At 38.4% G+C, this 288358-nt stretch overlaps 3 protein-coding genes across 5 annotated transcripts in view; 1 reads left to right on the top strand and 2 right to left on the bottom strand.

Moving 5' to 3' along the window:
- The first annotated feature begins 20063 nt into the window (after positions 1 to 20063).
- On the top strand, positions 20064 to 50539 carry SYK (spleen associated tyrosine kinase). Its single transcript, XM_058823839.1, has 13 exons — positions 20064 to 20477; positions 21916 to 22076; positions 31054 to 31192; positions 32623 to 32704; positions 33780 to 33826; positions 38178 to 38246; positions 42215 to 42305; positions 42970 to 43147; positions 44317 to 44526; positions 44970 to 45159; positions 46460 to 46600; positions 46806 to 46918; positions 48449 to 50539. Exons 1-13 carry the CDS (start codon positions 20064 to 20066, stop codon positions 48519 to 48521), a joined length of 1908 nt encoding a protein of 635 aa, XP_058679822.1. The 3' UTR covers positions 48522 to 50539.
- Positions 50540 to 144874: 94335 nt separating this feature from the next.
- AUH (AU RNA binding methylglutaconyl-CoA hydratase) lies at positions 144875 to 256549 on the bottom strand. Its single transcript, XM_058823373.1, has 10 exons — positions 256318 to 256549; positions 247263 to 247330; positions 247078 to 247165; positions 213815 to 213901; positions 198403 to 198495; positions 197401 to 197457; positions 150057 to 150244; positions 148739 to 148789; positions 146923 to 146970; positions 144875 to 146066 (listed from the first exon to the last, which is right to left on the bottom strand). The coding sequence occupies exons 1-10, from the start codon at positions 256547 to 256549 to the stop codon at positions 145989 to 145991; spliced, it is 990 nt and encodes a 329-aa protein (XP_058679356.1). The 3' UTR covers positions 144875 to 145988.
- Positions 256550 to 287663: 31114 nt separating this feature from the next.
- Positions 287664 to 288358, bottom strand: part of NFIL3 (nuclear factor, interleukin 3 regulated) — a 12415-nt gene continuing 11720 nt past the window's right edge. For all 3 annotated transcript variants that reach the window (XM_058823335.1, XM_058823336.1, XM_058823337.1), the window contains one exon: positions 287664 to 288358. This exon is cut by the window's right edge and continues 1177 nt beyond it. In XM_058823335.1, coding sequence (XP_058679318.1) covers positions 287971 to 288358 — 388 coding nt within the window. In that variant the 3' untranslated portion in view covers positions 287664 to 287970.

Below are 288358 nucleotides of genomic sequence, written 5' to 3'. Positions count from 1 at the left end.
TCTCTCAGAAACTCCTAAAAATACAGAGTATTACAAAGTTAAATGTTGCAGTTATTATACTGCACAACTATTTGGGGACCATGTAAAAATTATTAATTTCTACTGTATATATTCATGTTGGGTAGGAAAATCCACACATTTACTGAATCCTTCCAGAAAATCCAGATTTACATTATTAAATATTTCCAGAAAAAAAGGATAAAATATTTTACTTTATTGGTTGCTGGCCTTAAATAGAGCGGGCCACACATCACAGGAAAGCTTCAGAATGATAATATGGATATGCTAATATACAACATTACATGTAACACATGAAACAAGACACCACACTGTTGTGAGCACCTTACCAAAAATCAGTATTGCAGAACTCAGCTATTTGTAAAATAGCTTGTAGGAAATGAAAGAAAAAGTAAACTGTGGACAGCCTAAAAACTCTTTGCTTCACTTACTGGGTCTCCCCTCCACTGGTGCCATAAGCTGACCTGGGCCAGCGGCCAAGCACCCACACAGCCAAATGCTCAGCTCCCCCTGCCCAGGGATTGACAGCAGAGAAGGGAGATCAAAAAAAGCCATGTGTCAACATAAACATAATTTAGTAGGTGGAGGGGAAAGCAGCAAGATCACAACCACACCAAATGATGCAGAGCTGGTCACCCACTGCCGCCCACAAGCACAGTGACAAGCAGCAAATATCACATTACTGGCTGCCTTGGAAGAAGCCCACATCCTTCCACCCTCCTTCATCTATACCCAGTTTTGAGTGCTAATCATGATAAGAGCTATCCCTTTGTTCACTTGCAGGCAACTGTCCCAGCTCTGTCCCGTCCCAACTTCTTGTGCACCTCCGGCTTACACGCTGGGGACAGGGGCAAAGTGAAAAGTGGAGAAAGCCTTGACATTGAGCAACTAATGTACAGGAACAGACAAATTATTAGTGTGGTATCAACACTCTTTTAGCCAGAATCAAAGATTGGCTGCTGTAATGAAAGCTATGCCTTCCCAGCAAGGGAAGGAATAGCTTATTCAGTAGTGTGATTCAGTAGTGTGAATATTGCTTATTCAGTAGTGGTGATTTTTTTCACCAATTTTAGGTTAGACTTCCCCTTAAAAGACAGGTCATAGTCCAATAATGACTTTCCAAAAGTTTTTCCTGCAGATCTGCTCACACTTGGATGTTGACAGGAAAAGAACAATACCACAAAAACAGGTCTAAGAATTAGGTTTTCTAAGTTATTCTCGTTTTTCTAACATGCAGACAGTGCCAATAATAAATGCACTGCCATTACAGCAATTGCCAAAATTCTCACTGAAACAAATCAAGAGCAGAGACCTTTTTAAATGGCATGAAATATGCGAGATTTGTACTTTGGCAGCTCTACTATCAGGTGTAAAGTCCATTTTGCAATAAGGAAAGGGAGACAGTGTTTTGACTGAAAATAATGCCTGTATCCCTCAACAGTGCAAACACCAATTTATTATGGGGAAGAAGGAAGCGGATTTTTCCTGTTGCAAGGACTGCCCATCACGGGACACCGCACTGTGTCATGCAGCACAGTCACCGCTGAGGGAGACCTGCCCACTCCGGCCTCACCCAAGGCCCCTCATGCCACCCAGTCCTGTATGACCGGCATTAGAAGTGGTTTGTGCTAGGGCAGTCACGATTTTGGCTGTGTGGTCTCAGCTGCCACAGGAATTAACTCCGTCACACAGGGTGCTAAGGACGCCTTGGGACTTTCCTTCCATCCAAGTGCCTGGGACACTAGAGTCTCCTTCACACCTGGAGTTGATACAAATGTTTGATCAAAATATGGGAGAAATTTTTGTGTGACATACAGCAGGAAGGGTAATACTGTGCTGTGGCAGGCCCCTTTGCTGCTCCAAAAGGAAACCCTCTGGGAGTCCTTTTCTCGGCGAAGCACACACAAAGCACCAAAGAACTTAAGTATTCCAGAATTTACCAATCCACAGTTGGCATGTGCACCAATATGCACACACTCGTTGTTTCCCTTTCCAGAAGCCGCAACTGGCACACTCCGATCCTCTGCCTCCAGCGTGGTGCTGAGCGACGACACGTCCATCTTCCAAAGGCAGATGGCCGTGAGGCGACACCGGCGCTACAAGAAGCCGGGGCGGGGGTGCCAAGGCGACCCGGCACGGCGGGGTCCCGGGGACAGCCCCGTCAGGCGGCACCAAGGGACGCACGTCACGGGTCCCGGGCAGCCCGTGCCGCGGGGTCCGCAGGAGACAGACGCTCCCTGCCCCGCGGGAGAAACGACTAGCAACAAGCGACGCCGGCGCCGCCGAGGGCTGCAGCGGTGCCCGGCCCTCCCTCCGGGGCCGCCGCCCGAAAGAGGGGTCCGGGGGCACGGCGGCCGCGCCCGCTGGAGAGGAGGGAGCGCTCGCCCACACCGCGCTGAGGAAGTGGCCGCGGCTGCGAGCGAAAACGAGGAAGCGGCGGATCCGGCGGCGCTAGGAGAGGGTCCGGCCCCGGTCCGGCCGCAGCCCGGCACGGTTCGGCCCGCCAGAGCCGGCCGCCCGAGGGCTGCCTGCCGGAAAGAGGCGGCGGCGCGGAGCTGAGGGACCCCGAGGCAGCGGTGAGCAGCGGCCCCGGCCTCCAGCACGGGGAGCCGTAGGACGACCGCCCCGGCGCCACCGCCCCTTCCCCGCCGGGGCTGCGGCCGGGAATGGGAACGGGGCTGGGGCCGGGGCCGGGGCCGGGGCTGGGGCTGGGGACGCGGCCGAAGCCACAGGAGCGGGCGGCACTGCCGCTCCCGGTGCGGGGTTGCGGTGTCGCGGACACCGGCGGAAAGGAGAGCCGGAGCCCTTAGCAGCGGGTGGGAGGGAGGCTGGAGCACCTGGGACACAGGAGAGTCCTAAGGAGCGGCGGCGGAGAGGAGCACTCGTGTCCGGGTGGGAGCGGGCGGCTGGAAAGGCGCCGCCAGCCTGAAACCTTGTTGTATTGCGGTGCTTCGAAAAATAAATACCACTAGCCCTGCGTCTCAGGAATTTAAATGTAAAGCTTAGGTGCAAAAGAAAATTGATTTTGCTTTGCTACGAGACGTTACTGTGGTGGCAGGTTCTAAACAGCCAAGTGTGCACAAAAGTAGGGCTACTGTTTGAATGGTGCATAGCCTGTGAAAGATTTATGACTGAAAAAAAAAAAAATCTTTCAAAAAGGGGTTGTCTTACCAAACTTCCCTGTTTTGATTCCAAGAAAACAACTGTGGTTATTTTATCGGTTGTAGTCGATTCTACAAGCCTGGTGCCAGAGAAATTTCTCTTAGTTTTGTGTTCTGCCAGTATTATTCAGTTAACTTTGTTAGCACTTTATTTGCATGCACTTTATGTTGCAGCTGTCTAGATTAGTTTGAAGTGATGTGATGTTTTCTTGGACAAAGTAAAACAAGACTTTTGTTAAATGAAACAGTGTTTAGAAGAGTGGCAAGTAGAGTCCTAGTCTGACCAAGTTGCATGATACAATGTAGAACAATTATTTCAGGTAAATTTAAAACGAAATTATTCTTCTTTAGGGCATTAACAGTTAATAGGATTTTTAAGTGTTCTTTTCCATTAGGTTTCTTTCTTGCTCTTTTTATCCACAGAAGCATAGATCTCCTGAGTCCTTGGGTTGAATCCATGGAGTAATCCATGGACACATCCATGGAGTACAGATGTGTGTAGATTCAGCGTGCAAAGCTCTATATTTTTACGGGCTTGGAGGCCATACAGTGTAGCAGCGTAGATTGAGGCAGTCCCGTTAGAGGAACTGTGACTTCTTTTTTTTTTATTTTATTTTATCCCTCTGTTGAGCATTAAGAGATAAATAAGGAAGTTTGAATGTTCTTTATATTGTGACAGTTATCTTGTGAGGGAGAAAGATTATAGTTATAGATATGTATATTTAAAGAGTTTGAAATCAGATGTAATTCTTTTAAAAATGGCTGAAATAGATTAAAGTATATAATTCTTTTGGTTTTCACAATCACTTAAAATCACTACAAAATACCATGATACCACATACTGTTGACATGTTCAGTGTTTTTTTCAGTTAAAAAATATTAGCACTCTGTCAAAGTAAGGGTGAACCATGCAGCTTTCCCTTTTGCACATTGTTGCAATTTGACAGAAGAGCAGAATTAGATCCAAAACCACAGGAAGACAAAAAACCTCCTTATTTTTAGAATTAGCTAGTGGTTTATCTTGAGAACAAAATAACAGTTTAGAAGACTGATGGTGAAATTATAAGCTTGTCTTAAGCGCCTTTGAAGAAACCAATGACCAAAAAAAAAAATCTACAGTAATTTCCTTAGTCTCCCATCTTTTCTTCTGGATGGGAGTCTCCCATCTTCTCCTGTTAGGACTGAAGTATTGGAAGTGTGAAAAATCACTTGTGAAATATATGTTAAGTTCAGAAGTCATGATCTCTCAATGATAATTTCTGCAAATTTCTGCAAAATCTCCTTTTCTGCAAATTACACTTCTTTTTTTTCTTCCTAGTCCTTTTTCAAGATGCAATATTTAGCAGAAAACAATGAGTCCAATGTCATTGCTGATTTGAATCCTGTAAGTGTAAGAAATCTGTATCTACTGATCATCTGAATCTACTGAAAATTCTAGGTAGTTATTCTTTTTCCAGCTTTATAGACTTTTGGGTCAGTTCCCCAAGATCAGTTGTGTACACATTACACAGGCTGTGCCAGAATCTGCCTTCAGTGACATGTTTTTAGCTCCAGAATAGCACAGCTGAAAAGGGGAACTTGTCAGGGTTTATATGATAATTACAAGGAATACAAGAGTTATCTATGAATGTGAGTAATAGTCACAGAAAAATCATTCTAAATGAGTATTTTCTATTATGCTGTGCTCGAAATAAACCTGTAGCTGCTTCTAAAAACTACGTCTTTTTTGCTTGAATGTAAACATGTGCTTTGGTAAGTTGCTCCACTGTGGCAAGAGTGCTTGTACCATTCAAGGTATCTGTTACGAAGCTGAAGATGGACTTTGTAGGTGTTTCTGGGTTTCAGTAATGTGGTTCAGTCATAAGAATGAAAACTTCTCATCTTGCAAGGATTTACAGTGTCATCTTCTTAATTTCTAATTTAAGAAAAAGTAAAATACCAACTCATTGTAGGGAATCAATTTTGTAGTTCAGTTTGACAGAAGTTTTCCTTGCATTTGACAAAAGAAAAGAATCTTGGTGGAGGAAGAGAGGGCAGCTCACTAGATGTCTCAGCTGGCATTTCTAGAAATGCTTTTACAAAAAGGGGTTTTTAATATCTGTACTACTTTTACAGAAAAACATTAATTTCTGCTGTTGGATTTAAGCCTTTCAACCACTCTCATAAGAAAAAGAAACCTTGGGCTTTACAGTATCCTTCTCTAATCTTTTGTATGGTGTAGGATAGTACAATACACACTTACTAATATTTATTTGAGGCACAGTAAAATCATTTGATCACAAAGCTTTTGCTTAGTATTTGCATTGTATTTTAAGGTTCCAGCAGCAAGGGTACATAGCTGACACTGTTTACCTTTTAATTTCATGACATAGGGCAATGTGAAGGCATACAGTTAAGCAGAAGTTAAGTGGAAGAAAACATTTCCTACTGACTTCTTCATTGCATGTTGGGGTGATTGGAAAACATCAGCATTGCAAATGTGAGAAGTGTGAAGGAGAACCAAAAGAAAAAATGCCAGGATTTGCTGTAGCAGATGATAATTAATAAATAAATATGGTGTTTGACAGAGAAATATTGCCTGCCTCAAAGAAATGAAATACAATTTTGTAGTTTGTGTATGCATTCCAAATTTGAAATTAGGTATAGCTTCCTGAGCCTTTGCATACAATGATTAATGATACTTCTTAGGAGTGGCTTTTCTAAAAATGAAAGAAAAGGTAAAAATGCTTTGGAGACTCACAGGGATCCTAATGTTATAAAGTGACTTCAGAATATCTATATTGGGACCAGTGTTATTTATTATCTTCATTAATGACAGACAAAGGGATCAAGTGCATGCTCAATAAATTTTTAGATAACACCAAGCTGAGAGGTGCAGTTGACACACCTGAAAGATGGGATACTATTCAGAGGGACCTGGATAAGCTCAACAAATGAGGCCATGGGAACCTGAGAAGATTTAACAAGACCAGGTTCAGGGTGCTGCACCTGGGTTGAGGCAGTTCCCAGTACCAGCACAGGCTGGGGATGCGCAGATGCAGAGCAGCCCTGGGGAGGAGGACTTGGGGGTGCTGGTGGGTGAGAGGCTGGACATGACCCAGCCATGGGCACTCCCAGCCCAGAGAGCCAAACGTGTCCTGGGCTGCATCCAGAGCAGCGTGGGCAGCAGGGGAGGGAGGGGATTCTGCCCCTCTGCTCTGCTCTGGGGAGAGCCCACCTGGAACCTGCATCCAGCTCTGGGCTCCCAGCACAGGGAGGACATGGAGCTGTTAGAGTTGGTCCAGAGGAGGCCACCAAGGTGACTGGAGGGATGGAGCACCTTTCCTGTCAGGAAAGGCTGAGAGAGTTGGGATTGTTCAGCCTGGAAAAGAGAAACGTTCCAGATTTCCTAATTGCAGCCTTGCAGTACCTGAAGGAAACCAACAAGATAGACATAAGAGAATGTAGTGACAGGACGAGGTAGAATGGCTTAAAACTGAGTTGGTTTACATATTAGTGGATGGATTATTACATGGATTACATATTAGGAAGAAATACTTTACTGTGAGGGTGATGAGGCACTGGAACAGTTAGTCTGGGAAGTTGTGGGTGTACCATCCCTGTAAGTGTTCAAGAGCAGGCTGGGGCTGGCCCCTCAGGATGGGGCTCTGAGAAAGCCTGGTCCAGTGAGAGGTGTTTCTGCCTATGACAGGGGGCTTGAATCTAGATGATCTTTAAGGTCCCTCCAATCCAAGCTACCCTGTGATTGTATGATATGCAAAATGCTGCAAGCCTTCCCTTTGTACCAGGTACCAGAGCAAATAATTTAAACTTTGCATGTATTAGAACGTAAATAACCAGCATACAGAGTATGATTACAGCTAGTTTGTCCAGTTTCACTATCACTCAGTGTGTAGTAAACAGATGTTAGAGTATGTTGGTTGACCAGCTAGGACTACTCAGTCATTTCTCCAGTTTTGCCCTTACTTGCTTTGAGATAGCATTCCTCCAAACAGATAATGGATTTCCAGGTGCTTGAGTAGAAAAAATGTCCAGTAAAAATTCCAACTTTGCCTTTTTAAAAATGAAAAGAGGCAGCAGAAGGAGTTTTTCAGCACTGACACTGAGCAGAAGTAAGATATGAGGTACTAAAAGCTTTGATAAAGAAGCAGGACTTCTGGCATGGTAGTGTGTAAGTCCAGCCGTGTAAATCCCTGAGACAGTATCTAGGCTAGGGGTGGAATTGAAATTGACAGGAAACACAATTGTGATAGGAGGCAACTATAGAAAATACATTCAAGAAGTTAGAGTAGGATATGTACCAAGGAACTGGGCACAAGTTCAAATATTTTAATGTCATAAATCCTTATCTTAAACAACAGATTTACTAAAATGAGTAAGGTATCACCATTTCATGCATCAGCCACAGCCCATCCCTACCCTCTTGGAGACATTCTCTTATTTCCCCCCACCCTGTTTGTATAAAACGGCAAAGTAAATGAGTGGGGGGAAAAAAGAGGAAGAAACCATAAAACTTCTAAGACCAAAGAAGAAATAAAATCCAGAACATATAAAGACAGTATGTGTCTTAGCTAAAGCCCATGTGACTGAAAACGTGTGGTGTGCTAGATCTGAATGCTAAAATGTATGTTGCTGATGACCACTGAGTGTGTAGTTCTGCTTTTAAAAGTTCTAGTATCAATTTCAAAATTGGCTCAGTTTAAAACAATGTCTAAATGTGTCTTACAAAGCTGATTTCTTGATTTTTGATAGGGTTACGAGAAAAGTTGATTTTTTAAATCTAGATTCAAAATCTGAGGTTAGAAATTTGCTATAAAAACAGTCCTTCCATCTCTAAAATTCTTGTAAAGTGCATGAAAGAAAAGCTTCAACTGGAAAAAAAATAGTTATTTTGTTTGTTGAGAACATTGAAAAGGAAGTGGTATGTGTGTAAAAAGCAGTTGCTTATGGGGTTCCTACTGTGTAAAAAGCAGTTCCTACTGTGGGAAAGAGACCAAATTTGATAACTTGAATCAAGTAGATCAATCTGTGCAAAAAACCACAAACCTAAAATTTTGTCAAGGTGGTAATCTTTGATGTCATAGAATCACAGAAAGGTTTGGATTTGAAGGGACCTTAAAGATCATTTATCTCCAACTGTACTACCATGGGCAGGGACACTTCTTGTTAAACACAATTGCTCAATATCTGAAATATGTGGAATATTGAGCGAAGGAAGCAGCACTAGTATTGTCAATTTAGGCATAAAGTTTTAAATGTCACTGCTGCATTTCATAGAATTCATGTGAATTCCACAGTGTTTTGCTCAAGAGTTGGTAAAGCAAGCAGGATGTTTAACTAAAGATTATTTTTACAAGTTGGATAACTGGATTAGCTATCTTTTGGATCAGTGAGCATCTTGGTGCTGTGAAGTGAAAATGATCACTTCCTTAAAATAAGTATCAAGTTGGAGAGCACTGCTCTGAACAGTTCTGATGCCCCAGAATTGAGGTGGTCGTTAAGGGAGGCTTTGAGTAACTTTTCCATCCTCAGTTATCAGGTGCAGTTGGCAAGAAATCTCCTGCTGCCTCAAGTGCAGGGAATAACTGTGTGACAGTCATGATCCAATAAATGCTTCAAAGATCTGTTCTAGGTACTTCTGTGCACAAAAGTGCAGGGGCAGCCCCCCAGTACGGGATGAGTAAACTCAAACCCACTGGAACATGCTTTCTGAAAAAGATGCAGAGCTGTGTTCACTTGGAAGCAGTGGTGTGTTGAGGCCATGATGTTGCAAGTGTGAAATCCAGTTGCCTCCAACTCTGAAGAGACAAGTTTCATCAAATGGAGGTGGCTTTTTGTTATCCTGACATAGCAACTATCGACAGCGACAATTACCAGTGGACCATTTAGAGAGGTAGCTGTTGATGCTGTGTGGAGGACGGCACACCATGAAAAAAGAGGCCTGACTACACAGCCTGGCAGTTTGTCCTGCAAGAGATAGGGAAATATTGCCTATTGGCCCAGAACACGCTGAGGCCAGGTGCATCCTCTTTCTGCCCAGAGTGATAAATTGGCCCTGTCAAGAGTATTTAGTTGGTCCAGGGGTTGCTAATGGGCTTACTTTGCAGGATGGGAAGAGAGGGCTTATATCTCTCCCTGTGTAGTGTTTCTGGAATGCTGTATGTTTTTATGTGAGAGAAGAGGTTAGGTTTCAGTTTGTTTGCTGGCTAAAATAAGTTCCTGCCTGTCAAGAGACTGTTCTGTCTTTAGACCAATGAGAAGTAAGTTTTATCTGTGCTGCTTGTTCTGATGATAAAGGTTGGTATGGGGAGAGATACAGACTTAATCTTTTCAGGATGGCTGATGCAGTAATTGTTATGAAGAGCCTCTTTTGCGAAGCAGTCTGCCTGTTATGCAGTCTGTGTTCTCCTCATAAAACATAGTCAGGAGGAGTTGGCACAATTGTTGGATGATAGTATTTTTTAAGAGAAGCTTTCATATCCTAACAAAAATGCTGTTAAAAAAGCCTTTACTGGGCGAATGTTGAGGCACTTGAACTGGTTGCCAAGAGAACTTGTAAATGCCCCATCCCTGTCAGTGTTCAAGGCCGTATTGGATGGGGTTCTGAGCAACTTGGTCTGGTGAAAGGTGTTTCTGCCCATAACAGGGGGTTTGGAAGTAAGTGACCTTTAAGGTGCCTTCTAACCTGAACAATGCTGTGTGTCTATATTTCTAATTATAGATAGATTTTAGGAAAGATATCCTTAATGCTGTCAACCTGGTTGTGTGAGCTAGTGTCACATCTTCCTTTTAAAAAACAGAAATGCTTGGCCTTTTTTTCCATACTTCTGTGGCTGTCAATTCTTCGTGAGTGTAATTTCTGCTAAGAGACAGTGCTTACAGTGTGTCTATAGCAGAACGTTTACCTGGTCCTAGCAGAAGGTTTTCAAAAAATAAGGTAACATGGAATGGTTTTTATAGACTCCAGTGGCAGTGAGAAGACTTGGCCAGTTTTATAGAAGCTTGCCTATTCTGGGAGTATGAAAGGCAGGTTGTTTTTGTTCCTGCAATAATTTCTGTGCTTTATATATAAAGCAGGATACTGTAGACTGTTTCAGATGACAAAATAACCTTGGTCTGAAAGAGGAAGCTGTCTAATTTTGCCTCTCTGACTCATGGGGCCAGTCCATTGAGGCGTCTGCTCATCAAAGGTTTTAGCAATTCTATAGATAGACCAATACATTTCAGATAAGGAATGAAGTGTAATGGGGTCCAAGTGTTCTTGCTTAACAGTAAGTGAAGGCTAATATTCCTGGTTGAGAAACTGAGATAATTTATATATCTGTAGCCTCTAGACTTGGAAATAAGTAGAGACAGACCTGCGGAAAGAAGGAGAGTTCATACCTGCATAGAAGCTTTGGAAATGCCAGCCTGCAACAATTACTGATTTTAAAAAAGTTAAATATAGACACTTACTGGAATGTAAAATAAACGTGTCTTGTGGGTCTGCCGACTAGTAAGACCTCAGTGGTCTTCATCTGAAACTTTGATGAAAGAAATTCATTCAAATTTCATTTGAATGAAGTGTGGCATTTTGTCTTAGTCCTGTAAAGCTACAAAACTTTGAGACTGCCGTAATAATGTTGAATTTCTCATGGGTTGTTTATTTTAATGGATGAAGCTTTTCATTCGCCTTCTGTTTGATTGTAGTAACTTCCTTCTAGAATTCATGATTCTTTAGTTCTGACATGTCTTGCTTTCTAGAAAATTTGCTACAAATATCACAAGGAAGAAAAAACAAAGTTATGGCTTGTGGATCCATCCACACTTGGACCCTGATCTTTCTGGATGACTCCAGCCTTTCTCTGAAAATTTAAAGTATCGTCAACTCTCTGCCCAAGGCACTTTTTGTGTGTGTTTGGAAATTGGACAGATATTCCAGGTTTTGACCTCCTGGAAAAAGAGGAATGCTTTGAATCAATGTTTTTGGTCTAACACTCTGGTAGATCTTTGTCTGGCAGCTTCTTTCTGGGTTGTGACAAACAATAGACTGCAGTCAACCTTGAAAGAAGATTTTGGAGTAATTTGGGGCTGGGGGGAAATTTAGTGATAGTTAGAGGTGTCTTTGTTTTACTTTGGTGTAAAAGAGGTGTTTTTTTTTTACTTTGTTTACTTTGCAATCACTATCTTGTCCATAACAGTTTTGTTATTGCTATCTCTGTAAAAACTCTTCTCTAAAAATGAAAATATATTCCACTTGGCAACTGCTATACTGTCATATTTAATGTCACTGTAACTTTGAACCTGAAAACATGCGGGCTGTTGGCTAAGCAGTTCAATCTCTTTTTAGTGATTTCTTGCAAGAAAGGTGATAATTTTTTTTGTTTTGCTCTTCACATATTTTCACTGGCTCTGTAAGTTCACTTTACAGCCCCTTCTGTGCAGTCATAGTGGGATCTATGGTATGCACAGGAGTTTTATTTTTTACTGTAGTTCTGGGAAGTAAATACCTGTTTGGAACAAAATCATAAAGGGACAATACGTATACATGTATCCACATACATACATACATGCATACATATATGTGTGTGTGTACATGCATATACATTTATGTATGTGTCAGTAGTTCCTGGAGGGAGGTAGTGGGGGCTCCCTGAGTAAGGCTTTTGTAACTGCACCCCAACACAGGATTTTTTTTTCTTTTTTACCCCCCCAGCATTTGGAAGATGCAGCTATACCTGTACTATTCTGCAGTCGCTACAGAGGCACAGCTGATCTTAGTGAAGACCCTCTGTGCCCAGAGAAGTTTGTGCACATCTTGTCACAGCAGGAAAACAGGAGATTAGACGTGTCTGCCCACAGTATCTGAAATGCTTGCTTGCAGCTGTTCCTAATCCCAGTGGTTCTGTTACTTGTAGGGTAGTTTAATCACAGTCGAGTACTTTGTCCAGAAGGGAGCAGGTTTCCCCATACAAATGGTGCCACCCATTTTAAGTCTTGAAATTCTTGATTTGACAAGAGACGAGTTTAGTGAGAGGCAGTGTTTGCATTTGTGACAGTGTAAGAGTCGAAAAGAAGGTAAGGGAATGACTGATAGAGCATGGTTAAAATGTAGAAGAAAATGTTCACATTTCTGTGAAAGTGATCTTGTTTTTTCTTTTTCTAAAAGGAGAAAAAATTATTTTGGTTTTGGGTTTTTTGGTTGTTTGTTTCTATTTTTAATATGTGTGAAAATCATAGGATTTTTTATTTCCAGGGAAAGAATTATTGTAATCCATAATAATCCATAAACGCCTGGTCTTTTTTTTTTCTTTTTCTTTCACAGTAGCATTCTGACATCTTAAGAGATCAAAGCATAAAAACCTTATTAGAGTAAAATTATGGCATGTGAAAAGAATACCAAATACATGAGAATCCCAAAAGAAAGATGTTGTATAATAGAGAAATAGATTCCTAGCATCAGTGAAGAACACTTTTTTAGTGATGCATGCTCCTCCATGAGCTGAGTACAGAAGATTTTATAGAAAAGCCCTGAATAGAACATGAATGCTGTGGTACTTTTTCTGAGCATCTGTTTGCCTTGTAATAGGGCAGTAATTGTGTTGACAGGTCAAGTAGTTTTTCCTCAGGAAATACTTCAATAGCTAGAGTGCCCTGAATAGTCTGATGATATTGGAATGTCAGATGCAATTTAGAGTAAATGAGGGCATTTCTGGCATGTTTCAATGGAGAAAAAAACATCTATCTGTCCTCAGTATTAAGATGACTCCAGAAAGTAAATCTGTATGAAAATATTTTTGAAGCTAATAAGGATTTTAGGTGCATTTTTGACATTCCTTTTTAGTTCATTTTATGAATGACTCCTTGATACAGGAGGGGAGATAAATGGAGTTCACCCTAAACCTAGTAGATGCAGTACCAGTGCCACCTGTTTAGTAGGCAATTATTTGTTCGTATGTGGCCAAAATGCTGAGGATGTACATGAATGAGGGAAAAAGCTGTTTCTTCTTAAGCTCAGAAAGAGGCTAGCTAGGCCACTAATTTTCATAATAACGATGAAAGAAATGAACCTGTTGCAGATTGGACAATCCCAAAGCTCACTGATCATATTGTAAGATTCAGGTTTTGAATTCCCCATCAGAAAAGTTTTCTGGGCCAAAGCTACCATATTCCCTACTTTTCCCAGACAGATTTTAATTAAGCTATGTTTCTGGTGAAGAATACATCTCAATGTTTAAAAACCTTAGCAGAAACACCATTGTCACCCTGAAGGCATCACAATAAAGCAAAAATATCTGAAAGAAAGAAAATGCTTCTGAAGCTGAACTGTTAAATTAAAATTTGGAACCTGAGACAAGTATTTTTACTAAATAGAAGTTCTAGGGAAAGAGCCCAGTGTTGAAGAAATAATAAAAAATTAACAATATGAGCTTCCTTGCATATTGTCAATATGAATTGACAATATGAAGGTATAACAATATGAAACTTGCTAAAAACTAATGCTTCATGTATCTGTCAGCACTGGCTAGGATACACACTGGCATGTGTGGAATAAAAAGAAAGTCCTTGCAAATGAAGGCATTTTTAAAGTCTGAAGAATAAGGCAAAAAACAGAGCAGCATAGCCTAGATTGTCAGTAAAAGGTTACAGAATTCAGAGAGGAGTGTTTGATTGTGTGAAGAAATTTTTCTTGGAGAAGCCGGGGAAAATACATGGAGAAGGAGGCTCAGGCATGAGTGGTGGGAATGTTGCTGTCAGCTGTAAGCTGAGTAGAGACACAGTAGGTGCAGACACAGTGCCCTGAGCATTGGTACTAGGCAAGGGCACTTCCCTGAGGAAGGTCAGCAACTCAAAGATATGTAAGTGTCACTTTTACCTCTTAGGCAGTACTACAGTACATCCCCTTCAGTGTGATGAGTGGAACATGGTCTGAAGATGTCCACAAAAGTTGCAAAATCTCCAGTATTACCAGTTGAATTACTCAGGATTTCAAATGTTTCCCAGTAGGTCAGTAAGTTCACTCTAGTGTCCTGAGAAAACTCTAGTTTGTTTGAATTACTTGATAAAATTATATTCTGCTGCATTTCCTGCCCTAATGACTTCCTTTAAGGCACTTGCTGTGTTCTTCCTTTGCTTCTGCATAATTTGCCCATAAAAACTTTTCTCCAAAGGTGTGGATAGAAATTAAATCTTCATGTTTATACGAAAAGCTAAAGGAGGAATTTAGAGGTAATCTGATGATCAAATTAAAACCACTGTTCAGCTGCCTACACACACTGGAAGATGATTTTAAAGGTGCAAGAATGAGAAATCCATTTTCTTTGTTAAACTTCTTTAAATTTAGTTTGCTTAAAAGTGAGGTAGTGGCAATGAATTTGTAATACCTCAGTGCTAATTATTTCCAAGTGTACATCAATTCAGAATATACCTTTAAGGTTCTCCTTAAACCCTGAAACTACCAAAATATTTAATATAGTATATCAAGTCACCATCAAAAATGTATTTATAATTCTATGCATACTGAATTTCTTTCAGCTTTCAGGTGTTAAATAAGTTGAAAATGTGGAGAAGAATCTTAAAAATACTTATACTGCTTTTCTCAGAGGCACACATCTTGATTCCAAGAATCCTAATTAAATAAGAGCTTCAAAAAAATACACATTCATGTTATTCTGTTATTATTACTGTTTTCCTGTGTATAATTAGAGAACTGTTGAAGTTCTGTGGGTGCTTGAAATATCTCCCTGTTCTAGAACAAACTGTTTCAGTAAGCATATTTTCATCATTCAGCACTGGTGTGCCTTGTAGGTATGTGTGCATGTGAGACATTTGCTTTAAACCTTACTTCTTTATTTTCATGCCCTGATCACAGAATACTACCTTGAAAAACAAGAAAATATGAAAAAATAACTGCTCAAATAAGGAACATTTTTTTGTAACACTTATTTCACTGCTCCATGGCTTTTGGTCTTCTGTCACATTTTACTCATCTTACCTATGAAGGACTAAACTTATAAATCAGAAATCCCTAATTCTCCCACCACACTACTGTTCGGTCTTTTTAGAAAGATTCATATTCCTATTTGTATTTTTTTTTTTAATGTTAGAATGGATATCAGTACCTTGGCAATATTATACTCTTTGCTAGGCAAACTTTTCAATATAGCAATTATTCTCTTTGTATCCTTGTATAAATATGAGATCAAATAAAATTTAGCTAATGTACCAGTATGGTTAGCACAGATTTTTTCTAACACCTTCCAGGTGAGTTTTCCTTAGTTTTGCTCATCTGTTTTGAGAGAATGTTTTGCTTCCTAGTATGCATAAAATGTGTGAGGTACTAAACTCTTGTGCTATGTCAGGAGTACCCTGCAGAGTTGATGAGGAAGCTGCCTGAGGGGAAGTGGGTACCTAATTTTCCTATGTGTTTGTGCAATATTTTTTCTTTCACATAGGATAAGCCTGATATTTGCATGCATTTGTAGCTTCCTTAAAAGTCACATTTAACAACTAAGGGGAGAGTTGCACTTAGGGCCCTCTGTGGCTGTTATGCTCAAGCTTCTCTCTTGGACAACCAGCCACACTTCCTTCAGCACTTGTAAGGGTAAAGCCTGACAGTCAGCTGTAGGGGGGGCCTGATCTCCATTTTACAGCTTCACGTTTGCAACCACACTGGCTCGAAAAACACTGCACTGTTTGTGCACCTGGAAAAACTTACCAGAGGAGGAAACTCTGAATTCAAGCATTTTCTTCTATTCCATTACTGATCCTGGAAGGGTATTACACTTCCCAAAAGGAAGACAAGATTTTGAAATTCCAAACAAAGAGAACAGCCATCCCAAATTCAGACATTCTTCGAAAATTTTAAAGTAGTTTTTAATCATTATCTAGAGGGGGTTTTTGTGATTATTTGCCTCTGTGCAAGCCCAGGAGGTACTGCATCAGTCCAAACATTTCCTACCATTGCTAAACATTAAATATTCTTCACATATTAGAAAGTGGGTTAGAGAAACCTGGCCTGAAATCTACCAACAGTAACCTATTTTGTGAAAGTAAATCAGGCCATTGTTTTCTGAAACAGATATAGATAAATAATTTGTTAAATATTAGAGATCATAAGAATCCTGCTGCTGTTCTTTTTATAACTGAGGAATATTCTTCATATTTTAGAAACTTGTTATATAGCAGGCCTTCTCATTCTGAAGATTTAAGAGACAGTGCCATCCCTCACCAGTGCCATCGCTGACATTTCATCTAAATTACAAGCAATGGATTTCCCCCCAGGCTCCCTCCGCCTTTTAAGAACTTTTTTTCTGGGCAAATCATCCTGAAGATTGTGTAGAAAATACTGAGATTAATATGAGACAAAACAATACTCTGGAGAGTAGCCTGATCTGAAACATATCCTAGTCAAAGTGAATTTAAATTTCAGCAGCCATAAAGGTTTTTGTAGTCAGGGGTGATGCGTTTACCCCCTCTAACCCTGTCTCCCACCTTACTTTTGTCTTATTAGCTGTTATTTTCATTCTAAAGTTCTTTATCTTTTTTAAGTCTGAAAGTAGAAGTATGGCAACTTTAATGAAATACATTCATTAAAATAAATTTCTACAGATGAAGAGTATGGTGATATTTTTCTGCTTGATATTTGTTCAGTATGTATTACTGAGGTGTTTTGAGCAGGCACTGCAGTGCAGTACCATTCTTGGCATGAGACACATTATGGGATTATTTCTTCCTTTTCTCCAAGTTGTACATTGCTGATGAAGAGCCAGTGTCAATCAGTCATCCGTCCAAATTCTTTCCTTACTAAAAACCTAGTAGTAAATCTGTTTTCTTCCATCTTTCCTGAAACCCTTCCTTGGAATCTGCCTTCCAGGACCATTTTGCTAGAAGTTGGATGATGTATATTTCTCTCCTAACCACCAGTATGTGTGGTGGATAGTGGAGTAAAAACAAATTACGTGGGGTGTGTGAAAAAAGAAAGTAAGCACGAGTGAAGGAAACAGGAACTAGAACATTCAAAATATCCTTATTTGTAATGACTTTCAGAATAATTGAATCAAAGAGTCATAGGAATATTTAGGTTGGAAAAGGTCTTTAAGATTATCAAATCCAACTGTAAACCTATCACTACTTAATCCACTAGTACAAAATCATGTCCCTAACCACCATTCTGTAGGTTTTTAAATCCCTTCAGGGATGGTGATTTAAACACTTCCCTGGGTACCTGTTCCAATGCTCGTTAACTTCCTCAGTGAAGAAATATTTGTTGGTATTCAATTTGGGCCTCCTCAGTACTACAGGAGGCCTTTTCCTCTCATCATCTCAGGTGTAGGAAGAGATTGACTCCAGCCCTGCCTGGGATGTCTGCCCCATGCCACTGTCCCTTGCAGCAGAGTTGTTCTCCCCTGTGCCTTCCTAGGTGCCTGATGCCATGTCCTGCCAAGACAGACATACAAAGTGATGGGACTTGTTTTTTGCTAGAAGTAGAAAAGTCAGGGAGGCATCAGAAGGCTGTGGGAGAGGGGAGATGGTGAAAGAGCCTCCTGCTGGCTCTCCTTGAAGGCTTAAAAGCAGCACCCGAGCCCTGGGACAGGGCAGTAAGATGTGGGACTCGGCTGGCCTGTGCCCCTATCTCTGCACCCTGCTGGAGGGCAGGGAGAGATGGCAGAGATGGAGAATAGGAGGAAAGCCCAGGTCTCCTCCACATCTCCCAAGTGCTCCGGCTGAGATGTATGTTGCAAGTGACAGGCTCTGGCAAGATGTCAGGAAGGCTTGGGAGAGGAACTTGTATATTTACAACCCTAGGCCCCCATACCCTTCCCCAGTCACCGCCAGCTTAGTACAGTGTACTTGGGGGACGTGCTTAGGGAAGACAGGAATTTTCTGAGAGTGTTCCCTTCTATCAATGCACTGTCCCAGGACAGGCTCCTGTGAAACCCGCAAGACTGTGCAGCTGGGGAGAGGAAGGGAAGCACAGGCAGGGGCTGTGCTTGTGCAGTGCCCAGGTCTGCTGCTGTCCCCTATGCCAAAGCTGGCAGAGCAAGCCAGGAGTTCTGATGGAGCCTGAATGCCTTGTGTGTGCACCTGCAGGGGCCCTGGACAAACTGTGGATAGACAGACCCTGCTGGAAAACATCCTGGTCACAGACTTTCCTTCCATGGTGACATCACAAGGGTGTGAGACACCACATAGCCAGGAAGGCAGATACTTCGAAAGGGGCAAAGTCTGCTCCACCGGATGTTCCCCTTTGTTGAGCTTCATTAAATTACTTTAATTTGAATTCCTTAGCCTTTCAGGTCCCTTTAAATTGTATCACACCCCTGTGATGTTTAGCCACTGTGCCATTTTGTATCATTTGTGAATTTGCTGGAGCTGCGCTTTCCGCTGTCCACCACCTCAATGAAATAACATTGACCCCAGTCCTGACCCTGGGTTACAATACTATTAACTGGCCTCCAGATGGGCATTGTGTTATTGACTGCAGTCCTCTGGCCCTGCATTACATTACTGAATGAATCTATTCCATTTGAAGAAAGCTTTGTATGGTACAGTCAGAATGGTCATTTTGCATACACAATAAATGTTTGATGGTGAATGACTAAGGACTGCCTTCTGTGTCTTCCATTATAACTTTTCTTTGTTGCAATTAGCGAGCGAAAGTTATGCTACTAGATTGGTATGGGAACTTACACCAGTAACTTTGGTTGCAGATCACAAGAGTTATAAATAATATGTTGCCTAAAGCTCTGTTTTATAGGTGCAATATCTGTGCCACTTTGAGATCTCCCTTATTTGGGATGGTGGGAGAAGACCGGAAGATCTGCACAGCATGTGGTTTGACATGACTGTGCCCTGTCTAGTTTTCTACACTGTGTGAGCCTTGTTGTTTTGACTTTGTGTTTCTCTACCTCTTTCCTTTCCCACATCAACCCTTTACGTATTCACAGCATAACACAGGTATTTCTCTACTGTTTTTTGATATGAGAACAAGGGACAGCAAGTCAGCACTGATGGATCAAATATGAATTAAGCAGTAGGCACAAACAGCTCCTGCCTGCTTCAGGACTGGCAGGGAAGGTGTCAGTCTGAAGTGCTGTGTGCTAAAATGCCCTGCATTAAGACTCCCATTCCTCAGTTACACCTTTGCATTATGGACCCTCCCTTTTTACATACTTATCCATAAAGTCTTCTGCACTTTTCTTCATGTAACTCAGTTGCACACTGTTCCCTACAGCCTGAACTGTTTTATGCTGATTCCACAGATTGCTGCATGACTTCCCTGAAATGATGCTTCATTTTATTGTGAAGGGCTCATATTTTAACTCCTATGTGCTTCACAACTATAGAAGGAGAAACCGAACTTCTGATCACTTTGTCCACTTCTAGCCAAGGTGCTGGGAAACAGAAAAAGAGAGCTGATGGGATTTAGACAAACAACTTCTAACAAGATAAAAAAAATGAGATCTTCACTTTAAAATATATTTTTAATTGTCAACATATGTATCACCAATAATTGTTTTACTAAAATTACCTCAAGCTATGCCCCCTGGACATTTTCAGGTAGGACATTGGGTGAATTTTTTTTCACAGAAGGTGTTATTAAACAGCGGAATCCTGTGCTGAGAGAGGTGATGGAGTCACTGTCCCTGGAGGTGTTCAAAAAACAAGTGGACAGAGCACTCAGTGCCATGGTCTTGCTGACAAGGTGGTGATTGTTTCAAGTTTGGACTCAATGATTTTAGAGGTCTATGCCAGCTTAAATCATTCTGTGATTCTGCAAACATACTACAGGTGAACTGCCATCTTATTGGTTTATCCTGTTTTTCCTACTGACATTCATATCTCTGTCTTTGTATTTTCAGATACAATATTCTAGGTTTGTTACTTGGAAAAGAAAAAACCATGGCTTCCAACCCATCAAACCCTGCTAACCATTTGCCATACTTCTTTGGTAATATCACACGTGAAGAAGCCGAGGAGTATCTGATGCAGGGAGGAGCAAATGATGGACTATACTTGCTCCGCCAAAGCCGGAATTACCTGGGGGGCTTTGCCCTATCCTTGGCCCATGGAAGGAAGGTTCACCACTATACAATTGAGAGGGAGCTGAGTGGCTCCTATGCTATTGCAGGAGGCAAGTCTCATGCCAGTCCTGCTGAACTCATTAACTATCACTCAGGGGAAGCAGATGGCCTTGTCTGTCTACTGAGAAAACCTTTCAACCGGCCTCCAGGCGTTGAACCCAAAACAGGACCCTTTGAAGATTTGAAAGAGAACCTCATCAGAGAGTATGTCAAGCAGACTTGGAATTTGCAGGTAAAACCAGACTGATCTTGCCCTAAAATAATCTTTGAGCTAGGAGAAAAGAGATTGCAGTGTTTGTTTCCAGCTGTTGCTGCTGCTAGGTAGTATTTTTCACAATGAAATCACAGCTGTTTGAGATTTAACAGTGAGGGGTTTTTCTCCACAGTCCGTGCAGTAACTTGGTGATAAGTCTAGTTTTCCTGAAATTTAAGCCCTTAGAATTTCTACGATGTCCTGGTCTAGCATAATCTTATCTACGTCTGCACTAATATATGCCATCAGATTTGGACCAAAAATTAGGACCTGTAATAAACAATATACAGAAATGGTTTGTCTCGTTGCTTTTAAATCTGATTTGTTATGGATTGATATGCAGGCAGGCACGGTGACATGATGACTTGTTTTACATCTTACTCTCTTAGTTGGCCTTGTTTCTATGATGCTAATTTATGTCCAAACCAGAAATTATTCCTGAAAGAGAGCAGTTTCTACACTCCAGAGCACTGCATCTTCAGTGCTGCAGGGGTCAAGCAGGAATTTTCCATGTGGAGGACAGATGTTGGATTTTTTCCTGGGAATGACTATAAAGAAGCCATTCTTAACATGGAAACACTAGTGTAGGAGGCTGCAAAGAGAGTATTATTTCACCTTGCGATGTCATGAGTTACCTTTATGAACTCATGAAGATACTCAAGGTTCTTAATCTCTTTTGCTGCTAGCAGGTAACCCTATGAATTCTGCTCTGTAAAATATATGGAGCAACCCCCAACTGGGAAAACCTAAAACTTGTGCAACATTTTCTATAACTGCTGAGGTTCACAGTGTCTTTTCTGATGAGTCTGAGCTCAATCTAGAGGGAAGTTGATTAGCTCTGGTTAAACGCTGGTGAAACTAGTGGAGGTTGCCCTCAGATTCTGAGCCCAATTTAGAAGTGGTAGGTTGTAGACAAGGTTAAAAATGTCTAAGTTGATATTACTCTGAATAATTCATTTTAAAATGGGGACTGTTCTGTCTGGGAAAATTTGCATTGATGTCTTTGACATAGACATGCTGCAACAGTGAAAAGCACATTTGGTTTATTTTAGTACACTGCCATAGGATATGTAATTTGGAGGTATGTTTGAAAGCTCAGACTGACACAAACTTCATTTAGCCATGTCTCATTACCATAACAATATGACTTTGTTTTAAGCTTAAATACTAATATATCAGTGATTTTATTTACTGGTTAATTTTTCTTCTTTTTCTCAGAGGTAGAGGGAGAACCCTAGTTTTGTGATATGTTAGTTTCTGTTTTAAAATCTTTATAGCAACCAGGCCTTCACACACAACAAATATGTGCAGATTTTGGATGTCCCAAAAGCAGTCCCAAAAGACTGAGAGTCTACCTGTCATCTTTTTATTGCAGAAGATAGTTTGACTGTTTCACTGTGTTTTTACTGTTCTCTAGGGGCAGGCTCTTGAACAAGCTATCATTAGTCAGAAGCCTCAGCTGGAGAAGCTGATTGCCACTACAGCCCATGAGAAGATGCCATGGTTCCATGGGAGGATCTCTCGGGAGGAGTCAGAACACCGTATCCTCATCGGGTCGAGAAACAATGGAAAATTTCTGTGAGTTTCTTTTTCTGTGGTATTGCTGTTTGCCTCCAGTGTTACTGTACAGCTCTTTTGAATAAATCTCAAATGAGACTGTGCCCTAAAGCATGGTTCATCCACAGTGAGGGCACCCAGTTCAGCGTCATTTACATTACATGATGCTTCCTGCCCTCAAGTCCCTCACTTAACTAAAGATGGAAAACTATAACAAAAGCCTGGAACATCTGCAGGGGTGTCCACTAGGACCTGCTGGCACCTGTTGTGACCAGCCCAGGGCAACCCCTGGCCTTTGCAGCCCCACTGTCAAAGCCTGACCACCTGCAACCAATACACAGGATTGTTGAACTGATACAATTAGAGACAAACTCCCTGTGTTAGCAGCTGTTGGGATCTGTATCTGTCATGTCTCCAAGGGACAGTGGTAGTGCTGTGTTTTGTAGTTAAGCAATAAAATGACCACTTCTACCTTGACACCACTATTTTGTGTCTGGTGTTTACCCTCTGCATTTACCGAGCCTGATGATCTTTTGTTTTCTGAGCACAAATGTGGCATTAGGATAGTGACTGACAGCCATCAGGGACTAGAGCCAGGGGTTTGTTTGGAGAATCCTCATTTGAAAAATACCAGTGTTTTAACAGAGCTGTCTTTTGTCACTCCCACCCCCACCCAGAAAGTATTTATATAATGATAAAAAATTTAAAAAATTTGACTTAAAAGTCGAGGCCATGTAAGGATCACTTGGAACTGTATAATTTTTGAGGGAAATTTTATCACCTACCTGTGTAGTTTTCTTTAGCGCTCAGCCTTTGGCTTTTTTTAGAGGTAGTCCAAAATGAAACCCCACAACTGATTGCAAGAAGGATATGGTTCTTCTGTACCAATTCTTTCACTTTACTGTTTTTCTGTTATTGTGCCATACTAATTGTTAATGTGGGTGCAACCCTTGCATATTTCCGTGTTTCAGTCTCAGTAGACAGGAACCAGTAACTTCTTTAAATCCAATTCCCAGTAGAGTGAATTCCTATGAGGTCTTAACCACAAATGCTTTGACTGTAGTGACATCTCATTTCTTGAACTCTCTTTTCTTTCCTCAGTACTTGAGTTTTTTGTGTTTCATAGCCAGTCTCACCCAAGTAGCCATGCATGCCTGTTTTCAGCCTCATATTCCCTATTGGTGCAGACCACATCCAGAGGGGTGTTATCCAGTTGCTTCGGCTGCCATGTGTAACAAAACATTGTAATGAGCTTGTCACAGATTTTGTCATACTTGTAGTAAAAAAAAAACTGTTGAAAAGTTACAAAAATTTGTGGAGCCAGATGTATATCTTTCTGCTGCATAGGAGTTCAGAGGATTTGATGAACAGAGCTGCTGTTACCAATTACCAGCCCAACATCACCACACAACCTCTCCTTTTTCTTGCCCTGTGATTTTGTTAGTTTCTTCTCCTACTTTTTAGACAGAAGGTCCAGTAATTGAAAGAAAAAGCAATCCTTTCTTTTAATGACAATTTTATATCTAAAAATATATTGCTTTTTTGCTTTCCATTTTAACACCTTACCAAACCAACTTTGTATCAGCTGAGTCATGATGTTGATCGTGTATTAAAACTGGCAGCTTTTCCAGTTTGCCTCAGGCACACATTGGTTCCTTTGTGGCCAAAGTACTTCTTTTTGGGGAAGGGGCGGGGGGGGCGCACAGGGGAAAGAAGCTAGTTTTTCTTCAGAGAAAAGAATCCACTAGCTAGCATTTATTAACAACAGGGATAGGTTTTGGAGTAAGGGAGTGAAATTTTCCAGTAGACTTGACATTTTCAGTCTCTATTATAAACACTAGTCTCTTTTTAATCTTCTATGAGCAGTCCTACTGCTTTGACTGGAAATATTTTCCCAGCATTTTCCTATGTTCCTTAAAGATGGCCAATGAGGCATTTCTGATACTCTTTGCAGTGACATGTGCAATCAGTTGTGGGGGAGCATTCAGACCTTCTCCCATGGGACTGGATATTTCAATGGATCCATATTTATATAGTTTTGATGGAACTTGGGTGGCCACTTTCACACTGGGAGGAGAAGCCCATAGAGGAGAAAATGCTAATTTTAAGGCTCTGCTTAAACCATGACAACTGCCATTGGAGCTTAAATAATATGAATTGCTAGTGTGTTGATCTTGGATATCTGTTATTAAGGACAAGACTGTTTACTTTTGCATCTGTAGGATGCTCTCTGATGTATTAACTGTTCTTGCACAGACTTCCTATCTGGCCATTTTAGAATGCAGTAGCCACTCAGCTGCCATTTACTCCTATGGTCTCAGGGAAGACACAGGTAGAGAACTTAACCTATCCCATAGTTCAGTAGCCAGTGCAGCAAGAGAAATAAGGTGTTGTTCATTTGTCTTGAAATCAGTTATTCTACATTGCTGAGCCATTCTAGCTCTCAGACCCACACACTTAGAGGCTCATCACAAATAAAAGAACTGTCTTATTTAGAGAGGTTTATTGCTTTCAGCAGTGGGTTGCCTAACATGGGCTTGCTCAGCAGGTATTGAGAAATAAACCACTCATTTCTGGCTAACTGAAGCAGAAGCAGCAAAACTGTTGAGTGTGAGTGTGGTGCATTGTTTTATATTTCAGGCACAGACATCACAGTTTTACTTACCCAGCAGCAGTGCTTGCCAGAATATTCTGTACATCTGTGGATTGAAGGCTTTGAAGTTGTGACTGTGAGTTAGTGTTTTTCTAACACTGGTCAAGATAATTAAGCCCAGTAGCTGACTGAAAAGTAAAACTTTCAGACATGTAAGTCTAAGAGATCTTTGCTTGTTGAAGTAGGAATTGGAACATGGGAACAAAGAGAGGAGCTAAATTATTGAAGAGATTAGGTAAACTGAGGTTATTTAACAAGTCCACGAGTGAATACTTGTATGTGACAAAAATCAAATTGTTTATTATGGAGAAAATAATAAATCTTAGAAGGATATAATATTTTTATATTATATAAAAATAAATATTTTTAACAAGGCTCTCCAAAACTTCATTACACCAGAAATTTGCTATCCATCTGACATACCTATCTTAAAGCAAAATCCAATACAGCAGTCTGTGTAATGATACAACTAACATGTAGATTTCCTTAGCATTGCTAAGATTAGCAATGCTAAAGAAATACAAGATTATCAAATCTATAATTATTTTTAATGGTTTAAATATGTAAATAGTAGAAAAAATTCCTGATTGCAGTTCAAAATATCAGGAGTAGCACCATAAAAAAGCACTACAATGCATCCAAGGAAAAATTCTGAGCTAAATGTGGATGTTTTACCAGGAAGTTTTCAAAGATCTATTAAAAGTTTTTTTCATGGCTTAAAAGTCAATAAAGTTTGTATGTGGATGCTAGTTTGTTTTCAGAACCAAACACAGAAACCATGACATGAAATGGGAAGTATTTTCTACCTCTTCTGTGAAGAATGTTTATGTAAGATTGCCACTCTAGGCACAAACTTTGGGGGGAAAAAAATAGCAGTGGAACCGAAGTAAAATATTTCTAAAATTATCTGAAAAGAAACTGAAAATAGAGAACTTTATGTCTGAAGCCCCACTTTACACTAACACTTTTACATTCTATATTGGGTGAACATTCTTGACCAAACTTCCAGGGTTTATTACATTTTGTCTGGTAGGGAACTTTGATAATAGATTAAACTGTTAATATTGGTAATACTTTTATTAATATTGCAAGATTATTTTATTAATAATGCATCATTAAATATTTATAATATTGTTGATATCTATCTGAGTTCATGCATGTGTATGTGGAAGAGTTGAAAAATAAATTATAACTTCACTGAAAGCAAACAGCAGAAGAGTTAGTTTCCTCTAGTTTCACATAAGAAACGCCTCTGGTGTGTGGCAAGGGTTGGCATATCTTGCCATCAGTGTTGACCACTTGAGTTATACAAGCATGTGATCTTGCATATGCATTCAAAACCAGGAGTTACGGAGTTGGAGGAGAATAAAGAATATTCAGAAATACTGGTAAACTTAAAAATTCAGTATTAGGGAAATTGTGAGTGAAGGCATTGCAAATTAGCAGTTAAGTCTATATAAACTTTTTACATGTGTACATGTGTTCATGGCTGTATGCAGTTCACATAAAATATGAACAGTTGTGTAAAAGGAAAGTAGAAAACTATTTTGGTGTCATATGAGTATCTTCAGGAAGTAATGAGAATATTAAAGAGGACAAATCTGGTTTAGACTATTATAATGAGCCACAGTAATATGCCACATCATGGCATTCCATGACAACTAGAAACTAAACTGTCTCTTACATGTCACAATACTTAGTACTAGTAACAACATTTCAAAATAATAAGCTTTGAAGTGCAGTTGTCTGTAAGAGTTTTATTGTCTTTTGTCTGACCAAAGATTTGTGTTTCTGGGATATGTAGCAGTATATATTTACACTAATATTGCTGCCTTCTTCTAGGAGTTTGCTGCTACCAAACTGCATACTGAGCTAGGTCATTTTTTGACCATATAGAGCATTCTTAAGATAATTCTATTAGTGTTAACTTTCTATCCATAAAAGGGTCTGGACATTGTTGACATCATAGAAGATGAAAACAATCCTATTAAATGTAACCCTCATTCAGGGATATTAATTAATGATGAAATTCCTCTTGAAAGTGCCAAGGAGTTGCTAGGCTTAGACAAGCTATGAAAGACTGTAAAAGCTTTTCAAGATAAATGATAATACACAGACATTGAACTGTGTTTCTGGAGGTGCTGTCTTCCTCTCCACAGCAGCCTGGATGATGCCCATGACTCTTTGGGAGAGCTCTTTACTGATCTTCAGTTAGGTACATGTTGGGTGCCACTTGCAGACCACTATGGCAGAGCTGTGGCCTCTCAAGACAGGTTCTGCACTGGGTGCTTCAGCCGCAGAGTGGGTCTGAGGTGTGAAGAAAAGCTGTGACCTAACTGAAACAGCTCTACCAAGATCTCCTATTTCAGATGTAGTTTTACTGCAGAGCTGTTTGTTAGGGGTTTTGTGAAGCATGGTGTATTTTCATGCCATGGTGAAGTCGACTAAATTGACTAATTTGATGCAATCCTTCTCACAAAATTATTTTATAACTGTGCAGCAGACTCACCAGGAAATGAATTTTTAGGATCTATTGTAGATAGCAATAGTGTGAAGCTGAGATATCTCCTAAACTCTGTAGTGTTCTGACATTTCTGAAACAGCTTTGAATGTGTTAGCGAACAGGGGAGAAGAAGTGATGCAAATGAAGACAGCAGTTAATCCACTTTGCCCTTTATATAATTCTTTTACAGATGGTGCCAAGTTCATTACTTATTACTCGCAAACTTGGAACATATGCAATGTGCAGCAGATCTTTGAAGTGATAATGAGTAGCCATGTTGTTAATAGCATTGCCAGAGAGATGGCCATGGAGAGAGAGGGCAAGACAAACAGGGAATGGCTGGAGCTCCATCAGCAGTGGGGAATGTCAATGTCTCTGGCATCAACAAAGCTGTAATTGCTGAGAAGGCAAAGCAATGCCAAGAATAAAATTTAGTATGCCTTTGGATCCAGGAGCAAGAATAATTTCACACCATTCCTAAAGCAAGCATTTTGCTTGTTTATTTTCTTCATAATTCTCCACTGCAGAATGCTGTGAATTCTGTTTTTTCTACACAGTCAATGAGGCATATTGTGATAGCAATTTATTTCTTTGACCCTCAGGGATATTTTTCTTTAGAAAGAAGGGGATCATTTGGGCTTTCAGATGGAAACAGAAAAAATTGGGACATTGTTCTTTTTGCTTCCAAATGAAAATACCAAAGGAAGGAATGAATAGCTATTTACACTGAATGTAATAACACTCCAGATTGTAATTGGTTGCTGTCTAGGTTACACTCCCAAAATCACAAAAAATACTCAAACACACATTGCATGAAATATAAAATCAATACCTAAATATTCTCTGCATTGCATCAGGTAACAATTTTAATTTCTACATTCCTTATTCTGCTGTTTTAAAAATGTATGTCACAAAAAAATCTAGATACCTTGGGCACTTCTCTAATATACCTATGTAGCTATGTACTCAAATCTGTTCTCAGTGAAGTTGTTCATAGTTCTGATGAATTCAGTGAATGAAACAACAGTGTTGTTTGCTTTCAGGTGTTTATTATCTTTATGTTTTTCTTCTGGACATTTGCAATTCTCTGCAATAGCATGTAATGGAAGACGAGGTGATACCTGACTGTTGGCTTCCTTCCTTGCCAAAATTTTTCAATGAAGGCCTTTTTATTTAGCAGTTTCTGTTGAAGAACAGTTAATATTGTGTTTCATTTCATAGCCCTTTAAAGCAGAGAGTGCATTTGGAATTTTGATTTTTTTTTCTTAACATTCCAGAATTTGTTACTTTCCATACAAGGAAAGTTCCATATGTGAGGAGAGCTCCCAGATCTGATGTGAAGGCCCTGGGTAATGCAGGCAGTACCATCAAGATGTGAAACTTTTCTGTCCGTTCAAAGAGGTTTCAGGTTACAACCTTTAAGTTTGAATAGCATTTGCCTTTTATTCTACTTTTTACAGCAGCTGTTGACATAGAAAGGAATACTGTTACCCAGCTGCAGTTCTGGAGGCTTAGCCTAACCTAGACAGCTATTATCACAGTCTGCAAAACCAAAGTGAAATTGTGAAACGTGGCTTGGGGCAATCCATGCCACACAGTAAGGGTTCAGTTTGCCAAAACTGAGACTTGAGCTGTCAATTCAATGCACTTGATACTTCTGCCTTTCAGACATATTTAGAAAAAGGGTAGTATCTTCTGGTTTTGTGTTTTGTGGGGATCCAGGTTGTGTACCTCCTGATTTTATCTTTTGTAGGGATCTAGGTTGTGCTGGAGTTGACTGACTGCAGTTTAAAGCCCACCTGCTCCATAACCCTTAGAGAGAAAGGGTCCCATGGACCCTGACTGATCATGTGTTAGAATGGAGGTTTTTCAGGATGTGCAGTGATAGAGCTGTCTGACAGAAGTTGTCATGGCTATAAGCTGCAGATGGCTCCAGAGTTGTGTAGCTGTTTGGTTAGGGGAAGGAAAACCTCTGAAATGCAATTACAGCCCTATAAACCTGAACTCCACCTAAATCCTACACTGAAGAGGGATAGAGCTTTTTGGGTCTGTGCCATAGTCTTCAGAAATCAGGGCTCTCCCCTCCCGTTGGTGCCTGTGCTCTCAAGAAATGTTTGCAGTGCCTCTCCTGAGAGTAACAAGTCTTGGAAATGAGGACCAGTTTCAGTAGAACTGAATTGTATTGGAGCCTCCATTCCTTCCTGTGAAACATGAAGGATATTTGTTACTGAGAAACAATCCATTGCATTTTTATAATCTTATTTGTGCTGTTCTCAACAGAAGCCTGATTACAATGAAATGCCGTTTGTTTGTGTTTTAGAAACAATGCCCTCTATTCTGAAGATATTTTTCTCAGCTTTATTTGCTTTGAGCAGGTCAGAGGAAGAATAATTAAAAGCCACTCTTCATTGTAGCAGAGCCTGTTGCTCTTCACTGGTCAGTCAGCACAGGAAATCAGCATGCTGAGAAAACACCTATATGCCATGAAGAAACCACAATGTGTTTCAATTTGCTTTAGAGACTTACACAACCTACTTTGGTGTCAGGAAAAAAAACCTGACCCTACTTCCCTTTTCTTTTAGCCAGTGTCCTGTTCACATCTTAGGCAACAAGAATCATTTTATTTGAAGGAAAAAGGTACACAAGTAATTCAGGCAAAATACACTCTTACTTCAACCTTGAGAGAGTCAGCTGACAAGAATACTTTAATACTTGACTCTGCAATCTCCTGAGATATAACAGCAAATACCAGTGTTGCACCAGCAAAGGTTCTTAAAACCTTAGTGAGAATTTACTGCTATAATTCTTTTCAAGGCTGCTCAAAAATTCAAGTGAGAGAAAGTAGATTTCTGTGCACACCAGAACAAGAAATGTTGTAGTGCTCCAGAATCTAAGCTTTTCATTTAAAAAAGAAAAAATCCAGTCAATTTTATTCTAACTCTATTGCTGTCACACTGTCAGCTGTCAGTCAGCATGGGAGCCTGACTGAAAGAAGAAGCCTGCTTTCCAAACTCAGAAATGTTGCACCAACTATATTGGAGGTAGTAACAAACTCCCATCTATTCTGCATCCAGTAGTCAGAATATACTGGTCTCAGTGTCAGCTAGCCCTGAGTACACATATAACAACTCTGTCATGCTTTATAGGCATCTCGGAGGGCACTCATAGGTCTCCTGGAAGGAGGAGATCATCCTACCTTTGAATTTTAGACAAAGTTTTTATATTACATTTAGCAGTCTCTCCGTGGTGAAGTTTAGATGAGATATGTACACTTCAATACGATGTTAAGTTTCATAGGAATTTTATGTAAAATCTGCAACAAAACATTAATGTCTTTCCTGAAATTATAAGAATTAATGATTACAGAAATACATTATTTTCTTTAAATTCCCAGCCACACAGCAAGCTATTTCAAACACAAAAAATTTGCCATTTCACATTATGTTCTTTTAATATTTTATCTTCTGTTCTTACTGTCATCTCTTTATTTCAAAATAAAAGATAAAAGAGAGGCAAGCCAGTACTGCAGAACCTTTAAAATGCATATTTGCCCCAAGAGTGCTTTATGCAGTGTACAGTGTTCTGTAGCTGCCCTAAAGTGCCTTACATAATTGATTTTTTGTTTTCATCTGTTGCCTTTTTGGAAGAAAAAAAAGAGAAACTTTAGTCAATTAATCTGAAAGTTAATTACACTAAGAAATAAATGAAAGGCTTAACAAAATGTTTTCAGAAGTTGCAGTGCTGATTTTGTTTTGGTTTTAATTCAAAATCTTTAAGGAAAGGGTAAATAAAAAAGAATGTTCATTCCTGGTAAATCCTGAAAGTCTTTCTTATTTCTACAGTATCCGAGAAAGGGATAGCAATGGTTCCTATGCCCTGTGCCTACTGAATGATGGAAAAGTACTGCACTATCGTATTGACAGAGATAAGACAGGAAAACTCTCCATACCAGATGGAAAAAGATTTGACACCTTGTGGCAGGTCTGTTAAATTTATGTCACGTGGATATCTGTCATCACATTTCTATACAACTGACCAACTGACCAACGTTGTTTTAATTTGCCCTGTGACAATAGTCTTTGGCTAAAACCAACACATTTTGGCAGGTTATTTGTGATATGTTTCCAACATTGTGCGGTTTCTGTATATGAAGAAAATATATGTTGATGTAGAAAGCTATGTGAGCGTAGAGAGTTCAATAATTTTTAAATATGATGTTGCAGCCTGGCTGAGTTGAAAACTGTGATTTTTATTAGTTATTATATTATTAGCTGAACATTCTCTAGAATTAAAATCTGTTCACATTTGCAAGTAACCATTTTCAATAATGGATATGCTTGGTTTAGTCTTTTGCTAATGTAATTTATGACAGCAGCAACAGAATTCTAGCAAGCAAAAAGAGGATGGTTTAAGGTGTTGCCACATAATGCAGTCTTTAGCTTTGAAATTCTCTACCTTCAAGTCTACTAAAGCGTGGCTTGCTGAGGCTTACCACCCAAATATGTCTGGATCTTGGTAAAGAATAAGCAATGAAGACAGCCACAGCTGACTATGCCATAGTTGATACTAAAACTGAATACTGGTGAAATTACTGTGTAAATTGAAAACGCTAAGGGAATTGAAATCCCTGCAGAAATCTCTTATGTCCTCCTGCTTAAAAATCTATTAAAATGAGTTAAGTGAGTCACAGATCTAAAATATGAGTCTTTGCTTGCATATATTAATTCTTAGGGGTTTTGCATTTCTTTCCTGATCTTACTAGAAATTTAAAAGCAGCTCTGCTATCTTACAGTTTTTGTGAACTGCGAACATGCCTGCAACTATTACACTCACAGACCTTCTCCTTTATACCCAAATGGAAAATATCAGTAACAAACCTGTAAAACATGATGTGGGGAGGACAATACAGGAGCACAAATGGTCACAACTACTGGTGCTACATTTATTAACTGCGCACATCCCATTGTAATTCTGAGGTCCAGAGAAAGCATTGCATATTAGGGCAATTCTCGCACTGTAATCATCCCCAAAAATTAAAAAGAAAAAAAAAAAAGAAAAAAGAAGAGGAGAGTGGGAACTCAGAGACATAAAAATAAGTTATTTACTCAGAGTTACAAAGCTGTTTGATAGCAGAACTGGGGGGAAGTACTGACCCATCACAGTGTACATTTATTCACAAGGTTCCTTCAGAAACATGCACCCCTGCTAGATAGAAATAAAGCAAATAACATGTGCAGTAAAGAATTGTGGTATTCCAAGGTCATTTATTGTAATATAGATCAGCTATTGTACATATGCACACATTTCTAAAGAGACAGTATATTTAATTAATATATTTAATACCACCCTCATAGTTTCTTAACTTTTTCTCTCATTATTTCTTTTTTTTCCCTCCCCTCTCATTCTGCTAGTTAGTTGAGCATTACTCATACAAACCAGATGGATTATTAAGGGTTCTTACCATTCCTTGTCCACAACATGGGTCCGAAAATGGTGAGTTATTCCTGTTATTTTTATATGTGTTAAAAGACATAATTATGATAAATGTGTGTGAATTTTTTCCACTTCCCATATAGGTGGGTGCAGATTTTCCACGTTTTCGAATGAGGTAATATCTGCCAGACTGTGCATGATGGAGGTGGTATCCTGTAGCTTAGGGCTACCGAGTGAAATTACTGCTGGGTCTAAATTATTGTTAGATCAGAAATGTGCTTTGCTGCTCAAAGTGGTAGTGTGTGTTACTTGGACCACAAACATGAACAAAGTGCTCTTCCCAGCACTGCTCCAGTGGTCCTTACTTCGAGCTGAAGCAGTCACAGCAGCAGTGCTGCTGCAGGAATTCATCATGGGTGTAATGAGTCATGTGCCCAGCAGGTGAGTTCCTGTGTTGGGGGGAGCAGGGCAGAGCGAGGCACTGGCTGCACCCAACACTGAAAGTGGGGTCAGAGAGCCATTCCTTGATAACTTGTGGGAAAGAAGGAGAAGAGGTGTCGGAAAGTGTCAGTGTTGGGTGATAGTGTTGGTTTTTATCCTGTTTCTTCATTAATGTCATATCACACTGAAGAGATGTCCTCCCTCTTTCCCTGACTGAAAGGGGAAAAAAGATGGATCTGACTGATCTGTGTCCAGCTTGTGCTCTTCCAGAACTGGTATTCTCTCTGTAAGGTCACCTTCTGTCATTCTAACTGGATGCCAGTGCCATGGTGAGAGGATATAGAATAATAAAATATAATCATAGAACCATTTAGGTTAGAAAAGACACTAAGATCATCAAGTCCAACCCTGAAGTTTTTACATTTTCCATTCATTTGAATGACTACATGCTTTTTTTCCACCATTATTTTCATTCTCCTTTGAATAATTTAGGCTCTCCACTTACTTCTGTCTCTGTGGCCAAAAGTAGCAGAGTCTGCTGCATATAAGAGACAAAAGCAAAAAGAAGATGGTCCAAGAGAAACACTGTAATGGGATCTAAAAACTTCACAGTTGGTCCCCTCTGTAAAATTCTGTGTTCTTACACAAATTTTTCACCTTGTTCAGTATCATTTTACATTTGATTCTTTTGCAGATAATCTTGGTTTTAATACTCATCCTTCTTCTGGAACACTTCCTAAGGTAAATGAACATGGTAGTATAGCAATAGCATTAATTTGAGGAGGATTACTGTCTCATACTGTTCTGGGAATCCTAATTCTTGGGTATTATTTCATCTGTGAGTTTATTTTTTGGGTTATAAACAGTGATTTGAAAAGAAACTTAACATTCTACCATGGTATTGCTTTCATCAGTGTTTTGAATGCACTAATCATAATTTAATTTTGTGAACCTCTTTTACACATATCATGTATGTGATAAAACAGTATTTTACATAGTCAAGGTACCTCATTGATAGTCATATTCTATAATGTTGTATCAGCAACACCAGGAGGAGAGATACAACATTGCTTATACTGTTCACTTTGAGAATCTGCTGACTGAAGCAGAAATGGAAGTTCAATTTATTTTCATATTTGGTCTGTGCAGTTAACATCAGACTTTGCACAAGGGTTTCGTTTCTTATGTACTGCTTTAGGGGTGATTCTTTCATCCACTCCATGAAGAGTGAGCAAGTCCCCCTGTTACTATAATTACCTGAATTCTCAAAGTCCATTGAATACAGAAGCCATCTGAGGTGTGATACATCCACAGAATCACGTAATACTGTCTTGTTCAAGGTAGTTGATTTCATCTGAAATAGGAGTGAATTTTAGTCATTTCCCTGCATAACTTAATCATTTAGATCATTATCTTGATGCAGTCCCATATTACAGAAAATAAATTTATTCAAATAAGCGATTACTTCCATTTCAATACAATTGACTCCTAGCAGGCCTGTGAACTACCACTCTCATACCTTCACTTCTGAACATCAGGTACCTTTATAAAGAATTTGAAATTAAGCAACCAAAATCAGTCCCTTTTTAATTAGAAATATTTTAAAATTTATTACTTCTTTATTCTTAATAATATTTTTAATTAGAAAAAGTAAATATAAAAATACTGCCTTGAGGTTTGTATCTGTGCCATTTACAAGGATGTCCATGAAGTTTAAGCCCACAAGACCCACATGTGTATCATCTGGTATACATGCAGTTGTAGAGATAGGGCAAGCATATGTAGTGTGGTAATACTGTGTTATGTTTCATAATATACACAGAAAAATTCACAATATAAGTGTAAATGTAACTGCTACTGCTTAAGCCTTGTCATGATAGCTAAAAAGAAAATCACCAAAGCTAAGTGAAAGTGCCTATTTTGCAAAGAGTGTACTAAAATATTGTTTTAATTCTCAATATATTTGATATTTTGAATTTCTTAAAATTGAAATCTGTGTTTTGTGTTTTCTTTGGGACTTTTTAAAAATGAGCCTGCTAAATTACTTGCTTGTACTATAAACATAGAAAATGGAAAATTTTAAATAACTAATACTGCTTATGGAGCTCAAAAATTTCACTTAAAATTTCCAGGTTCTCACACATTAATACTTGTGTGTAAAAGCAGTGACTCATGAAGACTTTTAATATGCCTGAAATACAATTATTCAGATTACACAAAACCAAAAATTACGCCAGCTTGAAGAGAAGGTATACAGTCACCAACATGCAAACAGAATCTTATATGAAAGATGTGCAATCTATCTTCATATTATTTACACCATGATAATTACCATTTAGGAGTTTCTGACAATTTTAGTATACTGCATTGGGATTTTTATCTATGAAAATCATTGCCAAAATATGTAAATTGGAATAGTGAATTTTTGAATTGGGTATCAAAATAATTGTGATGAATTAGGGAAATGTCCTGTAAAAAATAAAAAGGGTGAGGCTCAGAAGAAAGTAGTACAAGATACTGCACTTTTAATAGTCAGATATAAATCACAGAAGAGCGGGCAGACACAGCTTTTCAGAGGATCCTATGCCTGTGATGAATCAGGATGGGAACAAGAATGAGCAGCCACCATGCTGGTAGAGGAAGGGGAAACATCAATGTGTTTCCAGCTTGTTCGACTCTGGCAAGGTCTCAGCTGAGAGACTTTCACCTGCTTTTGGCACTGCATGGAAGAATGTTTTCCAGGAGGAGATAATCCAGAGCAAGACAACAGGGATGATCATGACTTGTGAGAAAGGATTGATTATAATAAAGAAGTAAAGGAGAGAAAGTAGAGGAACAAATCATAATGGCCATTTATAAGCAACAGTCTAATACTGGTGCTCCCAGGATGCAGACCAATTTTTCAATATCTTTTTCATTTATATATAAATATTTTCATAGATATATATTTATATTTATATTTATATTTATATTTATATTTATATTTATATTTATATTTATATTTATATTTATATTTATATTTATATTTATATTTATATTTATATTTATATTTATTGCAGCCTAAAATAAGTGATGCTATTCCAAAGTCTTAGTGGAATAGAATGCCCAAATGTGAAGTTGAATTTAAGAAGCTGCATGAAATGTAGAAACAACTGCTGGATGATATGCAAATTGTCCAATTATTATCTGTATACTGTTGGTTATAAGAGCTTGGAGTAAAATTTGCACCAGGGACATGAATCTGCATCAGATTTGTCTAATATTTGCTATTGTTCTGTGGGCAAGTTTGGAGTAACAAAATGCTTAAATTTAATGTAACATGGACATCTCCTTCTTAGTCATACTAACATGCTTCCTGTGCAAAAGAAAGGACTTTATGCTAAATTTCTGTATTGAAGGTAATTTTCCATGCAGAATATGGGGAGTTGCTTGTTCTTGCTTCTCCCAGAACATGCATGGACTGAGATGTTTCTTGCCTTTCAAATGAGGCTCCATGGCTAGATTTAAGGTGATTTTGGCCCTTTACATTTTGTAAATTACTTTTTTCTCCTTGCAATCAATTTCATCTCAATATATATTTAAACCAGCAGAAGAGCTTTTGAGATTAGTCTTTACTTTAGTTCTCGAGCTGATGACATTATAATGAAACTGCCAAATTCTGGCCATTTCCCAAATTCTCTTCTTAACCTTTCTCAGAATTTTGTTTAGTCATAGTCTTTTAGGTGGTAATAATAGACCTAAACTTTATGAGTAGAGCCTAATTAACTAGTTGCTGTGCTTGATGAGGTACTCATCTCGACATACATTTGTAGGTCTAATACAAATATCTGAGTTAAGCAGTATTATCCTAACTACAGGTGATTGCTTTCCCAAGTGCTAGGAGATACTCTCGTTGAAAAAGTATAATGAGAACCATGCTCAGCTTGTGCAACAGAGCTCTTGACCTCTTAGAGAATTTATCTGCTTTCAAACTGCAACTAAGTAGTACTTCAGGTTTCATTTATTCCCAATATGGAAAGAAAATTTCATGAAGTAAAAGAAAATAGCTGACTCAGTAACCTTTTTCAATATGCAGTATACTGAATTTTTATGTATCACAGCTATGAAGAATGTCTAGCATCAAAAAGGTTTCTGTTCTTCCAGTAGCATCTCAGGGACTACGTGGCTGTCCTTGGTGTCTTGAAACAAAAGACACCTTTCTAATGTGAAATCAGAAATTTTATTTTATAAGAAAACTAGGGAATATACCAACCCTAGCAATTGAAAAAGTTACCTTTTCAGAAAATAAGTCCAGACGGGCTATTAAAAAGTTCTGAATATCTAAGTTCAAAGGCTGTTTAAAGTGATTGAGAATGTGGCTCAGATTGTTGTTTTAGCTTCAGCATCAGACTAAATGTTTGAACAGTATGTGCGCCATCTCAGTTTTTAATAGTCATGTATGATCTTTTAGTGACCCATAAAAATGCTAATTTGTCACATTTAATTAATTTAATGTGTTTTTGTAAAACATATTTGCATATCTTTTAAAGGTATCTTTACACAGAACATAAGTATGTGTCTACAATGTAAAGCCTGTTCCTTTTTGTTTGAAATTAATATTACCTACCATGCTTTCTGCTTCAATAACCACAGTGTTTGTTGTTTGACCAAGATGTGTTTCAAATTTTTCTTGATACATTAGGTACATTACAATTAGGAAGTATTTCCAGACAGGAAAGTTGTCAACTCGTCTCTAAATATGTTCGGGGGCTGGGGAAGGGGGACTAAAGTTCAGTGATAGAGGCAGGAGAGACATACAGTGTACTCTGTAAATAAAGTACTGGACAAAGGGCAGTGCATTTGAATTTAAAAACTGCCTTAAGGTATGTCCACAGGTTCAGGATGGTTTGACGGTAATATAGAGGAAATAAAATTTAATACTAAGATTTCCTGTACTGCATTTTTCTGATGCATCATATGTGTGTACTTGAAGGCAGAAGCAACAGAAAGTTTGGGAGTGTTTTGTTCTTTTAGAGTGTTTTTTGTTTTGTGAAATATCTTTAGCTATTTTCATGACACATTTACTGTTCCTCTTTGACATTGTGGTTTCTAGAGTTGGGCAGGAGGTGGAATTATCTCAAGACTCAAATCGTACACCTTCCCAAAGGCTGGCAGCAAAAAGGTGCCTCATATACTTTTTTTAGGTTTTTGACTGCGTTAAAAATACTTAAATTACTAATTTCACTCTCTTCTCCCCCTCTTTTTGCTTGCTGTCTTGACTACTAACAATTAGATTGTTAAGATATTGTAAGCTTTCTCTATTTATCCTACTCATGTGCATAATTATGAGCTTGATGTTATAACTGAAGCAATGGGTTTGAAGGGGTTTTAAAAATAGAGGGACTCTTTTTTATTTTTATTTGTGGCATACCAAAATAATGCAGATCTCAATATTTCTGCGAACGAAATGTGATAAAATATTTTTCAAAACCACTCAGTTATAATATAACAAAATTATATTTCTACTTTCCTTTGTAATCAGAAAATTGTCTTGCTTACACAGTTATGCTATTACTGAACACATTTAGTGAACAATAAAAACAACAACATATACATACTTACATAACCTATGTGCACAGAGCTTCTTATGCATTCACTTACATTTAGGCAAACATAAGATGCCACAGGACCAAGCAGAATGGGAAAATTGGCCAGATGCCAGGGAGCCAAGGGGAGCCCTGCCCTGTCCTATGAAAGAAAATGCTTTTGCATGGCCAGAAAATGGTGCTGTCCAGTAATTGATGTAGTTCTGAAGCATGTAGCTGTGAGTTTGTTTGCATGCTGAGAATAATATGTATGCCCCTGTTTGGTCCATGAGTCTGTATGTTTATTGATTTATTTCCACTTGCTCTTCAACAAAAATGAGCAGGCCTGAAAAGCCCTAGAGGTATGCTACTGTTCAGAGTTAAAAGCTATGTTTTATATATACTATATTTGATAATCCTGATAAATAACAAATATTGTTTTCTTACAGCTTCAGTTCACTTTTATGCTGAAGTGCCAACAGCTGTTGTCAGCTATGTATCCCTACAGGACCCAAATCTCTTTTTCAATGTGTGTTTGTTATATGCGAATACAGACACAGTCTTACGATCTGCTCTCAGCCATCTGAAATACAATGCCAAACTGTCACACATTTTGGTTTGATTCAGAAAAATGGGTGTCGGGTCTGAACTCTGTAGACGTATTTTTGGTCACACTGCTGTCTGTTAACCTGGTAAAACCTGTGTCTTGCTCTGGTCACTTTCTGCTGTCAAATACCTATTTCCTGACTTCTGGAAAACATACACAGAGTAGAGACTGAAGCATATTGGCAGAGTAAAACCATTCAGGAAAATAATTTCAGAAACCCGATTTGATTGCCATTTACGTGTACTTTACCTAGAATACTCAGACCCACATCATACTGCCAGATTTTAGACTCTAGACAAAAGTTGTGCTTTGAACTGTTCAAAGATTTTAACTATTCATTAACCCCAATAAGCACAGTTTACTTTAGACCTGGTTAATTACACAATTACTTCTACTATGTCAAAAGCTTTCAGACAGTAAACCAGAAAAAAACATATTTATTTGATTTGTTATGTTATATTTATTCACTTCTGGAAATTTTTTTTCAATTTTACAAATGCACTATTTGTATTACATTTTCAGTTGAAAATTTTTCAGTCTGTTTTACTCGTGTAAAGTCGGCAATTTGGACAATTTAAGTGAAATCCTGCCACCTAGTGGCAACTGAGATGGCGTAGGCAAAACTCCTCTCATGGCTAATGAGATGTTTGTCATGCAGTATTTAGCTATTAGATTTTAATAAAATAAGATTACTTCATGCTTTTTTTCAAATCATAGTTATTACCCTGAAAGAATATTGCACTTGCTGTACAACTTGCCTTCATGAGAATCGTACTATGCTATTTACTGTAAAACTATAATCATCACTGTAAAAGTCAGATTTAGAGTAGTTGGAGCCATTTCATTCATATGTCACATTTTTAAAAGGCTCCTCTAGAGGACTGTTTTCTTGTACTCCTTTTTATTGGTTGAATAAGTCCTTGGTCATCTTGCCCATTCTCCGTTTCTTATAAGAATACAAGAAGTAATCAGTTGTCCTGTACCTTACATGTATTAAGGCAAAGATCCTTATGTCCAAAAAAGATCTGCAGAATTATACTTGCTGTTTTAAAAGGGTAGGGCAGAAAGGACTCTGCATTTAAATGATAGTTAAATAAAAAGGAAAGTAGGAATATTAACGTAAAAGGCATCACTGTTATTTAATCAATCTGCAGCAATTAGAAATTCTATATGCATTAACCAAAATAAGTAATGATAAATAAGAGTCTATGATTCTTCTTAAACATGAGCAGCTCTCTGAGAAAGAAAACCAACTTTGATATATCTGGTGTCACTTTGTGATTTTCAGTTCACAGCTGCAGAGCTTTATTTGCAAGCATGGAAGTGATATACTTGTTTGGTTTTATGCAGAGCAAGAACATTTAATCCTTTTGGATTTTTGTTGTTGTTGTTGTTCTTGAATTGCAAAGAGCAGTCATAACTCATATGTCTAGTTTGAGGACTCAGCTATGTCTTGGCCAGAGCTATGTTTTTATCAGCAGTTCTCCACTGCTGAAAGGATTCTTGAGGTGTGCAAAATTTGGTGTACATTAATTACATTTGGCCAGTTCAAAGTATGCCAGTTGACTTCCAGTCTTAATGGGGGTTTGAGGTTAGGGAATTGCCTGTGTGAAATAGAGTGACACAGGTCTTGTCAGGGTGAATCAGTCTAGAAAAACAAAACTAGAGCTAAGGATCTTGGTTTATACCTTCATTTGCCTTGAGAATGGTAGATCAATCAGTTGTTCCTTGACATATCCCAGAACTGTCTTGGGGTTTTGTGGCTTGTCTTGACAGCAAATGGCCTTTTCACACTGTTCCAAGTCAGAAATACTACCCTTACTGTGCCTGATGTCAATGTGCTCATCCTAGTAGGCCAGAAAACTGGATTCGTACACATGGGTTGCAGTAAAATCTGTGTAGTGAAACCTTTTCTATTTCATCCAGCTGGGCAGATTACTTAATTATGATTTCAACGTCTGTAGTTCCCAGGTCAGGTGTTTTCCCTACTAAATGCTGCTTCCAAATGATAAAACTTCTATTGCATCTAATAGTTCACTATGGGAAACTTCACAGAATCATAGAATGGTTTGTGTTGGAAAGGACCTTAAGGTTATTTTATTACAATCCTTTTGCCATGGTCAGGGACAGCTTCCACTAGAGCTTTGTTTCTCTTTGCTTGAGAAAAAACTAATGTGCAGAAATAGATTCTGTAATTGCATGTTCCCAACAGCTCACAAACAGAAGTGACCAGATAAGTAGAGTTTCTCTCATCTCTACTTTATTGTGCCAGGCAAGGAGCTTCACAATGGGTGAGATGGTTTGTGTACACCATATTATTTCTCTGTCAAGAATAAGGGCAGAGGAATTGTATTTGAACCAGATGCTTAATTAAGTAATCTTGTCCCTCCTCAGAGCAGACAAACAGGCTGTACCCCGAGTATCTGGTCCATGATGTTTGTCCCTGATGTTACACATGCCTATGAAAGTAGTAACTTTTTACTACAGTTGCTTTCACTTCTTTAAAATAGAGCTCCTCTGTAATATCCACAAGAGAAACAGGAAATTGGTTTTTGTTTTCATTTGTGCTAGCAATTTCTCTGTGGCCCAGATAGGGGGAGAGATAACTTGAAGAAGGAGGAAGGACAGATTAAAGAGAAATCCTTCTAACTGCTTGTGTTACATGGCAAATTTGAAAAGAGCATGTAAATTTAATATCTGCAGAATAAGATTTGTGCCTGACCCACTACAGTTAATTCTCTCTTATCTAATGTTCTGAAATATTTGTAATATCTTTCTGTGCTTTTGGCCTGCTCTAATAACCTTCAGAATGAAATAACCGCTTTTGGATCCCTTGCTTTCTGATTCTCACCTATGTGTCTCTTGCAAACATTATACCAAAATTCTTAGGGGGAAAAAAAGGTGCTTTTAACTTACCTATTTATTGTTAAAGAGAAAAACTTTATTTGTGTGCTACAGCTTCAGTCAACTATCAGTCACCCACCAGAAGAAGCACCTTTTAATCCATACGTGCTGCAAAGGAACAGAGGTCCTACAGGAGCAGAAAGAGGTAGGCAGAGTAATATATATCATTAATGCAATTTTCTTCCTTATGGCAGAGCTCTTTCTCAATCCTTATTTATTTTTCCTTGCATCTATTTCACATTCTGTTATGTATTGGTATAACCACTATCATAACTGAAGCCAGGTAGCTGAAGATACCAGCTGTCACGATGTATAAGAAAAATAATTTAGCAGAAGTCCCTTTTTCCATTTTGAAGTGGGGTGTTATTTCCTGGACTCTAAAAACTATATTCTCTCATGTCTCAGAAAGAATTGTGCCCAGTTGCATCCACAGTGCCAACCATAATGCAGTTAAAGTTGGGTGCCTGAGAATGAAGGACATATAAGGCAGCATTCTGAGTGAAGAACTGTGTGAGGTAACTCATGGGAAGTACCATGGAGAAGGGCCAACCTTTAGCCAGCCTTTTATCAAGTAACCTCCTGGTTTCACCCTGCACAGATGTTCAGTAGTTACAGCAGGTCACCAGGGGGACGTCTCTGTCTTTTGGTCTGCTCTAAAATGCATATAGATGGACAGCATATGGTTTCTTTATAATGCCCTTGCAAGTCATACACACTGATGGTCTTGAACGTAGAAAAAATTAATATATTAGCTGTGGCAGCAAAAATGTCTGAAATCCTGTCTAATTTTTTCATTGTTTGATCTGCAGGTGATCAGAGAGAGGCCTTACCCATGGATACTGAGGTCTATGAAAGTCCATATGCTGATCCAGATGAAATTAAACCAAAAAATGTCACTCTCGACAGGAAATTGTTGACTTTAGAGGAAGGTGAACTTGGCTCTGGCAACTTTGGTACTGTAAAGAAAGGGTTCTATAAGATGAAAAAGTAAGTGTTGCCTTCTATTTTCATGGAATCCAATATGTAAAAGTTCTAGCCTTTACTTTTTGGAGTAGCGTGTCATTTGGAGTGACACACTGTAACTAATTTCAATTAATATTCACCAGTTTCTCTCTTTGTATGTACATTTGCGCACTCATTTTTGTCGTACAGTAGGAAAGTACTGTTTATGACTATTGTCTTTCCTGATGGGGATAGTAGAATGGGAATCCCACTGTCTTGCTCCATAGGTTGCAGAAGTACTAATGCTGCACAGTATTTCGCATCTGCACAACATCTCTGTCAGAAAACCGGGAGAGTGCCATGGACAGTTTACCTATAGCAAAGAGAGTTTTGTCTGAAGTGTGATAAATCCCAGTTTCCTGAAGCTGGAATGTTGATTTTCAAGGAGACAGAACATGTAACATTTTCCGTCACATCATGTCAGTAGGAACAGACCCTGTTTGTACTTGACTCTTCATGCATTTTCATAGTAAAATGTTATCAGTATGCTGTTTATGTGCATGGACTGATTATGTACACACTCTCATCTCTTGAAGTTGGAGGCATTTCTTTATACTGAGATTTTCAGAGGCAGAAAGGATTTCTATTTTTCTAATGTTGGATGAAGGAATTTGAAGGGCTCTGATCTCAGCTTGTGTATATTTTAATTGGGTTTCACACAAGCTATGTTGATCTCATCCATCACTCTGTCAGTTTGCTGTATGAATGGAAGATTGCAGAAGTAGGCTTAGATTCTCAGGGTTTCAGAACCCTGCCTTGGCAACTGGCAGTGATGCGTGTTCCAGTCTCCACCCCAAAACGCCCCAGTGCTTAGAAAACTCTTTATAGCTTTTCTTGCCAGAAAAGCTTTATGCCATCTTACCAGAGTGGACAAGAAAAATTTGTCCAGTGTTTATTTTTCAGGCTTCTTTAGGCATTGTTATGACAATCTGTAATTTTCTGAGGTTCTTTTCATTCTCACTCTTTTGCTTAGGTGTCTTCTGAGCATTTGATAGAGAGATGTTCCTGTTATGGCTGGATTTTTCTCCTCTGAGTGTCAATTCTGTCTTTTGTCACAATTTGTACCATGTGAATGGAAATATCTGATGAAGATTGTGTGCATTGGTACACAGATTTTTCAGCAGCTAGTCTCAGAACTGGATTCTCTTTTGCAGGGGTGCCAAGCCTGTCGCTGTAAAAATTCTGAAGAATGAGAGTAATGATCCAGCCATAAAGGATGAGTTACTGAGAGAAGCGAATGTAATGCAGCAACTGGATAACCCATATATTGTCCGAATGATAGGTATATGTGAAGCTGAGGCCTGGATGTTAGTAATGGAAATGGCTGAACTTGGGCCATTGAACAAATTTTTGCAAAAAAATAGGTACGTAAACTTTGATTCCATTCCATAGGCATGGAAAAATTCCTTTCTTTTATTTTTTTCTTAAGGACAATTAAAATTGATATGTTGTTAATGTAATAATTAATGATTGTAGTTATTCTTCACTGGAACATGTCTCCAAACTGTCAAATACTTCTGCCAAAATATAGTATTTTGAATAAATGAAAGACTTTTCATATATCCTTCTTCTCCTTCTCTGTATCTTCTTCATATATCCAACCTGTCCTTTATTAATGTGATCACACGTCATCTTGCTCAGGACAAAAGCTTAGATTACCTTTTCAAATTGAAGCTTAGCTAAATGTCAGTGAATCAGGTTCCCAGTGTAATGTGGACAACTTCAGAGTAAAGATTTGTACCTAAACTCTATGAAAAGCCATGAAAATGAACTACTGACCTCTTTAAAATTCAATTGTGATTTTCAGACATGTCACAGAGAAGAATATAACAGAGCTGGTGCATCAGGTTTCCATGGGGATGAAATACCTGGAGGAGAATAATTTTGTTCATAGGGATCTGGCTGCAAGAAATGTGCTCTTAGTCACCCAACATTATGCCAAAATTAGTGACTTTGGACTTTCTAAAGCTCTTAGTGCTGATGAAAATTATTACAAGGTAAGGTCTGAACACAACATGAAAACTGTGTAGTATCATAGCTTAATAAGGATATTTTCAGTTGAAATGCAGTTGAAAATGAAAAATATTATGTATCACTCATTATTTTAAGACCTAATATTAGATTACGAAATTCAAATTTTGTGATCAACATTAAGACATGTAGAGAAGAAAAAGCTTGTCCTTCCTTTTAGTTGTCTACTTTCATTTCCTTTTGATAAACTTGTCATTAGAAGATTTCAAGTTATTGTGGAAATTAGATACTACCTTATATAAATGGGGGGAAGTGTGTTTGTTGAGAAACAGTTCCCATTATGTCCAAGTAAAATGTATGCTACCACTAATACACTGCCTTATAGAACATAATTAGGGGAGGCTTTTGAAAGAATACCATTGTTAAATAATAAATTAACCTAAGCAAAATTTGTTTATCTTGGTTTTAAATTCTTTGGACCTCAGTACACCTCAAGTGATTAAAATAATTGCAACATTTAATAAGGTAAAAGGTGGGAGACAAAGACTGTTACCATGTGTATATTTGTTTTCCTGATATACACTCTTGCGATTCAAATTACTTCTTCCTTCTGCTTATTCCCTTTTATCAGCTCTTTGAAACTAATAATCCAATCCCTGAAGCACTGCAGAGGAGAAGCAAGCCCATACTCCCTTGTGAAGACCTTCCTGTGTAGGAACAATAGTCACTGGTGGCAGAAAAGGCATCTTAAATCTCTGCCACTAGCCTAGCCTAGCTTCTCAATCCCGGTCTCAGGGCCTCAAGAATTAATATCAAAGTCCATGCAGTAGGGCCCTGTCACTAGACTAGCACTGGGCTGGTATAGCTTGACACTTGGATGTTCATAAAGCAGTATTATGGCATAATTTAGGTAAACTGCAGTTTGCCACAAGTCACTGTGCTTTGAAGTAGAGCAACCTCTTCAACCATCTGGACATGTCTTTTAGCTTTTGTGAGATCCAAATGGAAAAAAATTACTCTAAAGAGCAACTTTAAATTAAATGCCACTAAAAGCATGACTCAAAGTCATTTAGCTACACTTTTTTTTTACCATGGATTTCATTTCAATACATTATTCTGAAAGTGGAAGATTAGAACAATTTTGTAACACTTTCAAAGAAGCTGTTACCCATTTTCTCTAATGCTAACTGCATCAGAAATGTTATGGTACTTAGTACAAATGTGTGTAGATCTAAGTTAATGTTAATTATATGCATTCAGATGTTGTTTACTGCTTATCAGTTAATCTAGTCTGCTTTTTTTCCTTTCTGTTATGACATATTTTAGGCACAAAGTCATGGAAAATGGCCAGTCAAATGGTATGCTCCAGAATGCATGAATTTCTACAAATTTTCTAGCAAAAGTGATGTCTGGAGCTTTGGGGTTTTAATGTGGGAAGCTTTCTCTTATGGACAAAAACCATATAAGGTGAGTGGTTTTATTTGGTCATGTTTTTTCTTTAAAAATTCATAGCAAATTTGAACCAATATTTTTTCCTAACTAAAGGGACTTGCTGCAAGAAGTGAGTCAAAGGATAGCCCAAAATCGGTTCCCGTCCTGTGTTTGATTTATGCTGTCATGTGTGCTGTAATAATTTGCAACTTGGATGACTGTTCTGGTCACCCTGTTCCAGGGAATGAAAGGTGGAGAGGTTGCACAGATGATTGAAAGAGGAGAACGAATGGAACGTCCTGAAGTCTGCCCAACAGAAGTCTATAGTCTAATGAAATTGTGTTGGACATACAAGTGAGTGTGCTGGGATGCTCTTTTGATAAAGCACATTTTAATATACATGATTAATAGCTAGAAAGAGGGTGAGTAGGGGTTACTTCAAAATGCATCTTTTCACAACCATACTCCAAGCTCAGAAGTCAATTGCACTTTCAGGTGAAAATTATCTAAATTACAGAGTGTACTACAAAAAGCCAATTTTGTAGAACAGAGTTTGCCAGAACAGTTACATATAAAATACATGGTATCATAAAAAAAATGACACAAAGATGTCAGTCTAATGCATTTTGAAAAGAATGTTTGAAAGTATGCAAATATTTTTGTTTCATTTTGAATTTGGTTGATTTCATTTTAATTTCCAAGGGTTTAGTTTTACTGAAATTTCAAAGTCATATTGCCAAAATGTTTGTTCTATTTCTCAATATTTAATTTTTTGAGCTATTAACTTTTCTCTAATAATGGAATATATTAAAATTGGATCCCACACTGACTTCTTATCAGTGAGAGGCAAACCATCTTTTCTGATATGTCAGAAACATTTTTTTCTGTTTCATAACAATTTAGAAATTAGAACTATGAAATACAGAAAAAAAAAATAAAGCCTACCTGATTTTTTAAATTAGTATGTTGCAAAAATATAGTAAAACTCTTTCATGATTTATTGTTTTAAACTATTCTGCTGAAGTTACTTTTAACTGTAGAAAGCACCCAAAATTACTCTAATATCACTTCTTCTTCCAGGTCATCATCAGGAGAATAGGTTTGTCCAAAAGTTCTATGTTATGGTGCTGTGGTACTTCATTTTAGGTACCTTGCTTCATGTTAGCTTTATTAAACCTAGTACTCTAAAAAGAACGTGCAGCCAAAAAGTAATTCCTACCTTTTGGTTTGACTCAAGGAATGCTATAGCAGGTCTACAGTGAAAGAGATCAGGTTTTGTTTTTAGTAACAAATGTATCATAAAGCATACTGATTTTGGTTTTGTACTAAAATATCTTTATTATTAGAAAGAAAATAAATTTTAAAAAGAAGGTTCAGGTCAGGCAGAGTAACTATCTCAATATGTAAGGTAAAATTTTAAGGGCTTGTTGTCAGTTTGTGTTCTCCAAATAAAGAAACAATTGCAGATATAAAAGAAAGATGGTACAGTCATATGATGTGTGGATAGGCTCCTCTCAGTGCTTCTAACCACTCTGTGTGATGGTACTACCCATTATAAGGCAAATATTGCACAGCAAATATTCTTTTCTCCAGATAATTACTAAAGTAAATGAAGTAGAAAATTAAATGGAGGTGATTTACCATTTCTTTCTTCTAGTGTCTTCATCAACCACAAACAGGTATGATAGTAAACCCACTGACAGGATGCTCTGTAGTAGTATTTGTCACTTGGTATTAATTTTGAAGTGTCATTTTTGTAGCCTTAATATACTGTGAGCATCTTTAAGTGAGCTGTCACTGAGGTAGAGTCTCGAGGGCTGTAAGGCCCATGAACCTTGACAGCTCTGTCCTTCCTGCGCAGTGACACTTGTCATCTTCCCACAGCGTTGACGACCGACCAGGATTTGTTGCAGTGGAGATGAGGTTACGTAACTACTATTATGACATTTCCCACTAACGGTGTGAAGAGCAGCAGCTTCCTCATCTCCAGCCAGCACCCTCTGAGAAGCAGCACATTTTCCAAAACCAAGCAACCTCGAGTTTTGTACTTCTGTTTTCAACCTGCAAAGCTCAGAGCTGAGCCTTGCATCCGTAAGGTTGCCTTTTCTTACCTTCTGCACGAAATCCAGCCCCAAAAGAGTTTTGGAAGTGTAACAGTCTCAAAGTGCGCAGCAAGGATGTTAGATCTAAGATGCTTCTACTTTTGCTACATTCCATTTCATTTTATTTACAGCTTTATTTGCATTATATTTTGCAGTCTTGTAAAACCTGTTTAATGACTTTGAGCCCTCTTCCTCTCGTATATTGGAATGCAAATTGGAATTTAAATTTTTCTCATCAGCATTATTATCCTTTAAATGTATTTAGTTGTTCCAGCCTTCCCTTTCCTCAAGGAAGAATAGCATAAACATTTCTCAATATGAAGCAATTCGCTATGCAGGTGTGTCAGATGCTTTGACTGACAGTGTGTTTGATTTTATCATCAAGCCCCTTTAAACCAAATCACATTATTCCTAGTAGTAAAGTAAGCAGAGGGGAATTGGGAGTTCTGACTCTCTAACATTGTCACATCCTTTAAATGTGACCATTTTCTTTTGTTCCTCATCTCTTCTTTTGTTCTTCAGCCCAGCTGTTCCTCAGGGAGTTATTTTTTCCTAGTGAAAACTGGGAACTCAGAGGCTTGATCTCATCTTGGAAGAAAACATACCAGCACCTAAGATGATTCTATATTTTAACATAAACTCCAACACTGCATTCCTGAAAATACACCTGTGATGGAGCAGCGCTTACCTTTCTCTGTGCTCTTCCATCCTTCTCCAGAGATGCTTTTTCTATGGACCTATTTGGGTACACCATAGCTCCTTGTGTGGTGCTTTGAATAGCAATCATTTCTATATTTTCTTCAAACCTTTCTTTAGAAAGCATGTGAGAATTTCATGACACTTTACTCCCTCTAAATTTAAATTTCACATCTAGTTGAAATATTTTATAATGGGCACATGGATAACAAGATTACGAGGTCCAAAATCTTAGTATTTGTCCTGTGGGACAAATCTCAGTAAAAGGCATCTCAGGAAAAGGCATTTGTCTTACCAGTCTTCTGTAATGTAGTGTGCATCTCCATTAAATTGGAAGTATAGTAGAGTAATAAATCATGGAATCAATTTCTGATTCTGTTTTTACCCTTATGCTTTGCTTGCTCAACCTCATTTTAAATATTATCAATAGAGACATTTCTATCACTTATTACTTACAAGCAGCTATTTTATTGTCATTTGCATATATCTCAGGAATCTATTTACATTTTGTTTGCTAGATATAGATATTTTAGAAGAATATAAATAATAAGATTTAGAGTTAGATATATTTATTGCATATGCCTGGTTAGTATATATGTGTTTAATTTTTGTGTGAACAGAGTATTCTTAGAGATGCAGTGGTATTTTTTTTTCTCTAGTAATTAAATTGTGTGAGCAATTAAACTGAGAAAGGGTGAAATCATTTTCATAAAAGACGAGACTATAAACAAATATAGAAGCTACTGGTACTTTTTTTTTTTATTTTTACTAAGTTTATGGCCTGTTTGTTAAATAATATCTGGTGCCTTTTAGTACTTTAGTCTTGGCTGTCCAGTGCAAGGCACCGCAAGCTACTGGAAGATACTGAGTGTAATAGACTGTGTTTCAATGTGACCAAATGTGACTTGCCTTGAAGATGATTTAATTTTGTTTTGTTTTTAAGAAACATTTTTCTACAAGACCAGATTCTGTAGAAGTTAGCAATAGTTATACATAGGTGTTTTGTCACTTTAGTTATGTTGCAGAGAATTTGTTATCTCTACATGTGCAATTAGTACAGTTATGGGGATATTAGCTATAAAAAAATTGCACAAATCTCTATGAACCAGCAAGTGACAGTACTCAGTTTTCTAGAATGAGGGATATATTCATCTCTATCTCTCACTCTCTTTAAAAGTGATGTCTGATACAACAAACATGGAGGATTATTTCTTGTCTTCTGAGTGAATGGCAACATCACTTTCTGGAGTTACTTGATTATTTTTAACTTCATTATTACATAATAAAAGTTTACAATGAGAATATAAAGTATTGTGAAATAAATAGATTCAGTTTTAACATTTTAATTAAAGATACTTTATAAAATATGCTGTCTTAACAAGAATCATTTCATTTTGTAAAAAATCGTGATTCTGTGCAGTTTGTATATGTACCGAGTTATCATGATTGTTGTGGAAGACTGAGTTTTACCTGCTGACAGTGAAAGGTGCCCACCAGGACAGATAAGGCCACTGAAGCTTGGGCTGCTTTCAGAGCAATTCAGGAATAGCAGGAAATTCCCAAAATATGCATATTGTTATTGCACCTAAGTATTTTCAAAGTGATTTACAGCAATTCTGTGCTGAATCTGTAAGGTTAGAGAATGCCAGGAGTCAATGCACTGTATCAGCTAGCTAAGAATTTTTGCCTTACAGATGTCAGCTATACAAGATTTAAGTCACATTATATGACATGGGGCCTCCCTCAGATGCAGACTGCTGTTCTAGATATTCTAAAATAATAACAGCAACATCTTAGTGTTCCATTTTGCTTTTTTGCATGCTCAGGTTCTCTGGAAAGCTAAGGCTAGATGAGTGTGAATGTGAATTTGAACAATAACCAAGAAAGGTGGAAAGGTAGGCAATTCTTCAAGCAGCTGTTTGCCTTTGGATAAGTCAGTCAGTGGCTGATTGACTGTTCTTCTGTGGATGTTTTCCTGCATAGCAAATCTGGCCTATTTGCTGCACCTTCCCACTTGTAGGGCTGCACCATCAACTGACATGAAGGGACTTTTTCTCTTTTGGCTGTCTGGATCTGGTTGTCTGTTTTTAGATTGACTTGTCTCAGAAATGCCACTTGGTGGTGTAGGCCTACAGATAATTGTCAGGACAGAGTTAAGGGGTAGAAAACTGCAGCATGCAATTAGGGAGGCTGGTGGAAATAAAGGACTAGGTGATAACATGCTAAGAGGGCTTTTCACTGGAGGAAAACTCTGTATTTACAGATTTAGTTAGGGCTCAGATTTACAAAACCGTGGAGTATGATTTTGAAGTATGGGAAGCATGTGGCTTTTTCCATAAAAACACACCCAAACACCCTAAAAGCCCTGATCTAGCCTGTCCTTGCTTCTAACACTGTGCAAAAAGGGGGCTTTTAATCAGATAGTGAGGAATACCCATAATTTTCACCCCTTAATTGAGCACAGTCAGCCCTGCCAGTTTGCCAAAGAACCCATCTGCAGGCAGCCTGGCCTGCACAGCCAGGTCATGCATCAAGGCAGCAGGGTGTCCTCACTGCAGCCCTGCCAGGAGGTGGCAATGCCTGAACACAATTGCAGTGAAGCACTTGTCTGGCCATTTCTGGCACCCTCTACTCTGCCCTGGCTGCTGTTGTGCCTGCGTGTTACAGAGGACACACTCTCTTTGCTCCTTGCTGTGAAGCAATGCTGCATGTGAGGACGAATCATCATTTATTTATATGGTGAATAGTCAGCTGTGGATGATTAACCAAGACTTCTGAGGCTCAATGTCCCCTTGTCTATTAAATGATCGCAGCAATGAGGGATTGCACGCAGAAAGATAAAGACTACGCCCCACACGTGCCTAGAAGGGAGTGAGGATGACATATGGATTGAATAACATAGGGAAACATTAAGCAAGCAGTTGTAATTACCAGCCCTAAGTATAGTGAGGATGGACTCAAGAAGACTTGAAGACTGCAAGGCATGCAGAAAAAGAGGGAAAAAATAGATTCCTGTTAAAAAAACAGTCAGAGAAATGTTAGGCAAATCCTGAGAACAGTCCTCCAGTCTGAACTCAGAGTTCCCTGAAGCCAAGCTAGCGCTGTGCATCTGTGTCCAAGTAGATAGTTTATTCTTTTCTGTCACGTATGTGATAATTGAGACAAAGACCCACTGGTTTCCTTGGCATATAATTAACCCTGCATGGAGTATAACGACTGCTTCCCTGAGGCAGTGGAGGTGTGCACATTTCTTGATAGCCAGAGAAGAGAGGAAATGAGGCAGCTGGAGAAAGCATTACACTACTGTTCATTAAAATTCATTACTTCAAATGTAAATAGTCCCTGGATGACCAGTCCAGTGTAACTGTGCAGAGATCATTAACTCTCCTTGTCTATCCACTGCTGCAAATGCCTTAAAATGTCACCAAGAAACTGTTAGGTCTGGCTTAACTGTATCAAAGTGCTTGTGGGGGAATGCCACTGCCCTGCACCTGCAGCTACACTGCCCATGCAGCACGCTCCATGTTTCAGAGGTTCAGTCAGCTTAGTGCCAGGCTCCCTGCCAGGCTCTGCCATGTTAGAAATGCAACACATTTCTGCAGTGACGGAAAAAGAGAAAAAATTTTGCAAAGAACCATTCAATGACACTGTACTGTTCCATTGTCACCTGCCAGTGGCTTCATTTACACCAACATCTGTTCTTTCTACCTCCTGCTTTAATAAAGAGAAATTGTGCCAGTTTCAGCAACAACAAGACTATAATTGCATCACTGAGCAGCAGAACATGTAGCAGAGAACTTTAATAGCTGTCTCTTAAACAGCTTGAAGACTTTCCCTTAATAATATTACATACTTGTGCACATATGCAAATATTTCTTGTCATTAGTTTATACTTGAGTTCAATAATGACTTGTTCCTCAGTTGTTACTGAGCAACCGTTGTAGCTGCATCTTCATGTCTTGTTCTAATTTATTTCACCAGTGTTACCACAAGATTTCTGACTGGTGTATCAGGTCCCACCTCCAGTAATCTGGCAAGAATTAATAATGTCGGTTTTCAGTGATAGTTCTAGAAGATAACATGAAAATTTGTTATCCTGTTAGATAACAAGGAGCTGGCTTCAGGGTGCATGAATACATCAAGAAATGCATGAGAGGTACAAGCTCGCTGAGCTTGTCAAAGAGCAGCACTTAGGGGTGTTTTTCCCACTCTACTTTGGAGTATATATAAATTGACTGTTTGGCTAGGTTTGATGTTTCTTTTCCCAAAAGATACGTATTTAGAGTCAATGTTTCCTTAATTTTCCCCAGTAATGACACATCTTTATATCCATAGTTGGGTATAAAAACCTAGATTATCAATATCATCTTGTTTCAGCAAGATTTCCTCTGGTGCCAGTAAATGCCCCAAACTGGGCTGTTTCTATGCATACAGCTACACACCTTGCACTCAGGACCCACCTCATTTTTTGCACACTTCTAATGCACTTGAGCACAAAACCTTATTTTTTTTTCTTTTTCTTCTTTAAATTTGTTGTTCACTCTGTCATGGATACACATATTTTGGGTATTTTAAAATTGTATGTTCACTGGTTTTACTGCTTCCCCAGGGGCATGCAGCATGAGGTATTATTTTTAAACTCCTCAGTCAGCCATGACTTCCTTTTTGTCTGTCCACTCTGTAGGTGCCATAGGGAATGAGCATGGCATTCCTCATCTTTTTGTGGTTTCTACTTATAAGGAATAAGCAGAACAAGTAGTGGTTCTTGTTGGTGCTGGAGTACTACACAAGTCAGATTACAGGAAAAAGCAAAGGCTGAATCATGTCTCAGAAATTCTCCCTCCAGTGTCACATTGTACCCAAGTTAATGCAAACCAGAACTCCTGCTATACAAGCACAAGTACAAAGCTCACAGTTTGTTCCCAAAACTCCCACAGCTTTTTCCACGCCAGCTATATAAAAGAAAAAAACCAAAAACCTAACCAAACACCAAAACCCAACAACATTTAATAATATGACACATTCCTGTGTTTGTTTGCAGAACTGTATGTGAGCAATTTTATGAGTCATTTAATTACAAGGAAGCCAAGGCCTGGACAAAGAAATACACTCAAGGTTTGCTTGGGTTGAGGGCAGTGTCTGTCTTTCCCCCAAAATGAAAAGGTCCCAGTGTGTTTGAAGTACAGCTAGAAGGAATGAAGATATCAGACGCCACACAAAACCTGGACTTTGAGACTGCTGTGCGACTGGTGGTACCTACACCTTTTCTTTGAAAACTGCCTTATTTGGTGGTGGTGCCAGGCCCACAAAGCCAGCATGTCCCATTGCTTGGCCCCCAGGCCTCAGTAGGAACCTGCTGATTACTACACATTAACAAATATTTGTGGAAAAAACACACAAGTACTGCACCCTCTTCACCTAACATAAACATCGTACACTGAAAATGTCATACATACATACATGAGACATGTACTTGAAAGGGAAGGAGCCTTTAAAGGCCTTTAAATTTATTTATCCCAGTAAATGCAGCCAGTCTCTGCTCCTTCTTATCCAGGGAGCTCACCTGCTGCCAGCATGTCCTGGCTAGATGTTATTGCATACCTTTTGGAGGTCACCAGGAAAGCAGTAACTTCAAAAGGAGGGAAGGGAAGGGAAGGGAAGGGAAGGGAAGGGAAGGGAAGGGAAGGGAAGGGAAGGGAAGGGAAGGGAAGGGAAGGGAAGGGAAGGGAAGGGAAGGGAAGGGAAGGGAAGGGAAGGGAAGGGAAGGGAAGGGAAGGGAAGGGAAGGGAAGGGAAGGGAAGGGAAGGGAAGGGAAGGGAAGGGAAGGGAAGGGAAGGGAAGGGAAGGGAAGGGAAGGGAAGGGAAGGGAAGGGAAGGGAAGGGAAGGGAAGGGAAGGGAAGGGAAGGGAAGGGAAGGGAAGGGAAGGGAAGGGAAGGGAAGGGAAGGGAAGGGAAGGGAAGGGAAGGGAAGGGAAGGGAAGGGAAGGGAAGGGAAGGGAAGGGAAGGGAAGGGAAGGGAAGGGAAGGGAAGGGAAGGGAAGGGAAGGGAAGGGGGGACAGACACTATACTCATCTCTTGCAAAAAAAACTATGAAGCACACTTTCACTCATAAGCTAAGAAATTTGAAGTAGTTGGAGTCTGGGTCTGGAACATTCAGGTCACCAATAGGGCTCACCTTTCAGCCTAGCAAGCAGTACCATGTTTGTGGAGGCAATGTGATAGAGCACAATTTTACAAAGGTCTTTCATTTTGTAAAAACAATGCCCGTGTAAGATTAAATTAAATTCTTTGGCTGATTTGTTTATTTTCCTTTAACTGTGCTTAGCAACATGCAATCGTGTATAAATATGCCTTACTTCAGAAATATTTTATTCTCACCACTAATTAGCAGGCAAGTACCTTCCAGTCTTGTTCTTGGTTGCAGGAAGCCCACAGCAGCAGGACAAACTTGGTTCTGACCTACTCATTTCAAGGAAGAAAACTTGCAGATCCTGCTGCATGCTCACTGCTCCCCTGCTTCTACATGGCCATTTGTATTCCCATTGGGCTGACCATAACCATAATTCCCCTGCTGCCCAGAGAAACTGCTTTCACCCAAAAGTAAGTTGCATGAAGGGCACTGCACAGCTGCCAGACGTAAGACACTTCTGTGGGAAAATGCTCCAGACAATGGTGAAATGGCAAAGAACACCTGGTACCACCTTCCGCCGCTGCTGGGGAACAGGATCTGGGATCCTGTTCCACTGAGGTGGCAACAGTCCTGGCACAGCCATGCAGCACCGCTGTTCTCCAGTACCACTTGCTGCTGATGAGCCAGGGGCAGAGTCTGAGGATGCCAATGCAAACCTCAGATGAAGGGCTGGTAGGGGTGCTGTTTCTGTCTTTCAGACGAGTGCTGATCAGCCTAATCAATTGTTTCCTCTTCCCATGTTTCAGACAGGCACTTTTGTGATTCTCCCAGTAGGAATGCCAGTCTACCTGTCTGAATAAAGAAAGCAAGGGGAGAAATAAGGCTCTAGATGTCATCACAGGTATGATTATGTGCAGAGCAAGTTTTCATATTGGTGGGGATCTTTTGTTATATTCTGGAAAGGTGTCTCTTTTCTGTGTTGGAGCATAGGTTTTGAGCTGAGCTTTTCCCCTCTTTTAGTTTAGATTGAAAAACACACACCTAGCTTTAGGTGATGTAGTGAAGCCACAGGACACAGAAAGAAGTCTTGTACAGTGAGTAGCCAAGTGCCCATGCATGTCAAGGTCTATTTTTATTATTATTATTTGACCTGCAGTTCAAAACCATTTCAAATTGGTTCAGTGATGCTTATTTGTTTCTGTTCCTCACGGTCTGCATGTGACAATGAATAAACCAAAAGGTCACTTCCTTTAAAGCTCTCCAGAAAATGCTCTGCAGCCATAAACTCAGCAAGGCCACAGAGAAAACCAGCTCAAACCAATCAAGTTTCCAAAACTGCCAAGATTGAGAAGAGAATGGCCTCAACAGGTGGTCTCATCCAATGTCTCTCTGACCAAAAGGACAAAACTTCCTTCCAGCCAAAGAGCTCTAGGGTGAAATGAGAGTGCAGGAAGCTCACCAGAGGTCACCAAAGTTTAACAAAAAGGGGAACTGTTATTTCTATCTTTGTGCACATACGCACACACGTACACAGAGGCATCACTGGTCAGGGATACTTACCAACCAATATGCCTTATTAATAAAGGGCAAATAGCAAGAACCTGATTCTGAAATTTCCTGCCTTTTCTATATTCATATTTCTCTAGCAAATCTGTTTCTGTTGTCATCTGCAAATTTTATTACAAGCAATTTTTCCTATATTTTCAACTCCATGGTAAAATAATGAAAAGGTACTGAGCCTAGCATGAAATTCATCAGATTCCCCTGACAAAGATGGAAAGAAAAAACATCTCCTGTCATCTGTCACTTTGCAATCAAAAAACTCATTTAACCTAGAGGAAAGGGTTTAAAGACCCTAGAATAATAGCACAGAACTGACAGATCACACAACAAAATTGTTTTAATACATTCCAGATGTATTGCTTCAGTGAATTTAATACAAAGACTAATCTGAATCACTGCTCCTATGGTTGCCACTCTTCAATTCTCTCAGGGCTACATGCCAAATTTTTTCTGCTTTCAACTGCATGGCTTTCAACAGTCAGGCCAAGGGAGTACACAATTTGGTCCCAAGTAACTAGTTAAGTATTTGAAACTGTTTCCAGCCTTTTATGAGCTCAGTTCAAAATGACATTTGGGGAGGCTTGAAGCATCTTAGATAAGAAAGATGCTGAAGAAATAAAGGAGGATGATCAGCAGAGGAAGAAAAAAAAAGGAAAATCACTCCTACAGAAATAATAGAAATTACATAAATAAACCAAGATTTACACATGTTATTCCCCTATTTCCTAACTAAGCGTGCACCATTAACAGAAATTTTCAAATTATGAAAGCATATGCAAAGTTGTTTAAATCCTAAATCTTCAGTTGTAGGGGAGTGATTTATTCTGTATCATTAAAATGTTTAGCTGCAAAACAGAGAACAGAATTGAATGTTCTGTTCAAATACTTACATAAATCCACAGCAAAGCTGAAAGAGAGCTCTGATACCATCTTAATGGAAGCAGTGTTATTTGCTTAAGGAAAAACAGTATTTTGAAAAGACTAAAAAGGACCAAAAACAAAAGAAAATAAAGAGAAGTTTGGGCCATGGTCATGGTGAAGGAATCCAAACAACCTCTGCAAAATTAGCAGAAATTCTGAAGAAAATATTAATGTCAGAAAATCTTTTGTAGGAAAGAATATTAACTTCTGCTGTTATGAATAAATGAATTCTAAATTATTCTTTGTCTGATGGATTTTAAGAAGTATTACCATTATCACATAAACTTCCTTTCTTTCACATAAAGCTATGTATAACATAAGACTTCCCTTTCAGTGCCATGATCAGAGAAACTGAATGAAGACATTAAAGCACTGAGATTCCAATTAGAGTATGAAACATTCTAAATCTGTCAAAATGAGCTGCTTGGATTACTGATGGAAACCCAGAAAACCCCAAATGATGGAAGATAAAGGTGAAGAGAAACTCAAATGTAGTTCTGTACCCATTCCACAAGCCCCTCTCCCCCACCCTTTTGATCCCAGAGCATGTCCTTTTTCAGCCAAATTGTCCTTTTCCTGGTCTACAGGTAGGTGAAGAACAAAGTTTTATTCAAAATGAGAGTCAAGGAGGACATGTTACATAGCACAGGTTTGAAAGGCAGTGACTATCTGTCTTGCTGAACGAGTATAATCTGTCTGATGTAGATGTATGTGGAAAGAAGAGAAAAGAGAGCAACGTTGATGCCTGGGCTTAAAAGAGAAGTTTTACATAATAGCTGAAAGAGCAAGACTCTTGCACTGAAAAATTTGGAGCTTCTTGTCAGAAATTAGCATAAAGCTAAAGAGACCTGAAAAACAGCTGTTTTGTGTAAAAATGTTCTATGGGATTTCTTTTCATTATTTTCAGTTCTTTACTGCATATTTTATGTATGTCGGGCATGTACACACACATGCACAATCAGGAAACCTTTTATGGATATATAGATCAAATTGTTGTTCAAAGGAGTAAATTAAGACAAATTTGCCAAGCCTGCACTGAAGTGATACTCTTCACGCCTCAGTGCATCCCAAGCAAACTCAAGGGTCTTATCCTTTACTTGAAAACAAACATATGGAAAACTATGTTTCTACACTGTCCTGGGGTTTCTGGTGAGCCACAGACCACTCAGTGACCCCATAGAAAAAATGAAGAAATTATCCACTTTTACCCCTATTCTGAACCACTGACCTTAGTAAGAATATCCCTCTAGTAAAAACACATATTTACAAAAAACAGATTCCTTCTCTGTGAAAATCACCTGTGTCTCTTCTCAGAGGCCAAGAACCAACAATGCTGATGATTTCTTGTTTGACTTGTCCAGAAAATATGTGCTGTGGGGGGGCAGACATGAAAATGTCCTTCTCCTGGGAATTTTTCTAGGCTGGGTGAAGTTTTGTGGTGGTTGCAGTGGGAAATGCCTGGTCCTGGCAGAGCAAGGCTCTGTGCTGATGAGGGCAGGAGCCAAGGTGTCCCCAGCAGTGACAGGATGGATGGCAGAGGACAGGCGCCAAAGCCCACAGCACCTGTGCCAGGAACCATGTGGGAAAACTGCCTGTCAGGGCAAGTTGCCCATGTGCTGCTGGAGGCCCTCTTTGCCTTCCTTGGCTGTCCAACAGGTGACACTGCAGCTGCTGCAGCCCCTTCAGCCACAGCAAGGCCAAAAAGGAGGAAGGCCTAGCATGGAGGGAACGTGGTGCTGCCCAAAGCAGTATTAGACTGCATTTCTTTCACACTTCTCATCCAAGTATTATTTCCTTAATAGAAACATGCAATCTACTCTTTATATGTTTAGAAGGGGCTAAAAAAAATGTGAAATAAACAATTTTCACTATCCTCCTTTCAGATTCTGGGTACTTGTATATATTTCATATTTTCTCAATATTGTTGCTAGTCTGCCTAGTAGTCACACTGTGCGCCTGACAGCTCTTGGCAGCAATAAGCAAGATCACAAGATCATAAGCAGTGCTTGGTACAGACAAACAGTAAGCATGACCTGTGTCATCACTATCCTCCAGGGCTTCCTTGTACAGGAAGTATAGTATCCTTATAGTATCCAGATTGTATCCTAGTTTCACTTCAATACACTCCTCAAGCTGTGTGTAAGAGGAAGTGGACTAAAAAAGGGACAAACATAAACATAACCATAAACACAAACATAAACAGAAGAGTAAGCCAGTTGTCTTAGTAAGTTTCAGCCACCACTCTCATGTCTTCTTAGGTACCTTTTGGATCAATGTGTTGATTTAAACAGACCTTAGGTGGATAGAAAAAGAAGATTTGCTCCCCAAGAGCCATTCTTAACATGTTTCCCTCCTTTAGTTTTCTCTGACAGTAATACCAGTGTGAAATCTTCTGATAGATGCACCTCATAATCTTTACCTCTGTGAAGCTGTTTATTGGTTTAGATTGAGTAGTTTAAAACTATTAGTAGTTCTCCACTTTATTTCAGGAGTCACTGTTAAGCCTAGACAATGTATTCTGGTCAGAGCACAAATCGTAGTTTTAGGGACACTACAGCTGTATTTTGAAGCTGTTGTTTGTTATTGGGATTAGCAGAATAATTATCCTCAAATTAATTCAGAACCTACTGAATAGTCAATGGTATTAATTCAAAATGCTGTAGTAATAAGCAGGTATGTCACTTTGCTGTACCTCTCCCAAGACTTTAAAAAAATTCTTAGATAAATGCTTTTACAATGCACTACCTAATTTATTAGGATAATGACATTTAATAATAGCATTATTGGAAGTGATTACTAACATATGGAAAAGGTCTTTTTCATATATATTGAAAAGGTTGCAGTCATATGTAATTTCTATATGATAAGTTGAGTCATATTCATTGCAGGGTAATAGGTATCAATTGCACTGAAGCTACACTAGGATTTAATTTTGCTCATGACGTCTTGTGTTCCTATTCTATATTAGCTACATTATATTATCTCCCTCCACAGGCACAATTGCATGTACGTCAAACTTAGTTTGATGTAATTATCTAGGAATAAATTACCTTGTTTTGGCTTGTTTCAACAACTTGGGCCATTTTCACCCTGTTCCCACAAGATTTTTCTGCCTGCAGAACTCTCTTGGCAGTTCTTCAAGTCTGATCTAAAACTCAGTCTGAAAAGGTACAAAACCTTTGTGTGTACCTACTGTAAAAACACAGTTGTTGCTTTTTTTGCCAACAGCATATCACAGCTTTTGCTGGTGGTTTATGAGAAACATTGACTTAAAGCATTTTTTAGGACTACTACCCTTGCATACGAAAAGCAAGTGTATCAATGACACTTCAGGTTCTTGTAAGAAACACTCCTTTAGATATCCATTGCAGCTTAAGCTTCTATATCACTTCCATCCTTATAGAAAATAATTCATATTTGTAAACTATCATTTGTGTGTGGTTGTTCAGACATATTCTGGTCTATTGACAGGAAAAAAAGGTTAGGTTTCTAGCACTAGTAGGGAAATTGGCAACCTACCTCAAAACACCCTGCAGCTAGCAGAGGAAGAAGCCGTTTTTTTCACTGTCAGGCAATGGTTCAGACTTGAAACATCTCAGAGAAGGAAAAGAACAAAGACAGTGATCTGGGCACCCTCCCCTTTAAACTCCTCCACAGGGAAGCTCTGTGTTGGTTAGCATGCAGATACACACTTCTGTTGCCTTTCTGAGAGCCTATTGCTGGCAAGTAAGGTCTCAGTTTTGACTGAACTAACACCTTATGGGCATATCAGGAGCAGGAATTAATTTGGCAGATACATCAGACAAAGCTCTGTGCTTCGTCCCAGGCCAGAGGTTGCTTCTAAGTGCATCATAAGTTGCTGAGAATGCAACTGGTACTCCTCATTTCTCTGGTTATTGTCTAACAGGTGTTTGTGAAACCTGCATGGTCTAGTACCAAATCAGGCATCCAGCAAATATAGAAAAGGTAAAGAATTGCAGGGGCTATCTACAGCACCCACTGAAATCCTCCTGCTTATTTTCACTAAGTGCTCTGATATCCAGCTCTGGTGAGTTGAGCTGCCTCTTTGCTGCATTTGAACAATGCATGTCAAATCCAAGGCCTTTAGGTACTGCTGAACTAAAACTGATCAATATTACTATCTCCTAGAAGTCAGGAACTCACCTAGGACCAGGTCCTGGTGCCAGCCCTCTGTACCTGGAAGGAAGCTAGAAAGAACATCTATTTAGTAGTAGATGCCCCTGCTCCATGGCACAAGACAATGTGCCTCCACCTCCACTTCATTTTCACATCAGTGCTCGGTTCTGATGTGCAGTGTGGTTCCCTGTGCTCCCTGTGTCTCCATCCTCTTACAGCAGGCTGAGGAATGCTATCCCCTCACTCTGTCCCCATTTTGTGAAATGGAGAAACTCACCACCACAAGATGCTTTGTGTATCAGAATCATAAAATTGCAGGAAGCAATTAGGGAAAGCCAGAGATGGAATGTCCTTAAAAGGTCTACTGAAGAAAGAGAGGCAACAGGTGATGAGACACAGTCAGGATGGACTTAGGAAACACAGGTCCTCATTGACCAACATGACCTCCTTCTGTGACAGGGTGACCTACCTAGTGGATAATGGAAAGGCTGTGCATGTTGTCCACATGGACATTAGCTAAACATTTTACACTATTTCATACCATTTCCCAGATATTATCCTGGAGGAACTGGCTTCCTTTGACTTGGGCAGTTGGTGAGTTAAGAACTGTCTGGATGGCCAGACCCAGAGACTGATGAGTGGAGTTACATCCACCTGATGCATCATCATTAGTGCTGTTCTCCAGGGCTCACAATCCTGAGAGCCAGTCCTGGTCTGGGCGAGGGGATCACCCTTAGTAAGTTTTCAGATGACACAAAGTTGGATGGGAGTGTTGATCTGTTGGAGGCTAGAAAGCATCTGCAAAAGGGTGAGGACAGGCCAGATCAATGGGCCAAGGCCAGTGGTATGAGGTTCAACAAGGCCAAGTGCCAGGTCCCACACACGAGTCACAGCAACCACAGGCAGTGCCACAGACTTCAGGGAGTGTCTGGAAATCTGCCCAGTGGAAAAGGACCTGGGGTGCAGCTAAACAGTGTCTGAACAGGAGCCAGCCATGCCCAGGTGCCCAATAAGGCCAATGGCATCCTGGTCTGTGTCAGCAATAGCGTGGCCAGCAGGACAGGGCAGAGGTTTTTCCCCTGACCCTGGCACCGGTGAGGCTGCAGCTTGAATCCTGTGTTCACTTCTGGGCCTCTCATTAGAAGAAAGACATTGAGAAAGGCAACAGGGCCAGTGAGGGGTCTGGAGAGTAAGTCCTGTGAGGACCAGCTGAGGGAGCTGGGGTTGTTTAGCCTGGAGAAGAGGAGGTTCAGGGCTGACTTTATTGCTCTCTACAACTCCCTGAAAGGAGGATGTGGTGAAGTGCGTGTCAGTCTCTTCTCCCAGGTAATGAGACAGGGCAAGAGGAAATGGCCCCTATTTCCACCAGGGAAAGTTTAGATTGGATATTAGTAACAATGTCTTCAGCAGACAGGATTGCTCCACATGTCAAGCAGTGGAACAGGCTGCTGGGGAAGTGGTTGAGTCACCTTCCCTGGAGATGTTTAGAAGACATAGTGCTTAGAAACATGGTCTAGTGGCGTACTTGGCAATGTTAGGTTAATGGTTTTACTCAATAATCTTAAAGATGGAAAAATCTGCTGTGGTTAAAGATTCTTCTGAAAGAAATAAACAAACAAACAAACCCCTAGCCTCTTGTAGGCTGTGAAGATTATGAAAGCCATGTGCACGTGGCTGCAGCACATTTGAACTTCACAACGGGAAGTTCTCCCTGAAAATCAGGTGACAAAGGTCTTGTCACACGCAGAACAACAAGGGGGCTGTGATGCCATCACTTTGCTGATGAAGGTGCCCAGTTATTGCTTTTCTGGGTGTGGTGCTTGGCCCATTTTCACAGCTCAGTTTGACAGTACACATCCCATAAAGCCAAGAACAACAAAAACACCAGAGCCAGATTTCACTCAGGTCTGAAACTCTCTGAACAAAACATACGGCCTCTTCTGCCTAAGAACATTTTATTTTCAAAAGCAGCATTTTTGCATGATTTCACTGATTTGAATGAAATGGGGACAGTTTGTGGCATGATTTTTATAGTGACATTAGCTGAAAAATATGTGTATATGGTGGTCAGTAGTGGTCACTGTCTTCAAGCTCTGCAAAGCACAGCCATGCCCCTGGCAAAGCCAGGAAAGGCCACAGGTGGGAAACACATCACACCAAAAAGAGAAGAATGACCGACAGCTATCTTGACACTAAACATACCCTTGAGTGTGCAGGCTCCAAATTATCTCATATTCTGCAGTGCAAAGCACTCCTCTTCTGCAGGGCCAGATGCCCAGACAGTGTAAATCATCTTCCCAGTGCTGCCATCATTGATGTCTGCCAGCTGGCATCACCTGTGGGTTTGACTACAGGTCCTTCTTTTCCTGAAGCCAAACAACATCCCTAAAAGTAGTCAGAAGCCTTAAACCTTGCTGTTTTCCTTCTCCTAGCCCTTCTGGCAAACCTACATGTCAGCAGCCTGCTAGGAAAATGCATGCCAGTTTCTAAATGTGCAAGTGCAGAAATGAAGGGAAAACTTCCACATACCTCTTTCCTTTCTCATTCCCACACAGAGGAACCTTGCCAACCCATGGAAGAAGAAGGCTTGCTGGACAGAAGCCCCAGCCCAAGTGGGATATTTCAAGCCACTCAGTGAAGGGGAACAGTCCCATTGCCGCCAGGCCAGAACCAATGCACAAACATTTTACACAACTATTTTTGTGGTGGGATCTAATGGCTTGGTATCTGAGACATCTGCTGAGAATCAAACCCCCCTTGTACACAGCTCAGCCAGCCTCACACTTCTGGTTGCTGAAGCCACAGCTCTGGTCTGCTTCTCAGGTTCTGTTAACAGCAGAACAAAGCAACAAACTAGCTTGCTTTAAACTGGTATCAGTCATGCTTTGTATTACTGTGTCAGGTACACCTTGTGCAAATTCCAAAAACCTGCAACATCCACCACATGTCTCTGTACTTACCCAAATCCTCTTTCTGAGAGAAGAGACAAAATAAGAGCATGGTTATGGCAGGACATCATGACTTGCAGCCTGTATTTGTAAGGGAATCCTGATCTGTGCTAACAGAAAGACACCCTGCTCCCCTGCCCCCCATCCCCTCCTACATGCACACACACATTCACACTCACTTTCTCATATACTGTCATTCAAGTGCCACTTTCAGGTGCTGGTTCTTTCATGGGAACACAACACAAATACATAGCAATATATAAATATATAAAAAATACACTTGAACCATTTCATTATTTTCACAGGTGATTCTTAAGGTCAGTTCTGTGATGTCAAATCCAGTACTTAGGTCCCCTGTCCTAAACCAAGGTACCCATGCTCTTAAATCAGTATCTTTCAGCATCAATGGGTGCTCTGAGCACAAAGTGGGGCAAGGAAGCAGTAGATGGTTTTTCAGATTGCCCACTGTAGTTTTGAAAAAGAAGGAAAATTTCATCACAATCTAATTGCTCCACTTCTTGCAGAAATGGCAGTTGTCACTTGTGCTCACAGTGAGATAAAACACACAGACAATTTGTATTCAGAAGTAATGCTGTTTGAGGCTTTGAGAAGATAGTGTGCAGTCATGATCTGTAAGTCCTCCTGAGGCATTTTGCTTTATCTGTGGCACATATTCTAAATGAAGTCAGGGTATTATCTCTATAAGAGCTGCAGCACCCAGCCTGGCCTATAGGCCTACTTCGCCAAAGACATAGTCCCATATATGTATGTATGTGTGCACTAAAGAGACAATAATATTAAAATTCGGCTTTGGAAATTTTGTAAAATTCCTCAAGAAAGGGCATCCCAATGTGTCGGCAAAATTATATTTTTAGAAAATGTGATTTAGCTTCTCAGCATCACAGGGGAACAGAGTGGTTCCTTTGGCTTCATGACTTAACCACTTGGCTTCAAGTGACATGATTGAAGGGCAGAGTGAAATATGTTGCTCACCTAACATGAAAAGACATAGTCTTCCATTTTTTCACTTGCTCATCTGCTGAGCAAAGATTTGCATAGTCTGTGAATCAGCCAGGCTGAGGCATGAAGACCACCCAGATCACTCCATGGTTAACAGCCTCCCTATGATCCAACCCATATATTTTGTGGCTGAGGAGATGGCTCACTGGCCTCTGAGCAGCTTCTGAGGGCCCTCAGCTCAAATATACCACATCTTTCCTTGACAGGACAAGTGGCATGAGATTGGTTTGTTCTTTGTTGAACTCTGAATCCAAATCCGCATCCTTCATTCCAAACTATGGTTTACTGAAGTGCAGTTTAACAAGGTCATATGCTATTTTGGATATGTAACAACAAAAATGTAGTTGGAAAATCAAAGAAAATTAAAAACAGCTTGTGACACTCAAATATTCAACAATTACATGTGGGTCTTCCATAATACCCAATTTATAAAATAGGAGAGGGTTGGCAGAAACCCCGAAGAAACGTAAATCACAGGGAATATACAGGGACAGATGGCAAGACTCTGGAAGAGATTTCAAGAAGCCATCCACTCTTTTTCTTAAGACAAAAATCACTATCTCTGTCATTGCCTACAAATGCTTTTTCCTATTTTAGATGATATAAGGCAAATATCAAACACCAATAGTGGGGATTCCACAGCCTCTCCAGGCAATCTGTCCCTGCACTTTACTATCTCTGCTTTAATGCCTTGCTTAAGTCTTTCAACCCTTACTTTGATTCTGTTCTTTCATGTCATAACCAAGAGGGACAAGAAAATGAGTAGAAATCAATTTAGAGAAACTGCACTGTGTTTGAATAAGGGACAGCAAATGGTTTTCTTTTACAAGTTCATTGTAAGTAGTTCTGGTTTACAGCTATGGGTTGTTTCTTTTTCTTTTTGGGCCAAATTAATTTCCACATGCTGGCGAAATTATCAGCTTCAGAAAACCCATTAGTAACAGTAAATCCAAATAAAGATGTGAAGATGAGTACTGAAATCTTTCCTGAAGCTATTTAATAGTATTCCTGTTAGAGGTCTGAATCAGTAAGACCTAGAGGCATGCTGGGGTCTTCAGTGGCAACACCTTGAAAGGTGATTTCATATTCTTATCGGTAAGGACATATACTGAAATTTTTAGATACATTCTGGTTTGGCCAGATAGTTCTCAGGCAGTAGGAGTTTTATCACTGATATAATTTGAGAGCTTTTAAGAAGCAACTGGTAAGAAACAGAGTATAAATGCAGGCTGTGGCATCATCGTATTGCACTGCCAAAAAGAAACCAGCTCCTATGCAGCGCACAGTAACTTTGCAAAAGTTATGGTTTTGACAGCGGTGTTCTATTCCCATGGGAGGACATTAGTCACTGTGGATGGGCACATTCAGTTTGTGCCACATTACCCATACAAAGACACATTTGCAGAGGCCAAAAGGCAGACCTGCTGCAGGGAATGAGCTGTCATAGCTTCACCAACTTCCACTGGGCAGCAATGAGTTCCATAAAAAATTGTTCCCAAACATCTGCATACTTGATTTCCTTCTCTGTTTACAGAAATACTCTCCACTAAATATGCAGGCTGGTGTTAGCCCTTTTTGGATCGATTCCTGAGCATTTTATGGCTGTTCAGCTTGGCATGATTATAAACATTTCAGTACTGCTAGTAGGTACAGAACTGCCAGATCTTTAGCAACTGAATTAGAAAAAAAAAAAAACAAAAAAAACCAAAACCAATGCCTTACAGTCATATTAGCTCTGCATTGAAAAGACTATATTTAAAGTGCAATTACTACGGTTTGTATGGGACAGTTATAGCAAGTAAATAGTGTGATGTAAGTTTTGGCATGGGTTTGACAGTTTGAAGTGGGCAGAATATCTTCAGCTTTAATATATACATTACATATCCAATGAAGACTAACAATGCTTATACAAAGACCTCAGATTTGTCTTTTATTGAGAACCTACTTTAAGATTTGAACTATGGCATAAAGGTAAGGCTACAAGATAAGACTGCCAGTCTGTGTGCAAACCTGAACAGTTCAAATTTTGTAGATCAAAAATCTGCCTGTCACAAACACTCAGGTTGATGCTGCAAGGCTCAGAGCAGTTGGAGATTCTGCTTGCCAAAGCTTCCTGACAGAAATAGTCTCACACCACCTAACTCCACCACCTGCATGAAAGTTGGATGGGGCAGGATACAATCTGCTGCCAGTCCCTCATCTATAGAAACATGAAAATACATGTACAACTTTCCACTCATGATCAGATGATGTGCAATGTCAAGTCTGTTCTCTTACACAATCCAACCTGAGTCTGAGTTTTGCAAGAACTGACTTTTCATCATTTGATATTGTAAAGGCAACATATCCATCACCTGTATTGCACAATATTTTCCCTGGACTGATACAAAGAAAACCAGACACTAAACAGGCCATTTTTCAGAAGCCTGTGTGTCTTCCTTTCTCTTCTCCATGACTTAATGCTATTACTTTCCTAAAGTCTAGGGGCACATATCCAAAATCCCACAGCCCTGAGAGACTTTTCTAAGCAAACTGCTCCACTTTATTGTTCTTCAGCATATCGTCTCTGCACAACTGGAGCAGAATGTGGCCTTGAGTCTCTTACCTCCCATTTCTGTGTGTGATTCCTCATCAGTGTTGAAAGGTACTGTCAACGCAGCTTTGATTCCTTTTCATTCACTGCCTGACACATTTAGAATAGCAAAACCTCTAGATGCAAGATCAATTTGGCAAAAAGCCAGTAATTGCCAACACAGACAAAAGAAAATACTTTAGACAAAGAAACCCTTCCCTGTTGTATTAACAGAGGTCCTAGAAGAGGTTTCATTTTTCCTTCATTTCACTAGAGAACCGCTGTTTGACCACTCAAGGCAGCCAGAGTGGTCAGCCTCCCAGTCCCACGGAGAATCCCAGGCCTTGTGCCCATGCCCTGCTGCACGTTGCAGTGCCATGGGACAGCACATGCCCAGGAGACCATGCTCCTAAGGGAAGGAATGCCCCACAAACCTCAGGGGGACTTCTGAACATTGGTGAACCCATGGGAAGCTCTGCCAGCCTCCCAGGCATTTATAGCAACAGGCAAGAGAAAGCCAGATCTAACAGTGTATTTATTACATTAACATGCAAGGTATAGCAAATGTGTTATAAGGAGATGTTGCAAAATAAAAAACACATGTTTAGCTCAGTGGCTCAATAGGGCTTCTCTTTAAATTCAGATGGTAGTTCCCAAGCCAGACTAATCTTTGAGACCATCACAGCTCTGAGCAATATTAAAGATATAGACTTTCTTTATATTGCTCTTTTCTTTGGTAGTTTCACCAAAGTGCCTGTTCACACATCCCTAGAGATTTCCTGTAAGCTCCAGCTCCAACAGCTGATTCATCCAAGGCATCAGTTCGTATCTATCTGCCTAACTAATGACATCCCGTATATCACAGCTCAGATGCTGGTGGAAAAATGGCTTTTGAAACAAATCTTCACAAAGGACAGGTGTGGAAGTATGGCTGAAAGTCATAGAAACTTAGAGCTCATGTAAGTTTATGTGCATAACATCTCTGACAAAATAGTTATTTTGTAGTTATTTATAAACCCACAGACAGAATTAAGAAAGAAGTTTATTAAAAGTGTGTAATAGAACTCAGACATAGGGCAAATAGCTAAGGTTTGATGAATAACATCATTGGAAAGCTGATTTCTAGATAATTTTCATAGCAAAAACAGGGAACAGCCAGTGAGTCTCTTTCCATGGCAGCATTCTCTTTTACTCCCTGAAATCACCAGGACTTCCTCCCAGGAAATCAGAACAGGGCAATTTCTGACCCATGAACATTCTGTGCTGCTCTCTCTGCCCATGTCTTAGTCAATCCTCTTACTCAAAAGGCAGCAAAACATGCAGTTGCCATGTAACCATAAACTTGAGTGGTCTTGTATCAAATTACCCATAATTTGCTTTCAGGCTTTTCCTTTCCAGGTGTAATCAGGACTCTCTTCTAAAGTAATCAAATTAATTAGATTCGCCAATAATGTGAGAAGTTTTCTAATTAGCCTTCTCCACAGCACAAATAAAAACATCTTTCTCGTTCTGTCCCCATAATCCCTGCCCAAGAGGACTTGAGCAGCATCCTGAGCAGGTACACCTGGGGAGAGACATTGAATGCCTTATTATAATTATTATTTTACAACACTTTACCTGGAGATCTCTGACTAATGGCATTAACTGCCATGAGCTGAGTGCTATGGAGAGCTAGAGGAAAGCTACATTTGTCCCAGAGGATATTGTTTATTTCTGCTGAGCAGCAGGGGGTATCCCATGGGAATCCTTGCTTATAAGGTAGAGAAATAAGAAGAGCAGCCACATAATATCTTGTCATTTGTCCATTAACAAATCACACTTGGATGTTGTTCCTTAAGTCAGAAACAAATTACAAATGTGCAAGACAGCTAGTAGTGCCCTAGGGCACCAGTCCATCTCCCCCAGTCTGTCATCCTCTCCCCCAAGTGACGCACCACCCTTTTTTGGTCTCTTCTCTGCTTTGGAAATCCTTGCATCACATCTCTTCAAGAAGGGCCCAGAATGGGAAGGGAAGTACAGGCATATCACTTCTGCTGTGAAGGTGTTCCCAGACATGAAGGAACTGCCAGGCCCTGTCTCTTAGTTTAAGTTTGGGAGAGGTTAAGGGTCTGGCAGACGCCCAGTGTAGCTGGTACACAGTTGCTCCAGGTACTCCACAGCTGCTACCAGCTTTATCCAATCATTGGCACACAGATATATCAATTCCAGTTAACATTTCCACACTTAGCAGTACAGGAATAAAACTATTTTACATCTATGCTCACTGATCTTCACCCTCAGCTGGGTATGTCTATGGGACAGACTCCTTTGTAGTCCATTGTGGAAGACCCTGTCTACATCAGCCCTTCTACAGAAAGCGCTGTAAATCCAGTCAGATCCCAGGCACCAGCTCTCCTTGTGTTGTGCCAGCTTGCATGTAAGCAAAACTGACTTCATCACCATAACCCCACTAGGCTAAATTTGCCCAAGCTTGGAGCATCTCCAATCCCAAAGCAGGGGCAACACCTGGAGCCTTTGATCTAACAGCTGCTGCAGTTCCCACGTTAACATGACAATGAAGGCCAGGGAGTTTTCTCCAACACAGGTATTCTACAGAGGATTTCTATGCAGTGAGTCATCAGCACTGTAAGCTGTAACCATAACTAGGAAATAAACTCATCTATTGAATTATTTCGAGAGCATGCTTCCCCTCTGACACACCTTACCTGTGAGGCCAAAGTAAACTAGCTAGAAATACTGTTAATACTTCACAGTAAAGAGAGGTACAATTTTGCAAGGAAGTAATGGCAGCTTTCCCTGTGGCTGAATGAAAAAATAATGCTACTAGCCTAGGGAACAACCTTGAAAAATCAGTGTCTTACACACAAAGAAGAAAAAATATTGTGTAAAATATTGTGATGCAGCTGTTCATCACAGCCTTGTGAAATTTAATGATGTCGTGTAGAGTGTGGCTGCTAATGTAAACCATAAATAATTCATTGAAAACAATTTATGTGAAGGGACCTTCCAAAAGTCTTGTGTGTTTTTTTCCCCTAGTCAGTGACCGTGACTTAGACCAGAACAGCTGTGCACAGGCTCAGGCTTTACTGAGCTGAGGAATTTAGACCCAGAAAGAAGAACACTGAGCTACTGATTTTCAGGGATTTTAAGGATAGGGCTATTGATGCATCACAATGCCCAACACCTCTTGGCGTCAGTAACTCTATTTGATTTTGGGTTTTTTTCCACTTCTAGCAGGGAGAGAAGTGCCACAAGTCCTGCCAATTGGCCAGCTGCTTCATGCACACACATGCAGCCGTGCCATCTCCTATTCATGCACCCGTTTGCCACGGCAGACAAAGCCAAACCCTGGCCATGCTGGCAGTCCTGATAGCCCCAGGGCTGCACTGTGGTCACCACAGAGCAGCTTCAATTCAGAGTTCCTCCTTGCTGTTGATTACAAATAACTCTTTCTCTCACAAACCCACCACGTGTGGCTATGCTTGCCCTCCATCACCAAGGAAAGAAGCTGCATCCTGGTTTTGGTTCTCCTTCCTGCTGCCATGCTCATAACTGATGGCAATTAACGCCCCTCTGGAGCACGCTTTGTTTGTATTTCTGTAGCTGTAAATACCCAGCATGCAGGCAGGGCAGCTCTCACCTCATCATTGCCTACAAACCTCTCAGGGTTTGCATTTTGTGGTCAGAGGAGAAGCAGAAAATGGGATTAGCTGTCTGTGCAACCATGGTTAGCCTAAACCTTCCTTGTGGTGACCATTAAAGCTTTGTTCCTAAAACGGGAGGTTTTAAAAGGAAATAGAGGCATATTCCAAACAGAGGTGGATATTTTAACTTCCTCTCTTCTCCAGAGAAATATGGCCTTAAGATATACCTTCCCCCCTCCCCAGCTTTTTAACCAACAGAACGAGTACAGAAGTCAGCATTATTTATCTCAGAGACCGTGCTTGGTTTGTGCTTGCAGACACCTCATTTTTCCTCTGTGCCTCAGCCTCCCCATAATGGCTGTTCAGGTTTCTCAAAGGCTTTCCTGGGAAAGCACTCTTTGTGTGTTAAATATTATGGTAAAGGCTCTCACATTCACTGGAGAGCAGTGCCTTGACCTTGGTCACCCTCCTTTAGCTTAAGTCCTAGGCCAGAGTCCTTTTATTTCCCCAGGAGGCCCCATTTCATATGCAGTCTTTTTCTTCACCACCAAAGACTCAAGTATACCGAGGTTAAAAAGGACATTTTGAAAGCAAAAATAATGATTTTTTTCCTGGCCATGACTTAGCCCCAGTAGGCAACTAAGTACCACACGGCCACTCACTGCACCCTAAACACCAGTGGGGGAATGGAGGTGGGCTTACATAAAAACACTTTAATAATTGAAATAACACAAACATAACACTAACTGTACTTAAAAGGGAGCCGACAGAAACAGAAAGAGAAATAAAACCCAAGAAATACAAGTGATATGCAACTCAGTTGCTCACCACCTGCTGACTGACACCCAGGCCATCTCCCAGAGGAGATCAGCAGCTCCCAGACAACTGCCCCAGTTTACACTGGGCATGCCATTCTATCAGTTCAGGCCAGCTGTCCTTGACTTAGGGTTAGCACTACCTAGCAACAACCAAACATAGGTACCTTAGCAACATTGGTATCGTAATGAATTCAAACCACAGCTAGTAAGAAGAAAATTAACTGTATCCCAGGTGATACCAAAACATTCACTCATCATTTGAAGCCTCCTGCCTGTGAATAATGCATAGATTTTTATTTCTTCCTTTCCAAAGAATAGCAAATGGATATTTCATCCATTTTCAACCTGGTGAAACTTAATCATGAACACCTTAAAAGCCTCCTTATACCCCAATCTAAGGCTCATCACTCAGACCTATTCTCAGACCATTCGGCAGGTCTGTCCCAGATGCTCTCGAAAGGATGAACTGCACATCCCACTTGCCTACATCCTACTCCTTCTCTGATGTTCTTCTGTGCCTCAGTGTGGAAAGTGGCTGCTCAGATCCCCTGGGCTGTGGCCTCATCCAGGATCCCCACCTGCCCAGGCTGTGCCAGCACCTCTGTAGTAAGAGTGAGGGAGGCAGCTGTGGGGAAACCTCATTTAGTTGACATCCTGGATCATTCAGGAACTGAGGAGAATTTTTAAAATTATATTTATGTATATTTATATCTACTGAAAGCAACATAAGAAGGATTCTGGCTGGAGGATTAGGTATGTAGAAGTAGGTTGAGAGCCAGCAGGAAGAAATAGAAGGAACCTATGGAGAGGCAGGAGAGTAAAGACTTTGCTATTCACTGTAATGAGCATCCTCAATGCTTTTCTGTCTTAATTTTTGTGTATGTCTTAATTTCTAAAGCTAGAATTTTGGAAGGAACAGTAATAAACACTGTTAATGTTGGTGTACATTTAAATTTTTAAATTTAATATATGCAAGAGATATGTAAAAACAAGGTGGAAGCATATAAATGTAATCTCATTTGATAAGACTCAAATCATCAGATCATCCTCAAAATTTAAGTATTTTCACTTTATCAACACTGCTGAGCTATGTCACAGACTGAACATTTTCACCAGCAGAAAATGTAATACTTTTCATTTGTTAGGAAGCGTATCAAGAGAGCTTCAACTACAAATTCCTGGCATCTAAGGAAATATTCCCAAGTGTGCCCAGAAAAAAACAGTAATAATTTCTATTGATATTACACAACTCTATTATAACACTTGAACCTACTGCATGTGGTACCGACATTACCAGCAGAAAATAACTCATTCTAGCCCAGATATTGCACTCCTTACCAGGCACCCTTTCTTTGCTTTTCAGTAGTTTTAAAGGCCATAACTCAGGTTACACGAAGTGCTAATGAAGCTCAGTACAACAAACCAGATCACATTTTGCATAAAATGAAGTACTGAACCCAATGGTGACAGAGGAAGAAAAGAAAGAGCAGGAGAAGGAGGGACACTCACAGCCTTCAGACAATGAGTTTGCAAGGAGAAACAAATGCTCTCCATATGCCTGTTCAGAAAGCTGCCAGACTACCTGCAACATGGGATTGATGTGAGGATGGCAAGAAACAGCCAAATACCAAGAAGGGGTCTAGAACAGGGAGTCTGTCCTGCTGTATGGCTCATTAACCACCAGATACATCAGCTATACTGGGGTTAGACAACATGTGGGAGAAGCAGTGCCCAGCACTGCCCTTATTCTGTTCCCTTCACAGACCTGATACTCCTTGCACTAGCACAAGGTTATTTCTTTGCCAGCATGGCTATGTCCTGAAATGCTGGTGCTCACCAGGGCAGGATAGTGTGCAGGATAGTGGTGCAGAATAGCAAAACTATCCTGGGAGGCAGGGGAAGCAGCAGAAATCAGAGCACCAGCTGACGGGTACAGCACCTATGAAGAAAAAAGTCTATTACAAGTATAGGCAAGGGAATAATTACAAAAGCAAAACAATTTAACATGTATGACTTAACACTTAATTCATAGCATGAATGACAATGTTTAGAAATGCCAGCAAGAACTAAGTGTTTAGAAATAGGCTTGTAGTCACATTAAAAAAAAAATCTCTTTCTCCATGAGCAGCTCAATTAATTATTAACAGTGGAATAGGGTCAGTAGTTTTGATTTTATTCCAATGTTTAGTGACTGACATCCATTGCTGTCTAGCCTGAATCTCAGTTGCAGATAGCCATGCACCAAACTTATAAAAAGCTGAAAGACTAGCAGACCCAGGAATGCAGGGAAAAGAGGACATGCTTCTCACATAAATGCAGGGATCTCGTTTCCACTCTCTTTTCAGAAGGTCACCCTGTGTGGCTCTGGAACGAAGGCCTGCAGGGCTCCCTTTCCAGGAGGCCGTGCAGTGGAGAAGGAGAGGGATGTGAGGCCCGGGTCCCTTGGCCATTCGCTGAACCCTTGCTGTCCCTGGCCAGACAGCTCCTGCAGAGCCTGAGCGGGGCCCAGGGCTGCCTCCAGCCACAGCCCTTCCCTTGCACTGCCAGGAGCAAGATCAGCAGCACGGGCAGCTTCCATGGGCAAAATGAGCAACTCCTCAGAGCACTGCAGACAGACCTGTCTACAGCTCATGTGGAGACATTCACGCTCCCTGGGTTGATTATCTATGCTGTTTAAAAAACACACACACATATTCACAAAATCCTTGTTTTTCCCAAGTACTGTATTCAAATTAAATATTCATCTCCCTTAAAAACCAATTAAATTTTACTCTCTAGCAATTTGCAAACCTAAACAGCAAATGCAGAAAAATAATTAGCATAGTAAGAAATAAGTTATTTCTCTGATAAGCTCATAAACCCTTTTAATTAAAGTAGCAATATTTTTAATTGCCAAAGGGAATATTTTGTTCATCATAGCAAACATTTCTAAGTTTTAATTTAAGTTCCAATCTAATATTTTGATAACCGAGAAATGGCCTCCAGGGGGCAACAGTATCCACCAAACAAAATAACAAAGTGCATTTCAACTTTATCAAAGGATTTCCATGCATCTATCTTCTTGGGATACAGGAAAGTTAAGTTAGCTTATGCAAACTCAGAGTAGCCTCCTGTGGAGGAGGCTAAAGGAAACAATTGCCATTCGTTCAAAACTCCACTTATTAAAAAAAGATATTATTAATCAAACTACAAGAGCATGCTTCCAGTAACTTTATGCATGCAACCTGAAATTCCTAATAAATGTAGAAACGGGCATTATTTGGTTTTTAAGCTTTTAGACAGGCTATTTTGAAGACATCTGAAATATCTTGGAATTGCTGCATTGCATCGCTTTCCCTGTGGACAGCAACCCATTGAGATGCAAAGGATTTATGAAACTCTGGTGCTGACAGAGCTGGTGGCCTGACAGTGGTCAGGGTGACACTGCCCCAGCAGAGCCAGTGCAAGGGCAGGGCCAGGCACACTCACAGGCACACTCAGCCTCTGTTGATAGCTTGCTGTATTTCATATTTCTAGAGTCCCATACTGTTGTTATTATATTCTTAAAGTCCATACCTTCTAGCTAGTTTTCTACATGCAGTTCTTCTCTGCAGCACAGTCCCTCATGGCTTCCACAGGGGCTCCTCCTGGGCTCTCGGCCCACCCCTTTTACCCCAGTTGCCTTCACAAGCTACAACTGCTGCCCTACTAAGGTCACAGCTGTGGCTCATTTGGAGTAACTAGGACCCACTTATCCAATATATAGATCGTACTCTGTGGAGAGGGACTCTCTCTACAGGCCTCAACAAACACACGTGCTGCAGGGGACCCTGTGTTGTTCCCTCGGGGCCAGCTGGGATCACCATCCCTCCGTGAGAGACAGATGCTGCACACACAGCATGGATCCCTCCATCAGCCGTGGGGATGTGGAGCAGGGCATGGATCCCTCCAGTGGGGACACGGAGCAGGGCATGGATCCCTCCAGCAGCCGTGGGGACGTGGAGCAGGGCATGGATCCCTCCAGTGGGGACACGGAGCAGGGCATGGATCCCTCCAGCAGCCGTGGGGATGTGGTTCAGGCTCTCTCACACCGTCCTTGGGGCTCTCCAGCACTCCAGTAGCACACGGGCCTGCCCAGTCAGGCTGAGGAGTCACACACAAGCACATAATTAACCACACCATCTAACAAGGAGCACATCCAAGTAGTACCTGTTGGATGGCAAGAGGCATGCGCTAGGCCACCAACATTCATCAACCAGAAGATGGACTCTAAAAAACGAAAAATGTTATTGAGATTCTGCCAGGGGTACCTTGGAAACTGCCACCCCTGGGGAATTGATCACAAGGTGTTGCTATCAGGCCACTACTTACTGGCAGCTTCCTGACAGCAACTTTGTAAAATGTTGTCATCCTTATTTCAAGCAACAGTCACATCAAAACCCAACTTTTCTATTACAGATGAAAAAGAAGTTGTTCATTATTCATTATTTACGGTGCTGTAATGTTTAAGCACCTAGTTAAGATCATGCTGCCCAGCTTTTTGGGAAAGGAATTATCCCAGAAAGCCTGTAGTCTAAAACAGCAAGAACACACTGAAGGTAAACGCAGGTGTCACCTTGTGAAGCAGTATGAGACATAAGGTTAGTAGCTGGGAAAAGAAGAAATGCAAGTAAAGAAGACGAATATTGTGATATCTCCAGGTGCCATTTCGTAAAAAAAAAAAAAAAAAATATAATTAAACCAGAAGACTGACTATACAAGGAAGTCACAGTAATCAAAACCTCACATTTAGGGAGGGAGAACTCCCATCTTCCTTCTGGACACTATCCAGAGAGATCTGGACTAGAGCTACATGATAGGAGGAGAAACAGGAGACTCACTTTAGTCCAGGAATGTGGTAAAATACTGTCACTTCTCTTTTGACTTTTCAAGATGCTTGTGCAATGATGAGAGCCAAAGGTAACATTGCTTAGTCTACTTGTTGATCTGTCTTGTTCTGTTTGATTTTTCTCTTCAAGGTCTACATGGCAGAATACAATCTTAAAATAACTTTTTCATGTTTAACTTGGCAGGTTTTTTTTTGTGATCTGAAGTGCTCATGGACTATTTTCTCTCATTTTGATCAGAAAGAAGGAACTCTATTTTGAAACACATTTTAAATTCCATTCATCATGTTGCTTTTGTAGTTTACCATGTCCAGGCTTGACAAAGTGTTGATCAATCACCCATTCAGAACATGACTCAGATAGGAGAAAGCACAATGAAAGCTGCGTTTCTCTGACTGCAGTTTTAATAAAAGGAAACTGCTCTTTGAAGGAAGCCAACTTTTTTCACCCTATAGCCAAAGGGATTTCCAATAAACCTTAGGAAGAAAAGTCAGAATAACTATCTTCCTCCATGTGAACCAGTATTTCAGAGTCCATTCCAGATGCCTTTAGCAGAAATAATTCAAATTAAGTTGGATTAAGCATCAATTAGCATGGTGTTAGTAAAGCATCCTCAACAAAATAAACAGGGTTTTATTGTTGCCATTAACTAGAAATGGAAGTATTTTCATTGTTAAAGGAGAGAAATCCTTTGTTATGTAATTATTTAAAATATTTTTTGCTTTTTAACATAATTCTGTGTAATAAAATATATACACTATTTGTCTTGGGAAAAAAAATATTCTACAAGGACATATAAAGCTATAATTTCATTAAGAGAAACTTTTGAGAATAGAGTCACAAAATCAATATATTCCTATGTTATTTAATCAAATAAAACCTAAGGTAACCATAGTTTTTTTCAAGACCAAAAACATACTGGCCATTTCATTTTGGGAGGTATTCCATAGATTTTTGCTCTTGGTAATTACCAAGAGCAAAATTTTTGCTCTTGGTAAATTGTACCAAGTAATCTGTATTTCGGCCATTCACTTGTTCACAGGAAACATTTCTTGTAGCAAGTTTTCATGGATACAAGATTTCACATTAAAAAAATATGACTTCTTTGGTCATCAGCTATTCATGAACTGTTTTGTATAACTTCTGACCTTATGTAGCCAGATATTAAGATACGTTAACATAGTCCTTAATGCATGCAATGAGAAAACCCACACTGTTGGAAGACTAAGAATCAAAGGGAAAGTGAGCCTGGTCAACCAGCTAAGCTCAGCAGGAACAGCAAGAAGTGCTGATAGGTAGCACAGAAAACCAAACACCTGGAGCTGTGTGTGTTAAGGAGGAACTTATCTGGGAACAGCTACAACTGTGAGGTCATTCTCTTAAAACAGTGTAAAAGCTGGAAAGTGGAAGCTGAGAACATGTTTTGCTGGGGTGAGTGGCTGGGAGTGTGGGACTGCCTTGCAGGGCATGTCTGCACACACCACACATTAGTTGTCACGACAACACGGACCTTCCTTGCACCTAAGCACACCATTGCTGTGGGTTCTCCACCTGATCCTCGCCAACTCAGCATGTCCAATCCACTGTGCAGCTTGTTTAAGTGATTTTCCATGGACGCTATTAAAGTAGAATGTTTATCACAAATTCCGGTTCTGTGCAAATCTTTTCCTCTGGAGAACCTCCTCATTCATGTTTATTAATTCTACTGGTTCTCAAAGCTCCTATTTTCTTACTATTTCCCTATTTAGTAAACTAGCACTGTTGGATAATAGAATATCTCTCTGATAATTTCCTTTTGGAAATCATTAGTCCAATTTAGTGGGTGTGTCCTTGTGCCTTTTTTTTTTTTTTTTTTTTTTTGTAAGTTCTGGAAGCATCTGGATTTGTTCCTAAGCAACACTTTTTAGTTTGCCATTTGCTTTTATTCAGCTCCCCAAAGAGTGCTTTTAAAGTTGTAGTAAGGTTGGCCATTTCAGAGAAGAAGCTTTTATTTTTCCTCTTGAATGAATGATGAGATCATGCCCAGATATCACAGGCTGACAGGAACATTCCCGAGTATATTAAAAACTGTCCATGAAACAATGAAATTCTTTTAAACTGAGATAATAGGTGAGTTACCGGCAAGAATACTGATAACTTTGTCTATTGCGCTTGGGAAGGGCACAAGAGGAAAAGGACAACTAATTACTTAATATTCTGTGTAGAAAGTTAATTTTGACTAAACAAAAGCTTAGACATTTATCTGAGCCTCCAAAGGCTCAACTCCTCACCGTGTTGGTACACATCTAGCACCTAGCTTTGCCTACCAGCACGCAGAGGGCAGCCTAGTTACCCACACACCACACAGGGGTGCTTAGATATCCCTGCATGCTGGAAAACACCAAATCAACAGCACGAATTTTACATGTAGCGAGAGCAAATCCCCTGAGAGTTGCCCCCTTTGGACACAATAGGTCCACATATACATCACCCATACAAATAGTGGAAGTCCTTCCAAATAATTCAAGGTCAATATGTTGATGGCTGTCTCTGTACACTGCAGTTCCACCCTTCATCACACAAAGAAGAGTTATACACTGTTTCAAAGGTGAGTTTTTTCACAGCATGCTCAGACAATGGTAAACCTGACTCTTTTAAGTTAATTTATAGTGAAATAATAAAACAGAACAGAACAAAGAGTGCTACATTGGAAATACTGCACCAGCAGAAGACTGTTCACCCATTAACTCCTGTGGAAAGGCCTTGAGACATAAAATGGGCTGCTGATTAAACAGAGACTCTGTGCTGCTCACTGCCCAGAGTCCCCAAAATATATGGCGCTCTCTTTACTCCCTGGCACCCCTCCAAGTTTAATAGGTGCCATGTACTACAGACTGATCAGTTTATCTATAAATAAATATATTCCAGGAAAAAAAAAGTTCAATTTCTGCAGGCTTCAGCACATTTTGTGACCTAAACTATTTCTGTCCAAATAAGTACATTACCAAAACCCTGCAATAAACAGTCTGTTTGGCTAGACCCTTGTCCTAGTCCACTCCCCCTCTGCTGTTTAACCAGAACAAAGGCACTTCACATTTCTGAGGAGAGATACTAGGTTTGCTGCCCACCACAACTATTGTGTAGCTGCTTTGGACATGGTTTCTGGCTGCAGCGTGGAAATTCAGGCAATGAACTCCAGCATGACAAGGAGCAGCTATTCTTGTGTGCAATGTAAAATGGCTTTTTGGCATCAATCTTTACCTCAACATACAGCATAGAAAAATGCAACTGGAGTTTCAGCACACAAGGGTATCTATTTCTTGAATCAAACCAAAATTCAGAAAGTTGTAAGGCTGATACAAATCTTCCTCCTTTGGATCCACTCTTGTGTATTAACAGCATATCTAAAGATCCTTCAGGAACTTTTAATCTGCAGGGAATTCAGGATTAAACCGCCTTGGAGGGCATTTGACAACAGCTAGCTTGTTTCTTCCATTGAATCTCTGATGTTCTTACACACAAGTCTCAGTCTCGCCCCCATGTCAGCTATTAATATGGTCAGCATTGTGATCAATAGTAGCAGAACAAAGGCCAAAATTGAATTGCTAACAGCCAGATCTGTAACACCTTTTACCTGTTAGGGGGTCCTGTGGCACGCACCAGCCCTGCTACAGATAAGGTGTATCAGGTCATCACCTGACACAGCACAGACACAGACAGTCCAGCGTCAACGCTGAGCACTCACTCAGAAGATAAGGAAAATGGAACAGAGACACAGACAGGATGGATACACAGCATTATCTGTTTTTCTGCCCCTATCACAGATATTCACCTTCATCAGCTTTCCAGAGCTTGCTCTTGCACTTCAGTGAAATAATAATTGCAACTACTCTCGCTCTAACAGAATTCACTGCCTCTGAGATGTCTCGCTCAAAATTACAGAACTTAATGGTACAGTCTGGCTTTTGCTCCCACTAAAGGCTTGGGCTTTCATATTCTTCAGGAAGACACTTGGTGGCACTCATTCAACATCATTTTTACTTCCTATACCACAGATTCTCTGGGTTAACCTAAAAACATGGAAAAAATTCCCCTTTGTAAGTGTCTCCTATGAACTCTGGAACTACGACCAACTTTTGCAGTCATTACTTACTTTTCAACTTAATCATTAATAATGTAAAGAAATAGTTCATTTTTTGTTAAAAAAAACCCTAAAGATCACTTTGTGATAGTAACTGATCACTAAATTTGAGCTGAGATGTTTTTGCCTACCAATTACTTTGCAGAATCTTCATGTTTATACTTTCATGGGTACTTAAAATTTACTCCCTGTGTAAAGTGCAAATTCCTTGTCCCTTAACTGTTCACTGCAACTTGCATACAGCTCTTTGAAAAGAAACAAGAGAAACAAGGCATGACTGAACTATCTGATAACCAGGATAGTTGCTCAAAGACAACTGCAAAGGAGGTAGGGAGTTTCACTGGCAGTACCCTGTAGTCCTTCTAATTTATACTTCTGAGTGACAGCCATTTGCAAACGGATATTCATACTGTGTTTTGAGAAAGACATAGCAGAACCAGCAGCACTCTTCATTTAGACTAATAAATACCAGTAATCCCTCTATAAAATCCAGCTTTTCCAGTTCCTCATGAACAGTACCCTAAAATGCTGCCAAGGACCACAGCCTTATCACAGACACCTGGCAGTTATTCTTATCAAGGCTGCTGAAAGATCTGACAGTAGGGGGGGATTTATTTATTTATTACCCTTAAGAGCGAGACAGTATGACATTAGCTAACGATAATCCAATACCGTTAGATAGCCCAAAGATTGATTCAAGGTGCCTCCTTTGTGGGAGGGGGAAGATCGTGCCCAGATGTCCCTGCAACTCTCCACTTACCACACTCAAAATAAAACTTCTGCGAAACAGATTACAAATAGGTCAGTGGCCACTCAGTGGAAATGTGTCAAAGCGATGGAGCACAGCTCTAAGCACGTTCTCAAAACACAGATAATGCTCTCACCCACAGAGTAAGTGGCCTTCCTCTAGAACAGAAACAAGGTTCACTGCCCATCCCCGCCATCCTTCAACAACAGCCAGAAGAGTGACCCACAGCTGTTACTCCACGGTCACAGTGACCACAGAGCTCGATTACTCCATGGACGCCCATTGGTCCTGAACCTTTGAAATACATGCTGCTAGGAAACTCCTTTCCCAGCAGTTTTACTTTTGTTCCAAGTTTCACCAGCTGCACCAGGGAAACCTCAGCTTTCTCGGACAAAGTGACCATGCTGTTATCTTCATGTACTTGAATGCAATTTGTTTGTATACTCAGTGGAGTTTACATACTTGAGGAAACACTTTGCTGACAAGTTCCAGTGTTGTCTAATAATCTTTACTAAAGCCCAGGAGATACTTTTCAATGCACATGAAAATTTTTGCATGTTAAAAGGTGTGCACGCAATACAATTTTTTTTTTCCCAGAATATTTTACTTCTGGCCTTTCTAGAAAGAGTATCATATTTAAAAATGTGAAAGTATTATCTTCTCCCTTTCCAGACTTCTGTGCAGCTAAAGGGCTTTTCCTCTAATATTCTTCTAAAAAGCACAAAAGACAACCCACTGTTTTAACAAAAACACAGGGAGGCAAAGCACAATCCAAAAGTGAGTTACAATTAATCAGCTGAATATCATACTGAGCACTATTTGACCACATTAAGCACATCAAATACAAAGCACCTACAACGTGCTCTTCACACCAAGCCAGTATTCAGCGTATGCTGTGTCAGACGTGTTTTGTCACCACAATCATACAGCTTTTCCCACACCAGGTGCCAGAGCATGAGCCACAAAGGGCAGAGCCTCTCCAAAACGCTTTGATGTCCTGTCCCTTGCAGGAAGGCGGGGCTGCATTGCACAGAAATGAAAAACAGCGCCATTTCTGTGAATTCTAGGTACTTCGTATTTCATTGCAGTTATTATTTGTTTTGTTAAAGGTTCGTTAACGGGAGAAACAGTGGGAACCACGGGCAGCCGAGCGCACACCAGCGCCCGGGAAGCTCAGGGCAGAGGCGAGCGGGCCGAAGCGGCGGCGCAGCGCGGTCCGGTCCGCACGGCGCCCGGTGGGTGGTGCTGCGGGCCAGGGCCGCTCGGGAGCCCGGCCCGGGGAGCCGAGCGCCGCCGCACCCCGCGGGCCCGCTCCCGGCTGCAGGCCCGGCGGCACCGGGACCGCGCCCGCTGCGCTCCGCGGGCTAAACGCGTGGGAGCGCTCGGGGCAGTGCGGGGAGAGACGCAGGGAAAGTAGGTCAGCAGCGCCCAGCGGCAGAGCGGAACGGCACGGCACGGCACGGGGCAGGGGGGCAGGACGGGCAGCAGGGGCAGGGGGCTCTCCCTAGCCGGGGTCTGCCGGCGCTCCAGCCCTGACTCCAGGCGCCTGCAGCTCGCTGCCGGCCATTGGCAGGTACTCATAGTATTTACAGCACGATGGCTCTGCCGCTCGGCACACACGTTTGTATTTTGGTAAATACACAGACACATTCAGGAATTTCGGAGGGGGAGGGGGAAAAGAGGGGGAGGGGGGGGATAGGACGGCAGGGGAAGGGCGCTAGAAATTAAAAGTGAAGCACAATTTGAAACTCTGCCTACACCACAGCTTTTATAATCAGCTTGTGACATGCTTGGCACTGAACACTGTTTATGTCCGCAATTAATGCAGTTAATGCTAGGTTAGTAACTGTGGCAGGCAGCCACGTGCATCGCCTGGCACATGGGTGCCTGCTCCCAGCCCAGCAGGCAGGCTCTGCTCCTGGGAGCGCACAGCCAGGCCAGTGCAAGCACATCTGGAGCCAGTTTAACCGGGGCCTCTCTCCAAAGCAGTACTCAGCATTGCCAGTGTATTCTTTCACACAAAATGCTGTAAAAGGAATTAGGACAAAAATGTGAGTGAGAGAAGATTAAAAAATGGGAGCGCAGGGCTCTTTCCAGTGGAAGCCACCCAGGCACCGGGCTTCATAGCCTGCCTGAGCAAGACCCAGCATCACGGAGCCCCTATGAGGGCCTCCAGAACCAGTCTGACCAGTTTCTGTTTCTCCTGTCTCTCCATGCAGTTGGACATCTCAGCGAGCAGTACAGACCTGTAGCTGCTGCTGGGCATCTGTTGTCTCCACCTGATGAGGGGCAGTGGCAAGGCTGTTCTCGATAAAAGGTGGTTTGCATAAGGACTGTACACCTATCAGCCATAAGCATGCAATCCCAAAGTAAAGTTTTCCAAAAATGCCTTTCTCAAGACAGAGTCACCATGTTGCAATGGGAAGATTTTATGAGCTGGTCGCAAAAACCCATTTGTACTTTTTGGGTGGGAGGTGAATTTTGAAACTGAATTTTTACAAAACTCAAAAGCTCTAGCAAGATTTCTGCATCATGTTCAGGGCTTCCTTGGGAAATCCAGTATCTTCAAACACTGCCTCTATGTCAAGGCATACGCCTGCGGACCTGCTCACTAATACAGCAGGCACACCAGTAGCATGACTTGCTTTTCTTTTGTGGCCACTTACAGCTCCAGTGAGAGCGGAATATACGTGCAAGTCAGTCACACATTAAGTAAGTCACTATCATCTGTCACGTGTTTGTTCACTTATCTGCTTCCCAAGGAGAGGAGTGTTTGTTTTGAGGTTTTACATGCCTCTAAACATTTATTCCAGTAATGTCAAGGTCAAAGAAAGGTGTTCTTCACTTGCAGTAGGAGCTGGTGTAATCTGAGATAAGGTCCCAGGGGAAAGGAAGCATACTTCACAGTCATGGCTTGGCCATCGAAAACACGTGCATCCTGCACAGACACACATCAGCCTCCATCTGGAGGGCTACCTCATGTTAGAAGAACATCCCTGTCAACCCTCATGCTGTAACCTAATTCTTCATATAGTCTGAAATGGTCTGTCATATCAATTTCCTCTTTCCTTGGCATGGTAGCATTAGAAGCAAACTCTGTTCTGTTCTAAACAAGGCCACAAGTACTCGAGTCATAGCTTCTTCAGTAATATTTTAATCAAAATTATTAGTATTCTCGTACTTTTTGCTGAGCAAAGGGGAAAATTCAGCTTGTTTTTTGTTTTGATTTTGTTTGGGTTTTTTAAAATTAAGCTACAAATTCACTAAAGGAAATTAATGCTTCACAGGATACAAAAGAATACAAAAGAATACCACATGTGTTTGCTGTTACTGTTCTCTAGACTTCTTTATTGCATTCTTAGTCACTGCTTTTTCACCTGCTGCAAGCTATAAGCAAGAGGGTAGCAAATACATGGCAACACATGCTTTAAAGTGTGCTATTCTTTCCTGTTTCAAGGTTTTAGAAGTAATTTTAATGCACACGCCTCCAAAATGCAGCAAGAAAACCAAAATAACTGTCTTCTTAGCAGAAAAAAAAACCCACTAAAAATGATCTTCAGCTGAGACGTTTTTCATTTAGCCATGCTTAAATATCACAGAATTAATGCTGCATATAGACAGCAAAAGGGTCATACACTCATCAGGAATTAAAAAATTAACACCTAGCAATGCAAAAATGCAAGTGTTTGAAAAAAGATTGTGTCCAAACAATGCAAGGATTATGAGGAAAGAAACTTCTATGCCCATTGAAGGGAAATGGCGTCCTATGCAGTGTGAAATCATTTGGTATATACTAGAGAGGTATCTACTAAATAATGAAGAAGGGGGGATTAGTTGGAGTCCCTGTTCATTGCTGAGTAAAACTTTCCACTATTTTTTCATCAATGTAAACTTGTGTTTAGGTAGACAGGGTAGTGTATAACAAATATTCCCTCTCCCACTGTACCAATTCAGGTGGGGAGACTTCCCCTGTTTAAAATGTCTTTTCTATCCATTTGCCTGCTGAGGATAATCAGAATGTTTAAGCATGGTGCATAGTCCCCACTCCTGGGGATGGGGAGGAGCTGACAAAAGCTAACATTATTTAGTGGATTTATAAGTAGCATTCCTTGGATTCGCTGCTATTCATTATATATTTAAAACTTCAAAGCTGGAAATGTACGAAGCTGAGAATGGACATGGAGCACGCCTAGTCTTATGGCTGAAATAATTGTGTGTCAGTTATCATGTCCATACTAATGAAGTTAGCCAGGCAGCTCTTCTACCTGCAGCTGGAGGGCACAGATTGCTGGTGTAGCTCTCTTGGATAACTCCTAGTGGGAAGAAATGTGTGGGAAGCCCTGGTTTCAGTACAGTAGTGAAGACTATGGAAGTCATTACAATCAACTGGCAGAGAGGTCATTTTAATTTACAGTGAAATCTAAGAGGAAGTGTGATGCATTTCTGTACTCACTGGGAGCCTTTTTCTCTGCCCAGGTGGCTGCAGCATGCTTTGTTTCTTAGCAGCTTGTTCAGGTAGAATCAATGGAAGAATCAGTGGGAGAGTGAGCTGGAGAACACCTAGGCAATGGTTGGTGGAATTGGAATGTAAATATGGAAGGCAAACAATGCCACCCCTCACAGCCTGATATCAGACCCGTGAGCAGCCATCAGCCCTCAGAATGAGCACTGCTTGAGGTGGTTGGTGCACGGACAAAACACGTTTTACCAGCTGAAAGAGGAAGAAAGGAGAATTTTACTCACTTTCTACTTCTTCATCCTGTTTCCTCAGATATGCAGGAGTTACGAGAGAAAGGGATCATTACCAGATAGTCTTTGACCCACAATATAGAATAATTGCCCTGTTAGTTACAGTTGCAGCTGGATTCTGCTGTACACTGTGTGGGGTAGAGATGATTAAAATGTGTGCCTTCAGTGATTTGTTGACTAACCCAGTCTTTGTGGCCAACTCATGCACGTTCCACTGCAAATGCTTTTGATAATGCTGCTATAAAGGCTTGTGAATGTCAGTGTAGGAGGGCAAAATATTTTGAGCTGCTCAGCTTCACTTTATAAATATTTTTGGAAGCCACCAGTGTGAAATGTTCCATTCACATTCAGCACTGAAAAAAATAATGGCTTCTTCTAAAACAAAGACACATCTGTCAGTGCAGTAGAGTATATGAATTTACATAATCTGCAGCACAGAAAAAGTACTTTCTCAAACAAATTAAGTCAAAGCAGGCAGAGAAAGAACAGCATGAAGCTCTCTATGCAATGTCAACAATAATTAACAGAGTACTTTATAGTCTGCCAGTGCTTCCCGTGAATAAGGTACTCTCAGGCATTTGGTATGAACAGACTGCCCTCCTGTTTCTCTGCTGCAGTCCAAAGCTGCAAGTCTTCACTTTTACTGGCCAGCCTATCATTAACTTTTAAATGTTGTATGCCACCCAACATTTCCCCTTAGAAGGACAAAGGACAGAGGGCATGAAGTTTCTGTTGCAACTGCTGCAGGGATTTATGGGGTTTGCTTTGCCGTGTCATACTGGGAAATTCGGGGAATTTACTGCTTTCTCAGATGCATCAAAAGAAAATTAAAAAGAAAAAAAAACAAAAAATAAACAAACAAACCCAAACATGTTACCATGCACAGAACTTGTTAATCCCTTTATTCCTCAGTTTCCCTGTTGATACCTTGGGAGAAGGCAGTTTTCTTGTTTCCCTCACATACACATAAAACATTTGGAAGCTTTCTTTAACTCCTGCTGATTCTCCAGGGACGCAGAGTGAAGACATTTTGAATCATGGACCCTCTTCTCTTAGGCTGCCCGTGCACAAAATGCAGAACTGATGTGAGGCTGCTTTTGTGCACAGAATAGTATTGTATTGCTGCTGTATCTCTGATTAAATCACACTGCCTTTGCATGTACTTACAGATTAGATTTCCAGTATTGCCACAGAGTGGGACACTCCTGACATCTTTCTCTTTTTGCAAATGGTAAAACTGCAGCCTTGCCTAAAGCAGAGGAATTTCCACAAGTCTTTTTTCCTTATAGACTAATTTTGACTGATTTCTTCCACGTGTAAGAGTGCTCAGAAGGTTGTCAGGGAGACAACTGTTGACACAGCTTTACCCTGGTATTTGAAGGGCTTGGGCAGTTGAGTGCTTTTCAGCAGATTGTGCATTCGTGCAGATGCAAGCGCACTGGCAGACTGCAGACCTGACTTATTATTTGCTGGTCTGAGCTCACCAGCAAGCACTACCTCCAAACTACAGCTGTAAGAGGAGGTCAGCATACCTCAGCTAGTGTTATTTGAACTGGGTTGAGCAACAGAAAAAACCTGGTGACCAAAAGTCAAGTACAGTCAGTGTGAGACACAGGACTTATTTGGAAGGTTGGTCGGCACTGTGTACATTGCTGCTAGTAGCTCAGCTGGTTGTTTAAACTCATCCAGACCAATATAAAACACTGTAATAATGCTTCTCTGATGCCAGCATCCTTTGTAAAGTACAGCCCTGAGCCCAGAAATTCCCATCAGCCTGCAGTCTGTGTCATTGCCTCCAGCTCTTCTGTGGATCTCTGTGCTTTCTTCCTTTCCTTCCTGCAAGCTGTGACCAAAATGAAATCAAAACCAGCCATCACGTTCCCAGAATTGGTGTAAAGGTTGAAAACAAGTATAATAAACTTTGCACTGACTGTGGCTAATTAGCACACAGGCAATCATTTATGATTAAGCTATATAAAATGTTTGTTATTAGTGAAAGAGCTGAATGCTTCAGTACACAGCAAAGGTCCAGGGCACAGAGAAGTTAAGTGACTTGCTCAGTTTGATGCAGCAATTCACTGACAGAGGTAGAAATAGGCCACTCAGTTTTCTCTCTCAAAACAGGTCTAATCTCTACATCATACTTTGATCTCCCTTTAGCAGCAGAAAATAAAACCCCTCTGTTCACGGTATAAGTCTTTACAGAAATTACTTTCAAGTTACAGACTCACCATTATCACATTACTGCAAGATCAAACAAAGAGAGGGGCAGTAGGAGAGGAAAAGAAGGGTTACTTTGTGTCATTTACTCCTACAGTCTGCTCAACAAAGCCAAAGAGGAAAAACAATTTTTTTTTTTTTAGACAGATGTCTTTTACAGCACATCAAACACTTCTCATGGGCGTATGTCAGAGACATTTTACTACAAAGGCTTTGTCCTTTGCATTCACAGCAGCCCGGATGTTTATCAGGATTTTCCATTCCCTAAATTCAAGATCACATTGGGATCTGTGTTAAGATGGCAACAGTACATCAACAAAGTACAAAATTCTTAGCAAAAAGAAAGCATTAACATAAATTGTTCCTGTACTAAGACTGTGGTGGGCGAGTTCCTGTCATCTTTAAAGGACTGTCTGGAGCAGGAAACAGCCTATTTTCAATGCACTGGCTTGGAGAAAGTCAGTATGAGGGAATGATTGTCTTTCCTAATGGATTTACAAATAGTAAATGTCTAAGTGCTCCATGCAAAGCATGTGACCATAATATCATGAAGACAACATCCCATTACTTACTGTATAACATCTCATACACATATTGTGCTCTCAGTGTGCCTGCAGCAATCCTCTGATTTGTTTATTCATAAGGGCAGTTTGTAATTCTTGAAGTTATCTAGCACAACAAAGAGCATTACACACAGAGACAAACTAAATTTAATATTGCTACACACTCTTCCTCTCTTAGGCCAGGACTCAACAGCATCTTGCATTTCCTCTCTCCTCACCCCACGCTTATAGTGTGCATAATCTCAGTCCATGGATTGCTACAGGATCCTTCCAAAAACTCTTGTATCCTTCCTTGGTGAGGTGTTCTTTGTTCTAGGAACAAAGCAGGTCACTGAGTGTTGCTCTAAGTCAGTTCTCCCAGCCTCTCTGCCCATAGAACAGCACAGAAGAGGATGGCACATGCTCCGCCAGCAAGCTGATCTGCTCCACTCCCTGGAAATTTCAATCACCGACACACATCAGCAACAGTAGAAGTGCCTATCCCCAAACCCAATACATTTTTCACTTGGGATGACACTTTGCTTCCACAAGACATTCTGTTCCCTGGCACCACCATGGATTGAAATGCTTCACTTGAGAGGAAATTTCATTGTAAACCAGAAGGACAGCATGCTCCAACACTTAGTGCAGAAAAAGAGGATAGGCAGAAATAGCAGAGATGTCTGAGGTCCTGTTTGCTTCTGTTTGGAATATAAACAATCTCACAATTCTTCTCTGTGCCAATTCTCTTGTAGGCTGAAGTAACTCTTTTCCCATTTTAGTAATCCTAGTTTCTCAAGAAGGTAAGACATCAGGTAATCCTATACTTTACTGTCTGCCTACCACCAGTGCTACTGTGTAGTCTCACACAGCATTTGTGCACTGCCCTTGCATTTACCAGCAAGAAATGAACAGATCCATCCATCAGGCTCCAGCAGATGTGTATCTGCAGAGAAGGGAGCTCATGTCTGTTACTGGTAGCAGCAACTCCTTCCCCAGTGAGTCTGAACAGCCTCTCTCTCCAGGTTAAACCAAATGGCTTTGGTTGTCTCTCTCAGACATGTGAGTGAATGGATGTGACGCCCCAAAACTCCCACCTCTCAGATCATATACTACTTATGTGAAAACAGTGGGTAAGCTTCTGGCAGCTCTTCCTCTTTAAAATGGACTGGGGAAAAGCAGCATGTAATTTTCTGGCAGCAACACTGGAACACTAAAAATTATGAGTCCCCACAGCTATTCCCACCTGTTCTTACAGCAATATTATATGGGATATATACCCACCCATGAGTCTATCTGTGATGGTTTTATAGCTCAAACTGTAAAAAAAAAACCCAAAACAACCCAACCCAACCCAGACCCCAGACTTTCCTGCATAGGAAAAAGGATGTAAAACAGCAGTTGGAAATTTCACCTGTTTTCACATCTCACTTAAGTTGTGTCTAAACTTCTTCCATAGAAGGGAATAAAAGCAGGACAGATGTGTATTAACCCAAAGGTGATACTGACCAGAGATACTGTAACACCTGAATATGGAGCAAGATGAGGGTGACTCAGCAGAAGATGTTTGTCTTCTATGCAGAGTCCTAAAATTTGGCTGTCTGTTACAGGAAATTACACTAATACTGAATCACAGTTCTGTATGCATCATCATCATGTACAGATGTTTTCCATGGTGAGGAAGTTGCTGTTAGGTAAGCTTTAAAACTTTATGCAATAATTTTATTTCAAAATGTGTCCTAGAGCATCCAGTTTTTCTTGTGCATGAAAGTATCTGCAGTGTTTATGATTTCTATTCTCTTCAGCAAAAACTCTGACCAAGACACTCCAGGGATAGGTGCAACAACCCTTCCATATTCTACCTGAAAAGACAAATAGTTTGCAACTATTCTCTAACAAAACACACAGAAAAGAAGATGAAAGAACTGAAAAGGATCAGTGGAATGCTCATAAAATGGAGACTTATCTCATGACAAATGAATTAGGGTTGCCTAGGATTTTTCTTAGATATATTTAATTTTTTCCACATGATTTTTTGTTAGTGGATGTATCTTCAGAAGGAATATACTAATTTAAAAATGCTTCCATTGTGATTAGAATAGGCAAGATTTCTGTGCTCCAGAAACTTTTTTAAAAGTCTTGGGAAATAACTTTAAAGTCCCAAGGATTCTAGAGGTTGACAGGGACTTAATTCAACTCATCTGTAGCAAAACATGTTTAAAATTTATTTCTTTTAATAGCTATTATGTTGAGAGTGCAATAAAGAGATATGCTGATAAGAGAAAAATCATCCTTTTTGCTAATAATAACAGTAATGAGGCATTACTGTACAAGGGGAAAAAGAAAAAAAGCATTTTATTCTGGGTACTATTTCCCCTCAGATAATATGGCCTTTGGCAAACTGTGATGCTACAGGTCTTTAAATAGTGAAGTTTTCAAACAAAAGATTGTGTAATAAAGATTTGAAGAAGATGTATTTATAATTAATGATGGAGCTTGGAAGAAGTCCAACAATGAAAGCAATTCTTGTTTTCTAACCTGAAGCACAAGCTTTCTATAAACACACAGAGTGAAAATTACTCCGGTAAAGAAGCAAAGCGATGAAGTAAAACAGGGTACACATACCTGTACACTTTAAAGTGTTTCAGACTTTCAGATATCCTGAACTAAGAGGTAAGCTATCTATCACAGATAGATTTGGGATGTAACATCAATGGAAGTCTGTGGAGACAACCTTGCTACTACATCAATACAGCCCCAAAAGGTCCTGCTTCCTTTCATATTTACTTCTGGGTGGAAACAGTTCTACTATGTTTTCAGTAGCCCATAAGTCCTCATTGCATAGAGTGAAGCAGATGAATTGCAGTTGTTCTTTTAGTGTTTAGTGGTTTGTTCTCCTGGTGTATGCTGTTTTTATACATTCATTGCTAGTTCTCTGATTTAGGCTTTAGCCTAAATATAGGGGGAAAGGGAAGGGGTGGTTTGGTCTTTGCAAAAGCCAAACCAAAGCTGTTTCAGTTCCAGGTCTCATTTTTTCTGAGCCCTGAAAGTTAAAGCCTGGATGGCTTGGGTAAGTGCTTCTAATTCTAGCCTACTCCTATTTAAAACAAGAGGGAGGATGTGTTTTTAAGAAGCTAAAACTAGTATGGCCTGGAATGAAGTCTCTGAAGACATTTAGGGAGGATTCAGATAAACAATTCCATTCCTCTCTCCCCACCCCTTATATCTCTCATTAATTTTTACGCTATCCCTTCTTGCTTCCTATCTTTCAGATATTATTTGCTTCCCCTCAATTTCCAATGGAGCTTGAAATTAAATTTCTTTTGCCACCTTGCTAGTGAACAAAGATCTGAACCGCACATCCTGGTGAAAGTTAACTCCCAGACTGAGTTACTGAGTTATCTTCCACCTCTGTACATGAACTGGCTGAAATCACACAAAAGAAATTACTGTGTAGTTCTGTGTCCAACTCACACCATCGTTACTTCATTGTTGAAAGGATAACTCTGAGTTTAGTTGGACAGAAATAGAACCACCCAATTGTAATGGATTTAGTCTCCATTTATGACAGCAGAAATTGGGCCACACTGTTACTCAAGATAGAAACAGCACTCATTGTCACAATTTATAACTTCATCAGGAGTTAACTTGGGAGCTGCAAGCTGGCAGCAATAATTCATACATTGCTGCAAACTGTATTTTCATAATTTCTGTTGATACTGGCAAAGTACTTGTTTTGGCTTTCTGCATGTTGCAGTCATTAGTATAATATAACATAGCCACTCAGATATATTTAGGGGAAGGTCATTTTTATACAAATTATTATGTACTGGGAAGTTAAATAAACAACCAAGTTAAAGATATCAACAATCCCACTCCTTGGTCCATGCCAAAGTGAATTTTAAACACTAGTTGGTTCAATTGGAGGAAAAGTCATGCAGTGATTATGTCAGTTGGAAGACAGAGGACATTGGACAGAGGACAAAGGACATCTTTTATTTGAGACACCTGGAATGCTACTCCTTTAAAAGGGCTGAATACATCTGTAAAGCTAGAAGTGCTCAAAGACAAGCTAGAACACACTTGGTCACTATAGCATTAGCAAGATTACTCATCCTGTTCATAGTAATGAAAATTCCTATTGAGACTTCAGTGAGCAAAAAGTACAGTATCCTGACTATTTATTAACAGCTCTTTGGAATGTGTTTCTAAGGCACAAAAGGACACTGACCTTGAAAATACTATTTGGGTGGAAGTAAAAGTCCACAGTTTTCATTTTGCAAGTTTGTAACTGTAAAAGTTACAAAACAAGTCACTTTTGAGAAGTACTCATCTTTTACGCTCATTAGATTGCAATCCAGCGATGACTGAACATGATATTTAAACAGTAGTGTTTTTGCCAATGAGTTGCATGATCAACACGAACTGCTAATGTTTTCTATTCTAAACCTTCTCAAAATGTCAAGTGTTCTTGTCAGCTGAGTGGAAGTGGCATAAAAGTAACTTTTGAAGTAGTTGTTGATGAGATACCCTTGGGAAATGCAGTATATGTACTGAAATGATATTCACAATATTCTCCAATCTCCCCTGCTGCAAAAGAATTAGGCTCCAAACTCACATTTCCATTGATGGTAATGTAGCACAGTCTGAGTCTTCCTTCCAAAAAAGACACAGAGCATTCTTAAATAACACAGGTCTTGTGTCCTGAATTTTTTTAAGTGGCAAGAAAATAAATACCTAAATTAAAGAAATTAATTTTGAAAACCTATACCTGATAACTACCTGTTACAGTAATTCCAGCACTGTTAATTTTAGGAGTTTTGTACACAGCATATCACCAGGACAGCAGAAAAATTCTGAGTAGTCTGAGTCACACTGGCTATAGCAGATTCACATATTTCTTCATTCCCAGTTTCTTCTGTGCCTTGGAACATCAGACAAAGGTAAGGAAACTGGTGCATTACCTAAGAAGACCTGGGCTCACTCCCTGTTATCACATGGTAAACCATGTTCACACATGGTTATTATGCAGAACTATTTTGAATAACAAACCGAGGCAGAACTTTGATGTGCCTGTCCACAGGTCTTGCCGCCTCAGTCAGGTGCCTCCAGAGCTCTTTTGGCCCTAGAGGGCACAGTTGCCCCTTCTTGTTTTCACCCCATTGCAGCAGGAAGAAAAACAGGCTTCTAGGTTTTTGGCCCAAAGCAGTGCTGATGATGTTTGTTACACCATTTACAGCAAAAGCCATGAAATTATTTGCTTGTCAAGTTCCAGTTAAGTCAAGATCATCACCAACACTGTATTTCCAGTGCCATGGGTCTCACATGTTGCAGTTCAGGTGTTTCTTGGAGTCCTCTTTTTGACTACCAAACAAAACTTTTTTACTCAATTATTTCCCAAAAGTTTAGTTATACAGGTGGAATTTTATGGACTACTAGCACAGGGACTGCACGCTTGTGATCAGTGCTTGGTACTTTATTCACACATCAGAGAGTCACAGAATGGGTCAGGTCAGAAGGGACCACAGTGCACCTTCCCTGCTCAAGAAGGGCCATCCAGGAACATGTGGCCAGGATTATGTCCAGATAGTTCTTGAATATGCCTTTTCCTCAGAAGGTGCTGAAATGGCCTAAAGTCTCTGTTCACTTCTGGGGAGACATATGGGTATTTTATGCTGCTGCTGTTCCATGCACAAATGTCTGATTGCAATAATAAATAGTATTTTGGACAGGGAAACTCAGTTTTCAGCATACCACAGCAACTACAATGGTACAAAGCACAAGCGTTTATAAAGATGAGCTTTTGTAAATGGCACTTTACAGGTAAAGTGAAAATAAGCATAAAAATCTAAAAGCTGGGTAGAATTTGGTACATATTTTTATTATTTGATTTTATATCTGCATTTTTTCACTTGACCTGTAGCAAGCACTGGTTAGGATATCAGTTCCATTAAATAAACATTTTAGAATTTGAGTGCTTTCAAATTGTTGACTGCTCATTTGTGATCATTTAGTAACACTCAGTGATGATGTCTCTATAACAAGTAATTCATGTCTAAACTGGCTTTCACACTGTTCAAATGTAAAAGTTAGCCTCCTAAGAACATTTTGGGGTCATTTCACACGTTTGATCGCATCTGGTCTTGTAACTATGACACTCATGGATCTAAAAGCCTGTTTTCACCCAGGTAATATAAGTACTGCAGCCTCATTTGCCTTGTATTCACAAACTTAGCAAGTGGGTTGAAAAATGCACAGGGATATTCAGCAGATAGGGTAACCCACATCCAGAGATATCCAAAATGTAGGTTATGTACAGGTAGAAAAGGTGGAAGGGTACAGCTGCCACATCCAGGTCAATGAGATGCATCTGGGTTCTCAGCCCATCCTTGCCTCAGCTGGCTTCCTCTGTAAACCAGGCAACCAGGCCACTTGGAGAGGCTGCTTAGCAGCTCACCCTACAAGGAGGGCACTTTCACTATTAACCCAAACAGTCCTGACAGTTGTAAAGCCCGGCATTTTGCAATATTGACTCACTGCCAAGAAGTATTAAATTAATCTTTAAGAACATGAGGTAGGAACTTTCTTAGTTACTAACAAGGACGACAAACTCCTCAATGAAATACAGGGACATAAATGCAACAAAAAACATCCAGTACAAATTTTTAACCAAAACATCAGAAGCCAGGGGACTGATTTGAAGCAAGAGGCTACTGAATTTTGTATAAAGAAATAATGACTTTAATACTTGTAATTTTCAGGTGATTTATTTAATCTTCACACACATCCACAATGAAGGAAGGCAAAACAATTCTGTCTGTGCTACATGGGGATGACGAGGCAGCAAGAATATAGAATCTGCCCAAGGCCAGCATGAAGAGACTGGAATGCCTGGCTGCCAGCCCCATTCTCAAAATACACAGTTCCTTTCTAGAGACAGCAGCTGTTTGTTCTCTGACACTTATAGAGCATCTAAGATTATTTCCATTGACGTTAATAATCTCTGCAGTGAGAACAAAATTGGGTCATAGGTGTTTAAACTGGCCCAATTTCACTGAAGACTCCTGGTGAACTCATGGTTACACACAACTCTGTAATTATCAGGTTCAGCTTGGGAAGCTGAGTGGCACATGCAGAAGGCTGGGGCAGTAACACAACAGAGTGCATGCAACCCTCAGCTTTGCTCTGCCACAAGCATGGCCAGTCTTTTGGCCAGGACAATTCCTGTAGCCTGAAATGAAGCTGAGGGTTGCATGCATTCTGTGTATCCTCCTATGTCATTGCTAGAGGTGCAAGGAAAATCCAAGCATTTCCTAGCCTGTGGGCAATGCAGGCACCAGAGATGTGAACGCACAATACCTTGGGCAAAAAGGCTTCCTCTAGGATATATGAGTATCCATCTGCCTTTCAGCTAGGTGATGGGCTTGTCCATCCCATGACAAAGGGAGCATTGTGGGGTTCCAGGGAAAGTGGCTAACAAGGGTGTATAGACAGCAGAATTTTCCCTGCAAAGCAGGATCCAGATTTGAAGCCCATCCCCAGCTAGGATGTCCTTGTTATGCTCTGGTATCTTTGTGAGACCTTGGGCAAAGCATAAGCATTTAAACTTTTTTCCACAACAAAGCTGAGGATATTATATTTTTAAAAATGCTATGTTCACCAAAATTTGATCATTTTAACGCAGCAGAATTGCATTGAAGTTGGAGGACAATACCTTGTGACTCAAGAAAGTGCTTCTGACTTCCATCAAGTTTCTGCACAAGCAGGACACAGAAGCCAAGGGGCCATGAGCCACTGACATTTGTATATCAGGAACAGTAGCATTTAAATGAACATGCTAATTTCCACTGAAGAAATTTTTCCTTATTACTTTTTTTTTTTTTAAGCAGCGGTAGGCAGGGTGAAAATGGATGTCAATCTGACTGCTTATTACAAACTTTCTCCTGCTTTTTGTACCAGATTTGGCCCTTACTATATGTCCAGAGGGCATACTGGGACACTATAGGCATTTCACAGGGCAATCCTGAGTTGCTGCATAGCACTCTGGACATCCTTACTGTCACTGAAGAAATGCAGGTACTATGAAATGATAATTAAGCCCACCTAAGAATCCCAAACTGTGTCAAACAGCTAACACTGAGTCTTGTGTAATAACCTACAATTAGCATGTAATACCCAAGGCATTTGCACATTGACAACATGGTTTAATCCAGTAATAAAGTAGGCTAAAATGATTATTTTAGCTAATAGTATTTTTAACAGAAGTGAAAGTACAGAAAAGAAGCTACAGAAATATATTGATTTGAGTTGTGACTCCTTGAGAAGTCTGTATAGATTTTGTTATTTATTGTCCATTTTTTCAAAAAGGACCTAAGGCAAATGTAGAAATCCCTGGTTGTATGAAATGGATGGTTGTGCATCAAAATGAGGGATTTGCATGTTTAACTGCCCATATTTGTATCCTTCTATCCAGTTTGCATATGCAAAGGCAAAGATTGTTATATTTATCAGTGCATAAATGAAAGGAGAAGAGATAAATGACCTGGTTTGCAGAGGTGCTGAGCACATGCAGTTTCCATTTATTTCAACTGGAGTGTGAAAAACAGGCCCTAAGTGACTGGCTCAAGCTCACACAATGCATGATTGTCAGTGCCAGGAAGAAAACCCAGAAATCCTTCCAGTCTAATCCTCCCAGTCTAAATCCTCCCCAGTCTAAACTCTAGACACAGTCTCTCCAAGAAATAAAAGAAAAAAAAAAGAAAAAAAAATCTGTCCAATAGCCTGACCACACTCTTATTTCTATCTTAATTTGCTAAGAGAGTAAAAAAATGGGACATGAAAAACTCCTGCATAATCTTTAATGACTAGCAAATAATGCCAAGTAGGGCAAGTAAATATGTGTGAAGCATTGCTCACACACCCATCAACTTGCATGTGTGTCACAGATGGTTTTAGTGAAGAGCCAAAAAGAGAAGGAGAGAAAGGAAAAGGAAAACAAGTCCAGATAAAGAGTAAGCTAGAAAGAAAGACAAAGATATTCTCTGTTATTAAAAAAAAAAAACCAAAAAAACAGTTAAAAATGCTATAAAAACTAATGATTAAAAAAATCACTATTCCCTTTCCTTGATAACGTGTAGGCTAATCTCTACATAAATAGAAATAACAGCCCTTTGAAATGGCAATGATTTGCTTGGAAAACATTCATTAAAAACGTCCTGCAATTATTGACTCTATCATTATTTCTTGGCAGCAGCTGAGTCTCACTGCATCTTGTGTTGTTTCTCCAATGAAAAGCAGAGCATTGTTTGGGAAAAAAATGACAAAAATGGAAACAAAAAAAAAATCAGACCAAAAAACCCCACAAGGACATTGTGTTTGAAATATGTGCTTGGTGACATGGAGCTGATTGCCCAAAGGAATCAGGATACATATATTTGTATTATTGTACACGTGAGTAGCTTGAATCATGTACTGCTCGCTCTCTTTGTTTGGATTATGCAGCTTGGCTGGGCAGCCATCCAAAAGATTCACATTAAATTCTAGCTATATTCAGCACAAAAGTCATCTAGCATCAGAGGATCAAAGTTACATCAACCAACAAGCACTAAGGAATTGATAAGCCACTAAAATTAGGTCATCTCCTAGCAGCTGCTTTTGATGGATGAAGTAGAATTTAGCCTCAGGTTTTCTATTTAAAGATCTGTTACAGCATCTTTTCCTGCAGCTACAATGAGAACACAACAAAGTATAATGCTTCTGATTAAATGTTTAATCATTCCTCTTTACTCTTCTGATTGTTTCTGCCATGGCACAGATTTACAGCACATACTATTTGCAGCTTTCCTAGCCCTTTTTAAGCTGACATTACAACAGTCAGGATTTTTAATTCCTTAGTTGAAAAACCTAATAAATTATTTTTAAAAAATGTAGATAAAAATCTTTCAAAGCTGTTTACTTGCCACACTTTAGGAGACAGACTGTCATTTACTGGAACTGAAAATGGATATCTAAGAAATTATCCCACCACTGTGCCCTCTGGAAGAATCACCACATCACTAGGAACTGTATGAGTACAAAAATATATATTTGTCCATAAGTACAAGGGAGGGGGTCTAAGGAAATTATTGTATCTTTATGAATTTTATTTGTGGTTACATTTTGGTAAATGATCTCATTAATCTAATTAACACATACTTTTAAAAGTACTAGCTAGTGCACTAAGCTATCTTTGGTCATTAGCGACCGGCATTTTAATTGCTGGAGTACAACATATGCCCTACCAAGACATGCTTGTGGTATCAGGGTAATACAAATAGTGCCATCATTATCATCATTAGCATCAAAACCATGAAACAGTTTTAGAAGAGACTTCAAAAGGAAATAAACAAGAAAAACTGAATTAACTTCAAATGCATAGAACCCGCTCTTGACCTGTTCAGAAGGTCGGCTGGCTGCAGCCTGTGTAAAACATCGTTGTATCATCATTTCACAAATGAAGCTAATGCAGGACTTCATTGTCAGGGACTTCAATATCACATCTCTCATGTCTGTTAAAATCACTAGAATCTTATTTAAATAACCTTGAGAAACAGGAAGGGAAAAGAAACTACCTACATCCATCCAATGTAAAAAATGAAGTAAATAGTCATCTGCCTTTTCAAGTGAAAAAATGATAGAAAGACTGAAAAATATAGTACATGACAATGCCACATAAGACACATAACTTTCTACAAACGACAGACACGTGCATGCTGCTGTAAAGCAGTCATCCTCTGTGTTCCGTTCTGCCAGCCTTGTAAGTGGGCTGTTGCTGGGTAAGAGTCGTAAGAGGTTGAAACATGCTGTCGTTTCCATTCCAAATTTGGTGTGCCTGGTCTTTATTGCTTGCGAAATCAACATTATGCACTGTAATTCAAAGTCTAGATCTAGCTTTTTCCAGCTACATACCTCTTTTTCAACAGAAAGCCTAAACTGGGGCGGTGGGGGAGAAGGGGGGGATGTGTAATAATATGTCTGGAGTAGACAACACATCTGAAACTTTTTCTTTTCAAGAAAGAATCTTTACAGGAAGAATGTAAATGAGTTTAATTTATCAGTTCTGCTTAGTACTCTATTCTGCTTGGATCTCAAGCTAATCAGCTTTGTCTTTCACTTGGGGCCCCAGAGAACAAGCCAGCCAGGGAGCCAGCTTGTAGGTGCCTATCTGGCTCATGGAGTAGGACATCTGGTGAGATGGGGATGCTTTGATGCCATATAAATTTCTGACAACCTCAGCTGAAGGCTGTCTGTCATAACATCTGCTGTCTTACTGCGCTATGACCATGCTATGCATTGAGCATGTCTGATATTACACTATGTAAATCTTGGGATTTCAGTTTTGACTGGCCTAAGTAGAAGCAGGACAAAAATGCCTCTTCTGTGCTCTAGCTGGCTTCCTTGGCATATTTTAGGATTAACATCCTTTCTGTTTATTTGTTTACTAACAGTTACCTCATCACGTCCTAATAACTGTGCTTAAGGCAAAACTGCCCAAAGATGCCAGAAAGCAACAAGACTTTGCTTGCTTTGTGATACTGCATCTCTGCATTGATCTAAAGAAATAAACACAATGTTTTCGATTGTTAACTAAAATACCCAACCCTTTTTGCACTGAATAAAACCACATATTTTCACTAGGTCCACAAAGTTTGTTTAACTGAGAGTAGAAAAGAAGAATAGCATTTTCAGGAGAAACTGTATTATCCTGGTACTTTTTCTGGCAGTGGATCTCATTTAAAGTTAAAACACTTACTGAAAATTTCCTTCTTTCAAATTATTATTATTCTTGACAGTGACAAGCACACATAAACGACAGTGGAAGTTTAGCTTACATAGCATACTGAGTCTGATACTAATCTCAACGCAATGTAACATTACTTAATCCATTATTATATACTAAAACCTGATTGTTCCAAGTGGACCTGAGGCACTTCTGAAAAACCCAATGGGCCAATTTATCATTTAACAGTTTTAAAAATTACTTTTTTTATTGTTGTTTCAAAAAAATCTTTCTTTTGCCTGTTTCTTTTCCTAGGGTCACTTGCTTCAACAAATCATGGGATGATCAGAATTTGGGGATAATCTAGGAAGAAAGAATAGCAGCCCTTTTCTTTTGTTCCATTACCGGCTTTATCCACTGTCAATATCCTTGAAAAGATAAATGGAGATAGAAATAAAACACCAGAAAAAAAAAAAAAGTCAGTACAGTAGTTTCTCATATTTAGGGCATTTGTCTGGTATACTACAATTCCTAGTTTTGATAAAATGCTGTGTTTTTAAATATCAAATGTGTCATTGTGATTGTGAGAAACTGTACTTCATTAAAATAATGTGAAGAACTGAAAATAGATCAAATCACATTATTATGAGCTGTAGTTCTATTCAATAGGTTTGAAAGCTTTAATAGTGGTAGGTCTTCTTGCTTTACCACACATGGTTGCTATGCATTATGTTCCAAAACACAAATGCACAAACCTCCTGGCAAGAGTCAGTAAGAAGAGAAAAATTGTGGTTACACATCTTATTAGATGAAAATACCTGCTTCTTTTAAATCTCTTTGCCTCTGCCCATGTCAGAAGAGTTGTACCATCATATCTGTATCTTCTTGGAAGGGTAATATGTCCTATTTCCACTTAAAGGTTGAGGGTTTGGCAAGGAACGTTCTGATCTTCTAAGAGTGAACAAACATTGTGCAAGATCTCATTACAGAGTTCCCAAGTTACCAGCCTAAAATGCTTTACCAGGCAATCACTATTTCCTGGGTATGCTTATGTACCACAAGGAGCTTGATATTTATGCAGCTTGCAGTATGCTGCGCATATAAAACTCAGCTACGAGAGGGAAAAAGTGTTTATGGAAGAAGAGGTTGGTATACACTGACACATTTTGATGGGTTACTAATATAAACAAGCCAAAGCAAAGATTAAGCTGACAGTATGAGGTTTGGTTTGTGATCATGTGTGCTGAGGAACCAGCTGTGCCAGCTGTCTTTCAGAAGGTGTTCATGTGGTTTTCCATACCCATGAACTGCACTGGAGAAGAAAATGGTGAAAAGAATAATTAGACTCACAAAATCAAGCCCTTGAACCTGTGTAAATTAAGCAACAGGATTAAGGTTTTTCTCTGCCTCCTAATTGAGCCCCCCCACCATGCTCTCCAAGCTTAATTCCTGTGGCCAAGTTCAGTTACACACTTCATAACTATAGACAAGTAAATATAAAACATGGTCATATATTCTGCTGGAACCTTGCCTTTTTTCAGTGAATGGGCAGTTACGCAATATTTATGTTTGTCCTACTCATTCAGCATGAGATCTTAGGTGTCATTTGCTGCATGCTTTTCAAACCCTACAAGCAAAAGAGAATTTTTATTTTTCTCAGGCTTTTTTCTGGCTTCTACATCATAATATGTTCACATTGTTTCCTGTTTTGGTTTTCATTTTCCCTTTAAATAAGCCTGAATACATTTACTAAAAGTGTGGTGTTATTAGTAGCATTTTTAGATGCACAAAAAGATGAGTTTCAGTGAGAAAAAGTTAAATTTGTCTGTACTGTAAGCTAATTTGTGTGGCCAGTGGAGTTGCCAGCTCAAATTCTCAGTACTCAAAAGCACTCTATATTTGCCAAATATGATTCTCACTGCCATCAGTTTCTGCTGTGAGGGTTTCGTATTTCTGCGTATCAGATCAACACTTCTAAACATGGATATTCCTAAATCAAGAACCTACTGTTCTTCCCCAGCCACGTAGGTCCTTCTCTTCACCTGCTACTTCTCACCTTTTCACTGATGCATTGCACCAAAGCTGCCATTTTCCCCTTCTAGCAGGTCAGTAAGATTTGGATTGCAGCAAGAATAGCATCTTTACTCTTGTGCCTAGCATTTAGCTCCAAATAACTGCTGACAGCAGCAGTTTCAAGGGAAATTTGCAATGAAAAGTCTTCTCCCATTTGTGTATGTACATGCATGTGTGTGTAATGAAGGAACTGAAGCAGAAAATTCTAATTTTCCCTTGTCTTTATCTAGCATCTTGTATAAAAGCCTTTGATCACATCTCTTCCCTATCCTGAAGCTTGTTGATGGAGGTGTAGAACCCAGTTTGGGGTGCTCTGCCACTGCTACCACAAAGATTTGGGCTGGGGTTGCTTATCTTGGGCCAAAACCCATAATTGTGAGCGCTTTAAAAGGTATAGTGAGAATAACAAGAAAAAAGAAGAATGTTCGCTAAATAAAAAGGAAAAAAAATTATCACACTTAGGAATTTATTTAAATCCAGACCAGCCTTCTAAGTGCAGTGGTGGAGAGCTGTGAAATCACGTGCATAAAGCCCATTTTATGTGTCTTTGTAGGGGATGATTTGAACACATTGTACCCAACCTTTTCCGGTAAAATTCCTAGAATTAAAGCATATTCTTGTGATGCTGCCAGCAGCCCGTGTAAGTTTTGCTTAGCTGAAGTGGTCAAGAAAGGTGCATTCACAGCTACATCAAGGCCTTTCCAACTTACTTGCAATAGCAGTAATGAGTATACAAAATATTTTACTTCCATTTTCCTTGCAATATATAGCAATTATTCTGTCATTCATCAAATGTACACAAATTTCTTTTCATATGTAAATACACCATTTGCTTCACAGTTCTAGCCAAACAGTTGTGCAGTTCTTTGTTAAGAAGATAATATATTTAATGACAGAGTGCCTTGTTTCCATTGTATGGAACAGGTGTTGTTTAATGGCACAGGCATTGTAACATTATATTCATTTATTAATGTGAGTGTAACGAACACATTGTAGAGACATGAATGTACTGGTCTCATAGTTAGGGTTAGTGGTTTCTTATGATGTGGTAAGTGTAGGATAGTGGCTTAGATTCAGACTGCAGAGAAGCAGGAGTTCATTATAGCAAATCCAAGTGATGTGGCTGGTTTTGGCCCTTGTTCACTTTTGAAAAGCAGAGAATACATGAAAGACTTCATTGAAAATGTGCAAGTTATTCAGTGTGGTTAATTCTACATTGGCTTTGCTCCCACCTTCTTTCAAGACTGTGTATGTGAACATGCTTTCTGAAACAACAAAACCAATCTGCAATGCATTTATGTTGCTTTTGGATACATGCACAATCCCTAGTATCCTATTTCATGAAGTAACCTGTCTTCAAATATGAGGGAAGAAGTCCACTAAAGTCATGAAACAATACTTGCCTGGATAGTGCAGCTACCAGAAATCAGTCCTTTGCTCTGTGTTCACATGTTGCCACATTTTAAGAGTTTCTGCTCTGAGTGTTACTTAGTGAGAATCTCTGCTCAGCCAGTTGGCAAGGTAGCTACAGCTGCACAGGCAAATCAGGTGAATGAGTGAAGTAACTAAAGTATCTTATTTTCTTATTGTGTGAAATTACTCATGTAGTATCAGTCACAGGACCAGAATTGACAAATGCAAGTAAACGCCAGCAGTGTCCATTTGCTTTATGGAACTCAAGTACCTACTTCATTTTGTTTGGAAACATCTTTTTTCTCTAGTGTCTCATGCTAACTTTGATGCCCTATATCACCATTATGCAGTGCATTAGAAGTATCTTTTTTTAACCTAACCTTTTGGAAACATTGCCTCTATAAATCAAGGTATGTAATAAAGTGATTCTGTTAAAGTTAATAAATGTGACTAAATCCTCACCTCTCTGCTCTACCTTATGACATACCTTAGTTTTTGTTTCACCTGGCAATTTAATAATCTTAATCATGTTATTTAGTATTTCATTTCCATCCATAATGCTAACGGGTCCTTTTAGAGCACTTCGTATACATCAGCCACAACCACTTTCCTAGTAAAGCAAATGATAGCAACTCATTAATGATTTTCATTGCTACTTTCTGAACTCCATCAGTTCCCCAAGTTTTACTTCTAGTGAAGGATCAACAAGAGAACAAGGTAGCTATGAAATAAAGTGCAAATGTTGTTCAAATATTTTCTTCACTCTTCTCTTGAATGTTCTTCACATTTTTGAAAGCAACTGAACAAATGACCCCATGAAGTTGCCCAGCTTTTCTTTTTGCTAAAACCGAAAAGCCTTATTTTCTTCTCATTAACACAATTTTTGCAATATTCTATCTCCAGTTGCAGCTGAATTTCTTTACATTTACAACTCAGTAAACAAGAGGAAAAACAGATTCATTGTCTGCTTTCCAGTTTTCTCCCATGAGAAAGGATCAAGGCATGGATTGTTCAATTCCAGCAAGAGAAGAACTCACTTCTTCTGTTCATGGTCAGTCACAAACTGGGGAGAGCGAAAAGTCCCCACACATGATGATCCCTAAGCCCTGGTAGCTCAGCCCAGATAACTGTACTTGAAATTGCCATGGGTATGTAGGACAGGCCAACATTTGGGACCTTTATGTGAGCCACTTCACAGAATTGCTGCTGTATTTTAAATTAGTTGCAAACACTGTGCCTTTGCTCTCAAACCAGGCTCCGCCCCACATCCCACATCTCACCATATTTCATCCTCTTGACTCAGGCAACAGCATCAACCTTCTTGTCCCTTTTATCTCCCTCTCTCTCCTCTGAAGACTCAATTTCTTTTATGAAAACTGGTTTTAATGAGCATACCTACTGCAGGTCACAGAGAGGAGGGGAGTCATCATCCAAGGGCACATTGGTTCATTTTGCACTGTAATAGTGACATATGCTACAGATACCTGTACATAATAGGGGTTCCTGCCTTGGCCATGGCCTATCTGGACATTGTAGAAGCCACCCTGAAACAGAGCCTCTTCTCAAAGCAATTTGTCTGCCTAGCAAGCAGGACTAACAATGAATTTCGTTTGAGTGGAGGCATGGGCAATTCGCTGACTGTTACAAAACATGACAGAAAACTGGGAGCAAATGCATCTTTTGGCTTCCTGACATAATATTGTATCTGACCAGCTATGTCAGGCTGTTCTACTTAAATAGTTTTTAACCGAATTATTACCCAGAATGAATTCTATAACAAGATGGGAAAAATAGCCAGCAGCCAGCTGTGGCAGATCACACAGCCTTCTTGGAAACCTGGCTGCCGCTCATCCCTCTGAGGACACAGACCACAGCACAGGATTGATCACACAGGTTGCATTATCAGCTCTTCTTTTTATTAATACCTCAGTTTTGTTACCTGCCACCAGAGACCTCACGACAGTCTTTTTAAGTATGCCTGTCATGTAAATCAGACTTTAAAAAATCATGCTTTCCAGGGTGAAACTGACAGCACAGGCAGGTTTATCTACCAAATCACTTTGCAACCTGGACTTCAAAAGGAGAGGCAGCAGGGACAGTTAAATCATACATGGCCCTGAGTGGACATTGCTCAGACACCTTTGCTACACAGACTTCAAGGCTACAATAAGACAGCTTTATATCTGAACTGGAACCAGAGTGAGCAAAGTAGTTCTCCTATCTCTCCCATGGTAAAGAGAGGGTAAAGCTTTCAACAGCATCCTCTAAACTAGCTGTCCTGTGACAAACAAACATAACGCCAGTTAGAGACACATGAGGTATCACACTCAATTTTTCACATAGTACGCTTCGCTTCTACCCTCATCAGGAGATCACACTGTTATCTGCAGCAAGCACTTTTCTTAACTGATTGAAAAATAACATGATGTTGGCCAAGAGAAACACTATTTCTCTACACAGGGAAATGAAAAGAATATATTCTTAAATGGACAAAAAGAAATCTCTGATTGATAGAAAAAGGCAAAAAAGTTCTGTTCACAGCTCTGCATCTGTCCGTGATATTGGCCAACCTACCCTGAATTGTCAGCAATGTAGCTAAGAGCAAATTCTGACCAGTACCTATGCTGCATTTCATCTTACTACAAAAAGAATTACTAGCATCAAAGTGATAGCAAATCACAGCAGCATGAAAATAGCAAAGCAGGTAGATAGAGAAGACAGGTGATACAAGGTTTTCCAGAAACAATTGTCCCTGAACAATAGAGGTTCTCTGTCCAAAAGCTTTCTAGTGGGAAGATCAGTATCTTTCAACTATTATTTTGAAAACACTACTCTTCCTTAACAGAAAAAAACCTATTAATATTGTCCTGGAGCACTTAAGGCACAATAAAGGCCTTACAGTATTTTAAGAAGTCTTCTGTCTCCAAATTTGTGTTTTCCACCCTAAAAGGAATAATATTATTAAATATAATCAGTACAGACTGTCTTTTAGGAAACTTCTAATGCTTTTTCTTCAAAGGTATATGAAGACTAAAGAAGGCTCAAGCATCTGTGTGGTGAATCTAGAGCCTATATAGCTGAGGGGGATGCAGTAATCAGTGAAAGTATAATTCCCTCTTTCAACAAATTTGACTCTGCCTGAAGTGATGTGACATATATGGGCACAACGCAGCTGTTGTATGGTTTCAGGCAGAATGCAAGGGAGAGTCAAGTCGTATGGGTGCTAATATGATGTCACTAAACATAGCTGTCATTAAATTATTTTTAAAGTTTTAACACGGAAACATGATACTACTAGCCAACGTTACCGGACAGGCCAGCTGGGGGGATCTACTAGAAGCATAATTCAGGACATAGACATTCAAGACATTGCATACGAATCTTAAAATAAGCAAAAAGCAGGGTAGAATTCCAGAATTATTTTTAAAAACAATTTCATAACAACATTCTTCACCATGCCAGCAACTCAGTGCTTCAGGATACTCCCTGGTAACTGCTGTGGTCTTGCTATCATGATTTCATCTTGAATTGTCATTACATAATGAGCTTAAAAAAAGTATCTTGTTAGTAGTGCAGAAATCCCCTTATATTCTAAACAGAAAATGCACTCATAATTTATAGATATTAGTCACTGTGTTTTCTTCCATCAACTTCCTAAAAATCAACTCGCTATTGACCTCATGTGATTTAAATGCTCTTCTTTGCCTGTTGACAGCTGCTGGGTGGCATAGAGACTAGAATGGGTCAGAATGGAGTAAATGGCAGAGCAAGAATTTCTACAGCAGCACCACACGTGGCATATTTAGCAGGGAAATTCAGAGCAGAGACTGTACTGTGCCAGCATGTAGTATGAGTGTTAGTAGGTGACAGGACTCCAGAGCAGAAGGGTTTCCTTGCAACATCTATCATTACCTGGAGCTACTATGATGTTGTATGGTGAGAACACTACTTAAGAAATACTGCCTTTTTGTTTTTCTTTTTTTAATGATAGTAATCATGTTTACCCACTCTCACACTACAGACTTCTAGTTAATGAGCTAAAATACTCCTCAAGTTATGCAACACTCCCCTAAGATTTTTCAGATTACAAATGGATTTTTTCCTAGGCACTATATTGCCATGTAGCCCCAAATTATCAACTGACCTGCATTAATTCAGAACTTCTGAAAAGTCATTATGCAACATAGCAACAGAGATACAGGAGCAGAGGTTAGTCATTACCGTGCCCCTAATTGAAGTGACAGCACTAAAAGCGCATTAGGGAAGAATTTCAAAAGGCTACACCTACAGTGTCTAAGTAAAGAACCTAAATGAAGTGTTAATTGAAAAGTCAGAGAGGTAGAAAGTTATGAAAATAGGATAGGAAGAGTTACAGAGGAAAGAGAGACTCTCCTGATTGAAGAGAAATGATTTATAAGGCCAGCTGTAATTTTGGATAAAAAAACACTCCAGGAGGGTTATCAAATCAGACAATTTGATATTACCTTATCTATGTTGAATTGACCACCATGAGAGATAATTCCTAAAGATGCTAAATCCATACACTGGGGAACTCATCAGGGAAGGCTGACCATGCCTGACATTTAGGATAAAATGCCATGAGGTTGCACTGTTCTTTTCATTTGCCCTCTGTAGTCCTCCATTACTGCCTGCTGGTGATATGCTCAGAAGGAAACCTGAGCTGCCCTCAATAGTAATGAAGTGCCATTGTGTTTTAACAGCATGCTTAACTTACATGTTTCAGTGTTATTTTTGGCAGCCATATGATAAAACCCAAAAACTCTGTGTGTGTGCGTGTACAAGTACGTTAAATTCAATTCACATGAGCAGCAGGCATAATTCTGTCCCAGAAATGAATGTAGTATCAAGGCTCAGGTTTTCAAAAAGTGTTTTATCTTATCTGATGCTTATTTGGGCAAAGAGAAATCTGCTTGTCCTGCTGGGAGACACAGCAGCAATTTGCAGTAGTACATCTGCCTTCCCTCCCACCCCAGCCTTTAGCATTTTCCCAGTACTGCTGCACTCCCATATACAAATTAACCATAGTAGTGGAAGGAAATCTAGTCTTTGCCTCATGCCTTCTCTACCCCAGGACCCAGAACAGTCTACAATGTATCACTGGGCTTCAGTGATGCAGCAGGACAGAGGCACTCTCTGTAGGTAAAGGTAATGCCATTTCTAATGCAAATATAAGGTGTTTGCAAACCCATCTCTATTAATGCTGAGAAACCCAAGCTGTCGATAAGCTTTCATCCAGACAGGGTGGCATCTGAAGAAAAAACATGGAGTGTCTCCCATGATTACTCCTCCCCATGGTCTCAGAGTGCCCTTCACATGATGGATAGGTCAGGAAAGAAGAGCAGAAAGAAAAAGCATCAACTATCAGCTGCCATATCTAAGGCAGGTAAACAGAGCAGGATACTATGGACAAACCCAAATTACCTTCAAACAAAGCCAACTCAGGTAGCAAGCTGCTTTGGTCCATACCACCTGGACCTCTCTGCAGGCTACTTTGCAATCCTTCAGCAGCATGGCCTCATTTCTGGCAAAACCAAAGCAACTAGTGGCATTTGGAAGATGTTTTCCTTGTCACAGCAATACATACAACAGCCTTTGTGGATGGCAAGAGATTGCTGGGCTTGAACAGGCAAGGCTCTCCTCTTGCAATAGTAACAGATGAAAATTTAAGGGCCCAAAGAGCAACATAAAAAGCTGGAATGGGGAGCAGTGATGAGGTTGAGAGCCTTGAGAAACGAGAATATTTGGCATGACTAGACATATGGTGAGTGAATATTTGTGTAAGCTGCTGGCCACATTGGCCTGGACCAGGGCAGTGATTGTCCTCTTGTACTCAGCACTGATGAGGCCACACCTTGATTCCTGTGTTCAGTTTTGGAACACTTACTACAAGAAGAACATTGAGATGCTGAAGATTGTCCAGAAGGACAACTGAGTTGGTGAAGGGTCTGGAGCACAAGTCCTGTGAGCTGAGAGAGCTCTGTTGTTTAGCCAGGAGAAAAGGAAACTCAAGGGAGACTTTATGCTGTCTAATCTGCCTAAAAGGAGGTGGTGGCAAGGTGGGAGTTGGCCTTTTTTCATAGATTTTAAGTGGCAGGTTGAGAGGAAATAGCTTCAACTTGCACCTCAGTTTGGGGAGGGATTGGATATGGGAAAAAATGTCTACAGCAGAAGGGCTATCAAAGTCGGAGCTGGCTGTCCAGGAAGTGGTTAAATCACCACCATCCCTGCAGGTATTTAAAAGATGTGTAGATGTGGTGCTTAGGGGTACGATCTACTGGTGGGCTTAGCAGTGTTAGGGTTATATGATCTTGATGGGTTATATGGGCTTGATGATCTTAAGGGTGTTTTCCAGCCTAGATGATTAAACAAGTCTAAGCTACCTAAACGTCTGTATGCTGTACCTGGTTGCTGCTGAGTCGTCTGGAGCCTTTGTTCAAGGCTGTGAAGAACGTGTCTCAGATTATTCCCTTTGAAAGCAGCATAATGTTTACTTAGCAAAGTAAACCTCAGAAACACCAAGACTGTCCTGCACTTTGAAGCTCCAGATACCATTCTACAACAGAGTCATTCCCTTTTCTCCAGTTGCTGTTTTCCATATGAAAATGAAATGATTCTACAAACACTGAAATGAAACCTGGTTACTAATGCAGGTCAAACCTTTGTCCTTTCAGATCTCTTTCCCCAATCACCTGTGCCCAAACCTGCCTTATTCAGTCCTCACTGTGTTCCTTTATGCAAATAACTGTGTGTATTGTTCCACGGAGCCCCATGTCGCCTGCTGACAATTTCTTTATCTGCCTTCCCTTCTGCAGAGGTACTGCCTCTCTTCTTCTAGACAGAAAGCAGTTTCCACAAATCTAGTCAAAATATAATTATTGCAAACACTCTTCAAATTCAGCTGAAGGCTGAACAAGCTCAGAAGCTGCTTGCGAGGCCTAATAGCAGACAGACAGACTGATTATAAAGAAAGATTGCAGAAGCATAATTTTCTTATGAAACTAAGCTACGGTAGAATTAGGAGATTCAACATGATGTTCCACAAGGACTGTAATTCATCCACCTTATTCAATTTATTATACACTAACATTTTTCATTTCACAGAGCAACACAAAATATTACAAAGGAAAAAGAAGAGCTGATCCCTCATTATAGTTGTTCTAGGGGTCATGAACCTCATTATGGGTTTTGCAAGCAAATATAAAAAGATAACTCCTGCATTGAAAAATTTCACTTAGAGTTAAAACCTACAGAAAGGTGAATAAACAGAACTGGGATTTGGATTTATCATCAACTCACCATAAGGCTAGGCTACACTATTTTAACTAACTAAAATATCAATGAATCACAGGCACCTACAGGAATACTGGTCACCCTTCTAAATTTCAGTAGATACAGCACAGTCTTCCTCACAGTCTATATAACTAAATACAGTTCCCACAGCTGAGCTCCATTCTGTGGCTGTTTTGCAGTGGCATACGTGCTTTACATTTTAGTATTATGCACACTTCACTCTATAATGTGTGAGCTTTCTGTTTAATTTAAGTTCCTCATTCCATTTGTGGTTGCCATCAAAGTATTTAACCTTGTTTAAAACTCACAGAACTGAAGAGTCACCTCAACAATATTGAAGTCTATGCCTTCCTCATGACCTGCATCCAGCCATTTTAAATCAACAAACAATGTCTTTTCCCTGACCCTTTTGAGCTTTTGTTCAAAAGTTTGAAGGCTGCTTACTGACAAGTGATTTGTTTCCATTAGAACATGCCTCATTCCAGCCATCCGTGACCATTTTGTACTTAGGGCTTTATAACCAGCACGTCTCAACATTCCTAAAATCCCAGAGAGGATCTGAAAATAGAATAAGAAATGAGCATTTAAATTAAAAGCAACAGCACTTGCATGAAGCTGCCAGGTTTTTATGGTAGATAGTGTCTTTTTGCCCACCCCCACTCTTTCTACTCCCCCTTTTTCTCAGGGTTGTAAGCCATATTTTCCATAATATTTTGCAATGCCACCTAGGGTTACATTCACTCTATTTATAGGGGCCTGTTTAAAGTGAAACAGGTGTCAGATTGAATGAGGCTGTTGTCAGCATACAAGTCCTCTTGGGGAGGGGATGGGACATTTACTACTTTCTGTACTTGGGGAATTTACAGTCTGATCACTAATCTCTCTGCAGGGCTCAGTAGGAGGAGGGGGAAAGGCAGAAGAACTGTGGAAGGAAAGGTTAGCTTTCTGCTGGAACTATGCACTGCTGCCTCTCCCCCAGATCCATGCAACCAGATCTTTGCTTTTTTCATGTGCTGAAACTGATCTGAGTGTTTGTAAAAGGGGCCAGACAGACAGCCTGTCCTGGGGAATGAAATCCTTCCAACAGACATGAAACAGACAGAGCTCAGCTGAGAACAGGGCAACTGAAGACCCCTGTCCTACCCACCCTTTTCTGTTGATTACACCAGGCACCAGTTCCAGAGAAAAAAAGATCAGCATAATGCTTCCAAGCCTCTCCATTTCATGCCACCTTTGTCATTATTATTTCCTGAACAGCAATCCATTAACATCACAATCAGGAACGCTGCAAGGACACAAGCTGCAGAATACTGTCAGAATACTGTGCTAATAGAGTGTAGCAGTAAATACCAGCATGAAGAGTCCCTGGGACACTCTGAGCTCAGAGTCAGACTGAGAAGGCAATGAGTATGTGAATACATGAAGGGGGTGGCATGGGAAGATGAGGTAACACTTTAAAAATAGTTTCAAGAAAAGAAGTCACAGCTCATTGCTCACCTTCACTTTGTTTGCAGGATGACCATGCTTATTGCCAAGCTAGTGATTTGTAGGACTTAAATAGAGACCACTAAGACATCTGACACAGACCAGCAGCAGTTCATGAATTGTTGAAACTATTAATCAGTATCTATATCAAAACTAAGACTCCAGAACATGCCAGACATGCTACAGTGGCAAGGAAAAGAGTTGCTACTTATTCATCCAAACTGCAGAAGTCAACTTGACACATAGAGGGAGGGCAAAGGAAATGTGATAAAAGCCAGCTGACATGAGGAAAGAGAATGGAACAAGACAAAGCATGACTGGCTTTTCTTGCTGAGAACATTTAATGCAGCAATGGGTGTCTTTTCAGCACAGTGTAGAAAGCAGGTCTTTAGGAAGTGTAGGAATGAGAATCTCACAAATGGCATCAATGTGTAGGGAGAACCTGACAGATATGCCGTATCAATGCCAGAGGCAAGGTGCGCACCATGAAGACTGGATGCAGAGCTGTGAGGGTGAAGATAGTGTGGAAAGGCAACAACAGAGACTATTTGATAAGCAAGATGACACTGGTGACAATGATTTAGAGGTATCTTGGATTTATCTGGCATCACCAGCATAGCAGTCTGGCCATATGATGTACCTTTTTTTCAAGTATTCACAGGTATTCATCAGTAATTGGAAGCTAAGAGCTTCCATAACACCTGAAACTGAGAGGATCTTTAAATATTCCTCTCTTCAAGATTTTTCTTGAATGTGAGTTAGGCCACCATACTGATTTCCATTGCAAGATTTATGTGACTTGGAAAGATGTAAGTCACATAAAACTGCCATATTTATCCAAGGAACAAGGCGTTAAGGCAAATGGATTTACACGTGCAAAAATCCCAGTTCAGCATGTGTTTGTGGATTTACTGTGATTCATCAGTCATTCATGTTAATTGGCTACACAAATAACAACTTACATTTTAAATTTAGTATTTGTACTTGGAGTTATCACTACTGTATAACTCATCATGGTAATTGTGGTTTCTTTTGTGTACTTCTTTATGAATATGTGGGGTTTAAATATCATGAAAATCACAAAAATATGAACAAGTAATCACAAAAATATGAAAATCCCATTGCACAGAAATGCAATGGGACTCTTGCAGAACTATTTAGTTTTGTTTATTAAGCAAGGGAAAAAACTCTGAAAATAACAAAGAAAAAATATCACATAGCTTCATGGAAAATGGGATTGGGAGAAAACACACAAATAAGTACAAAAGGTTACATTTTCAGAAGAGCTCACCAGCTTCCATTCCTGAAAATGAACACCAGACTCACTGGATGCTGAGTGCTGTCAAAAATCTAACCACTTACTAAAGAGCCTAACTGGGAGCTGAACTGTCTTTGTAATCTGATCCTATTTGGGAGATGTGGCATACCAAATTCTTTGGAAAGAACTAGATCTTATCACTGCCATTCCTGAATTAATAGAATGCAGTTGATAGAGCCCTTTGTGCAATATAAAAAAATTCAGTAACAAATTTGCATACAGCAAAAACAAACAAGCAAAAAAAAATCTCTGAAGAATCGAAATGGTTTTAGCAGGTTGCTCTTACATTTAATAGGCAACTTCAAAAAAGGCAGCTGGATAAATCCCCATGTCTCAGAGACCCTGAACACAACTTCACTGGACTTTGCCCTTCCCTAACCTCCAGGGCCTCTGTTTTTTCTTATGCACAAGAGCAGTGGGATAGTACTGGGGACTATAAAAACTGCCATGGCTCTCTTGCCTGCTGCACTATCTTCCAAAGGATGGTGCAAGCATTTCTTCCATTCCACCATCTCTAAAGCTCTTGTGCCCAACCCGTCCCTCACAGCAGGGTTCAGGTGTGCAGCATGTCCATATGCATACATGTTTACGTATATATACAGATGAAAATACAAAAGTTGAGACTTTGCAGACAGGTTATCCAAAGGGAATTACAAAACCATTGCTTCCACTCCCTGAAAAGTGTTTGGGTCTTGAATTCAGCTACACCAATGGAAATGCTTTCCTGGCAAGGTCTGCTACCAGTCCCCTGCACCCCTCAGCTTTTGTCAGACCTCATACCTCTAAGGAAATGCTTGTATCTTGAGTTACAGGAAACAGAGATGACAATCACTGTAGTCTTTCTTGTCATTCTTAGGTTCTTATCCCTAATATTCTTGGCAACTGATCATTTCAAAATTATCACTATCTTTATCAATCTCAGTAAATCTGCTACCTGCTAGCTATAGTTCTTTGTTTTGCTCGACTCTCTCACAGATTCAGTTTGTTTTGCATTTTTTCTCAGATCACAGTTCTTTCACTTATTTCTGCAAAATATCCTTCCTGTCTACAGCATCACACGATTCTACGTTATATTTTCATTGTGTGACAGGCCTGCATTCTTGAGGGTCACCAAATCTGCATTTGAAAATTCCTTGATGGCTAGAGCAGAAGCTTGTACACCAGTCCTTGTACTGTAAAAGTAACAAAATAATAAAAGCATCACTGTGCAGCAGGAACATCACATTCACCTTTCAAAGGGTTTGCCACGCTTATGGAGTTAATTTACATTAACATAAATATTCCATTAGTAGAAATGTTTATAACATACTTCTCTCTCAAGAGCATTCTGCAACAAGATTCTTCAACCACTTATGTTTAACTAATGTGTATCATATTTGAATAATATAAAAAGACAACTGAGCTAAGTGATTGAATGCCTGGAGAAAACCAATGTTAATTTCCACTAAAAGCAAAGCATATTCCTTCATTTTGCTGCTTAATTACTGCAGCATTTGGCCCACAAATAAAAATAAATTGTTCAAGAACTCTCCAATAATAGCCTGCTGAAGCTTATTTTTGCACTCACACATACCTCTAAAAAGGATTTTCCATATGCATTATTTCAAGCCTATTCCTGTGACCCAGAGCAAGGCTGGTAAGGTTGAATACCTGCTTTCCAATAAGCTGTTGATCTCATCTGATAACCTTGCAGGAGCTTGGCATGGGGTGGCTTCTGCATCCCAGGCTATATTAGTGACAAAAGTCCACCCAAAGAATATGGAAAACAATCCTCTTTTCCTCAATTCTGAGAGGATATTCTTCATGGTTCTCTGGAATTTTTCCACAGAAGCTTTATAAGTAAACTTTAATAATGAACTGATCCCCATGCTATTGTGCTATTGTGACTTGTTAGTAATGTACTTTTAAAAACAGTACCAATAACTTCTCAAGGTAGTTGGTTAAGATGAAGGACACAATGTTTCATATAAATTTCAACTCACTGATATCCAAAATAGATTGGGTTAGTTTTCCAGTCATATAAAAGGCAATATTAAAAAAATTCCATTAAGATGAAGAGAAAGCAAAGGCAAGTCATTAAGTAAAGAATGTATTAAAAAGCTTAACCAGCCTTCTAGCTTATGCAGAGAAAACATATCACTGAACAAAGTTCAGACAAGCTCAGAACAAAATCATGGCCATGAGCAAGATCACTCCTTTGACTTGAGTAGGATGAGGGCAATTTACTTTATCTGGAATAAAGCAGTGTACGGATGGCTTACATCATTGCTCAGTGAAGTTGTAACCCAGATTTCTACTCCAGGCATCTGGAAATTTAATATAAGAGTCACTTAAAGTGTAATTATTGCTACTTTATCATGGTTACAGGAAGTTAACTTGTTTTGTATGAACTTCTGTGAAATTTCTAAAACCCAGTTGCTAAAAATTTAGTTCTAGAGACTGGTTTTCAAGCAGTCAGATGAGCATGCAAGAGAAAAACTGAGAAAGATTAATTTGAGCCTTGTAAAGCTTTAATTCTTTCCTTTAATGCTCTGGCTGTTAATTATTTCTTTCTGTAAGTAATAAAATATTTGATTCTTCACTAAAGTATGCAAAAAAATCTGCAAAATGGTATTAGAAGGAAGCAAATGTTTAATTTCAACTCAAGGTTCAATGACTTTTAAGAAAGAGGATATATTTCCCTGAATAGATCATATGATCTTGTGTGCTCAGCCCACCCCAATTCTTTAGTCTCTTATCTTTGTGTTTAGAGTGCACACAAGTGCACTCTACAAAGAATTTACAGGACCACCCTTTAATGCAAGTGGACATTCACCTTCTGGCAAGACTTTTTAAATTCCTGGTACTGTATGTGGTACATTGAGATGGCTGGCTTAGATTATTAACTTCTGTGGACAATATATCTTGAGAAACAGCTGAATGGCAGTTCTCAGATGGTTGTAGTCACTGTCACAAGGTCTAGCTGAAGGCCTGCCATTAGTGGTGTCCTCCAAGGTTCCATACTGGGCCCAGTATTATTTAGTCATCAATGACTTGGATGAAGGGGCAGATGCCTCCTCAGCAAGTTCCCTGATGTCACTGAGCTGGGAGCAGTGGCTGATAATCCAGAGGGATGTGCAGTCCTTCAGAAGGACCTTGACAGGCTGGAGGGATGGGAGGAGAAGAAATTTCTGAAATTCAACAAAGGTAAATGCAGGGTCCTGCACTGGGGAGGAACAACGCCAGGCACCAGCACAGGCTGGGGGTAACCTGCTGGGAAGCAGCTCTGTGGAGAAGGACCTGGGGGTCCTGGTGGACAACAAGCTGTCCATGAGCCAGCAGTGTGCCCTGGGGGCCAAGAAGGCCAATGGCATCCTGGAGGGCATCAGGATGATCTTTGCCAGCAGGTCAAGAGAGGTGATTCTGGCCCTCTGCTGTGCCCTGGTGAGGCACATCTGGAGTGCTGTGTCCAGTTCTGGGCTCCTCAGTACAAGAGAGACAAGGAGGTCCTGGAGGGGGTTCACTGCAAGGCTAGGAGGATAAATTATTGGACTTGGGAGCATCTCTCTTATGAGGAAAGACTGAGGCAGCTGTTCAGCCTTGAGAAGAGATGACTGAGAGGGGAGCTGATCAGTGTCTGTGAGTATCTGAAAGAAAAGTGTTGGAGGATGGATCCAGGCTCTTCTCAATGGTGCCCAGTAACAGAACAAGGGACAGAAACTGATGCATGGGAAGTTCCACCTGAACTTGGGGAAGAACTTCTTTACTGTGCAGTTGACCAATCACTGGTATAGTTTGCACAGAGAGGGTGTGAAGTCTTCCTTACTGAAGATATTCAAGAACTGCCATGTGCTCTAGGATGGCCCTGCTTGAGCAGGGAGGTTGGACCAGAAGGTTGGAAGGGACCCACTGTGGTCCCTTCCAACCTGACCCATTCTGTGACTCTGTAACTGACTGAATGCAGCATGGGTAAAAAAATGCACAAGGATAACATCCATTAGGGACAAAGGATTGATGAGAAACAAAGGAATAAATGTTCAAAAAATAGATGTAATTTATTTTAAGAGCCTCCCATTTCTCAGATCTAACATTTGAGGTCAGTTTAATACAAAGGCACAGGCAATTTAGTTATTTCCCTGCTCATACAGGGGGTTATTTGAAGCAATCAAGCAGTGCTGAGAATAACGACAACGGCCATGTAGAGATTGTCCACAACCATGTGCAAAAGTGTATTTATGCAGTTACTTTCAATTATAGCTTTTGTGCGTGTGAGTAAGATTTTTTTCTAATTTGTAGAGGGTTCCACAAGTTCAGAGATCCTTCTTATTTCCAGATTTCATGCCAATTATTATTTGCTGATTGAAGCAGAGGCCTTATTTTCAAGAGCTGTTGAAGGAAACAGAAGTTATATCTATATGACTCCTACCCAGTATTTTTGTCTTTGGGCATGGTAATTAGATTAAAGACCAAACTAGTTTTGCTGTTCTTCTGAACATCAATCAAACAAGGAATCTAAGTATATGGCTGATTTTACACATATAAGTATATTGATGAAATCTGCTCATATTCTTGAAGCTAGACAGTTACTACAATTCTTTACATGAAACCAATTTCTTAATGATGGTGGACTGAGACTAGATCTTGGAAGAAAAACGTTGGGGTGTTTGGATGAAAAGCTCAGTGTGATTCAGCACTCACAGCCCAGAAAACTATCTGCATCCTGGGCTGCACCCAAAGCAGAGTGGCTAGAAAGAGAAGGGTCTTAGAAAGAGTGGCTAGAAAGACAAGGGTTCTGCCCCTCTTTTTTACCCTGGTGAGACCCCACCTGGAACTCTGCACCCAGCTCTGGGGTCCCCTACAGAAAAAAAAAGACATGAATAGATCTAGACAAGAGCCACTAATTTGTCCAGAGGTCTGGAGCACCTCTCCTATCATAGAGAACACTCTGGGAAGACCTTAGAGCAGCCTTCAAGTACCTAAAGGGTGCCTACAGGAAGACTGGAGAGGCACTTTTCACAAAGACATTTAGGAAAAGGACAATAGGGAATGACAGCCTAAAGGTGAAGGAGGGTTGGCTGAGATTAGATATTAGGGAAGAAATTCTTTACTGTGAAAGTGGTGAGGTACTGGAACAGGTTACTCAGACAAGTTGTGGGTTATCCATCCCTAGAAATATTCGAGATCAGGCTGGGCTTTAAGCAACCTAGTCTAGTGGAGAGGGTCCTTGCCCTTGGAAAGTGGAATTGGAACCAGATGATCTTATCATCCCTTTCAACTCTAACCATTCTATGATTCTAATTAAATTTTTATTCTTGTGTATAATGCTCATTTAAGTACACTACCGAAGACCTTTCAAAAGAGTAGCCGCATGTTTCATGGCACTTCTGCGGACCCCAGATAGTTCTTATCTGCCAGCTAGGTAGTAGAAGAATACTTATTTTGCGACTCTCTTATTTTGCAGCTGCAAACTTCTCTGCATTGGACAGCACACACAGTTTCTCTGTTTTAGTGATTACTGGAATCATTAAAATGTTGCCATTGAGAATGAACAATGCTACTTGCATCAAATGTTGCATAGCACTGAAATCAAATAAAAACTGTGATGAGTGTTAATGGAAATAAGAATCGGGTTATAGAAGGAAAGAAGTCCTCAATCTGATTTGGTAAAACACAGGGCAATAGAGAAGAGTGGAGGGATTTCTGAGTGTGCATGGAATTAAACAGCATGAAGCTGTTGTGGAGAACTTTCGATGCCAGCAGGGCTTTCTAGCATGGACGGAGAAGATGCATATCAGATCAGGAAAAATGATGGTATGGCAGAGAGCTGGGGAGAAATGTGGCAAGACTCAGAAGAGCCAAGGGGCAAGAAGACCTATGCATCCACCTCTGCACCACGAACCACATTCTTCCTTTTGGGGAAAACAAACAGTGAGCTCCATGCCACAGTCACAGCATCATCCATCAGACATGAAAGGAAAATACAACTGAAACATATAACCACAAAATAAAATAAAACAGCAATTCTAGCACTTCAAGAGTACTAACATTTAATACCTGTAACTGCCTTCCAAACAATAGACTCTGTGCAGTCAGATGTTCACAGTACACTTGATCATAAAGAGCAGAGAAGCAATGTCAAAAAGGGTGAAGCCTTCCAGCTCCTTTGTAAGCAAGCCTGATGAAGGATACCTGTCTGATAGCTATGTGAAGGATTTAAGCCTCAAATTTATTCCAGCAATGCACAGATGTACACTGCTCTGGAAGCTCCACTCTTCCCTAGGTGGTGGGAAGCAGAAGCTACAGTTGTTGAAAGGACTACACATACTTGAAACTCACATATATATATTTTTGTGTGTGTGTGTGTGTGCGTGTGTGTGTGTATACACACGCATATAAGTACATACATGTAAAACCACCATTATCATGTGAAGTTACTCTCAGCTCTGCTCACAAAAAGGGAAGCACAGAGCTACCTGGCCTTCTCTTTACACATAAACTTTGCCACTGGAGAACCACAGCTTTAGGAAGAATCACAAAGTGCCCTCCTGGAGAAAAGTATCTATGAGGAGATATCACCAAGAAGAAGCTACCTTCCTAACAGGCATATTTCTTTTTTTATATTATAGGAGAAATATATTCTTAGTATTCACAGTAGTACTTTCTCAAAGACAGGTTATATAAAGCGATACAACACACACACACACAGAAGCACGCAAAAATAAAATATGAATGACTCACTGCACTTATGCAAACTAAGTTGCGTAAGCCTGTTTTTCTCAACTCTTAAAAAAACCCAAAACAGCACATACACAACCCTACAAAATGAACTGAAATGCTCAGTTATGAAAGCTAAAATTGTTGAATAAAAGCAGAACTCCCTCAGCTTCTCTGGGTCCTTCACACCCACATCTGGTACAGTGTTTACTAATAGATAAAAATAGAAAGTTGAAACTTAACAGACCCTAACATTTATCACAGTATTTAGGAATCAAAACAGAAAACATCTGAGAAGTGGCATTCACTTCTCAGGCAAAAGAAACCTAAAGAGAGAAAGATCAACAGCTGCATTTTGAAAGGTATCCAGTTAACTCTCACTGAAATACTCATCTCTAGGTACTTAGCAAGGACAAACTAGAAAGAAAATAATCAACTGTACTTCTTCATTTCAACAGGTAAGTAATTTTAATGTAACCTGAAAATAATTTAATCTTTTTTAAAAATGGTGCAGAATTTCCTCTAAACCATTACATTTGATCCATTGTTGGCAGATGACATCACAAGACCTGATTTCTTTAGACATGCACAAAATGCTTTTTTCTTGGAAAAGAGCAAGTTATTTTCTTATCTGCCAGAACCAGCAGATCACAGCATGAATGGTAGAGATGGGACATGAGCACATGGGTCACTGTTCAGGGGTTCAATAACCATTATCTGTCCCATGAGCAAGGTATCCCTGATCAGGTCATAAAGCAATAGCTCTTCAATTGCAGATTTGGAAAAGTTTGGCACACCAACTTTGAGAACTGCCAAATCATGCTTTTGAACAGATAGGCCACAACATTTAGATGAAATAAGCCCTGAACTAAGGAAGGTGTAGCATGAAATGAAACTTCTAATCTATTCTCAGAACTGTGATCCAAAATAATTGGAGAGCTTTTGCAAATAATCCTTTTAAATTGCAGTAGTAGTGTTACTTTGGTGAATTATTCAAACCTACTGCTGATGAGAAGATATCAGGCTCGAAATTGTATGAGTCAGCTAACTTACTCACAGGATCCTGCTCTCTCTGTCTCCCAGACACAGTACACAGACACATAGCACAGAGGTGGAGCATGCCATTGATTAGCCATTGGATCATATGAGCACCTGAATGCCATAGAATCACAGAATGGCTTGGGTTGGAAGGGACCTTAAAGAACATCTTGTTACATCTTTCTGATATGAGCAGGGTTGACTCTTATTAGACCAGGTTGCTCAACCTGGCTGTGAACACTTCTAGGGATGGGGCATCCCCAGCTTCCCTGGACAACCACCCTCACAGTAAAGACTTTTTTCCTAACATCTAATCTAAACCAACTTTCTTTCAGTTAGAAATCACTCCACCTTGTCCTGTCACCACCGTTCCTGAAGAAGGATCCCTCACTGTCTTTCTTCAGTAGGCCCCTTTCAGATACTGGAATGTTGCTATGATGTCTCCATGTGACCTTCTCTTGTCCAAGGGGAACAGCCCCAGCTTCCTCAGCCTGTCTTCATATAGAAGGTGCCATTATCAACTTTGTGGCCTCCACCAGACTTGCTCCAGCAGTTCCATGTCCTTCGTATCTTGGTGGCACCAGAACTGCATAGGTGAGGTCTCACCAGAGCAGAGGGGAAGAATCACCTCCCTTGACCAGCTCTCTTTTGACACAGTCCAGAGTGTAGTTGGCTTCATCAATCAACACCCGCAAGTCCTTCTCCTCCAAGCTGCTCTCTATCACTTTGTCCAACCTGAAGCTGTGCCTGGTTACTGCAACAACCCAGGCATAGGACCTTGCGCTTTGCTTTGTTAAACTTCATGAGGTTCAGGCAGGTCCAGCTCTGAAGCATGTCCAGGTCCTTGTGGGTGACATTCCTTCCCTCCCATGTGACTGCATCACATGGCTTGGTGTCCAACTGGAAAACTAGCTGAGGGAGCACTCAATGCCTCAAAGTGTGTGTGAGTGCTCAGAGGCTGAAGCGCTGCTCAGAGAAAGGGCAGGCGGCAGACCTGAGTGCAGCAATGTCCATGCTAGTGCTGAGAAGAGCTGTAGTGTCAGGACAGGCAGACCAGGAGGAGCCTGGACATGATGGGAAAGAATGCTGGTCAACGACAGCAAAGAAGGGAACAGAGAAGGGAGACTGTAGGATGGCTCAGGAGGAACCTGAGGCAGCGCAGCAAGAATTTTTAAAGGTGAGGCTGCTTTACAGAGAATACTGAGCAGGCACTAGAATAGTACATATTATATGTAGGAAGAAAACTCTTAGCACATCTTGTGTTAGGAGTTGCAGCTCTGTCTCAGAATTCCAACATCTCCATTCCAGTTCTGTGACTACAGAAAAAGCTCCTGATGGCATCTTAGCCTCACAATTGAAAGAGCTGCCTCTTTTGTTTCACATGATACATGGTACACAAGGCCTGGTTCTGTGCCCACTGCCTGTTACTTATTCAACATGACAGACACATAGAAAACAGAACAGAGTATATTTAGAGGAAATAAAAGCCTAGACTTTATGGCCACAAGCCACAGCTCATTGGTTTTGTAAGATATCTTTAGAAAAATACAATTTTCTGTGTTGTGGCAAATTAAGAGTTTCTACTTGAGGAAAATTTTGAATTTTTGAACTACAGAGTTGGCAATAAAAAAAAAAATCTTGCTCTCTGTCACAAGAGCAATCAAAGCTACCCTGATTTTTCAGAGAGCTCATAGATGACCAGACTTCAGTTTTAAACTGTTGCCAGTACATCAGCTTTGAAGTACAGGTTTCCAGCACACTGGTAACCCAAAAATCTGCCTGCACTACTGCCTCAGCCACCGAGACAGACAGCATTCAGGAACCAGTTCTGTCTGCTCTGTAAGATAGCCTAAGGCAGAATCAGGCAGTTCCTCTGCCTTCAAATTAATCTCATATAGCACAAGGAAGGCAAAGAATAACTACATTCATGGACTCCACTCTTTCCAAAATGCTCCTGGTGCTAGAGCAAAATGTCCATCAAAACTGAAAACTAGCCTAGCTTTGGTTTCAGAAAAGAGTCCCAGGTATCATGCAGTGTCAGCTGCTGCATGACTCTGCCTTCCACTTCAAGACACTTTGGGTCACTTCAGGGTCAGGTGGAGCCAGAGGGAGTACACCATGCTAGGCAGCAGCAACACCAAGACAGTGTCTTGCTAAAGATCTATCAGTAAAACCCTGATGAACCATAATTCAATAATAAAACCACTGCAAAATGGTTTTATTATTGAAATATGGTTCATCAGGGGGAACCAGATGAAAGCCAGTTTGTACGGCTGACTGCTTTAACATGTTTTAAGGAAGTTGTTACATGTATCAGAAACTTCTAGCACTGCAACACAGAGTTTTGCATGGGTCATTTATGATACACTGTGCCACAGAGACCAGGTCCAGAAATGATATAATCTTGCCAGCTACAACAAACAACCAAACAAAAAATCCTTCTATTAATGGAACTTAGGTGCATAATCACAGATAAATCCAATTTGACTGATATGAACAATACTATGGTTGAGAAAGACTCAAGGAGGAGCTGAAAGAAATAAGGTGACACAAATCTAAGACCTATCCTCTAATCTTAACTCTACCCCTTCTGTCCTGTCAGAAATCATATTAATTAACTTTCAGATCTTAGGATACTTTTTAATTCTGGGGAATTAAACAAAGCAGAAGAAAATTCTAGTCCTACCAAGTGGGTGGTTAATTTTGTTTCCACAGTTTGTCAAGTCACAAAAAGTCAAATCATGCATAAGTTTTTGCAAATCACAAATTTTTCAGTGTTAGCTTTTTCAGAGAAGGAAACATTCTGAATAACTAACACAAGCTAGAATATTGTGCATGTATAATTAATACTATTTCAGTATATTTGGATTTCCATTCAACTTTTGTCTTTCAATAGTGACACAAATAATCAAACCAGTTTATTTCCTTCATTCTGTCTTTCAAACAACATGATAGAGGACAAAGATAAAATGCCCTGTCAGATAGGGCAAAATTCAGTTTTATAAGAATCTATTTTACTGAAATCTGCTAAAAATACCCACTTGGGTTTCACAACTTCATCCTGTCCAATGACAAGGAGTTCTGAATTCCAGTGGAGATTGAGAAGATTACATGCCGGTACTCCACAGTGCTTACACTGATAAATTAACTTTATTTTTAGGAAGTACAGACTCTACTTTCAGAAAGTATCACCACCACTACCCCCAGGTTCTATTTTTGGGGACAGGCAAGAATCTATAAATTCAAGTCAGATAGTTATGCCACTGATTCAAACCAAAGGTAGGGATTTTTCCCTGTGTTCTTTACCAGTTCTTCTCAACTTCCTGATCTTCCTTCCTTCTGAGCAGAAGGATAAAGGAGTATAATTTTATTCATTGCGAGACTACATGAGTGCAAAGAAGCAATGATGACTGAAAAAGGAAATTGACAACTCAGAAATTTTGTATTTCGTATTTACTGTGGACAAAAGGATGCTTTCTCTGAAAATGACAGTCCAGCTTCCAGATTATGCACTGGGGTTTTGCTGAGGCTGTAATTTGAGTAAAAATAGGCTGACATCACAATTACGAATGCTAAATGATTGGCCCAAGTCAGAAGGCAGACATCCTAACCCTGAGAAATGTCAGACTAAGTAAAGCCCAATAGCTGGAACTTAGTAACTCACACGCACAAGGTCTCTGCTGTTTCCATTCCAGTCAAATTAGGTAAATCAGTTCCTGACCGAAAAGCATCACTGCTGGGCACTCTTCTCAAGCAGACAAGCCCAGAAGAATAATGACAAGAATTAAACTCTTCTTCTAGCCCCAGAGGCAGGGCTGTGCCACACTGGCAGAGCTGCTCTTCAAAGCTAGAATGACTCTGGTATTGCCAGTCTTGGTGTTGATGGAAGATGTTTGGCTCAGCAATTACACTAAACATGTCACACATGATATCCAAATTCACTTCCTGCTCCTAATGAGATGGTTGTAAAGTCTGATACAGAGGCTGTTTTCTTTTCATAAAAAACATTTATAGCATGCTCCACACATGAGGGTATGATAAGCACACAGGTATATATGTGACTACATTAATTACACACTAGTGTCTATATATGACACATTTTAAACATATGGAAGTGTTGTAGGTTTTGTACATATATTTCATGGAATTACACATCATTCCTTTCTGTAATCATCACCTCAGTACACACTCAGTTGATGCTCATCTAAAGAATGCTTGTTCATTATAATCAACCTGTTCTTTTGAAAATTTTAGTGCTAAATTTAAGATATACTTAATTTTTAATGTTAATGAAGCCATTGCAGATATTAAAGTCACTTATATCTGCTGAAACTATCAAGCACTACGTCCCACATAGCATTTATACTGTTTAAACAGATTCTTTATCTAAGAGGAAGAGATACAAATGAGACCCATGTACCTAAGCACCCAAGTGCACTGCACAGGATCCTCTTCTTCAGAGTACTGGTAGCAGCTTAAGCAATGCCACACAGAACATTTCTTGTGGCATTGGCGAGTTGTGCAGAGAGGCTGCAACTGAGGAACAATGACAACAGAGAACCCATCTATAGTTTAATAAAATTTTTTGTGAAACAGTGTTTGCTTAGCACATGAGCACAGATGGGTCTATTTTTTGCTGTGCTACCCCAAACTAGTAATAGAAGCCTAGTAACATACAGCCACAAATTGGCACAAGAACTATTTTCACCCTTTTTATTATCTGGGCAGTAAATGTTAGCTGTGAGTTCATCGTAATTCCAATATAAAAGGACTGGGGTAACAAAGGAACAGTAACAGTTTGTGTGAATTCTGAGTTTACAGCTACTAAATAGACAGAGGCATTGCCCCACAGACAACCAATATATTATGTGATGTTTTTAATATACACACCTATTATATTCTCATTTTCAGGGATGAAAACTGATAATATTATCAACTGTATGAAAAGGTGTCATCTATTTGAATATTGAAACAGTTGACAAGTGCAGCCCTACAAGTCAGTTCAAATATTGTAAGGGAAGCCTACTCAGAGGAATGGTAATGAAGTGGGTATGTGCTGGCACATCATATGTGCTATGCAAGCAAGACCCCCCTCTCAGCTGCTGCATCTCTAGCTCTCTTCAATCACTTACAAAGTAAGTCCAGCTGACTACCAGCTGCAGTTGCAATAGCAAGTTCTTTATAAAGACTTCTCAGTTAGTAGCTCTGGGTGACTTGACCAATCCTGGAGTTTAATCTTCTCTCGTATCTGCAGAGGTATGCTTGTGTTTAGGGAAAACAAAGAAAGAAAGATGTGATAGACCAGGTTTGAATGACAAACAGGTAAGACATGGTACACCAAGGTACAACTTTGATCCACCTCTACCAAGTGAAAATATGTCTTCCATGGTCAGACAGATGGAAGTCTTCTGAGTGGACAGTCAGTCAAATATTGTCTTGCAGCTAGCTGAGACATGAGCTCCTGGAAGGAGCTTTGGGAGGAAGGGTATATGGGGACCCACAAGGTAACAATCGTTTTAAGATATACATCAGAGGTGTGGGAAATATTCAGACAATGCTAGCTGCCACAAAATCATGCAGAACTTTTAGCTGTGCATTTCTATAATAACATCTTCTGATGTGTTTCACAAGAAGCCTGTGTTATGTGGAAACAGGTACATGAGCACAAGCACAAACTATTTCCCAGCACAGCCTTGCTAAAGCAGTACTTACTACTTTTCTTTGAATTAGAAAGCCTTACAATGGCACACAGGAATTAAGTCCTGACATCCTGGGGTGACGTATTACTCTTTTTTTTGAATATGCAACACAACAGCAAGCTCGGAAACATCTTGTGTCTCCTGACTGCTAGTGTCAGTCGTTAAGCTCTAGGCCGAATCCACATACCATAAAGACCCCTCTCTCAATAGATAATTCAGCTGGAGGAGAAAGATGGCAGCAGAGCACACATTTGCTCCCAAGTTGCCTTATGACACTTGACCAAGAAGGGACTTCCTGACCTGTGAGGGGAATTCCTCTGACTAACAGTAAACTTTCCACTCCATCAAGCTAACTCCCCCGTTCCAGCTCAGCAGGTGAGAATTTAAGGCAGTGGAACCATGAAAAGGAGATTGCGGACAGTGTTCTCTTGGCTGCAATCCAGAGCCTGGTTTGCCCTCTGAGAACACTCCCTCATGCTGGTGTTCCATGAAGGGGATAGAAGGTCCCAAGAATGGCAGAGGATAAAGGTTCTCAAGGACAGAGGGATAGAAGATCCAAATATCATTTGTAGGGGTTACTTAGTTTGGTTTTTGGGGGTTTATGCTTTAGTTTCACTTGTATTAATGTAGAATTCTGGAGAGAAGAATAAAAAGCCCTAAAAGGCACTTAAAAAAAATATTTACCAGATAAGATGCATGTTTCAACATAAAAATCTTGAGAGTCCATTGCCACAATGTGCTATATCTCCCACCGCTACACCAGCCATCACTATCATCTTCTAGCAGAGTTCCTTGCACTTTGCATAGTCTTTTGTATCTCATATTTCATCCCATTAGGATCACAGAATCACAAAACATGCTGAGTTGGAAGAGACCCATCAGGACCATTGAGTCCAACTCCTGCCGCTGTGTAGGACAACCCAAGAATATATCACACCGATCACACACTGAAAGCATTGTCCAAAAACTTTCTGAACTCAGACAGTCTTGATGCTGTGACCACTTCTCTGGGGAAACAGGAAATTGAGAAATAAGCCCTATTCTATAAAAGAATTGGGCCTAAGTGTGTATAAAACCCAGTATTTTGCAAATCCTATTTGTTCAAGCAAAGTCTGACTCAGAGACAACAAAAGAACCATGTATCCATGCTACAATCCTCAGAACTAAAAACCCCAAAATGCTTCATCAACCCCCAGTCCATGAAAACACCCGAAGCCTTACTGGATTGTGTTGGATTCTGCAATCCAGAGTAACTTCAAACTGTCTCGATCAAGCTGATTAGACACCTCATTCATGCTCAAGCCCTTATCTTAATACGTAGAACCCAGATGTTCCTCCTGTCAACCCCTGAAGAGGTTGAGTCTGACACATGTCAGTGTACATCTACTCCACTTATTGGGTCAGGCTGATGTAAAAAAAATTATAGTCACCACTTTCTTCACTTTCTTTTTCAGCACAGCTGCAAGTGATATATGTTTTACCCTGGATATGGGATAAGTCACTGCCTCTTTTCCTGAAGTGCTATAGGTCTTCATTTCACAGGAAAGCATCCTGAGTGGTGCCTCAGCCTAGAGGGCCGAATTTTCAAAGCCACTAAAGTTGCATTAGTGACTAGCAAATCACTGGTGTGGTTATGGGATATGCATGAACGCATGTGGAAAAAGATAAGTAGATGGGTAGCACACCCACCTGAGGGTGATGAGTACTCCATTTTGGTCACTAAATGAAGTATGGAAGCAATCATATGAGCAGGAACAAGAACACAGGTCTTCTTCTCACCAGTCATGAAAAAAAAAAAAAAAAACACCAAAATTCTCTACACTGAAGAAAATCTCCAACAAGGAAAGGAAGAGGCAGTAGCCAAGTAATTGTACTATTGCCATATAACACGAAAAAAATATGGATTTGAACAGAGGAGACTGAATTCATTTGTATCAGAAGCCAGCAATCTACTTGCAGTTCAGAGAACACATGTTTAACATCAGTGTCTGGATTCCACTTGGAGACCCAAATATCTGCTCTTCACCAAAGTCTGACTATGACTATGATGAACTTTCACACAGCTGCTTTCCTTCCAAAAGAGCTGCTTTCCCCTCAACCAAAGTGGCCAACATCACCCCAATAATCTCATTATAATCAACCATGCTGGTACTTCCTGCATGGCTTCTGACATTCTTGTCTGTTGAAACTCCTCTGACCTTGAGGCTGTATCCCATGGATCCTGCTTTAATCCACCCCTATGGTTTTCCATAATAAGGTTCATATAGCCCCACACAAATACAAGCACACATACAGACAATGTTTTAAATAATTAATAGTTTTCCCTTAAGGGTAAAAATGTTCTGTAATAGTATTTCTTTTTGTTATGAAATATTGTAAATGACCTTGGTGTGGTAATATTTTGTAATATGTCTGTGTTATGCAATTAAGGCTGTAGGATTTAGATGACTTACATTCACCTGGAGATACTGACAGATAGTGGAGACTAGGAGCTGTTGAAGAGCACTTACATATTCTTGTGCTTATATAGATACACAGATAAACACACAAAACAACATACCCATCATCAGTCTACATCCTTTTACAAAAAAATACTTGGTTCATGTAGTTTAATTTCTACTCATTTCCCATTTTCTTCAAATTAAGACCCCTTTGCAAATCTAAAAACCCGATATCTGTGCCTCTTTTTTAGGGAGGCAGATCTCTTGCCTTCTCTTCTGCTAAGACATGTAAATCTTGTTGACTTCACCTAGGCCATCGCAACTCAATATCTTCAACTTAGATTTTGATTCTTCCTCTCAGCTTTCAAATCAGCTTGAAGAGAAAATGTAGAAACTTGCCAAATGTTCATGTTTGCAAAGCAAATTGTACTGGCCAAGAACATAATGGTTGTTTGTTTAGTGACTTCTTTCCTTCCAAGACCAGTTAAGGTGATCTGAATGACAATATTCGCATGAAAAACAGTTTCACACTTCATCTTCCTCTTTTCTTTAATTCCAGCAAAGACAGTGGCTGACTGCCTAACCAAAAGTTTATCTCAAAAATCATCACAGACCATGTGGTCGTGCCTAGGGAAGTTAACCCTTAATCACCAGTCTGCTTCTCCTCAACACTAGCATCACAGTTAATCACATGCCTGTTGTGGCAGCATCAGGCATTTTTTCACACTTTCCATCCTCCCACGGATTCTCTCATCTCAGGATTGTGGAATAGCAAATCTGTGTAGGAAAGGTAGGCTTTTAATACTCACCAAAGGGTTGGTGTGAGAAAGGAATTAATTTGTTACTGCAGGGAAAGGCAATAGAAATATCAGTGTTTGGAGGATAAGAAAGATGGTAAGAAGGTTCAGGAACAGTTTTAGTAGATAAAACTGAGACAATGATAATTGTGGTTGAAAAGTGTCAAGCCTGTGCAGATTAGAAGGTAGAGAAGGGTCTTCTTAGAACAAAATTCTACTAGTTCACCACTCTAAAAAGAAATCAGACTGTTTCCATGTGGTTTGTGTTTTCTTCCCCTAACTCACAATCTGTCCCAATCAGTCCCAGGGTTTTGCGCAGGGCCAGATCCAGGTCAGGCCACAGTGTGATTCCACAGCACAAACAAACACACAGATGTGTGTGGCACCAATTACTGCACAGTTATCAATCTGAAACACAGAGCAACAAACTGACACCAGAGTATTTATATATGTGTACCTCACCAGATATGACCGTTCCTTAAAATGGTCTGTAATCTAGAGCACTTCCATGACCCTAGCACACTTTGCTGATGTCATGCACATAGAATCTACCTGTCCTTGTAGCAAGGAGCATCAGGCTCCTCTGGGTAAGATCTCATACTGCACTGTACTCTCAGTGCTGGGTAGTGTGAGATGGATCTGAAAGCTGAAGACATGGGTCAGGGCACAGTTCAGGGTCTTCAGCACAGCACCTACACAGGAGTGTACTCTTCAGTGCACTACAACAGAGTGCTCCAAGTGTATCAAAGGGTCTTCTCCCACCTTTCCTTTACATGACAGCCTGCATGCTCTAGAGCTTCTTCCCAGGAGTACTTCAGTCAATTTGGTTTCCAGGCCCATGGATTCCACCTTGCAGTGCCACGGATGCCAACATTACTGATAATATACCTACAGAGAGAGCTTTTCCAACTGAAACATTGCAGCTGAAGTTCAGGAGCTTTGAGGAAAGGCCTGTGACAGAGCACATGCTGAACTCTGACAAGATGTGCCACACTGCTAGCTGTAAGCATGTAACTTATGTGTGAATGAGGACCAAACTATGGGGGCTCCTCAGGAGTCAATGGAAAGGAGTTGATACTGTCAGCAGGGATGATGCATGAGTGCATCTATCTGAGCACCTCCAGATAGGAAGTGAATATTCACAGCACTGAATTAATAAGAGAAAGTATTGACCTGGGCAATTATTGATATTGCCAATGTCCAAAAGATAATAAGAATGCTTAATTCTTCACAGAATTTGGCTCTAAGGAGCTGTACCTCAGAAACAAATGCTGCCAGCCAAAATATTTTGCACTGAGATCACTAAAATGAAATACCTACCTTAGAGAGCTGGCTTTGGTTTTCTGCATCCATCTTTTTAGAATACATTAATGTGATCTAGAGAAAGCAGAAACCACATTTTTGTACCTGTACCCTTACATTTCATCCTTATGCCAAGAGTTATGCCAAAATCATCTAATCATCTATCTGAAAATACTTCTGAAAATACTGTACTGTCAGTCCCTTGTTATGTCAATCACCTGCACTGGTAATCCAAAAGTCTTACTCATTTCCCATTCAGTAACTTTGTCAAACCACACTTTTAATACAAGAAATGTATTAAATTATAAGGTAAACATAAGAGCCCTATTTGACTCAGATGCATTACTAGTGGCCTTTTTTTTCTGCATGAATAACTGTCACTCTCATTTTCATTTTGGTAATTACAGAAAATGGGCTGATTGTTAATGTCTGTTCCAGCAGAGCTGAAGATGTTGATTTCAGACTGATTCAGACTTTAAAGTCTAATTCATGCAGTTGATCCACAAAATTAAGCGGAGTATAGGTTTCATCAATTTCGTAGAGTGTCTTTTGTAACAACAGATGGTAATTTTTTGATATGTAAAGCATTAAATGTACCCTGTTACAAAACCACTTTAAATTATTTCTTTTTAAAAAACCACCAACCAACCAAACCAAAACCCACCAGGAAACTACAAGAATTGCTCCCCCCACAGTGCTCAGATACTTTAACCTAAAGAAATTGCTGACAGATTTGTTTGCAGCACAGCAGAGTAAAGAGCTGACAACAGGGGTTTTTTTGCTGGATATGGTAACCTAGGTCTATTTTTAAGGCTTCTTTTCTTTTTTTAAAGTATACCAAAATAGCAGTGGGCTTAAAAATCACCATCTGCTTCTAGGAATTAAATAATTCTCTGAAGAATAGATAATAGGCATAAAGAGCCTACTCCCAACTCTCAGATCTTTCACAGCAGGACTGAAAGTCACATGTTACTTGTAAACATAATTTATTTCATCAAACAATACTGCAGGGTCACAACACCCCTGTAAGTGTTCAATATACCTATTTATCAGTTATCACCAGCATAAACTGTTTACATTCTAGTCATGAATGACTGACTAGCAAGTGCTATTGCTATGGGTTTTATGACTTAGAATAAAGCTGCTGATATTTACAGCACAATAAAGATTCTCCACATTTCTTTCTTTAACTTTGATTTAGTTAAGGAGGGAAAGATTCTAATTTGTAGGGAGATTTTTTGGTGTAATGCTCATTAGAGCTATTCTCCAATTAGCATGTTAGCATTATTTGCAAATGTATGTAAAGAAATCCGAGTTTGTTTGCATCCAGCTAGTTTGGATCCTGCTAACAGTGAATCACTATGTCAGTTCAAGATGGCTCAGGACCTGGACACTCGCTCGCTGGCTGAAGCCTGTCAGCAGTTTCCCCATCCTCAGCATTTGTGCCTCTGACAGCTTGGATGGCTTACTGCTCAACAAGAGAAAACCTGGCCCCTATCTCTTATGCTCTACCCATGCATCAAGAGTCTTAGAAAATACCATGGTACCATCGCTATCTGTCAGTCCTGACCCTTGTATCTTTTGAACCTTACCCTATGTAAACTGAGCTTGGAAAAGGTGGAAAAGGAGGATCCATTAGTTTTCCATGAAAAGTGGTTTGATGAAAGAAAAAAGGCTCATGCTAAAGCCCCTGTTCCACTTCCTTTGTGAATTAAAACTCTAGCAACTTGGTCATCACACTTTCTGTGAGGGCTCCAGACACAAACAGCACATACCCAAGATTACATACCACATATCCCCTCTCTTTAGCAGGGAATACTGGGGAAGTGGGAGCAGGGATTTTATGAAAGAACGGTCAGAAGGTGGCAAAGGCTAAAGAGGAGGAGAAACCAGTTTCATTAGTATGTGTGCTGGTGGGATGGTTTTCCCTAGTTCTGTGATTTCAGTAAAGATGACAAATTTTCAATTGCAGTAATTTCAGTTTAAAACACTTTCATGTTTTGAACCACAGAAGAGCATTTATCTTTTTAGTATCATTTTCAAGAAATGTAGTTTGGTTTGGTTTTTTTTCCCCATGATATTCCGTTAAAAAAACAATGTCTTTTTCAGAGAATAAGACTAAATCTTCTAAAATAGAAAATGAGATAAGACACTGCAAGATACTTTAAGTGACACATAGGATGAGTAATAAACAAGTTTACAAAATGAAGACATTTTGGAAGTAGTAGTATTTAGCATAATTTTTTAACTGGTTTGTCTTATTGTAGTTATTTAAAATAAAAGTTCACAACAGAAACAGTTCAAAAAAGGAGATGTCCATTATCTATATTTATACTTGGCGGATTAGAATTTTTGTGAAATGAGTTGTCTAACATTTAAAAGACCTCCTAGTAACCACTGTAGCAAACAGTATTTAGACTAACACTTTGACAAAAAGAGAGCAGAAAAAATAATGGAGAAACATATGTTTTGTTGGTATACCCTGCTTTGGCAAGGACAGGAAGTCTTCGAAGTAGTGTGCAAGAATCATCTATTTCTAGTAAACAATTAAGAAATATGTTATTTGTGAGGGAAATTCATTCTTATTTTTTTCTGAGTCATTAGTAACTAACTAAAGAAAGGAAATTTTCCAAAAAAGGGAAGAAGAAAGTAATTGAGGCAAGCAGTGGGTTTGAAAACTTTAGTGTTCTCGGACATTTTCAAAGGGGACCCTCTTTATTGAAGAATAGTTGCAGAAAAAAAAGAAAGAACAGATTACGAATAGCCAAGATTCCTAGTGATCTCACTGGGAATTACACATTTATTTGGAAAGCATTAAAGGAATAAGATTACAGAAGCAAAACCTGTTCCAAATTCCATTATGTAAATGGAAAAAGAAAATTTTGTTGTCTTTAAAGGAAATTGAATTGAGCCTTCAGTTCCCAGTTAATGAGATACTAGTAAATGTTGAGAATTGCAGGGGAAGTGATTAACAGAGAGATGCCATTTTGGGTTGGGTTAGTTTTTTTTCATATTAAATACTTATTTAGGTTGCAAGCTACACAAGACTTAACATCATAAGACTCTTCCTCCTGCTGACTATATCTAAAGTGCTATTCAGATACAATGGAAATGGGGCATACCACAGATTCTAAATGTTTCATTAGAGTCTATGGGTGAGCAAAGAAAGCTACTTAACCTGTATAGGATCCATTCCTTATTCTAGACAATTTATTTCTTTCTTCAACTGCACACAGTTATTGCTGATTCTAATGGTATTACCTGGTTTGAAACAAACACTGCAGAGATTCCTCCTTCTTTTACAGTTGAGACAATTTTGTGATTTGTTTGATTCCACTAAAGTTGCTTTTGTTAGTGCATGGAATCACCGAAATGAGTGCCAAGGCTGTAAGATCTCACAAACAGGTTTTCCCACCACTGCTAAGTAACGCTTAGGCCAACTGGGTTCATACTCTGCACACATGTCCTAGAATCTGAACGCAACTCCAGGAGAAAGGATTAACCTTTTGTGCTGCAAGGTTCTCAAAACTCTCAGCTTTTGCTGGACCTAGAGTAAGTTCAAGGCACTCAGCAACTGAGTCTGCACAGCAGGATTGTTCTAGCAGCATATCAGAGGCATGAGACTTTTTGTTTCTTCTCTGAAGTTATAGGTTCACATAGGGGACTACAAATAATGTGAATTTCAAGAGAGAAACAGAGACATTTTGATAGATTTTTCTTTAAAATTAATAAATTCAGGCCATGTATAAACTATCCAGTCATATCCTGTAAAAGTTTAAACAGTGAAACCACAAGGGAAAATAAACTAACATCTCTTCCCTTTTTATCTTAAAAGTGTCTGAAATGAACTGGTTGCTAAAGAAACCTGATATAATTGTGACAGAGTGTTTTGAAACCCTTAGTGGAGTTCATCTGAAACCTCAGCATAACAAGTGGCCTCTTATCTGCGTACTATTCCAGGAAGAAATGCATGGCATTTCGTCATCACAGCTGAAAGAGTAGCTGGCTCTGCACGTAGGCTAAGTGAGAATAAGAGCCCTCAGCTATAATGAGGGCACGCTGGTAGCTAATGCTTAGTCAGAGGCCATTTCCTTTAGCCTTTGCTACTGCTTGCAGGAGTTGGAATGCAGGAAAAGGCAAAAACTAAAGTGAACATACTGAAGGTCAATGTTTACCTTCTGTACTTTTTCTCAATGAAGATTAATTCTGACGACATGGCACATATGCATTAATGTGGTGACATCCTAAACCATCCCGCCCATTACAAGAACTTTAACTAGCTTTATTTAATGTGGCAGTTCATGAGCAGAATTACTTAAAGGAAAGAGAATCATAAAAAAGCATATGTCTCTTTTTTTTAGTCTGACATTTAAAGGCAAATTAGTAAGTGGGAGTTTAATATAGATATTTCCTTGTGAACACTGATCTTGAATTTCCAAGCAGGCAAACTGACTTTCTCCTTAATAAAGCTCTTGAAACATAGATAACTTGTAGCAATTACTTCAAAATCAGGGATGAATCTTCATATGTGAGGGAATATGGTATGGAACATTTCTTTTTATAGGCTTTTCCTCTCCTGTACATCCTGAAGATGATAATATGAGTGATGTACTGTCATGATGCTTTTTAACACAGAAATCTGCATAATTTGAACATGGGATGATTAATCATTAGAATATGAAAACGCTAAATATGAATGTGTAGCAATGTTCAGGCTGTAAGTTTGCAAGACACTTCATTCGGGACCACATTTTATTTTCTTACTCTGCCTGCAGGAACATCAGCAATTATTGTGAATTTAATGAGCTATCACTATGCTGATTTAAGCACACAACTATATGTACTGTACTACTGAACACAGTGGACTGAGTCATTTTACATACATGCAGTTGCTGGTCTAAATAAGGGCTAGATTCAACTTGTTCTGTTTAACTCACTGGCTGAACTGAAAATACTTGGCACAGATTTTTCTCAGGAAATTCAAACTTACACAAGCAGAAGAAAAACATTGCAAATGAGATGCTGCTGTGTGCAAAAAATTCATCTTGGGTAAAACTTTAAACCCTAGAAATAAATCTTGTTTTCAGTTCTCACAAATAGGCTTTTCTATTCAACTCTGAAGGTTTAAAGCAGTTGTTAATCAAATACTGTACACAGTAATAAGCAGCAAAGTGTTCGGTTATTTCTGAAACACATTCTTTTGAGGCTATGTTTGAATCTTCCATATTTATGTGATGAGAGTTATGTCACAAAGTTAATCATTCCCAGGATGCTAGCATTTGGGGTAATGAAAAACTTCTTGTGCAAGCAGTCATTAATCAGTGAGTCTAACATTGCATAATGCTTTCTGAAGCATGTGTTATGTGATCAGAGTACAAGGCTGCATAATACAGCAAAGTGTTTATGCCATATGCTGACCTTTTCTAAAGTAGAAATGGAGCCATGTGATGTGCTGCTCCTGCCAGCATTTGCTTATTGCCAATAATTAAGTTTGATGATATGAAGAAACACAAACTTGTATTGCTTTAGAGTTCTAAAAGGAAGAAGCTTTGAAGTTTTTGGCACTGTAAAGCACAAAGATAGCCAACTTGGCTTGGATACACTACCGTTGTCCATTACAGGCACCGCCCATCAAAACTGGAATCAAGTGCCCTGCTCAAGTGGTTACTGGCATTTGTGTAAAGGAAAACATGTGCATCGTTACAGGACTGCTGTACTAACCAGAAGAGCATAAAGGTCACAGGAGCAAAGCAGCCAAAAGCATGCTTGGTACCTCAAATCTCAGAACATCATTATTGCATTTGATGTTCTTGTGCAATAGCGCTAGTAAGCAGCTATTACTTAATCTCCTACCAGTATTACACAAAACTATACTTGCGAAATACTTCAGATAAATATGCTGTAATTATACGAAATACAAAAACATGTATAGGGCAAAATGTTTTTGTAACTCTCAGCACACATACCTGTGGGGATGTGGTTTGAGTGAACTATTTTAAAAATTGAATCCATGCTTTAAAAGCTTCTATGAATAACCTTAAAACTATGTGCTGGAAGGAGAGTGGACACATGGACATATATTTTATATCCTAGGCATACACACATGCACACACGCACACACACAGAGTGTGATCAAAAGCTCTGTCCTGTATACAGCTACTTTGTGTCTGTTGGCAGAATCAGGCTACTCAGCTGGAAAAACCAGCTTCACGCAACTATTTTAGCACAGCCAATGTAGTTATACCACTGTTGCTCCAACATCACTTCTCCTTTCACTTGTCAGTGTTTCCTTCTCTCTCACTGACGACTGTCTTTTCTACTTAGGAGAGCTGGTAGACAGAGGTAGTCAGTATCTGTGAGTATTACTTGCTAACAGCAACTTGGTTCCACCATGTAATCTATGATATGGCACTAATGTCTGAAAAGTGATTTCTTATATCCCTTGCTTACACTAAGGAAGTATTTTAAAGCTTAACTAAGAATTCTGAATAGTAAAGCACAATCACAAAACTAATACATCTCTATACAGAGACATAGGTGTCCTAGTCCAAAATTCAGATTCTCAAAATTCCTGCTGAGATTTTGCATTAGGAAGTGATGATATTAGGCAACTGCACTTAAAAAGTATTGTATCCAAGGCCTTTTGGGATTATTGAATTAAACCTTCCACATCTAAGGGGTCTGACTCATTAAGGGTCTTTATGTTTAGCAGACAGGAGTCTGTACAAAGAAGATGCTGGGAACAAGAGCAAAGGGAGCAGGTCTCCCATTGTTGCTACAGCATCTATTATAAAACCAGTGGGGTACTTGCTGCATGAGGGAACTGCAAGACAGGCCTTACCTCTATCAACTATTAGATGGGTGCCATTATCTTTACAATAAATTAACTTGTAGAATAAATAATGAAAGCAGAGAAATTTCTTCATGCGTAAAGAATCCAGTGAACAGGTCACTACTGTAGGAAATGCTGGCTCAGGTCAGTTAAGTGAAAGTAGAGAGCAGAAACTGAGTTCATTCAGTGTTTCATGAGTCCTTCAACTACTCAGCAGCTATACAGATGCAACCACGATATATATTCTCTTCATTTTTTCAAAAAAGGACTGATGTCAGCTAAGATTTGTAAAATCTAAAATGGAGGCAGGAATTTCATTCCTCCCAAAGTGGAAAAAACTCATGTCCTTGTGTTATTTATGAACTAGTAACTTAAACAGAATCCTTCTTGTTATGCTGGTTTTGTGGCTCCTGTCTCCTTTCATACTTACACAGACACTCTAGGAATCATGTCTGCAGGTTACAGTCTCTGCTAGTCTTTTGGGTACAGAACTTGGGAACTGTAACCAACCAATACAGAAAGATCTACTTTGTAGCACTCTTCATGAAGATACTAGAAATTACTGCATTGAAATTAACTGTGACCTAAGAATGCAGCCTGAACCCACCCTGCAAAACCTCTTTCATATACACTCTTCCAAGACCCACTGCTTCTTAGAAGCATGCTCCCTGGCTCTCTTCTCGTCACACCTCTACTTGGACGGAGTGGCCAAAAGATGATAACTATGGGACAACATGAACCATTCCCTTGAGGGGTCACTAGCTGGGGATACTCACATGCATTTATAAAAATATTTCAGCTTTGAAGACAACAGTCCCAGCAGTAAAGACTTACTACACAAAAGATGGAGAGTCAGACTCTTTTCACAAGCCTACAGATGTATTATTAACATTTATAAGTTGTGAAAACACAACCTTCACAACTCCATCCTCACAATTATATTTTTTAACTTTGTCTTTCTAAGCTGCATGGAAGAGACACATTTTAAAAATTTGTACAACTGGCATCAGAATTTTTAACATACTAAAAAGAATTGAGCCAAAGATGATATCACAAAGTCCCTTATGCTTAAGGGAAAATGTTAAATCAATTAGCAGTTGCCAGAATAAAGAAGCAACAATTTGATGTATAAGTTCCTTACAAAAATAACAAACTTTCCATGTTCTTCTGAAAGTGGTTATATTATGCAACAAGAAAACTTCACCATATTCTCAGTTCTTTAATGTTACAAAAGCTTTATTAGCATATGCTTCAGAAATTATAATCAAAGGATTGTACTCACTAGCCAGAACTTTGTATAAACATAAATATACAGACTATGCCTTAGAGGGTTAATGTACTATTCTGAACTCAAGTATTGCAAATGGAAGTTAGCTTTGACACAGAATGTTCACACCCTCTGTAATAAATTCTTTTAACATACTTCATATTTCTTCCCATGTGAATGAGTGTCCTTGGAAGAATTATCTACTAGATAAAAGCTGAAGATGAAATCTAAGTCTAGACTTACTTAAAGGGGGTAGACACTGATCTTATAATCTGTGACAGTGGCTGATTAATGAGCTGCTCATGATTGCTGCAGGCCTCTCCAAACTGCAGAAGCAAATGATATTATAGCACTGGGAGGAATGTGCTATCTGGGTGCCACACCTTTGTTGAAACTTAAGAACTCATGCTGGCTCCTACTGCATTTATTCTAGCCTTGAACTACCATAAGTACACGACCAGATACACGGTAACACACGTGCATTTCCTCACTCCTTGCCTGCTGCAGAAGCAGTAGAACTGCTGTGCCACAGAACACAAGGTAAGCATGCCCATTTGTAGCAGTCATGGTACGTGCTCTGTGGGGCCCACTGTTCTGCTGGTTGTGCTCTTGCATAAACAAATTCAAAACTTCTGAAGCAGAATAGTAGTATCACATCCTGAGGGCTTGATTTGGTCTTGCCTGACAGTCTGGATAATTTTATTTACATGTACACACATACATAGGCACATACACATACACATGCATGCATAAGACACTCCAGTATACACACACATATATTATAAAGAATAACGAACACACTGTGTAAACATAACACATTCTGCATAACTAGAGAAACTTCAATTCAACTGTGTTCCAAGGTTAAAACAGAGCATGATTTAAATCTATAATATAAAAGGCATATCACCTAATCTTTAGTGATAACACAGTAATTTCTGATTACATCTTTCAAACAACTTCCAGGAAAATTTTTTAACCTCTACTAACTTTGTTTATAAAATACCAATGCTCATAATGTGAAAAAAACCCATACAAATTTTTAAAACTGTTCCCTGCACATTCATGTCTGAGACTTAGAGGAAAGAAAAGCCAACAGCAGAAAAGGGCAGAAATAGAAAAAAAAGTCATTGTAATCCCACAAAGTAGACAAGAGAAATTTTATTACCTTTAGCTGAAAACAACTCTTCCTTTGGTTTATCTGCTTGCCATTTTTCTTTTTCTCATTTTTGGAGACAGCTCTCTTTCTAGAAGTGTGCAGAAAATAACATCTTAACCACATCATCATGACCTTTATCACACCTTGAGTATACAGACTGTATCAGCCTCAGAAGACAATGAAGCCCTACAGCTTTTCAGCAGTGCCATTACATTCAAGAACAAGGCTAAAATTCCACAAGTGAGACATGAAAGCACATTGAAAGCTCAATGCACACCACTCAGATAAACAATGATTTTTTTAAAGTACATTTTTAAAAATTGTAAATAAATCCCCTCTCTAATCTCAGCAGATAACTGGGCACCAATGACTGCAAACGTCATAAAAAGGTTCCATAGAAAACACCTCCAAAAGCACTTAACTGTATCAATACATAATATTAGAATAAATAAAACACATCTTTTTTTCATTACAGGTGATCTACTCCAAAAACATTGAACTGACTACAGGCATGCAGACAATCATGAAAACTTTATCCAGAAATTCAATAGAACAACTAAGAATGTGAGTTACTTCAGCAATGTTGAAAATATAGACAGTTTGCTACATTAAAGGCTAAAATTGTATGTGTTATATAAAGTCACACATTAATTTCTGCATGAAACTGAGAATTTCTAGGCAATTCAGCAAATTGACTTACAAATGCTGAGAAGTTATTAGCTGATAACTACTAATGGGTAATGGACCTACCTGTGTTATAACTTTTCAATGTCCAACTCAGTGAAGTGTAGAAGAACTCACTATCCACTTGAACTCAGCAGAAGGAGGAGAAAAAGTTGCTTATGTCTAGGGACCATGAGATAACTTTTCAGAACACCAGTGGAGACTAGGGCTCACTCCTCCATGAGGTATTATAGAGAAAAGCATGGCTTTACCAGGAACTGGAAGAGTTGAGCCTAAGTGCTTGAAGGAGGATTTGCCAGATTACACCTTTCATAAGGAAAAGTCAGTCTTTATATGAGCGTTTTTGTTACAAATAACCCTCTCATGGAAGCAAAGTTCTAATACTACTATTAATTATAAGCACTGCACCCTTCATAACATGACACTTAATAAATGAGATAGTAAGTGATTAACACATCTTTTGCTAAAATATTGTTCCTGCAGAACTACTTCAACATCACTCCAAAGTACCTTTAAAAACTGTTGTACTGATACTCACTTTGTAATAATATTCAAACTGTTCACTTCAAAGAAGGAACTCAAATTGCTGTGATATGGCACTGTCTTCTCTTGAGAAAAGGAATGCAGAGACCACTGTGACGCTAAAATTATTTTCTGAGATCAAAACTCCTAGTTAAAGGCATGAATCTATATAGTCACATGCCACACTATGTAAAGTTATTAGATGCTTTTAAATAGACATTCACAGAAGCTACTTAATCAGTGCTTGGTAGAAACAGAGGCAGCTCAATAAGCAGAATGAATATCAAAGTTATACAACAGAAACTCACCAGCAAATGCTTAGTATTTTTTTTCCTATTAACATAATTATTTTGTAGTCAGTAAAAATGAAAATGACATGTTAGCATTTCAAAAACATGAGAAAATGACCCTCTAGGCTTTATATAACTATCAAAACAAGTATTAATACTTTATTTGCAAATTATTGTGCAAGAAATGATCGAGTCAGCAAGTTTACCAGTCAACAAAGTGTGAGCTCTACCAGTTATAATCAATTTACATGTAATGATATGTCTAAATATGAATTTAAATGAGTTCTTGTCATTTCATGTTGATGAGCTGCTTTATCATCATAGATATGGACAGTGACCATAGCTAATGTTGCAGAAACAGCAAAGCATGCACAAGTTCCATGAGCCAATGGTAACCCAGCAGGAATAAATTTGTTTTCATATAAAAAGACAGCCTTGGACTGCTAAGCCATGTTTATTTTCCAGTCAAATTAGCAAAAATACTTTCTACGAGGTTATTTCCAGACATTTGCTATATATGCTGCATCCACTGCAAATACACAGTATGAATCACAAGTTTTCTTACCTTGAAACCTACTGCATTTCTCTTGCAATGCATGAAAAGAACTCTGAGGCCAACACAAAATAAAGAACCTTTCACCATCATTTCTGTTGTATATAAATATACATTCATAAAACTTGCAAAAGAAATATTCTGGAGATTAAGATAATTCTAGGTTCTTTTACAGCACATTGGTTATATCCCCGCACAACCATCTTTAATACAATCATCAAAAATTTAAAACAACTGGGGTAAATGAAATAAAGTTCCATTGCAGTGTTGATCAGATGGTATGTTGGAAAACCGCAAGACAAAGACAGGTTTAACATACAAGAATGTGTAATTAAAAGCTGGCCTCAAAAATGTCTTCATTTAATACAATTAAATTAATATAATGGCACCAACTTTATCAAAAGGACACCATTAAGTCCTAAGGTGATTTTCATTTTGCTTATGATAGAGGAAATAAGATAAACAAAGCTTAAAATTTTCTAAATTATAATCCTTTTCATTTCCCCTAGCTTTATTAATAATATAGATATTCCGATAGAATACTCAAATATAATTTTTACTGACATACAGAATCATTTAAACGCATATTTGGTAAAATTTCTTATTTTTGGTGTTCAGTAGTTGCTTTTGTTTTGATGAAATGATATAGCAGATTTATGCTTAACATCACAGATACATTTTTTCTATGTAAAGAATTACAGAGCTTTTTCAGTTGTGGAATGGTATGTTTCTACACGTGAAATTTTAAAAATGCTGCATGAACCTGTGACTTTGTCATTACACAGATCAACCATCAGAAATTGTAATGAGCATGAGGTGACACTCATTTCTATCTTGGCTTCGTACAAGTATGGACACATTCAAAATGTTGTAATATCTGTATGATTTGCTGTTACTTTGGTGATTGTGATATTCCAGGTGCAGATGCAAAGTGCACCTTAATGGTCCTCATAGAAGTACTTTTATCCCCCTGTATTTTAAAGGCATCAGATTCTTTTATTCTCCCTTGTAGCGAGGAGGTCTCTTCTCCTTAAATGCAAGAAGGCCTTCAATTCTATCTTTTGTTGGGATAGTCTGCAATGGGCAGAGTAACAATTCATTATTGACAACAAAAACAATACCAAGAAAAATATTTTCATACAAATCCTAGTTCTTCAATGCATCCAAGATATAGGAATGTATCAGACACTTCAAGGGCATGACAAAAGGCTGATGAACAATTTGGGTGGAGAAAGGAGTACCTTTTCTCCAAACAGATGAGTTTAAAAAATTCTGTAGGATTTGAGGTTTGTTGTGGTTTTGTTTTTCTTTTGGGGGTGGGAGGTGGGGCGAAGAAAGGAAAGTGGGGTTTGGGTTTCTTGGAGGTTTCATGGTTGGGTTAATTTTGGGTTTTTGGGAGGGGGGAGAAGGTTAATAATCTGATTACCACATCTTAAATAAGCATATAATGCTGATGCTTCTATTTCCATCATAAAGATCTTGTCTCAAAGTCTAAGAACATATAATCTCAAAGACATCATTCCCATGTTTCACTGGCAAAAAGGTTTGTCTCAAATTTTTATTGGTTAGCACATATGCCACTAGTGCATGTGTTAGTGAAGTGTCCTTTGTATTCTTTCATGTTAAACCAAAACAAAGCAAAAGCAAGGCAGTTCTTGGACTGGCATGGTAGTGTATGACTGGCTAGGTGTATGGCTGGTATGCTTCACTACCTTCACCCTAACAGTACTGGTACTGATGTGTCCTGAACTACACCTCCTCCCTTAAATTCCTTACAAAATCAGACCACGTAGAAGGAGATTTAAATAAAATGCCTAAAAGTTTGCAGAAGAAATCACAAAGCAATATCTAGTTACATTTCTGCAAGTTTCACAAAAGGCATCACAAAGCCTGTTTTCTGTGTTTTCTTCATGTAATCATATTTACATACCTGAGCATAACAAGCTTCTTCAATTGCTAAACCTGTTACTAAGTCGACCTGAGGAAAAGAATACAATGGTTTTTACAAGAATTTTTATTTATTATATATTATTCATAATATCTAAATTACAACTCACAGCTAACATAAATATTGTGTTTTTATATGCCATATACTAAAATACTTGTGCAAAGTTCTTCTACTATTACTTTAAATGCTACACTGACATGTGGTAAGAGTGGTTAGTATTTCTGTAAAAGACTCCTGATTTAGCCACACAACTAGCATGCACTACACTCAAAAAAATGTCTGCTCTTTACTATAAGTCATCTGGTTAGGTAAAAATGATTACCTGTACATTTATAATAATTTAATTTACTACAGAGGAAAAGATGCACTGTATGATTACATAATTTTTTTTCTGAAACAATGTACCTTCAAAATGTCATGTAAGAATAGGATAGCATGCCACAAAATAAACACAAATTCAAGTTCAAAAGGATTTAAAACAGAAAAATAAAGAGGACTATGTCTGTCCTGCATCATCACCATAATCATCTATGTTTAATACATTTCTTTTCTTTGTGAGATGTCCTGAACAGTTGAAAAGGCTGAATTTTAGCCTCGTGATTTCTCCATCTGTCTTAAGCACCAGATGCTACAGAATTCACTAGCTCTCCCCTTGACCACTGGAAGGACTAGGGCTATGCACCACAATCAGTCTTCAAGGGGAGATAAGTTATAGCATAAGTTATCAAATGAAGCCATGAAATCTGTACCATGGTAGTTTTGTAACAACAGCTTGGACAACCATTTGGCTTGATTGATTTTGATACAGTAGATCTTGTCTTGGGCCTCAAGATTGAACTAGAGATGATCATTCAGAGTCCATCTAACCCTATCATCCCTAATTCTCTAAACACCATTATTTTGACCTTTCAATCCACTGTATCTGGCAGTCAGATAACTTAGCTTGTAGCATTTTGAACCATGGGTATTGAAATCAATCTCAAATTCCACCATTACTTGCTGTGGAAAACTAACATACTCTGTTCAATGGCATCTGAGTTTGATTCTCAAGCCACCACTTACTGGTACTATGCTTTGCTGAGCTCACTGGTTGTTTTTGTGACTTTTAAGAAAAAAGGACAAATTCATCTTCTTGGACTCATATGCTGCACATGGTATGATCCTCTTTCCCTTGTAACACGTTGAGCTACAAAGTGTTTTGGTGCAGAGCCTAACTTCAAAAATGAACAGACCTGCTGAACTCAGCATTAGGTTATGTAAAACTAAAGTAAAACACATGTCCAGATGGGAATTTAAATGAGCTTTAGAGCTAGGTCAATAGTGTGGCAATGGAGTGGTAATCAGAATCAAACATGAAATCAGGTTCCAGGTACAATTTTAACACTAACTGCTATTAAACTATTTTTAAAAAATAATATGCCCTTCAGCCTTTGACTTTATTAGTTACTAAACACTGAGAGCTTGACAGACTTAACAGAGTATGACTTGATCAGTTTTCCCACCTGAGATTTGAAACACAATTTGTTCACAGTAGTTTATGTCTACTTTCTACTATTAATAATTAGCAGATTACACTACTCTTGAGGTTACTGAGCCTTGTTACAGAAATCAGCATCTCAGCAGCCTGAGATTTAAAAAATTACATTTCATTCTTTAGAAAGTTTTGACCAAACTGACTTTGAAAGACTACACAACAATAAAATAAAATAAAAACAGTTCTAGAAAAAGAATTTCACCTCAGTACAACTGTTGCCAACCTGACTTCCAGCCTACTCTCATTGAAAGTACAGATCCTTACCTCCATTCCCTGATTGATAGCCAGTTTTGCAACTCTCATTGCTACTGGTCCCTAAAATGAGAGAAAAAGTTTATTTACATGTTATCAAAACCTGCAATATTTATAACAGAAGAGTCTGCACATAATCCTAATTTTATATTAGGATCATCTAGACTTTGGACTTTTGTTAAATTTACAGTATATAAGTCATATATCGTAGATTTTATCATTGTAGTAGACACTTGCTTCTAAACTGATAGTTTGAATATTAAGAAAAAGTAAAACTATTCTATTTTCAAAAGAACCTAATTATTGTGTTTGGTTTATGCTTCAAAGGTGCTGAGTGTGTCCACATTTGTCAAGCTTTATCAATTTCCTTCAAAACAAGGCTCAGAGTGGCCACTTTAAGGTACATCATTATGGGTTTTTGCAAGGTCAGTCCTATATCCCTATGCACAATGGAGACATGTGAAAATATGTAATCATGAAATAAAATTCACTGATGCAAGCTTCAAACCTACAGTATGCTATTGCAAAGCCTGCTCTGGTCAAGTGATGACACTCTCCCATGAGCAGCTGAGATCCCCAGTAAGCAGAGGGATTCTCACATTTGCCTCCAATGTGCTGCAGAACTGCAAGACATCTTTGGAATCATCTTAGTCCTGTGCATATCCATCAGCATCAGGTTCTGGATATTCAGGCCTGTTGATTTGGGAAAAGCCAAATGCTTATGAGACAGTACTAATAAAAAATTATAACCATCAATCAACTTTCCAGAACCACTGTATGTTAAAATTTTTACTGTATTTTTATTCTATCAAGGTGCTTAAGACACAAATAACCACCAATAAATGCCATACCTAAGCTGTAACATTTTACATTTCAATGAAGAATTTTAGCTGTTACACTTGTGATCCAATAAAGTCGTTCACTAATTATTTTCTTTTTCTGCCTTCTATGAATTTTCTAATGAGGATGTTTTGCCTCTCTTCTGAGGAGCTCCACAGCAATAAAGTAATCCATTAAAATAACTGCTATACTAAAAATTAAATCTGTGTATTTTTTTTTCTTGTTTAAAAGTTGAAAACCAGAATATTTCATTAAAACACCAACCAGATCATGGCAAGATGAGGACTGATGGAGGTTTTTTGTTTCACTATGAAATAATTACCAAATAACACCATTCAATACAAGAGAGAAAACTTTGGATTACTTGTTACATAATTAGCACAGTTTTTGATACATAATTCTGTGACAGCTCTCTTTAATAAAGCTGTTTCTTTTTCAGTGTTATTACTTGATAAAGACTAAAAACCAAAATAAAAATAATTTGTAATACCTGAGGTAAGAATTCTCTCGCCAGAGCTAATGCTCTTCTGTATGCAGCATCCCCTGCTTCATTCTGTTCTACCACATGGCTAATCAATCCTATCGATTTTGCTTCCTCACCATCTACAATGCGTGCAGAGAAGATTAGTTCTTTTGCCAATGACACTCCAATTGTGCGAGGTAATCTTTGTGTCCCCCCTAGAGTTTGTAAAAAGACAAAATGCAACTATTAGTCTCCCATGTATCTATACCACAAATGTAGATGCCTTGCTCATCTCAAGTATTTTTACTTTAAATTCCATAAACAATTACACAGACATACAGAAATTCAACTAGTACAATGGCAATATTAAGTACCTTCTTCAGTTTTTCAGACTACATCTAAATTAAAATCAATTGCCCTGTTTCTTAGAAAGACATGTAAATAACTCAAAATAGGTACTATTACTAGAGATTCTGTTCTATTACAGACAAGTTATCTTACTTGTATCAGCCAAAAGCCAAAGAAAAACTACTTGACAGTAATTAACATATCCAAACCCTCTGTTTCTTTCGAACACTACATATTTTTATGATATAAATCACCACTTTCAAAGAACTATACTTAAAAAGAAAATATACCTCAAAAAATCCATTCTAGAATTTGCACCTTAGGGACAATATTTACAGGTAAATGAAACTAAAAGTATTACTAGACAAGGTCTCTAAGAAGCCATGGTTTTGCCTCATCTTACTCCTGCATAATTGTTACAAACTTGAAGTGTGATTACAAAAACTAGGGAAGAACAATGACAGGTGCAGATCAGTGGAAAAAAGCATCCAACTTTACAAGAGTTAGCATTTCCTAGCACGTTTAAAACTTCTTTGACTTATCAGCATTTTCAGAAAGTCAATAAGCAGTAACTACCTTAACCAGAAATGAAGATTGCTTAGCTGGACTAACAATTAACTTCTGAGAACTAACAAACAGAGAGAATGTGGGAATAACCATCATCAAAATGGAAGACGTAGATTCAAATCACTGAAGCACATGTTTATGAATTAAGACAGCAGAAACAGCCTTTATCCAGGAAAACGGATTTTGAAAATCACAAGGTCTACCATTTTGACATGGATCTGAAACAAATACTCAAATTACAAAAACAATCTGTAAGCAAAAATTTCTTTCCAAAAACTTATTTCTGCAAGATCATGCTAATATATTTAAATGTAAATATATGTATATATGCAAGAGGAATATTTATAGGAGTTGTTCAAAGCTGGGCAGTATAAAACTGTGCAAATGTGTGTTCAACTAACAAAGTATTTTAATTTCTACTACATAATGTGGACTAAGCCACCAGTATTTTATAAGCCATTCAGTTCTCAGTGATGTTTCCTGAAAATACTTGCAATACATTATGAGATAAATAAACTGAATGGAAACAAACTAAATTTTTTGTGATTTAATAATTCAGCTTTCAACTACTATTATTCTGAACCACAAGCTTCAGTACTACTGTATTTTGTTCCATAAAATCAGATCTGCCTTTGAACATCTTACAAAATACAAAAGTGTACATAGCTTGGAGGATTTCTGTCTTTCTCGAATAGTAAGATGATGGTCTATAACAAAAACTGAGTTACATTTTCCAGTCAAAAACTGGAGGAATGAAAAAAATTATTATAACTATTAAAATAAAATTTGTAGAACAAAAGCATTAGTAAATACAAATAATGTGATATTCTCTATGATCCTGCAGTGCTTGAGAGGATTTTAGCAAGTCAGTCCTAATGGTCAAGGGCAAGAGATATTCAATAAATTCTGCTAATTCTGCTAATTTCTAAAGCTAAGTCATAGTGCTAGGGTAAAATTTTGCTACCAGCACAATATAGGGACATCTTTAAGAAAGGGGCAAGGGATGCACATACACGAAAGTAATCCCACACTGGATCCCAAAAAACACTACAAACCCTGAAGTATAAGCCTTCCCTTCGGCCTTGGCCTGCCTCACTGGTGTCATTCATGGAGAATGACTAAAGTGGTATCTATCAAATTATACCAGACCTACATGCCAGAAAAATGTGATCTGTATTTTCAAGAAACTCACCGCTTCTGATACTGAGCTGTTCCACCACTACCATCCCCACCAAACATTTACTGGGTTTTTTATTTAAACATTGAATGTCTTTTAATTTCTTACCCAAATAAACTGTCAACTAATCAACATCTATTCTTATACACATTTTAAGCACACATTGGAACATAGCAAATGTCTACCTTATTCTCCTTAAGAATATTTTAGTCACAAATTATTCCTTTCATGGCAGCCATGGAATCTAGAAAAGCATCCAGTTTGGCTTTTGATTAAAGAAAATTATTTGTCCAAATCATAAGACCTGAAACCATATGAGGCTGTATTTACTGACTCTGCATCTTCTGCCTCTTTCTTGCACGTATTCCTAGTATTTTTCTCTACTTAATTATCTGCCCCTTCCTTTACTGTTTTATCTCTTGTATTACTGCTTTACCAGGAAATGCTGGAAACAAAGTTTCATTGAGCAACAATATTTCATAACTTTGACCAAACAATGGATATGTTGAAGCATGAAAGAGTGTTTATAGATTTAAAAAAAAACTGTTCTTGCCAGTGTCTTACACAATAACGATTAAAGAGCAAAAAAAAAAGCAGACTATAGTTGTTTGGCTGCCTCCTACACTGAAAAGCCATTTAGCAGAGGAGCATACTCTTTGATTAATATTTACAGAACAGGAACCAACAATTCACTGCATCAATCATACATATTCAGTAGTAGGGGTAACAAACTTGCACACACAAAAGCTGTAAGACCAAATTAATCAAATGCAAACAACACACTATAATACATCCACCACACTGAAGCTGCATCCATTTATGAAGAAAAGATGGAGTATGCCACAGATAGATGTTCTGTTTTGGTAATACACAAAGAACACACAGTGTCTGCCAGCTATAATCAGAGCTAAAGGAAGTAACACCCAGTCTTCAAAGACATTACTTAACCAAGGCATTTCATCTAAATGCAGTGCAGAATTTGATGGGAGAATAGTTGTTTCATCTTCACAAATTTAATGACATGTTATTTGAAGGACTAGTGATCTGGTACTACTCACTATGCTGATAAAAGTATTTAACATACAGTTGCAATGTAAATGTGTTCTTACCTGAAATGGTATAGAGTCAATGTTGCAATAATTGCAACTAGCATTTTTAGATACATTATTTCATATTTAAAGTTTGTTTACTGTGAAAAGACACAGTAAACAAAAGACTGCTAATTTCTAGTACAAAAACTATTAAACAGTATTTTTAAAAATTTAACAAATAGTTGATTTTGTATGAATATTTATTTACTGTGAGTAATTCATCATTTACAAAATATTTACACAACTGGTTTGAATTAAGGGAATTACGTGATAAATGCCCAAGAGTATATCCAACAAGATGAAGCAATCAGCTTACTGGAAACAGATTCATCATTCTGGCAGAGAATATCTACAGTCAGTAGTTTCTCATAGCTGACGGCACTGTCAAAACATATTGGAAAAAATCGTGTTCTGACAAAAAAAAAATCCAAAATTTAATTCAGTAATAATCATGTTTACTAAATCAAGTAAAAACCAGTCTTCCTATCCTATCCTATCCTATCCTATCCTATCCTATCCTATCCTATCCTATCCTATCCTATCCTATCCTATCCTATCCTACCCTACCCTACCCTACCCTACCCTATCCTATCCTATCCTATCCTATCCTATCCTATCCTATCCTATCCTATCCTATCCTATCCGTTGATTCACAGCAGATGAATTAAACTGACAGGTTTCTAGCTTTCTTCTTTTAAAGAGTGCACATCTTATTTATTAATAATCAGTGGTAATAATCAGTGGTGAAACCAAAACAAGTAATCCACAACCTTCTAATCAGAAGTAAAATGTATCCTTGTGATTTCTTTTGCAAAAAACTCTAAGCTGATTTTTACTCTTCCATTGAAGCTCATAAAAATATGGAAAGCAGAAAACTACTATTTATAATAGTTAATCCTCAACAATGTAAATCCACAAAAAAACCTAATATGGATAAAGTTATTATTTTAAATAATATATTTATATTTAAAAGTATAACACTTTTCAGTCATGTTATGTCCTATCTTAAAAGTCTGTAAGAAAAAAATATGTAACAAACACAGGGTCCACTTTTAAAGTACCTGCCATCTGTTGCTAAGTTAAGAAGTTTTCAAAATACAAAACATGCTAAACTCTAAACACTGTACCTAGATTAACATTTAACACCAATTTTCCAACAGACTATTTCCAAGATTAGGTCTCAATCCTGAGAAGTTGTGTATGTTTTAGTTAATTTAAATCCAGGTATCAATCTTTATGGGCTCAGGCATTCCCAGTTTTGTCGCAGAAGAAAACATCAAGAAACCTCCTCCAGCACAAACCAGAGAACCAACTAACAACCAAAACCAGTTTAGACTGGGAAAGACACCCATAAAGACACAAAAAGATGACAGGGTGAAAACGTGATGGAGAAGAAAAGAAACAAAACACTATTTCTGTAAGAGGAAGAAAAGCACTGAGATGACAAAGAGCAGGCGGTAGGTAAGGCCAGTCTTATACACGGCCGCTCAAGTTATTTGGAAAAAGACTGGAGATCTGAGGAAAGACTGAGACAGTGGCCTGAGGCTGACTCAGAGGTTGCTCCAGGGTCTGTAGTGACTGAGGAAAGAAGCTTTTTTAGCAAAATTTCATAGTAGGTTGCCCAAAGGGCTCACACAAGTCTGGCTTGTCAGTCAAGCCAAAGAAAGCCCCACAGGCATGCCAGACACAATCTCCTTAGTCGAGGTCCAAGAGGCAGCACAACTTGCTGTATATGCCAGCCTGGCTGTGGCAAACCCCATCTCGAAAACAGCCCACTTAATTTGCAAATCAGTCCTTAACTTTCACAATCCATTCTATTCATCTGCATCTGTGGATTGGTTTATTTAAAAACTGATCTGAAAAATACCTACACTGAACTGCCATGTGTGGGTGGCTTGAAGATGACAGCCTAAATCAGAAGAATGCAGTACTTGGCTGGAAGATGTATGAATGCTTAAGATGCATGAGAGGAAGTGTAAATACACTTTAAGAATTCACTAGCAGTTAAATAATTACAGCTTTTGTACTGAAAGATGAAATGGTCATGTAAATTAGAAAAACTAATTTATTTTCAAAATAAGTAATTGTCTTGTAGATTGAGAAAATAGAAGATGGTTTCCTAGCAGATGGCTGCGTACATGAAATGGATGGAACCAAAGAAATGCATCTGGAACCCAAAGTTTATAAAATGGACTCCACTTCAAAAGGGATTCTGCACCTGTTATAAGGAGCTCACTTCACATTTCACTCACAAACATGGTACAAACAACTCCACTGTCAGACAAAATACTGTTTGAGAAGCACATATCTGTTATTCCCCATAGACACCCAGGACTTGCAACTCCAGGCAAAGCTAATGCACACACTGACAATATTATTTCGTTTTAAACTGAAATTATTTGAGGGAAAAAAAGAACAAAACAAACCAGAAATGCCAAAGACTGTTCACCTACTTATTAACTTCTACTTAAGTGTACACAAGTGCAACAAGCATGAGCACACAGAGATACTCAGTAAGACCATGTGCCTTCCTGTTACTCCATATAGGAGCTTGGTATTTTATTTGATGATGCAATCAGTCACCTTAAACAAAATTCAGAAGTAGATACACATTAAAACATAAGTCTTCTTGCTGCAGATAGATATTAATGGCCCACAAGAAGGCATTTTCTAGTTTCAAAATTACACCCACAGATTTATGAAGTCATTACTCAGCTGTAACAACAGGTAGGAGGTTTAGATCAGTGCTGCACTGTATGATCATACTTCACAAATCATGTGGGATTCATGTGTAATATTAAGTAAGAACTTCTATTTAACTTGAATTTTAAACAAATAATTTTTCTAGTCCATATTCTTATACTTTTCAATCGACTATGAAAGCTAAACTTCATTTAATATGAAAATCAAGACAAGAAAGAAACAGACATGAGAAAAACTTTTATCATTACCTACGGCAAGTGAAAGAGAAAAATTAATTACCATGGTAGTATCCTATTTTACTTATATTTTTAATGAGATCACAGTCTGAAATTGGATCAATTACTATAGTTTTCAATGGATGGAACTGAAATGAATAAACAATAAGCACAGCAAAAAACAGACTAATAAATCTGTAGTCTTCACTGCTTAAAAGCAAGTGACTTGAATGTTTTCCTCACTTGAGTGCTCTTCTTACAGAAATGTACCATTTTATTCTTCCTCATTGCAAAGAAATCTGCTAAACCCCCCAACCAATTCCTATTCCTTAACTCTATTCTTTCTCCCATCCTGACTACTATCAAATTAATCTGCTTTCAACTCTTCCAGAGTAATGAGTTTTTAAGAATTGATGTCTGAAATTATTCATCCCTGAAATTCTGTGACTTGAGCAGCACTAAAGAAAGGAGAATTGGTAGTTAATACGATGGAAGCTCAGGGAAAACGGCAAAGTCAATGTGACAGCAGGAGGACACAATCTCACCTGGTTCAGCTACCAAATCCCAAGAAGGCAGAGCACTCTCTCTACTGATAAATATATGCCAAATTAAGTTGTACATGCCAAGCACATTTTTCATCTTAAGTAAAACATACTCCCAGCAGAAGATGCATACACTACAGCTACACTGCAGCTTACCTAGTACTTAGGCTATAACATAACATCTACAACCATTTGGGGGGGACTTTGAAAACACAGATTCTACAAAAAACCTGGCCAAATCTTTCAATACTGGCATGCATTAATATAGCAATATGAAATGCAAAAAGGAAACTGTTCCATAAATTGGAACATGAAATATATTAGTATCAACATTTCAGTTTAAAGCCAGTTTCTGTGCAACAGTGGACCTACTCCAATAAGCACAAACTGGTATTTTAACACTTTATTGTCTGGGACTCCTCAAACATTTTTCCTTAACTTCAGCTCTTCCATCTCCTTCTTCCTATTTTTTAATTCTTGAAAAAAAACCCCAGAAATCAATATGTGAGAGGAAATCAAGAAAGAGACTAAATAAGCAATTATTCCCAGTAGTCATTTGACAGATGGTTACAACACTACAGGAATAAAATACATTAAGAAAATACCTTTTATGTTCCTCTTGCCTGCTGCTGTGACATAGCAATACAGGACAGAAGTCACTGTTTTTAGCATGCAATGCAACATATATTGTATGCAATGGCAAGTCTTTCCCCCACAAATGAAGAAACTAGTGCTAATTATGTTCTTCTGTCACCTAATCAAGCATACATGAGTTGGATTTAATGGACCTTTACAGTTTTAAGGATCAAGAAATTAGACACTAATTTTGTTTTCCTTACATCCTCCATCCAAATTCCAGAAAGAAAGACATTAGGGGCTATATAGGCATGAGGTAATGAAGAAATGAACCCTTATCAACAGCAAGAGCTAGAACAGCTGCCCTGCATCTGTGGGGGCCTTCACTGCACTTATTAAAAAACTTACAAATATATTTTAATTAACGTAAGTCATTAAGAATAGTTTGTATAAAAGCCACTAAGCCTCAACAAGATAGGGAACACCACTCATTTCTGACTAGCTGGCTTCATCCTGCTCTTCAGGCAGGACTATTCTGAAGTGAGCAGAGCCCACCACTGAACACTTTGTGCTTCTACTTGTGGCTACAGCCCAGCTGCTGGCTTCTAGTTTCTATCAGGGCACTCCTACATGCAGATCCTTTGACCCTTCTCTGGCAGCAACCCATCTGGCTTCACTAAAGATTCAGTGCTTGAGCTCTCCCAAATCCTCAGTAGGTTAGAAACATTTTATTGGAGCCTGGAGACATCAAAAGTTCTATTACTGCCTAACTACTTCAGAGAACACATGGCATTTGAGCAAGAAACTAAAATTTAAACAGAAAATCTTTAAATAAAGGAAACTTTTCTCTTGAAATCTGAAGAGAATAATGGAATCTTTAAGGAAAAAAATGTTAAATAACAAGCCTTGTAAGAATCCATTAGCCTGCACAGCCAGAAATTTGATGAGCAAGCAGGAACCTACATCACCTTCTTGGCCTCACTCTCTTTTTTTTCTCAGATAAAATGGTACTTTTAAAAAGACTGACTACTTTTGTTTCATTTTAAGGCTGTGATGGGTTTCACCCTAGTTACTGCCAGCCTTCTTCCCTATCCAGGTTCAGTTGTAACATTTATTCTTCTTGGAAGTACACCACTGAAACATCTCAGAAATTGAAAGCATTTATCACACCTCCATTTTTAATCCTAGTCAAACAGGGGTGTATCTTACCATGCACATGTAATTGAAGGTCACACAGAGAGCTGTAGCTGTTCTGGGGAGCTATCTGGTGAAATACCAAAAGTAAAATAAGCTTGCAATGTATTAGCATGGCCCTTATGCCTTATTATGTTACAAAACATAAACATGATTTTGAGACAGTCTACTTTGTTCTCTCAGTCTCTCTCATCTATTTCCTTGTCATACAACTTTATTTCTTTAGGTGTTTTTAAGATTCTAAACCAACATTTTTGGTGAAGCAAAGAAAACAAAGTAAAAAAAATTCTGAAATAAAACAAACATTATAGTTTTACAACTTTTTTTTAGTTGATAATTAAGTCCAGGTATTAAACTGAACCCCCCGAATGTTAATAGTCCTACTTACACCTGGAAAAAACTTATTAAAGCGAATTTATCCCTCCCTTCTAATCTGGTGCTTGTAGTTAAGCCACGTACTAATTCTTACCAGTGAGATTTGTGTGAAAGGAAACCCTGGTAGTTTGAACAGACAAAAATAAAATATAACTAATATAAATTACACCATTAATGCGACAGTGATCATACATGGTAGTCACACCGAATGTGTGGAGTATCCTTGAACAGAGCAATTGTTTAATTGTTTTGCATGGATAATTCCTCAGTCCTAGTAATAAGTACAACCTTATTGGTTCATAACAGAACAGAGGGCTAGGTGCAGCTGTGAGGTCAGGCTGCTATGTTTGAATCCCACAATCTCAACCTCCTTTGAATAAACACAGTCACGATCCCCTACATGGCTCTGGCTTGGGTCCCTAAATATGAGACCAATGGTGTTTTCTTGCAAACATGCTGAATGGGAAAGAAACAACTACTTCCCCCTCAAAAATGAAGAAATGTTTTCTGCAAATATAAACTATTGACACCTGATGCTCAAGGAACACAGAAAGGAAGGCAGGATATGGGAAGAAAAACATTTTTAAAGTAAAAAACACTGGGAAATTGGGGGTAGGGAGTAAGCCTGAAATTGTAGGGAGTTAGAACAGATTACTCTAATTGGAAGAAAAAATTTCAGTGACTCTGTACAGAGCTTCTAAATGTCTCCTTTTTGTGCAAGATCATCACTCTACTTCCTAGAAACTGAGCAAATAAGGGCTTCCTTTAGCTTTGTTGTTTTCTAGAAATGTCCAGAAAAAAAATCTTAGGACCATCCAAATTTCCTCTGGCCAATAAATATATTTCATCATTCTGCACAGTCAAGGAAGCCAAGAAGCTATGAGGACCACATAAGGCCCAAGATAAGAGGATAATTTCAATCTATCCATAGTAAACTACAGAATTCCTTCTATCAGGAATTCTTCATATTAGCATATTAAACTAAAAAGTCAAAATTAAACTACTTTCTTCTTCCTTTTTATTTAGATAAATCAAGTTTCAATGTAGTTATTCATATTTCTTGATGCTCAAATGCAAAATAATGTCGAAATATGCACCATTCTTAAAACTATGTCAAGTACATTGCACTCTGTTCCAGTTTTCTTTACAGTTTCACAAAACTGCCAGAGCAAGAATTAGCCTAGAATTACTCAAGAGAAAACTTAGATTAACTCAGTCATCTGATTAACACATCTTCCCAAATCTAAATTTCTTATTAAAATATAAATAATATTAATATAGAGTTATTAGCATAAAGTTACAAAGGATCAACAGCTTTTGTTTTCATGATGAAAAATGGAGATAAAAAAGGAAGACAGGAATCCACTATTTCTGGAATGCAGAGATTTGCAATAGTTGGCTCAAACAAATCTCCAGAGCCAGAAAGGTTCTCTGAAATAATTAAGGAAACAGTACTCCATAAATCATTTTGTTCTGCTTGTTTTGTGGTGAACTAACTTGTGCAGCTGCTCTTCTGAGACAGACTACACAACTGCCATTTCATTTGTTGAATTTTCTGTAGGCTGAAGAAAAATGCCAGACATAAGAGCGAATTCATTAGGAGTTTGGAAACTATTTTTCTTTCTCATATAATACAGTCATAAATGAATATGAAATGGAAATAATTAGATTCTGTATGCTTATTCAGTAATGACAGATCTCCAAATAAGTAAACTACTCAATTAAAACAGAGCTAGACAATCCATACTGATATAAAAGATATATTTTTAATTTCCTTCAGATTTAACATTGACCATAAGTAGACCAAATTTAGCACTCTGTTTTATGTTTGCCTGACACATTGATGTGACTTACTTCACAATTGTCAATCCCTTGGCAGCTGAAAATGAGGCCAAAACAAACTACCAAGCTGTACTCCAATATCAGAGATGTCAGATGTTTCATATATATTTACATTTCCTAGCTGAGAGATCAAGAGATGGCTTAGCTGTGTTTTCCAAGTACCTGTCAGTGTTCTATAATGTCATAATGCCATGACAGCAACAATACAATATGATTCAAATATTTTTGAACAATTGCATTTTATCTATTACAGGATAAATGACACATAACTGTATTTTGTATGAGTATCCTACTGTACCTCTGGAACAAGTAAGTTTGACTATCTTTTAAGCTTAATCAGGTGGTTTTGGTTTTGTTTATCCTTTTTAGTAGAAACAAAAGATTATAACTTTTGATCTTCTGTTCCTCTAAACCCTTAAGTACTTTATAATGTAGTAAAACCAAAAGTTTAGGCTAATATTTTCTATCTTCTATGCCTCAAAACTCTTTAGTAGGAATGGTTCTTAAACATAGAAAATGTCCGCTTGTAATATTCATAAATGAATAGTTGAGAGGGATACTATTTTTAGGTATTAATTGACACCAAAAACTGCTAAAACTTGTATGCTGACAAAAGCTTTTTTCCTCCCTGTTTCCTCCCTCTCAGGAACAGCTCATACTCTTACAGCTCCCTACATGCAAAGACATGGATTCCTTTTGCTTGAAGGCTAAATTTTCGAATTCAAACCAACTGCTCTAGAAGTATAAAATAGGTTTAATATTTTCAGTTTACTCTAACACATTATATACATATCTCTGAACAAGGGAAGTGAGACACATCAGAATCTGTTTTGCAGCCTCTGTGATCATGACTAATCCAAGTCCGGTAATCACTGTGTAAAGGCTAAACTGGCTTTTCTAAAAGCAAAGGGGTGGAATCTAATATGATATGTTACAGCAGATGTGGAAGTTTCAAGCTTAGAAATCTGATTACACCTGTTAAAATTCACGAACTATCCAGGAGAATACCTCAGTGTATCACAAATGGAACTAATGTGAGTTTATTTAGAAAAAGTAGAGATTAGTATTTCTGTTGCCCACTGAAAATTCTGTCTAAAAAGTCAGGACAATTAGGGGATGAAGGAAGTTGTTTGCTGGATTTTCATCTTGTTAACAAAACAAAGCTGTTTATATCTCTTCACTACACAGAATTTTTGAAAAAGCAAACTACTTATCATCACCACAACACAGTTTCCTCATAGATACTACTGAAATCTATTTCCATAACATTTCTGTAGGATGAGGCATTATCACCTTCATGTACTTTTTATATGGAGAAATGAATAATTGTTTTCCCAGGCCTAGGCTAAAACATGCAAAGGAAAGAGGGAATGATGTTAATTTTACATAAGCAGAAAACAAAATATACAAAATATTGAGTATTAGATAATCAAAGGAGAAAGATCTACTTTATGAAGGAGGGGGTCAGTGAAAAAATGTATCATGTTTCATAATGCTTATGCACAAAGGAGATAATTTCAGTCAAAAGGCACTATAGTGACAGCTGAACTTGTTAGTTTCACTGACTATCATTAGAAAATGTGAATTTACCAGTAAGTGGAGTATTCAGGCATACTTTTCTTAGAGCAGAACACAGGTGCATTTTCTGTAAAAGCAGCTCTACTTTCTATCAGTTAACCTATGTAACTCATTTAAGTTCACCAGACTCTTCACTCTGAGGAAGCTTAGCCAAGATGATGGTCCCGTCCCACACTGAAGTATTGGCAAGATTATAGCTCTGCAGTGGACTGACCAAGATAAAAATGTTAGGTTTAAGAAGAAAGAAGTACTAGGCTACCTGGACAGTTGACTGCAGTACACCAAGCTCTGGCCAAAGTGAGTGTCCAAGGCCATTAGCCAAAGGAGAAAGTTGGCCAAGAAGCCTGGCAGCTCTTCAAGGTTCTCCCAGTGGAGGGCCCAGGATCAATGGCTGCTACATCAGCAGCTCCAAAGCCCCATTTAAGATAATTATCAGGCTTTAGATGTGGCATGGAAAATCTATGTTTGAGACAGAAAGGTTGCGTAAACAGCTAGCCAAAAGTCTAGAAACCTGCAGACCTCATACAATTAATTTCTTACCTTTTTATTTCATTTGTGTCTTACTAATTCCTGTCTTAGCTTAATGTATCAAAAATTTTCCTACTTCCTTCTGCCATACCAACTATCATTCTTAGGCTCTTCAGTTGTCTTTATCATTCACCACAAAAAAAAAATAAAAGTTTCAGTGCATTATACACAGCTTTGTTTCCCTGCTGGAATTACTGTCAATTTTGTCTCATCAATCTGATTTAATTATGAGATTAGGTTTCCCTTGTAAGTTTAGCAGGTTAAAGTTGAAGGTTAACACCTTTCCTGAGTTCTGCCGATTTGTAAGAAATGGGCTGAGGCAGCATTTCACACCCTACTGCTCAAACTGTGGAAGTGAATCCGAAACCTGTATATGGGGATCAGGTAACAGTAAGAGAGTCTGCAAAAGAGTAGATGTTAATTATCTCTGGCAGGAGGAGAAACAGCTAAATGCTACTTGGTTCAATTTTCTAGTACCCCCCGCAGGTTAATACAAAGGAATAGCATTTGGCTTCAAAGTGAATGGCATATATATCCTGCCTAATTAAAATGAAAATAAGACCAAAGGTCTTTTATGTTGTTATTAATATTTAATAAAATATTTCTAGGCTTCTGTGTGAAGAGAATACCAAAAGGAGTTGTGACTGTATTTCACCCATCTCCTCAATTTCAGGAAATGATAGTATCTTTTGCACAATACCATAGTACCTACTATTATTGTTGGGATTATACTTAATAGTCTTCCTTGTTTTCAGTTTCCTTGCATATATATCAAGTTATCCAGACAACTCACACTCCTCTGGTCAAAGAGATAACATTGACAGTTCATTTAATTTAGCTACTTTAAGTGCAAACTAATCTTCCTAAGATAAATTCGGGTTTCAAAAATAAATATGGAATTTTGTGAGCTCTCTGAATTAAGGTGCTATATTTTTCATTTCTTATTGTATCGTCTAACAATTTTGAGCTTTCTACTATTGTGCAGTTTTCATTTCACACCCATATTAATTTCCTTTGTATGAAACAATAGTGTAAGCAGATTATTACAGAACTCATTTTTCTTAAGTGCTAAAAAAGTTAAAATCCATTTAAAAGTTAACAGTTAATATAAAGAACCTTAGCAATATGATGCATTTATATTTCTATTTCGGGCAGTGCTTGTAGCATCATCTTTATTATTATAATATAAAATTTCCCAATACAAAATGTTATTTTTATTTGAGCATAGTCTCTCAAGTTTTTAAAAAGTTCTTCCCTTTATAAGTATTACAAAGAGTCCAGCAATCAGTTCATATTGCTAGACTAGTCATACATTTTCCTAATTCAGCCAAAAAAGTTCAGCTGTACCTAAGAATGAAGCTCATAGGAAAATGTGACTTGCTCAAAAAAGGAAAGTAAAGAAAAGGAAAGGGAAGGAAAAGAAAAGGGAGGGGAAGGGGAGAGGAAGAAAAATAAAGCCTTGCTTTGAGTCACTCTAACATTTTGACATTGGAATACAGAGTTAAATTTGGCCTGATTCTGGCAGCAGTGTCATTTGCAAGTGGCACAACACATTTGGGGAACTTTCAGTCTTAAAAAAATTCTCATTATAAACTGCACCAGTATATATGCCCATGAAATGAAAGAATATACAGAATAAAGAATGAATAGCTGGCTTAAAACTTTACAAGCTATATTGTTTGTGCAAAATTGCATCTAAGTAGCTAATTTCTGGGTGCTTCAATTTTCAGTCTTCGCCAAAACGCATTTTACATATGTCTGTATAATCTTCAAGGCATTGTCCCTGTTTCTGTTTTTTCCGAATCTGTATGAGGAACAATATAAAGTAGACTTTCTGAGGAACCATATAAAGCACATTATCTTCAGCTGCAAGGTCCTGGATTTCTCTGCTGCTAAAAGAGAACAGTAAAATTTTCCTACTGCAATACTGAATGCCATGTAGAGCACAGTACATACTGCAGTTGGGACTGCTGATGACAGAGGAGTAATATAACCTGCAGGATGACTGTATGGGAGGATTCAAAAATATCGGACTGATTTATATTGAACTAAGAAAACTCAAAGTTAATTAAATAAAGCAAGTTAAGTACATTCTAACTGAGAATCATTTGTGTCCACTCCACACAGCTTAAGTAATACTTTAAAAAAGTAGATTTTGAAGTGACTCCTCTATTCCAGCACAGTGTCTTCAAAAAAAACTAGCTCCATTCCCAGCTCCGTAAGGGACTGTGTTTTAGCAGGCACAATCATCTCTGGTATGTTCCCATTCAAATGTTTTTGATGGACCATCTGTCCATCTGGACACTCTGTGTCCTGCCCTTTTTCTCATTTCCTTGCTGAGTTATCAGCCCCAATCCCCTCCTCAGTGCTGTGGTGTTTAACTCCCTCAGTTTTTCTCTCCCTCAGCTACTAGTTCCTTAAAACCTTATCCTTCAAGTTCTAGGATCACCTACCTATTTCCTCCTAAAAAAGCTAATGTAACTCCTCCCAAAACCCCATTTCTTCTCCAATTTTGCTTTCTGTTGAAGTACAGTTTCCTGCTAAAAAGGTCCTGAGCTGTGTGTTCCTTCCATACAGTCCCTATGAGCTGTGAATATCCATCCACCAGGGTGTTCTGCATCCATCCATACACTGTAATATGGTGTGCATTGCAAAAGGGTAACCAAGAGCACAGGAAAACGCCTAAGATTTCTGCCCTGGCACCTGGCTTCAGCCTCTAAATACAAGGAGAATAATGCTCAGGCCTGGACAGAAGCAAATAAATGTCATTGGGAAGCAGCAGACAAATAAATAGTACATGAAGACTCAATTGCTTTGCTTCAGTCTTCAGTGGCAGCCTCTCTTACAACAGCTCTGAAGTGGTCACACCACAAGACAAGGATGGAGGACCAAAGTTCCCTCACTGTAAGAGATCGGTTCATCACCACCTGAGGAACCTGAACATGCATATAAGTCTGTGGGACCTTATGAAATGCTTTACAGACTCCTGAAGCAATTGGCTGATGAGACCCTGAGATGAGATCAGTTGGTCAGAGCGTGGTGCTAGTAACACCGAGATTGTGGGTTCAATTCTTATATGGGCCATTTCACTTAAGCGGTCTTGACGATCCTAGTGGGTCCTTCCAACTCAGAATATTCTGTAATTCTCTAATTATGTAGTTGCCAAACCACTCGCCATGATATTCAAAAAGTCACGTCATTCAGGTGAAGTCCCAGGCGGGTGAGAAAAGGGGAACTAGTGACCCAATAGCCTCACTTCTACTTCTGGGAAGGTCATAGAATGGATCCTTCTAAAAACTCTGAAGTACATGTGGAACAGGGAGTTAATTCAAGGGAGCCAGTACAGCTTCATCAAAGGTAAGTCCTGCCTGACCAACCCAGTAACCTTGAATGATGGAATTACTCCATCAGTGGACAAAGAAAGTTATCACTTACCTGGACTTCTGTAAAGAATTTGACACACTCCCCTTTAACATCCTTCTACCTAAACTGAAGAGATGGATTTGATGGGTGGACTGTTTGGTGGATGAGGAATTTGTTGGACAGTAACATTCTGAGGACACTGGTTTACAGTTCAATGTCCAGATGGACATTGGTGATGAGTGATCTCCCTCAGGGGGTCTGTACTGGGACCTGTGCTGTTTATCATCTTCAGCAATGACACAGGCACCAGGATCAAGTGCACCCTCAGCAAATATGCAGATGACACCAAGCTGAGTGGTGCTGTTGACACACCTGAAGGATGGGATGGGGACCTAAACAAGCTCAAGAATTGGACTCATGCGAATTTCATGAGGTTTAACAAGACCAAGTGCAAGGTGCTGTACCTGGGCTATGGAGACTCCCAGTATCAATACAGGCTGGGACAGAGGGAGAGCAGCTCTGCCCAGAAGGACTTGTGGGTGCTGGTGGGTGAGAGGCTGGACATGAGCCAGCCATGGGCACTCCCAGCCCAGAGAGCCAAACGTGTCCTGGGCTGCATCCAGAGCAGCGTGGGCAGCAGGGGAGGGAGGGGATTCTGCCCCTCTGCTCTGCTCTGGGGAGAGCCCACCTGGAACCTGCATCCAGCTCTGGGCTCCCAGCACAGGGAGGATATAGACATGTTGGACTGAGACCAGAGGAGAGACACAGGAATGATCCAAGGGTTGGAGTATCCCTCTTATGAGAAAAGGCTGAGAGAGTTGGGGTTGGAAGGCTCCAGGCGGATTTTACTGTGGCCTTTAAATACTTCAAGGGAGCGTATCAGAAAGAGAGAATTAGTAGGGCCTTCCTACTGTAGGGCAGTGGAACATTATTTAATGGTTTTAAACAAAAAGAGGGTAGATTTATACTAGATAAAAGGAAGAATTTTTTTTTTACAGTGAGGGTGGTGAGGTACCGGAACAGGTTGCCCAAAGAAGCTGTCAATACCCTACCACTGAAAGTGTCCAAAGCCAGGGGGGATGAAGCTTTGAGCTCCCTGTTTTAGTGGAAGGTGTCCTTGCAACCCTTCCAAGGAATCTCATGTTGTCTTCTGAATATCTTAAAGCTTTCAGAGAGAGGTAACATCCACTAAAGCTATTCTTTGTGGGTTTTTTTCCTTATAGCGTAGTTCTCTATCACATACCCAGTGTTGTTCCTTGTAATAATCTGACTTCTTTAGAGATGAAACTGAACTACACAGCAATCTCTCTTCATCACACACAGCACTACAACCAGAATCAGTGTCACAGACATTCTGTCAAACAACTCAACTCATATTATATTTATTTCATTGTACCCTTTTAATAGTTTCAGATAGAAAAAGTCAAAACAGAGAAAATAATAACTATCTTTTATTTATTTATTTTAAATAGATTAGTCAACTTGTAGTGTACTTTTCAAAATCAATTTTGAAACACTAATGCCATTGAAACATTAGAAAATCAACTTTGCTTTCTAACTGCATGTGTCTGTCTTTCCAATTCTAGAAAATCACAGCTGCAATAAATATATAATATATACACATTATGTATATACACACATTTGAGTCACTTTGAGATAGCATTACCAATTAGGTTTGTACAGAGCTCCTTCTGGCTTTCGGAAACTTTTTGTGCCAAGAAGAAATTATAATTTTTATTGACATTCATAAAAAAAACAATGGCTTGTGTTTAAAGCAAATTAGTGAACACTACACAGAGAAATGTAACATCATATTTGCACTTGTTAAGAGCGATTACCCTTTGCATTTGCAAAGTACACCAGTGTTTGACATGAGATGTTGGAGATGCATAGATCTACATCTCCAGGAAATCAGCTGGTACCTTATATTCGAAACAATCACTTGCCTTCGCAATTTGTTGAGTTGAAGCTTTACAACTTTTCACCCCCACGAGCACCACAGTGAAAGCGATGAACTCCTTCAAAATATGAACCTTTTAGATCACAAAAGTTCTCAGATGCAAAATGAGGAAATTCCAACTGGAAAACTAAAAATATGGCATGAAATCCTGAATATAATGAGCAATTCCTTTTCCCTCCTGAGCAGTCACTCAGACAGTTTCCTCAAAAACCTTACTTGAGAAAGGTTCGCTCTTCACCACATAAAGATTTGTATCCACCGAAGTGTTTCACTTTCATTTCTGAAGCTGAGATATAGCAATATTCTCCAAAGTTTTGCTCTCTCAGTCAGGACAAAAATAACACATGCTAACGTCATACTTAAATATATCATGTCCCTAGTACAATCTTGACATATATTTATGTAAAAAAACCATGTACCTACTGGTATGATAACCTTTCATGCTTGCATTCTGTATGTGTCACAGAATTTGTCAGCACTGGGGGCTTTCCAGTTATTTTCTTATTAAAGTGAATGGAAACGGAAACTTAAAAGGGCAAGTTCGACATAACTGTGGGCATAGTGATGCATACGTTAACAGGAGATACTAAATATCTTCCAGAACAAGCTATACAAAGTGCATTTTCCTATTCAGTACAATCTGCAGCAACACAGTTTGATGATAAAATGTCATCCATCTGCATGCTTCTCTAAATGCTCCAATACCCTCCTGCATGTCAAACACCTTCTCTTCAAACTTTTAGCTTCTGTTGACACTTCATTAGGGAACATTTTGAAAATCCTCTTGATTTTAAATAGATGCATTTTGAAACAGAGAGTCTCTGGAAGGCTTTTAGCAATTCTCTCTTGGTTTTGGATATGAAGCTAATTTTGCTTCTTTTAACTCTAGTTTTTGTACACTTGAATAACACAAAAGTCCTCAAATGGCAACTCAAGCAGCACTCTAGAACCCTCCTAGTCTCCTAGCAATTCATATATTGATGACAAGACTGAACTAAGGACCTTAAGGCCTCCAAAATTCATTCCTCTGCAAAGCCTTGGCATATGATTTTTAAGCTGAGACATCAAATTCATTCAAACTCTCTGCTGCAGAGCTAATAAATTTTACAGACTCTACTATGAATTTAAAAACCATGTAGACTTCAGAAGAAAAAGATCTTAATCAAGCAGGTAGGACACCTAAACATATAATGCTGTGTATAAGCTCGGACCAGAAAAAAAGAAAAAGAAAAAATTTTAAAAAGAACCAGCATCTTTGATGGTCTGCTACGTTTCAATCCAATTCTGATTAGGATTTTATTATTTTTACTCATATCAGCTTTGCATGTAATTGCTCATCTCAGAGCTCAGTGAAGTTGTACAGGAGTGCTCCCCTAGCAGCATAGTGTAGGTCAGGATGCTCACGCTACACAACCGAGACCCTGTTTGCCCTGATGTTCAGGTCAGGAATTGTCAGAATCCAGAAGTCAGAGTTGTGCTAAGGTGTCTAAAATTTTGATGCATCTGGTCCAGTACTAGTTTTCAATTCTCTGATAAATTTGCTGCAGTTTTTTCAAATGCCACAGATAATTTGTGAAATTCTAATTTTAGTTCTGACACATCATTACTTTCCTCACAATCATTTAAGATTTTTAACAGACACACTGCACATATTCATCTACTGCCAACATAAAGGTAGTTCCTATAGAAAATCAACAACTGAAAGGATATTTTAGATAGCTGTATAATATTTGCATTTCTGTCTGTCCAAGATTTTTCTTCTGGTCATTACTATCCTAGCTGTAATGTATTTTATATGGCTGAATATAACTTCTAAAACTACTCCTATAATTCACAGATGAAACTGAAATGAAAAAGGATACACTTTTCAAAAGTGACAGGACTAAAAGTATACAAACACCAATTGGAATTCCATAGCAGCAGATGTCAGCATTTTTCATTCATTTACTTCTAATTCAGAAGTCCCTGACCAGGTGACTGAACAGTAATATTTTCGTCATCAGTTTCTTTCTTATTTCGTCTCTAAAATTAACTTTCCAAAAAGAGATTTTTGTAGTACTTAAAAAAACCTAGTAGATGAGGCTTTTGACCTACATACAAGTAATTACACCTTAGGATCAACTAAAGGCTGAAGAATGAAACAACATACTGAAATTCTTTCTTTGCTCTTGTTACAGGTCAAATGCAATTTTTTACAATAGTAACACTCAGACGGTATTTTGTTCCTCTATCACTTAAAGATCATCAGGAAGGGATTTTGATAATTAGGCTAACACACCTGTGCTTTAAGTAGATTACAGAAGGAACAAGAATTTTAAAAGCCTTGAAATATAATATATCTGCTTCTTAATTAAAAAAAAAATATTTTTCAATTTTGGCTGATTATGAGGGTAAGGTTAACCATTAAAACACTAATTATTTGAACTGCGAATACAGTACTAAAGTTGTTTCACTTATTCCTACAGACTTCCCTACATGTAGCACCATTCAACAAGTTACTAAAACCATCATATTGTGAACCACAAGTGAGTCATCATACACATTCCATCCCGGAGGATCAAAGCTGAAATTTTACTTTGTTCAACATGAAGTCACCAGAGTTTAAAACTCATTTTAATTCTCCACATAAAGCTTGAAGCTGTCACTGAACATCCTACATGTCTGTAAACTATTAAATGAAACCATTTGACAAATATGACCTGTGCCTTCTAAACTGCTTTACACCAACAGTGAAATTTGCCTTTCCAGACAAGTCATCATCTCCTAAGACAATATTAGAAAACATTTTCTTTTTAGGAAGAGCATGATTAAATGGCTTGGGATGCAGTTAAACTCCTAGTTTAAAAACCAGTAGAGTTTCCAATTTAAGACATTGACAAAAAACGCTCTGTACTTCTTCATACATCATACAAAATGTAAATACACAATTACTGTACATGATAAGTGCTGCAAACACAATAACATTACAAGAAAATTATGATGAGCCCATTAAACTGGTTAGTGAGCTCTGAACTCTGTTAAACACATATCCATTACATCTACAGATTGCAGTAATTAAGCGTTCTGCATTTTATTGCCATAACTCTTCATGAACAGTACAAAATTTTATAAATTTCTTTCAGCGAAGTAAAATTAAATATACATTTGCCAATAAAGCCACTATAATAAAGATATTATAAGCTATCTTTCTAATTCTCTGAATTGCTGTTAAAAATAAATTTACTCATCACAGAATGACTGACTGATTCTTTAAAAAAAAAAGCTATCAAGCTAGTATTCAGGGCTGCTTATTTTTTAAAGGAATAAAGGAATGTCTCAAATACTGAAAAAAAGCAAAGAGACAGGAAAGTGCTTAAATACACACTTGAAACACCTGAATGCCAGTCCTAAGGTTTGAGCAATAAGACTTAGCTTACAATCGCCTTTGCCCATTTTATGAGCAGACTAAACAGAAACAACCACTCTAACAACCAGATTTTACTCTTCTATGTAAATTGATAATTATTATATGGTTTTGGACTGCACCCTAGCTCTCATATTTCAGAACATCTAGCATCACATTCCCACATGAGTTTGCAGGAGCTGCAATTCAATTAGGGAACACAGACAATTACTCATGAGAAGAGACTTCAGGTTATTGAACTATTTGTTCAAAGATAAGTATTTCGCCAACTGAATGTAATGAAATTTCAGCAGCAGTCATCAAGTAGAAAAACTGGTCATGCAAAAAGCCTCATGATAAATTCACTCTGCAAATATAAATGCAGCAAATACAACAACTCAAAGGAAAATGAGAAAAACTCCAGAATGTCAGAAAGTGTATGTAAAGTGAAAGTGGGAACAATACAGAAACACCAACCATATGAGCACAAGTGGAAGTAAGAGTCGGAGCTAGAGGGAAACAAGATCTTCTCTAAGCCTGTTAGCGCCTTAAAAAGTTTAACAAAGTAAATACGTGTGTCTCTGGTAAATAAGATATGAGATCAAGCGAAAAATAACAGGGAAAAAGTACAGCAAAGGTCACAGAAAGGCTTCTCTATTATTCAATGCTTTTTTGCCTTGTTTTTCATTGATCTGCTCCCTGGCTGATCAGAGTTCCTCCTGAGCATCACAGTCTGTGGGACTGAAGTAGTGCACACAGTAGCAGATGACTGGACCATGAACAGACGCAGGAATTGGGCATTTCCAAGTCTCCAGGGACAAGAGGGAATGCACCCAAGGGTGCTAAGGAAGTTGACTAATGTCACTGTGATATGAATCTCTTCTTCCAAAGACCACAGCAGTCAAGCAAAGTATCCTGGAAGTCATTTGTTTTTCACAGGAGAGGAAGTGTCTAACCAACCTGACAGTGAGATGGTTGACTCAAAAGATGAGGGGAGAGAAAAGACTGTAATTTGCCACAAATTTAGGGAGTTTTTGGCAATCTATCACAGTGTCCTTGTTATCCTCAGCCACCTAAATGATAATTATAGAAAAAGAGAGATCATCTCATCTCAGCGATACATAGCAAAATGAGATGGAAAAAGCACAAATTGCAAAAATTAAATTCTAATAAAATAGAAGAAAAAAGGTCTTCACAAGAGGGGGATTAAACCATTAGACCACTGGTTGGCCAGAGAGGCTGAGAAATTGCCTATCTTTATGATTTACTAAATGGCAACACAAGGCCCTGACTAACCTGATTTAACTTCAGGGAACTGATCTAACAGGGAACTGAAGCATATGCCCTCAAAAGTACCTGCCCAACCGAAGTTACTCTATCATTCTAAAATACACAAGAGAAATTTATCTCACATGGCATCAACCTTAGTCAATCTGACAGGTCCAGCTGTTCCAATAAAAGAGTTTCTTGCTTCTCTAAATGCCCATGAGGTTGCTTCTACAACTGATCCCTGGACTCAGAATCAGATTCTCCAAGTCTGCTGCAGTCAAAATTAGCCTGGACATCTTAAAATGTAGCTCTTTTGCAGACCTTTTTTTTCTTACTATCATAAAGAAGAATTTGAACAAGCTGTTCTACAAGTAGATCTAAATGGGTGATGACTTCTGGCAGAAGGGCAAGACACGCAGCTGAGGGTATGACAGCAAGCAGTAATCTCTAGACACAGCTGCTTGTAATATGCTGACACCCTTCCAAGTAACTATTCAAATTGTTTAACCAACCACATAAGGAAAAAGTGCATCATGACTAGGTCACCAGAGCTAGCATTCAACAAAGCAACTGTTCTTTGTCAGGTAACGCAGAGACTCAAATAAGCAAGTATGAGTGAGGTAAGGTGCAAGGACTAAGAGCAGAAAATCAAAAAAATGCATGAGTTTTGTCAGCGCTTTCCTTACTGTTCAGAGAATCCACAGTTGCAGGCACTGGCAATGATGTAATGGTCATTTTGAAAAACGTGGTACTTAGATCATTCAATCGCTTAACTATCAGGTCACTGTTACATTAGAATCTAGAGATCCCTCTGTGCAAAATCAGCTCAGTGGTACAAGTTCTGAACAAAGCTTGTAACAAAGCAGAGGCTTAAGGGGAAGAAAGATCAGACAAATTCATGGAAGCAAAATCCCACAAGAGTTATTAAATATATATAAAACTCATCCAGTTCAGAAAACCCTGAATCAAAAAAACAGAGACTGAGAAAGTACTAAAGTGAAGTTTCATTTATAGACACTTGTCCTGTGGGAGACAAGACATAAGACTAGTCAGACCTTTGGGGTATGCAATACAAGCTCTTTGGTTCTAAGGTCTCACTTGCTCAAATATGCCCCATCCATAAGTGGAGAATCATAAGAGGAAAACTATAACCTCTATTCATCCTTGTACTTGAAAGTTTAAATCTGAGGTTATAGACTTCAACTAGCTCTTAAACTTCTCTGTGGACCAATCAACTGTTGAGGAATGTTAGACTGTGCGTACATCAGGAGACAAAATAATTAACTCAAAAACATTTAGTCTACTGCAGTTCCTTTAGCAATGCATTTTAAATTCTGTTTGATTTTAAATTTTATTCTTTTTGCAATATAAAGAAAACAAGAAAAGTGTACAGAATTGTAAATCTGTGTCAGAAACGAAAGTTCTAATATCATCTTCATCTGTGCCCTAAGGGACTCATTAAGGGATCAGACAGAAAAAGGAGGCCATGAAATGGTTTGCACAATCACAACCACAGCCAATGGAAATTCATAGCTCAAGCTGTATTTACTCAATTAAATGTACTCTAATTTCCTTCAGTAGTTTCCTGGAAGTCCTTTGTCAGTTCAGAACCTTTTTTCCCTACTACCACTGAGCTTCATTTGCAGCATCAAAAAACTATTCTTCAGGTCAAAAAAGTTTGTCATAAAGTAATGTATTGTAAAGTTTGTCATTGTAAGTAATGTATTGAAAACAGTATATTTTTTCTCCACCTAGAATATCTTGGGAGTGTCAGAGGCATTCTTTCCTGGTCCCATTGAAAGATGCAATGGGTTTAGATTACAGTACATACAATTATCTTTAACACCTTTGCTGATCAGTGTAGGAGTACGAAACTTCAGCAAATTCTTCATTCTCTAAATGTCAAAGACAGTCTGTCTCTGCTCTGTTTTTGGTCCCAACATTCCTCTCTTTGCACTCCTTGTTGACTCTACACTGCTTCTATTCAGTAAAAATACCAGCGTAAGGCTCTTGGGTTTTTGTTTTATCTATCCATGAAGTCTCACTCTGTACTGTGAGCTTTAATCTGCTCTTTGAACTACAGGAGTAATTCCAGCCTCCACCATTCACTTCTTGTGTTGTGAAACAAGCACCATTGTACCTTTTTCCTTCACATCCCTTATGCTGGAGAGTAGTCTTGTGGACATAGTAACTATCCTTTTCAACTTGGGCCTTAAATTTTCTTTACTCCAATGTCTAAAGAAAGCTGAAGACTGAAGAGACTCAAAACATTACCTATCACACATATTACAATCTCATGGTTTCTTTATATTTTGATACAATATATTGCATTTTTTCTACATTTATACTCATAAATATTTCTGTCAGGAGCAACCTCCTTCCTCCACTTTGCAGCTTGCCTTAAAATACAGGTTTCTCATCTTTAACCAGGGTATTATTGTGCTACAATAGTAAAAATTAACGATACCAAGTAATTCTAAAAGTATTCTTTGATATTGTAGATTGTTGAAAATATTCAAAATTATTTAGTTCTATTCTTAGTGTGTTGGATTTACATTTATCAGAAGAAAATCTATATTTTTTTTATATAAAACCAATTGGAAAGTTCATTTAAATCCCTCATCTAAATACCATAGAGATAAAGTAGGACATAAAAATGATTTGGGTTTGAGTAGGATCAAGTTTTTAAAAAATCACATTAAAAATCATAATTAAAAATCATATTAAATCATATTGAAGTAGTTTAATAAACTTAAAAGTAAATGGCAAATTAAAAGACTGCTGCCATTACATCATTGCAGAACAATTGTCCAGGTACAAATACATAATATTTTTCCAACATGTAACACAACAGCCTAATTCTACTGCACTGGCTTCATGCTACGAATAATATAATATCCAAACACTGATTCATATGACTATAAAACAAGAGTCTGCTGTGGATCACAGTTCAATGAGCTTTTATTCCACTGAGACAAAATGATTCATATAATAGACATTTTCTAAACTTCTGAGAAACTATGCCACATTAACTCTTCCATAAAAGAAGGATCAAAGTATGATACAAAGCCTTAACTGTGCAGAAGATTTGATATACAGACATTTACTAGGGTTGAAGAAGCACTCTAACACAAAAGGTATTTAGTAAAATCTAAACACTATCACTTTTCATTCTGCCAGTCAGATTTTTTTTTTTTTTTAATGGGAACATAAAAAGAAACTGGGATTGTAGTAATAACAGCTATTTGGGTTACACAGTCACACTGGCTATGTTTCACTGATGGCCACATCACTGACAAGGTTTCACTTTTCACAAGTTTTACAGAAGTTTTTCAGCTCCTCTGTTTCAATATACAAGGTTCCATCTATAAGGTCTACTCAAATATGAGAAAAAATTTCTGTTGTTTATGAGATTACTATAAATCCCTTTGAGCCTATTCCTTGATGGTTTTCAAAAATTCATGGTTTATCTTTCAAGTGTGATAACAGTAGAAAGGAAACTGCTCCCCCTTATAAAACCAAACATTGAATAAAATGTCTCAATCCTGAAGCTAGTGCAAAAATGTAACATCACTGGCTTAGAATGGTCAGTAATCACGGATCACATTTATTACAGCTCAAAAGAAAACAAACAAGATACATGTCATAATAACGGAAATACCACTACTAACATCCTGCATTCAATGAAAGCAAATACTTCTACTATGATTAGTAGTCTAAAAAATGTAGAAAAAAAGAAAAAACCCCAATGTTTAACAAACACCACTATCACTTTTGCACCTATTTTAGGTTTAAAATTTTCACAGGTAAACTTTTAAAGAAATACAAATATCACATAGCACTAGTCAAAACCAGACACTTTTCTAGTATTTTTGAATGTTTAATGGTCAAGAATTTAACAGAGCCATTATTAATACTTCTTCAATGTCAGCAGAAGTTGATAATGCTCCCTACAAGCCTCTGCTGCATAAATCCATTTTCTTTCCTAGAAAACAGATACTTTGGTAGCTTACTCTTTGCCAAAGCACTTCAAAGAATTTTGGAATCATTGTCATTTAGATTTTTCAAAATAGTTCCACAAACTGTTTCTAAAACAAAAAATTCAAGCTGGAATTATGTTAAATTCATCTACAAAAATAACAGTTAAGAAAGAAAAAGAAAATCGTAGGTAGTGAATTAACTAGCTAAATTCACCAAAAAACATGACTCTATGGATGCATGCATGGGTGTACAACAAGGTGAAAACAAATTATTTTACTGTGAATTCTTCTATTTACAATTAATTAAAATGTTTTGGATATAGTACCAATCCCTTCAACAGGATCTTTTCTTCACATTTAGAAAATTGCATGAGCTGTTGCAGAATACTAAGTGCAAGGGACTAGCAAGACATAATTTTATTCAGAGGCATTACAATTTAAATTCCATATTAAAAAAAATATTTTTTATACACTCTGTCCCTCAAAGTGAGTACTATTTCTAACTAAATCACAATATATTACACTTTCTTTTCTGTGCATATCACTTTCATATGTGTTTTTATATGTCTTTATATGTGTTTTTATGTCTTTACTAAAATATATGTATTTTATATGTCTTTACTAAAGTAAATCACTCAATAGTAAATAACCACTAGACTTGATCTTAAAAATCTTTTCAAACCTGAAGGATTCTATATTGCAGCATTCACCAAGCATTCACTGAACTACTTTTCATCACCTCTACTTAAAGTAATTTAAAAGAGCAAGTACAATAAGCAGTAGTCTGTAAAATAAGCTAGGCATCCTACAGCATAACCCTAAAACAGGGAACACTTGAAGTTAGAGTAAACTTCAGTATCCAACAACTAAAATCACTTAGATACAGTGTAATATTATGTATATATATATCTTCTTTAGTAAATTATCTTGTACATCTTCATTTAGTTAGACTCGTGAAAATACAACAACTATAGTTTTAGCTTCTACAATATTAACCCTGGTTGAATAGTTCATTAGAACCTCAGCTCCAGGTAAATTATTGAGTCCTTAGTTATGTGAAATTCCATTCTAACTACTTGGAATCATTTGCATTTGCCCAGCATCACAAGGCAAGGCCAGTGATACCAAGCACAGATAAACTTTATGGACTTTATAGTGGATATATATTTTCTTGTTTATCCTAACTGCAAAGTTCTATTGACAAGTTTTAATGAGGCTTCAGATGTCTGGTTTCTAAGCAGAATGGAAGTAAAAGACCAAAAGTTCATTGAAGACTAAAAGTATATTTTTACTGTTGTAAATATAAACTGGAGCAAGAATAATTAAATAAGTAGATGACTTCTAGCAAGCTTCTCTATTTTCTGCAAGTTGTAGGATTTTCCAACTGATTAACTATTTCACTGGTTATTTTCTGCTTCTGCAGTATTAAATTACAAGATGGCAAGGAAAGAAAGCCTTTGCAACAACAAAACATTACCTACTGTTAGAATCCAGATTCCATCTAGTTTCATATTCAGTATCATAGTTTTTCCCCAGAAAGACACAAAAAGGAGTGTGGTGCATTATTGAATCAACGTGGATTTTCCTTAATCACAAATTGTAAAAGACTGACTTAGTTAGGCAGAGAGGTTTGTAACATTTTCTAAGTATTTGGGAGTCTACAATAAAACAACTACTTTTTAAAAAATCTTCCTAACATTTTAAGAAAATAATTTTGTAGAAGTAAGTACCTTGCTTAATTCTGATTGTGTATAGAAGTGGTAAATTTTAAGATTTTGACTAAATCAGACAAATTCTTGATTATGAGCCTAAGAAATGTGCGAATCAGCCCTTTTTACCAACCATTAAAAGAACTCAGTAAATCACAGTGAAAGACAGCAGAGAAAACTGCCAGACTGACCATGGAAATAACTAACAAGCAAGTGCTAAAAATATTTCACTCATCACATGATGCAATGAAAATCAGAATAAGGCTTTTTCTTTTTTCTTTTTTTTTTTTTTTAGTGTAGAGGCTAATACTCAAGATATGGAATCAAAAGCAACTTCTAACAAAGAATGTCAATGATTACTAGAAATGAGAGTATCAGTCATATGGTGGTGTGTTCTATTTAGATTAAATGATATTCAAATGCAGTTAATTCTTGGGAAAAAATTTCCTTCCACACACATTCTTAAAGCTGACTTTTTCATTGTGGAAATGATTACAGCTACTATATCACTTCCATAGTTCTACATTGCCATCTCAGTGATTGATGTACTTTACTTCAATAAGCTACACCGTGAGTAGTTCATGTTCCAATATCCCAATTCTGTAGCAGTGCTGGTTAGTCTGGAGTTATTTTACATTTTCAAGAATAGGCAAAACAATTCCTACTTATACTTTACTTCACACATATCTGAAGATCAAAAATGAATCAGTAACATTTTTTGATGCAAAAAAAATTTCAAGTTATTTAAAGATACAATATTTTTCATTACTACATTAAGTTAAAACAAAATAGCTATGTCATTATACTTTGCTAAAGCTGACCTGTCATGGCCTAAATTCTTCAAAGATATTATTTTCACCTGCTTAAATCTCTACACAGAAGGGAAGTACCAGAAAGAAAAATCAACACCATCTAAACTTTTCCCCCGGAATTACTTCCATTTTAGCACCATATTGCAGAGGAAAGAGACAGTAAAGACCATGTATACAGCTGCAGAAACTGCCAGACCTGTCTCAGTAAATGTCAAGCCATGTTTGATAATGCAGAATCAGCCAACCCAACTCCACACTTGGTCTGTGCTTACGATATTATTCCGTAGTCTATTAAAAATGATTCACTAATGTAACCTTACCATCTATTCAGCTGTACACTAAAGATTAACTGTAAAATATTATCTACATTCATCCTTTCAGAAACCTGTGACCTGATAATAATGTTACTGGAATAACAGAAATATTCATTATATTATTAAGCATTCATTTCTCTGAGTGACAAAAAATCTACATCATCGCACAGAGAAATGATTGATCTAAGATTTTGAACATGCACTTCCCCTAAGCTAAGTGCTTATTGATCTGTTTATGTAAATGCCTCACAGTAACACTGTCCCTGACAGAATTAGACTATGTACAAATAAATAAGAGATTATTCCTTTAAGCAAGGAAAATTTGACACTTGCATTAGTTGTAGGTTTCTTCATATGTTTACTTTGGCATTCTTGATGGATTTCAGTCACAATTCTTTAGCAATGCAGAACCTTACCTCTATCAATGGCTACTTCTGAGAATGATGAAAATTGCAACAGCTAAACTGCATCCCTGATAAGAATAAACAAATAAAACCAAAAAACCTCTCATTTTTCTCCTGAATATCAAAACAAAGCAATTATCTCAGTATTATTTTCAAAAGATAACCTTTTAGTTAAGATCATTCCATATACTCTTTGCATCTGCAGAGGCACTAGACATATGCTAAAAGAAAGATTCTTACTTGGTGTTTGGTCTTTCTTAGAAACAAACGCTAGAACAACCAACCCAACATGACCAAGCAAAACCTGGAACAAACACTCCAAGGCAACTCAGTCAATAATGTCAGACATGCTAGAGTACAATAATAAGTTCAGATAAACCCTTTTTCAGCCACATAAAAGATCTATTACTCCAGAAATTCACCACCAATCTCAGAGTCCTTCTTAGCAGGCTCTCTACAGTCTCATTATATACTTTGAAATCAACTACTACAGTTTAATCCTCACATCTATATCCTCAGAGACACTCAAATCAGAATTGGATAAGGTACTGTACCAGGGTGTCTCCCCATTCCTTTTTATATCTTCTGTCCTGCAATCCTCTGGGTCAAGAATCACTGGACCTTGTGGATCTCTTGTTCCTTAAATGTGACTGGTCACAATAATCACATTTTCAGCAAGATACAGACATTCTCAGGATAATCTCAGACATATATTACTTCTAGAGCAGGAAAAGATCTTCAGCTAAACAGCCAAATGCAACCCAACCTTAGCTGTAGCAGTACTATTACTTCACTACTCTGAATTTATTTGTAAGGATAACTTCATTTTCCTTCCTCTTACTCAAGCTGGCTTCCTGATGTGACAGCATACGCCAAACTCCCTTTGGCAGCAACTCAGTAACTGCACTCATCTTACATATCTTATCCTTGGTAACATAGGAGTACACTAAAGATCTGCAGCAAGCCTATTACAATCAATAGAAGAACATGAAAGTGAGTTTATTGTCCACACCACACAGAATAAGAAGAAAGAAGGCAGAAATCAAAAAACACCATTGTTTCAAAGACTAAAACTCCCTTCTTTTAAAGACTAAAGTATGAATCATACATGCAATAAAACCTTTGGATTAGGGTTTTTATCAGAAGCGATAATATTAAGTTCTATTACATCAGGAAGCAAGATAATAAAAAAATAACAAATCAGAAAAATAGCATGAGACTGCAATAATATTTTGTTCTTTGAATGATGTTTTCAGGAAATTCAATGATTTTTCCATTGACACATCATACTTCACCACTGTGAAGCACTACTTCCCTTTTCTATGCAAGGAGCAGGGGAAAGGAAAAAAAAAACAACCAGATTTAGACTCACATACATATTTAACATGTTACTTTATGTTGTGCTGAGAAGGAAAGATGTTTCTGAGAAATAAAAAAATCAAAACCCAAAAGAACATGTTTTTCACTGTCTTTTGATACTTCATTGAACTGCTAAACTCACAGAATCACTGAATGCTAAGTTGGAAGGAATATCTGGTGATCACCTTGTCCAATATTCATGAAAGGTCACCTAGAAAAGGTTCAGGACTATGTCCAGATAAAGGAATTCGGAAGATCTATTTTGTCTAATGCAGTAACTAGCTCCTGGATGACAGGATAAGCTAATAGACATCTACATAAATCTGCTAAAATATATAGCACATGGAAAACCTGAAACATATACTAGGGTGTACTAGTCTAACAGTTATTTTATTTGGGCCACCAGGACAAAAAATGCAAAAAATAGCTTTCACTGATTTTTTTGTCCTTGTTTTTTTAAACAAGGAATAAACACTGGGGCTTGGGGGGCTTTTTTTTTTTCAGGGGAGTTGGGGTGGGTTTTTCCAAAAGAAAACAATTGAAAAATTTTGTCACTATCATTGGTTCCATTATGTACAATCACTTCTTCTCAAGGAATAGAAAAGTATGTGTCTTTGTAAATATTCAACTATACCAAAATAAATTCAGGTTTTAAAAATTTAAAAAAAAAGGTATTGTAAAGATAAACATTTAGTAAAGACCAAAGTAGAACAGACCTCTCTGACCTGGAAAAAAGATGCTGTCTAGAGAAATTACACATGTATTGCAGGGAATTCCACAGTATCAGAAAATCTTTAGCTACAATACAATCTGTAGTTAACACTCCACACTTTAATTTAGGACACCACTTTCATGGAACATGGAAACAATTTACTTGGGGTTTAACCCCTTTTAAAATGGAGAAGCAACAGAACTGACAACATACCAGCTTTTTTCACTATTTGGAACTTTGACATTTCCAAGACTACCTTAAATCCCTCTTAATTCACAGAGGCTTATTTTTTTCATATGAACAATGCGTAAGGACAACAATAGCTGCTTCCTATGCTGCATGTGCTATTATTTTTGTACTCCCAGTGTTTCTTTCTTCCTCTGCATTTCTCACTTCAAGATTGAAGAAAAGAAAGCTTTTTAATGGCAATAGTGTTATGCTCTGGGTGACCTCCTATTCTGTTGAAGAGACGGATATCCAGAAATCTGGCACCTCTAAAGTGTTCAGCATGAAGACTTTTGATCATCTGTAGTAGTTATAAAGCCAACTAGGCATAACATCCTTTTGAGCAACTTAACTATCAAAATTCAGACACTCATTTCTGCCTCTAATCTTAGAGAAGCATTAAGAAATCTTTCACTGCTATGGGTTCAGTCCTGTAGGAAGTGATGGCCCAATATAACTGGGTTAAAATGTCTATTAATTTCCTAAGGTGAAAGAACTTTAAAGTACATGCTATATATTGCCTTGCTCAAACTCATGGCAATTACTACACAAACCTAGCATCACACTTAGGAATTTCAATAAAAGATCAATGGCTACTTTTCAGGCAGCTAATTTTCAGGCAGAATTATCATAGCAGAGAGCATTTAGTCTTCAAATGATCGCATTTCTCTTCCATATTGGAAGCAGTAAATTCTGTATCAACTCTTTTCTTTCTGACCCTTTTTAAATTTTATGTAAAATGAAGACTGAAATGGAAAACAAAATAATAAAAACATGAACATTTAGTCTATTTTTATGGCTTATTACTTATAAAAGAGTTGTTGAAATCTTTTATGTGAGCTTTTATATACCAAAATTCAAAGGAAGTAACTGGCCATGGCCATGCAACATACACTTACTAAATATTTATTCTGAAGCGCGCTTTTTCCTCTCAGATTTTATCTGGCATATTTACAGTAGCTATGTGCAGACCTATGGTATACTTCTGTAACTACATGAGTTTGTCATAAGAACAAATCATACACACAAAATTGTATACTGCCTATCCCTTTTATAGATAGAAAGAAATTTAAAAAAAATAAAATCCAAACACAGACACATCCGTTTGAAAAAACATAAAATCAATTTGCTCTTACGTTCTGTATTTTACAAGAAACTCCCCTTTTAAAAGAAGCCTTCTAACACTGAGACCATGCATGGGATTCAACTTAATACACCTAGAAGTGCTTTAAAAAGTGCTTTTGGATGTCACACCATCTGTAAGCTGACTGCAAGACCACAGAAATAACCAGAGGCCCAACCAGACACTCCAAGGCATAGAGACTACATGTTAAGGGAACTGAGTTCCACATGCTATTTTCTGTTGGTGAGAACAACCTTTGAGGAACTGCCTGAAAGGAAAGGCTGGCTTCTGCTTCAAGGCATGAAAACTCAGAAACACTTAGGTCCTTTTGCAGTTGTGTACCTTTCAATCTCAATTGTCCTGACAATTTAGATTTGACCTAGTTACCGGATGTCTGAATTGAGAATTGTCCAACCAGGTAGTAGGGTACACAGAAAGAAGCTTTAACTTTGGCTTGCCTATGTTTGACTCCAGGTGTGGTAACACTAATATTCATCCAGAAAGAAGAAATTATACAGAAAATATCAGCTTCCCAATCAAAGTAGCAATTGTTCATTGATCTTTTCTAAAAGGACAACTTCTCCAATGTATATTGCTACACTGAGACAGACTACCACTACAGGAAAATGGTGGGGCAGTCTGTGATCTAAGATGAATTTACCATAATTTTTTTTCTTCTAATTCTGCTAATATCCACCTAGCATCTCACTAATTCATATAGGCTAGAAGAAGAGACTTGAAATATGTTCTATTTTTTCCTTCTGTTTAGAAGACGTGAATTCACTGAAATTTTAGATGCAGGGCTACTGAGAATGGCTTGATGATTTTGAAGGCAGGGTAACAACAATAAAGTCTTATAGCATACAGTGAAAATTCAACACATAAAACTCATGAAAACTTCCAGTGTTTTTAATAGGTTCTAATTCATCTGCTTTCTGCAAGACTTACCTTTACTCCAGCTTTGCTGGAAGAAGTATCACTTGCTGACTCTTTACAAGAAAACAGAGTTAAGAGAGAGATTTTCCAGAGAACTTTCCCCATTAAAAAAAGGTGAAAAAAGTGACTTCATGACAGAAGAGGGAAAACTCCATTTAGCTTATAGTCTTAGTAAAAGCAGACATTTGGCAAAAGTGTCATAGAAACACATTAGAAACAGTCAATAAAGCAGATGCCAAGCTCAACAAAATAAAAAAAGTTCCATCACAATAATAACAAAAAAAACACCAAACCCTTAGCATACTGATATTTTCAAGAACAACATTCAGGCATATGTTTAGATGATTAAAATGTTCCATTTTATGTGTCTTACAATAGAGGTGGACTAATAATTCAGGCTGAGGGATTTTCCAAACATACCAGTTTCAACATGCCAAAACAACTGTGAGTTTAGAAACATTAACGTATTTCTCTAGTTCTTGCTGAAACATAAAACTAAACAACCCCTCCCCCCAAAAAACAATCATGTGAATCATGACCACACTATGTATTAATAATGTCATAGTATATGAACATTATAAACTACCAAAAGAATTTTCCTAAAAGTAATTTAAAAATTAATACAACTAAAAAGATTTCAATAGTATGTTTTCAATAAAAACACAGGTCTCAAACACGATGATGCATCCAAATCATTTTCATTTGATCTACTTAGCATAAAAAAACAAGTAAGTATGTTCTGCATCTATGTGATTTACTAGATCAGAATGTTCTTTCACACTGTTCATCTCCAGTTTTTGTTTTATGTTTTATCACATTAGAAAATGAATCACTTATAATTTACTTTGCTTTTATTATTTTTTTTTTTTTACAAAGGCTTTGGGGAGCAGTCAGCAGATGCAGGGAATAGAGAACAGCTTAATTTACTGTCACTTGAAAGAATCTGAAAACAAAGGAGACATCAATAGATGCATTGGACCAAGTCATCAAAATTTGCTAGTATTCCATACACTAAAAGACTGGATATTATGCAAAGCAGCCAGACCTTTCTTTGTTCCATTCAAGGAAATCATATAGCTAGCAGTCTGATAAGATGAAGATCACAAAACAGAGGAGTATGCAATAGCTACTGCCCTTTATACATTCTCCAGTGAAAATACTGTCTTCAGCAGGAGTCAGGGAGAAAGCTATTTTTTCCCCCATTTTGTCATCTTTTTAAATTAAAAAATACATTTCCTATTAAATTACAGAAAAATAACTAGCCTTCAAATTTGATTTCATAAATTCTCTTCCAGCACTACAGAGGTGTAGGGTAATACTTCAATGGATATAACAACAAGATGTTTAGCCCCTCAACAGAGCTCGAGTACACCCTATAAAGTTGGAATTTTAAAAGGTACTCCATTTTAATATAAAATTACTGTTCAAAAAGACCTCTAGTATTTTTCTGTCCTCAAATATGCTAAGACATTTAAGCAAGACTTGGAGAAAATCAGATTAGAAATAAAAATAGCTATTCACTTACACTACCTTTCCAAGGCACTATGAAGAAGGGACATATTTTCAACTGTCATTGCTCAGCCATGGAAGTTCAGGCCACAAGTTTCATCTGAAAGTAAAACTTCAGAAGAAAACCACTACTGATTATGAAACCCAGGACCAAAACAATGGCCACTCTTTTCATGCTTGCAATGGCAGTGATAGCAGATCAGCACTATGCTCTGCTATATGCTTCATCAGAAATTTAATATCTCAAATATCACTAGAAGTACCCTGAGAAGCTCCTCAGCTGTATTAAACTACACCTCAAAATCCCTCAAAACCACAACTCTCCCATAACAAAATAAACCAAAGAAAAAAAAAATTAAAAAAATCCTATAAAAACTTTCTTCATTATTAAGCTTTAATCTGTGCCCAAAGATCAGTTTTGCACAAGTCTAGAAAAGCCTCTCCCCAAGAGCAGGGTTTACTACTTGTACTACTTACAGTGATGATGCCTGATACTTTAATCAGAGCCATCTTACTGCTATAGGCAAAATTTAATTTTTCAAGATGGTGGATTAAGGGTCAGGATGCTGTGCAGCTTGTACCATGGGGAATGGTAAATGAGGAATAGGAGAAATACTCAGATCTAAAGTAAGGTAAAAGGCTCAGAGCTAGGATGCAGACAGCGGGGCGGGTGGGGGGAGAGGGAGATCCCTGTAGAACTAGGTTTGATGCTTCTCTACAGCAGAAACAGAAAAATTGAGGATAGCAGCAGCATTGCTAGGAATTGCTAGCCAGCTGTGTCACTGCACGGTAAGAACTGTTTTCTGACCATTGAACCCTTCTCCCTCACTGGCAGCATCAAGCTTCTCTCTCCAGGGCTCTGGCTCATGCGAGGTAGAAAAGGGCTAACAGCTATTTTGCCCTGCAGAGTAATCCACTGCCACAAGCGACCGCCTGCCATGCCTGCGGCAAAAGACAACCCTGATTTCAACAAAAACATTGTAGAGATGGGGATGAGAACAAACCTAAAACAGCAGCAAACTCAAATTACTAAACTTCTTTTTATTTGGCAACACTGCTACAATGTACTTTTCCAAAGAATTATATATCCTATACAGATGCTAAATTTCTGTACTTTTTCAAATGTAATCAGTATCGTTCTCAGATACACTGTAGTTTAATGCAGGGTAAACCCACTACTTCAATCTCTCTCCCATATTTACTAATTACTTGTATTTTCCTTTTGATTAAGTTGCTGGTTTGTTTTCATTAACAGTCAGACTCTTCTGCATGATCAAACCCAAAAAATGTTACATTGAACAGCAGTCCTGTAACAGATCACCTGGTAGGGTGACCATGACTATTTCCAGACACTTCCTCAGCCTCTGTTAAGCTAGTGACAGATTGCATTTATTAACAGGTCAGTGAATAAATTAATTCCAGGGCACTGAAAATGATGTTCACAAAATGAAAAGCGGCCTTGCTGACATTGCTTCACTATTTCTAGACAGTGTGCTTGAACACCAAATAAATCTCACAACTTGGATGAGTGCCAAAAACTAGTGACCTAGTTTCATTAGTGTGGGAAAAGACTAGCAATTGGTCCTAAGAGAGCAGATTACCAAAATAACTTCACACAAAAGCATTCCATAAAGAATTTTCTTTAAATCAGACATTTTCCAATCTAACAAATCACTGAAAATCCTGTCTCCCTTGAAATGTCAGTCTGAGATCCATTAAATTCTAAAGTTAAAATGCATTTATACTACTCATGCTGACATTCCTATACAACACTTCGATTAAACAGAATAAATATTATCTTTTTTCCATCTCATTATCTCTTTCCATCTCATTCATAATAATTTAATACTGCTTTAAATCAAAACAGCTTTTGCATTTTCAGTGAAAAATGTAACACTTCAGGCTTAAACAAAAAGTTTTACTAATAAAAGTAAGTCTATTTTTAAGCAACAGTAATCTGCTCAGTAATCTTCCTTGATTAAAAATTCCTTGGCTCCTCTTCAAAAAACACACTGAGCATAGATGAGCTCAACAGCTGTCAACATAATTTTTAGGAACTTACCAAGTATTGTTGCGTCTATACTAGCCCCCATTTATACACTCCAGCTGGTCCACCAGAGCCCCACTCCCAATCCTTCGCCTCCAGTAACATCTATATTGAGATGAAGACATTTTGAAGAGGGGAATCTTAATAACAACACAAAGTAAAAAGATATTTTCTCTCTTTTCATCTTTCCAAAGCCTGTTTCTTTCTGTAAATTGCCTTCCATTCACTAATACAGCGAAGTGCAGAAGATAAACTGAAATACTGTAAGAAAACTATTACAGCACTGGTAAAAATCCCAGAACATTCTTTCCTAAGTCAGACTTGAACATGACATAAGCAATGCAATTCAATTAATTTCACCCAGCAATCCCTGCTTACAAGTTCTTACTAACGCATGCCAACGACAAAACCGCAACTGTTCTCTGCGTGACACGCGCAGTGAGGGTCACTTGTGCAATGACTTACACAAGAGGTCTAGAATTTATTAAAAGGCTGAAAAAAAATCCATGATCATTTAATCCCCTCAAAACATTGGGTTTTCTTTTATCCTCCGGATTCCCTCTGGATTCATGGCTACTGAAAAAATCCTAAAGGATGATCATAGCTTTTGCAAGCTTTACTGTGGCAAGCACTCATGTCAATGGAAACTTTGAGCAAATAATGTCATGAAGACTGGTGACTAAGTTTTGGAAGGACATACCCATCACTTAAAAATGCTGCAGCAGCATCTGAGCAAAAAATAAGCATAATGAAACCCGATACTAACAACTTTCTTGTTAATAAACCATTTATGTACGAGTATCAATGGGAAAATTTCAGCATCTTACTTCTTTCTCCTCAGTTATTAAAACCTTTCAAAATCCTCGTGTTTGTATCTCCAACTCATTTTGTTTTTCTGCCATTGACTTCCTGATCAGTGAGCATATTTTTTTACTGCTTTTTCTCTACTACACCTTCTGTCTCTGTGAACAATATCTTTGTAGGCTATGATCCCAGCAATGCGGACAGGCTTTGGCAGTATCATAACTAGGTGCTGTCAGCTGTAGACTTAAAAATAATAAAGGGAAGGCATGGGGACAGGAGGATGCACCACGGGAGCTGAGTCACTTTAAAACACTTAGAAGTGGGTAATAAGCTGTTTGATGACAATTTATGGAGCTTCTTTATCTCAGCCATAAAAATCATGCAAGTCTTCTACACATACTTTTTTTCTCACAACTAAAATGCACATTTGGTCACAGAATACTGAAAATGACCAAGCGATATGTAATACGATAAGCTACACAGTTTGCATCCAATGTCCCATCTTCAGCATCTTGTACTAAATTGTGTCTATCATGGTACAGATTAACCAGCTTCTTAACACTACAAGGAGTATTTTCATCACCACTTTTACACATCTCATCTAGTGACACACCAAGAACTAAAATTAAGAGTCTGTTTCTAGGGTTGTCAATGCAGAGAGATGGGATAGGCACTAAGCCTCCCAAAATTACCTAGATGAATAATCTTCTTTACTCCTTTTTTTTTGCTGTATTCTACTGCCCTGGTATGTTTTTCATGCATGTATACTGGTAATTTGGTAATAATATATATCTGCTTGATTCTATACTAAAAAGAATCTGCTTGATTCTATACTAAAAGATGAAATTAGGATTTTCCCCCACCATCTCAAGTTTTTAGAAAACTAATTCCAAACCCAAACTGAGTTGCTTATGCATTTTCATCTTCATTCCTCATTGATTCTTTAAGGTTAATAATTTTCTTTACTTCACTTACCGATTTCCTCTATCTCTTTTTAAACTCCTAAGGAGTTTCTTTCTCCTTACCACTTTTGCTACTGTAGAGACAGGAAAAATCGAGCAAAAGCTGCCTGAGTTTGTAAAATAGAGTGAGTTAGTGCAGCTGCAGGAAGAAAGGACACTATTGAGACAATATTTAATCTCTGACAATAAGCTGAAGCACCAATAAGACTCTTTATACAGGAACTTAGAAATGCAGTCAGAAAAGATACAGAACCTTAAAATTCAGAAAGGCTGACCATAGAAGAGGCTGAGCCTAAAAATCTAAGCTGAAGATTTTTGGTTTAGCCTCTAGGCCACCAGAAGGAGTCAAGTCCTTAATTTGGCCAATATTTACTTCCAAAATGCAATATTTTTTTTTTATTTAAAAAGAGACCAAACAACCAAACCATCAATTTTTAATAGAAAATTTCATGCAATTCTGTTTTCCATATCCAGCAAATTTTAATTTTTCCCATGCCCCATTTTTCCCGAGAAACACCAGCTAGTAGTACTTGGTCTTCCTTTTGTTTTTGCATAAGCTTAGAAATGAGATATTGAAAGAAAATAATAAATAAAACTTCACATGAAAGTGTGCCATTGGAAGTTTCTATTATGATTTTCAGTGGACAAGAGAGCTTGAGACAGACACTAGGTTCTGGTTTTAGGACATGTTTGGAGAACAAAAGGGTGGTCTTGTACAAAGGCTTTGTACAACTTTTAAAATTAAGTCCAAACTTAATGCAAGGGGCAAATTATTTCATCAAATGCATTCATGAACTCTGATAGATTTATATGAGTCAATAGGAAACTCATTTAACTGATTACATGCAAGTCTGTACACAGGTAATTTTTATATTTTAACTCTCTTTGAAAAAATATTAAGTTCCTTAACTAGCAGCATTTTAGATAATTCTTTTCTCTATTTATTTTATTCTTTCTATGTCCTCTTCATATAAGTGCCCCAAGAGAATATAACCTACTTTGCACCTATGTTATGAAACCTAGTGTGAATTTCATACATATTGTTACAGTCTGCCCAGACCATAATTTCTATTCTGTGTCATACTATTTTAATATATGTGGTGAGAAAAATCAAGCTGCAAAAGCAAAGTTTGGGTTTGCTTTGTTTTCAAAGCTTTACTGTGTAGTTCCCTGCAGAACAGAGATGGTCTGGAAAAGATACAAATGTGACAGTACAACCCATGCTCAGTGAAAGAGTACCTGAATGGGGCTTCAGTCTACATTACTTAAGGAGGACAGAAGAAAACAAATAACTTGTTTCACTTTTTCATTTCTCTGGCTGTCATTCAAAAATGCGCAATCCATGAATCTCATAAAACAATATTCCAACTCATGAAAGCTTTCTTATATACTCATGATAATTAGGAAAGTAATTGACAACATTGCTCAGGTTGTAACAACAAATTTTAGTAAAAACAGTACTCCAAAATTCCATCTTGATACACCAAAAATAGTAACACTTTAATTTTTCAGCATTTATCCAATGCTATTCCTATTATTGATGAAACTGAAATAGAAATCTAAAGAATATCTTAGCAGTTCATTGTAAGGTTTTGGATTGGATTTCAACTTGAAATTGACATTCAATTTAACCTTTACACTTGGCTGAATTGGACAACTACTTCAGTTAGCAAGAACATGTTCTGTGTGAGTTTTTTCCATGCAGAAATTCCCTTGACATCTTTCTCATCCAAAACAGATTTTTTTTTTTAGCTTTCAAGTAAGCACTGCAACAGAGAAAATAAAGATGTTTTTGAATGCAAAGAATTAAGGAAAATATACTATGATTACCTAAATTTACTTTTCATTCTTACACTGGTTTTCTTCCTATGCAAAAAAGCCTAACATTTCAGTGCTCCTATCTCTTATTTTATAGTCTTATAATCTGCAACCTCTGTAAGTCTCCAAATACAATTTGAAGTCTAGAAAAATGGCCCAAACAATATTGTTACCAAAGTAAGGGGAGAATAGATAAATGCTGTAATTACATCTCCCTTGTTCTATATTTTAAAGACAAAACCAGTCCCATGCCCTACAGTTTGAAGTTTCAGTTTCACCTTTGGAAAATAAGGTTTAAAGCAACTTTTAGATAGAACATATGGTTTATTTACAAAGACCTTCTTAGACAGTTAGTAGAGGGTTTTTTTTGTTTCCTCCCTTTTTTTAAAAAAAGTCTTCTAAATAAAATATGCTTTTCATCTGAATGCTCTCAAGGAAAGGACGATCCCGGGGCTATGTGCTTGGTTTTTATTTTAATATTAAAGAGTGGAAGACAGCTTGGTAATGAAATAGTGAGATTTCTGGGAGGAGCATGGAAGAATAAAAGCAAAATTATGATTAAATGAACAAAGCCTTGCTAATTAAAATGCCTTTATAAACACAACAAAAAAAAAAGAGTGACAGCTGCAAGTATGCAGGCCTATACCCAATTTTATCTAGCAATGTCAAATTATCTACTTCCACAAGTGTATTAATTTCAATTAAGGTACTTTTTTTTTTCTTGATGGAAACATAATTGTTGATGTATGCCAATACATCATTTGGCTTACACCAAAGTCTTCTGTGTAAATAAACTGCAGAAAGAAAATACAAATTATATTTTATATATATTACTGTCTTTTCTACTTCTTGCTATCACAGATTACTTCCCCTTGTGAAACCAATGTATCTTGTTCTATTACTAGAGTAGGAAGTTTATGTATGTTCTTTGCAAGTACTTTTATCTTCACCATAACAGATCTAATACTGAGTGGTATATAAATACAATTCTAATAAACAAAAGCAGACCTGCCTGAAAGGCATCATCTATCAATTGCAGGCTTAGCATGACATCCACCATGAGAATTTAGAGATAACCAAATTACATCACAAATTGAGACAGTTTTAAAAAGTAACAAAGCAGAAAAACAAAGGACTTCAACAAAAAAATGCTCCAAAAGAAAATTTTTGGCTGAGGAGAAAGTTGTCACAGAAAAATACTTCCTTTGCAAGCTGAGAGACATCAAAAACTATATTCAATTAATGACAAATATTTGCACTTTTTTAAATGTCAGTTTGGGAAACAAAACAAAGAGAATGAACACAATTTTCTTGTGTAAAAAGATTCTGCCCACACTACTTTGAGTTCTGTACAGACACAGGATTACACAGAAAATAAGTTGTTTAAACAGCTTTTAACTAAAAGACCAAAAAATAGTAACTCCTTTTAGCAATGAATAGCTTTGAGAAAAGTCACTCTGACTGATAACAAGCATCTCCTTAAACTGCAAAGCTAATGGAGTGTGGTTTCTCATGAAATTCTGTCTCACACAAACTACTTGCTGTCCACTGCAATGCATATTCTGGGTGAAACATTATCCACAGCTAAGATACACAACAACTTCCTCCTGTGCCCTTTCTTGCATGCCAAAGAACAGGTTAGTTCATGCTGAAACCTTTCCTGAGGCCAGTACAATTCTCCCTTCATCTGTCCACCTATTTTTAATAAAATTCTGGGGAATGTTTGTTTTTGCAACCTCTACCCTGTAAACCACAAATTCTACCACAACAGGCTAACAGACACTGAGTTCACAGTGAAGAAATCTGAGGAATAGAAGGGATGAACAAACCCATACATACTCTGAAATACAATACAGCACAGAAAAAACAGTCTAAGAGGTCTTGGACTACATGGAAGATAATTTTCTGACACAGTTGGTGAGTGAGCCAAGAGGCCAGGTGCCCTACTGCTATTTATGAACAGAGAAAGATGATTTGCTGCTCGGAGGCCATCTAGGGCACAGGCAACTATGGAATGATAGTTTTCAGTTCTCAGAGCAGTAAGGAATTGAGTCAGCAGACTTGCCACCTCAGACTTACAGAAGACAGACTTTTGCTTGTTTAGGAGACTATTTGATAGGGTCCATTGGGAGGCAGTCCAGAAGGGCTAAGGCTTTCAGGAAGGCTGGACATTCTTCAAGAAGAAAATCCTAAAGCCAGAGGAGCAGATCATTCCTATGTGGCAAAATAAGAGTAAGTGGGAAGGAAGACGAGCCTGACTGAACAGAAAGTTTTGCTGGAACTCCATAAAAAAAGAAAAGTCACTAGGGAGACAACCCCTTGCAATGCTTCAAGTTTGAGGCAGAGTGGCTAGAAAGCTGCCTAACAGAAAAGGAACTGGGCTGCTGGTTGTCAGCAGCTGAACATGAGCCAGTTGTGCCCAGGTGGCCAAGAAGACAATGGCATCCTGGCCTGTGCCAGCAAAAGTGTGGCCAGTAGTACCAAGGCAGTGATTGTCACTCTGAACTTGGCACTGGTGAGGTCACCCCTTGAATCATATGTCCAGTTCTGGATCCCTACAGGAAAAATATTAAGGCGCTGGAGCATGTCAAGAGAAGGGCAAAAGAGCCAGTGAAGGGAGCACAAGTCTCATGAGGAAGTGCTGAGGATTGTTAAGCCTGGAGAAAATGAGGCTTAAGGGAGACCTTATTGCTGTCTCGAATGATCTGAAAGGAGGTTGGGGTCAATCTCTTTTACCAAGTAACAAATGCTTCAAGTTGTACCAAGGGAGGTTTACACAGGATATCAGGAAAAATTTAGTCTCTGAAGGGTTGTCAAGCACTGGACAGGCTGTCCAGGGAAGTGGCTGAATCACTTGACTGGTGTAGATGTGGCACTTAGCAACATGGTGTAGTGGTGAATTTGGCAATGCTTATTTGACAGTTGGACTTCATAGGCTTAAAGATCTTTTCCAACCTAAATGATTCTATGACATGTTTTTTTGTGTTGGCATAAGACCACTTTTACAATGATGACTGGCAGACTCTCCTTAGAAAACAAAAACCTTCAATACTCATTTTCAGGTAAGTTTCCCATCACCAAGTTACTAAGCTTTTCTCTCTGTTACATATTTCAACTAGTTTCAAGATTCTTTGAATCTTTCCTTCCTTACTAGAAAGTGAGCTGTACTCAAGAGGAAAAACAGAAAGGTTTTCTACTTTTCCTAGTTCATTTTCTGGAAGTTTAAGCTTTTCCCACAGTGCAGAAAAACTGAGTTTAGATTTCCAAATTAAAAAGGATAATCCTGTTCCCTCACAATGTGAACAGCAGGTCTGTGAACATAGCTATTGTATAAAAGAAGGCACTGCTGTCATCCCACTTGGTCTTGCTATGTCATCTGTCATGGATGAATTTTCTGAGGAGATTCAACCTGCTATAATACAGCATACTCTATAAATGCCTACTTGGTCAACACCCTCAGCAGACTTAGAAGGAACAATTCATTTTGGTTAACTCAACCAACTCCTGCTCAAACTTAGCCTTTAGAAAGTTGCAGTACATCTCTGCATATTCAAAAGAAAAATTTCTTGCACCTGGGAAATCTGTGTTTGTCAATAGACAGCACCTTACTGTGTCTTTTGACAACCACATTTTATTAAGAATGGAATAAACTATAATATACAACAAGGTCCAAACCTTAACAGCTGATATGCCCTGGATCTATATTTTAATTCTACTGAATTCTAGTAACAATCTTCTAACACAGCTCTTTCATTATAAATTACTGGAGTATTAAAAAAGCAAACCCTCACAGTATAAACATGTTTTCCACATAGCTTCAAACACCCATATTAATTATCACCCTACTTAAAGTTACATCTATCACACACCTGGCAGCTGACAGACAAGAATAAAAACAGTAGCTTGCCACGGTACAGGGACCTAGCTCAAAGAAGTAACTCAGTTTGCCAGCAGATTTCAGGTGTACTAGATGGCAGCAGAAATCTATGTAGGCCTCTTAAGCCTTCAGCTCACTCTTCAGCTCCACTCTGCAGTTCTGTTTTGGCTCAGAGCAGCTTGAAATAAACACTCTCAGAAAATACTCCATTAACCCATGATACCTACGGTTCAAGTGTGTATATCTGGCATCTCTACCTAAATGAGATGTCCAAAATTCCTTCACTCATTCTTCACTTTCTTTCTGGTGCCTTTTACAAAAGGCACAATCAGTTACTATTAGGATGATAAGAAGCAAAAAGGACTGAAACACTGTCATTGCTCAACAGGACTGGTGTAAGCACAGGCTGATCAGGAAAAAGTTGTGATTACCTCAAATATATTCAACAAAAATAGTTGTCAGAAAGGCTGATAGGAATAGGAGAAAAAAATTCATCACTGAAAGTACCCCAAAATGTTGTAAGTTGGAAAGTCAATGTAACAAGATTAAATCTGTGACATTTTGAAGGACATACACCTGAAGACATACACCTGAATCATTATTTTAGGATGAGGGAAAAAATATTTCAAGCCTCAGTCTTTATAAATAACAGTAAAATATTCTGAATGAAACTTAAAATGAATCAGTTAACTAGCATTTTAAGGTAAGAGCACAGAAGTTTGAAACATCTATAATTAACTGAAGACAAAGAAATGAGACAACCTCAAAAAGTTGAATACAGAGAATATATGGAGAATTTGAGCTGAATTTCTTGAGATCGAGAGTATGTTTTCAAAACTGGCCTACAGAATTACTTAGGGAAGGAGGGAGTGGGAGGACAAAGAGCAAAAACCGACAACAAAGATAAACAACATAAACTTCTGTCTTTTTATTCACTAGGACTTATTTCCAAGGCATATTAATTCATGACAACACCACTATCAGTAAATACATCTTTAAAATCATCTGCATTATTATCTTTATCCTTCACAAAAAAGAAACCAGACAACAATCATAACTGTTTTCCTTATGTAAAATGCAGCTCTGACCACAGAAAGTGTTGACTGAAATCACATCTCAACAATAACCAAAAGAATACAGCGATTGAAATCATACAATAATTGTCCAGATTAATCATAGGATGGGACAGTTTTATATACAAAGTTCATACCACTACTGCCATTATGGTTGATTTTACTGGGTTTTTTATGTGACCTGCAATGGTGTCCACTAGAACTGAATATAGCGTTTTCAAAATAGGTTCCACCAATTAGAAAGAAAACAAGAGCAAACAAACAGTATAAAGTTCCCAAGAACTCCCAGAAATGAAGGTAAAAAATCACAGGGATGCACTTTTTTCCCAGCTACTACCCTTTTCCCAGAGCAGCAAATATCTTAATTCAAGTAGCAACAATTGATACATAAATTTAAAATATAAGGTTTTGTAACAAGTCCTTGAAAATTATTTATTACATAACGTTCATTCACCTTGAGTATGTGAAAAGCAGGTCAACTGGCCTTCAAAATAAAAAGAAGGTTTTGACTCAAAAAATCTTGGCAAGGTAACAGATTTATCCAGAACTATACTTCTAATTCTTAAACTCTTTACAACCAATATACAAGCAGCTTGAAAACCGAATGTGAATCTAAAGTACCAAATGTTATGTGAAAGTGGATCTTAATTCAAATAATTGGTTTTGTACACTGACAGCTAATCCTTCTTCCTTGCTTGATCCTTCGTAAAATTATGCAACCTTCAGATCAAGACATTAAATGTCATTTAAAGAATCACTCAATGTTGACTTAGTTAATGAAGACTTTGCTTAAAAACACAGTATACAGGTGACTGTCTCTGAAGATAAGAAATACACTTTTTAATTAATTTTGGTAAATATTACAAGCAGTAAGGCATAACACATGCTATAATACTTAAAAGAAATATAAGAATAAGCAACATAAACAATTCAAAATCTAACACTAAGTATGTATGTTATTTAGTTATCTGTGGTGGCAAAAGCAAAACATTCATACCTGCACCTGGAATGATCGCCAACTTTGTTTCAACTAGGCCCATTTTAGCAGAAGATGCTAAAAAACAGAATGTAAAGAAGTTCTTATTCTAATGTAGAAGGAAAAAAAATCTATGAAAATACATCATGATGACCCAGAAGTTTGCTAATATATTAAGTTTTCTTTAAAAAGAAAAATAAATCACTTTTTAAAGAATTTGTTTATTAAAAAAAACCTTCAAATAGATTCAACTGATCTGCTTTTAGTGAAAGATCCAACCACTTCCATCAAGGCAAATTCAGTACTGAAGTCATTTTCACATAGCAAGTAAGCAATAACACTGAGTAATGAGACTTACATTCAAATGGAAAGTACTAAAAGAAAATGGATGTTATTGCTTAACATCTTAGAATGCGGTAGAATTCTGTATCTGATTATTTGAATTCTTTAGGTGACAGAATATTCTCTAAAGCCAAACAACATTATAAATCCTAACTTACTGGCTCAGAATGAAGTATCCATTTACTTTCCATCAATAGGCTTTACAGTTCTGACAGCTCATTAGCTCAAGGTTCCTCTTTTCAAGAGTGGTTGTCACTTTTAGAATTTAATTTCTTATGTAATAATACACTTACTAGCAACTTTTGTTTCTTCTCTGCACTCTGTTTAGATAAAATCAAGTCTCCATCTAGAGCACTTCAAACGCACAAGAATTAAAAAAAAAAAAAAAGAAGAAAAAAAAAAAGAAAATAGTTGCATGACCCTTTTGGCAAGACTGATAAAATTAGTGTCAGAAGAATCACATAAATGTTTAAAAAAACCAATCCAGCTAACAGAGTTAAGTCGTTATAAATGAAACATTTGCAAGTACTTAGACAGGTTTCTGCTAAAGCCCTTTCAAATAATGGGTTATAAACAATGTCAAATATCAAGTAAGTTTTATAAGACTGTTGCCACAGACAGATTAGTCAAGCCAGCTGTAACACTAATAACCCTACATTCCATAGCAGTATTCAGACCTACCTGCCACCCGTATATCACAGGCTAACGCAAGTTCTAGGCCACCACCTAAGGCAGTTCCATCTATTGCAGCAATAGTAGGTACAGGCAGATTAGCTGAAAAAGAAAGTACCAATTAACACCCACTTCATAAAGAACACCTCTGAAAAGTAATTTCATTAGTTTTGCTCATTCTACAGTCATACATTTCAAAGCTAGAAATTGTGTCTTGACAGTCTCAGACCACCACTGGCAATAATGGTCATTACCATTGCCCCTTTTCTCCTGTAGAGCAGCAGCTAACAGCTTAATAGAGGTGGGAAACTCTTCAGTTTGACAAACAAATGCACATACTGCCAGCACACATGACAGGTAGCAGGGCTCCAGAGGCCTGTCAACCATGGTATGGTCTGTATGTAATTTATCACCAGTGTTCTGACACAAAAAAGTCATTTAAACAATCAGCCTAAAGTACTGCTTTTCACCTTCTGCAAATTCAAGTTCTCTTCATCCCTATTCACCACAAGCTCAAAGTTTGATGAAAAATGCATTTTAATTTTAGAAATACATTTATATATTACAGCTTTAATTATATTTAATGTAAGAGCTAGCCATTTTAAAATATACTCAAACAGTAGTCCAGTAGTACATTGTTGCTACTAAAGTTTCAAAGATAGCCAAAAGCAATTCATTAGCCAGACACTTGGGTGTACAGCTTTTTGAAATGTTAAATCAGGTCTTGACAACAGCTTTTTTTGCAGATGTTAAAAAACATTTTCTTTGTTTTTAATGTTTCAGCTAATTTAATTCAATGACCAGTTCATTCAGTTTCATTAGCCACAAATAGAAGAGGAAAAAACTATTCTACCAAGACATAAATGAAAATGATGCATGAAAGACTTTAAAAGACTTATTTCCTTTTAAAATCTAGAAGGGTAATATGAAAAAATATTAATTTAAAATTAATTAAAAATATGAAGAGTGAGATCTAGAAGGGTAATAAAAATTATTACTTCAATGTATTAATTAGAACTTTTCCTAGTGGACTAGCTAGTTCTAAATTTATAAATTGTGCTACCTAGCTTACCTTTTTCCTGTCTGACAAATAAATTTCAGATAACTTCATTCAACAAAAGAATCAATTAAATATTGGTATACATCAGCATGAGAATTATCATACAAGCCAGCAGTCTCTCACTGGGTAACAAACAAAGCACATAATTAAACAAAAGTTATTTTAGCTGCAAATTGACCTGCTTTTATGATTAACAGCTACTGAAAACCCAATTGTCTTTAAAAAAAGGAACAAAAACTTAGCAATGCTTTTCAAGATTCTATTAGATGCTTTAAAACAAAGTCCTGGGTTACTGGTTTAGATTATTATTATTATTATTAGTGACTATCTGAATCTATTTCAGTGCCAAAAGAGGCTACTGATTACTGTTTGCAAGAGCTCTTTCAGTGACTTAAAAGAGCTCAAGGTATCCATTATACCTGCCATCTGCCACAGAAGGCATAGGAGACAGGGGAATAGTAGAAAAATCTGCTCTTCCTCTATTTACTTCTTCTTAGTTATATGGAAAGGCAACTCTCATTTCCAACAGGGCACGGCTCCTGACAGAAACTTATAACCCTGTCAACACAACCAATTTACCAAACAGTCTTGCAACTTTGCTAGCTGACACAGCTAGCCTTTCTCCTAAAGAAATATGCCTTTGCCTTGGGTAAATAAAAATAGTTTGCCTGAACATGAAGGTGGGGTCATTGTTAACTGCAGTTTCCAGCAGTTACTGCCTATATGAATGTTCCATTTATCAGAGACTAGCAAACACTATCTTGAGAACTGTTTGCATGGCTTTTGCAGTACTCCAAGGCAGAATACTTTCCTAAGATAAGCAACTTCTGGAATTAGCTATGGTCCAATTCAAGTAGACTATTACATATGGAAATGGAAGTTACAAAATGAGCATTATAAAACACCTTGGTTTCAAGAATTACAGCCAGCTCCTATCACAAAATAATAAAAAAATCATAATTCAAGGGGATAAAAAGCAGTTTGACCATGTTAGAATCATCACTTCTCAAGGACATTAATTTGAAAGGATCACCTGATATAAGAGTTGACAATGAATGAAAGGCAAAAGACAAATCCCCTGTAACAGCCTTGTGTGTATCTATTAAATGAATTTAAGAAATTAATCCTTTTAACAGGTTCTTGTGAAGCATCAGAAAAACTAGCATAGAAAAAAGTTAGTAATCACTTGGGATTGTAAACTGAGTTTCCAGGCCACACGAACTTTTTAGCAAGGGTGAAGTTTCCTGGAGTATTAGTATTTTGTAGCATAAGAAACATGTGATCACATTTATCTCCATGATTTTAATGTACAGCTGCCAAAACTGTTGAGCCCATAACAAAAGCAGAGATATGTTTGACAAATAATGCCCTGTAGGCTTAATTGAGTTGTATGCACTCAAACTTTAGGAACATTAAATTACACATATAGACAGGTCAATCTCCACATGATTCTACATGATAAGGCTCATTTGCTATGAGTGATAAAAAAATATTTAAAGCTTTGCCAAGAGGCTTAGTGGTTTTATGCTTTAACATTCCACATTTTTGTCACAGTTCAAATAACAAGATACAAATTTTAGGCAATTGTTGTACTACTACTCATTAATTCTAAATTCTAGACGTGATTCAGGTTTATCAGGGTGCCATCATGAGTTGCATAGTGAAAAAAAAAAAGGAGTTTAAGATATATATAAAAGAAACAGATTAGCTAAAGTAAATGAGTACAACACAGAGACAATGTATATATAAAGATTAAAGTTGTTAGAAGTAATTAAAAAGACTAAGTAATGAGCAGCATTAAACTTTAGTTAGAGAATTCCACTGAGTTACCATAGCACATCAAAGTGTGGACTGTGAGCTACTAAATAATAAGGTAGTTCATAAAATTAATTCAAAAAGGATCACTTCACACTTCTAATGTAAAACATGCTGCTTATTCTGTAAATACAGGTTTGTTCTGCACATAAAACACGTCCCAAGCAAATGCCAAAAGTCACATCCTAATGTAACATCAATGCTTAATTATATTACAGAAAAGTAAAGTTCTATGTACAGTAAAGAAATAGAAGGGTCCAATTCATTTTATGTTATGTCAGCACAGAGCCAGACATAAGACAAAACCACATCCTTATATTTGAGATCACAAAAGCAGAGACTTCTAGCTGGAGAAGACAAATGTGAACAAGCTCATTAAAATAAATTTCTTGCATAAGTTGTTTAAAGAATAATCTCTTAGCACAGAAGCTGACAAAGCCTGTACAAAAGGATGTTTACTGGTCGTTCAAGACATGACACAGGTAGAGTGACCATCAGGTAAACTGAAGAACTTCAGTAAGAGAAAATAAACTTAGTAACATTAGGTACCTCAACTAAACCCATAAACAGCTCAAACAAAACAGAAAATATGGCAGACAGCAATATAAAGAAATGAACCTGCTTCCTATTCTGCAGTAAATGTGAACTTTCAGCTAAACTTCAGAAATACATCCCTGATAAGCATACATGTCACATGTAGTTTTAGATTAGGTGGGCTGGCAGCATCTTGTAGTCTTGGGATATTCCCAGCTTTCCTGTGACTCTTCACTACTGAAAGGTATAGAATAGAGTAAGTAAACTCACCCATGGTTTTGCCATGAGTACAGAATGTCACAGGAGGAGCACTTTGCAATTAAGCATATAAAAACACATGTAATGTGTTGGAAGTAATTTCAAAGAATCACAGTTGTTCTGAGGCAGGTAATTGTTATTTCACCTTCAAGTGACTTCCCACATGTCTACTGCTGCTGACTAACAAGAGATTTCCTTCCTGCTTAGAGACCATGATATGACAAACAACAGGCCAGCATATAAATACAGGCACCTGGTCTGGAGGATTTGACCACTAAATAGTTTCTCAGATGTGTGCCGTAACACCCACACAGCTGAGTCATACTACTGCAGATACTGACATTCCCCAAATAGAAAGTAGAAAATGCCTGGATTCTACTGACCTGAATCATAAATGACTGTTTAGACTTTGCACTAATTTTTAAGGAAGTTCTTATAAAATTACAGATATGTAAGATAATAGCTGGGAGGAAACAGGATTACATGTGACACTTTCTTAGTAACTGTCATGTAGCCTTTTTTTATTCCTACACATCATTATTTTTTCTTTAATGACAAGAAAATAAGTGGTCTGATCAACAAGGAAAACCTGTGTTCCAAGTTAGTAAGGATGAAGGAAGCATGAAGAATGAATACATACAGTAAAAACAAAATGGCAACAATTCACATATGAAAGTAGCCTTGTTTTTATGAAACATTATATACACAGATTTCATATAAAAGGCAAGAAACCACATTCTTTAGCTGGTGTCCCATTACTCAAAGGAAGACCTACTGCTAATGCTGATCCCTTACTATGAGTTCCTGAAACAGGTAGAGGAAGAATAATATGGTTATTCAGAATTCCAGACTTTATGATTTGTGTTCCTAGTCAACCTGCATAAACTTGCCCCAGCTGATTAACTTAAAATATTTAACACGCAGGAAAAATAAATTACAAATTCAGAATATATCAAGTTCAAAAAGACCAACCTCCTAGGAATGTCCTCCTTGCTTGCTAAAGAAATTCATATATGTAAGATTTTCTGTAAGCAACTGTACCACATACTCATATAAATGGAAAAAAACCCCATTCCTGAGCTAGAAACAGGATTTTGAGATTTAGACTATTCACGTGCCAATGAAGTACATGAGAATCACCCAATTGTAGCCTGGCAGCTGTTGCAATTAACCTGAAGAATATCTGCAGTACTCCCTTCATTCAGCTAAGATGTAGGAGTCATCATTAAAGAAATAAGCTCTAATAGACATAGATTACTGCTTCTCTAAAAGTAAAAGTTCTGCACTGTTACTGCAGTACCACTTGCAGTAACAGAATCAGAAAATTCCATGAAAGTCCACTCAAGCCCTAAAAATGCAAAAATTCTATTATAATTAGATACAATTAGATGTAATGAGATATATAGATATATAGATATAGATATAAAATTAACTTCTTATTTCTTAGTTAACTTAGATATAATTAATTTCTATTTTTGAAGTACTTTTTACAGATTAGGGGAAATATTTTCAACTCAACTAATTATAGCAGTCAGAATTTAGTATCTACAAACATTCAAATGAAGCCCAAGTTTAAAGCTTGCCTTTTTATGCATTTGATACAAAATATTAATGAAACGAAAGACAGTCACCTTAACTTCCCTTGCTATTATTCCTGTGTTGTCCTGTACCTGGAAAATGTTAAAAAAAGGTCCTTATTGTGCCTTTCTCATCTTTATTCAGTGACCTCATGCAACCAACCTTCAGAAAGAACAGCTATCCAGATATAAACCAGAAGCTTGTCACTACCTCTAGTACCTACCGAACCAGATTCAAAACCCTGACTTGTCTTTAATTATGAGCAGAAGAATTCTTGTTACCCAGAATGAAACTGGAAGTAGTGAACATACTTTACTTGCCTCAAAAACTGTGGGTATCCATCTAAGACAGAAGTAGCTACAAAATTCAATTTTAAATAAGAACACAACTGAATTGCCACAGAACAAAGAAAAAGATTGTCCAAGCTATTTATTCCACAGGTCCATTTCTGATTATTTGACAAATAAGGTTGATTAGTGAACAGCTTACTAAGACAACTTCAGGGGGCATTTCCAGCAAGTAACTTTTCCTTTTGCATAATGAATTTTATAACTCATAAAGCCAAGAGGATGAATTGTACAAAAGTATCTTGCATACTGTCAGTATTAGATGGAATACTAGAGGAAAGTATGCTATAAATTGAGGGAGATTAACAGTTCCAAAATTTGTTATTTAACTCTAGCAAATTAAGAAAGTGTGACAAACATGTGCCTATGTATGTCTGCAGCACGTGGGAAACCCTTAAATCACAGAAAAGCCAAGGCTGAAACAGAGTTCTGGAGCTTACCTTGTCCAGCCTGTCTACTCAACCAGCATCACCTTAAACAGGTTGCTCAAGCTCATGTCCAGGTGATTTTGGAAGATCTCTAAAGAGGGAGACTTCAGAACCACCTGAGTAACCTGTATCAATGTTCAGTCCCTTCACAGTGAATAAGGACTTCCTGATCTCAGGGAGAATCTTTTCTGTTCTGGTTTGTGCCCATTGCCTCTGGTTGTGTCAATAGACACCGTCAGAGACAGCCCAGCTCCATCTTCTAACACTCTCATACATCACTGAGATCACCTCATGAGCCATCTCTTCCCTGGTCTGAGCTTGCTCAGCCTTTTCTCACGCAAGAGAAAAGGCCCCTTCAGGGCCCTTCACTGGACTTTCCAGTAGCTCTGCCTTTTACTTAGAAAGGAGCCTAGAACTGGTCATAGAACTCCAGCAGTGGCCTCACCTGTGCTGATGAAAGAAATAGGATCACCTCCCTCAACTCTTGGTAACACTGATCCTAATACAGCCCACCATACCACCATCCTTCCTGGCCACAATGGCACAGCACCATCTCACATTCAACTTGCTGTCCCACCCAGACCTGCAGGGCTTTTTGTGCTGCTGCTTTTCCTGTCATTATCCCCATAATGTACCTGGTGCATGAGATTGTCTGCATTTTGATTTGTAGAAACTATTGAGGTTCCTGTTAGTCTGTTTATCCAGCTTGCTGAGTTCCCTCTGAATGGTAGCACAATCCACTCCTTACGATTTTACATCATCAGCAAACTTGCTGAGTCTACATTCTATCCCATCATCCAGACCATACAAGATGTTGAACAGGACTGAATATGGCGCTGCCTCTGGGATACAGACTGGCTAGGGGCCTCCAAGCAGACTTCATGCTGCAGATGCACTGTCTGTACCCATTCATTTAGCCAATTTTCAATCAATTTCACTGCATTTTCATCAAGTCCATACTCACCAGTTACTCAGCAAAAATTTTACAAGAGGTACTGTCAAAAGCCTTACTGAAGTCAAGGTAGACAATATCCATGTTTCTCAATCTAACAAACAATGAGAAACAATGTTTCTCATCGAACAAACTCTCGCTTCATCATAGGTTGTGAGACTGGTTAAGCAACATTTCCCTCCTGTGACTCCACCTTATGACTTCACCTTATGACTTTCTTGTCCCTTGTGTGCCCAGTAGTAGTTTAGTTTCCACATTTACTTGTTCCAGAACCTCTCCAAGGACAAATTTTAATCTACAGATAAGAAAGCTCCCTCTTAGTACATTTCTTAGTACATTTATTTAAATGTAGTAACAATGGAGACTTCAAATTAATAAAAAGAATGGTCACATGCTCCCTAAATGTTTAAATACCAGTAAGTGCATATGTGTAGATAGATTCTATGATTGAAGGTCACCCATTAGGAAAGCAAGAAAGAGGGAAAAAGAGTCATATCTTAAGAGTGAGAATGTCAAATAAAGAATTACAAATTTTAGTCTTGCTATTACAAAGCAATGCACTTTTTAACATACCATTTATCTTTAGTGTATATTTCAACCAAAAATAGCTTAAACTCCTATAATACTGCAAGTCTATGGGGTGATTCCTACACTAGCATTGAAAGGTTTGAGATCTGTTACTTTACAGAGTTTCTTTATGAAACCAAAATCACCAAGTCGTCTGGTTATAAGTCATATAAGAATTTTCAAAAGGTCACAGACATAAATAGGAATTTTGAACTAGCAGTAATGATTATCTGAAACTAAATCCTAGCTTGCATAATAACTGGGAATGGATCTTTACTTTGTTTTTTAAATAATTAAGTTTATACCTAAATATTCTTATTTTGTAACTCAAAATAAATTTCTCTTCCATCTCTTCACTACCCAGATTCATGATGTCTCTTGGTAATGTGGCTCTTCATTATAAAAACTAATATCTTTTAACTTAAAAAAAATAAAGGGGAAGGGGGGGCATAAAGGGCACAGGCTGTGCCCCTTGACTAGCAACTAGAGGCGGTCCATGTGCAGTCCTGATAACTGGAAAATTCTTTATACTAGGAACATTAGGATGACAAAATTACATTTAATATACTAAATAATTTATGTCACAGGAAATCAGAAAAAAAATTACAACACAGCTCAGTATCTTGATTTCATTTTGAGGACCTTTTCCTGAAGAACAATATTGTGATGGCATATAACTTTTGCAATGAGTTTTGTTTCAAGCAGTTACCTAGCTCTGCAAAATCTGTAATCTAGTCAGTGGCTACAAGAGTTTCCTTTCATTTTCAGTTGCAAGCACTACTGTCAAAAAAAGATTCTTCTATGAGGAAAAAAGCTAACAGAAACAAAATACATCAACAAGTACTTTCATCCGTTCTGTAACACTAAGAAATCCAGCCAGCGTATTCAGCAACATTTGAAAGTGGCTGAGAGAGACTGTCAGGGTAAAGAAGATTGGTAAAATCATTCTTGCACAAGGCAAGTAATCAAATGTTACAAATCTTTACCTCTCATAAGTGCAAAAACAATGATAAAGTGATTATTCAATTTATTTCTGTATCTCTGTATGTTTCAAAAATATATTCATCTGCAAAAACAACCACACTTTAAAGTCTGAATACAGAATTCTGTGCCATACATTTGCTTGTCACAACTGTGAAAGGCTTTTAGGTACCCTTTAATTCCTGCGCTTTTGATAAGAAGCTTAATAAACTACAATTGTTGATAGACTTGCACATTACTGTCTTTCCTTTAATATCTTCAAAGTTCAGGCAGACAATCAACAACAGTAAAGAGCTGCACAAGAAAACCCCATTTTTTTAGTATTTGTAAAGAAATTTTGCTTTTTAATGAAAATGGTTACTGCACATTACAGCTGATTATTAAGCAAAAGATATTAATAAAGCTTTTCTTCCATTTATTTTGACAGAGGCTAAGGCACCTCACTCAGTCCTATTAATTTCCTAGTCTCCTCCATTAATCACTCACTCTCATATATGACATAGAAACACTGGTTTTTTGAACTGAAAAAAGTTTCAACTTCAATAGAGGAACATTATATTCTTTATTTTAAAATTTTCTATTTGGTATTTTATTTTGTCAGGTAAGAGAGACAGTGTGTTCTACATTCTTGATAAAAGAAACAGAAACTGGGAAACTAATGGGAATGAAAAAGGGGGTTAAATTAAGCCCCTGAGCTGTTTTCTGTATCCAATTCTTCTATGAATTTTTGTACTATAAAAAATCATTTGGGTATTTTAATCATCTGTCAGTCTGATAAACAGATTCTTCAGTTTCTTCATATTTACCAACATTTCATCTTGTAGTCTCATTCTGCCCTCAGTAAGACAATAATGAAGTACAACCTAGATAGCAGAATTCACTTTCTGTAAAAAAAAGTGAAAGCTTTGGATAAAAGAAAAATGAAAACTATCTCTTTTATTTTTACTCTTACTAAATAAATTTAAGAACTTATTACTCACACAAAAACAGCACAGCATATAATCAAGCAGCGGATTTATGAAACACAGAGAAGATACATGATTTCAGTTAATTTATACATTCTACTTCTATGCAAGTTTTTTTTTCTTAAAAAGCACACAAAATAAAAATCCAAACTATTGTCTATATAATATACACACACAGCTATAGTCTCTAATATAGTCTCTGGCTGTTAGGAGAATCAAATTAGATAGTTTTTGTTTTTTTTTTTTTAATTGTCCATTTGTCTGATTTACAGTATGAAGAAAACACATACTTTATTATTACTACTATTCTTGTTTGACACAATACATTCCCTAGTCTAGTGCTAAAATATTTTATTTCTATATTAACATAATTTACCAAGTAATAGTTTCAAGCCAGTTCATTTACAGAACACTGCAGAAGAAACACTTCCTAACATTTCACAGTAAGCGTTTTTTGGTTGTTTTTTTTTTAACAAGCTAGCTTAGTAATATCATCAAGTCAGAGCCTACCCAGGCGAAAGTTTTATTCATTACAAGACTTGACAATTCTGAAGTGAAAGCCTCATGCTTGGCGCTACCAGTGAGCTCAGGATTTCTTCAATAGAAGAGCAACATTATGCTTTCAGTACCATGTCAGGAGTTGCTACCCTTTGAATATCAATTAGTTCAAGGAACAGAGCCACAGACCAAGACAGGCAAAGCAAAGCACTAACAAACTTTTCTTTCTCATTCAGCAATTGAAATATGCAATTTCAAACCTGAACGGGGTGAAGAAAGGATAGTGTTACCAACACATCAAACATGCAAAGTGTGGCTCCTGGGCGAGGGAATGGAATCCCTGGACAGCAAGTGATACTGGGGCCTGTTTTAACACAGTGCAAACTGTCTATGCTGATCTCAATAAATCATCTGAGTGAGTAGCATCCTACTTTTGGTATATTTACCTTTGTGGAAGAAAACTTAAAGAGCCATGTCCAGTCCATGTTCTCTTGTCCTCCAGAACCCTGGGAATTACTAGCAGAAGAAAAACTAAACTACTGCTGAGGTTATGCTGATTTTTGTCATGGCTATACAGCAGCACCAGGATCAGACAACACTTAGTCAAAGGCTATCTTAAACTAATTCAATATCAAGAGAAGAAATAAATCTACCATTGGAAAACAAGCAAGAGCCTAGCAACACACTCAGAATGCTGGCACTCAAGGACTGTAGTAGTTATGCTGTACACTTAATCAAACAGGCAACATCATAGCACAGCAAGCAAAATACTGTGCTAAAATCTATATTTCACAGTGTCAGCAACACAGAAAGAGCATGATGCCTGAGGTCAGCTGTTCAGCATGGCTCTGAATGGCAGCACAACCCACCTGTAATTTGTCCTTTTTGAAATTTGATAGCTATCTGAAATTTCATTCAGCTTTCCTGTAAACACAACTCATAGCCTGTACCTCTCTTCCCTAAGAGAGAAATCCACAGCTCTTATTACAGGATTTCCAAACTAGAGTACTACGTTTTTGATGGCCAGATCTACTTCCAGCAAACACAGATGGATTTGGTGAATTTGGTAAATTTTGAGTGTTCACTCCTAAACCAGGATTTAAAATGCTAACCAAACCTCCACAGAAGCTTCACAGATTCAAACAGTAAAACAAGACACAGCATGAACCTCATCAATGATAATTCTTGATAATTTTTAAGCCTTCACAATGGGAAGGTGGGGTAACAGCAGACCAGCAATCAAGAGAAATTTTTTATAATCTTGATACCATTCTTGGAACCTCTGAAATAATTTTTTGACAGCCTGCATACAAAACCAAAATGTAGCATATAACGTGGCATAAAAAAATGCATGTTTGCACAATCTTCAATAGTCAAACTAGGAACTTTTTCGAAAAGAGGATGCTTGTCCAAAGGATGAACAAGTGCTTTCTTTTAGGTAAATTAAAACTTGGCAATGACTGAAAGGCAGAAGGACAGAAGAAATGCTAAAGAAGGGGAAAAATCTGTCAATGTAGAACTGTATCGGCTCTGAATAAAATCAAAAGCACATAATAAAAAACACAAATGCAAGTAATTGACCACAAGGTGCTTTCATTCCAGATATCTCATTCAAAGTGGACTATGTTAAAACTAACCATATTTGATAGAACTATGTATAAATAAAGTTACTATATATCACCATTTATTAAATTGTATCACAGTTTATGCATAAAAACTAATCAAATGTTTCCAACAAAGACCCATAAGATTTGTTATAATTCAACAAAACCAATAGAAAACCAGTAACCTTAGTATTGTATTAAAAAATTCACTCTTAACTTAGCTCAGATCTAAGTTCCATCAGGCCACAAGTAAGGTGTTTTGTCTCTAAATGTGAAAAAAAAAAACAAGTCTAACCACATGCTAATTTTAAGAAGCAAGCAAGAAAGTCAGTTTGCAATTTTTATTTCCTGTTTATGGGATTTGGGAACTTACATCTACATTCTTTGGAAAAGCTTTGCTACTCAATGATGTTTCTCAATTAACAGAAATTGGAGCTAGATGTCAATTTGAGTAATTGCATGTATTTGCCGAATTAAAATTCTTTCTACAGCTTCAGTTTTTATTTTTATTAAATATGGTGTTTTTATTGAGGAGTGTGTTTATTGCATTCAGCTCCATACATAGCCTCAGTCTGTTTTGGGACTGAAACCCCGGAAGACAACATATACACACTATCGCAGTTCTGACTCCACAGCCAGTATAAAGAACAACATGGATTTAACAACAGGCATACCATAAAACACATATTGAAGATCTGACCCACAATGATGGGGTTTTTGTCGTCCCCAAAGCCTCAAAAACAATGTTTCTGGAAATCACTGTCATTTGATTTAATTTACCCAGGCTGTCTTATTGTGCATAGTTACAAGAGATCTATTAAGGCTTTTCTCTCCCAATTTCTTTAGGGTAAAGACAGCTTACATCAGTAACAATGCGCTTCAAGGCAGAATATAGTAATGGGCAAGTAATCTTATAATTCTTACTATTAAAAGAAACAACAACAAAGAAAAAAGTAGAAAAAACCCCAGACACACACACACACAAACCCAAACCCCAAACAAACCTCCACAATTCTGGTATAATTTTAGCAATAGCAACCACTGCTAAAAATAGAGGCTGTTTTCATTTCCCCCTCCCCAGCTTAAAGCTCCAAGTGCTGCAACTAATGGGGCTCTGTTCAATTTTTTCAGCTCATTTTTAAGCATTTATTTATAAACAAAATCACATTTAGTACATCCTCACTTCTTCACCCAAATTTAGTAAGAAGTTACAAATTATTCCCATATAAATAAGTGCAGTATGCTTTTAATTTTCAGAAAATTCCCTTCTGCAGCCGTATTCCAAAATGATACTACAGCTTTTTACAGAATAACCGGTGTAAGGATTTAAAATGTAATGGCATCGACAGAAACTAAGGAAAGTCAAAGGATGTCAATTCTAAAAAGTTAAGTTTATCTAGTTGTTCAAGACATAATTAACCTTTACTGTAATTTGTCTATAAAGGTAACTTAATAGTCTTCTTTCTGAAAATATAGCTAAAAAGATATAACTCTTTACTAGGTCACACATCTGAAAACAAATGCAATTATCATAACATGACCTAGTTCTGAAAAGCAATAAGCAGAATACATTTTAAATGAGATTATAGTATTAAACTTGGATAGAAAAAAGAACAAAATAGGAGATTGGAAATATTGTTCCCTAGCTACATAACATTCTGTAGTGGTAAATATTAATTTGAAAATTGTTTCCCCTCTTTAACTATCTCACAGCATCCTAGTTGTTGCTGGACAAGAAAAATACCATTATTATTTTCAACTTACAGATTAACTGAGTGACCAAATGCAAATACTATGTCCCTATATTTTGTAACAACTTGATATAAAATTAATATTCACTTCTGTTCATCAGGGCATGACACATCATATGTACTCAACCATCTATCTAACCTCCTGTACATATTTTTCTGATACTGTCTATCATTTCCATGTAAAGAATGGCATAATAAGACCCCATCTGGGGTAATGCATTCAGCTCTGGGGTCCTCATCATAGGAGGGACATTGACCTGCTGGTGTGAGTGAATTCTGGAATGAGCCCAGAGGAGGGACACCAAGTTGATCAGAGGGATGGAGCATCTCTCCGATGAAGGCTGAGAGAATTGGGATTGCTCAGCCTGGAAAAGAGAAGGCTTTGGAGTGACACAAATGCAGCCTTCCAGTACCTGAAGGGAGCCTAGAAGAAAGATAGAGAGGGACTTTTTACAAGAGTCTGTAGCAACAGGACAAGATGAACAGATTCAAACCGGAATAGAGCACGTTTTAAGAAAAACTCTTCTCTGTGAGGGTGGTGAGCTGCTGGAACAGGTTGCCCAGAGAAGCTGTGGATACTCCATCCCTGAAAGATTCAAGGCCAGGTGGGATGGAGCTCTGAGAGTGGTCTAGTGGAACTGACTGAGGCATGTAATTCACTGCAAGCCTTTAACATAACACTGAAAATTTGCTTACATATTCAGCAGTTAAATACTCTCACACGAACTTTAATGAAGATGAAAACAATCAAACATTTTTCTCAGGGATTTTTCAATCCTGAGGCAAAACAATGCATCAAACAACTGAACATTTTCAGTCATTCAGTGAAGAATGCCAAATCCAAATATTTCTTCAGACTTTAGAAATATTCTCACTTAAAAATTTGAAAATAATTGATTAAAAAAAACCTATTTACTAATTATAGGAAAAAGCTTGAAACCAGCTCATATTTAAATACTAATAGCAGCTTAAAGTATTTCCAGTAACTTCAAGCCAAGGAAGGCTTAAAAATTACTAGTTAATGATAAGCAAGCCTCCCAAAATTCTTACGAAGAGAATGAAAGGAACAACTTGTTGCCACTTGCTTGGCATTCCCAATAAAAGGACAAGTACTAGCATGACATATAATATCAGCTGCAGAAAATTAATGATCTGCTCATGTCATCTAGGTATTTTATAGATTTCACTTATTTAAACAGCCTTGAGTGTCTACTTCACTTCAAAGACATGACAGTCATTTCAGCACATAAGTATCTGCATGAATTACCTAATCAAAGTCTCATTCTTCAGCAGGTCATCATTACCTAAAAAAACCCCACTATCCATTCATAACATTCTGCCAAATCAAAATGTTACATCATTCTTTAGGAAATGCATCTAAATAAATTTTAGAAGTTAAATGTAGAAAATTAATTCCTTAAAACATGGAACACTTCACTTCTCTTTTCAACAGATCATATTGCCAATAACCTGTTGAAAAGTAATTATATTTAAACTGATCGGCAGAGATGTAGAAATATAATTATTTTTCGGTGAATTCCTAAACTAAAATGTACAGAGCAAATATTATCCTTAAGAATTGGCACAAGTTGATTAAAATACAAAACTATTAACAGGTTTTACTACACCAAAATATATTAAACAAAATTTTTAAAGACCTTAGTAGCTAAATTTGTATTAGTAGCTGATGTTTAACATATATTAGACTGTACTAATTATAGAAACCACAAGAATGCAACAGTAAAAATGGATTTCTAAAGTACTTTAAAGTCACTGAACAATCTGTCCTTTATGGAAACAGCAGGGCAAATCACCTCTATTTCAGCTGAGATTTAGCTTCTCTAGCATTCTTTCAAAAAGTCTAACTCAACTTGGAACATTTTAAAGGAATAAATGCACCATGATTCATATTTACCAATATACTCCATAATCCTTATGGATTCTTTCCAATTCAAGATCTGTGATGTGACACTACACAGTTAGGGATACTCTACCACTAACTATGCATCATTATGTCATTTTTCTAATCTAACATTCTCAGGTTAAAGTTACAATAACATTTTTCAAGGGAGAGGTTACTTACCCAATTCATTAATAGTTGCTCTTGCTCTTGAAACAAAAGAACTAACTTCACTTGAATGCATTTTTGCCCTTTCCTTAAGGTCAGCACCTGTAAGTGATATTTCATACATATTTAGCAAACTATAAACAGGATTGTGTATGCATTTTAAAAAGTAAAATATTTCTTCACTTATAAAAAAAATTAAGTCTACTTCTAAACAAGGAGTTTAAATTGGTCATATAATTTTTCCACAGATTTCAAGGAAAATATGAACTATTTATCAAGGAAAGACAAAAACAAAACCAAAAAGCCCAAAACAAACAAAAAAAAATTATCAAACAAACAAAAATTAAATTATTATAAAAATATTTTCAGAATGTACATTCTTCCCAGTGCCATTTCTTTTTCTTTTATTAAAATAGTTTATGAACAGTAGCATTTATGTTTATAGTTCATCTGTTATACTACTTATTTTCCCAACTATGTCTCAAAGTCTGATAAATACATGTTTTTCATATTGCACTCTTGTTATTCTCTTATTGGTAGATTATGCGGTACATAAATTGCATGGTTTTACATTAACAGACTATATATCTAAATAAAAATGCTATAGTGGACCAATTTTTCAGTTCACTTTCCACTCATTTACTTATATTTATTTTGGAATAAGTTACATACCATCATTTCTTGTCAAAAAAAAGCTGCATCTTGAAAATTTTTACCTATTTTTTCAGGAGTATATAAAAATCAAGTTTGTTTAATAAGCATAGATATGGACACAAATGTGTTTTTAAAATCCCACTTATAGAAAAAGCTGACATTTTCCCTCATGAGTGTGTAAAAAAAAAGAAAACTAACAGTAATAGTAATAATAATAGCTAAATACAAAAGTCTATCTTTCTTATAGATGAACAATATATTAAAAAGGCAAAACCTGCATAGACACATTTATTCTCTAAAAAAGTGAAACAGACACAAGGCAACTTAGTGTGCATTAGTTCCATTTGGTAAAAAATAACCTATTCAGCTGGCCTCTTTGCATGCCTGAAAAGGCTAAAAAAAGACAATTTAAAAAAAAAAGGTTTATGTTTCTCTACCCTGAGAATACTATCCATTTAGGAAAATGCACTGAACCCAGATTAAGTGAAGACTGGGGCTCAGAATTTTAAATTATGCAGTCATAGGTTTCATTTCACCTTCTAACTTTCTGGACTCAACTCATGAGAGGCCATCCTGACCCTCTTCATCAAACATAGTCTTAGACACACTTTTGTTGACAGCATTAGTTTTAATGCCAAAAACCTTAGGCGAGTTCTACGAAAATCAGTATCTCAATCTGACATTTTCTGATGGACATTCAGTTGTCACTTTAAAGTACCATGTCTAATAATGCAGCTCTACATCCTTCTTCTTCTGTCATAGCAAAGCTTCTCATTTAACTGTGACTTTTGCTCTCCTTCTACATATGTCAATATAAAAACAATGGAGCATCAGTCCTGGCTGCATTTGCATATTTCCTGCTAAGTAATGTTAAGCCTAATTTACAGTACCAGGCACTTTGTCAAAAACTTCCAAACAATGTTCTAGAATGTACCCCAAACGAGTCAGTAGGACAGGCCAGTTAACCAGACAGTACAAAACAGGAATTATTACAGTCAAGCCTGCACTGCAGAAAAATTGCACCTGCTAACTTAGTAATTCACAATCAATGCATACAGAAATCTTGCCAGGAAGCCAAAAAGCAAAATTTTCACCCACAAATCTGGAAAGAACTCCAAATCAAATAAAACTGCAAGCAACTTTCACAAATCCATTTACATATAGAGTTCTGGAGCTAAAAGAAATTTTTGAAATGTTGTGTTTAAGAAGCTAAGTGGTAAATTGCTTTAGAAGTCGCATCAGCAAGGATGCAAATGAAGAAGTATCATTTACTTGATATCAGTTAAAGTCTGGATCTAGCTTCTTCAACTTTCATCAAATCACTGCCTATGTAAGAAACTGTATGCTTTATGTACAAAAACCTCTTTGGCTGTGCAATCTGACTCAAAACTTCCATACACTGAACTCCTACTCACTGGGCATTCCCTTGAAAAATATATTAAAGAAAATATCTAGCATTACTGCAAAGAAAGTCTTCTGTCAATATATGATTAAAGCCATTTTTAGGGTTTGATTTATTCAGACTAGAATATATGCATAGAAAAATGGACTCAACCAAAAGAGACCAAATCTTCTAAAACAAAAAATACACTCTAGACTTCTTCCGCCAGTTAGAATATACATTTCCCTGAAAACATTTACATAAATTGATTAAATATTTAACAAAAAACTTGTTCAGGAATGGATTAAAATATAGCTGCTAATTTAAAATTAACAGTATGGACTACCGTAAAGAAATTTCAAGTACATATCTGATCTTAGTGCCTTAATCAACTTTTGTAAACTAACATTTCCTTTTTTTGTATGTTTCTCCCTCACAAATGTCAAGGAAATGGAAAGTGCCCTTTTGGTAGCCCTTTTTCTATTTTAGCTCTCCAAAGAATAGTAATAGCAACTGAAGCTTTTTCAGAGGGAAGAATTTTAGTCAGAAACCATTCACTGCACTCCAAAAGAACATATGCCTTGGCATCCTCTGGGTCACAGGAGATGGAACTGCCACCAACTTAACACTTTTGTTCCTGTTATAAGATTTGACTGCTCAAAGAATTATTGATGAATTCTGACCCACATAGCAAAGAACTGTTCACATATTTCTTCAAAATCTGTTTTTAAGTCAGTAGAAAGTGTTTTGTTTCTGAAGCTAGCCATGAAGGAGAACGCAAGTTGAACCAGAGAGTTCTTCTCTCTTAGCTACTAAAACCAAAGACCCTCTCTCACCCCAGGTTTTCTACTTCAAAGTAGCTGAAAATAGTCTTTGCTTAACTGCTGAGAGCAACAAAGTAGCTAAGGTTTTCAAACCACAAAAAGTCTGACACAACAAAACTGTGATTTTTCTAAGGGCCACAGCTGAAAGCTGTGGACAGTATGACCTATCCACTCCCCCACATCCACTCCCAACAGACTCCTGCAACTCTACTGTGGGTCCATTCCTTCCTGCCACACTGAACACAGAGCCCTCAAAGACCTCCTACCCGAGAAGGAAAAGAGCAAACCCAAGCTATCAGGGAGCGGAGGCATATAACTTGCAGTTTTGATGGTACACTGTAATTATGTCCCCACATCCATCCGGTTTGTACTGGAGCATGAATCATTGTTTTCCCCATATTAAGCTTCCTGGTATCTCGATGCTTTGTCCCACTAATTGATTTTCATCCACTCAGAACAATAACAGAAGCTGTGATTTTAGGAGTTATGCTCCCCAGTTCTCACCTCACTGCTCACAACATTTTATGAACTGCATTTTAAAGATTGTGAAATGCCATTTTCAAATTACAAGCTGCTATTGCAGGACAAAAGAGAAGTGCCACAGCGAAAGGCTACATTGACAGTACCATCAACCATTCCCTTCTACAGCTATATTAGCATTCGTTCAGGTACTTGCCACTTGTGAATAAACACTTGAATCAATTTAATTCACAGAAGTACCACTTCAAAATTTACACAGCAAACTGGACCTTTCTGATAACCTCCAATGTAAAGCTATGATTGAAAACTACCAGTACAAACAGCAGTTCTTTAGTGGTCAGCTGTGATTTGGTCTTTCCAGATCAATTCTTGAAACCGGTGTAAGGAAGATGCATACTGTTTTAAATACTACCTACACTTGTATTAAGGTTGGTCAATTCCAAAAGAAAATCTCTCTGGAATTTGATCCATCACTTTCTCACTTTCCTCCTCCTATATTGGAAGAAAATAGGAAGGTTAGTTTGTTTGCCTTTTTTACCTTACTTTCCCTAAATATGAAAACCCTGTCATAGCAACTCTCTTTTGCATAGTTTCAAATATTTGGCTATTCAATGGTTGGCTTGTATAATATACTGTCAGTTGAGAGAATTATTGCAGCATGTGCCTGACTTCCACTTCACAATGATGCCAGAGAAAATGTTTCTTTGAGAAAGCCAAGGGCAGTCCAACTAGATAGGGATATTGTTGTTGTTCACCAGAATTTTCCACGTACACATATGTATGACAAGGATGGCTTTTAACTCAGAAAACACACCAAAGGAAACCAACTTTTATAGTGATTACACTGACCCCATTCGTCCTGCCTTATATGGTTATTTTTACAAAGTTACTAATCAGAATTTATATACTGTTGAAAAGCTATATGTTATGTTTGTAAAATACATTCCAACTATAAGTCTCACTTTCCAAATACAAATGCCTAGAAATCTTCCTGTACAGACTATTCTATGCAACTTACAAAACACACCCCAAAATCTCTAAATGAAAATGGCATAAAATGTAATGGTTTATATGTGAAACTTACAGAATTTACCTTTATTCAATAAATAATTTGTATTAAAGTAGGTCTTTTAGAAAGCTGGCACACCAAAATTAAACAGTGAAGTTATTCTATCAAGTGTCTAAAGGTGCTTGAATTGTCTTTTGTCTGGGAAGAGGAAAGGAAGTGACACATACACAGGCATTTTTGGTAGAATAAAGCATTAAATTCTTAGCGCAGCAGTGTTATTGTGAGTTTGCCCTTTGATCTTAGTAAAGACAGATCGACTAGCTCTGTCAATACATCAAAATTTAAATAAGGAGGTGACACTGGGGAGTATCAAAAGATACCGTCTTGCATACTATAACCTATTATTCTGTATCTTGTCAGCAAGAGCTAAGAACACTGCAAACAGCAAAACACAAAGGCATCACAATCCACTCAAACAAGTTAAGGAATTTATGAAGGGAACTTACAATGCTTTCAGCTAGAAGTACAATACATGCACTACCTCACCAATTAAAATGCTGTGAATTCCTATGAACCCACATCTTATTCCCACACAATGTATTTAAGCAGACTGTGAATAAATATTCGTCCTTCTCCACACATACTGAACTAAATAAAATACTGAGGGCAAAGGGCCAACTTTGACATACATTATAGATTAACTTTAAACCACAAAAAACAAACCCATTAAGGTACATGGAAATATCTTTATTTAAAAGCAGATGTGTTCAACTTCCAGAGAAGCCATTCCAAGAAATCCAAGAAATCATTAGCAGAACACCAATAAATTTCTATGAGGTTAAAAACACCTCAAGAGGAAGCTCAAGAGGACAACATTATAGTCAACTTACATGCAAAGCCAGAAAGAATTATCCACATTTCTTTTTCTCCAAATTTCAAAGAACTTCAGAAATAAAGGTTTTAAGCCCTGAAGTCTATTTAGGACAACTTAGCTCCCAATTTTAAAACTACAGTACCTCATGAAATGTCACAGTTGAGACGGACACACAGCACAACACTCAAGGCTCACGCAACAACAGCCAACTTTTACTGAGCTCCCCTTATACAGTTTTTGTAAACGCGCACAGTTGCCCCTGATCGGCTGAATTTAGCTGCCACCTGGCTTATTGGCCAATAGCTGTCTGCATCCCCAATGGTCTAAACTGGCTCCCTAATGGGCTAGACTGGTCAAGTTATATAATTAGGGTTATCTGTAACTGTGAGACCTCCAGGCCAGCTGCTAGCACCACAGTTCCTCCTTTTTGTTTTTAAATACAAAGGCAGCACCTACCTTCCTCTGCAGGGCCCTTGCAGACTGGATGACAAATGTGGCACAATGTACAGAATAATGATGATGACACAAATGATAAGCCTAAGTCGAATGAAGATCTTTACCCAACACAACAAGTCTAACCTTACCAGCCACTGGTTTATGCCAGATACCTTCAAAGACTTTACAAGCATGTCCGGGAGCCATCAAGCACAGCTTTGCAGTGTAGTATGCCCCAGGCTATTTACATCTATGGCCTAATTACACACACTTAAGAAAGCTACAAATAAGTCAATTCAAACAACTGTCGGAGAAAATATTCAAAAAACTGTTAGGGGTAATGCACTGCTGTCTTGTTTCCGCCATAAAATACATATCCTTCTACAGAGTCCTGTCTTTTAAATGTCCGATTCTTGAAGTCATAGGAAGTTAAAGGCAAATTGTTGTATCAAGGTTATATATCCTTCTTCTTAGTCTTGTCCTTAAACAGTTTGACTTTTCAGGTTCGAGTGAAGCAATAGGCAAACTTTTCCACAATTGCTGACAACATCCTGCACCTGACAACAGTCAGTTTGTTAGGCCATGACTGAGAATTTTAAGAACATGCAAGGCTTTCATGGGAGTATATACCATCCCCACACATCCCCTTTTTTGTTTTTTAAACATGCATTTTGAACTGCCATGGGCATGCTCAACAATGTCTTCCTTTTAGCTACTACTGTAATTACATTTTCTTGTATTCTTTCCAGCAGCTCATACAAGAAATCACTACATGTTCTCATCCTACTCCATTTTTTATATAAACAATTCCACAGCTGCTGTTTAGTAAAGCCTGGTTTCTTTTAAACATGCATTGTGACATTGTTCAGCTGTCTAGCACTCATTTGTGGTACATAAATCTGGTTGGACTGAATTAAGTTCAGGTAAAAGACCCTATCTGTAGTGGTAAGACACATTAATTTACTGGCATATTTTTTCCAATAAAATTTGTAGCTCCCACAAAAAAAAAAAGGGGAGCTATATGTTAAAAACATTAGGGCAGACACTGAAATGAATTTAAATTCAGTGACAATTTTGTTACTTTCTCAATTACCTTTTGCAGATGCATTTAATAGATGCTCTGCAATTGCACATCTGATACATGCAGACCATTAGTGCATGTTCAAATTTAACCAGAATTATTATAATTTAATGGTTTTCAGTGAACCTCCTCTAACTGAGTTTGAGGAGCTGCCCACTGTAAACTTTGCTAATTAATTTATCTGACATTTTCTTACTGATCTGAACTTGCTGAGGCTGAGAGATTCACTGCTGATGGCAGGGATTTGATGGACAGTCTACCAAAGACAAGAAATAGTTAATGCTGTCCATTGCAATCAAGGAGAAAATAGTTCACATATCAGAACTCCACTGATGTTTTAGTTCTTTGACAATTCAGGCAATTACTGTAAAAATTCAGTTCAGCTTTAGCATTATAGGTAAGGAGATTCTCCTCGCAGGTAACAGTGTCAAGGCAGCTGTTTCATGCATGTTCAGCTGCACAGTCTGGTCCAGCTGAGTTAATGATAGCAGCTTACAATAAATAGTTTGGGCTACCAAGATTAATACCTGTGACTTTTGGGTAAAATTTTGTTAGTCAGCCTCACTGATAAAAAAATTAACTGGATTATGGTATATTTTGCCAATCCTTTAAGAAGTCTTAGACTTACATCCAGGACGAATGCTGGTTGCCAGGCTGGAGTACAATAGGTTTTTTAATAGAGTCATTTAGAAGGTGTCAATGCCCATGCAGGCCTTGACCTGGTGAGTACTATTTGTATATAGTGCCACTTAAATGCTTTCAGGTTATAAGTATCCACTTTTGTTCTCAGCCTTATTAATTTAATATTACTAATAATTATAATATAATGATTATAATATTGTTGATAATTATGTTATTAATAATAAATATTAATAATATCAACATAATTCAACCTATGAAATTCAGAAGGTTGTTCAGGACAATAGGCACCTATCCCATTATGAATCGTAAAACTAACCTTCAGCAAAATAATAAGCACCACTGAACAAAAATACCTACAACTGCCTAAATCCTTATCATCACCCAGGGTCTGCCATAGCTCAGGAGCCCCTTTTCCTAGCAAGGACTTAGAAAGCCCCTCCTGGGAAAGGTCTCCAAGCCTACCTTGAAAAAGTTTTTATAAGACCAAATTTACAATTCAAAATCATTTCATTTCATTTTTAGGACAGAAACTCCTGGGTTTGATGGCATACTTCCCCTGCCAGCCAGAGCCAAGACGTTGGCTGGGAGGTTTTCCCTAACATATCTTAAAACAAACCTCTATTAATATCTAGTGAAAAGTTTCTTAACATAAATAACTTATGAATAATCAAAGGAATGCATACAATTAATATTAAATAATATGCTCTGGCTGGATCCCTGTGTGTGGCAGGCATTGAGCTTAAAGCTTAATAAGAATACACACTTAAGAGACAAGGTGATAGATTTTAATTTCAATTTTGTCAGATGTTACTAAATTTTGCTAATGCATCATCAGTATAATTAACAACATCCATCTCTGGAATCTGTAGCTGATGTGTTCTCATAACAGTTCCAAAAAGGCACCCTTAAAAACCTTTAGCTTATTTCTAAGTGGGTAAATATTGAAACTAGTTAGTAGAATGAAACATCAGAATCTTCAAAAGTTATTCCCGTGCATAGTTAAATGCTGCAAGATAATTGCACATTTAATAAAGTATATTTTCATTAGAGTTTTGTAGGTCATAATCAAATCTAGGTAGTTTTTGTAATTCAAACTTTATACAAATATCAAAGAAGATTTGGCAAATGTCAATAGTATTTAACAACTCATAGGCAGGGTCCTTAAATTCCGTAATGGCAGGCATTTCAAAATTTAGCTAAGCAAGCTGTTGGTTGTTGCTGTGTGTTTCTAATGCTGGAAACTTCCTGGCTATGAATTTTCATGGTAATCACTTGCCTTGCCACATCCGATTATCAATTCTTTGGAAGACCTCACCAAATGAGCCTTCCTCAATGCATCCCAAATCGGTAAATAACTCCAGGCTCACCCTGCGCGTCAGGCACCTGCACCACCACAGGCGAGCAGGCCACTGCGGGCAGCAGAGCCCAGGAAGACACTGCCTGCAGCTCCCACAGCTTGGCTAGGCCCCACTCCCCCGTCCCAGCGCGGGGCTGGCTGCTTAAGCCGTCCCAGGATGGTGGCTCTCAGCACAGCCACGGTTGGTTCAGAGCTCTGTGTTGGGCTCCAGCTGTAGACAGTGTTTGCTAGGCAATCTGACTCATTGCCTGCTCAGGAGTGGCTCTTGGTGCCACATGGCTCCACTCCAGGGTGACTCTTGGTGGCATGCGGCTCCACTCTGTTGGTCCCTGGGGCTGCCTGCAGCCGGCAGCGTCCCCCAGCCCCTCGGGCACTGACAGCAGTGCTGACTGCCTCGGTGTTCTCCAGGCTTCCCGAGCCCCAACTGTGGACACAGCAGAATGTGGTGTTCCATGGTTCTGGGTGCCAGCAAGCTCCCGCTGGCACTTCAGTGTTTGGGCACATGTAGCTCCACGCCAGCACTTTCAGCACTTAGCATCACTTCATTTCCAGGTCCCACCTGCACGCCAAAGCTGCAGGTGGGTGCACCAAGCGGCGGCTGGGTGCCCAATCTGCGGCAGGCAGGGGCGTGCCGAGCAGATTGACAGTGACGTGGGGTGTAAAACAAGGCTCATGTGGCTCCAGCGGCCACATCACAGGTGAGCTTGGGCACTGTGCCTGCACACTTGATGCCAATGGCAGCAGTCGGGCAGTCACAGCATGGGCGAACCCGTGCCCAATGCAGACGTTGCTGATAGCAGCACTGGTGGGAGAGCTTCAGCGGCACACAAAGCAGAGCCATAGGCAGATGGAGCTTGGATAACAGTAGCTTCCCCCTCGGCTTCTGGCCCTTCCTCTCTGCCTGCACACCCAAGATGGCATTCACTCCTGCCGCCATTCCACCCCACCCTCCATCCCCACTGGATATTCTGGCAGGCAGTGCCCGCAGCACCTCCACTGTGGCTCTCATCTGTTTTAAGGTGTCCAGCACCAGCCAACAGGCCATTAAAAAGTCTTTATCAGTTGTGTCCACTCCATGGCGCATGACAGCAAGGCTAGTAGAGCCTGTTCATATACATACTTTATCCCCCGTCCACATAAAAAGAGGGTCCATACCTGTACAATAGCATTTTCTTCAGTAGAAACTTGTGTCCCCATGTCCCCAGCGGCTTTTTCTGTTTACACGGTCTGGACCTTTGCTGCTGCTGGCAGCTCTCCCCGGCTGCCCTCCTCCGCCGGGCTTCCCTCTCCACCGCCATCCCCACAGCCTGGCTATTATTGATCATGTCAGGATCACCACTTGGTGCAGCAGAGATGGACACATGACACAACACTCGAGGTTCAGGCGACAACTTTGATTGAGTGTAGTTCCCTTTATATATTTTTCAAAAGCTCACACAAGTTATCCCTGATTGGCTGAGTTTAGTTGCCACTCAGCTTACTGGCCAATAGCTGTCTGCATCCCCATCAGCCTAAAATGGCTCCTAACGGCCTAGACTGGTCAAGTTATATAATTAAGGTTATCTATAACTGTGAGGCCTCCAGGCCAGCTGCTAGCCACCACAATGAGACAAATATACTTATTTAAATATAGTGTCAAGTCCAACACAAGTTGAACTTTGTTAACACAGCAGTAAGTTACGACTATTATTCTGTTGATATATACTTCCAATTTACATCCTTAAAATCCTTTTAAAAACACATAAATACATAATTTAAAATTTATCATAATAATGTTGCCCTATAGATTAATGAATTTTACTTTGCTTTCAACTAACATTTTTCTACATGTAAAGCTACATGCTTGACAAATCACAGACAAAACAATGTCAGTTACTACTGAAATTTTTTGCCCACGTAAAAGTAAAACATTTTATGCTTTGCTGACAATATATGCAAGCATACCAGTAGTAATTCCACTGTACCTCCAGCTCAGCCAAACTCAGGATACTCAGACCATTAACCTTAAACTATTAGAGCTATTACAGACTGTAACCCTGAACACAAATGAGTTCAGGCTGCTCAATCAAGGACAGGCAGAATGTGTCATAACTGCTGACACTCTGGAACACATTCCACAAAATAACAAAAAAAATTCACCTATTTCACAGAATAATAAACAAGTCTTACCTGGAGAATTATTTTTATCTTCTCCCATAAAATCTCTAGAAGTGACCTGGCCTAAACTTCTATCAAATGCACAGCCCTAGACTAGGTTGTCCAGGGTCCTTCTAAGTCTTTAATACTCTTGGCAAGGGAGATTCCACCATTTTTCTGGGAAAGCTATTCATATGATTAACTCTTAATTAATCTTCTTACATAGATTTTTTTTCTTTTTTATTTGCACAGTATTCCCCTAGAGCAACCTTGCCCACTGCATTTTCTGTCATTGTATAAACCCTTGTAAATACAGTATTTTTCTCTGAATCTACCTGGCACAGGAAGACGGTTATCTCTCCCCTCTCAGCAACCTCCAAGCCTCTAATCATGTTATGCTAGCCTATGAATTGCTGAGTAGAATAAGCACATGCCTTGATCCACTGATGACTGGACTTCCTGATGCAGTCCATGACACTGTTTGCCTTCTTTATGCCATATTATACTACTAGCTCATATTAGGTTTGCTGTCCCCTAGAACCCACGAGTGCTTTGCAGCAGAGCTATACCTCAGCCAGTATGTTCCCAGCCTGTTCTGCTACTTAAGCCTATTTCTTTCCAGATGCAGTTCCTATTTATTTTTGTTAAAATTCATGCAATTCTTGTTGGTCCAATTTTTTGGCCTCTTAAGGTTTCTCAGAATGCATGGTTCCTCTTCCTTCCCAGACATCTCCTCTCCTTCCACTCTGAAGTCATCTGCAAACTCAGGGATGGTTCAATACTATCATTAAAGTATTTACAAATAGCACTATGAGACCCAGCATCAATTTTCAAGGAACTCCACTCCAAAGACCACTAACAGTTTGACTTTGAGCCACTAACATCACATTGCCCTTTGATCTCTAGAGATGAGACACCTTTCACAGTCCATATATCTAAATTGTATCTTACCAACTTGTCTATAGGAACAGAAGGGACAAACATGTCAAGTGCCTTTTTAAAGTCAAGGTACAGAGCATCTGTAACTCTTCTTTCATCCACAGAATAAGTGGTTTCATCACAGAAAGCATCATGTTGGTAAAGCACAATTCACCCTTGGTAAATCTGAGCCGGGTTTTCCCCACCATTTTCTTTCTTGTCTTTCAAATTCTTGGAAAAAACTTCCATAAACACTTGTTCTACAACTTCCCCCAAAAATGTAGTGAGACTGACAGCTCTGTATTTTCCCAAATTTTCATGTCTGTAGATGGGTATAATATTTCACTTTTCAGTCACTTAAGCCTTCAATGACCCCTCAAATAAGATAGATGGTGGACAAATTCAGTTGCATCCCACCAAATCCTGTTCATGTGAATGTGTCCGACTGCTACAGCTGGATCTTAACTCAGTCCTACTCAAACAGCGTTTTGCTGTTAACTTCATTGCTGCTTCTTCTTGGCATAGAAGCTTGGGACCTGAACTTTCCCATGCAGACCAAGGTAAAGAGAAAATGGAATTACTTCTACCTTTACTGTGCTGTCCATAATTAAGCAGACCTACGTTTTCCTTAACCTTATGTTTGTTACTAATATACCTACAGGAATTCTTTTTGTTACTCTTGCCACGTGTTAGTAACATAGCTACAGGAGTTTTTTTGGTTACTCTTTGAACCGGCAACTGAAATTCTTCCATCCTAAACATATTTCTGGACAACTGAGCGCTTTGGAAGTCTGTCCCATTTTCCAAGGGATAAACAACTTCTCCAAAAATATAAAAAGGATATTCAAGAGATTAAAAGACAGGATTTTTTTCCCATTAAAAATGAATAGTTAAGTCTAAATGTTTAAACGGTAAAGAATACACAAAATAAACTTAGAGTGTACCAAATATTCTATATTGTATTTCTAAATATTTTCAAGATTTTAGATTCAAACTGACTCTACCAATACTCCTAAATCATAATGAGAACATTATGAAATCAAACATCATTTCAGAGACAGATCTGAAAGTTAAGGACGAAAAGTGAAAAAATATACCAAAATATCTATTAAACAAAGAACTGCTAGCAACTTGCTTCTGATGATCAGCTTCTTTTAGGAGTGCTACTGAAAAGGAAGATCTTACAAAGTAGTAAAACTTACTCTACATTTTCTTTGCTCTGAGATTTTATATTTAGATTTGAAATCAAATGTGCATGTAACAGGTAAAATTTATATAGAAAGATCATTTCCTCATAGAACAATCTGTAAAAGAATAATGTATTGTTGTTAAGACCTGTCTTTGCACAACTTTTTGTTTGGTTTGGTTTGTTTTCTAATTCCTTAAGGATTGATAAAAAAATAAGATTCACATTAAGTTTGCCCATGCTGCAGAGTATCTTGAAACTTTGCAATGAGGAAAGAATCTCATAACATTTACTCTAAGTTTCTTCAAACTCTCACATGTTTTCATACTTAATTTTTGCTTTATATTTATTTCTTAATTTGAAGTTAAACAGACATGAACACCACTTCTATGTAGCAAACATGACTTGGATCTCTACATTTTAGTGCATTTTCATTGTGGTTTAACTCAAGTTAGCACCTAAGTATACCACACAGCCACTCACTCACTCCCCCTCCCTTGCCAGTGGGATGGGAATGAGAACCAGGAAGAGTTGAGATAAGGACAATTAAATAATGAGAATAAAATAAGAATAATTGTGTTTATAATGATAACAACAATAACAACGGATATAACTAAAAAGAGAGAGAAAAATGAAGGCCAAGGAGAAAAGCCACATGATGTACAATGCTCACCACTCGCCCCGCCTGTCTCCCAAGAGCAATCAGCAGCTCTCAGCCAACTGCCCCCCGTTTATAAACTGGGCATGATTTCCCATGGTAGGAAATATCCCTTTGGCCAGTTTGGGTCAGCTGTCCCGGCTGTGATTCCCCTCAGCTTCTTGTGCACCTGCAAAGCCTTTGGCTTAGGGTAAGCACTACTTAGCAACAACCAAAACATCAGTGGGTTGTCAACATTATTCTCATACTGAATCCAAACAACAGCACTGCAACAGCTACTAGGAAGAAAATTAACTCTGTCCCATCCAAAATAAAAACCACATAATGGTTTCAACAAAGGTAGGAAACAAAACATACAAAGGTAAAAAAAATCAATAATATACCACAAAATATTAAGCAAGTGCTTAAAATCTCATATAATATGGAATGGAGAACTTCAAAAGTTACATAAATATATGTGGAACTAAATTTTTCACATGCACAAAATTCTTAGAAAGTCAGCAACTTGCAAAGATCCAAAATTATTTGAAACTAATATAAGAGGGCACACATGTTCATGGGTATTAGGAAGATATTTGAGTATGCCACACATAAGGACCCAAAAAAGTAAAACCATAGTGCTAACATGAAATTCAGCTTTAACAGTGAATTAATATACTAAGATCAGGCTCTGAAGTGCCAAAGAGCTATAAACAAACAGTCACTGGCAGAAAACATAGACCTTGGCCCTATGCCTATCTAACTGGGTTATCTATCAGCCTTTGGTACTGTTACACACACATACTATGGAGATTATAACATATTTTTCATAACTGCCCGTTAAATATCACTTTTTCTAAGAAATTAGTTCACAATATATAATTAAAGCATCTTTCATAACTTAAAGAGTAACCATCCACTTTCAGTTGTAGCCATTTGCATTACTTAACAGCTACCACCAATCCTGTTGCACACTTGTACAGACACAAATCTTTGCAAACACCACTTGAAATGAGTACAGAGGAAAATGCGTTTACATATAATGATAATAAAAAGCAAGCTGTATACTAAATTTCAAAACAAAATGGGAAAGATGCTCACTGCAGTATCTTAGTGGATGGAAAAACAGTTTGGCAGGAAGGCTGCCATATATATTTCCTACATAAGAAAGTAATTTCAATTAATAAAGCCAATTTTTTCATATGTATTCCTGAAGTTATCTAAATGCAGATATATGATTTTTAAGCCAAAATGGATATTGATATTCTTCCATGTAAGATTGGCTATCATAATTTATTAGCATGATTTGATATCTGCAGGTTTTGCACATATGCCCTCTGTGTCACAGAAACATTCCTGAGAACCATTCAACTGTGAAAAACAAACAAAATGTCTGCAATTCCTATATACTTAAGCCTGTGGCAAGATGCCAGTCCTAAACATTCCCTGTGGTAAAATGGCAGCACTATAGCTCCTACTATGTAAGTTATCTTATATATCTTGCAATAATTTACATGCAGATCAGCATATTTAAAGCACTATCTGCTATATCAGTTCTCCTAAATAGGATATTTCAAAGGTACAACTTCAGGGATAGAGGGGGAGGGGTTGCCAAATTTTTTTTTCCCTTAAGCTTTTGAATTTTGAGATTTTCTGAAAGGCCCAGGTGCTATTTCACACAGGTTTCCACCTAAAATCCAGGAGTCCTTAATATAAACAACTAACTTCATATTTAAAGGGTTGACAATCTTCTTCCAACTATGAAAATTCAGACCAGCCTATAAAAATTCAGACCAGCCATAGATTAAAGTCAGATGTCTCTTTTTCCATCCTGTGTGTCCAGCTCTACATTTAGACACACAGCAATATTCCTTCTGCTAACCTCTTCAGCTGCAAAAATAAAAAACACAGTTTACACCTCACACGTGTTTCCTGAACTCATCTTCACTTGCAGAAGCAGGGGAAAAAAAAGAATCATTATAAAGATACAAACCTCATCTCTTAAAAATAAAGTCAATTTTTTCCCAAACACCAACTAGCTTTCTTTTGTGAAACTTCCAACATCCAGTCACTCCCCAGCCCCTATTCACTTACAGCTCCTTTTACAACAGGACTTCCTAAAGTTTCCTCCGTGAAACATGAAATAGACCACTTGCTGGTTTTGGCTGGGGTAGAGTTGATTTTTTTTTCTTTTCAGCTGGAATGGGGCTGTGTTTCAGATTTGTGCTGAGCACAGAGTTGATAATGTAGAGATTTTCTTGTTATTGCTGAGTAGGACTTACACAGACCCAAGGCCTTTTCTTACTGCTGGTGAGGAGACTGAGGGTGCATCAGGAATTGGGATGGGATACAGACAGGACAGGTGACTACAACTGACCAAGGTGATATTCCAGACCATATGACATAATGCTCAGGATATACGGTGTGGTGAAAGAAGGAGGAAAGGAAGAACATTTGCAGTGATGCCATTTTCTTTCCAAGTTACTGTCACACTTGATGTGGTCCTGTTCTCCAGTCGAAGGCTGAACACCTGCCTGTCCACGGGAAGTGGAGAATGAATGCCTTGTTTTAGTTTTCTTGTGTTTCTTTTGATTTCCCACTTAAACTGTCTTTATTTCAATCCATAGGTTTTCTAGCTTTTACCCTTCCAAATCACTCTTTAATTCCACTGGTGAGGACATGAGCAAGCAGTTGTGTGTGCTTAGCTCACAGCTGGGGTTAAACCACAACACCAGTCCTGGTGGAAAAGTACAATTATACGACAGTTACATGTGTTCAAATAGTAAATTAAGACATTCTTTTTGATTCTGTATTATGTCTCAGTTCTACTGATTTCTGTCAGGCTAACAAATCAGGACTACCAGAAGACCAGCACAAAGGCTGCATAATTTTTGACTTTCATATGGATACAGAATCAATGGAGAAGATCCACAAAGAGAAAATGGTGGTAGCAGCAGTGAACATCAGCTGTTAAGTTGCTAGGACCCCCAACCATGGACCTTTAAAAGAACCAAATCATGATAAGCTTGTGTGCTCCAAGCTTAGAGTAATATCTTATAAAATATCCCAGCTACAGGACAAGATCGCGAGTTTACAACTCACCTCATAGTAAAGATAAATATCAGCATTTAATAAAAAACAATGCATGTGGCAATCATTATTCAACACAGAGCTTTTTCTTAAAAAAAAAAAAAGTAAAGCTTTTTCCTGTAACATTTGTATTTCTATGTTATTCCCACAACAAGCATTACAGAAGTACTGAGTACTTCTTTAGTCATTGTGGTTGTATGAAAAATCAACTTTAACTTCCCCAAAAAACTTTTCATTTTCAAATTCAGTCTTTACTAGGTGAACTTCTACCTGAAACATAACTGAATTCTTATACAGAACAGCAAAGTTCAAGCTACACAACCACAACAGCTGTATTTTTACTCTAGTATTTACCTCCAAACTAATGATGCAATTACTACTCATGATTTTTATTAATACTACATCTTCTAAAACAAAATCCTCTGAAGAGATCAGCACCAAAGTTGTTTTCCTAAACAAAAAATTTGAACTAATTTACTTAATAGAATAATTATATATGGCTATTCTGACAACACTACCGCTGAAAAAAATAGCGTTAATGTAGTACCACATCTCATTTGTATAAATTGCAACAGCTTTGCAGTAAAGTCTGCTAACATCTAATCCCTATAATAACAACTGACACACAGTTTTCTATCTTCTGATTCACAAGAAAACAATTCGAAAACTTGCAAATGGTGCGACTCTTCATCTTTCTTTTTAGACCTTAAATGAATATTCAGACCAAATATTCTTAGTAAATACTACTGAGCCTTTCAACTCAAAAACAAAACTACGAACACACCAAAAATTCTCAGCAACCTGTTTGCTCCTTTTCAACTTTGATTTCTAGTAAATTCAGTAATCAACAAAAAGACATTTCATCTCACTATCACAGATGACTGACTCAAATATTTTGCATATACATCGGTACATCTGAGCATGGCAGATATGGGGTTTTAACATTAAAAGGAATTGATACCGATAGGTTTATCTTTTTTTGATTAGCCATACTTACAAATATAGTTTACTGACAGCACACCCAGTTTTATGAACTGTAAACAGAAAAGGAGGAAGTGTGCTGTGTGGAAGAGAAAGAATTTCTTCTAAAGAAGTCCTGAAGTCAGTATTCTAGCATAAATGCTGTTTAAGAAAGAAGGAATTTTTCCTGATAAAAACCATGGTTTGAACTGCCAGATCACTTGAATGCAGACAAAGACATGAGTTAAATTCTTTTTCTTCTTTTTCACTACTTTTCATTCCTTCCCTTGATTTCGCAGGCTTGACTCTGTATCTCTTCTTTTTTTTTTTCCCCGCAATGATCTGTATTAGTCACGATGGTATATTAGCTGTAAACTTCCCACAGGTCATGATTCAATGACAATGAATTCTGTGCTATGCAGCAAGTAATACTTTCAGTGGAACATTTAAAGAAGGTGGCAAATAATACATACAGTTTATGAAAATGCAGACACCTTCTAAAGAATATCTGCAACAATAATCACATTCTGTTGTCTCCAAACTGTTGTCCCCAAGTTACCAAGTAACTGTTCTCTGCATACATCAGACTGCAAACAAATTTGAAGACTGGAAGTAAAGGCCTTAGACTGCATGAGGTGAAAACTGAGTTTGACTAGAAATCTTTTCAAGTTAAACTAGGTAAGAAGAACACGGATTTTTGTGGGAAAACCCAAATGGGAGAAGAAGCATCTTCTGGGTTAAAGATAAAGAGCTCAGTTTTGCCACTCTAGGTCTATTCAGAAAACTAAAATATTGGACTTTAAAAAAAACTCCCAAAAAACATTAAAATAGCTGGCATTCCTACAGAAACATCTCTGGCTCAAATTAATACTGGGGCAGCACTTAAGGACAAAGTCTTCCCATTCTACATGGTAAAACGCGTTCTTCTGCGTGAAACTAAGGACAAGTAAGTATTTGAGCCATGAACAGGAACATCGCTTAATTATCCTTTGTTCGCACAAAACTCAGACATGAAAACAGCAGCTGCAATTCTATTTGTCAGTACACCAAGTTAAGCAGTTCATAATCAGTACTTCCCCTTACTCCCAGTGTCCCCAAAGGCTTTAAACTGACTCAGAAAAATAAATCAAAGAGCTTGCAAATAGCAAAATTTCCCATCCACTGAATATATTTTCAGCACCAATATTGCAAACTGAATTCTATTTTCTAAGGATTTGTTATTTTAAAGTACTTCAGAGATATTTGATCTCTTCTATTTATGAAAGACCATCCAATAGACTTGTGAGCAAATTACTTTAGAGAAAGAAAGGAAAAGAAAAGGAGATCCAACATGAGAGTATAACCTGCTATCTGAAGGGATTTAAGAAATTATACAGATGGGTGATATTTGCACCCAGAGCTCAATCACTTAAAAACTATGTCCACCCCTATGCATTCAGTAAGTTCCAGCTGGTGACAAGAACCCCACAAAGAAATCTTAAAATATAAAAAAAAAACCACTATTTTAGATCTAATTTTCTTATATCCTACAAAACCCTGATGCTTCACTATTAATATGAACTATGTACATTAGATTGGAAGATGCTGAGGGAAATTCTAGACTACTAATTATCTATCTGCTGACAGACAACAGAGAATAGACATTTTCAGTTCCTGGAAGTTGCAAAATAAAGATCAAAATTCTAACTAGGAAATTAGATAAAAGAATATAAAAGCAGACATACAGGATGCTAAACTAGTAGCTGAAACCCAGTGGATAAACAGATAATGAGGAATAAAGGTGGTTTTTGTGGCAAAATTATGTAACAAGAAACAACTGCACATGACCTAAGAGAAGTTCAAGGCAAAGTCATTACAACACTGGGGGCACCCAGTGACTACGAGGACCAGAGACCCCTATGGACGAGCCTCTAAGATCATAAAAGGACTTCCAGTAGGAGGCAGATGCATGCAAATTAGTTCTAGGAAAAGTGATGTTTATGTATTACCTAGGGAGGATGCTGTAATGAATATGTATGATCACGACGGAATAAATACCCTGTTGTAAAGTTTCATGACACACATTCAATTGGAGGAAAAATCTTCCGAATGTGTCCAGACCTGCAATAAAGAATGCCTGCTTTCTAATACCTCAAATTGTGTTAGAAGTCCATTCTTAGCCAACTTCAGTATCAATGCAGCTTTTTATCATTAAATGTATTTGGGGGAACTGCATTTTGTTACAACAGGCAGGATCTGACTAGAAGTCACAGCATTTCTCTTACTTGTCTTATAAATCTGGTGCAAGACAACAAACGAGTTGTCTGATCTGTATAAAGAGAAGCATCCATGTATTACTATTAATTAATCACACACATGGAATCAGTGCTTAACTAGGAAAAAAAGTAAAAATTTTAGAAGGAGAAAATCAAAATAGGAATTTCAGAATTTCTTCATTTTCATACTACCTGTACTACTTTTAAAAATAAATTTTTAATGTTTATTAAATTTCTAAATGTTCAAAACAAATGTCCACAGATTGTACATTAAAAAAAATCTACATACAAAATTCAAACAATTTTTAGTATGGACAGGTCTCTACATTTTCTTGCATCACTCCATGAACATATTATAATGGTGATGTTACACATGCATATATATATATATAAGCAACTCAATTTTCCATTTATGTAAATCCAGTTGCTTTTTTCTCCTTCAGCTTTCAAGAGCTACACATTCAATTAAGATGTTACAAAAAAAAAAAACTTTTACTGCAGTAAATATATAACAAAGGTATTTTTAAAATAAACAAGTGTCAGTTGCAGGCCAAGACAAGAGAGCAAAAAAATTTAATTATTGGAAGTTTTTCTTCATATTTGTGGCAATTAACAGACACATATATAGCTGCATTGTGTCCAATTCTATGTCATTTATAAAAGCAGATGTGAAACTGACTGTTGCAAACTGCCTTAAGATGAAAATGTTATAGATTCAGATATGTCTAAGTACTTCTGCTACATACCACTTTTATTCACTCTTTTCAAAAGAAAATGGAAAAGAATTCTTTATCATGTAATAACTATTTTTGCCATGTGTTGCGCACATGTGTTCTATTTCCAGCACACTACCGCCAAGCACATGAGATCAGATTATTTTTGCCAGCAGGTTTTCTCTGCCAAGGATATAAACGGCTCAGTTCCCTCGCCAGTGAAGAAATCAGGTGCCACAGGCACTTAGTACTCCAGAAAAAAGGCGTTACTTCACTCATACAATGCACTGTGACAATCTGCCTCAGAAAACTGTGAAGAAAACTAGCATCCTTTCCTCACAAATCAACATGACAAATACCCACAGATGTGCAATGAGCATTTCAGATGGAAGTGACTACTTGATTTGATTTAATATCTATGGAAGAGATTTGGACCTTAGACACTGCAGTGGAAAGTCAAATACTCAGAAGTACGTAATGGAAATAAAAAGCAGCTAAGTTCCTATGTAAGAACAAATGCATTTACCAGAACCTCGCCAAATCTGTCTTATCAATTTAGTATGATCAGGGCTAATTAATAATCTGTAACTTCCACTTAAAATAACCTTCACATGGTTTTAGTCCCTTTAAAACCACAAAGTTTAAAACCATTATATATGGATTACAGATGAGTGAGTTTAAGATCTGAAAAAAATTGGTCCATGAGCATATCATTGCTCACTTTTTAACTAAGATTTGAACAGTGAAAATTACATTAACTAAAGTAGCTAGCCTCCACCATAATCATGTCAAAATGGCTATTGTATCATGAAATCAGAGCATTGTTTAGGCTGAAAAAGACCTCCAAGATCATCGAGTCCAATCACTTACCTTGCCCATGTCCCTAAGTATCATATCTACACATCTTTTAAATATCTCTAGGGATCTTACTGGACTCAGCCAATCATTCAACAGCCCTACTAACCTGTTACAATCATCGTCAAACCATGAACAACATGCTACTACAGAAAGACAGAATTCTACCTAATACAGTCCTCTGTGTTTTCCAGGCAATTTTATAAAACTCTATTTCAAAATATACAAAGTTGCCTTGGAAATCTAAAAATGTATTTATTACAGAAAGTGCAAGTAATTAGAAAATATTAAGTTCCTGGATTGTCTTAATGCCAGTTATGATATTAACCCAGCTCTCTAGAGATCTGATTAAAAGGAAAAAAAAGTGAAAAATTAAATGCTTTGTATCTTAAATATAGACAACTTTTTCTCTGTTGCAAGATTTGAAATGAAGGGCTTTAGCAAAACCACATTGCTGATGAAAGTCTACAAAGAAAGACAGTCAAACAATATTTTGTGATTCAGGAATATATCTCAAATTCATAATCCAGTGTCTAATATTCTAAGGTGCTACAATTTCAGCCTCCAAGAAAAAAAATGCAGTATGTAAAGCAGTAAGAATAACAATACCCACAAATCATTTCTTAGAATTTCTCTAACTGCTAACCATGAAGGGCAAGAAGTACAGAAATAATCTTTTTCCAAAACCCGAGTTTCTACCAGAAGAGTGCTAATGGTACTTTTGGATTAAAAATAGCTAAAGAGCACCTCCCTAAATACTAAGTTCTTAATTAAGAATTCACCACTGTATTCTGAAAATAGAATGGGGAAAAAGAATAACCCTCTTGGGCTGTAACACCTGTCAGAACAGGCTTAAAGTGACTTCAAGCATCCCTCTAGCAAAACTAAAATGAGTACAGTAGCATGATAGCAATGTTGGTATTCATAACCATACACAACATTTTTGGAACGAACCCAGCTAAGGACTCCAGATTTCATTTTTCATGTCACACAAATCCATAATTTTGTACTGCTTGACTCTGGATAGCAGGTAAGCCCCCATTCAGTCGCTTTCCCATTACACAGCAGGATGGAGAAATGAAAAGAACCACAAAAGCAGTGGGGAGGGAGAGGGGCACCCACCTTGCAGGTTGAGATAAAGGCAATTTAATAAGCACAAGGAGAAAAAAGAAATAAACAAATTATGCAAAAGCAGCCATTGGCCATCAGCAGACCAATGTCTCTCCAGTCCTGAACAAGGTCTACTTTGTAAAAACAACTACTCAATTTTACTGCTGAGTATGATCTCCTCTGTTACGGACTATCCCTCTGCTCAATTCACATCATCTGTGCCAGCTGCGCCCCGCCCCAGCCTCCTGCTTACCCTCAGCTGACTGACTGGCACAGTGAGAAGCACAGGGGCCTTGATCTTGGGCAACAACTATTCAGTGACAACTATAAAACAGTGGCATCTTTTCAACACTGTTCTGGTCACCAATCTATACAACACAGCACCATATGGACTGCTGTATGGGAAGTGAACTCTAAACCAGACATGCCCAGTACAAGTTTTAAAGATAAGACCACTACCAATTAATGCATTTGTTAGTGCACACATCAACCAGAGGAAAAACTCATATACTTCAAAATAGCTACAGAGAGATACAGAAATCTGAAGGTTGATATATACAAGGATATCAGAGGACTCATCTGAACTGCCCTGTGACTTCAAAGATCTTAAAGATACCAACAATGGCTACACAGTTAGTCCTGTAGGTTTAGATATCAAATCAACAATATTTAATACACCTGCAGGACACCGACTATAGCTTAAAGATGACAAATTATACCATACTAAGAATTCTTCGGGACAGGAGAATCTCAAGAAGACTTTACTCACTTTCATGGAAACAAAACTGTTCAGATACAGTATCCTGCCCACTCATCTACTCTATCAAACCAAGGACTTCAGCAGCACTGAAGTCCACAGTCCTCTCTTTGATCCACACACAAACATCAGAAGCGGGTTCATGATAGTTATGCAGGTTTCCAGTTAAGTCCTTCTTTAAGATGGTCAAGTTCATCTACACATCTCCAACATATAAGCAATTACAGGAATTTTTTACATGGTGTCATGTATGCCAATAGTCTTCTAATTACATGCTTCAATGATACCGGATAAAAAAGGAGGGTAAAAAAAAAGTCATTATAGCATAATAAGCAAGATCTGTATGTGTGTTTCTCTGTTCTAGATAGTCAGGCAAGGTACTCCAGTGAGGCACCTTTCATTGCTTCATAATCATCAAGACCTCACTTTTATTTAAATTCTGGGATATGCTGAAGTTGCGTATCCCAGATATTCACCGTTCCTGCCTGTGTCAAGTTTGGACTCCAAGTCACTACAAATTTCTACTCTGGAAACTTCTTTATTATTTAGTAACAATCCAAAAGATCTAGAGCATTGCATCAATTTCAAGCATCTCCAGAAATTTTTTTAGTTCTCCAGCTGTTCAGGATGTTACCTGATATAACTATTTGTAAGCTATATGGTTTTACTTATTTTCATTCATTAAATGACTTTCAGTCATTTGGTTATAAAAGTCTTAGCTCTAAAGTTAGACCCAAATCCTCAATTTACTATTACAAAAAGCAAGCTACACCTCCAAAATTTTTACTCAACATAATATAAACAAGATGTAGGAAGGCAACCCAAAAATGGCCAACTGTTTCCTTCAGACATTTGTCTCCCTAGGTTTTCTGTACAGCTACCTAGAGGATATCCCAAGCATGATTCTGATTGCCATAGACAGAGTCCAAACAAAGAAACTTATCATCAGTACATTTATTTGTAACTACTTCTCCAGACATAACAAATTACTTTGTACCAAATATTTCATTTTAACAATTTTAGGCATTCAATTTGATCATTTTTTCCCATGCTTTTATAATTTTTCATAGCTTTAGGAAAATCATTCCCTTTCTTGTTACCCTCCTCTGGAAAAAGAACTAACCAAATACCACTACCTCAGTAATATATCTTTTACCTAGATCTTAATATTTTAAGGATTTTAGGTGGCTTCCACTGGAAAAAATATTTCCGTAAAATACACACATTAATTGTGTGCATTTGCTGTAATGGACTAAAAGCCCAAGGCAATTTGTTAAAATACTAAAACAGAAAATTTTTTAAAATATATTTTTTAATCAGCAGGTAAAACACCATGGACTCCAATAGCCAAAGATACACTTTAATCCTGCTTGTATACTTCCCAGAACACATAAGCCAGCTGAATGATACCAAATACAGTACAGCCTTCTGTTGCTCAAAATGAATTCTGAAGACAGATATCCATCACATAAAATAATCTCATATTTCCAGTGACTGAAGCAGGTGCTGTGTTTCCACATAACTATATTCCAGAGTCCAGCGTTTGGTAAATATTGTACCAGTAAAGCACTAACTTGATCAATCAAATTAGGTAACCCCACAAAATGTTGATTCGGTTTGGCAAAGCTCACCACACAACCAGAGAACCAACTCAGACAGATTTGGATCATTTTAGTCAATTTTAAGTAATAGCATGGATCTCAAGTTCAAGATGGCTTCAATCCTATTGACAAAGGAAAAAGAAGAATGCTTGTATCATTGGAATAAATAAACTTTTACAGTTCCATTATTTATCAGATGTCACAAGCCACAGAAGAGAAGGAATGGTCAGATGTTGTTTCACCATATTGAAAAAGCGAGTCTCAAAATTGCATCAATCAAGGAAAAATACTGCCAAAAAGATGACTCTCTAGCTGGAGCTCACAATTTATCTTTCACTAATGGCCTGATCTTAGATTTTTTTTTTATTGTATACACATATCATAGTAAGCTATGGTCCACAGCTCATTCAAGACCAAAAAAGGAAGAAAAATGGCATAGAAATATCCACAACTAGAATTAAAACTGAATATATCCAATTGCCAGAAGCTTTTTAAAAAAAAAAAAAGCTTTATGCTACGGTAATATTAGCTATGAATTAAGTTGTCTTTACTTTCATTAGACCCTTAGAAATCTTTGACAACAGGAGACAAGTACACATTGACTGAAAGTACTTTCAATTCAAACTGTCTGTATTCAGTGAAACAATGGAATCCCTTCTCAGACAGAAATACAACATTTTTATAAATTGCTCCTGATACTAAAGGAGTAACTACAGTGAAGTTGTCATTAGAAAACTTCTAAACTGGAAAAGGACACACAATATTTCATACACAAGTCTTAAGAGCACACAAGGTAGGAAGAGTGAGAAATCTAACAGAAGCCATACACAAGCCTTAAGAAAAAAAATCCCGCCCCTCAAGTAAGGGATAGAAAAAGAACCAAGTAGTTACAGATTTAGTCTTTCCTGCTGAAGATATTCCACTTTAACTCTTAGAGCATACTTATTACACAGCTCTGTTCACTACTCACTCAGCTGGAGAAAAATCTTCCTGACTACTTTTATTTTAGACTATTTTTTACACAAGTTCCTCTGAGACTTTATATAACTAATCCAACCTCAATTCATAGCTCTTCAAGAATAAAGGTCTTTCCTCAATCTTACCTTGAAAAATCCGGACAATAAAAAAAAAATCTGGAAAATAACTGGATATGTAGGTTAATTTAGGCTCTCTGCCAGTTCCCCTCCTCTGTAAGGTAGGGCAGAAAATACAATTAAAAACTAGTGGATCAAGGGAGATCACTCATTTGCTACCATCATGCCCAAAACAGATTGGACTTAGGAAAGATAAATTTAATTTAGTGGCAATAAAAGGTAGACAGTGAGAAACAAAAACAAAACCTTCTTCCCACCATTCTTTCTTCCTTTTTTCCCTGGCTTAACTTTGTTACTAACTCCCCCACCCCTCCCCACCGCTGTGCAGAACAAAAGGGAGGAGGAATGGGGCTTGCAATTCAACCATAACATTTCATCCCTGCCATCTCTACCACACAATACAGTCTTTCCCAGGACTTCCCATGGGAGACACAGTCCTTCAGGAACTGCTTCAGCATGGTCCTTTCCACAGGGCACAGTCCTTCTCCAGCATTGGTCCCCCATGGGCCACAACTGCCAGAGCATCTGGTCCTGTATAGGCTGCTGTCCCACAGGTCACAGCTCTGCCAGGACCCTGCTCCTGACTGGGCTCTTCATGGGCTGCAGCTTCCATTAGGGTGTGTCTACCTGCTTCAGCCTGGGGTTCCTCATGGCCTGCAGTGTGGGTATCTGCTCCACATTGGTCCTCCATGAGCTCCAGGATGACAACCTGTTTTGACGTGGTCTTGTCTTTGGGCTGCAAGGGAATCTCTCCTTTGGCACTTAAGCACCCCCTCCCCTTCCTTGCTTCTGATCTGAGGGTCTGCAGGGCTGCTCCTCTTCCAATTTTTTCTCACTCCTCTCTCATGGCTGCTGCACATGGCTCTTTACAATTTCTAATATCTATGTTATCATAGAGATGCCACCAGCATCTCTTAAAGATTCAGCATTGGGCAGTCACGGGTCTGTTTTGGAACTGGATGCAGCTTGCTCTGTCAAGTACCAGGACAGCTCCTGGTCTTTTCTCAGAGAGGCCCATGTGAACTAAATATATTAGTTTAAAAGCTCTATTCCCATCTGGAGAATAACTTTCAGAAAGCTTAACAAATGGTAACCAAATTCTATCACTTTCTCAATTAAGGCATTGCACCAACCAATGAGAAGACAGACAAGTGATTCTTAAAATAAAATTTCCTAGTCGATTAGATGCTAATTTGAAGACTGCATTGTTGAGTACAGTCTCACCCAATTTCCTGTCATATTCTTTGTGCCTGCTTCCTTGTCAGGAATGGTCAGTCTTCTGCAAATCAAAAAAATGAACCTTGTTAGATTTTCATATTCTTACTGAAAAACCTCCTGGAAAATTCCACTTTACATTTTTTAGCTCTGAAAAATCCACTGTCATTCTAATTACTTCTGAAATTTAGTATGTGTTGTGAGGTAGTAGAGGAGCATTTGGAGTTAGATAACTAACGTACTTCCAAAAGAAAGATACTTAAACCAGTTTTTCTTACTGGGATTTTTTCCTGTATATAGACTAGAGAATCAAACCTCAATCCTAACTGCACTCTCTATTGGCTCAGCTGTTCAACATGTGCTCTAGAATATAATGACGGGAATAAATCATCCAGAAACACAACATCAAAATTAAGAAGCAAAATCATCTACATCGGACAAAGCAAGCTGTAGAACCCAAATGTAACAGATGACTGTGAGCACTCACAAGACAGAGCTGCCACATGGCTGACCAACCTAACATATTTCATGTCACTGATGTTGATCTAGGAGAAATGCAACTGTTGGTTGAGTCGAATAATCTACAGCACTTGGCATCTGAACACTGGTGAAAGCTTGGAATGAGAAAGAGGAAAGAACCTAGCTACAGTCTACATCATAAGGCATTTATCTGGGGAAATGAAAGGTACATGCAGCAACAGAAATATTCAGAAGACACTAAAACATCTTCATGTGTGATCTGAATCTTAAGAGGGAAGAGTGGAGTAATACACAAAATCTTTTCTCAGTTCCTGGTGCAGGAGCTGAAATCTGGAGAACCAAATATGATCTGGGAAAGCATACACTTCTCCTTGCTTGCATAACAGAGACTGCAAGAAAAAAGGAGATTACACCCACAGTAATACCTCCCTACTACTCCTGCTAGTTCTATAAAAACAAGAGTAGGTCAAGTATTTGAGAGCTATTATGAAACTCCTCTACTCCTCCATATTAAAACCTCATAAATAAAGAAGTCTTCAAGGATCTGCGCTACTAGGCTTGTCTGCTTCATAAACTTCCGCCAGAAAAACTGCACCAGCTGGAAGTGGCAGCCGGGAATTAAACTCCATATAGCCAATTCAACTCTGACGGAAACAAAATTTTGATGCAGACAAATTATGCCAACAGGAAAAGCATTTGGGTTGGCTTTACTCATACCACAGACTCAAATGGTGATTTTTTTCTGGCACAGAGATTTCTTCTGCTTTTCCAAGAAGGGACTTCATTGGCCGAGCTGTAGTAACTTTTAGGTCAAAGTGGTTTAAAGAGCTCAAATACCAAAATTTTTCAAACTGTCTTGAAAGCCTGCTACAAAAACAGCAAAAAGTTAACTGTCTGTATTCTGATATCTCTTAAAGATTTTTGAAATAAGGTCTCCAAAGAACAGTAAAAATTTGCTCCAAAGCTTGCTCTCTTCGTATGCACACATATACAAAGCAAATAACCCATCAACCTCACCATATCTATCATACAGTCCAGCTCACTTTGAAAAAACAATCCTGAAGAGAGACAGTTCTAAACACTTACCCTCTAAACACAGTCACCACAAGTCTCAAGAAGTTACAAGTTACAACAGAAAGCTCTCCTAACTCTCCCAGGCAAATCAAAATCCAGAAGCAGTGTGTTCTTCTAGTCCTTTTCTCCTAAAGGAGATAGCTTTTTTTCTGCTTATCAACAGAGAACAGATGGATGCAGGGAAACTGAGAACAACTCACATGTGGATTTTTAAGAGAAATGATCTGTGACTGGGCTTGGACAGTAAGAGTTAAGCAACTGTCCTGGTTGCACCAGAGGTACTACTCTGAATGGTAAAACAGTAGCAAGGGGTTTTATTTATTAGCCTGAGCTGTAAATTGAACCAATGGACTATGGGCTAGTAAATTACTACCTGAAACAAATACATGAAGACTATGGTTTTTTATGCTTTTTTGACCAGACATGAAGAGGGATGGAGGAACATGACATAACCAAGAAAAACAACAATACAAGGAACAGCAACCAAAAAGGTAGAAGCAAAAGAATATAATCAGAATCTGTTTCTTTAATCACTATAACCATCAACACATAAAACTGTTTAAAAGGAAAGATTATTACTTGATCCCATCGTTTTCAATTGCAAAATATAGCATAATCCCTATTTCACGTCATCAAACATACTGACAAGAGTGGGTGAGATAGGAAAAAACAGAAGAAAGCAGGAGACCTAGAACCATGCAGCAGTCTTCAGCTTCAGCTAAAACATATCCAAATGTAAAATTCTATAGCAACTAGAAGTTTTATAAATATTATCTCAGCTTCTATTCAAAGCCTTAGAAAATTGAACAACAAAAGCTTTAAGATGCAATATTAGCTTGTTCAGTTCTTCAGACGAAAGCCATTCTCAAATACTCTCTGAAAACTGAAAAAACTGCTTTTAAGCAAGTGTTTTATTTGTACTTTTTTCTGACCTCATGTAGTTAAAATCAGAAGAAGCTCTAAGACTGTTTTCAGAATAACTCTGATTGAGTAGTGAGGTCGGACCAGATGACATCACTGAAGTCTCTTCCAACCTTATCCACTCTGCATACACACCAACACAAAATTACATTTTGAAACAACTTGTGGATACTGCTTCCTCTCTTCCTCATAGTACTGTATCATCCAACACCATTACGCAGACTTATCTCTACAAATATTTTGAAGATGAAGAAAGCCTAAAAATCTGCTCACAAAAAGCACCTCAGCAGTATCACTAATACACATATGTTAAAATTATATTAATAATGAAAAATCAAGCTATTCAAATTGCCTGTGAATGTAATTTGCCACCTTGTGTGAACACAGCACAGCCCATCATTACTCGATCACAGACATTTTACACATGGGACATCTGCCTTATTCCATCCATAAGCCTATGCCTTCCTCAAGAATGGAACACTGTCAGGAAATAAAAAGACTCCTTTACAGACCCACCTACAATGGCTGCAGAATGGTGCAAGTACACAGCCTCAGCTTACATAGGCCAGGACTGGTCATACATGTTCACTCCAGAAAGACCAATACTTAACTTATTTGATTTCAGATGTAGAAAGAAAGGAGCCAACAAGTGACTCCGTGCCAGAGCATTTCTAATGGAAGCACAAGAAGCCCTTACAGACATAATTACTCAAAGACAGCCTATGCATAATCACAGACACCCTTAACCCCAGACATGCAAGGCTTTGATTTCTGGGCATCCCTTTTGATCAGTGCTAGAGCATTAATGAGGAGTTTTCTACACCCATGGATGTACGAAGTACTAAAAAGGAGACACAAAGAAAAGAGTAGGTAAAGACTCACAGTGAATTTTTATGCAGAAATAAAAGGATATGATTTCTGGCACATCTCTACATTCTTTTATACAATTCCATTTTTGTCTCCCTCCTATTTCACTGTGTGAAAATATCATAATTTGAAATCATAACCAAATCTACATCAGTGATCAAAAGAGTTTAAATATTTTAATCATCCACACTGCTACTTTCAGAAAAATGGTTGGATGTCATGTTTTGTGGACTAGGCCTTAGAAGGATACAAGACACTTGGCTTGTGGCTTTCATAGATATGTGTTGATAGCTAAGGAATGGCAGGATTTAATGATCTTGGACTTCATTCCACACATAAAAGGGAACTACAATCTAGGACAAAGTTTCCCAATATGCAGTCTGTAAAACATCAGATGGTGGTCCAAAAAATAATCATAAAAGTATATTTTTAAAAACATACATTCCCACACATGTTAGCAAGAAAACATTAATGAGGAAATACAAAAAAATAAAAACATTCCAGGTTTAGCCTAACTAAATAGCACTATAAGGCACAAGAAAATGTGACATTTCACAAGATGATCCTTGCATTTTTTAAGGAAATTAAATGTTCTTGAAGTAACATATTCTCCTTTAACATTTAAGTTTGAAAACACTTTCTTCTGTTCTACTGAATTTCCTGAGTCCCCTCCAGAAACTGCCTTCTTACATCCAGTATGTTCCTCTCATCTTGCTTCCCCCTAAGCTGTTAACCTGTTTTTTCCAGATCTCACTATGCTTCCTTTATTATCATTCTCTTTAGAGATACCCGTTAAAGTCACCTACTGAAGCAATCCATCCATCCACTGCGCATTTTCATCTACTTTCATTAACAAACTCTGCTTCAGGTACTCTGTTTCATTCTAAATTTCAGTTACCACTGTTAGAACACCATTTCACTTGTTCAGCTACAGGAATCTCCTTTCTTAGGACACTTGTTTCAACCATCACTTTTTTAAAATTAGAGCCACCTAGTTCACACCCTGTCTCTACTCCCCGGGTTAACATCCCAATATAACTACCCAGCCTTTGTCTTTCACAATCTTCTTTTCAGGACCGATTTTCCTTCCTCATGTCCTGGTATGTTCTCTGTTATTATGTCTTAATACATACTCTGAATTGCTTGGCCTTCTAAGCCAGATAAAAAAGCAGCAATGAGCATGTTAAATCTTTATACCAAAACAGCTTGGAAAAGACAGCTAAAAAAGAATACTGGAAGCATACTTGGAGCTCATAAGTACAATAACAGAAGCATACCTGAGATACCCTCCCTTAAAATCAGTATTTCTGCCCTCCTATTTCCAGTACATCACTACTACAAAACTCAAGAATGTCAAATAAAAAACATTGTTAAAAACCCCCAACAGCCATCTTTTTATTTCAAGTACATAACATTTAACTTGAAACACCATTTGCATGTGTTGCTCTGATGCTTCTTTCTTCATTAGTTTAAAAACTAGAGGTTTTTTTCTGAGATGACTAAAACTTAAAACTTCTTGATTTAAAACAAGATGGAAACTTTAAATTAAATATGCTGATTAATACACACACATTTAACCTATTTATATGTATTACTAAGCACTGAATTGATTATTCCTTTTTTTCCAAGACAATTATTTTCACAAGTCTTGTAAGTAAAAACTGTATCAGCATGAGAATAGGCCTAAGAAAAGCCAGAAGAAGAATTTTAAATTCAACTAAAAGTGCTTAGGTACACTACATATTTAAAAACCGGAAAAACTATTTTGCATTTAAAACTAAACTAATTATGTTATTTGGGCCATAAAGAATAATTACTACAAAAATGATCAGAAAAATAAAATTTCAGAACTGATCTCCTCTTTCTTGACAGTTATATTAATGTATTAGAAAGAACAAACTTCTTCTAGTTCTGTTCTCTTGAACTGTTCTCTTGAACAGTTCTCTTGAAAGAACAAACTGTTCTTTTACTTCTGTTTTCTGTTTCAAATGGATGTAAATTAAATTTGAATAAAGTAAGATCTGGTTGAAACATTTTTAAATAAGAAGTCTATTCGCTTGATATTCATAAAATATACTGCTGTATGAATTGATCTTGACTTGTCAGCAAATTCTGCTTCCCAGCATCTGGTAGCTGAGAGCTCTTGCTTTTCTGAGCACTTTGGCAAGATTTATATACTGTTGGATTTGTGGGCTGGGATGTGTGCTTTTTGTTTTGATTTGTTTTTAATTTGAGAATACATTCAGCCTGCAGTAACATGCATATTCATCATGAAATTTTAAGTTTACATATGTTTCTTTAACTAAAATTTCAAGTTAATACATTTAAAAGAAAGGTTTGATACAGCTTTCTACAAAGCCTCTTTATATGACCGCAAATTATTTGCACCTCATTCTGAAACACTGGCAAGAGTTTCTAGATCAATTAAATGATTTTTCACTATCATGGTTAAACTATTATATATTTTGAAATACTTTATGACACAGAAGAAATAAACCAAATATTTGATTTGTCTTAGCAATCGAGGAAAATAATTTAAAAATGTTTTGTTTGTTACTGAGATTAATATATGAAAAAGACATGTTTCCTTGGAATCTGGGCCTTTTTTGGCTTTTTTAGTGCAATAAGAGAATACAGATTTCCAGCTTTTTAGGAAAATTAAGTTTGCATACCAGCACAGAATATCCCCGGGACTTCACTCCGGAATACAACAGTTCGCACTTTCTTATCAGATTTCAAAGCATCCACAGCTTTTGACATCTACAGAGAAAAGGAGGAAGGGGAATCACCAAACACTTTTTAACGTGCTTCATTCCAATACTTCACCTTTATAGTAAAAACTATTCTTTTCACTTACCATTTTTACAAGATTTTTACTAAGTGCATTCTTGGCATGAGATCTGTTTAATCCAAGCACCACAATTCCTGGAGAGGAAGAAAGATCACATCATTGTTACAATGGAGTGAAATATGTATCATCTATGTAAATTATTATTATTTTGAAATTATAGAAAAGGCATTGAGGATTAAAAAAAATGCTAGTGTAATCACTACTGAATTTCTGAAAGAAAATAAAATTATTTATTCTTTTCAATACTCAACAGAAATTACACTTATTTTAGTAACAAAAATAGGGCCATAACATCGTTATGTGGAAACAGTGCTTACAAAGGTTGAATGTAGAACTACACAACTGCATGCACAAATTTCATGTTTCTGCATGAAGTGCTGACACACCATCAGGAAAGATGCTTAATTGTAAAGCACATATTTCCATATTTAGAGAGACTATCTCCAGAGACTTTTTAAAGCATGAAGCACTATCAGAGCAAAGACCAGCAACTCTGCTACAGGTAAAAAGAAGTCATAAACATAGAAAGAATGCCACCAATGGGAAAAATTGGTATTTTTGTTTAAAAAGGAAAAAAATCAAACAAAAAATTCTCTCTGAAACACAAAAATCAAGCTCAGTGCTTGGTACATGGCTCCAAAGACACAGTCAAAGTTCCCTTAGTCCAGTTAAAAGATCAATTGTCTAACTGATTACCTGTGCGTTGGTTTGAATATTGCAGCAGAAACAAAAATTTTCTTTATTATGCCCCACTCACCTTAACAGGCATGAATATCAAAGAGGAAAATTCTGAAAAGTCTATTTTGGCAATGCCTAAGTTTATCACAATTACAGCAATCTTTTAGACAATTACTGCCTGAATTCACACAACTGCCTGAGTTCAAAACACCAGCACACAGTCCTGATCCTGCCCAGGTAACATTTTATCAGTCAGGATCTTTTATGCAGAAAATGCAAGGATAAGGGGGAAAATAGGACTGAATGAAAGGCAGAAAGGAAGCTCTGTCTCAAACAAAAATGCCCACAGTATTGCCACCAACCTATGATATGAAAAAACAGAATTCCAGAAACTCATTGTTTGCCCAGGTGATTACTACTTCACCACTCAGCTTTGAATGTACAATCTATACATAAATAAGCTCCTGTAGCCTTCCTTGTCATCTCAGTGCATACTGTTCCTTCTATTTCTGGAAGACCTGTCCTCCCTTAGGACTGACCCATTAGTGTCTGAGCTCCCTTCCTCTCCTTCCCCCTGCATGTACGTGGCACACACATGCACACAAGACAAGATTTAAAAGAGCTCCTGCTCCTTCTGCAGTCACCAATTTGAAGACAGTCTTCCATTTGTCAGCTACCACTGTCAAGATTCAAACAAAAAGAGTGTCAAATGCCATAATAAAGCACACATGCCTTTCTTGCTCTTAAGGTACAGTCAATTGTTAAGTATAGATACCTCCTAAAAGGGGAATGGAGCCAAGTCAACCCAAATGACCTTCGTTCCTTGTTCTACAAGCCTGAATTCCCACACTTACACATGTGGCTGGAGATACTCATACAGGACCACCCACAAAGGTCACTACTCAGCACTTGCATAGGAATCTGTTTACATGCTGTTAAGCAAAAAGGAATGGTAGTGTAGCACTTTTCTTCAGCTGTTACAACTTCTTCTCCAGGAGGAGGATCACTCCAAATTCAAATATTCCATATGTTCAACACGAGTAGATCAGGCAAAAGCATCATCCTACATTAAAGCAACAAAAAGACCCTTCATCCTGACTTCACTTTGATTTTCAGGCACTACAAATCCCATGCTTGAATAAACTAGAGATGCTATTACCCCAAACCATACTTCAGTCAGAAAATAGCATCCTTTTCACAAACATGTTATACTCAATGACAATAACACTTAATGACACTTGAATTTTTCTTCTTCCCACTGGAGCTGAAAGACTGCTACTCCACAACCAACAACAGTGTATTCAGAAGGAAGCTCCACTTAACACTAAAGCAATTTAAAGATTTTTTCCTACAAAGGAATTATCCTTGAAGACAAATCATACATCTCAATTTTTGCTTAGCAGTGTTGTATCAAGTCATAAAACTATCACTTCTGCTTTCTTCCACAGAAGTAAAAGATAAAGATGACACCCACCTAGTTGTTTTCATTTAAGTATGAAAAAAATATGAAGCAGAAGTGCAAGAGAAAAAGTATAAAAGGTTTGCAAGGGACACCTACATATTGCAGTGATATATATACAAAAGACATGCCTTACAGTCACATTTGAATCATCATTGTTCTGATATGCCATTACTACAAGATCAGAGCATCCTGAGGATGGAAAGGACCTTGAAGATCATTTAGTTCCAAGCCTCCTGCAGGGACACCTTGCACTAGACCAGGTTGTCCAGAGGCCCATCCAACACCGCCTTGAACATCTCCAGGGATGGGGTATCCACAGCTTCTTTGGGCAATCACTTTCAGTCCCTAAAAGTAAAGAATTTCTTCCTAATATGTAAACTAAACCTGCTCTCTTTCAGTTTTAAGTCCTTCTCTATCTTTCTTATAGGCTCCCTTCAGAAAATGGAATGTCACAGTAGGCCATCCTGAATGATGAACAGTTCCAATTCCCTCAGACTTTTTTTATAGGAAAAGTACTCCATCCCTCTAATCATATTCATGGCTCTTCTGGACCAACTCCAGCAGCTCCACGTCCTCCCTGTGCTGGGAGCCCAGAGCTGGATGCAGGTTCCAAGTGAGCTCTCCCCAGAGCAGAGCAGAGGGGCAGAATCCCCTCCCTCCCCTGCTGCCCACGCTGCTCTGGATGCAGCCCAGGACACGTTTGGCTCTCTGGGCTGGGAGTGCCCATGGCTGGCTCATGTCCAGCCTCTCACCCACCAGCACCCCCAAGCCCTTCTGGGCAGGGCTGCTCTCCCTCTGCTCATGTCCAGCCTGTGCTGATACCAGGGGTTACTCTGACCCAGGTGCCACACCTTGCACTTGGTCTTTTTAAATTTCACGAGATTCTCATGGACCCACTTCCCAAGTTTGTCCAGCTCCCTCTGGATAGCATCCCATCCTTAAGCTATGTCAACTGCACGACTCAGCTTGGTATCATCTAAAAATTTGCCGAAGGTGAACTCAATCCCCTCATCTATGTCATCAATGAACATACTAAATCACAGTGGTCCCAGTAGAGACCCCTGAGGCACACTGCTTGTCACTGACGTCCATCAGGACCCTGAGCCATTGACCACTACACTCTGGATGCCACCATCCAACCAACTTCTCATCCACTGAAAAGTCCATCCATCAAATCCATCTCTCTCCACTTTAGAAGCAAAGGTGTTGTGGGGAACTCTGCAAAAGGCTTTCGAGAAGTCCAGATAAATGAAATGTGTAGCTATTCCCTTGACCACTGATGGAATGAATTCCATCATTCCAGTTCAGTGGGTTGGTCAGGCAGGACGTGCCTTTGGTGAAGCCATGCTGGCTGTCTTGAATCACCTCCCTGTCCTCCACGTGTCTCAGCACAGCTTCTAGAAGGATCTGTTCTTCACAGAGGAAAGGCACAGAGGTGAGGCTCATGGGTCACTAGTTCCCAGACTTCAGCTTTCTGTCCCTTTTCAACATGGGTACAATGTTTCCCTTTTTCCAGTCATGGGGGACTTGACCTGAGGGCAGCAACTCTTCAATAATACCTGTTACATTGACATTAAAAGCAATTAATCATGGTTCATTTTTCCTAAAGCATACACATATATATGTGGTTTCTGAAATCGTTTAAAATAAACTGTTTGAAAACTCTACCTGTGAAAGAAAATATATTAAAAAGTAATCATTAATAAATAGAAGTAGAAATTAGTAGTAGTACTATAGTAGTAGTAGTAGTCTTTGCTTTGTTGGTGTATCTGTATGGTATCAAAAATGTGAGAGTTCTACTAAGAAGGAATAAGCATTCACATAATGCTAAACCAAATATTAATGTCATAGTTTTTCCTTGGAGTCATCCCCACATTATTTCTGGGACACACTTCAGCACATAATGTGCATCTATTAAAAATATATCTGCCTACTGAAAACTAACTTCATCTTAACTGGCTAGGCTCTCCAAGAGACAATGATTCCCAGTGCTGTCCATTATAAGCAGCAATATTCCTGTATACTACTTTCCTAGCCAACCATTAGAGGCAAAACATACATAAATGAACAATATATTTCTACTTACAAGTTGCCCCTGTCAAAAGAGAAAGCTGCTTGTGTATAATTATCAGCGCTCAAAAGAAAGAGGAAATGCAACTTATATTATAAAAGTTATATCATAAAAACAAAAGTTATATTATAAAATGAAAGCATAGTAAAAGTAAGAAATGTCTTCCACTGAAATAAGAATACATATGTATCTGGAAGATAGTTTTAAAATATTCATAGATTTCCAGAAACATTCTGGTTTCAAAGCATATACTACATTTAATACTTGAATAAAGTGAAGAGATTAGATCCTGGTTTAACTACTGTTTGTATCAGCACAGAGGAGATCTTACTTTTAATAATGTTTTTTATCTCTTTTATCTTGCACATTTTAGAGATCAAAAGATCATCCTCAGTGTTTGGTAGAAACACATTTAAATGGTTACTTAAAAATTAATCTTATCTCTAAACCAATATTAGACACTGTGCCAGAGTTTGAAATACTCACTACATCTGCATATAAAGTACTTGCAGAATTATTTTTATTTGTATTTATTTTATTATTTATTTGCATTAAATACACACACACAAGTAATTTTTCATAATTAAAAAAGTATTTTAAAAAGTCTGAATTGTGCTTTGAAAAGTGGAAGGGGGATCAAAGTAAGTTAGTTTTAAGCTTGTTTCACTTAACTACTCAGATACAGCAAGGCAAACAAGTAGACTTAGATGTTTATTATTCTGAAGTAGTTTCTTAAGCAAAACAGGAACATATGGTGAATATATAATGCACAATTCTGGTGGCTTTAATTAATTATCTTATCAAGAAGTATTTAAGTGAAAAATCACACAGATGTGTACAAACCAGCACTTTTTAAAGGCACCAAAACACTCTTCAAAATCTCCTATCTGAGCCTGTTTCACCTCTAAATTCTGACCTAACTCTTTTCTGCACTTCTTAAGTTAATAAATCTCACCTGCTCAGCCTTGCTTTAAACACGGCAAAGGGATGGGAAGTTCTTCCAATTTATCAGCTAGCTATCACACCAACCTCTGAGCAAACAACTTCAACCAAGACTGTATTTGTTTCTGCCCATTCCATGTATATTAGAATTCCAACTGATGAAGACCAAAAGCTGTCTAATTCTAAACTGAACCAAAACCAGCTGGGAAATTTGACCATAAGGAGTCATTCTAGTGTAAAATCTAAATTTTAAAAATATTTATATCACATTCCAGCAAGTGTCACCATCACACTGGAATCAAGACTAAAAAGATATTTCTCCCCATGGCACCTATAACTTAAAAATCCAAAGCACTAAGGTCATTTAAATTTGTAATGGGATCACTAATGTAATTTGGCTAATTTCTGGAATGTGAATAACTGTAATACATTTCAGCCCTAGTGATGATCAAATAGAATCTCAAATAAAGTAAAAGATATATGCCTAATTTTAAAAAAATTAATACACTGATAGTCATCTTTACTCACAGAAAACTGACACTAAGAGCTTCACAAGCTGCAACATGGGCAGAACATACAGGTATTTTTCAATCACATTCTTCAAAAACCCCCCACCTGTTGTATTCTAGTTCTGGTCAGATTTCAAATTTGGAAGCTGGAATGCCTTCAGTTAAAATTCCAATAACTAGCCTTTGCAAATATAGTCTCATTTTACTTCATGTTTAACAACCTCCCAAGACCTGGGGTATGCAAACCACATGTAAGTGATATGAAGCAGAACAGTTTGCTACTTTGCCTACAGGCAAAGATTTGTCTAGTGCTACAAGACATAGGTCTGTACATGAGGCAGGTACAGCCAGTCTTCCTTCCTCCCAAGTATCCACAGTCCTCTCTGAGCAACGTGGAAATGCTCGGCACGTGCAAGAGCACAACCACAGCATCAACAAGCATGAACGTGCCATAGGAGGCAGTCAGAGAGCAGGGTCTGAGCGTGCACACACCAAGTCAAGAAGTATGTAATGGGATGGTGTGATGAGGCCACAGGGGAACCAGAGTACCGTGTGGGGAAGCCAGGAACACGAAATGGTAGATCAAGTAATGGCAGGGTAGAGAACACCAAGAAAGACCAGAGGGGTGTTTACAGAGCTGGCGTCCTCATTAAGCAGAGATATTACACACCGTAAGTAGAGAAATACAGATAAGCTTGGTATACAAGGTGAGGAGGAGAGTGTGTGCTAGCACTACAGGGAGGAAGTAGAGCCACGTTACTTTTGTGGAAATGTTGCGTGCTCTTTGTGCTGCTGAAGAAGGCATATGAAGTTAATGTCTCCTTCTGGCCTACTTCTACATCCTTGTTCTTATCTTTTTCTAACAAACAGTGTTTGTTTCTGTGTCCTTCTGAAAGACAATACCAAAGAAAATTCCTTCCGCTTAAGAGAATTCATTAATTAAAAATCCTTCCTTATGATAGCAAGAGCTGCTTTTACATTACAAATACTATCTCCAAGTTTTGGGGCTTTAGGCTACATATTCAGTAGGAAACATCTTCAGAACATTATAAAAACAATGATTCCTAGCCAATTCAACAGCTGGAACACACTGCCTAATTCTATGTTTGTTGTGTAATAAAAATAAAAGTTGATTACTATGTAAGATCGTGATATTTTCTACCACTTCTTGGTAAAGCACAAAATAAACAAAGAAAAACACTCTTCTAACATTTTACAAACTCTTCTTTGCTCCTGTCTTGTCTCTTCCTTAACTTAAAATAATCCCAAAAAAAATCTGAATAGATGTTTGAAACTAATTCCAAGTTTCAGAGTCAGCTGGAAAAACAGAACTAAAGTAGTACATTTTAAAGGAAGTGGAAAGAGTTAGAAACAGAACTACAGAAGATAATTTCAGGACCAGATTATATCATCTTAAATCCTAAATACTATCAATCCTAAATAATGACAAAAACCTGCCCTCAGATGAAAGCACAACATCAGTTTTCCCTTGAAGATGAAAGAATAACCATCTAAGGTCATAGTAAAATTCAAAGTTTTAAAGTTACTTCTCTGTACATGTATACAAATCTATGTACAGGCATACTCAACTCATTGGCATTTGCTTAATTGCCAGCATGTGTGAAATAGCTGAGTTAAAGTGCTCACAGACATAAACTAAACTGTACATCTCAACACATGGTGGTTCCAAGATATATTCTCCATGTAAAGAGATTCACACGCTGCAGATACCAAAGCTCTATACTATGGCCCTGTCTGTAAAAGCAGGTACAACATCATGGCTAGAGAAATAAATCCTCAGGAACAGAGTTTGCACTTACTTCTCCTCCACCTTTCCTAGCCCTGCTGCATCCACAGGGGAACAAAGTGACAAACACCAAAGGAAGTGGAACACTTTCAAAATCCAAAGAGCATCACATCAGAAGAGGAAGTAAAAAGTGTCTGTACTGTGATGCACTGGCTGCACATCATTAAGGAGCACAGATTTTTTTTTTTTGACCAGGTGAGTTAAAATAAGACTCTTGGTATAGCTGAGTAGAAAAAAGTAAGTAGTAGTTGACAACACTAAAAGCAAGGAGGAGGATGAGATGATTACTAGGAGAGCGGCATGACATAAGAGAATACTGAAGCCATACCTTCCACCACAGAAAGCATGGATATCAGTTTTATGCCCTCTCTGCCCCCTGCACAAAAGCGCAAAACTGATGTCTGAAGCAGCATGATTCCAGACATTTGCTGCTAAACTTCATTTTCTCACAATTAGAGAGGCAAACAGATGCCAGTTCACAGAGGTGTACCTCACAAACATAGTACATATGCTGCAGCACTCTGGAAAAGAGGAGTGATGCTGTTGACACACCTCAAGGACAGGACATCCACAGCACTCTAGACAGGCTCATGAAGTGGGCCCATGGGAATCTCATGAGGTTTAACAAGACCAAGTGCAAGGTGATTCAGCTGGGTCAGGACAAACCCCAGTATCATCACTGACAGATGCAGAGCAGCCCTGGGGAGGAGGACATGGGGGTGCTGGTGGTGAGAGGCTGGACATGACCCAGCCATGGGCACTCCCAGCCCAGAGAGCCAAACGTGTCCTGGGCTGCATCCAGAGCAGCGTGGGCAGCAGGGGAGGGAGGGGATTCTGCCCCTCTGCTCTGCTCTGCTCTGGGGAGAGCCCACCTGGAACCTGCATCCAGCTCTGGGCTCCCAGCACAGGGAGGACGTGGAACCATTGGAGTTGGTCCAGAGGAGGCCACCAAGATGATAAGAATGGGACACCTCTCCTATAAAGAAAGGCTGACAGAATTGTAACTGTTCAGTGTAGAAATGAGAAGGCTTGGAAGTGACCTAGTCGCAGCCTTCCAGTACCTGAAGGGAACCTACATGAAAGACGAGGCAAGACTATTTATAAGGACATGTAGCAACAGGACAAGGTGGAATTGGTTCAAACTGGAAGAAAATAGGTCTAGATTAGTTAATAGGAGGAAAATCTTTCCTGTGAGGGTGATGAAGCACTGGAATAGGTTGCCCACCGAAGTTGTGGATGCCCCATTCCTGCAAGTGTTCAAGGCACGGCTGGATGGGGCTCTAAGCACATCTGGGTCCCTGCCCATGGCGGAGGAGTTAGAACCAGATACTATTCAACGCCCTTTCTAACCCGAGCCGTTCTACGTGAAGAGCCAAGAAGGACCAAGCTGACCCAGTTCTGCCACTGCCATATCGGCAGCTCCCAGCACTCTGCGACGCAGCCCTGGCCGCGGTGACAAGGAGGAGGAGCCTCCGCTCTCTTCCCGCCCCTCGCCGCCGGGCAGCTCCCCCAGGGCCGCCCTCTCTCTGCCCCGCAGGGGTCACCCCGGCCAGGCCGGGATGGCAGGTGCTCAGCCGCCTTTCCCTCGTTACCTTTGTGCTCATCATCCAGGTACCGGACGCGCAGCTCCTCCTCTTCCTTCGCCTGGGAGCCGTAGCTCCTCCCGGCCGAGGGGAGAGCGGCGGCGGCGACGCCTCCGCGCAGCGGGGGCGCGCGGTGGCCGGTTCGGCCGAGGGCGGCGAAGGTCGCGGCGGCTGCGGCTGCGAGCCTGAGCCGGGCGCGCAGGAGGCCGAGCCCGCCCAGCGCCGCCGCCGCCGCCGCCATCGCTGCTGCCGGCGCCGCCTCAGCCTCTCGCGGCCCCGGCCCCGGTCCCGCCGTCCACGTGACCGGCTGCGGCACGCACGGGGCGCCGCTCCCCCCCGCCTCCCCTCCCCTCCTCGCGCCGCCGCCGCGGTCCGGGGCCGCGGGGAGGGGGCGGCTCGGCGCGGCCGGGCCCGGCTCCTGCGCGGTGCTGTCCTGCCTGGGAAAAGGCTTGTCAGTCAGCGGAGATCTGAAACTTGACAGAAAACCAGCCCCATCCGGGGCCGCGTTAAAATCAGCGCGGGCAGCAGGGCGTTCTGCCTCTGCTCCGCCGTGGTGAGACCCCACCTGGTGCACTGCATCCAGCTCTGGGGTCCCCAGCAGAAGAAGGACAAGAAACTGATGAAGTACAGAGGAGGCCATGAAGGTGATGAGGGGTCTGGAACCCCTCCTCTACAAAGACAGGCGGAGGGAGCTGTGGCTGGTGAAGAGATGGGGAAGAGAAGCCTGTGTGGACACCCCACAGCAACCTTCCCGTATCTGAAGGGAAGTTCATCATGTTCTGTAGTGATAGGACCAGCAGTAAGGGTGCATGAAGAGAGGAAATTTAAGTGAGATTTTGGGAAGAAGTCCTTCACTGTGACAGTGAATGAGACGCTGGAATAGGTTGCCCAGAGAAGGTGTGGGTGCCGCAGTCCTCGCGGCATTGAAGTTGAATAAGGCTTTGAGCAACATGATCTAGTGGGAGATTTGTCTGCCTATGGCATGGGAAGGGGCTTGGGACAGGATGATCTTTAAAGTCCATTCCAACCTCTTGACATTCTGTGATTCTCACACAGACTTTGAAATATGCAGGTGCATAGACAAATTTCTCATCAGTAAAAACAGATGTTTAATTTCATCAGGGCTTCATGATACTGCTGGAAGTTGTGCAGCTTGTTTATTTGCAGTGAACATGCCACCTTAAAGGTAACATGCCCAGGCTTTGTTGTGCTGTGTGTGGTGGCACCAGAATGATCACTCATGAACTTTGCAGCACTTGCTTCTTCCCCCACATCAACCATGGCAAGGCCTGGTTGTGGCATCAGGACTGAACAAAGAAAGGAGCTATGGTTAATAACAGAAATCAGGTAGCACATGGTTCTGTATGCTGCAATAAAAGACTGCTTGAATTGGCCATCCTCCTGTTTAGGGGCTCTCAGAATTACCATTGTGTTGCAAAACTAAGGATCAAATTAATACGCCTTGGTGTTTAGAGTTGAGTTTAGGTCTCTAAGCAACGCTGCCATGGTGTCTGCTTTGCCCTCCATGCACACCAGCAGACATACCAGCATGAAACAAGTCAAACAATAAAAGCAGTAACAATGGAGGCTGGAAGTATTTGCTATGTTTTGTTGTAACTTCACATGATTCAAGACTGCTATGACCTGTTTCAAAATGGTTGAAATTTCAGCAATGCATATGTTAATAACATAACAATTTAGTTGAGCCAGAACATGCATTAGATATAAAAGAAGTTGACTTGTTTCCTTACACAGGACCTGGCAAAGGTTGTTGTAACTGTAGTTAATGCAGGTCAGTAATGAGGCTCTTAAAAGTTGTGAAGTTTGTCTTCTTCAAGTTTATTTCCTTCAAATTAGCCCTTGAGAAGTGAAAACATGCCTTTGAGCCACCCTGTGCCATTTTCATCATTCAGTGTTACTTAATCAGGGGAAGAAAGCTGCACTGCTTCAGAGCAGAGGCTCAGGTGAAGCCATTTTGGTGGTTGTTTTGGAGAACTAGCTACTGCATTCCTTCATGCGGTTGTTCAGCAGCTCCTCCATGCCTTCCTTCTGGAGAAGCGAAAGTCTAAAAATAATGTCCTATTTGTTCGTGTGGAGCACCATGAAGGGCAAATGTGCGTGTGGGGGGAGGAATAGGCAGGCTATCGCCTTGCATTTATTATGTTTTACTGTTTAAACAGGGTGATAGCTTGTGATTCACAGCCCTTTCCACTGTAGAGCCCGCAGTATGCCAAAGACTTCCAGTGTAAAGAAATAAAAAAAATTTGTTTGCAGTTGAAGAACATTTTAGTTTATGGGAAGGAATTTTGAAACATTATATCGAATTACATCAAGAGAGACAGCACCATTCTAAAAGATGCAGAAGATAAAAAGGCATTAAAAGCAGAACTAAATTCACTGCCACGTCGTAATGTTGTCTTGAAGCTGAAGGCAGACATTTAGTCATATGCAGTGGCTCCCAGACTGAAGAACTAGTGAACACATTTCTGAGCAAAGGTCAATAGGCACAGTCAAGCCAACAGATTCATCTCCATTGTAGAAACACACAGTCATTTTTAAAACAAAGTATTTTGGAAATGCAATTTTCTTTTACATGCTACTGTCTGATTTTGCTTCCTTTGTGTAAGAAGTGAAAAGAAAATTTAATTTCTGTTTATTTTTTCTCTATTATTGTGTAAAACTGCATTATGTGATATGCATATGTGTGGTTTATTGTAGTCATTTAATACTACACTGCATTTTGTAATACTGTGAATGCAATTCCTCCCATTCCCTGACATGCAAGCATAATTCAGGACTCAGAGTTTTCCATGTTCTCTTGTTCCCTGATTTTTTCACTGTAGTTTACTTCTAAAACACAGCTTTGGGGTCATAGCAGTACATGAAAGATAAATATGTTGACATGGAGATTATTATTTAAAGATATATCCTAATTTTTAAAAATGGAGCAGCTGGAAAACAATTGTAACTACTTAAATAACATATCCCACTTGGTAGCCTGATTGCTGCCGCTGCACACAGATATCCAAGTGTTGATACTTGGTGATGGGTGAAATAGACTGATTATAATAAATCTTGGTTCAGCCTCCCTTATGTCCACAGAAGCAGGGAATGAAAGTAGAACCAGTGTAGATGGAGACTAGCTCACCAAATTCTCTGTACTCAGCTCAGCTTCTAGTACGGTGCCTCAGTCATCATCTAATCCAAGGGGAAAACTTGAAGGTCCTTCACCCTAATTAATGTTACATTTGAAGCTGCCTTGAAAAGCTTATTTACATCAGGTTACAGGTTCTCACAGTGTACAGGACTGAAACTGGCAGGTGAAATGTGCAGCCCCTTTGGTAGCTTGATTATGGCCTTTGTTTGATAATGTAATCTGGAGGGGAGTGGTTGGGGCTTGGGGTCAGGACAGTACTGTTGCAATTTACACAGCATGAGGCAGAGGTACAGAAATTGGGAGACTGTTTATGTGGTTTGTGGAGAGGAGTTTCTTCATAATACTATTCTGCATGTTTTGGTGGATGGCACCTGCCATGGTTCATTTTCTAGAGGAACAATCTCACTCTTAATTAGGTGTGACAGAAGCACGTGATCTCTAAACTATATTAAATGCCTAAAACCAAAGAGTGTGAAACTACTTGTAGATGTTCAGTTAGGGATCTAGTGCTATTAAAAATGCTAATAAATAATTTAAAATGAGACAAATAATCGCATGTGTATTTATATAATATGCAGCTTTAACGTGAACAATTAAAGGGTTCAGACAGTATGTACAATGAAGCAGGAATATGGGAAAGGAGTCTCATCTAGTTCTACGTTGTTCTAATTTCCTTACATTGATGTATGTAGATGAGGTATAACAAATGCTTTCATTTTCTCTGGATGAGCATATCAGTGTCAATGGGTAAAGTAAAAAGGGAGCAATTTTTAGAGGAAAATGTAGGGCCCAATTTTGGCTTTTCAAACTAAGTCCTTTGTCTGTCTTGTGAATTGAAAAGTAATCATCTCTGTAAAAGGACTGTGATATTTGAGAGTGAGATCCGTCAGCTATCCGTCCTCTAAAGTTGGTTTGCAAAGGTTGTTTCAATTCCACACCACCCACCAGAAGCATTTGTCTCTTTTAGTTTTCACATATTTGGTTTTTATCAACAGCAGGATTTTTCTGATTATTGTGTTATGCAGTTAGTACACTTGCCTTTCCAATCTTGATTTTTAACTTTTTGTAAAACCTTTTTGATATTTTAAAACTGATAATGAGAAAGACATAACCCTTGTTATGTATGTATTATTAGTAAGTATAGCACACACAGCATGTTCCCTTTTTGGCACTAAGCCTATTCAATATGTTTTGCAGGCAGCTGTTTCCTTAGATTGTCTATTTTCTTTCTTCTCAGTGCAGCTTTAAGACTGTAATGCCAAGATGTAAGATGTTCTTACAACTTATTTTTTCTCTTCAGGAATTACTCCTGCTAAACTTAATCTGCTTGGGTATCCTTGCAAGCGTGCTTACTTGGAACTTGTTACCCAGCTCCAGCACATGTTATTAAGCTCTACCTATGTGTCGCTCATGTCTTGGAGCACAGAGCAGATTTTGGCTTTGAATAATGTCAGCCCCATTTATTTGTGCATATACTCCTTCATCTTGAAAACAGAGACAACTGCATTGGATTAATATAATGGAAAAGTGCATGGCATATGTGAGCCAATTACAGGGACTTCTTAAAATCCTACTTCCCAAAATTGTCGGGCCATTCTCTTCAGATCACAAACAAGACATAATGCTAAAACAATTACAGGAACACAAACATGCTGAGCAAGGCCTCTTCCATGAGTAAATTGGCACTAGCAGCCACAGGGCTACAGCTCTGTAATAGTGGAAGATCAGAGCCTAGGGAGGCCCTTAGGTACTTGAAACTGGAAATGAGCAGATATTTATTAAATAAAATTTATAGAATGCTTTACTTTGAGGCAGGGTGCACAATTTATCCTTAAAATACATTAAATTTTTTTATGAAGTTAGACATAAACACAGATACTGAAAACAGAGAATTTACAGACAATGAAGATTCTTTAAAAATTATATATTTATATGTAGGTCCAACTCTCAAATATGTACATGCTGATACATCTTCTTCCACCACATTTTTTAAAAAGCTTTCTCATGTTTTTAAAGTAGCTCAACACATCCAAAAATTTACTGAGCCAGCTAAATAACTACACGTTCAGGCAAACTGCAAACCAATCTAACATCATTTAGTACTTTTCTTACAGTGGATGTACCCCGTTCTATTAAGATTGTTAAAATAATTTCTTTTCTTCGTGATCAGGCAAACCTTTATCTGAAGCAATACTTCATTTTCTTATCTATATCCTTCTGAAGAACACCAGAGCCAACGGTGATGTTAACTGTGCTGAATCTTTGCTTTGGCATCAGGCAGGGCAAGCTCAACTGTAGTATAGATGGGTCAGTGGAAGCTGCACAAGAAGCACTGAAACCAGGGAGAACACGACTAATATAATCAGCATTTGATTTAAGGTATTTGACATGAAATTCTAGTAGAAAATGGTTTTCCTAATTTTATCAGCGTACTTTTATGTGTTGTGAAAGGCTGTCAGGGCTGCTGCTAAGGAGACAGTCATTATTGTCAAATCTCTGATGTCAAGAAGGATAAAATAGAACTAGGTGTTAGCCCACAGAAAGAACCATTTTGCAACAAACAAATATACTGTCTTCATCAAAACAGAACCATCAGCATTGCCTAAACACAGAGAGTGAGGTTTTCAACTACGCAAGCATTTGGTGAAGTAAAAGGGGAAATTAATCTGAATTATATTTTTAAACGCTTTTTAATTAAACTATTATGGGACATTCGAGTACAACTCTCAATGAAACAAATTAAAAATTTCTATCACATTTACAATGAGGAGATGAAAAATATTTTAATACTTCTGTCCTCATGTAATGTAACTTCTAGTGAAGAGAAGTTACCAAGAACCTCTGCTCTGTTTGAAAGCAATACATTTGTTGTGAAAGCCAGCTCATTATGAGGATCTAAGAGAAGCCTGGTCTTTTATGCTCAAGTAATGTAAAAAAAAGTAACAGAAAAATGAAAAACACTGCATAGCCTGTTTTTATTAGTTGTAATTCTTTATTACTCGCCATGAGCAGGCCAAGAATTAAGATGTATGCTACATCATGGTATTTCCTTACATCATATAATTTCTGCATATGATGTAAGTATAGCTTACATCCTAGTATTTCTGAATACCATAATTACATTTCCTTTCTGTTTAGCTAATTATTTTAAGGTTTTTTTGGGGGGGTGTCTAAAAACAAAACTCAGCTTACAGTCATTGTACTATAGATAATACATGAAGTTTAAGGTATTGTTCACTTTTTTTTGCTAAAAAACAGCAGCATTTTTAAAGAAAATAATTACATAGTTACTGCTTTAAAAATATTATGCATTATGCACAAATCACTCTAAAAAATGTGAGCTTACATTTTACGACAAAAAATGCATTTGTGTTCGTTACCTTTCCCTTTTATTTTTTTATGATTAACACTATGCTGTGCAGAGTTTTATTGAATACATTGCATTCTTTCTAAAGAATGCATCACATCGATTTTCACATTGTATGGAGAAAACATTGGAATCTTTTTTGATCTTCTCTTCATTTTCATTAGACTAAATTACGTTTTACACTCTACCTTTAACTATATTTTTCTGCATTCTTTATTCTTTACATACTGATACAATTAAGATACTCTGATAAACTGAATAAGCATTTTCAATGAAAGCAAATTCAGTCCCATATAGAATTCTTCTAATGTCACAAAGAATATGCATGACTTTATGACTCAAATTTCCAGGACAGAGCAAAGGTTAAATAACCACATTCTTCCCATCTCACATGGATTCAAGAATAGATGAGTTGGGAAACTATGTAAGCAAAGGACTCTGTCAAAATGGATTCATCATAACATTTCTTCTGTTTAATCACTGCATTGTAAATCACTTGTCTATGTAAGAAAGCAGGATCCTTAAGATCAAGAACAATGAACCTAGCACTTGGTATATGAAAAACAAAGCATATCGAAAACAAAGAAAACTATGCACTAGCTGGCTAGCATACACTTATGTGCCTGGTCACAGAATCAATGCAGAGTTATTTACCAACAGCCAGTGAGCTTCCAACACAGCATTTTTCAGATTTCTAATTTCTTAGCATTCTGTTCCATGTAGGTAAAGCCTTATAAGGGCTATATAAAATAAGAGCCTCGTTACCTTTGTAAAATCATGGCTGAGGCCTGTTACTTAGGCTAAGTGGAAGGGAGCTATGGGAGAGTGAGTAAGCTGGAGTAGGGATAGAGAGACGAGCTCCATGACTGCCCTGTGTCCACATCATAGTGGTGATAGGTTGTGCCTTAAAACTATGTAAACTGATAACCAGCTAACTGCTTTAAAAGGCCTGGTTTTTGCAATAAAGCAGTTCTCCTTTGCACCTGGCTGGTGCAAAGAATATGCATGTCACTTTGCTTCATACAGCATTCCATAAGGAATTTGTTTTTGTAGTTCTGTAAATAATAGGATCTCATATATTAATCAATTTTTGCATTTTTTTTAAACTAAACATCAATTAAAGAAAACATATTAAAAAAAAAAAACAAAAAACAAAAACCACACCACCTGTTTGCAAAGTCATAGCATTTTATTTCTAGATGACCTATCTTTTTGTGTATATTGTTTTATGTCTGGGAGGTGAAATTATAATCCTGTTCTTTTGTGCATGATGAAGTATGTTTTACCTGCTAAGCAGAACACAATATACCATATATAAGACTCAAAAAAATGTAAACCAAATTTTCTAGAGTAAGTCAGTATGTTAAACTAATATTGCCCACAGCCTTCTGCTTCAAAAATGGCCCCTAACATTCAGAAACTTTGCAGCATATGTGCTGTTTCAACAGTGTACCTGGAGAAAAAGTTAAGAATATGGTTTTCCTCTTCATTGAAGTCTTTCAGACATGACATTATCCTGTGGAAGATGCAGTCTACCAACAGGTGAAAGAAGTAGAAGTATGAACAAGAATGGGGCATTTCTATATTCTGAAACATTATTTTAAAACTACTTAGAGAAAAAAAGTTCCCAGGATGTTCAGAAGAGCTAGTAAACACTGAAAACTGAAATATATATTTGACACAATTGGATACATTGGGACAGTTCCACATATTATTCTTAATCCATGTATTAATCAGGCTGTAATCATGACAATATTGATATTTCATGCAGTGGAGGTATTGAATATCTCAGCATCTTTCTACTATCTCATCTGGGCACCTTCATGCCAGCGAAACTTAAAAGGAATATGTTATACTTCTCTGAATTCATGCATCTTGAGCAGAGCAAGACTACACAATCCTCCCAGTAGCCTCTGCACAGAAACTTAAAATTCACCACAGAATAAAACTTTTGTCGTTTTCTTTGTAGTTTTGATATCAGCACAGCTTTTGGTTCCTCAGTGTTACTGTGAGTCTTTTCAGTATAGTTTCAATTGTATGCACTGTAGGATCAGATTGGAGCAAGATGGAACCACTGAAGTCTGCTTTGACCCTGGAATGAGATTTTAATTAAATTTCTTATGTCACTTGTAGCTCTTTAGTCTGGAAAACAAAGAGTAGGTATTTGACCCAACAGAAATCTACATCCATGTTTTTATCTGCATTATACTCAAGGTCCTTCATAACAACAGAATTCAGCTACAGAGAGTGCCATTTACAGAAGACAGACCTTTTTTTTTCCTCATTATGTAAATTGGATTTTGCTGAACTAAAAAGATTTTTTTAAGTGTTTTTTTTGATTCATTATATTAAGCGTTTAGAATTTCTTAACAAAAACTTACTAAGGCAAATTAATCTACAGCCATATTTCTGAACAGTTGCCTGTGTTCCAGTTTTTCAAAGTTAAGCCTGAAATGTTCCCAGCATGATTTTTCAGAGATGGTGAGAGCCTACTACCTCTACTGAGCCTATGGAGGACTGTGGCAAGTCATGAAAACCACCGTGTTTTGAGTTAAGTACACATGAATAAGACTAATGAATATGTCTGAAATTTTTGGCAATGTCCAAGTTCCACAGAGGTTACATCAAATATGGTAAACATCTGAAATAAATAACCCCTGTATGGTCCATCGCACAGAATTTTAATGCTAAAAAGTGGAAGTGTACTCAGCATTTATATTCCTTTCTCCACTTTTTTAACAGTCTAATGAAATCTAATGAAATCTAGACTCTAATTAGTCTAATAAAATCTTGCTTGCTCATGATCTTTTTCCCTTTTACTCAATCCTGTGTTGGATTCATCATAATCCTGTGTTTGAAGCATCAGTCTGCTGTCATGGAAGTGATTAATGTTACAAATTCACTTAGAACTTCATAACGCAATCAAATATTTTTTTAAAAACTGACTGGAGAAGAAGAAAATCATTCAGATACTAAAGCTTGGATAACAACATGAAAGGAAAAATGCATAGGGATATACAGAGAGTAAGTGTTTTTATTACTGAAGTCTATTGGAGGAAATTTCTGTTTCAAATATAGTGTTGTTTTTAGAATTGTATGTAAAATACATGTACAAGTGTATCATATAACCAACATTGAACTATTACATATACCAAAACAAAAGTACACAAAATAGACACAGTAGTCAACAAGAAGTGAAGATTATAAGTGGTTTTTTTAATGTTAATGATTAGAAAATAAATACATTTTAATTAAGAGTTGGTACGTATACTCTTTATTCATTACTGGAAAAGTTAATTGAAGTACCATTTAAAGAGATATCCAAATTAATGTTGGTATGTTCACAAAATGACATTTCTCTAAGATCAGATTTTGCGTGTCTTTTTAGTTATTTTTACTGTATCCAAGTCTTCAATTACATGTGTTGGCTGAAACTTCTTGCTAGCTATATTATGTGGTCTGTCAGACTTGTCAGATACAGTATGTCTTCGAGTAAAAATGCACTTACAAGATGCTCAGTGGCACCAAGTGAGCTACATTCCCATTCCCACCATAGAATGTAACCAGCTGTTACACTTTTACTAATACAAAACTAACAACAAAGGTAATAAACAGATAATTGCAACAATTTGAAGACAGCAATTTTGGAAAAAAATTAAGGAGCTGCTGCAGCCTTCTGAATATATTTGTTCAAATCCCATCAAGTGGCAAAGCAATTTGTTTCTTCATAACAAGACTAAACAGCTTTGTGGATGGGATAAAGTATTTAAAATATATTTCGTCAGTATTTCCCTATTGTCTAGCTTAGTTTGTTGCCTGCTTACATTGCTTTTTTGGCTATCGCAGTTTTAAAATGCCCGCTTTTCCTCGTGGAGGTTCCAAAAACCTATGGAGCCCAGCAGTGCACCTAGGTGTCCTAAAAACTATGTGTTGAAATATTCTCTATCATGATGCCTCTATCATGTTTGTACAGAGTAACAAAGGCCAAAGTGCTTACATTAAAGATATGTCATACAGGCAGGCCTCACAAAGGGTGCAGGTGGACATGCAGAATGTAGACCCTTTTTGTTCTGTACCTTTTTTAAAAAAGGTACAAATGCCCAGATCTCGCCTAATCTTGGAGCCAGGAGATTGGTGGAATGTACAATTTGATCTGAAGAGATGGAGAGCCACCAGCTATGTATGACCTGGGAGATCTAAGAAAAAGGACTAGATGTCCTCTTGTTTCTGTTCTACCTCCAGGTTAGATTCTTGTACAAGATAAATTTATAAACCACTTCCGGTACCGGTTTTGTGTGGTATTTGAATACTTACCCTGTAATAGTAACAGCTGCACATCCAAGACACCAATCCGAACCTCATTGGAATCAGTGGACAAAAATACTGGCAATGTTTTAAAGTTGGGAGGTCAGAGGTTGCTGATAGCTAATATAATCCATCTTCATAATAACAAGGAGTTTATGCTGCCTGAACTTATCTTATTAGTATTTAATTGGAAGCCAGGCATAAACTTCTTTCAGTCAGCACTTCATTAAATTCACAAGCATTCCCACACACACTTGTGTGTGGGATGCAGAGTAGATAAGAGACATTTGACTACTTGGAGGCTGACTTTGGCACAGAGCTATTCATACAGACACACTGTTTCTTTTCCATATTTGAAGAGAAAAACCAGAAAACTCTTTCATGCTATACAACAATGCTGCCTATATTTGTCCCCCTGTACGCACTATGAAACAGTTTACTCTTGTAATAAATGTAGCCATTTAAACTAAGATTTGGTATGGTGAATACCTGCCACAGGCTTTGTCTAAGTTTAAACCCAAATGGCCCAGTAATTTCTGAGATTTTTGCAGGAAATTAATTATCTTGAAATATATGCCAGCTAGCCCTTTTATCATCTCCTTGTCTTGTTACAGAGTACTACACTCCATCAGTGACATCACTGGAGTGCCAAGGATGTGCCTTTTGCTGACTTTTCATCCTTCTGTCAAAAGTCATGCAAATGGGCTAAGTTGTAGTATTTCCATCTTGAAGGACCTAAAATTTAGAAAGCCATGTTAAAACATGGCAAGTGTGTCTTAAAGAAAAGTAGTGCCATATGGTAATATAAAGGCAGTATCATAGAGGTAATTAAATCCATGCAAATATCTGCTAAATATGTTTGAAAGCACTTTTAAAGCTACATTTTCTATATATTGACTATAAGGACCAAAACAAGGTACAGGCTATGCCCATTTACATTTTTTTTCCCTTTGGAGGAACAAAGATCTGCTCTAAGGTAAGAAGTTATTCATTCATGCAAGATTATCAAAATAATATGAATAACATTGTATGATCTATTCGCATCAGTTCAGGCCATGTTCTCACACAGAAAGGTTGCCTGATCATAGACATAAAAGGGGAAAAAACCTTTTGCTTCAAGGTGGCATAGACACCTGTATGAGAGGCATCAAGGATGGAGGAAAAATAGTTAGCAAACTCACCCTGACTCTCAATTTCTGTTGTCTAAACACACCTGTAAAAGTTTTCAAGCAAAATGGTGTAAGATCAATTAATTTTCTGGGGCACTGGGCTACTCAGTCATAAAGAACCTGTAAAATTTCTCAGGTAATTTTTAGATGACCTTTCTTTATTCTGCCTCTCTAAGAATATTTGTATGCAAGAATCACAGTAGCAAGGTTTCCATGAGGCCAAACGGAAAGTAAATGCAGTCTTGATCTCTACAGCTCCCAAAACTGCTGCAAGATGTTTGCTACAAAGGGAGAGGAAATTTCTCACCCTCTCACAGGAAAATGCCAAAACTGACTGTAAGACCTGCAGTTTTCCCTCCTAATAAGCACTAAAGATACAGGAACAACTCTTCATAAAACTGAACTTTCACCTCTGATGTATTTGTTTTTCTCTTCTTAATGACAAATTACACAAGCAAAATTATATACATTTTGCTAATGCTTTTTTACCCTAAATGGTTTCATAGAGTGCTCAGATTCAGTTCCCCAGTTATGCCCTAACATTGCAGGCTATAATTTTTGTTATGCTATAATGCTACTGAATTATTTTCTTTTACACATGTAGAAGTTTCCAAAGATTTCCAAAGAAAGTAATTCCTTTTACAAGACTTGGCAGACAAAAAAACAAAACATTGGAAGAGAAGGAAAAAAAAAATAAAAAAGAAAAAAAAAAGAGAGTGTTGTCTTTTAACTGATTAAACAGAAAGAATATATATTCAGTTTTTATATACATCAGAAAATTTTACTACAAAACACTGTAATTTTTTTTAATTTGGGGGTTTAAATTAAATCAGGCAACTGAAATTGGATTATTGTTGTGTAATTCATAAAAGGTAACATTTTTATTCATTCAGCTATCTGAAAAATAATTGTAGAAAAGCTCTGCAGTGTTTTCAGCTGAAATTAAAAGTATTTAATATGTTTCAAGTATTAACACAGTAAAAATCCTGGTACCACTGAACTGAATGGCTGTATCCGTTATGACTACATTAGGGACAAGATTTTACTTTATTTCATCCTGGAAAGTGTGAAATAAAGTTTTCTCAATTTTTTATATTTCATTTTAATCTGAATTATGAATATTTCTTCTGCAGCCCATGCCTTGAAGTTAATTTAGATGTGTTTTCTCATTAACTGTGTTACTAGAAAGGCATCATGCAATACCAATCACCTGCATTTGAAAGTGGCTATGGGTTTTAACTTCTTAATCTGAGTACATAAAAAGGTCTTAATTTTAGAAATTTTTAGTTCCTCACTCTGAGAAGCCCATGTTCCCTAAAAAATAAGTTGACTGAGAAGGAGTGACTCATAAAAGCAAGGAAGGATACTGAGTCTAGTTAGATCTGTGTTTAGTGGTACATGGTACAGTCAGACATAGAAAACTTGTATTTAAATTGTGCTAGGAGAAATTGGATTCATGCAATGAAGACAAGGGCATTTCTACAATATAAACAGTGCAATAATTTGACAATTTTTAGGTTATCCTAAAAATAGTGAAGGGTATGTCCTATTGCATTGGTGGTAAATGTGACTTTACTGGATTTTTCCAATGCTGGTGTCTGTGATTCATTATCTGAAATCAAAGTAAGGAAAAGTGTCAGAAATAAAAAATTAATGTCTTAACAATGGCATTTTCCAAAGTAATTCCTATGTATTTCTACTACTACAGCCTAACTAATGTTTCAAAAACACCTTCATTGGGCTGTACAGATTTTTCACATCATAAATATGAATTATCACAACTTTCTGTTTATCTGCATTTTTTAAGTAAATCAACTTCCTTCTTAGATTTGTAGGCAAATTTTCATCCAATGAGCTAAAGGTTTTTTAAAGAGATTGGGTTTTCTTACAAATATAATTCTTATTGTTATGCAATTTAAAAATAGCAATGATTTGACCTTTCAAACAGGAATTGATGAGGTGAGATAAGTGTTTCATTAGGTAGGAGTCAGATACAGTGTAATAACAAGTCTTAAAGATAATGAAAATAATTTATAAATCAAATATTCCTTTCAAAAAGTGTGATTATAAAAAACATGTATTTCGAATAGAGCCACAATTCAAAAAGCATTCAGAGAGCAGAGAGCTGAACTACTGTTTTGACATTTATACTAAATTTCACTCTGTAAGATTTTATTTATAACAGTAGTGATAAACTGAAAAAAAAAATTGATGAACAGGAGGTGGGGATAAAAGTAAAACACTAATACTTAGTGTAAGACAGTCAACAATGCAACCATCTTGCCCCTCTTTCTAAGGACTGGGAATCTTCCTTTTTCTACATACCACTGACTTCCATGGCATCTCCACTACTACATATAATTTGGTCATACATTTATTTGTATGTAATTCTATGTTGAACAGGGAGTTGGGATCCATGATCCTTATGTGTCTGTTCCAGCTTGAGATGTCCAGTGATTCTGTGATTCTATGACATTGCTGGCAGTGGTAAATCCAAGTACAGCTGAGCCTATTTTCTCAAGCAGGGTCACTCATAGTTTGTATAGCTGTAGATAACTGCATGAGTTCCTTGAAAATTATCTAAACATTGATTCTTTATTATACTTGTAAAACAGCAATCTGATTAGCACTGTTCCCAAGTATATTGCAAATACTTACTTTTGTACATTTATTCTGAGGCAGAGAAGGTTAGTTGAGATAAGCAACTAGGGCAAAGACAGATTACAGAACTGCACAAAGGTTGGACTAAAGGAGCTTCAAGAAACAGACTAATTATCCCCTCTTCCAAAAAACTAACATCCTGACAAATCCTTATCTAAGGTGCCTTTAAATATATCCAGCAAGAGAGACTTCACAAATAATCTGGTCCAGCACTTTCCAACACATTCCTAATGTGAGTTGTTCTTATTGAGCAGTTCTAACTTTTCTTGCTTTTGTTTTTGCCCATTGCTTCCCATCTTACTGCCATTGAATTGACACTGATTATCTTTATCTTTGCAGCAACATTTAAAGTACATTAAGGTTCTTGTCTGTATTACTCCTTAGTCTCTTTTTTTCTTCCAGGTTAAGTAACCTTAGTTTTCCCAGTTTTTTGTGTAGGCCCTGCATTTAGTGAGCTTTTCATGGCTCTGTTCTGGGTTCTCTGCTCTTTGGATTTTGCTTTGTATTCTTTTTGAAAGTATTGTCCAAACCTGAAAAAACCCAGAGTCATAATAATGCAGAATTTTTTTCCACATCTTTTAAACTGTTCCTTGTTCATGTGTCTCAATATGTTTTTCTTCCAACATCATGAATTAATAACTCATGATCAACTGGTAAGCTAGGTCACAGCCATGGAGGCTTGTTGTGAGGCAGTTTATGCTCATCACACAACTGTGCAACTGAACATACTCATTTGAATAAGTGTCTTGTGTTTACTGTTGAGTATCATCCATTCACTTGCATATCCTTTTTCCCATTTGGCAACTTAATTTTTAGTCTTAAATCTCTTTCACTTACACAGTCAGCATCAGATTGTCTCCAAATTTTATAAGCACATTATTACAATTTGAAATTTTACTGAAAATATTTGACCTAGGAAACTAGGTGCAGGCTGCTGAAAAATACCATATGCTCCAGGTTTTGTTTAGATTAAGAAACTGTTAACTCACCCTGAGTTTTCATGTACATGCTTTTTCCATCCCCATCTTAGCAGTTTCATCTTGAGCACACATACCTAGCCTAGTATACATCTGTCATGTGAGAAAAAAGACCTTTACACTAGTCAAGATATATACAATCTATTTATTCTTCCCTTCTCCATAGCCCCCAGGGGCTGTAGTAGAGTAAGAGGGATTCACGTGTTCATGATGAACTCCCGTGTATTGTCACCCATTTCCTCACTAACTTGGTAGTGTTGGCAAGTAGATTGATTCATAATTTTTCAGTGTGCCTCCCATTTTTAAAAGAAGCAATCTATTTTTTTTTTTCTCCCTAGGGTTTCACCCCATTACTCAAGAATAGCTACTACAAATTCTGAGATATCTTCAGATGATTGTTTGAGCAAGGATTTCATCAATCATTAGTTTGAAGTTGTATTAATGGGTTGTATTAACAGATGAAACAGGTGCCAATTTGGAAGTATCAAGCTCAGTGAATTATTCTCATGCTGTCCTGTACACATATTGTCTTGACCTCATGCTTATCATAATGTTGTTAGAGAACACTAATCAAAAAATATGAAACCCATGAATTTTGTGCATTATCTGTCATTATTTTCTCTTCCTTTTTCTTGCAACAGGGCAGCAATTCTTAGCCTTACAGTGCTGATGTTCTTGTTCCTGGTGATGTATTTCACTCATTTTCTACCTCAGATCTCCATATGTGTTTACGAACCTGAACTTACTTTCCACCTTTGGTGTGTTTTGCTCATGTTTGATGCCAGTGAAATCCATCATTAAGTAAATTGCTGCCTTCCTAAATTTCCCTACTTTCTGTTCTTAGTATCGCTGCTTAACCAGTTTTACTAAAACTTCTACTTCTTTGACTTGATGCCTTGATTTCTGCATTTTTTTCCAGTTTGCTGATTTCATGTTACATTGCACCATCTTTTTTAAAAGTAAATCAGCCCTCATGTCACAGACCATAGTTCCTTTACTTTGTACTCTCAACATTCTCAAACTCCTTGGTGAGAATGAAACTTTAAATGTCTTTCACTACTGCATACGTCACTCTCTGCACCAAAACATTATTTCTAATGCATTCCAAGAACTTGCTGAGCAGTCTGCATACTGTTCTGTAACTTCCCCAAAGTCACACTAAATTTCTGCAGAATTTAGCTGACGTTACCTCTGTTAACCACAGAACATCTTTGTTGTGTGAAAACCCAAATAAAGATAACCGTGCATTCCTTGATCTAATATGCACCACACACACCTACGTTGCCAGATCCACCCACCCCTCCCCACAATTTGGAGGGTTATAAGTAGAACCATTCTTCACATGTTTAGAATTATTTTTGCTTCTTCCATACTATCAACCTTCAAGATGAAAGGTAAGGGAATGTGAGTAAGAGAACTTTTGTCAAGCCCAGAAGGCACAGAGGTTGTTTGGGCTCACTTCCTTCCTGAGACATTTTGAATACAAAAAAGAGAGTACAATGCAAAGTTTAGAAAACAAAACCCTTAGCTCTACATCCATATCATATCTTTGGTAACAGCAATATGATACAGAATACAGTGTTCAGTGTACTTTCATAGGTTTGATCGACCTGTTATAAAGATGGCATAGAAAATTAGACCAGTTGGTTTTCCTTACAGCTGGAATGTGCCTTACTTTGTAATTTTCACAATGAAAATAATGAGATGATTGATCCTACAATTATTTTCTTAACTATACATCTCATTTTATCTCATTTTATTCAGTAAGACAAGACTTTAACCTGGGGTCTGAAAGATTATTAAGTGGGCAAAATCCTCTAGTTAAAATGTACTCTTATTTATAAAGTACTCTTAATGTTCCCTAATTCTTTAGCTGATGATTGAAATGTTTTTTGGATAATAATATATGCTATTTTATCTAGTTTAGGGTCTTTTTCTCTGTAAACATCTGTGAAACAGAAGGGATGAGTCTTCTCTTAAAAATTGTGGGAACACATAAAATATACAGTACACTTCCTGTTATAGAAGGCTATTTATTAGTCTAAATACTTGTGCAATATTTGGCAAATGATCAAAACCCGAGTTTCCCCTAGTGTGTTTACAATGTTCTAAATTAAAAGCAAAGCGCATGTTCAAGTGGCATTTGTCATAGAAACTGAAATGTTTCTCTCATGCTGCATGTCGTTGTACTTTCTACTTGACAGGATAAGCTCCAAATGTTGAGCACAGAAATTGCAGCAAAGTTTGTAAGAAAGTTCTTGAGAGAATTAGACTTGCCATCTAGCAATTCTTTTTATAAGAACCAAAGGAATCTTTTCCCCAGTGTAGGGTCTTTTTTTTTTCTCAGACTGTATGTTTACTTAACTTTCTGCCTGATGCTGTACTTAATCATCTATACTGAGGGAAATTCTTTTGATTTCATTGCAAATTCAGTTGCTCTTTATCCCATTTTAATGTTCTTTCCCATAACCTTTGAGTGGTAAAATGGTCACAGACAAGAACATCAGAGCTCCCATTTCTCTAGTGAATGCTTCAGAAATGTACTAAGACATAAATTTAGCAAAAGGTTTGAGTAGACACTGCTTCTGCATCGAACTCTGAAAAAACAGCTTGGAGAGCTACAGAAATGCACTTTCAGTGAAACAAAAATTACTCCCCGCCGTTCTCTTTTCAACTCAGGTTCAAAACCTGATGGAACAATAAACTGGTTAATTATAATTATTGTTATTAAAGGGGTTTTGACAAGTTTGAGAGAAAACTGGGTCAGTTCATCGTAGCAGCTTTTGAGTACATTTCACCATCACCAAAGTATTCAAAAGCCGTGCAACACTTAATAAAATGTTGCACAGGAAAAATGTGCTTGGGTCATGTTTCATGTTATAAATAGACAGATAGGCAAACACATAGACTGTACCATTTCCAAGAAAAACACCTCCAATTCCAGTAACCCGTCTCTCTTTTCATCTCTCAGATTTAGCAATCTTTTTACTGAATTGCAGACTGCACTTGGACTTTCAGTCATCCTTGAATTTAAATAAAAACTATTGGCATCTGTAGTTATATTTCTTTTTTCCTTTACCTAAGTACCTTAATAACCATGAATAGTCCTGACTGAAATTCCGATGAGACGCTCTACTGCACTTCAGGAAAACTACCATTTCCATATGCAGTCAACTGGTCTATGGATATTTTAAGACTGCAACTTCAGCTGAATAAGGGATACTTGAAAAGAGAATGAGTATACAAATATGTGTGTGTGCAGCCTTCTAAAAACAAATCTGCCTTTTGTCCAAACACTTGAATATCTTTCTAAGGAGTACCTGCCTCTCAAATGAGCATATTTTTCTTCATGATCTAAAGGATTCAATTGGATAAAAAAGGAAGATATAGATGTAGAGCATTCCATGTAACACACCATAATTCTCAGCTTGATATTGAGAAGTATAGTCTGTAGAACAGGAACAAACAAGGTCAGCTTTCTTTAGGATCAACTCTAAACTTTTTAATTTTTAAATTTAACTGGGATTATTCATTTATGCTTAGAGCCCATAAATGCTTTTTGAGGAGACGTTGATAAGGACCATAAAGATAGCTGAAGAAAGAAACATTTCAAACTGAGCAAGGATGCTGAAATCAAGACAATACGCTTTGGCTAAACTGAGATTTTAATCAGCAGTTGCTCATGGGACTGCACTAATGACTGTGATTTCCTTATTTCAGGAGATAGCTTCAGCAACCTGTAGAAAAATTGAGCATATAACTACCTGCAATGGATGGGAAAGTGAAACATCTTCGGGTAGTTCATTACTGCTACAGACAGAAACTCTGAGATCTGCCTGTGGGAATTGACAGGAGAGAAACATCTCTTAGTCAACAACTGTGGGACATGTGAGAAATTGTGGGAAATCACTCTGGAGTGGCAGCAGTGTGTCTAAGTGCATTGTTACCCAGATAGACTCCAATGCTCTTCTGAGAAAAAGGGCCACTTCCAGTCAATTTTGAAGACAAAATATGTACAACTGAAGAAGAGAGAGAAGACTGGTGTGTAGTCTCTGAAGAGTTTCTGTAATCTCTTAAGGCCACACTTGAACAAAAAGAGAATATTTTCCTTAAGAAACATTATCACATGGATTTAAGGTGAGTGGGATTATCAGAAGAAAAAATAACAAATGCATGAAGCGAGTGAGTGAAAACATCAGATTCACAAATGTCACATCAACAGATCGAAACAGATAGTGAGAGCATGGAACCAGGAGACTCTCAGGCTTTTGTCACTACTTGGATTCATTATGTGACATCATATTCATAATCTACTGAGACCAACCTGACTTTTTGTACGATCTGACGTGGTACTTAAATGTTTATTCACATCAAAAATAACACATGAAAGTGAGAAGTTTGTAGCGTTTTTAGCAAGGACATTTTCCTTCTCAACCTGCACTTGTTAAGAAGATGAGAGACATGAAAAAAACCAGAGTGGTTTCTAAAGAATTCAGACTGCAGAAGTGGTTTTCCTCCCTCTGAATGTCACCTACACGCCGCACTTTTGGTTTTTTTATATGTGGAGAAACTAGTGCAGAGATATTACATGAATCATATTCAAGTATAGATCATACCATAATCTCAGTATAGAAAGACAAAATTCCCTAGTGGACTCTGAGATACAAACTATTCTTTTTGATTTCCATGAATATATCTCTGTGTTGTTAGGACTTTCAGTAAAATTTATTATTGATATAGAAATTGTATCAGATTAATATATAAACCAAAAGACTGTACCTCCCTTCCATACCCTTTTTAACACTAGCACTGAGTTATTCTATAGGCAACTAAGAGTAATCTCTGGAGTGTTAGCCCTTGTTCTTGTGGGAGACTTCAAATTCACAGACATTTACTGCAAATACCATACTGATGTTACAAGCAAGTCTGGGCAATTCCTGGAGCTGCTTCAAGATAATTTCTTGCCACAAATCCTCCAACTAGAAAAGATGCCTTCCTATATATGTTATTTGTTTCTAGATAGGTACTCATGCATGTGATGATAGTTGTTTGTCTTGACTACAGTGACGTTGAAATAGTTTGAGATCAAAATTCTTAAAGTAATGAAAAAAAAGTGCAACATTGTTTCTACTGTGAATTTCAAGAGAGCAAATTCTCAGCTACCCAAGGGGCTACTTTGCAGTGTCCCCTAGGAATATGCTTGGAGGCCTCTATGGGTGCTGGTCAGCCTTAAAGAACCACTGTTGATAAGTGTGGCAGCAGGCCATCCTATTGTGTCACCGGTCAAGCAAGCAGGACAGAAGATCAGCTTGGCTTAACAGGGAACTCCTCTTGGAATTCAAGAAGAAAAAAAGATTGGATGATATCTAGAAGTAAGATCAGAACTTGCAGGAAGATCATATATGTTCACAAACACAGGAGATGACATGCAAGGCCAAAACTCAATAAAAATTGATATGGCCAGTGTTACACTCAACAACAAGAAAGAACTTGTAAAACATGTTAGTAGCAAGAGGAGGCTCAAAGAAAACAATGGACTAATTCTCATTGAAGATGGTCCTGTGACAAATAGAACTAAAGAAAAACTGAAGGTATTATGTATTTTTTTTTCTATGGCCCTTTATAAGATAAGACCTCAGAGTCAAAGGACCACAACTGCAGGAACAGTGACTCTCCATTTGTGCACAGAAATTGTAAGGGGCCAGCTATATCACCTGTTCATAACATTGTGGGACCTGGTGAGCTTCATCCCAGAGTACTGCAGGAGCTGTTGGATGTGACAGCAGGACCCCACTCAAAAGTCATGGGAGCCCAGAGAGGTCCCCACTGACTGGAAGTTGGCCAGTCATTGCAATTTAGAAAGGTGTGCTGGAAGACACGGGAAACTACAGATCTGTGAGTCTGACCTCAGCACCTGGAAAAATTGTGGAGAAGATACTGCTAGTCATGAAAGCCATTTCAAGGAAACGTAAGCATCAGGCATAGCACAGGTTCACAAAGAGAGGCCCTGTATGACTAATGTGAGACATTTCTACAATTAGGTCACCTGTCTAGTGGTAAAGAGTCAGAGGTGGATGTGGTTTTCCTGAATTTTCATAGTACTTTTGATACTGTCCCTTACAGCATCCTTTTGGGCAAGTTGTCCAGCTGTGAGATGAACAGGTGAACACTGTGCTGAGTGAAGAACTGGCCTGTTGACATTCAGAGGCATTTCCTTATTGAGAAGGTGGTTGCATACCAGAAAAGATGCCCTAAAAAGATGGTTGATGTCCCACATCTGGTGATGCTTTAAAAGGAGGCATTTGGACAGCACCCTCAACAACAGACTTTAACTGTTTGTCAGCTGTGATCAGGCAATGGGACTAGATGAGTCTGGTATGCCCCTGCCAACTGCAACTATTCTATTTTCTCCTAATTAAAAATTTGTGAAAGATGCTTAACCAAATGCAACTAGAAAGTTAAAAACTTCTCAAAGCTGTTACTCCTTTGCTGTGTTTCCTACTGTCAATGCTTTCTCTTCCAGGACTTCAGCCAGCATCCATTCACAGGCTTGTGACTGTTGTGCTCTGGGTTATGGCCACTCAGGATTTGAAGACCTGGGCAACTCACTTCAGTGCTTCATAATTCTTACAGCAATTTTGTTTTTATTCCTTTTTCCTTTGTTTTTATTCCAGTTTGAAACTCTCTAGTTTCAGTAGATGCCACCATCTCTCACCCTCCCATGAATCTGTTCCCACTCTTTTGATATGGGATGTCCCCATCCTTAGAAACACTGGGTTGAGCCATGAGATATCTCAACACCTTGTCTGCTCCATGTTGAACCAGCCGTGGCTTCACAGAGCATCCTTACTGTAAAGGATGGAGCCTATCTTATTTGTGGATCTGCCTCCAGGACCCTGAAGAGGACTCAGTGCCTGGATGAGGTCTGATGCATGCTGAGCAGAGGGAATCACCCTAGTTCCTTCCAGCTAGAGAACAAAGGTAGAAGAACAAATGCCAGAGCACGGCAAATGCTGCCTGTGACGCATCATGGGAGAAAGCAGGAGAGACCAAAGGGGTGGCCAGCACTGTGGGGTGTGTGGAGAGCCTGTGGGACTTTGTCCTGCAGCCTCCCAGGAGGGCACAAGTTGTTGCTGACTGAGCCCTCATGCTTCATGTGTCTGGAGATGTCTGTCATGGCCAGAGCAAACTGGGAGGACTCTGGGGAGACACAGCCAAGGCCTCAGTGTAACTGACTGTATTGCAACACCAGTGTGAGAATAAGGTGGGGAATGAAGTTGACATTGGTGTAGAGGTAATCCCAGATGCATGTTCTGAGACGGTGTACCATGGATGTTGATGGTACCATTGTGACATCACCTGGAGATGGATTGTGATGCCCTTGAAGGATGGATTGTGACCCACATCCCTCACTGCTTACAGCTGAGCACCAAGTTTCACCCAGCCAGCTCATGCCCAGACACATCTGAAGGACAGGATGCCATCCAGGGGGACCTAGAGAGGCTCATGGAGTGGGCCATGGGAAACTCATGAGGTTTAACAAGACCAAGTGCAAGGTGCTGCAACTGGGTCAGGACAAACCCCAGTATGAACACAGGCTGGGGATGAGCAGATGCAGAGCAGCCCTGTGAGAAGGGCTTGTGGGTGCTGGTGGGTGAGAGGCTGGACATGACCCAGCCATGGGCACTCCCAGCCCAGAGAGCCAAACGTGTCCTGGGCTGCATCCAGAGCAGCGTGGGCAGCAGGGGAGGGAGGGGATTCTGCCCCTCTGCTCTGCTCTGGGGAGAGCCCACCTGGAACCTGCATCCAGCCCTGGGCTCCCAGCACAGGGAGGACATGGAGCTGTTGGAGTCACTCCAGAGGAGGCCACCAGGATGATTTGAGGGATGGAGCACTTCACCTATGAGGAAAAGCTGAGGGAATTGGGATATATTAGCCTGGAAAAGAGGTGGCATTGGAGCGACTATCACAGCCTTTCAGTACCTGAAGGGAACCTACATCCTAGATGAGTTCAAAAGAGAGGAGGTTTAGATTAGATATTAGGAAGGAATTATTTACTGTGAGGGTAATGAGGCACTGGAACAGGTTGCCTAGGAAAGTTGTGAATTCTGTGGATATTGTCCCTGGAGCTGCTCAAGACCAGGTTGGAGGGGGCCCCGGGTAAGCTGTTCTAGTTGAAGGTGGCCCGACTATGGTAGGAGGGTTGGAACCATATGATCATGAAGGTCCCTGTCCAACCCAAATCATTCTATCAATCTGTGACTCCTCCTGAGCATTTGGCAAGGTTTGGAGTGCTGAGTGAGGTCTTTGATGTCATTGTGCAAGGAGAGTTGTTTGTTGCAGCTCTCTGTGTTCAACTCCAGAGCCATTGAAGGATTTTCTCCCTCCCTGCCAGGTTCAGGCATCTGAGACATCTGCACCCAGGAGGTGCACTTGCAGCAGCAGAGGTGAGCTGGGAGGTGAAACCTGCTGGGGAGCTGAGATGTTTTCCTTCCTGAGGACCAGGACATTTCTATCACTCTTTCTGGGTCCAGGCAATAGCCGTAGTTCTTCTTCCCCTTCTAGAGTAAAACTTGCTGATACGATGCTGGTGAAAGGGACAACTCATAACCCCAGCTCCCCTCAGGCCACTGCAGAGAAGAGCATGGCCACTGAGATGGACAGCTGCTGTCCCATCTGCCTGGACTCCTTGAAGGACATCAGCTACATATTTCCGTGCCTGCACCAGTTCTGTTACACCTGCATCCTGCAGTGGGCAGAGAACACACCCAAGTGCCCCCTCTGCAAGAGGAGAATTCTATCCATCCTGCACTCCATGGAGACAGAAAATAACTACATAGAGCATGTAATTACATTATCTGAGGCACCATCCATCATTGTCCACCAGGCGAGAGGAGACCCCAGATACCTTGACATCCATTTCTCTGGAGGATCCCAAACATGGTCTGCAGAAGGAGTGCCCAGGCATCCTGTGGGCAGCCTCCAGCCTGGGGAATGGATGGTACTTTTCCGGGACCACCCATGCCTCCTAGAAGCCCTAGTGCTCTGGGTCCGACCAAGGCTTAGGCAGATCTTCAGGAACAACTGGATGGAGGCAGACCTCGTGGAGGGCACTGTCCTGGACATCCTGACCAACCATGGAATTGACGAAGACCAGCTGGTCCAGATGCTGGGGGTCTCCCTCCAAAACCATGCGGCGACATTTGTGCAACAGCTTATCCGTGTGGCGGTGCGACAGTGCAGCAGGGAGGCCTGCCGTCTGCTCACCCACCAGCCCTACCTCCCTGCCCAGGTGCCAGCCCTTCTGACAGCCCTGCAGGATGCACCATGGATGAGGTGCCCAACACCGCCTCCTCTGCCATGGATGGGGGTTTCAGAAGCTACCCCTCTGTACCCATTACCATCACTGTTGGAGCAAGAAGAGCCTCAGGAGGAGCCAGAGGAGTCTGTTCCTGGGTCTCCACTTCCGGACAGGGCAGTGACCCCTCTCCTGAAGGGCCATGGTGACCTCTGAAGAGGCAGGCAAGCGGCTCTGGGGACTCTTCAGCCACCCCTGCATCTGTGACTTTGGAGGATGCCTCAGGGTTTAGCCACCAGCTGGGGCATGCACCAACCCTCTAGGGCTCCCGGTCCCCCATATCCAGCTATCCAAATAAAATCAATGCATGGAAACTCAAAAAAAGTCTCAACGTTACTAGCAGGACAGGTGCCATTTCTGTCCTTTTTATTCTCCTATCAGACATGTAATGAATGGCCAGCTGCAGGCCCATTGCTGTAGCCAGCCCCAGGGCAGATATTTCCAGCGCAGGGCTCTCCAGGTCCCGATTGTGCCCCACAGCCCATCACCCCAGGCCACTCATGAGCTCTCCAGTGCCAGCCCCTGCCCCCACATCCTGGTTCTCTGCTCTCCTGCCAGCCTGTGCTGCCCAGTGCAGCCTCGCTAGGGCCGTGACCAATTCCCTGCCCTGCCTGGTGCCTTGGTGCTGCTCTCTGTGTCACTCAGGGTCATACCCTGCCAAGGCAGGAGCCCCCGGAAGTTCATGAAGGGGAAGTGTAAAGCCCAGCCCCTGGGAAGAGACAATGCCAGACTGGCACATGCATCAGGCTGACAGCTGGTGAGCAGCCAGGACAAGGCACCCATACTGCCCTTCAGCACAGGTTTTCCCCTGCTGGTCCAGATCTAGCCTCAGTGCTGGTATTTCTGCTCTGCTTAGGGAGAGCCTGCCTGTGCCAGATGGATGCCAAGCAGCTGAAAGCTTTGTGTTTGTCTAGTTTGGAGAGAAAGAGCTGAGGGGTGAGAGAGCTGACTTCACTGCTCTCTACAGCTTCCTGAGGAGGGAGAGTGGAGAGGGTTTGCTAATCTCTTCTCCCTGGGATCCAGTGACAGGACATGTCGGAATACTTCAAAGCTACATCAGGAGAGGTTCAGACTGGACTTAAGAAAATATTTCTTCAGAGAGTGTGGTCAGACACTGAAACAAGCTCCCTGCCTGCCAGTGCCTTAAAAGGAGGCATTTGGACAATGCCCTACATGAAGGGCTTTAACTTCTGCTTAGCCCTGAAATGGTGAGGGAGTGGGACTAGATTATCATTGTAGGTCCCTGACAATCATCAAATAAGTGGTGTTTTCGCTCTTTGTTTATTTTCAGTGACATAAATATTCTTTAAAGAAAAAGCTAGAACTTATTGCTTAAGTAATCTCATTACAGAAAATGAGAAAATGTAACAATTCCTTCCAGTCGCATGCAATACTGATAGTTCATATATGTTGTCTGTTATTGTCACTTGTCCAATATAGTTTTGCTTACACAAATATGTTTGCTTGTTCACATTTTTAACCGTGAGGCTTTTATGGAACATATGTCACCAAGTCTTTTACTGAGCACATGTATTATCTATTCATTTCTATACTGTCAAGAACACAGAGAAAGGAAAACAGTGTTCTGCTACAATGAAGGTCATTGTATTTTACCATCTTTTCAGCTCTTAGGTGTGATATAATATTATACTTTGATATTTTCTGATTTTTATACAAAGCATTAATGTCTCAGCTTTCAGGGTTTCATAACAGAACTGCCATGAAAATGAATGCATTATCTTCTCAGTATATTTATATACCAAATTTAAGATAATTTTTGGAGGTCCAGATTGTTAGAAGCTCGTTTAGCACCATGCCTCAGAATGTACCATAACGGATACCAACGCTGGCACATACAGATAGCAGGGTAGCCTGATTGTTTTATATGTGTAAGTCATTAAGTGAGATGCCCACTTGCACATCTAAGAATCTGAATAACATGAGAAGGTCTAACAGCTGGCTAATGTTTTGAGTTGTGCATTGACTTGTCAGGGGAGTGAGGGATGGTGGAGGAAATACCGGCCTTGTTACCTGAATGCTGGTAGTATTAGATGGCCATTTAGCTTCCTCAGAATGTTTGGACTGATGCAGGCTTTTTCAGATAAGGTCTCTTTCAGATGTACTAGAAGCAGGGAGGATGCTTGCATGCAGGAGACAAACCCACATCAAATCATGGCAAAGTCCCATGCCCTGTGCTCTTCCCAGGCACTTCTGTTTGTAATCCTGTGGACCTCCATAGTGTTTCAGAGGGAATTACTATAACTAGTGACAGCATTGTGATCAGGGCATGGGTAGTAGCTGGTCAACTAATAAAAAGCATAGAAGCATTCCCATTATTTTTTGGAGTCCTGAAACCAAACGTCTTTTGACACTTACTCTTCCAAGCAAATAAATACTGTGCTTCTTCTCTGACCTTTTGCTCCGAATTCACCAAGACTTTCTAGAGCTGTCATTGAATAAATAATAGTTGAGTATCTGGGTACCTTCTGTTTTGTAGTGAGGAAATTCTCTACAGTTCCAGTGATATGTATAAAGTGACTTATATATCACTATTTTGTCATGAGAGGTAGCCTTACAGATAGAACAATCACTAGGAGTTTGTGCCAGGAGGGAACTGTAAAGTGTCTATCCGGGCAATGTTACTTCTCTTGAGTGAGTGCCTTATTGTACACAGAAAAAGTCTACTTCAAGGGAAGTAGAACTTAACACTGAGTTAAAAGCCCTAGGATTCTGCCTGGTGTTTTTAACTTTCGATTTGGCACTGAAATGGAACAATATGTTACTCATTCTTATGCAAGAAATACCAAAAATTCTTTTGTTGCATTCTTGTAGTTACCAGTCTTGTATTGTGCAATAAACTATCAAAGTATTTTTCAAACAATATGGTAATAATAAAGTCCATATTAATTGTATTCTCAGAGTTCCTTGCTAAATTCACTGTATACAATTTTCAACAGCATATTCATGTACTAGCAAGTAGAAAAGATTTTTAGCGGTTGTTTTAACCAAACTTCAGGAATGTGTTTATTGCACAATTTTGCATTTAAGTTCACAGATGTGGTTTAGGTCTCATAAACTACCCAAATAGACATTAGGGAGAAAATAACAAGAGAAGAATAATCAGGAATTGTCAGTTACCTGTCTCAGGTTCTTGAACAAGGGCATTTTGGGCTGTACAGAATATTAACAAAATTTAAATATATCCCATGCAATATGCAAGTTTCACTGAAGATAGAAATTTCAGAGTATTCAGAAAATCATAACATTTGGACTCAGTTTATGTATGGGCATATATTGGCATTGACAGAACATGGGGCTATATTACTGTGTTTATACCCAATTAAGTTAGGCAAACTTAATGAACAAGCTGTATTCACACTTTGCTTTGGTAATTAGCCACCAGTTGATATCACTATGATAAAGTTTACCTCGCTAATCAACAGTCACGTTTCGGACTTCTCTTACTTTCCATGAAGCCCTTCACACTAACAGTTATCATTACAGAGAATTTATACTGAGAAGTCTCAGAATTACCAGTTTCTGTATGTGGCCTTCCTTAACATTTGTAATTGAAGACACTAAAATGAGAAAGATTCCCCTTTTGCCATGTTTCATGTTTTGTCAATTGCTGAGTTTACAACAATTTTAGTAAGTTAGAGGATGTTTTGCCAGTTTATTCACACTTAGATAAAGTCCATTTTGTGCTCAAAACCAACCTTCTGATGTCCCATTGAGAGACTAGATGGCCAGCCAGGGATACTTTTTCCATGGAAGCTGATCATGTTTCCTGCAGTGCAAGGAAGGCCGTTGGAAGAGCACAGCTGTCAGGTACCCTTAGATAGCTGTGTACCAGCTGAGGGCTGGAGCAGGGCAGTCCCACTGCACTCTCTCCCTCCCCAGCCCCACAGGGCGACTGACACTCCATCTTTCCCATTTCACATCCCGAGGGGAAGCAGGCTAAAGTTGGGCAAGCAGGGTGAGGGCACTGCATGAGGAGGCCACCTACACCACAGTTACTGCAACTGAGCAGCTCAGAGGCAGCAGCTGTAGCCAATAATGGGGCCTTGCATGTACCACCCACACTCTTGCAGTTTGTACCTTTAATAGGTATGTGAAAGATATTCCAAGTATAAGATGGAAAAACAGCAACTTCAGCTCGGGAAGATCGGTCATCAACCAAAATTAATGCCCCTGTGTTGGACTATGATGATGAACATAATAGAAAAGCATGTGGTAGGTTAGATTTGGTTTTGAACAAAAGACAAATTATTTATTTCTTTCTTCAAATGAAGCATAACACTAAGGTATAAAGGGAGTATAAATAACATCTGATTGTGCTCCTAAGCTCCATGCTATAACTTTCTTGCAATGACATCCTTCAACAAATTAACTACATCATTACTGTTAAGTATTAATTGCACAAAACAGATACACAAAATATATAATGAGCTAGAAAGAGGACAACATTCTTCCATTATGACAAACAATTCTAACAAGAAATGGAAAAAAACCCAATAGATCTAGGCTTACACTGATGGCAACACTGAGAGTTTTAAGTCCTCTCCTTGAACACATTACATGTGATAAATAATATGCAAAATATTTAAAGAATTTTATTGTTGCTTACAGAAGATACTTAGCAAGCAAGGAGACAGTAGCCATAACTGCCTCGTGTTTCATATCCCCATCATTCAATGCAAATTTTTACATTTCATGCAATAATCCTGAGCTTATTTTCAGTAACATTGAAATGTCATCTATGTTAATTACCAAATACATACAGAGCCCAGCTATGGGGTCTATTGTATTATTAAGGCATGAAAAAAGAATAGCAGTTTATCAACTCTGAATGCCACAAATACAGCACAGCAGTTAGAAGGCTCAAAAAAGCTCAGAAAGTACCAGTGATTTCTGTGCGAAGGTCCTCCCAGAACACAACTGAATCATCAGTTCCTGAAAAGGCACAGAATCAAATCCTGTCCTCACTGACATCAGGGAGTTCTGCCATTGCCTTGACTGCTGGACCAAGCTTCAGAGCTATCAGGAGTGACTCAGACTCCTCTTCATATCCCCAAAAAATTGACAAACTTCCTCTCACTCAAGTCAAGTATTAATTTAAAAAAACAATACCTACATATTGTTTTGTTAATTAGTATTTTAAGCCTATGGAAAGGTTCAATTCATTATACAGTGTGGCAATTAATAAAAAGCCTTTTCAGAAAAAGCTTATTTGTTAGTCTGATTTATTAGTACGTTAAAAGAAGAGGGAAGTATCATGAAAAGAACCTCTGCCAAGTTTATGCACTGTTTATGAATTAATTTTAGTTTTAAAATGAAAGATTTTGGTAAGCCGAACCAAGGATATGTGATACAATTCTAGACTCCATGGTTCAATGGCTCTTCTGAAAGACAAAGAGCACCACAGCCCTGTCCAGTCATCAAGTGAAGAACTCATCATCCGTATAAGTTGTAAGGGGCTAGTAGTGTCTAGATTGCGCAGTTCTTCACACAGCCTCTATTTTACATCTCAGAAGCTCTTGCAAAATGCCCTTTAGCAAGCCAAGGTATTCCAGTTCAGTTAATTAAGCCATTGAAACCAGGGACAAATTGCTGGCAAGACTTACTTCATGCATAATTGCATTATGTCCCATTCTGGGAACGAAAATAGCAGATGATCTTTAACTCTGCAACTGCTATTGCCTAGCCTTTGTGTAAGTATTTACCTAGCTGAGCTCAGAGTTTACAAATCCAGTAGCCTTATACTTCATGTACAGGTGGCCCATGGTCTGCCAGGGACAGAATGCTGGTATGCAAGAGGGGTTGACTTTCCATGCCTGCACCCCTTGCAGATGCAAGCCACCCCTTGGCAGAGATGGTGCTGTCCAATTGTGTCACTGCAAGGCTCTGAAAACTTTGCAGATGCACAAATCTGATTTAACTCATTTCACTTAAAACACCAAGTTATAATATTGAAAAATTGTTTGTCACACTAAAACATTCAGGAAACTCATTACTGTCTCATTTGAGATTGAAGGAGAAAAAAAAAAGGTTGTTGATATTAGTTACTGGGTTAGAATTTGCAGGGCTTTTGGTTAATTTCTACTAAGAAATAAGTTAAAGAAGGCTAAGGCTATAAATTGGTACTGTTTCATTTATAAATATTCACTTTACTTCTCTTCTAAAAAACATGTTAAGGAAAAAGGTGGCCAGAAGGATTACACATGTTGTAAATTGTAATTTGGTTGTTAGGCTGCAAAAACCAAAAATGTAAGTGAAGCTGAGCACAGTGTAAGAAAAAACCCAGTTTTTTAATTAACAACTTATTTACAAGTTCATAAAATCAACTGAACTGGAGTAAATGTTCTATGTTTGTCACCAATATTTTATTGTAACTGGTAACTTGCACGCTTTGTAGTAGAACAAAAAGAAATTAAAGTCCACTATATACAGCCTTTGTACAGGCTACTTGACTATACTCAAGGCATAGTGATCATAGCACAACCTAGTCTTCATAATAATTTGTGCACAAAAAGACATCAATCAGACATTATGTGAACATTACAGTGAAATGACATCACAAGTCCAGTGAAAATTCAGCATCATACAAAACATATTGATCTACTGCAAATGACATCCTTTGAAACAATAAGCCTTTTTTCAGTAGTAAATTAACCAGAGTCTGATGCAGAGATTTGTGTAGTTATAAGTCTTTTAAGTGAAGCAACCTCTGCAGATAAGTTTGCTATGCCCTGCTTCAAATAGAGATTCTCTGACTCAGAGACATTGTAGATATTGTCTTTTATTTCAACAACTCCAGTTTTGCAACCACTCTGAATTTTAACGTTGAGTTCCTTCTGATGCCAGAGTTCTGGTTTAAGTGACCAGTCTTGGATATTAGTCACTTGAACCGAGAAAGGAGTGTGAGAAGAATGCACCAAGTTTTGCGCACCGTGTTTTTCAAGCTCAAAATGTCTTTTTGAGGACATGTCAATGGGTGACGACAACTTCTGCGTGGCATCATAGTCATTATCCATTGCTTCCACTTTAACTTGCATG

This window comes from Ammospiza caudacuta, chromosome Z, assembly GCF_027887145.1.
Source record: "Ammospiza caudacuta isolate bAmmCau1 chromosome Z, bAmmCau1.pri, whole genome shotgun sequence".
NCBI lineage: Eukaryota > Metazoa > Chordata > Aves > Passeriformes > Passerellidae > Ammospiza > Ammospiza caudacuta.
Note: the sequence above shows the minus strand (reverse complement) of the source record. Positions and strands in the feature narration are given on the sequence as shown.

Coding starts and splice junctions, on each gene's coding strand:
- AUH (XM_058823373.1), bottom strand. CDS start 256,549: ATGGCGGCGGCGGCGGCGGCGCTGGGCGGGCTCGGCCTCCTGCGCGCC. Junction 247,331..256,317: donor CCTGGATGATGAGCACAAAG/GTAACGAGGGAA, acceptor CTTCCTCTCCAG/GAATTGTGGTGCTTGGATTA. Junction 150,245..197,400: donor GGCGATCATTCCAGGTGCAG/GTATGAATGTTT, acceptor TACAAACTCTAG/GGGGGACACAAAGATTACCT.
- SYK (XM_058823839.1), top strand. CDS start 20,064: ATGGCTTCCAACCCATCAAACCCTGCTAACCATTTGCCATACTTCTTT. Junction 32,705..33,779: donor ACAACATGGGTCCGAAAATG/GTGAGTTATTCC, acceptor ATTCTTTTGCAG/ATAATCTTGGTTTTAATACT. Junction 42,306..42,969: donor TCCTACAGGAGCAGAAAGAG/GTAGGCAGAGTA, acceptor TTTGATCTGCAG/GTGATCAGAGAGAGGCCTTA.